The 287,969-nt window shown below is 39.2% G+C and overlaps 4 protein-coding genes and 4 long non-coding RNA genes across 12 annotated transcripts; 6 read left to right on the top strand and 2 right to left on the bottom strand.

The window, feature by feature from the left end:
• Positions 1-1,967: 1,967 nt before the first annotated feature.
• LOC128075160 (uncharacterized) lies at positions 1,968-72,927 on the top strand. The gene is made up of 4 exons (XR_008203672.1): positions 1,968-2,034; positions 43,814-43,889; positions 72,376-72,430; positions 72,567-72,927. It is a non-coding gene; the product is annotated as an uncharacterized LOC128075160 (long non-coding RNA).
• A 13,150-nt stretch (positions 72,928-86,077) lies between these two features.
• On the top strand, positions 86,078-102,545 carry LOC128075162 (uncharacterized). Its single transcript, XR_008203674.1, has 4 exons — positions 86,078-86,571; positions 91,490-91,729; positions 98,469-98,563; positions 99,722-102,545. It is a non-coding gene; the product is annotated as an uncharacterized LOC128075162 (long non-coding RNA).
• A 1,464-nt stretch (positions 102,546-104,009) lies between these two features.
• Positions 104,010-178,527, top strand: TMC3 (transmembrane channel like 3). Of its 3 annotated transcripts, XM_052671642.1 has the most exons (30): positions 104,010-104,285; positions 106,256-106,481; positions 109,581-109,724; positions 130,608-130,750; positions 141,076-141,162; positions 152,091-152,341; positions 155,727-155,916; positions 159,580-160,116; positions 161,262-161,405; positions 162,322-162,397; positions 163,778-163,859; positions 164,546-164,652; positions 165,504-165,602; positions 165,695-165,837; positions 167,243-167,390; positions 167,894-167,937; positions 168,093-168,240; positions 168,999-169,108; positions 169,249-169,327; positions 169,836-170,042; positions 171,198-171,326; positions 171,995-172,062; positions 172,281-172,409; positions 173,444-173,554; positions 174,063-174,188; positions 175,517-175,595; positions 175,778-175,820; positions 176,393-176,684; positions 176,830-177,717; positions 177,760-178,527. In XM_052671642.1, the coding sequence occupies exons 8-29, from the start codon at positions 160,001-160,003 to the stop codon at positions 177,683-177,685; spliced, it is 3,336 nt and encodes a 1,111-aa protein (XP_052527602.1). In that variant the 5' UTR covers positions 104,010-104,285; positions 106,256-106,481; positions 109,581-109,724; positions 130,608-130,750; positions 141,076-141,162; positions 152,091-152,341; positions 155,727-155,916; positions 159,580-160,000; the 3' UTR covers positions 177,686-177,717; positions 177,760-178,527. The 3 variants fall into 3 exon arrangements, with proteins under 3 accessions (XP_052527602.1, XP_052527605.1, XP_052527604.1); XM_052671645.1 differs by lacking the exons at positions 104,010-104,285; positions 106,256-106,481; positions 109,581-109,724; ... (3 more) ...; positions 155,727-155,916; positions 159,580-160,116 and having other exon boundaries at positions 161,362-161,405; positions 162,322-163,308; XM_052671644.1 differs by lacking the exons at positions 104,010-104,285; positions 106,256-106,481; positions 109,581-109,724; ... (4 more) ...; positions 159,580-160,116; positions 161,262-161,405 and having other exon boundaries at positions 163,183-163,859.
• Positions 178,528-178,634: 107 nt separating this feature from the next.
• On the top strand, positions 178,635-183,180 carry STARD5 (StAR related lipid transfer domain containing 5). The gene is made up of 6 exons (XM_052671647.1): positions 178,635-179,069; positions 179,152-179,201; positions 179,284-179,416; positions 180,404-180,521; positions 181,160-181,253; positions 181,787-183,180. Exons 1-6 carry the CDS (start codon positions 178,719-178,721, stop codon positions 181,932-181,934), a joined length of 894 nt encoding a protein of 297 aa, XP_052527607.1. The 5' UTR covers positions 178,635-178,718; the 3' UTR covers positions 181,935-183,180.
• A 798-nt stretch (positions 183,181-183,978) lies between these two features.
• IL16 (interleukin 16) lies at positions 183,979-217,130 on the bottom strand. 2 transcript variants are annotated; one of them, XM_052671649.1, is made up of 21 exons: positions 217,081-217,130; positions 212,352-212,763; positions 204,293-204,429; positions 203,668-203,776; positions 201,376-201,472; positions 200,791-200,933; positions 198,705-198,815; positions 197,660-197,774; positions 197,365-197,438; positions 197,058-197,271; positions 196,063-196,180; positions 194,797-194,929; positions 193,762-193,849; positions 193,003-193,478; positions 191,446-191,581; positions 189,108-190,200; positions 187,916-188,099; positions 187,346-187,447; positions 186,709-186,961; positions 185,477-185,602; positions 183,979-185,220 (listed from the first exon to the last, which is right to left on the bottom strand). In XM_052671649.1, exons 1-21 carry the CDS (start codon positions 217,128-217,130, stop codon positions 185,027-185,029), a joined length of 4,365 nt encoding a protein of 1,454 aa, XP_052527609.1. In that variant the 3' UTR covers positions 183,979-185,026. The 2 variants fall into 2 exon arrangements, with proteins under 2 accessions (XP_052527609.1, XP_052527608.1); XM_052671648.1 differs by having other exon boundaries at positions 191,446-191,578.
• LOC128075161 (uncharacterized) lies at positions 212,384-237,060 on the top strand. The gene is made up of 4 exons (XR_008203673.1): positions 212,384-212,443; positions 225,584-225,708; positions 234,823-234,921; positions 236,976-237,060. It is a non-coding gene; the product is annotated as an uncharacterized LOC128075161 (long non-coding RNA).
• Positions 231,803-241,536, bottom strand: CFAP161 (cilia and flagella associated protein 161). The gene is made up of 7 exons (XM_052671646.1): positions 241,396-241,536; positions 241,172-241,261; positions 240,782-241,017; positions 239,482-239,566; positions 238,641-238,799; positions 237,832-237,905; positions 231,803-237,109 (listed from the first exon to the last, which is right to left on the bottom strand). Exons 1-7 carry the CDS (start codon positions 241,456-241,458, stop codon positions 236,920-236,922), a joined length of 897 nt encoding a protein of 298 aa, XP_052527606.1. The 5' UTR covers positions 241,459-241,536; the 3' UTR covers positions 231,803-236,919.
• A 22,814-nt stretch (positions 241,537-264,350) lies between these two features.
• Positions 264,351-283,100, top strand: LOC128075609 (uncharacterized). Of its 2 annotated transcripts, none has more exons than XR_008203917.1 (5): positions 264,351-264,574; positions 267,933-267,983; positions 268,128-268,241; positions 273,397-273,597; positions 283,016-283,100. It is a non-coding gene; the product is annotated as an uncharacterized LOC128075609 (long non-coding RNA). The 2 variants fall into 2 exon arrangements; XR_008203918.1 differs by lacking the exon at positions 264,351-264,574 and adding an exon at positions 266,923-267,033.
• Positions 283,101-287,969: the final 4,869 nt, after the last annotated feature.

The following is a 287,969-nucleotide window of genomic DNA, read 5'->3' as shown; positions in this document are numbered from 1 at the left end:
AGATTTGCAAAGGAGAAGCTTTTTTGTGGCTGATAAAACTGACAAACAGACTTTGGTCCCACTCTCTGTGTTTCTGATCAGGAAAGTAGATTGAGGAACAAGATAGGTGGTGGTGTTTCTTCCTTCATGAGTAGGATGCAACATCACAGGCTTATCTCAGTGTGAGACATGACTGTCTGTGAGAATATGCCTTGCTTGGATTCGAATCACTACTTCTGAAAATCCTAATGTTTTCTGTCCCTGTCCATTGAAAAGATTGTTTTGTCTCTTGGGTTACGATAATATGCTCATTATTGAAGTTGTATCTGATCACTTCTCAAAGACGTTTTTTGATTTTTAAAGCAGCATATTTGATTTTTTCCCTATGTCACACTTTTATTAATAACATTGCCTTGTTTGGAAAATTAATTCCAGCCATCGTGTACTGTTATCCTAGCAAACAGGATCACTTCATGCATACACAATACTCTTACCTTGTCATAATTTCTTTGGAAGATATATAGGGTAATGAAAACACTTGTTCTACTCTTGGAAAGTATATTACCACGCTTGAAGTAAATTGCTGTATGTTCGGCTAGGTAACTTGAAGGGATTTATTAACGATCCCCAGAAGTTTCCATGCTCATGCCTGGAGACATCTTCTTCATTTGGGTCCGTGCAGTTCAGTGGAGCCCCTTGTAATGACTGGGATACCATTTTAGCTCAGGGATTGATCTGGATTAGTTTTTCAGGATGACAACTGTGAAGGCAGAAAATAGTGGAGAGAATAACCAGTGCAGGAGGGAGCTGTCTGAACCAGATGGCACAGCACCATAATGATGGCTTTGGTGCTTGTTAAGGTGGAACATTTTTAATGCTGCAGCTAATAAAACGTGAGGTTGTTGTCTTTACATTGAATGGCCAAAGCCATTTCTGGAGGAGATTTTATTTATTTATTTATTTATTTATTTACTTACTTATTCATTCTGAGAACTGAAGAGCCAAAATAGGTTTTAGAGCCTTTTAAAATTTCTGCAGGTTAAGTCCAAAGACTTCAGACAGCAACATTATGAAACAAATCTTGTTTCTTTTGAAATTCACTGAAGATACATTCTTTCCTTGGGTCATAGTCTTTGTTCAAACAGTATGAAGATGCTCTTTCATGTCATATCAAGGTGATGACTGCACATCAGTACGGTCACATCTGTAAGGTGGCTGTAGTCCAGTTAGAAATTCTGGGAAGTGTAGTATATCAATATTAGTAACAAAGCTTCAAGATGGAGGAGGTTACTCTTTTGAATTATGTGCAACTTTAATATTTACATCACTTAGATTTCATCGTAGGTGTTTGTAGGTAGCATCTATCTTTTGCTAGGAGGGGGTATAGGTACTTGTTTGTTCCATGCTGTGAACAAACTGAGCTGTTCTGCGTAGGGTAAATGTTGATACTAAAAGATGAGGAAAGTCTGTTGGATGTGACCAAAATGTTGGGTTGGAAAATAAATCAAGATTAATAACCATGCAAATCTTTTTCTCTTACCTTGGTTCTATGTAACTGTTCACATCTATGTTTAATTATAGAGGGATTGAAATGTACCTTTGTTCCCTTACAATAATACTGAAAAGGTTAGAGTCTAAATTAGTCTGCAGCACACACCAAATGCTTTGTGTTTTCATTCAAAAATTAACACAAATGAAGTGTCGTTGCAAAGTTGATCCCATTTATTGATTTTCAAACACACAGTATGCTAATCCCATCCTGCCTAAACGCCCATTCTTAATAGTTTCTTTATGGTCAGCAGTGTCATGGAGAGTAGCATTTGTTCACTTCTGTCTCTGAAGATACAGTATAGTGTATGGGAACTGTTAAGTCACGGCCTGAAGCAGTGATTGAGCACCTGGCGAAGGGGTGTAGCCTGCTCTGGGAGCACAGGTGGAAGCAATTCATCTGTGTGACCAGAACCTCATTTAAGGACTGGCCGCCACAGGCAAAGGTTCTCTACTTGGAGATTGCTTTCTTCGGAGCATTTGGTGAACCCTGATCCTCGGAAAGGGGTAAGCAATTCCTTCTTTGTTACCAGATTGTTACTTCTGTCCTTTGGGGATGATCCTAAACTGGTTTGAAGTAGATATATCTACCATTGCCTTTCTCTACATGTAGATTTATAAACTCTCAGAGAAAGATGCAGTCTCTAAAAGCCGTATGCTGGTTCACTCTTGAAGCGGTACTGACTTTTTAAAAGCCATTTACCCTTGAAGATGGTGTTGTTTTGGGAACTTATTATTTTTTTATCTTTTATACTTTTTTAGACTTTTATCCTCTTTTGGGACTTAAAATATTTTGAATGAGAAAATGAATTATTTTTTTAAATCACACTTGATCACTTCATTGCATTTAATGTTTTTTTAAATATATATTTATGTGCTCTTTGTGATCCAAGAAGAGTGGGGTGAGTGGATGTAGGTATCTGAGTCTTTATTTTTAACCATTTTTGTATAGAGACAATCGCCCTAAGAGTGGAAGCAAGATGCTCACATGTACATGGTGCAGTAACAAAAGGTTGGCTAGCTGTGACCAAGGCTTTGGGCAAGAAAGGAAGTAAGCGCTGAAAGCTTTGTATTAGTTTAAGTTTAGCGTGCTTGGCTCTTCATGCTTTATCTGAAGGTGCTTGAAGAATCCAAAATGTAGTTCAGACTGGGACTGTGAGGTTAAATGTTTTTCTTGATTTTTGGTGCTAACTGGATCAGGAAAATCTGCAGCCCTTCAGTGAGATGGGATTTTGCATTCCCTTTCAGTGGGCTGTAATGGAGAACTGAGATGGAGTTTTACTTTGTGATCTCACGTGTGGACTCCACAATAGGAGCAGGATGTGATAGTAGTGGTTTGCAAGCTGGTAGAGGAGGATGACACTGGGACATGGTTTTTTGTGTTTTTGTTTTTTTTTTCCCTTTCATTTGTTGCTGTATTTTCTGGTTGCTTCTTAAGAGCTGCAGTGGAGCAGTGTTCCTGAAGTGCTCATGTTCATAATGGTGAAATTTCTCTCACCTTTCCTCTTCCAACTCTCCACCTGGGGGTAACCAGGGCGGCCACTCTGCTGAAGTGTATGACTAGTCAGTGTTCTGTTTTTGTTTTTCAAAAATTATTTTGGATTTCAGTTCAATCATATAAAATAGTGTGCTGAGTAAAAATCATTAGCAAAAGAGAGCAAAAAAGAGTGTTATTAGAGATGGTAATGCTGACATTGTATATGTATTGTGGACTTTGAATATTTCCTTTGTAAGTACAGGAAATGCTGCAGAAACCACAGCAGAGATTAATACAGGCTGCATTAAATGTTATTTTTGTAATAACTGTTGTAATTAAATTGCAAAGTAGCAAATATTAGAACTCTGCTTCTTTGGAAGGTGCAATAAACCTTCTGGGTTTATGTTCTGGTTGGTAAAGATCAGTCTTCATACTGCAAAACTTCTGACAAATATAAAAGGGCTCTGCTGACTACAGATGAGATACAGATAGAGAACCAAGAGACAAATACTACCATAAAGATTGGGATAGAAAGATTCGGCAGAGAACACTGATTTGGAATAGAAATGTCTTGAAAAATGAAGGTGGGGTTTTTAATAATTTTATTATTTACTTTCTTAGCTGTGAGTCCTGGGAGAGAATAGTTGTTCTGCTTTGGTACTTTCCTTTTGTGCAGTGAAGTTACGCATTGACTTCTGTGCTGAAACTGCTCCTTCCCTGGGGCACATGGAAAGCTGCAGTAAGACAGCTTGTCAGGCTGTTTGGTGATTTGGCTGCTCCGCTGCAAAGTAGGATGTACCCAACTTCTGTCAGATTTATAAGAAATGCACTCTAAAGTTAAGCACGTATATGTGTGTCATGAATGCTACTCTCTACCTTAAATAGGCAAGGTGGATTTTGCTGCAGCCAGATGTGAGGCTGAGGATGCTTTTTGCTGTTGTGCTGCCACAGATGGCTCTGTGCTGTTGCCATATGCTGGTGCTGCTCACTGGTTTTTGCTATAGGGCACCCATTTTAGTTCCTGATTCACTGGATTCTACTCTTCGAGGTGAACTCTATGCTTCAGGCTAAGGTTTTCTTTCATTTAAGCTGATGTATTCATATCCAAGAGAGGTGGCTGGAAAAAAAAACAACAACAAAATACCTTTATACTTCTAAAACAATTACCTTTCAAATATTTTATTTACAAAACTAATTTTGTCATGTTAGTCATAAAATCATCTGAAAGTCCACAATGTAGTCCTTCCTATGCAAGCATACCTGTATCTAGCCAAATATAAGCACGCCTAGAAATATCAGACTTGTTTAATTAAAATTTGGTCTTTAATTTCCTCCCCAGTAGAGGATAAAATGCGAATGAGCAGTTTTGGCACCGAAGACTAGTTCTAATGCTTGTGCTTACAAATACCTGGTTGAACAGTAGATGCTTATTCTAATTCCTGACAGTCTCTTTGAAGCTAGAGCAGGAGGCTCTAACCAGATAAGCAGATGATGTTTTATTTCTGTATAGACCTCATATAGCTGATCTGTGTTTGATGGTGTAGGTTCTTGCACTGGATTTTGGAAAAAAAACAAAAAACAACTCAATTTTCTTGAGAGAGAAGGTAATACCTCCCATGAATATTAAGTGATGAGAGTTAAAACCTCAAACAACTCTAGGAAGCAGTTTATATTTTAATTCTTCATTTGAGAAATGCTTCTGGAAGTCTGTTGCATCTGCTAAAAGTAAGCAAATACCTCTATCTACCAGAGTGCTCTGATATTGACTGAGTGTCTGCTTACAGGCCTCCATTTGACATTACTGTCCTTCCAAGCTAGAGCTAAATCTTGTGCCTGCTGAAATCAGTGGGATATTTTTCCTGGCTCTGGCAAACTCAAAGTTTGGCCCATTTATTGAAACATTCTTTGTGTTGCTCAGCTTTATTGTCTGAGCCCTTTTTCCTTCTTACATTTCTGCTATTAATTGAAATATTTCACCATCTGCTTTTGGGTGGAGTAAGAAATTGATTACTGATTAAAGTATTTCCAAGCCTATCTATATTGTAAATGTAAAAACATATCATTTTAAGTGCCTCATTGAATTTAAATGGAAATTGTGACCAGATTCGTAATGTGTTGAGCTTGTGTTATGGCATATCTCCAAAGCATCAGCTCAGAGCAAACTGCTACATCTGCATTTCGTGGCTTCAGGGGGATGCCAAGAGATTTCCATGGGGTCCAGCTGCTGAGCTTTATAACAAGGCAATGGATGCCTTTCTGGTCAGACGTGCTCACAGCAAACATTTGAGTAATGTGTAGCCCAGTAGAATGTCTCCCTCAATGATATTGCAAAGCTTTATTCAGGTGATGTTCTCCTATGGTTTATTTCTTCAACTTCTAGCACAACAACAGTTTAATTTAGGCCCCAGGCATGTGGGCAGCTATGAACATAAGAGATTGAAGGTGGAACATGGTTATTAACAGCGAGATACAAAAACACTCTGCTGACACACCTGTACCTGGTCCCAGAGCTGTTCAGAGAATGGGTGCACAGGTGCCTTGATTCTAGAATGGCTTAGAATTATGGAGACCAGAAAGAGCGACTCATGACTGATGGAGAGAGAGAGAGATTCACTGTGAAGCATTACAAGCTCTTTTGTGAATGTGGGGCTTGTGATTTCTGTTCTACATCCAAAGAGCTATTGCTACACAAGTTGCACTTGCACTTCAATCAAAAGAACTCCATGGGATAGTATCCATATATGTGTATGTTTGAATTCATATGGCTTTTACATGACAAAAGCCTTATGGAATATAGATTTCCTGGGAAGAAGATTGGGATATCACTGCTTGCTTTAGCTTTGCCTAGTCTATTTCCTAGAAGGTGATAATGAATCTTCATCTATTCCATTGCTGCTGGAGAAGAGGATTTACGGAGCTTGTGACTTGCCTGGAAGAGAAAGCATGCTGCTTTGCTACTTGTTTTGCTCAGTAACTGTAATAGTAGACACACAATACACTGATATTGTCTTAGAATAAACTGGCAACATTAGATAAAGAAACAGTGTTTTCTGCTTCCGTTCGTTTTCATTTTCGTGAAGGAATCTGAATAATGTTTGAAGAGCAGGTGAAATTTCTCTCAGAAGTAGCATTTGCTGCTTTCCAAATTTACATCCTGTAAGATCATCAAATGTTCTGTTGCCTTTTCATAATTCTTAAAACACAACTGCTGTATGTGGGGATTGTTCCTCAGTAGTAGTATTGATAGGAAATGTTCTTTCTGTAAAATCAAAGGTAATTTCTTATCTCTCTGTAATGAGTATATCCATGAAGAAATGACAAGTAGTGTGGAGTTCATTGATGAAAAGAGATTTAGACCACATCTGGAATGTCTAATTCTGGATGAAATCTGTGTTTTTAGCATTGAGACCTTCCATTTGAAATGCATTTTTGTACGTTGTCTTGCATCTGAAGCAGGGAGCTGCTGTGAAGGACCTGAGAGGGGACCAGAGCTGTGGATTTCATTATGTGTCAAGCAATCCTGACACGAGCTAAAATATGGAGCAGATAACCATCTTGGCTAGGGTTCAAATTGTGCTGGAATTGAATTTTTTGATAGGGCTCCTTTCCTTGCCGTAGGAAGGCCTGCGTGCAGTCAGGGGATTGATTGGGAAAGCTTTTTTTTCCCCCCTGAAGTCTCTGTGTAGTTGGTGTTAGTGTTTTTCTAAATGTTTGCAAGAGTTCTTCAATTTTTGAGATGCTTTGTGGAGAACAAAGTAAGCTAAGAGCCAGCTGTTGTGAACCAGTTCCCCAGTTCTTACCATAAGGAGCCTGGACTTTCACCTTGATCTCCTCCTGTCCTAATGCAGAGGGAGTAAACCATTTCTGGAGGCGGTTAGCATCTGCCACCCAGATTTAGTTTGTTTCACAATGATTTCTAATAAGCTAGAAACATGACGAGAGCAGTAAGGAGCAGCATGATTGCCAAAACAACTCCAGGGCTCTCCAATCAGCCATAGCAATTACTTGACGTGGTTTTGTCTTATTGCTGGTTAGAGATGTTTTCACTTCAAGTACTTTGTGGAAATTTCAGAGTGACTTGCAGGATGTTGCAACAAGTGATCTCAGTCTCAGCAGTTTCATTTAAGACAAAAGTTCTGCCATCTGATCCTCTGTTGTCCCTTACAAATGCCCTGCACATCCTGTGGTTGTTATTGATCGCTGAAATTATAAAAAATGAAAATTCAACCTTTAAAAATATTTTGGCTACAAAATGGTGTTTGTACTTACAAGGTTTACCCACAGTTGTTGAGCAAGCAACCCTATAGAAGGATATTTTCCAATGTGTAGATGTGCTATCATGCCTTAAATGAGTGGATGACGTGGGTTTTGTTTCGCTGTGCTCCGAGTGGAAGGCTTTGTAGTCAGACTCTTGTTTCATACTAATACCTCAGTGTGACAGATGGTGGAGGTGTCAGGGAGCTGCTGAAGACTGCCATGTTTACTGTACCTCCTTGGCGCTGAACAGCTCATCTGTTCCTGCTGGCATTGTTCCCTAAGGGACTTGATGCCTGTCAGGATGTTCAAAACTATGTGCTGCCCATGTTCTTGCCTGGCTTTGCGTACTTACGTCTTTGTAAGGTTAGGATTTGGTATACATAAGGGTATACGTCGGACAAATGTTGCCTGAGCTGAAATTATCCCTAAAGAGAATAAAAATGGCAAGAGTCAGCACTGCTGGGAAACCTAGTCCAGTTCTGCCACTGCATTTGTGATTGGTTACAGAGCAGGAAACCTTTGGTCGCTCCTACAGGTTTTATCTGTAGATAAGATATCTGAGAGGGCAGGGCTACACAGGAGTCGTGCTTCTGCAGTATAGCACAAAAATGTTGGAATTAGTGTCAGATTTGGTTCAGGCAGCAGCACAGGAGCAATTTTGGTAACCCAACCTGCTGGGGTCCCCTTGCTTGAACTGCATTGTTAAAACTTATCCTGGTAAGCTGCTGCCATGAGTTTGGCTGTGTTGTATCCTTCTATGCTTGAAGTTGTTAGAAAAAATCGGAACACAACACTTGAATTCTGAAATTACATCATTACTAAATGAGTGAACATAATTGTGCTATTGCTTGATTGCACTTCTGTAGATTGGCTTTTAGATTATAACAGGAGTCAATCTGCTTTCAATAATATATTTTCTTGAAGCTCCTATATAAAGGCAGTGCTTTCAATATACTTTCTAATAAATCAGACTGTAAGATTTGTAAGAACACCTGGATGACAAGTATTTAGCTTAATCAATGTTAGTGTAGACTAGGAGAGAAAGAAAACCTAAACAAACTACACAGAAAGATTGAGGGTGCATCTAATATGGAAGGGAATGGTAATAATAAGTTCAGCTTTCCCTTCAAGCACCTCTGGATGCCAGCATGTGTCTGGCTCACACCTTATAGGACATCTTGCCTCCCTGTTCTGTTCCCAGCTTTGCACTTGATGCTGTACCTGGTATGGACAGCTAACCAGCAAATGAAAGGTAATATAAGCAAATGTGTGAGGTATCTTGCATCGGAAGAAGCAGCTTTAAATTACTTCCACAAGTTGTTGGATGCGAAATCAACTACTCAAGAAAAGAAAACTCCATCTTGGCATCATTACAAATACATCATTGAAAACATCTGCTCAATGCAGAGCACTGGTCAAGAGAGGAAACTAATTTGTTCTCCATCCCAAATGATCAATGCATTTCCTGGAGTTCTGGGATGGATGGTGTTAGCAGGGCCAAGTTCTCATCCGAGTGTGCGTGCTTGGACACTGCTTGCTGATGATCAATGACATGAGCTTGCTGCTCCTAACGTAGTTGCTTTTCCTTCATGCTTTTGTCTGTTGCAAGAGCAGCTCATTGTATTACACGACCAAAAGTCTCAAAGCTTCCATGCAGGAAAAAATGATGAATATCCAGGATGACTCGAAAACAAACAGCAAACAACGCCCTGTCCGTAGCATGATGGAAACAACAGCTCCTTTGTTCTTGAGAACCACCAGTTTCTCTTGGGGAAACTGAGGTACTATAAGTGGGCGTTTAACCATCTAGAAAGTAGGAATAATAAACCATAATTTCCTTTTAAAGGTGAAACAACCAAGTATATATAAAAGAAGCAAAGCCTTTATTTTTAAGCCTCCTTAATGTTTTGCATTTACTGATGTTTTCCATGAAGCTGAAAGTACATGAAATGTTTTTACACAGGTTGTTTTGGTATTAATTATATTTACTCATTATTATATTTCCTGTTTCAACTGACTAAAATCTGGTAAGAAATAAATGATTTGGTCTGAAGTCTCTCATTTAGGAGCCTGATGCAATGCAAGGACTGTTAAATAATATTGAGAAATAACAGAATGAAGGAGTTAATGCATTTTCTGATTTTGACACATGGAGGATAAACAAAGATAAAATATATATTTGGAAAAATTTCTGAGAGTGTCGAATGTCTCTTTTTCACTAAATGCACAGTACTGTAAGGAAAATATAGGGCCATGTGATGACAAGCTTGCTGCCTCCTTTGAGAAAAAGATTTTAGCTGTGAGCAATGACAATCAGATGAGATCACCTTTCTCCCTCAGTTGATTGGCAGTAGTGATGAAAAGAGCTCAGACACTGAAAGTCACTTCTGATGTTGAAAGGCTCGGAGGGACCAGACAACCTGAAGCTGCTGACAGAGTTTTTGTTTTTGTGTTGATTCCAACTATGGGTATGAAAACATCTAGGAAGAATTTGGGGGATGGGAGAGTTATGGGCTCCAACTTCAGGAATTTACAGAAGAGTAGCATTCCTTCTGGAGCTTACTCTTAGGGACGCTAGGTACTATCCCACAAGTTTTGTAGGTAGCATGGAGTACTTTTGTGTGCTGGTAGAACTTGTTTCTGAGACCTTACTAATTTTTTTCTCCTAAAACGATGGCCTGTTCCAGTGGTGACAGTCTGGCTTAAAAAAAACTCCATAAATATCAAAGGTGTTGTTTTGTAGAGCTCCATCCAGGAGGAAAAGATGTTTGCTTAGAGCCTTACATTACATGGAAGTAGGAGGATGCTAAATAACCCAGTAAGAACTCCTTCTGTCTTTCCATTTGCTGTCTCTCTTGCCTTGCAGTGCTGAACCAGGACCTGCAGCTTGGTGGGACTGGCATGGGATGGTCTGATCTTCCAGAGCTTCCCAAACATTTCCCTTGAGGAAGTAACACAGGGCTGCGTTTAAGTGCTGGTGTTACCCTTGGTAACTTCCCCTATTCTCCTCTCCTTTTTCAGTTTGTTCTTCCAAAGGGACAGATTTTTTTATTAATTTTTTTTATTTCTTTTTTCTTCTTTGCTTCATCTGGGATGCTGATAGCTTGAGTTTATAGCAGGCTGCTAGCATCTTCATTCACTGGGAGAATGAACTGTGAAAATTGTGAGCATTTTTTGAGTGTCAGTATTTCATACTTCTCCCCCACCAGCACGGTGGATGTTACCCATGGAAAGTGTCCTTGCTTCAATTGAAATCCAGGTGAAATTAATTCCCTTTCTCTATTAGAGAGGGGAGCAAAAAATTACTGGTGGTCCACAGAGACGTGACTGCTTGCACAACGCTGACGACTCCTCCGTGTAAATGTTGCTAAAACATATTGTGTTATTTCTATAATGCAGTGCTGTTTTTTCTGAGTAATCGTTGTGGTTACCTCATGAGCTTTAGGAACTCAGCAGTGGGCGGAGGAGTGCTGATGAAACACATTGTATAATATGCTGTGAATCGTACCAGGAATCAGATTGTGAGGCTCTTGCTTCAGAACATAAAATCGATATGTGGGCCACCCACAGGTCATCCTTTTCCTACAGAGTGGAGTTTAACAGATGCAGTAATTGAACAACCGCTCTCAGGAAAAGTTAACAGGAATCTTTTGCAAATGACTTGAGCCAAGATCCTGCGAGTTATCTCAGAGCTGGCTGGGGCAGTTCTCTGATTTCACTGCTTTGCAATGAGCCAGTGGTGAGTTCAAGATGTTGTAAAATATCAGAATATCTCTTACAGTGGGTTAAAATAAAAAGCAGCTGTATACTTTTAAACAGAATGAGCTTATTTCATATCAAAATACAGGAAATAGAACTATCTGTAATTAAAGGGATAAATGTGTCTTCATGAGATTTGTCAGCTCTAAAGACTTTTGCAAAAAATCTCGTTATGTTTTGAGGTTTTGATAAAGGCTGGAGTGCTTAAGTCACAGTCGGCCGTGTAGGAGAAGGTTTCTAAGATTTATTTCATTATTTATTTTTGGGCAATGTTTCGCAGTGTTTCCTATTGCATCATCCATCTGAATTGCTTGGTTTTAGTTTTTCTCCTTTGGCTGCCCTGAGCTGGAGTTGATGGGAATGATGCTGTACTTGAGGTCATGCATGGAGTGCTTTAATAACAAAAGCACTGCTCCCAGATCGTACTGTGGTGTGGTTTGGGGGGCGAGGGAAGTATGCCCGTTTCTGATGTTGTACTGCAGCTTGCTCAGTGGGAAGCTAGCTGTCAATAGTTGTCCCCACCAGCCTCTCAAACACAGCAGTAGAGCTGTAAGTAGGTACGATGTGGTTGGAGGCTCTGGATAGCCTAATTACATAGTATCTCTAGAAGACCCTCTGCCACAAACAAGCTCCGGTTTTTGGTACACTTGGCTAGTCCTGTGTACAGTCCTACAAAACATGGAACTAAGCAGAATGTATTGGTGGGGACGTTTGTATGTAATAATGTTTTGACACAGTGATGCCAAAAGCCTGTTTCTGAATGCAAAAATTCCCCACTTCCTTAATCTCTGGAAGTGCTACTGAAGTATTGAATTCCAAGCTAAATTTTATTATTCAAAAAAAATTACTGGTCCCCTTCCTTCTTGTCCTGTATTACCCAACTTTGTAGTTGAATTTCCACCTTAAACTGTAAGAGAGGTGGCAGTTTCAATATTTGGACACTTCTGGTGAAGTTCCTTTATAACATCCCCAAAGGCCACAGGGAGTGATGGGAATACATCTTAAGAGGTCAATAGATGACTTTCCTGTGTGATAAATGCCAGTTGTACAACTCATTTAGAATGATTTACTATGATCAATTCTCTCTTTTGTCACTGAGTGCTTTCTGTTAGGTTACCTGAGCTGCCTGACGCGGTAGTTATAATTTGTTTTGATACAGAAATGCACCATCATCAACAAAGCTGCTTGGCTGCCCAAGATTTTGTGAGAAAGCTGTCTGTGTAATGTGGAAGACAAGCAATCCTCCTCTGCCTATCTCCTCATGTACCCAGTCTCAGCACAGGCTTAAATAGAGCACTGTCATCTAGAATTCTTAGATTATTTGTTTGCTGAGATGAGATTGATAGGAACATCAGGCCAGAAGATAATATTGTATCTCACTGTAGTGTCTAAAATGATGCAATCATGTATACTGTTGTCAGACCAATGCTATTGGATGGTTCCTCTGATCACTGGATAGCATTAAGACTCAATAATTTAAGCCAAAAGGAAGTGATATATCTTCACTGCTTACTTAAATCAAGTGCAATCCCTGCCATCACCATGACTGTAGTTTTAATCTTTTCCTTCCTCTCCAAATTAACGAAATGCCCTCGAATAACCACGCAACTAAAAGAGCAGTCAGGTATCTTTACTGACTGCTGTGAGCTGGTTATTCTTTCTGAGCTGGAATGAATTATAGGGATATAAATCGAGGGAAGTATGCCCGTTTCTGATGTTGTACTGCAGCTTGCTCAGTGGGAAGCTAGCTGTCAATAGTTGTCCCCACCAGCCTCTCAAACACAGCAGTAGAGCTGTAAGTAGGTACGATGTGGTTGGAGGCTCTGGATAGCCTAATTACATAGTATCTCTAGAAGACCCTCTGCCACAAACAGCCTGTTCCCCTATGAGATCTCCCAGGCTTCAGGCTTCAAACTTTGCTTGATACACCTTGAAGTAACTGGGCGCACTCTGGCTCAAATGCACGATCAAAAGATTCGCTAGAAGTAATCTGATTGATTGCCTGACAAGTGAGCTAATATTTATGACAGGATTTGGTGTTAGATTTTCTGGATATGATTCATTTCCAGCTATTAAGGCATTTTCCAATGGTGCATTATGTGCATCCTGAATGAAATATTGATCACTTGAATGAAAATTGTTTTATGTTTTTTGTAAACGATTTGTCTTACACAAAGATACTCTTTTTTGGAAGAGGAAGTACTTGAAGTGATATTTAGCAGCAGGTGCCCTCAATTTTAACCATAGGCCGGTTGCTGGGTGAATGGTTACACTCAGCTCTTGAAGCTTTCTTGTACCTTAATGCATGCCTATATTTAACACTGGTAGTCCATGAATAGACGTGCGCAGAGAGGCTAGAAATAGATGATCTTGGATTTATATTTGCAATTTTTCAAGAACAAAAAATAGTGATTACTTCTTTGCTATCATGAAGGTGATTACTTCGTAGATGAACCAAATGTAATTATAGATCAGCACAGCATGATGCTTCCTCTTTGAAACCATGGGAAGAACATTCTGCATAAAATCATACGTTTGTTCTTTGATTTGGAGATGTTACTTTCAACTTATTTTTGTAAGGTTTTAAATGTATTAAATTTGATGCTGTCATTACTATCTTGCAACAAACTTATTTTTATAGTCTATTCTTTTTATTTGGGGGCTATGCAGAAAATCAAATTAAGCTCTCACTGAAGCCTTTAAATTGGGTTTTGCACAATTATTTTTTGAAGAGCCTGTGCTTTTATGACAAGGATTGTGGTCCAGGTTGAAAAAAATCAATTTAGACCTTTTCATATTTGAATTCATTAAATTGGTCTTTCTCTATTAAAAGAACAATTAATTTATGGCAGCTAGTATTGTGTAATTGCATTGGAAGAAGGGAAAATGCAATGTAATAATGATAGATTTATCAAGTTACACAGTTGGAACTTATTACCTTGAGTGACACTACTTTTGTATTCAGTTAAACGATTGTAGTTAATAATAATACAGTATCCAAGGATCAGGGTTTGAACTGATAGATCCCTCTGTTCGCTTTAGCTCTCTATATTGCAAATAAGAATTTGGCATTGATGTAGCAATGAAAAAAGTCTTAACTGAAGCTCATTTTTATTCTTCAAATGAAATTTGAATAGCAATTTAAGTACTTTTTTTGTCTTCTCCTGGCACAATTTGTACTGGTACCTAAAAGCCAGCTTTAGTCAGAATTATTTATATGTAATTCTGTGGTTAATGCACCAAACGTTCTTGAAAAGTGTATTACTGTCTGCAGAATGTGTTTCTAGCTCTGTGGAAGGCTGAGCAATTAGCACCCAAGAGATGCTCCCTTTAAACTTCTGCTTTTCAGAGAGCATTTACTGTGTCAAGTTATACCCTGATGTTTGCTACGTGCTCTAGTACAAAAGCTTTCCTTGTTATTTTGGTAGCCTATGTAGGGGGCTCTCAGCTTATAGCATCCCAAACCTAGGGTTTAGCAGTATGGTATAATGTAAGCTATTTTATGACTGAGTGGATGGAAAAAAAGCAACATCAGAATTTCTCAACAAGAGTATTTAATAGAGAAGGGGCAAATTCAAAAGAAATTATCCTGGATTTTGGTGGTGGTTTTTCTTGCGTTGCTGCAACTGAATTCAGACCAAAATAAATCGGCAAAGTGCCTGTTTCCTCCTCCATTCTTTCAACATGGCAGAAAACACAACGAAATTGTTACAAATTGCGGTGCCTGCTCTAGTTTTTCCAATGAACTTGATATTCAAAAAATAAGCCTTTTAATATACTAAGACCTGTTGAATGGAAAACTAGATCTGCATTACTTTATCTGTGGTGGCAAAGGTAACTGCAGCACCCCAGCTGCAGTGCACTTGTTGCAAAAGTGTCTCAACCTCTACTAGTGCAGTATATGTTTTGCTTGAAATGATTGTACTAACTTAATCCAAGGTTTCCAAGTCCCCTTCACTTAGTGCTGTAGAAGTAGGTACTGTGTCTGCTGGAGCTAATGTGATATTGTTTGATCCTGATTTGTAGTAAACATGATGTTTCAAGACCAATTCAATAGCTACTGCAATGGTGGGCTAGGTGATCTTAAAAACCTTCCTTTACAAATAAAAGGGGATAAGTAGGTTTAGCTTAGCACTATTCTGTTCCAGCACTGGTGTGGATTGAAGTTGAAAGGTGTGATTTGGCTCAGTGAGTGGATCTACTATTTCATAGCCCTGAGGTCTTCACAGGGGTGTGATGCTGTCTGGCCTGGTCACAGTGAGACCAACCTGCTTTGCAGGGACCTGGCCAATAACCTGTCAGAGGTCTTTTAGCTAGCTGCTTATGCTCTGGATATCAGACAGAATTGAAGGCAAAGTGAATTGTCATGCATATGTTCCTTGCAGGAAAGGGAAATTCAGTACATGCAGAGAGGCTTTGAGCTGAGACCGGTCTCTTTGTAGCACTGATGGTGGTTCAAAGTGCATGAAACATCTATTAAATCAGTCACTTCAGATTGTTTCTAATTCCTTTTCTCGCTCTTAACAACCTATTTCAAAAAATTCATGAGAAAATTTAAGCAGAACTGTGACTCCCTCTTTTTGTTCTGATGGTTGAGAATCATGGCCCAGCCCTGTGGCCTCTTGCAAATGACTGTGTCCAAGTTGCAGGCCAGCAGCCAGGAGCAGTTTCCTGTGGCTGTGAATCACAGTATGATGTGCTTCTGGTGACCAGAAGTGAATCTACAGTGTGATATGACCACTAGTACACTGCAGGAATAATAAAGCTCTGTTATGTTCATCAGAAAAATCAAACATGGAATGCTGCACTGGCTTAAACTGGTTTAAAATCAAGAAGCCAATTATCACTTCAAAAGTGACCCAAGGAAGAAGTCCAAGAGTAATAGTTGCGTGATTGCTTTTCTAATTAGTATTATTATTTTTATTTAAAAGAGAGAGAGAGGAAAGGGGGTGATTGATTCATAAATACAGTTTCAAGTCTGGGGGATGTCCAGACTAGGGACATATTTAAAGATGCTAACCAGCCCCAGGATGCAGAGTCAATAGGAAGTTTTTTTTTCAATATCTTATTGCTTGTTTAATTAGATTTCCAGGTAATCCTCATGTATGCTGGGAGATGCCTTGTTATAAGAGTTTTGAGCGAATTGTTCAACAGTGATTTATAACAGTTTAATGTGGTTCTACGTGGGACACAGTGGGGGTGTTAGAACCCTGCCCGTGCCAATAATTTTTTCTTCAGAAAACAAGCAGAAACCCCCAAGAAGGTGGAAGTCAGCATTTCATGTAAATAGCCTCCAAAACAGATCTTTGTGAAAGCAAATGTTCTCCTATTATGTGACTCTACAAAAATCTTAACCAAGCTCCAGCAGATGCAAACAAAGTGCAGACAGTCACAGTAATTATGCTAACCAGTGATAAAAGCTTCCATTTATGTGCCCCATCTACATCCTCCATGCAATCAGTTCCAATCGCAAAATGCATCTAGCAGTTGGAAACCCAGAGCTTTATTAGATTGCATTGACTCTGCTCCCCCCAGCTGAGGGAATGCTCTTTCTCTGCAATACATTTTCCTAACAATTTCAGGACCCTTGAGATACACCCTTGAGTCAATTAAAATTATCTCCACTAAACTAGACTGCAGCTTTTAAAGCGCTGTCTAATAGCTCATGCGAGCAGCACCCATCCAGATTACAATGGTTTTATAAAACATAATTTATATTCTCAGCATGTCAGTTCAGAATGGAATTCTTATTCATTTACTGTGATTTCATTTTACTAACAAAGCAGCGCATAAAGCCATTTTTAGTACAATGCAGAGTATTGTATTCATCTTGCAGGAAAGAATGAGCAAATGTAAATCATGGTATTTTTTCATCCAAGAGTGTAACTGCTTTTAGGTGTAACTGCCCTTAAGTAACAAGAGGCTAGGAAAAACACAGAATGCTTGATTGTGCTGCTTGCTAGTCGTGCAGCTCCTCTTTTCCCTTCTCCTGCTTGTTTTGTAGCCTTTTGATCACCTCCAGGTTCATTGGTAAGCTGCTGTTCAGCCTCTGCTGGATGAAGGAAGGATTATGCAAGTAGTTTGCGCTGTGTGGTTGGAGCAAGGGTGGTTGTATGCTGCTAAGTGATAGGGTGGTGGCAAACAGGTCAGCAGGGAATGAAGGGAATATCAAAAGTAGAGAGATTTGAATTGAATTTTAGATATAAATCCCAGTCCAGGATTTCTCTTTTTGAAAAAGAAAACTAGCAAAGGGGACAAAATGCTGCTTTTTAATTTGACTTTTAGAAACCATACTCACATACCGTACAGGGCTGGAAGAAGACAAAGCCTGTTTTTACATGTTTGCATGTTTATTGTTATGAATGTCTCAGAGGATTATGAGACAGAAATTGATATTATGAGCTTTCATTCCTTATGTGGGATGCAGATAGTTCAATTTAGTAGCAATGGACTTTGACACAAAGCAATTGAAGAAATAATGTACTGCTTGGAGATGTGTTATTAGAGGTGGTTGGAGGGACTTGCTATCATCTCCACAGGGAGATGTCCAGTCTAGAGGGTAATCTGCTGGCTGTTGTGCCCTGGTTGGAGTCTGAACATCAGTCTGTAGCATAATGATGATCAGGTATGACTCTGGGGTTGCTATAAGCATCAGATTTCCTATAATGTTTTGGGCATTGTTTGAAGTATGGTGAAGTGCTTCTTAAGAAAATTATTTAGCAGACATTTGTGAACTCTGGCACACCGCTCTGCTATGGATTTACAGTTCTGAACTTGGTCATCTGTTCTGTAATATAGCCTTGAGAGAGCCCGAGAAAACTGCACTACAGAAGCAGCAGGAAATCCCCACATCCATGATTAAGCAGTAAAAGATCTGCTGGGTTCAGAATGAGATCATTTCCTCACGTTTCATCCTTTACACAACTCTTCGGTATGTACAAGTCAAATCTGATCCTGGATTTATGTATATTAGTGAAAGATGGAGTAGTCTTGGGAGTACAAAGTTTGACACTGCGTTTTAGACACTGAGGCTTTGTCAGAAGCTGAGCCCTGATGCTACCTGATGCTGTGGCCTCGTCAACTGTTTAGTTTCTTTTTTAACTGTTGTGAGCATCAAGACAACAAAGATTTTAAATTATAATTAAAAAAAAAATTGCTCATTCAATCTATATGAAATAAACCAGCTAGGAATATGACTAAAAAATACATGTGAAAAACAAGCAAGGCTTCTAACTTGAAGATTGTCATCACAAGTGAAGTCAGTGATTGAGAACACCCTGTTAAGTGTTTATGCATCCTGGGTGGATGCTGTATCCTTTGTCTCAGTGCACATCAGTTAAAAGCTGGCACAGCTTCAGCAGAGCCAGCTGGGAGAGCATTGCTCTATTTGTGTGTGGTTGAAAGAGAAGTGATGTACAGTACTTAGGGAGTTAAGAAATAACAAATGAGTTAGTGAACAGTTATGTTTGTTCACTGATTTCATAAAGGTGAGGAGTGGAGATGAATGCAAAAGTTTTGGGAAGGATGTTTTGGAGTTTCACCCAGAGAATGCTTTCAATTCAGAAATTCTTTACTCAGAAGCACAGGCAGCCCTGAGAGCTGTGGGTGCCCCAGCCCTGGAGGTGCTCATGGCCAGGCTGGATGGTGGGCAGCCTGAGCTGGTGGGGGGCAATCAGCCCACAGCAGGGGGTTGGAGCTGGGTGATCTTCAAGTCCCATCCAGGCCAGACCAGTCTATGAATTCACTGAAGAGCTTGTACTACAGTTTGGAGCTTTCAGAGGTAAGAAAATACCTTAACAATGCTGTGGGAAAGATCTACTGTTTGTTAAACCTTGTAGAGGTCATGAAACCTCTCAATCTCCTGCTAGAATAAGGAATGAAAAAAATAAAAAAAAAGAAAACTGAAAAAGGAAATTGAGGAAAGTCGGTATTACTTCCTGGGAGTGGCTGCCTGTATTTGAGAGGAGAGAGGCTTCCAGCCTGGCTGAGGCATTTTCTTGATGTGGGCTGGGAGAGGACGTGTCATGCTGTGTAAGAACTAAAATAATACTGAAAAGTACAGGTGGAAAAAAACAGTCTTAAAGTCTTTCACTGAAACAGTGTTGTATTTGGCTGAGAGACGGGAGAGGTGCAGGGATTCACAAGTTGAAGGGCAAGTGCTGTGCCAGGAAAGAGGGAAGGGAGGAAAGAGGGGAAAAAAGTCACTTTAGAGCAGAGTAAAAACATTTGTATCACTGATGATAGAACAGGCTGCCCAGGGAGGTGGTGGAATCACCACTCCTGAGGTTTTCAAGAGAAAGGTGGATGTTGCATTAAGTGATGTGGTCTAGCGTGGTCACAGGTATGGTCTGATTTTTGGACTGGATGACTTTGATGGTCTTTCTGACCTTAATGATTCTATGAACGGGTATTATGGCTAGAGAACAGGTTTTGTATTGAAGTATCAATGTCTACAACCATGGAAACTTCCATGAGTTTGAAATTGTCCCTCCCAAACACACTAACACAGAAAAACTTCTCTACCACTGTATGTTGCGAAAATGGTGAGAGAAATGGCAATGGTATTTGGAAGGCATTCTTGAGTGTAAGACCCAAAAGGAGTGGTGTGAAAGCCAGCAGAGCCCCTGGGGGCTGTGCACACTGGAGCTGGTATGGCCAGCAGTGATGGCACAAAGAGTGTGAGCTCCAGCTGAAGGGAGAGGGCTTGATGGACAGTAAGCCCCAAGTGGAAAAGACTAGAGAGTGATGAATAAACTGATCAGGGTCATTACTTCTATGTCAAATTTAGCCAATCTGGATCACCATCTTGATGTTTTAATTAAAACCGGTGCTGCTACCATTAGTTGTATATTCCAGTAACTTTAATGCAGATTATTTTTATTCAGTTGTCCTTTCCTGGCCTTGTCCCACTGAGATCACTGTTAATTAGATACTCCATTACAACAGTAACGTCTTTATTGCTGTTAATATTGCTATGTTATCTGATGGCTCCAAAGTAAGAACATGCTGAGAATTTAATAAGATGACTGGTAGTTGAGGAGCAGATATTAATGTGCTGTAAAACATCTCATATGACGTTTTGTATTTTTAAGTGACCATGTCACTCATAAAATGGGATGATGCAATTCATGGTCAAAGCAGAGTTAACCAAGGCAGATGCTGAGAGCATTACAGTAAGGAGTACAGCTCTCGTATTCAGAAAAGTTTCAAAGTTTTTGCTCATGTTTGCCTTCTGTTGCACAGGATGTGGATTAACATTGTTAGAGAAAGAACGGGATGAGTTAGATTTTGATGCTTCTGGTCTGTAAGGCATGAGAGCTGCAGGTTTAGGGGAAGGAGCTGACTGCTGGTGGAGCAAGTATCCAGATCCAGCATCTGCCATAGGGCTGAATGCTGGTCCCTGGAAGGCTGAAGGTAACGCATACTAAAAAATGTGAAATCATGGAACTTTTAACAATTCAAGAGTTGCAATATATTTCCATCGGTGTTATTTCTGCTGTTCTCACAGTGAACCCTTTTATTTTTTACAAGAATAGTTCTGTGGAATGAGTTCATAAGAAAACAGGATATTTTTCATGAAAATCAAGTTTAAAAAAGAAAAAAAATTATAAAATAGATAAAACCTTTTGGTGCCCACTCCTGCTATTTGCATGGCCTGTGGGACAGTGCCTTGAAGGCAAGGCAGCACTGGGCATGGAGAGCTGTGCTTGCTTTCTGGAGAAAGAGCTTTCCTTTGAAGCTCTCAAGCTGTTTTGTCTCCCTGTGCATTTTTGGAGAGTGTTGTGTATGTTTAGCAGCATAAGTAAATAAAGCCTTGCCCATTTATCTCTGATGAACGCTTGCTGTAAATTTCTATGCAAATGAAGCCCAGCCCCAGCGAGGTGCCAATGCAGCCTCCAGGGATACTGAGGTTGGGCACTGCACATCTTACCCTTGGGGATTCCTTCCCATACCCAGACTCAGCTTTTTTCACCCTTCATTTAATCTCTTTACTAAAGTTACATAAACATCAGCCACTGAGAGGCTGCTTATTTTAATGGCATTTTAGTCTTGTAATCACAACAGGAAAAAAGTTTTCCCCCCTAGCTTTGCATGGCTGTGTTGAATAGGAGATGAAAGTGGATTTAAATACTTTGTTCTTGAGTAAGAGTAATAAGAGATGCACATTCCTGCAGGTCCTATAGATGTATGAGGGGAACAGCACTCTACTTCTGTACAACCTGCTCATGTGTTGTATTTCTCTTTATGCTGTAGATGATCAATAGTATTGTGAACCATTTTTCTATTTTTCTTCTTTTTCTCAGTTTGTGCAGTGTGTACTTCCTTGTTCTACATACAAGGGATTAAGTTACAAACTATTTTCAACATTGCTTATGAATTTAAAGTCTGGAAAAGAAAATATCCTCCTTAGGGTTATGGGTTTTGATTATATCTTTCTAATTGCATGTATCTAGTGAGATTACATCACATATTCCTCAGATGTGACCAAAGTGTATGGCTCAAGATTTATGAGATAAACATTAAAGTGCAAATGCATAACTGCAAAGTAATGTAATGTCAGGAAAATTGGGTTGAAACTTCCAGACTAACCGCAAGTGGATCCAAAGCAGAGGAGAAAAATGCAATTTTTCCTTCATCTGCTATGTATTAGGGATTGCATTTTACAGATGGTATCGTATTGTTCTTTGCCAGTATTTATATGTAAAGTGGTATTTGTGGAATTGCCCTAATGACAGGAGTAACTGCACGGAATTGCTATGGGGTTTAGTAATATATACACATAAAAAGGCTGTGCTTTTGTTATCATGCTCAGTAGCTTCCATGATCACGAACCATCATTCTGTTGCTGCTCTGCTATTGAGCTGTAGGTATAATATTTTTTTCTTGTTCTGGTGAGGTTGAGCAAGACATTTGGTTTTGGTTGGATTATGACCGGGTCACCTGAGCTGTCAAAGGTGGAAGCTGTGGCTTAATGTAGGGGGTAACAAAAGTGTATCTCTAAATTTCTCAAGATTTCTGGATCTGAGATCCATCCATCAGCTGACTGGGAGCGTGGCACCTGGGTAGCACATCTGGCTCCTGCAGAGTGAAAAGCAGAGTAGCGAAAGGGATTTCCGCTTTGCAAAGAGTCAAGATGCTGCCAATCTACAGCTTTTCATGGCTGAGGCTTCCCAGTTCCTATCATTTTCTGTTGTGGTATGGGGGCAATTTGCCTTGCATTTCAGCAGATTAGTGCACCTGCTGGAGTATTGCCTCTAGCTCCTGCTGAGCCATTTCAAGCACTCATAATGCAGTCATTTGTGTCAGAAAGGTGGCAGAATAGGGCTTTTAGCTTGCAACCCTGCTGGGATGTACCACTGTATTTCAGACACTAAGGGCAAGCTGCCTGGGTAGTAAAACCATAAAATATTGCAAATAAGAAAATACTGAGAACTCAGTATTTCTGAAAAGAAATGAAAATAACCTTAAGCACTTTCTTCCATTTTAATATTCATTTAGTTCTGAATGCCGTTTGGATACATATAATCATTTTGACCTTTTTTTTTTTTTTTTTTTTTTTTTTTTTTTTTTTTTTTTCAAATCATAATTCCTAAAGTTAAGCATCTAAGACTATATTTAGACATCTCAGTGAAAGTGCCCTGGTTTTCAAAGGTGCTGAGCAATTACAGGGATGGAGAAATGTGATAGCTTTTGTCCTGGATTCCTAGGCTTAAAAATTAACACCTGAGTGTGTTGTTGGGTAGGATCAGAACTATGAGCTATTTTAAAGGCTGAAATCATATGGCATTGCATGCTAATTGCAATTTACCCTTTTTAAGTAAGAAAAAGGTGAGGACTATAAATGCTTAAATTAAATTTAGAAATGTTTGAATATTGAAAGGGAAAGAAGAAAAACTTCAGCAGCAGTAAATTATTTTACACCATTGTGAAATATGGGCAGTCAAGGCAATGTTATTTATTTATTTATTTATTTATTTATTTAAATAAAGCTTTAAACAAAATGTCAAAAACTTGTTAGCTCAGGTCTGTCCTGAAGGAAGCATTTTGTTTTAATAGTTATAAAATCTGAATATTAAAGAACAGGGTGGGATCACTGACACTACTTTAATTGCAGTGGCATAAAGGTGTTACTCAGGTATGATGGTTAGTGCTGTAAACCCAGCCAAAACCTTTAACTACAGGCAGTCTCCTCATTTGGGAAACTCTCATTAGTGCATAAGGTCTTTGAAATGACTGCATCTCTTTCCAGCTTAGCAGTTCCTGCTGGGCATTTAGTTTTCATACTGTTGAGTTTAGTATTCTGCGTATGTGTGATTTATGGCTCTTTTATGGCTCCAGTGAATTGCCACAAATTGTTTGGAGGAAAAAAATCTTCTGAGAAGGAAAATCACTTGCCTCGCAGCACATGCTTTTAGTCTTGTTTTGTTTGCTTTCACATCCGTGGGTGAATATTAAAAGTGCTCAGAGTAATGGTCTGTTTTTCAGGTATTCTGAAAATTGATTTATTTTTATTCTATACCAACAACAAGTGGTCATAAATGGAACAGAAAACTCCTTGAGAATACATCCTGTGGGAGAAACTCCCGGAGTGTTTTGAAGCCCTAACTGGGGACTTTCTTTGGGAAATCACTTCTGTAAGAGTTGTGGTCAATTGGGCATAGCGTTGGGATGGGGGAATTTGTGGAGCACTGTAAATAGGTGAAGCTCAGCATTATAGGAAGTTGTGGAGAGCATGAGCAATGTAATAACTTTTTCCGCTTGCAAGAGCTTGCTGCATACAAGGAACCAGCACCTAAGGGAGCCAGGTTTAGGGGAATTTTTTGTTTGAAACGAGTCTGTGACAGGAAGAGATCTGTCTGCCCTAGATTCTTTCTGGCAACAGAGAGCTGTCACTATATGACCTCGTGTATGAGGAATACAAAATACTTTAAAGGTCACTCCCAAATATAGCAGAGAGACACAGAATCATGGCCATTATTTCTATCTCCAACAGTGTGACATTCCTTGCAAGTACCAGCAATTACTTCCTATCCCTAAATGCATTTCTAAAGTGCAGACTGATGTGGTGTGTAAACCTCAGTTTGCTCTCTTATTCTTGCTCCAAACTCGATTGCAGCTTTCTTGCAAGCAGAAATTTAGTACTATAAGAACGTACTTACACATGAATACATACTTGCTTTTAAGCACGTTATTCCTAAATGCTGAATTCAAAACCAATCTAGGCTATCTGATGATCTCTTTGCTGTCATTAGTGTCTGTGGCCATCGTGCTATGATGGACAACCTACATCAACACAATGATGTGAGAGTTCCATAACAACTTAAGCTATGGTCCTAGATAGGATAGACGTGTAACTTCTTTTCATGTTCAATGCTTCATGTGCACACAGTTGTTCACTTGTAGTTTTAGAATCAAGGCTCTCAGTATTCTGCCAAGAGAAATGCTAGAGAGAGAGTAGTATAAAACAAGCTTTGTTTTCTACTCTTAAGGAATTGTATTACAAGACCAAAAAAAAAAAAAAAAAAAAGCTGTGGAAGTTGATAATTGCAGACCTGGCTGCAGCTACAAAACATAAATGACTGACTGAACAACCTATAAGCATTCAGCTTTCCAGGTCTTTTGAGTAGTTTGAGAGTGAGGGAGCACCAGGTGCTGAGAAGCTTGGACCATGATGGGCCACCAGGGATAGTTTGGTGCAAGGCCAGTTTAGGAAATGTTTTATCAATGATTTGTTTCTTTTATTTCAAGTGGGTGGTAGCTCAAGTCTGTTAGTAGTAGACTGTATGTAAGGCAGTAATGCATAACAAATAATTTGTGGAAGACCAGTCCCAAGCTGTATAGCACCTTCAGCTTCTCATCCATTGGGAGGGTGAAAGAATATGGCTGGCATGTGTTTTTCAGAGGGCTTCTCAATAGCTCCGGAATGCTTGTTGCAGCAAGGCTACTGCTACTAATGTATGTGTGGAAGCCAAGATGGCAACAGAAAATGGAGAAGAGAGCAATACTGACTTGGTGGAACCTCACTGCTGTTGGTTTGTATCAGTTGTTTGTGAATCTGACTGTAAACTGTAGCTTAAAAACAAGTGCAACTACTGAACTTCCTTTTGCTTGGGAAGGTAGCAAAACATCCCACCCTATTGGCTTGAGAAGATGCAGTGGGGTGATTTGAGTTGTCTCTTGTGCTCTCTGAGCAACACTGAGTCATAAAAGATTCAACTGAAATGCCTACTCAGTGAGAGGTGAGGATAATCAATGTTTCCATTCAGTATAAATTAACTTTGGGGAAAACATGTATTCTATTAAAATGTTAGGTTAAAGTAGACTTCTATTGCAATAATAATAATAATAATAATAATAATAATAATAATAATAAAGGGCTGAATCCATCATGAATGAGTTTGCACAGCTGCTGACTTCATGAACAGCCTGGCACCTTGAGAAGGGCAGTAGTGGCACTGTGCAATGTGAAGATTGTTGCTCAGCAGTTTGACAGGGTTGGTAGCGTGCACTGAAGATGAAGTGCAACAGTTTAATGTAAGAGAAGACTCTTTCAGGTGTCCTGGAGATTTATGAGTCTGGGAAGAGTTTAGAAGAAGTCGAAGTCACTGCCCACAGCTGGAGGTCTTCTTTGACATCCTTTCTAAAGTTGAACAAAAGGAGGAGAAAAAAGTTGTTGCCTTGCTGAAAGTCTTAGAAGAAAGGCCAGTTTGGTTTTCTTTCTTTCCTATTTTTTTTTTTTTTTTTTTTTTAAGTTAGAAACAAGGAAGAAATGGAAACAAGAAGAACCTTTGTGCTCTGCAGCCTGTCCTGTAGTCTTAAGCAAAGAATAAGTAACGTTATGGCATAAAACCTGATTAAGCTGGGGCAGTCTGTCTTCCAAGCAGCCTTTTATGAGCCAGATCTTCATCTATTTATTTCCTATTTTCAAAGTTATTGCCATGGCATCATTAAGTATTATGCATGCTGTTGGTGTTCCATAAATAGGAATAATTGTTGTTCTAGCCAGAAGGCTGGTCTGCTCCCAGCTCTTGTTGCACTGGAGAGATAGTAGGATTAAAAAGAGCTTTTAGACCCTGGGAAGTTGAAAGAACACTTTCTGGAAACTGTCTTGTGTGCGTTATCATGTTTCCAGGCCAAAGAATGGATTTAGCTTATTTCTTTCAGGGCATCTGCAGGAGACAAATATTCTTCAGTTTGGTTAGCTTTAATACAAAGTATCTGTGAGCCTTTTGAGATGCCAGTTGGAAAGCAGATATTTTGAGCTACATCAAGCTACAGTATTAGCACTTCTAAACCGTAATTCTAGAAGCCCCATGCCTGCGAGTTTATCACCAATTTAGTATGTAACCAAAACAAATTTTTCCCTGATTTTCTTACATAATTCATTTTACTGCTTATACCAATACAATTTATAAACAGAAGCTTGTTATTTACAACTGACATCTCTATGTGGCTTTATGCTAACTTATGAGCAGGATAGCACCATTGTCATCATTTTGGAGGGTAGAAGAAGGAAATCCAAGCAAAGTTTGCAAGTTAGCCCATTTTCTTGTGCTCGTTTCCTTATAGAACTTGGCCAACCAGCAACAAATTCACAGTTACTGCAAGCAGTAAAACTAAGTATGTTAATCAGACAGAAAAGCTCTTGTTGTGGTTCATCTTCAAAGCTATCACTTTTGGTGACAGAAATGCAGCCAGCGTCCAGAAAAAATGGGCACTGTAAGAAATCAATTGTCTGAACTCATTGCTGCTAGTGAAGTCACCTTAGTAGTGTAATTTCCAAACAACTTTGGGACCTTGCACATATTTAAGTAGATTTATCTTTAGTGAACTGATCTGTCTGACATTAAATTCCATTGATTTTAAGCAATACTTGAGTGCGCTTTACAAATATGCATTATTCAGTGTACATGGGGAAAAATTAAGTTGACACTGAGTTAAAATCTTAATCATTTGATATTCAAATGTTTCATAGGCATAGATGAAGGTGAAAAGCTAGTTGTGCTTTGAACATCTTCCTGCTCTCTCGATTATGGTCAGATGGAGGTGAAAAGGCTCCCAACCAACCTGTGAGAGGGCAGGTTGTGTACTCTGGCTTTGCTCCATGTGAAGGCTTCTGTTACTTGCAGCTATTTGGCTGCTTGCTTTGTGGTAGCTTTCCAGTTGCTCTCTGTGCATTATAAATCCAGGTCTCAGATCTGATCCTTTTATAGCTAGAACTTTATTCTTCATTATTGAAGGTACAAGGCCTGGCTTCAAGTAGCTTGGGTTCACAGCAAATCATAACCAGCCACACAAATTTCTTGTAAACTGTCTACACAGAAAATAAGCATGAAGAAAAGAATGCTACTTAGTTTTAAGACTGGTACACTTAATTAATTAATTATGCTTCTGCCACTTTTGTTTTCAAGAGATATTTTAAACCTATCCAGGAATGGAAGGGAGAATTTAGAATAAATTCACTGCTGCCTTAAGTTTGTCAAATCATGCAGTTATGCCATGGGTTTGAGCAGTGAGGGCCATCTCACTGTCACAGCTGTCCAGGAAGGTGGTGGAGTCACTGTCCCTGAAGGTGTTCAAGAACTGTGGTGATGTGGCACTGAGGAATGTGGTCAGTGAGCATGGTGGGATTGGTTGGGCTTGGACTAGATGATATTAGTAGTCTTTTCCAACCTTAATGACACTATGATCTGAGCATGACCTCTCCCTTTGGAGAAGGATGGATGATGGCATATGCTGAAGCAAGAGCTACTGATGTTTAGCCTATGACAGGATATGCCGTAAGGAGTACTGGACATTTAGCACATGAAATAAAGTCATTACACACTTGTGCTTCCCATTGCATTGTCTTGCCTCAAATCTGGTTGGACGTATCAAATGGCATGTTAGGAGAAAACGTGGCTTGTGAGTTCAGCCATAATTGTGAAGTGTTAACTGAAGACTTCTAATTTTTTGTGATATTGGATTTACCCTCATTGGTCTTTTCTGTGCTTTTGCATCCTGAGTAGTCCTTTCACTGTGCAAATACATTTTGTGGTTATGGGTCCAAATCTACAGTAATGCAAACACTCATGAGATTTGCTTTATTTTTACAATTTGTCTTACTGAGATCATGCGGTGAAATTTAAATATATGCTCAACTGTTTGCAGTAAGTTAGCATTTACCCAGTTCCAAGTGGTGTTGCACAAAATTTTTAAATAAAACCAAAACTTCATCATTTTCCCAAAGTGTACTGATTTAACCATTACAGAATAGCTCGCTATTAGGAGTTGTCTGGTTTTCAATAAAATAAGCAAAGTAATTAATTTGACTTCTAGAATGCTACAACGGCTTTTATTTTGTTTTATTGCTTTTATTTTTAAAGAAGCTACAACAACATTTTTCCAATGTAAATGCTAATTTATGCAAGCAGAAATACTGCATAGATTTTTGCAATAGATTTTACAATTCCAGTACTTTAATTCATCTGAAGAGCTTAATTGTTTATAAACTACTCAAACAGATAAAATTGTTTTTGTTACTGGGAGGGAGAAAAGGCCAATTAAAGCTCCTTCCAGCTTCAATTTTATATTCTTGCAATTAAAAACTATAACTTGAGTTCCATCCCTCTGGGGAAGCCATGCTCAACTGCTGCCCTAATGTGGCTGCTCTGCTTCTGCAGTTGGAATGAACTGGCTCAGAACCAGTTGGAAGTCAGTGCTGGTGACTGCCATTCCTCCGGTATTGAGTATGAGCAGCATTTGACACTGAAGTTATGAAAGCGACCAGTGTGCTTGTGCTAGCACTGCTGAGCTTAGTGTTGCTTCTCTTGTATGCTGGAGAAAGAAAACTAGTTTTCCTGGGGTTGAAGTAATAGGGGGTATATTTTGTAGGAAGTCATGGAGGAGATTATGGGTAGATGGCATTGTGTGGGAGAACAATGAGAAGAGAGATGATTTTCCAGCTACCTTTATCCATCGTGAATAATAATTAACAAGCAAGTAATTGCATTCGTTCAAGCTCACTACCCTATTTACCCAAAGGCAAAGTGTGATGATTTCATAAAAGATTTCATTCATAAAACTCTTGAATGAGTAAAGCAATTTTACACAGATATCAAAGAAGGATTCTGTTGTCTTTCTCACGTTGTAACTTATGAATGAGGAAGGAGAGGGGTAAAACTTCCAAACTATCAAAAGGGAACGGCATTTGGTCTGCTTTTGAGTCTGCCTCTGTTCAACCAAGCAGTTGATGCTGGATGAAATTTTGCATTTGGCAGTAGTGCTTACAGCTGTAATTATATTAGAGAAGTGTTGTCATGTAGAGAAGGTAAGACTCTGTCCTGGCTGACTTACTTTTAGTGTAGTAAGTGAACAGGCTGTGTGAAGCCTCTCAGTGGAAGGTGCAGCTCTTGGCAGAACACCAGAACAATGATCCCTCCTCCACCTGTGAATTGCTGTCCCAGATACCACCCTATTTTACAGCAGTGCAGCAGATGAGTCTTGCATCTGTTAACAAGTTTGGCAGAGGTGTTTAGGCACTGCAGAAATGAGAATGAACAATGCAAGCTGTGACCCATGTACCGAAATGCAGGAATGAATCATGCATTTTTAGTCTTTAATGATACCAAGTCCATATTTAGAAAAAACATTGAAGCTTGAGACATTCACCAAGTGCTCTTCTAGTTGATTGCTGTGTAGCATCTTCCCTTGTGTAGTATTACAAGCTAGAGTTCCCGTTACTATGTAATCCTCCAGGGTCAATCAGATCTCAGTGCAAAATATTCAAGGGAAGCCATGCTTCTGTCAATAAACCTCACTCTCAAGAAGTGTAATTTCCCATTTGATGGATCTCATTACCTGATGTTGCCACTGGATGTAAGCAGATCTCCTAGGCCACGTGGATGTTGAGCACTTTTGCTGGATGTGTCCTGTAAAGGAGAGATGCTTTTAGACAATCTGTGGGCAATTTATGATTAAGTAGCAGAAAGATGGAAAACACACTGGAAAGGAGGAGACAAATGAAAGCAAGACTGTGACCTGGACTGTTGTATGCATACTTTTTTTCTTTTTTTTTACCCCTTGATGATGGAGATGCATAAACACCTCTGACTGACTTAACATTGCTTAATATCTGTAAATGCTTAACTACATAAACCAAAACATAATTGTTCTATTTCTGGTAAATGTATTAGGCTTTGATCCCTGTAAATCATAGTCAATACATTTGTCAGGAGAGTAATCTCCTGAGTAGTTTATTTACTTACTTTTGCTCTAGCTTTGGAGTAGAGGATATAAACAAACAGTCGTATCTGTAGCGAAGCGGGTTCATGATAAAATCCAGCTTTACAATTTAGATTTCAGTTATTTGGATTGCAGGTCTTTCTTACAGAAAAAATAAGTGTTTGTGTTTTTTTTGTAAAAATTGTTCATGTATAGTATAATTTGAATCATGTACCATCTCTTTTTTTTTAAATGCTATAGGCATTTTTTCTCTACTGTGCAGAAATCCTAGCAATAGGAAGTACTCGTTTTTTTTTTTTAACCTTAGAAATACTTGTGTGGTGATTATTTAATAGAGCTTACCAGCAATTAACAATTTCTAAAACAATGGGGTTCCAGAATTGTGCACTTAGTATAAATTTATTTATGGTAACATTCAGTCCTCGAGTTTCTTTTGCCTCAAATACTCTGCCAATGCAGTTCCTGGTCAGTGACCAGCCAAAAGCCCATACTTTTAGATGAATTTCAGCAAATGTTGGAAAGAAATCTACAGTTCTGTGAAATCTGTGCTGCTGTCAATCACACGTGTGCAGCCAAGCTGTGGTGGTTGGTGCCTGTTGGCAATTGTGCAGGCCAGGTCCTGTGTCTTAAGGCAAAGTTAAAATGATGGTTATCTTGGGAATGTCAGGATGGCTTAAAACATACAATGTGCCATTAGAAACTTCAGGAAAGGAGGAAATCTGGATGATGATTATTTTTTGAGGGGAAGATTTCTCAAATTGAGTTGAGTAGTCTGCCTCAGAGACCGTCTTGCACATGTGAATAGTTTCTCAGAAGAGGTAGCTGAAGCCAATAGCAAGTCAGTGATTCAAGAGCAGGTTTTGAGCAAGTTAGTGATTCAAGAGCAGGTTCTACAAGCTGCCAGAGAAGCAGAAGGAAATAATCTGAGGTACCTTGCTGGAGCCTGCTAATTTTGTTCTTATGAGTCTCCATTACAGTGAAAGACACAAATCAAAGTAGGAGCTAATGGTTTGGGTCTGTTTTTCTTTTTTACGAATACTTTAAGAAGGTTTTTTTGTGTTCAGTGGAGGAATACGGTTGTTCTTACAGTTACACATCCTTAAACTGAAGGGGCCCCATCCTGTGCATCTGTGTTGGAGCAATGTTTGATGTAAGACTGCAGAATAGTCCACAAGAGGTCTAAATGGAGCTTCTGGAAGAGATGTTACAAATCTGCTCCAGTAGCTGAGCTGCTGATGAGCATAACAGCAAAGGATGACGAATATGGTGTTGTGCAGTATGTTGTTATTCAGAAGTCTCCAGCATAATCTCATAATAACTTTCTCTGGTAGCGCTTTGTTACTCGTTCAGAAGCCAACATCCCCTACTGAGCGGCTGCTTCTATACCAGTTACAATGAATAATCTTTATTCTTGTGACTGGTAAATGTTGTTTAAGTTGCAGAAGTGCACCTCAATTTACAACTCATTTCTGCAGTGCTGAGTTCTTTTTTATGTGATTTCACATCCGAGCTGAAACTTGAGGTAAGCTCTCAGGGGATAATGCCATTGTGAGTACTTGAGCATGAGGTACGTAATTCAACATTTTAGCTAATATTTACTTCAGAAACTTTGTGCATTTTTAATGCTCTACTGTAAAAACAGCTATTCCTTCTGGTTTTTGCCTCCCAGTCACCCATAGGACAGTGACTCATTAAAATTTCATGGCAATATTTAGAGAAATATACTCCCTTCTTTAGCATGACTAACCTGCAAGAGAATCATGCCAAAGTTTCAAAGGTACTTCAATATTTTACTCATCTTTCTTAGAAAGCTCATTATGAACGTGATCTCAGCAGCAATGGTAGACATGAAGCTGTGCAATATGAACAAATTTTGCAGTAAAAATAAAGGGACGAAATGGCAGATGTGCACTGAAGAATAGTGTCGGCATATGTCCAAATGCACTGCAGGTACTTTACAGTTCCTCTCCAGCTTTGTCTTGGGCCCAGAGAGAATCTGTGAGCAGGGTGTCTCCAACACTGAGAGACAAAAGACAGCACAGGGATACATGGCAAAGTTGAGAGGAGTGAGTGGGAGGAAGGTGGGGGGGAACAAACCACAGAAAACATGTCTTCTGAGCTTCTTATGCTGTTTTTTGTTTTAATTTCTTTAATTTTTTTCTGGGAACTTGCAAGGAAAATCTTGTTTTACATAAAGTATAGCTTGAGCTCCAGGAGCAGCACACTGTTAGTGAAGTGCAGGTGTGAGTCACCCAAAGCATTTCCCACAGCCTCTAGAGTTGAGACTCATGGGAAAAACAGAAACCCCAGCAGCCAGCAATAAACATGTCTGAAAATACTTTGAGAAGTAGCTCAGTGTTTGGGTTTCATGCCAGTAGAATGGAGAAAACATGTATTGAGATGGTGATGTTCTGCGCCTTAAATAGTTGGCAAAATAAGGTGATCACAAACTGTCCTTTGTGCCATTGGCTTATGCTCCATCCTCATCGGGTGCTGCTCCCTCCCCTGGCACACACTGTGAGTTTAACCCTGCTGGAAGCCATGGGTTTCTCCCATCTGTGGGTAGTGCAGATACAGGATGGGAACATGAACCATCATTCAGGTGAACATTCTTGCAAACACCTTAGCAGAAAGATTTGTAACCCATCATGAAGAGAAATTTCTAAGAGGAGAGAACCAATCCTGTTAGTTCTCATAGTTTTGTTTTTTTTTGTTTTTTTTTTTCTGCCAGACCACAGCTGCTCCTGATGTGACTGAAGGTAGTTCAGGAGGGACACTTAACACCAGCCTCCCTGGATGGGTGTAGATAAGATGAAGGACACATCCCATAATGGCAGCCCAGAGACCTTGCTAGGTGCTGGTAGCCAGGCTAAGACATGCTCCTGGAGCAGAAGAGCTCTGGGATCACTGCCCAGGGTTTGACCAGCAACAATCTCCTCCTGTAACTGGGGAACACTGAAGTTCCTGTAGGATATCCCAGTTACTGCAGAATCAGGAAGCTGCTTGAAGAGCCATATCTCTTTTTCAGCCAAAGGCCTGAGGATTTTTAGATGAACCAATAAATTCTTTCTAATCCCTTCTTCCAGTTTAAGCATTCTGGTGTTTATCTGTAGATGGATCAGCTTCAGACTTATCTCAGCCCAGGGTAACGCCTGCACCAGATGTACTGCACAGCAGCAATGGTAACAGTGGTGTTAGCTAAGCTGTCCAGTGTGCTGTGCCCTTTCTGTGACAAAGTCACATCCCAGAATTTGCCAAGGATCAGCCCTAACCAAACAGTTCAAAGTGAGTGAAACTACCACTACAGTATGATGCTTCAGGAAGCCTGACATTTTACTTGGAAGTTATTATGCTATTAATCTTGAAGTAGGCAAAGATCACCTACATTAATTCTCAGATTATTATAATTAGGTCCACTAAACTTTACATGTATGTGAAAGAACAGATACATAACATGAAGTACAGTAAGCTAAAGTTTTCTTTTTATTTGGAAAGATGTTCAACAGATATCAGCATTTTCCTGTTAGCTGGTCTGACCTGCAAGGTTGCTTTAAGACAGTGCCGTGAAGTTTCATATTTTGTGGATTGCTTTAAAAAGATAGCCAGGTTCCTGGGAAACAATTTCAGTTTGATATTAAAACAAAAGGGCTTTAAATCAATCTTTTTGTTTGAGTTTGTCACATGTCTTGTGCTTGTCTTACATAGCCTGTAGGAAAAAACACTGGTTAATGTGCTGCTCTGGAGCGCTCATGAATTTATGTCTAATGTTTTCTAACTACTTTACAAAAAAAAAGCTGTATTAAAGGTGCTTCATGAGTGACTGAAGAAATATTAAACCTGCTAAAGAGATCCCTAGCTGCAAAGGGATATTTGCGTTAGAACAAGTGCATCAGTCTCTATGGATTCGAAGTTAGAAAAATGGGAAATAACTGAAATTGCTTTAAATCAAATTTGGGAGATTGACAGTGGAAAATGGTCATCATCAAACCTAGAGACATATGATAATAGTTGTTTTCTTGGAGAAACAGACGGGAAAATTTTGTGGTTAAGTGGTGCCTGGCTTGCATAGATTCCCTGAACAGAGAAAGCAAGCAGAAAGCTCATTTAAATAGACCTTTGGTGTCACTTCAAAATCCCAAAAGCCAAGTGAGATGAGGGGACTGAGCAAGGTCACACAAATGAATTGTTTGTGTCCTTGAAACTGCTGTCAGCTCTGCCAAGCAGGCAGTTGGCAGCACCTTCACCTCCTTGATGAACCAGAGTTCTCCATGGGATGAGAATGGGAGGGAGAAGCCAACAGCTGTGTGCATGCAGACAAACTCCGTGGAGGGGCAGTGACATGCATCTGTAGGAGAAGCTGGTCTGGTTGGGCACTGCTCTTTGTAGACTCTTCTTAGAAAGCAATAATGCAGTGGCACAGCTGCACAGAGAGGTTGTGGGGTCACCGTCCCTGGAGGTGCTCAAGAACCATGGGGATGTGACACTGAGGGATGTGGTCAGTAGGCACAGTGCGGGGTGAGTTGGGGTTGGACTGGGTGATCTCAGTGGTATTTTCCAACCGAAATGATTCTATGACCTGAAGATAAAGAGATAAGCAGATAACAAATACAAAAATGAGATTTTACTGAAATAAGCTTTCTTGCAAACTTTCTTTTTTCCCTTCCTGTTCCTTCAAGCAAATACTTAGCCAATTTATGTTCTCATTAATGCCAGTATAAAAACTCACACCTTTAGTTAAGATAGGATGTGATTTTTTTCTGTGTTAAATATCAGTATTTTCATCAGCTATGGAAGTACTCTCTCTGTAGGAATAAACAACATTCTCGTGGAAGTGACGTGGTGTTGTCTGCTGTTGGTTCCCAGCAAGGAACATTTTACTAAAGTTTCTTGCATGTTAACTAAGGTAGATTCTGAGTTGGGCCATTAAATCAATGTCTTTCCATTTTCATTTAGAATTGATCTTTTTTATCCGTAATATGATGAGTATTTCAAGCAAGTTTTCCATTTGTCCTAAGTAATTTCAGTTCCCTCTTCTGAGACTGATTTAATGCAGACCTTTCCAAAGACATCAAGTGTGCACAAATTATTTTCCATACTGAACATGCTCTGCAAGGTATATTTTTTTGTTTTAATTTTAATTAACCACATCTCAGTTACAAATATTTGCAATGAAAATCTAATAAAGCTTGCCTGGGTTTGATTTTCATTACCATTACAAAACTAGAAGCAAATTAACAAACATGCATGAAAGGATCATGAACCGTCCTGAGTATACAAGGGATAACTTCCAAGGTTTTTACTTCCTTGGATTTCTGAGCTTGCCTGGTTGTGGTTCTGACAACGCTAGAACTTGAGTCAAATTTGAAAAGAGAACATCCTATGGTTTTCTGCAGTCAAATGTTCATAGCAGCAGAGAGTCTGTCTTAACATTAAAAATCTTCCTATAGATTTCTTCTATGATGCCGTGTCACAAATCAGGCCTAAGCACATAATTTGAGGTGCAAATAAGAAAGGTAAACAAAGTGGTTTCAACTTTGCTGGCCTTTGTGGCTCACATGCCTTGAGTCTTGCTAAGACTCATTTCAGTGATAATGTTTAGATTTAGAACAATGGATTAATGTCTTTCAGATGAAAAGAATGAATGATGAAGTAAATACTTTTGTTTAGGCCAAACATGAGGCAGAATTTGTTATAATTGTCTAGGTATTTTCTCAAAGATTTTATTAGAGTAATCACAGTATCTCTGCTTTTTGTGCATCTGTTCCCAGATAAGCTTTCCCTGCAGAACCGTGTATGCTTTTATAGAGATTACCTCAAAGCTTTGGATTCCTAAATTTATAGTTCAATGCATGGAGACCACAACAAACACATCTGCACAGCTCCTTCTGTCTGTCTGCACCAACATCATCTGTTCTTCTAGCATGGGATTAGTGAGAAAAGTTGGTAATGGAAAGACGTTGTGGTACTGGAGTTTGGAGAAAGTGAGAATTCACTATGAAATTAGAAGGCTACTTGAAATCTGAGGCAGCAGCCTGCTTCTTTATAGCAAGTCTGTCTAACTTTATATCGAGAAGTTAAATAAGAATTTTTACAGCTGGCTTTGAATCCCTAAGCCTCTGTCTTTCATACTGTCTAAAGCTTCTTGGCTGTGAATGAAAACCCACTGTATTGGAATTAGTCTTGCTGACTTTCACAGCTGTGCTTTAACGTGCTCAAGATGAGAATTTCATTATGGAGCCTTTAAAACTGTTAATTCTTAGTGAGAATGCTAACAGTAATAGAAAAATAAAATGCGCAGACCTGTAGCAATAGATAAAGGTTGGCTCCTGTGAAGTGGATTGGTTGAAAAGAGTAGGGACAAGATTAAAAAACAGTTTGAATACATATATGTTTGCCTTTCAAGTGACTTGTTTTGGTTGTGTCTGTTTTCCTTCTATAAACATTTATGCATTTGAAATGGCATTAATGTTAATGGAAAGCAAATTCTGAAATTGTATGTGTGATTACCTCCAGAGCTGAATTTGAAATGCTAAGTGTCCTGCTGGTAGGAAAAAACCTTTGCCAAATGTCAAAATCTCTTTCAGGTGTTGAGAAAGTGGTATTTCAGACCTTAGACCTAAAGATTTGCTTGTGTGAGCCCAGTTCTCAGCACTATATTGTCCCTGAGTGAACAAACGTATCTGGGAGCACGCTACAAGGAAGCTTCCATTTTATTTCACCTTGTTGGCACCCCATATATTTATTAGCATGGTATCTGCAACAGACATCAAAGAACTGTTTCTCTGATTCTGCTGATTCTCTGTGGCATTCAGGTAAAGGTCAAACAAAGCTACACTAATTTACAGTAGAGATTGTTGGTTTTTGATAACCCTGAACTCATTTTTTTGGAGGCACAGAGCTCTCTACAGAACTTGAAGCCCATTATGGTGGATGCAACATTCTCCTTGACTTCTTGGGCAGTGGCTCAGTGCTTTGAGCTTTTTGTGCTTCCTTCCTTGTGGCCTGTTTTCCTTATCTCATTATTAAGTGACTTCACGGAGAGTTGCTATATCTCAGTTGAGGCATGTGCCAAATAAGTGAAAATAACATTTCTGCGCTCTTCTAAGCTTTCTCAGATGTATTAATCTCAGAGGTACAATGAGGCATAATGAAATTGTTATTAAAGTTTCTCTTTAATGTGAGGATGAATATATTATCGCTGCTTTAAAGGGTATGTAACATATCTGTTTCATGGTCAGAACTTATTTATTTGACCCTAGTTACCTGGTTAAGTTGTTTTACTGCCATCTTGTGCAGAGGTTAAATGCAGTGTGCACTGTGCAAAAATAATGAGACGTGCATATTTGGAAATATACTCATGCAGCCCTTAGCATTATTTAAAGTGCAGGTACTGTTGTCTAATGATGATGAAGATTTCACAGTGCTGAGCAAACCTTACTACAATTTCTCGTGTGTCCTGCAGCTATGGGAAGTCTGCTCAGCAGGGCATTGGGTGGGCATGGCTCTTCAAAGAAAAACAGCAACATGGAGTTCAAAATCATTAGTCATCCACATTGTGTGCTTCATTAAAGGCTTTCTGTGCCTTAATATGTGCAAATCTGTTGAGTACCTCTCAGAGAATCCAGGCTACTACCACCAGTGCTCTGTGTGAAGGGTCTGGGTGCAGTCGTACCCAAAGGCTTTTTAACCTCAGAGGAATGATTCCCTACACGCTCCCCTGGGCGCTTAGCATTTGTAGATAGCAATAAAAAGTAACAGTAGATACATTTAGAATGAGGCTAAATTTGAGACAAAATTTGAGGCACAAATAATGGCTAAGATATTAGACAGATAAATAAATAGATACATGATATATCCACTCTTCTACTCTAATGTGGCATTATATTTCTTCAGGGCCAGGCTGCCTAAACTTCCCATCTGACTGCAGTGGAGTTGAAATATATCTGTTTTTTTTTTTTTAAGCCCCTTGTGTGTATGTCTGGACACTGGGACTATCTCAGAGCTGTTGTCATTATTTCCTTTTTTTTTCCTCTTCATCTTTGTTTCCTTTTCACCATACACAGAAGATGGTTGCCTTTGGTTGGCCCCAGTGGTATGGCATGCATCTCTCCACTAGGAGGATGCATGTATTTTTGACCCAACAGCATTTATTTACATTTCAATGTTTCTAACATGATTTGTGGCACAATATTTAACTAGCAGCAGCATTTTGACACTCCTGGTCTGGGCCTGCTAAAATCATCCATATTAGCCTGTGATTCTGCATAATGAAATGAAATGGAACTTGGTGTGATACATCAGCTGGGAAATGTTGCCCTTGCTGGGGCTGGGCAGCAGGGCAGTGTGAATCATGATGTTCAGAAGCTTTCCTATCAAGGACGTATTACAAATGTTAGCCAATGCTCATCAGTAAAATACAGGTTTATAGAAAATGGTTTCAGAAAGCTATAAGTGGGTTTGTTTTTACTGCTGTTGAGATAAAGCAATTCTGGAATGACGATGTAAATGTGACGTTGTTAATTAGTTGCCTGCATTAGCTCTGCCTCATGATGATATGATAGAATGTTTTCAGAATTGTCTAAATAGATCATTTCTCTTCTGGAGGCACAAAGCATTACTTAGCTTAGCAACTCAAGGTATGTTCTTCCTTTTGCCTCCTTTTCATGCTTTCAGATAAAAGGAACGTTTTTGTCAATTGGTGTCTGTAAGAGCTGGAAGGCAACCACTGACATTTGGGCCTGGTGAAGAGCTCAGCACCTTCTCTCTTGTTTTTTTTATGTCAGCAGGCTTGGTGATGTCTGGCATCCTTTTTCTAGCTTGAACTTGGAATGTTTTACAATTAGATTGCATTAATGTGGTAGCCTTCTGAATTGAATGTGAAACAGGTTTCAGGAAAAAAAAATTGTGAGGCTGAGTCTTTGAGCTGCCTTCTTATCTCTTGCTTGGGTTTTGTTTCAGTTATAAGAACTGTCATCTGTACTGAACAAATAAGCACTGAATTTTTAAAAGAAGATTTGTCTACCCTAGATCTGCATCCTGGCATGCCTGTTCTATATCTTCATTAGAAAAGTTAATGAATCAAGCAGCACTGTGCCTCCCCTTAAGGTGATGCTTTTCATCCCTGCTGAGGCTAGAATGTGGGGAAGCTGTGGTCTCTCCAAAATGACAATAGAAAACTAGTAGCAGGATATATGTACTTTTTCCACAAATTTGTTAAAACTTCAGTGCTTAGGCATTTCTGGATAATGTTGTTTTCTATGCAAAGTAATATACGTGACATTTCTGTTATAAGATTAGTCAGAATAGCCTTGTGATTTATGCAGTAAATCTATGAGCCAAATTCTGGGAAGACTGAGGTTAAAAATAGGGCAGTAATAATGAAAAAAACTGAAGTAATATGGCCATGGAAAATGTTACATAAAAAATTCAATAAAAGATGATAAAATGAATTTAGAAGATGGTCAGATTTGATTTAATCATCAGGGAAAGAAAGGAACTTATGAAAAACAAGGATCTCCCTTCTGCCTGCCTGTCTTCTCTCATACTTTTTTAATGTTTAGAGGGATCTTGTACCATAGAGTAGCTGTATGTGCAGTGATGGCTTTCTGTTCTGTGGTTGGGAATGGGGCTGCCAGCCTTTGTATGCCCATCCCTGGGCTCTGCCTGGGCTCCTGCTTGTTGCTGCATGACAATACTGCATGCCGGAGCCAGCCTGGCACAGGACTGAGCCAGGCACCCTGATATAGTGCTAATCCTGTGCCTTTCCCTAGGCAGTGCATTTCAGCAAGGTTGGTATGAATTCTGAGTAGCAACTTAAAGACTTTCCTCACTGTAGAAGACCTTAGTGGGGAAGAACAGCTCATCCAGTCACTGATTTCCTTGCATGGGCTTGGAGCTTTGTCATTTAGTGCCCTACAAACTTAACTCAAGTTGTATGTTTTAGCTATAATTGATTCAGTGTACATCTATCCTCCACATCGACTTCTATTTCTTCCTTTGCTCTCTCAAGTGTAATTGTATAAATTTTTAGGTCATTTTGGAGAAAATTGGCTATAATTGCTACATACAAAGCTGAAAGTTAGAAAATAAAATATCAACAAGACAAGCCCTTGGGAATATCAGGCATATCATAATACTGCCACTAATCAATTCAGTGAGACAGAAGATCGAGGTGGGTTTAGGGCCTTCAGCCTTTACGTCTTTGTTTGAATTATTGAAGCTCTCAGTTTTGCGAAAGGGGGTCCAGTGACATTGCAGGGATAATAAGACATCCAATGTGTTCTTTTCCAAGCAGATGGCAACAAGGACTTTTTCAGAATGCTCAGACCCATAGGATCTCTTTGCTTTTATACAGAAGCAAGGAAATGGAGTGCTGCGTCCTGATGAGAAGAGAAAAACACATTTCAGCCATGTTCAGTTGCTTATGGGAAGGACCAGGTTCACCTGTGTTAAAGATTAGGAAAAATCTTTCTTCAAGCTTGCATCCAGGATAGGTAAAAATGCATCTGCTCCTTGGGTGACTTTTGTCATCATATTTCCTAGCATTTGAACCTTATATTGTACACTGATATTTGCCAGCTGCTCATTTTGTGTAGAACTGATAAAGCAGAGAACAGGAGTGAATGAAGATCAGGGAATGCAGATCCCTGATATCAAACTACTGGTTGTTTTAAAGCATTAGTTTGTCTTATGTCAAGCATATAGCCTGGTTCAGTTGCTGGAAGCAGACGGCAGTTGCAATGAAGCTCTATGGGTGGAACATCGCATGGCGATAATTCCTCCAGGTGAAGGGCACTGAGGTGAGATGCCTTTGGGTTTTGTTTTATTTTTTGTTCTCAAACTCAGCTGGATGGCATAGAAGGGCAGGGTGGGGAGGGGAGAAGTACTTTAGGTAAACAAACATGGGTTTGACTATGAGAACATGATGAAGATCTTCAGCAGATATATAGGAGTACTGCTTGTGTCAATTCTAGAAGGAACTTTTCACTGTGGACAAGAAATCTTGATGGGAAGCATATTTATTTAAAAAAAAAAAAAAATCTTTACAATCCTACAGCTTTCTGCTGATAGGCTTGGGATTAACATAATTGGAAACTTTTTTTCAGATTCTTCTATTAGCAATTCTTTTGTGTTATATTGCTAGTGGGAGTGCTTACATTAATTTTAAGATACCATATTTACTGGAACTAGTTACAGACATTTCCCATAGTTTTGTGTAACATAGCAAAAGCAATGATATGACTGCTACCTGCTGTCTGAGTGTGAATAGTCACCTAATGCAGTCATTACTAGCACAGGGCTGTAATTTGAATAAATACATTGATTTGATTATCTGCTCTCAAATAATTCTAGGGTGGTTCAGGATGAATGTTCATGGTGACTTTGCTATTCTTGAATTCCTTCTTTATTCTTATAGCTGTTTGCACAGTTCCTGTCCTGTCGCAATCAGCTCCACTAACTTTGCTTAATTTCTTTTTATTTATGATAGTTTCCTGTACAGCTCTTTCTGGTACAGATCATTGCTTTTGCAAATTATGTAGGCATTAAAGGAACAAAGAAAGCAACTGTTATTCTGATAAAGTATTTCTGAGACTGAAGAATATAACCACTCTCCCTTGTTTAAGGTAAATTGGAAAAATAAATTGGACCCCACCTCCTTATATCCATACTCCGTTATGAATGTTAATAGCTAAGCACTAGGGTTCAGCTGTTAAAGGAAGAATTTATTTTAGAGGCTGAATCATTAAATAGAGGAGCTGGGACATAGGATGTATATTGTTGGAATTTTATTCTTCCACAGAAGTAAAGGAATCAGACGTATTCATTTTGCTATTACACTGCTATTAAAACTAAAAGAAATACATATCTGAGAGAGTGCTTGTGTTTGGTGGAGAGATGACCTGGAGAGGAGACCAAAGAATATTTCTTGTTTTGCTTTGTTCCTGTTGTGTAGAAGGAGCAGGATCCTGGGGACCCCAGTAATCCTGTGCCAGTTTTCATGAATGTAGAACTGCATTCAGTAGTGTCTATTCAGTGAAGGCTGATTCTTCCCCAAAGTGCGGGATTGTTATGTGTATGCTGTTGATTTCTGGATATAGAGCAGTTCTTGGCAAAAAAACTCGATATATTGCATATGTGCCCTGTGAGGGTATAGCATGTCTGTAGTCAGTCTGGGGTTTTTGCCAGGAAAAGGCTACCTCATGTCTGGAAACCCCAGACAAATTCCTTACAAATCGTCCAGATGAGATTAAAAAAGAGGAAGAAAATTGAAACTCCCTCTCCATAGAAGAGGCTGCGTGAGTTACCTGTTACACCTCCTTGATGGAAAATAACATCAGCTACACCTGTGATATTCCTAAAGCCTTTTTATTCAGGTATCTTGTTTGCCTTTGTGTGGGTCACTAATCTGCACTCATCATTTTGCCCCTGTTAAACAGGAATTTGATAAACTACCCTGCTAGCATATGAGGACACAAGGGCAGCATTAAATGCCTTAACTTAGAGCTTTTTCTTTTGTTTCAGAAAGAAATTGGACTGGTTTGATGCAATTTGCTTTAGACAAATCCATGTCGGCTGCTCGTAATCTCCTTGTTATATTCCAGGTGGCTACAAACGCTTTGTTTGTTCCAGAATTTTTCCAGGAAACTGCAGCTAAGCTGCCTAGTCTATAATTTTCTTCTCCTCAGTTTATCCTTTTTGATATTAGGCATTAACTCTGTCCTTTTCAGTTTTTTTGGTGGCCTTGCCTGTCCCCTGCTTCTCAGAGATAAGTGCTAATCATTGCTCTGTGCGGTTGCTGAGGTAGGAAGGATTGTGAGATATTCGTAGGATTGCAGCAGAAAAATATCTGATGCTATAATCAAATTATCTTCTTATTAGAATACAACCTTCTATACCCTGACAATTGGCTCCATGCAAGGGTCTGGCATCCTGCAGTTTTACATCGAGCCATCCTGAAGTGGTGTGTGATAGCAAGTATTTACAGAGTCATAGAATTATTAAGGTTGGAAAAGACCACTAAGATTACCTAGCCCAATGTCAACCCATCCCTGCCATGCCCACATGGAATCCATGGGGAGAGAGAGCACTGTCTGCCCAATGCATGAGCTGCCTTCTCCCTTTGTCTCCTGCAGGCCATCTTCTTGCCTGAAAAAGAATGCTATGTATTTCAGTAGTTGCCATGGTAGCTAAATAAATTATTATTGAGCTGAGTAATAATTGCTTTATAACTACAAATCCAAGCAATCCATGCTGGCACATCTATCTGAAAACTTATGCACTAATTCTTTTCGTATTGATCTTTCTCCCTTCTTGGTCTTTTTGCATTTGTGAATTGTTCTATTTCACCTCTTAACACTGAGTAAAATTAAACCAAAGCTTTTGTGTTGTAACCTCCTTTTGAATCCAGCTGTTAGAAAGTCTCTCTGACCAGCACAACACAAGGTGGTACCTCTGCTTTGAGTGTGCCTATATGTGCTTTTACTTGGGTATTTTTCTGCTTTGCCTGAAGCACATTCTGTGATAATGCTAATAAATTTGTGATAATACTAATAAATCACATTATTGCAGGGGTTGGAAGGGAGCTCTGGAGATCATCTAATCCAATTCATCTTCTAAAGCAGATTTCCTACAAGAGGTTGCACAGGTAGACATCCAGACAAGTCTTGAATATTTCCAGAGGAGGCTTCACCACCTCTTTGGACAGCCTGTTCCAGTACTTGATATAAATCAGATATTATTTGATTTATATATATTAACATTAATGGACATGGGCAAAATTTTCATAGATTAGATGGAAATTTCCAATGTCCTTTGCCAGAACGCTGACAAAATTGGACCCTGGTCTTGTTGCTGATGACTGGTCTTATTGTGTCTCTGTTGCTTTGATTGTCTCTAAGGTCTGCTGCCTCTTGTTTGTAGCAGTGATGCTATATTTTTTTTTTTATTATCTGTATCTGGGCATTTTTTTTTAGATTGTTGGGAGGCTCACTAGGTTGAGATAACACAATAATTATGAATGTAGGAGTAGGAAACTGATGCAGCTGAAAATCGAATTATACATTTTTTGCAATTGACACAATTATTCTTTTCCAACACAGTACTTTGCAATTGACACAATTATTCTTTTCCAACACAGTACTATTTTCAGATATGTTGTTGATAAATGCATGTTTTTCTACTTGAGATCTGCTTGTCAGGCCCATGCTGAGATCCATCTTTATTTAGTTACACTTCTGAGGAGCAAATCCTGGTGATAATGCAATAAATCAAAGTCTTGTTGCATCGTGCAGTCCTCACAAGTTAGATGACTTTTTAAGCCTTGCAAAATCCCTGTCTTTGTCTAATGTTTCTAGGTAAACAGGTGCCACGTACCAGTTCTCATGACTGACACATCTGCCTTGGGGTTTGTGGCACAGCCCACAGCCAAGAGTTTAACCCAGTGTGTGAAATCTATGTCCGCTGATCTTATAAGGACGTTGAGATGCTTTGGGTATGTTTGTTCCTTACTCTCACTTATTTGAGGACCAATCTTTCTTTAGGAGACGTTGTATGTGGCTGCTTGGCAGCATGTCAGTTCTACAAAGGCACTGTAAAATCAGGCTGAGATATCTAGAGAAGGCAGAAGCGAAAGCAGTTTAGTCAACAGTTCAGCAGTTATAAATCTGGGAATACAGTCATAACAGAATCAAAACCAGGAAATAAAGGCTTCATCTCTTTATAAACGGGTGCTTCCCTTATGCCTGCAGTAAGATAGAAGGGAAGGATTCTGGTCTGCATTTCTAGTTTAGCATCTTCAGAGGAATGTCTTTTTTACACCTAAATCATGTTAAACCTTTGTGAGTGGCTTTCACTGCTGTGTGGTAGGGAGGTGTAAGCAAGCATGTTCGTATAGGTGATAGCAAGAAAATAGCCTAAGCTTTTCAAGAAGGAGGCTCTGAATTTTAAAATGTAACAAATGCACAGATTACATATACAAGTGGTGGAAGAATACTGTAATGCAGGGCCACCACTCTGCTCCTGCGTCTGTAGCTGTTTGCACTGACCATTGCCTTCTGTTTCAGTGTGCTGCTGTTTTGTTTACTACTGTTTCCTTTCTTTTCTATTGACATTAAAGGATAGTTGACTCGTGTTAGATTTTAATTTTGCTGTTAACATGCTTGATTGGAAAAATGTTCTTGTAACAGTAATAAAAAAAAATGTGTGCGAGGCAGCACAAATGACATGTAAGCTTATGCTGTGCGTTTTGGCTAATTGAAGATAAACAAATGTATTATCTTGCAATTAGTGCAGCTTGTATATGTAAACGGCTTTCTAGCAAGTTCAACAACTTGATTCAACATGCTGTGTTGGATTTGGCACTAGGTTTTCTTTTACTGTAACTTCAAAAGCTCCCTTCTGGTTATCCCTGCAGCCTGATGTATGGACAAGATACAATATCATGCTCTTTCAAACTCCTCTGCAGAACACAGCAATGGTGAGGAATTATAAGCATACTGGAAAATGCACTTTGTAGTGTGCTTTTGCAGCATCCTTTGCAGCTGATAAAGTGATGCCGGGCAGTGAGACACGTCAGCAATATAAATATGAATGTTAGCAAGCATCGTGCAATGTTTTTTTCTTTTTTAATTTCAGAATATATCCTGTTCTATGAGATGATTCCTAATTGATAGTAGTGATTAGCTTTCTTTTATTGTTACTATTTTCCTGTGAGGAAAAGCATACTGAACAGGAGAAATCAGTAGCTTGGGAATCATGGGAAGGAGTGCTGTTGAAATATGAAAGTGTTGTTGGAACTAGGCAGGCTCGTTTTGCCATAATTACCCCATTGACCCACAAATGAACTTTACTTCTCAAAGAAACAATTTCGGAATATTTCCTGGGAAATGTTTTGCTGTTGATGTGAGAGCATACAGTGCAAGATGCTAAAGACTTATCAAAACTTGTGGCTGAGGATTAGCATAATGATGAATGCAGCTGCCTAGTGCTGCTCTGCCGTCAGCTCATGGTGCACCCTATCTTTATAGGAGTGCTTTGTGTTCTTGTGAACAGCAACCCACCATGGAGCTGGGTGATACCCAAAGATGTCATCTGGATGTTTTCTGCTTTTTGGTTCACAATTTTGTAGGGTTTTGTTTGTTCATTTTGTGGTGGGTTTTTTTTGGTTTGTTTTTTTTTGTTGTTGTTGTTTGTTTTTTTTTTTGGTTTTTGTTTTTTTTCTTTTTTTTTTTTTTTTTTTCTTTTTAATCAATCACGTAGTTAAAGGTTCCTCCTTCTCCCACTCTATATAAAGCTGTGGACATGGCTACCTTTACTGGTGCTTGACCAGAGGCAAGCACAATGATCAAGCTTTTACTATCCAGCTTCCAAGCCTGGATCTTGGCTTACATCTCATCTCTGTGATGTATAAGGAACTATAAAACAGTACACCAAGACTTGATCATCTGAGCCAGCTGCAGACTAGAAAACATATTACAACAATGGGCTAAACATATTGGGGTACGAGTTTTATAATTATAATAAAATCTAGTTCTTTTCGTGGAATGTTTAATGTTCCTGAGTGTATGCTTGCTGAGGGTCCTCAGATTTCTCTTTGTTATCAACAATGCTTTTCAAAACATATCTTTGGTTTAAAAAAAAACAAAAATAAACAAAAAAAAAACCCTGACAATTCAAGGATGAATTATATTTGATTAATTTGATAAATTATACAGTAATATGATCTAAAAAGGTCAAGTACAGTAATAGCTAATTAAATAGACAAAATTCTTAATATACTAATGGCCCAATTCAGGAATTAATTGGTAAGCTTTTGCAACAAGAAAGATTTTTGCACTTCTTTGATATGGTTTTAATTAGGTAAGGGTGAATATTCCTGATGCTTATGATGGCATTCTTTTGTTGAACTAATTTGTGGAACTTACATGAATTTAAGTACCGCGTGCTATTATATGGAAGATGGCAAAAGCAAAACTGATCCTATATTACTGAAGGTTCATCTTGAAAAACACTTTTGAGCTTTTTTTATTTGCAAATTGTGTTTTGCTCAGTTGAGAAGTCTGTTTCCACAGACAAATTGTCCTCTGCTTCTTCAGAAGCCGCTGCTCTCAGGTAACTTTCATTTCAAACCTTTGCCTGCGTAATTAAAACGCAAACTCGAGACCCTTTTCTCAACATTCCCATAGTCTATTTCTCATTATGCTTCTTGATGAGATTTTTAGGCTTCACAGAACACCGTCTAGGCAGCTAATCCGATGCAGTGCTAAGATCACAGCACTTCTTGTGTAATTCTTATTAGCTTAATCAAGAAACTTACTGAAGCAGGAGGTTTTTTAAGGCCTGCCAAATCTGAAACCATAGATCAAAGTTCATAGCCCTCTGACCCTTTTGCCCTAACTTGCCTCAGCAAAGTCTACATGAATGGCCTTATTGTGGCTATGGCGGTGTCCCAGCGCCTGTACATTTGCAATTGTTTAGGCTTAGGAGGGGCATTGTGTTGTGACTGATGAAATGCATTTTCTTCTCTTTCTGAAGTGTAAAGGTTTTCACCTCCATTGCCCATACAAGCATGCCGGTGATTACAATAGCACTTAGGTGATCCTTGTTCCTGTTGGACCCAGGCCCCATTTTATGACAGAGTGTAATTAAATGGCTCAGAAGGCAACATTGGGAAAGCAGCAGCGAGGAACAGGGGAAAAGCTTAATTTCCATATGGTCAGCCAAGCACGAACAACACCAGCATTGTGATCTGGAGTAGACAGTTTTAACCATTATCAAAGAGACGTCTATTCTTTACCCTGTCTCTTGAACACCCCTGCACTTCTTTGATTGCCCTTCTTCATGGTCAAAACCTCTTCTTAAACCGAATGCTTTTTGCATGGCGTGACTTCTTTGGCGTTATTAATATAATAGCAAGGATTATTTTTGAATAATAACGCTGAACTAAAGAATGGAAATGAAATAGTCCAACTAAATGAAGTTTGACCCAGAAAGGCTTAGAGAATTTTAATAAGGTTGCCTTAATAATGTTTTGATTTACTACTTTGTTATCCGGGGGAAATTACAAAAGTAAAATTGTGGGGTTGGAGCTGTTAGGGAGCATGGGGGTAGAAATGCTAATTGTGCTTCTAAAGAGGACCTGAACTACTTTGGGTAAATTAAATTGTGTTCAGGTCTTTTTTAATTTCTTGACTTATCTAAATAGCAACCAGTGGCTCTCAGGAGCCAGCAATTAGCCAGGTGAAATGTTTCCACTCTCATACAGTCTCTATGTTACAAGCTCAGGAGCTACTTAAGTACTCAGTTATGAAACCAACTCCTTGATTCTAGGTGTGCGTGCCATCGTTACGGCTTCTATAGTGCTGCAGTGATCACTATTTCTGCTCCTGAGCCTGGAGCCAGTGAAAATTTGGCTGTTTTGAGTGTGAGTTGTGGCTGTATAAGCATGCACTGTGTTCTTGCATGGTGGAGGGAACAAATGCGTGTAAAAGAATTCAACCTATACAGTGCAGAACTGAAGGGGGGGGGGGGAGGGGGGGAGAGAGGGAGGGGAACAACAATTAATTTTTTTCTTGATATCTCTGATTAAAAACAAATACTTAGGGGCAACATAACACTGTATCTAGAGGAGCTAACTTGGAAGTCAATGTTTGTATAACAATAAAATGATCTGGTAATTCTGAAAACACCCTTATTGATGTTGCAGAGCATATAAACGTGGTACCAGACACCACAGGAGTTCATTAAAATAAAGCAAGAGGTGTTGTTCAGATCACAAATTTACTAATTAAAGAGGAGTGTTGATTGATTAAAGCAGGATGTTCATCTACAAAACAAAGCACACAAAGCAGTTCTGGTAATTATGGTTCTCTTATAGCAGGGGAGCATTTGAAAGTTTGACAGGCGGTTGTTTTCTTAATGTGTGTATTCAATTCTCTAATCTTCAAAGCTATAGAAAAGCACTGTATCACCTGCAGGAAGTTCTCAATCTAAATACTCAGTGGCACATCTTGTGCAGTTGGGCTGTTTCCTTCCAGACAGAAAAAGTAAAAGGCAGAACCAATAAAGAGATTTATTTCAGGGGTATGAATTTCTGCTTAACTCTGTCTTGACTACATCTTATTACTAAAATGCATTTTTTGCTGCCACAGCCAAACTGCTTTCCCTCCCAGTGTATAAAAGAGAAGTGTCAGTTCTGTTAGATCCTGAGATAGTGAATGTAATGATGCATTACTACTTGATGAAGCAAGGTTTATTCTGGTGGATTGCATTAACGAGAGCAGTGTGACAGATACGATGCAAGCACATGCTGTGTCAGCTTGGGGAAGAGCGTATAGGCAGAAGAGAATATTGTCATCACTCAGCAAAATAATGTGGAGTATCTCTTTACTTATGGCTTGAAAAACTGTTAAATCGTTGTGTCAGTGAAGTCCTGATTTAAACCTCCAGCAGTTGGTACTGAAAAACTCGATGATGTTATGATTTTTCATCTTTTTCCTCTTTTTGGCACATTCAGTGCCCAGGCTCTACTTAATTATTACTCTTCCCTTGCCCTGTTTTCTTTAAATAAAAACAGGGAGGGGAAAAAATCTTTTTCCAACAACCGTTTGTATTTTTTTTTTAATTGTTTTGTTACATCATTATCATTTGCACAGTTATAATGCCATGGCACCTCTTACTGGTGTATTCTTGCTTGCATTATGGTGGAGCTGAATGGGATTTACCAATTTACTTCTGGAAACTAAATGGCCTAACGTTCCTTTCTGGTTATCTACCCCTTCAGCCGGAGGGATATATGCAGTGCCTTCTGCCTTCTTAGCACCCTGTAGATAAATTTGTACAGAATTTCTGAAGCTGTCAGAGTGATGGATGGGCGGTACATGGAGCCTGCTCAGCCAGAGCATGTGGCTGCCTTTGCCATCCATCACTCTTTCTGCTGTCAACCCCCTGATCAGGGCTTCAGAGCAGGTCCAGGCTTTGACTAGGTCACAGTGCCACAGAAAAGCAATTAGTTTGTCAAGGATATATGTATTTTAGCATGAAGATATTTGACATCTGAAATGCTGCTGTGTTCGGTATTCAATAAATCTGATTTTTTCTGTGCTTTGAAGGAAGGGAGAGTGGAATGTGTCGTGCTGGGTGCTGCTGTGGTTATGTTTGTGAATGGCAGGAGAAGAAAGTATCAGATGAGGGGAAAAAAAAGGAAAGAGAAAAGGTTTTGATTCCCAAGTAATGGAGGCAGATGTGTATTTTAACAGGGGTGTTAAAAACAGCTCTCACCTTTTTGAGGACTTAAGGGTTTTTCCTAATAGTAATTTTTAGTAACTCTGGTTGCCTTTGGGTCATTCCCTGGCTAGGTGTGTTGGCTCCTTTGACTCACCAGCTATTTGCAAAAGGGAAAGAAAAGCACCAAACTGAACTGAAGTATTTCTTCCTACTTGTGTTAGGTTTCACTAAGACTTGGGTTTCTCTGAATGCCATTACACCTCGTGCATTCAGCTGGTAACTGAAGGTTCTGCTCCTCAACATCAGGCAAAGTTTTTAAATCAAGGCTGTCTTTAACAGCTTGATGCAGTTCTTGCAACCTGAAGCTGTAAGTCTTTGTTCTTGTGTCCCAGCAATTATCTTGTGGGAACAGATCTCTCAGCAGTGCCTACATGCAGTCTGAACCATCTACTTGTGTTTCCAAGTATAAACCAATTAGCTACAGAAAGTGCTGCAGTACTGAAGTATCAACAATACTTTCCAAAAGTAAATTTGTTGCATTTAGCATTTCTGCATTTAGCCTGGAGAAGGTGTTGCAGTATCTTGCAAGTTAAATGGCCATGTAAGTAAGGATAATGTTCTGTGCTTATGTGAAGGAGATACTTAAAATCCCAGTCCTGTCTTTTCTACTTGCATGGGGTGCTGGAGATGAAGTAACTGCTCTGGGTATGCTGAGCAGAGCTAACTCTGCTCCTTGTTGGCAAATATTGCCATTATCTGTCTCTGTCTACTCTGTGTCAGTCTGAGCGACTGTGGTTTCAAGGCTATTTTCTCACTGCTCCACATTTATGTATATGTGAGGAGAGCTTCTGCTTGGAGCTGTTAACAGCAGATCAGCAGGGAAAACAAATATTTGCTAAATATGCATTTTAATTTTTATTTTTTTTACATTTTCAAGTGATCAGTTACATTTATCAAGTTTCTAGATAAACACAAATTATCTCAGTATAATTGTCATGTTTCTTCTCCATGTGTAGAGCAGAAGCCATTGCTGCTTGGCTGCTGGGCAGGCAGCCTTCTTGATGGCTGTGAGAAAGATGGCATAGCTGAGACTATGCTGACGTATTTGGGAGGAATTAAGTCGCTTCCACACATCTGTGTTTTAATAACATGGCTTTTTCAGCATTTGTTTGCACAGTGGAACAAATCAGAAATAGCCACTGCAGCTGAAAGCAACAGAGACTTGAGTGTAGTATTTCTTTCCAACCTTTTTTTCCAAACCATTCTTAGACCACTCTTGTTACATTATCATATTTCATCATGCCCTCCTCCTCCACTTGTTTTATTACCTTGCTGTGCCTCATGTGTGCATTTGAATTGCAAGGTCTTTGTGTTGTGAACTTTGCTTGACATGACTGTAAAAGTACAATATGAAAGCATAGCAAAGATTTTGTTTATTGGAGGGAAAGAAGAAATTTAACAGCTGGTTAGAAGAAAATACGCCATTTATAATGCTTAGGACAACAGTAAGGGCAAGGTTTTTTTACTAAGCAAGTATATAGATATTTATGTCAACACACCCCAAAACAAGATGGCTCTCATCATGGTAATTTGGTGCACTGTGTGCAAGTGGAAGTTCAAGAAAAAATTCAACTTTATTTAGTAGACTCTTTCTATAAACCAGAATTGATATTTGTCATAGCGGAGAATAGTTTGACTTCTTGTTTCTGGCAATTAGCAGAAGTTTATGGAAGCAATAAGCCCACTGAATGACTCAGAATATGGCCCAAGTGGAGTCTTTTCATCCCAGCTTCTCCCTTTCTCAAATAAGAGGAGGGCAGGACTCTGGCAGATGTTTTACTGAGAGTGCAGGAACTGTGTGCCAGGCACCAAGTTGAGGAATCACAACATACACAGTGAATAATTAAATGTACTTTGAAATTAGTGCCTCTAATTTTGAAATTTTTCAATATCTTTTATCTTATACAAAATCTTGAAATATATCAAGTGGGGTTCAGCTGGCTGCTATTTTATCCTGCCATGTCTGTTTCTTTGTATTATGGGTTGATGGCTGATGATCTTAGTGGTCTTTTGCAACCTTAATGATTCTATGATAGGTAATTAATTCAGCTTGATAGGAAAAGTGGAGCTATTTTGGATAATTTGTTGGGCTCTATTGTAATGTGGTAGGAAGTGTGATGTGTGTTCACATCAGCATTGAGGAATTGTCCATCTACTTTTGATGATCACAAAGCTACATTAAAATAAATATAGTGACTGGGGTCTGAGACTGCCAGAGAAAAAAGAATGAGCAATTTTGAGCAGTAAATGCCAGACTATTAAGGAAGGAAAATGAGAGTAGATTTAGGAGACAAGTATACAATACATCAAATGTAAGATAAGTGTTGCCTAGTATCTAGGGGCTCAGCTAATGCCTTGAAACCTTACATAAGTGTCATGCGTTTGGCCTTTGGAGCTGAAATTTGCACCTTAACATCACCTTTGTTTTAAAGCCAGAAGAGATCACTACAGCCTAGTCCATGTCTTTGCTTTATCAAAGAATACATGTATATCAATCTGATGTTTATTATCATTTCCAGTTTGTTGTTCTTTATTAGTCCTTGACAAAGCCTAGTAGTTACAGTGCATTGTCATTAGAGGTAAGTTATAAAAATAATGCAGCTGATGTATCCTAAGCATGCTGACATTCCCCTCTTTACCCAAGAGCTCTTTTCTCCAGGGCTCTAGTATGAACATGACCTTCTACAGTGCTAAATATTAAAACAACTGTTTTAAGCCTGATGTTTTAGTTCTAAAAGCAAAGGAACAAAGTCACAGCGGAAGCCAGCTGGCAGACTTGCATAGCAATGTGCAAACCTTTCCCCTTTAGACATACCAGAATTTAAATTCACTCTTAAATCACGAGTCAATATGAATGTGAACTATCCAAGAATTCATTTATGCGCATCACAAAACCAGCCCACAAATTGGTACAGTGCTTTTCACTTGGCAGTCATTCCTCCAGAGATATCCAGGACAGAAATAGCAAGGGTGCTGCAGGCCAGATATATGCTGGCAGAGCTGCCTATGACAAAAAACTTGCTCAGCACCTGCCTTTTTGTGTTGGCTGCCATCACCTCTGCTTGGATTCTTGCATTTATAATGACTGAAACTGCCAACCCTAAATAAGAGTTAGAGCAGGTATGGTTTTCTTATTATTGGTGTTTAGCCTAAGATAAAATGTTAAGTGCCATTGAAAGTGAGGAAGAAGACTGAAGAACACAGCAGAGCTGAGCAGAATCCATGTTCAGAAACTTGTCATTTCTTGGGAGTCAGCCGTGTGGTTGGCAGAGCCTCTGCAAGCGCTTGTTCTTCTTCCCTGCTGTGCAAACTCAGTTAGGGCTGACGGGTCTCCATGTGGGTGTGACCTCAGAATTTAACTCTTTTATCCTCAGTATTTAAAAGCTGAAATTGATATAGTTGCTAACCAGCCTATTTACTTCTGTTTGTTCAAGTTCAATGTCTGGTGGTGAACTCAATAAATTTCAAGTGAATTATTTAATGCTAGGAATAAATGCTGTTCATTAATTTAATAAAAAATAAAAAACTGGAATGTAGGTCAGGATGATCTGAGATCCTCTTACACGTGGGCTGTCCCTCCTGGCTTGGGCCAACTGCTACCTTTACCTGCTGGAGAACTGGAGCAGCTGTCAGGAATTCCTCTTGCCAGCACCAATGGTAACTCATTTGCTGGCAAAAGTATCAAGCTCTGTTCTGCAGAATTGCTTTAAACAAGTGTAGGATGTCTTGGAAATGGAAAAGCCTGCAGCTAGCACTGATTGCTGTCCCAGCTAAATTCCTTTCCTAACCTGTGTGTAGGATCTGTTGCAGCCAAGGCGCAGCCCTTTAATGCTTTGTTGGAGGTTTTGTATGTCTCTGCAAATCTACCCTTGACAAGTCTGACCAAAGCAATTTGATATTCTTGATCTTATTTTTCATTGTGTTTCTAAAGGGTTTGTAATAAATAGAAAAAGCATTATCCATTTCAAAAGGAGAAAATAAAAAGGCCCTTCTGGAACTTTCCTAAAACTTTTAGTGTGTATTTAAGATAAGGAAGAACCTGAGGCCATGCACAAACAAAGCTTTTTTTTCTTTTTTTTCTTTTTCTTTTTTTTTTTTTTTTACTTGTGTACAGCATAACTGTGGTGTGTTCAGTGCAGAATTCTCTTGGCATGGCAAAGCATAGCCGTTGATGTGCAACCTCTAATTCCTTGCTGTTCCCTAGAAGCTGAGTGCAAGTCAGTTCAGAAAGGCCTTGCTTTCGAAGGATTGCTTTCATCCAATTTTGTAGATCTGTGCTAGTCTGTCTGCTCTAATTAGACATGGGTTTTAATGTCAGTGATAAGTGAGTTAGTACTCATTATCTTATTTGGGAATTACTGTAGCAGCAACCTATTCTAGCAGGAGAAGATGATTTTTGTGGCTTAATGAAAGATCTTAGAATCATATTATTATAGAATCATTTGAGTTGGAAGGAACTCTTCAAGGCCGTCTGGTCCGACTCCCCTGCACTGATGAACAGGGACTCCTGCAGCTGATCAGGTGCTCAGAGCCCTGTCCAACCTGACCTGCAGTGTCTGCAGGAATGGGGCATCCAGCACCTCTCTGAACAACCTGTGCCAGTGCCTCACTGCCCTTATCGTAAGATTCTTCCTTATTTCCAGAACTGAGCTCCAGCATCAGGTCTTACATGATGCATGTCACACCTGTTCTTCCCGTTACTGCTTGGTATCTGGTTAATTGCTACATTTCCCAATTTTATAACATCTTACCTTGTGGATGTTTCCCCTAATCAGGAGACAAATACTTCAGGAATTGTTTTGATGCCATTTCTTTCCTTTCTTGAAGTTCTTGCTGGGTTCTGTGTACTGGCCAGGGTGAGAATGCATTGTCAGTAATAGATGTGTAAGAGTCTTCTAAAATGCAGTTTTGTCGTCCAGTGGCATCAGCCATACCCTTTCAGGATATTTGTGGGATATTTGCTTAGCTTTTTTGTAATAGAATGGAGGTTTTGATAGTAAATCTTCAAAGAATCTCCATCTCTGATTCATGTAGATGGAAATCTTACTGAAACACCATTCTGGCATGTGAGAGCAGATTAATAATTCTTGCTTTGTTTTCTTGACTATAAAGGGAAATGATTTCTCTTAACAGAGATGATTGCAAGAGGCTTAGTCATGCCGTGGTTTGAGAAAGGATATGGAAAATGTATCGGTGACAGAACTGCAGCCTTGCTTGAAATCCCAAGGTAAGGGGTTCATGTGAAAGAGTGTAATACAGGATTGGTGAAAACAAAAAGAGAGCTGGGGAAATGGATGATGCATAAATAGGAAACCAAATAACTTTGGAGTGTCTGTTGAAGATATCTCCCTTAGCTGGCTCTACATGTTGAAGGGTAAGGTGCAATTTTCTCCCCTTTCTGATCACTTCAATCAAAAGTGAAGATGTCATTTCAGACTTTGAAATACACTGTATGAATTTCTTCTCATCACCTGGTCTGGTTTCCTTTTCTGTCTCAGAATGGAATTACACAGTCTTTTCCTTCCTCTAGTTCATGACTTGGAATACACCAAAAGCATACTGCTATGTATCCTTTTTTCCTCAGGGGGCATCAATGCTGATGCAAATGACATTAAAACAACAAGCATTTCATGTACCTGCTTAGTCCCCTCTGACCTTGTGTGTTAGTACAAGCTGAGCTAAGGGGCTTCTCCCTGAAGTGACTAAAATAGCATTGAGCAGTCAAAAGCAGAGTTTCTTCCATGGTGTTCAGACTGAGATGTCTGCTTATTCTGGCCTGGGGATTTCATTTTGAGAATTTGTCTCTCAAGTTAAGGACTCTGGCTGACTGAATTGTACCATACTGTTCAATAGGTACTTCTGTTTCAGTGATTCATGTCTCAATCTCCCACTGACTGCTATAGTGTTCTCAAATGGGAATTAGTATGTGCCATTGTGGTGGCATTTGCTGTTTTTCTGCTTGCATGTATAGATATGTGTCCTCTCTGGCTAGCCAGCTGCTGTAGGTCCAGCAGCTATTTTCCATACATAAGGGAAGATTTGCTTTGGAATCTTTTATTTTTTGCTTGTTTCCTTTAAGTCAAGCCATTTCCAGTGTCAAAATCAATATACGCCAGTGCAGCGTATATAGAAGAGAATTGAAATATTGTCTGTTAAGTACAAGAGGAGAGGCTTTTGTTCAGCAGTTCAAAAGTCAGGCTGCATATCCTGCCCAGCCCAAAAGCTGTGTGATGAGTGGAGAGAGACCTAGAGGTGAGCAAGAAGGATGGTAAAAGAAAACGCAAGCTACGAAGGCAGACCAAAAGAATTTGATTTGTTTAGTCTAGAGGTTAAGCAAAGAAGGCCGAGAAAATGTAAGCAAAAAGCTGCTGTTTGGAGAAAAAGAATAATTTGTTTTTCATGTCCACTGGGGACAGGGTAAGAAATGATGAGCTTACATGAAAGCAAGAAGAGATAAGAAGTTAGATATGGGGGGAAACTTTTCGGTTGTAAGGGTGATTAGTCACTGGAGTCGACTGCTTCGGGCTACAGAGAAGTCACCACCTCTCTGTAGGAACAGGCTCCACAACCATCGCCTGAAGCGTCCACTGAGCTGGAGGTGGAACAGCACCTTCCTGTCCCCATTCCTTTAAGGTGATGTTCGTGCTGTCTTTCTCACCCCACTGCTTTCTGGGGCCCCATTCACCCAAATGATCTCAGGTAAAAAGGGAGATGTTTATTTGATGCCTGCTTCCACCAGCTGGTAGGAAAACAAATATGATGCACACTTGTGTAAATGAAGGGAAGTTTGGTAGGGAGCTCAGCTTTAGGGCTACCACAACTGCAACATCTGCTGTGCTGTGGTGTAGCAGGAAGCAGCTCCTATTACACTTTATCAGCAAAAATTCAGCTCCCAGAATGACAAAGCAAGCTCAAAAGAAAAAACAGCTGTTGATGAGACTCGTGACTTTGTGACAGGCCTCAGCAAAATAAAACTTGATGGGAAGGGAAAGCAAAGCATCTCTGCAGCTTTTAGAAAAATTTACACGGTTGCAGATTAGCAAAGGGATTCATTCAGCAGTTTACAAAAGCTGTTATTCACAGTGCTGCACTGCACATGAGCGCAGCTGTCCCAGTGTCCACGATGCAGTGCTGTCCCCAGGGCTCCCTTACATGGGCTGGGGGGACTGCAGCAGTGTGCCCCTGTTTCTGAGGAACAGGGAGTGCTTCCAGGGGTACAGTTAATTTCTCCCAGAATAAAGGAAATGGTGAATATTTGTTGAATTCTGTAATTGCAGAAGCCACCTTTCTCTTACACGCTTTCCTTTTTGAATTTGGGTTAACCATTTTGTTCAAAACAGAACGCAACCATCAAATCAGCTAAAAATGTATGGTACTAAAAGCAATCACATTACGGGACCCTAGTCTCTTAGATGCCTTTTCAGGAAAGGCTTTAAATATTGTGATCATTGTTTTAAAAGAAACTAAAATGCTGGAGTTCTTGTTACAAGCTCATCGATTGTTGTCAGTGGTATCCACAAGTGATAGAAGATACTGTATCATAATGCCCACTTGTTCATTGTGGATTCATCCTTTTGTCTTTGGGTTGAAGCCTTTATCAAATGACTTTCAGAATACTACCTGGTAGAAAGATTCATTTAAAAAAGCAGAGGCATTAAGTGGTATGCACGTGAAAATTTCTATACCTACAAAAGCTCCATTGCATAAATGGGTAAATCCCCCAAACTTGGTGAGGTGCCCGTGTGTGGAGCTGTTAATGAGCTGAAAAGTAAACAGGATGTGCCTCATTTCCCCTGATGAGCTTCTGAGAAGGATCCCGGAATTTGCCTTCAGGTGACATGTCAGGGATTGTACTTTCCCTTGGGAGAGCCAATTCTAATTAAGCAGCACACAGTCCAAATCATCTCTTTGTCCTGCCTTTATTGAGAAGCATTTGAATACAGCTTTTGTCAATGCATTAATGCTTCAATACCCACAGCTGTATGCTACCTGCACATACCTGAGCCCTGCTATGTTATAATGGGATGAAGGGATGAGTGTCAAAGTGATGGTGTCTATTAAATCTACAAAGTGCAGTAAGCAGTAGCTGATCCTCATTATGCTGTTTTTGTTGCCAAGACACAAGTAATGAAAACATTTAATTAGTGTTTTGTTGGATTTATTTAACCCAGTTTCCTTAATGGCATGCTTAAAGCAGAGCTATTCTTACACAACACTTTTTTTCCACAAGTTGTGGAAAGCCTACCTAAAAACATAGGCAAATCTTAGTTTTTGCAAGAGAAGAAATCAATTTAATTAAATGGGAGTTGTATCTGCTTAACCTGAATTTTATACTGCCTTTTTCCTAATCTTTTTAGGAAGTGATGTTATACAGAGCGGTGCAGAGAAACCTCTGTCACATTGTATGTTGGTAAATACGTTTAAGATCTATAATGATGCAAAATCTAGATTTAATATAAAAAAGGATTTGTGACTCTAGAGTTCAAGAACATCCAACATGCAGCTTTTAAATAAATAAGAAAAGTGAAACACCTAGGTATGAATTTTTGTCTCCTTTTAACCTGAATCTGTTTTGGTTGAGTTGAGCTTTTGTTACTAAAGGACTGGTTCAGCACCCATAGCTGGGTGTTTAAAAATGGCCCTGACCTACTCAGAGCATATCCCAGATACAAGGCTATAAGAAAGTGGATGGTGACTATGCTTATGCATTACCACCTTCTTTTTCAAAAAGCATCGTTAGCATCGGGCAAATTGCAGGAATAGATATCCAAGTGAAATACATTGATTCGTGGGTTAGGTTTTGTCTAGCTTTGGTAATATATTCAAAGATCATTTCAGAGCAAACTGAGCTGTATTTCTGAAAATGAAATTTCTCTGAAGCCTCAAATATTAGTATTGAAAATTCCCTACTATGAAATACTATATTCAATCAGAATGTGAAAAGAAGGAGGCTATTTTCGATACTAACTGTCCAAGAAAACATTTTCTTGATGCTAAGACATTCCTTTTGAGATATTCTCCTGTAATCACAGCTGGTGAGGTTGTTGAGTGATGCCCTATTTGCGTCTTTGGCAATGAGGAAATGGCCATTAGCATATAAAGCCATGGGTCGCTATCTTGAAATGTAAAATGTCAAGCAGGATCTTCAACCTTCCAGCTGTTCCATGTTCTGGTTGCTATTGTATTTAGCAATCCAGATAGCTTTATTGCACAGGTTGTGTGGGAATTGATGCAAAAAGTGCAGTTCTGTTCCCCAAGGATCATTGTGCAAGTTGCATACTGTCTTTAAAGTGTTCCAAAAATTGCATACCACTTGCAGCTGAGGCAGAGCAAAATGCCAGCTTGCTGAGCATGCCTCTGCTTATGATGACTTCTTGCCATGTGTGTGCTCCAGGCTGTTTTCTGTTAATTTTCTGTTGTCAGACATATAGTAATGCCAATGAAGAGCTGAATAGCCACTTGGAGTAATGTTAGCTAATGTGATGCTGGCATAGCTGGGCATCACAACTGTTCTGCTGGCAAGGAGCATTTTTCTTGCTTCGCTTTATTTCCTATTAAGTCTCATTCACTTTGAGAAATAAACTGAGATATCACTATGAGAATCAAGTGTGTTCACAGGAGAGATACTGAGGATCTGGGTCTGGCATGTGTCGCTTACACAACTGAAGAGCTTCCTGTGCTTTGTATAACATTTGTTTTCCAATGTTTTCTTTTTAAACATGCCTAGACTAGCTTTCTCTTCCTAATTTATATTCTTTCATACCCAAAATACGATTTCTGTGCTTTGCTCTAATTCACCTTTTTGATACACTTCAGTGTGAGCACTTAAGGCTGGTTTTCAGTTTAGTAACTCATGCTCCTGATGCATGGATGTTGTTAAGTGCAGCTCTGAGAGAGAGTTAATTAAGCTTCATGGTGGAACACTTTATTGATTCTTCAAACTATTCACTCTGTAAAACTGTGAACATTTGTACGCATGATGTAGTACCATGAGGATGTTTGGTAAACAATTTGAACAGATATCTTTTAACTTGGAAGATTTATAAGCTGTTCATAGGCCTGAAAGTTACATTAGGGATAAAGCTAAAACACGGGATGGCTGGTGAGATTAAAGAACTTCACTGTTTCCTTGGCTCTATTCCACATTAATGGAATATGACTAATATAGTTAAAATAAACATAGAGGAGTTCATTTATTACCACTTGGCTAAAAACAGGGCTTGCTCAGGCTTAAGGTAGTGTTGGTTGCAAGAGAAAAACACATGTGCATTGTCACCTTCATTTCTGAGAGAAAGGATTTAGCTGTTCAGATGAGCTGAAGAGGTTTGGTTTTGTTAGAGAGGAAAGAATGTGACAGACATCCACCTGTCCTGTGTTGGAAATAAAGCTTGAGGCAAGAGTGTGTGGGTAAATGGAAGGCTGTGGGCTGAGCCTATCTCAGGTGTAAGGGCTAAAGAGTGCAAAATGAGATTTAAAAAAAAAAAAAAAGCTTCTCCCAGATCTTTTGAATGCTGGCACTTGCATTTTTATATTTCCTCTGTATTCCTTCCTTATGCCAGATCTCCAACTGTGCACAAAACAACAGTGCAGCAAAAGCATCTCAGTTTAGGTGGTACAGTAGGTTAGTTCAGGTGGTACAGAAACAGCAAAACTTAAATAACTCTATAGATAATATCTCTCATTTGAGATTGTATTCATTGCTACTAATTAAATTGTTGGTCTAACAATCAAAGAGGTAAATTCTGGCACCATACTAAACCACAGCAATTATTAATGTAATTAAGCTTAGTTATCTGTGTAGATTAGCAGAATGGTGCATTTAGTACAGCATAAGCATGCAGCTTAATCTGTGTTGTGTAATGGTGTGTAACATAGGAAAAATTCTTTTTTTCCCTTGAGCAAAACAGCAGTAAGAAGAGAGGATGCCTCAAAGGTACACTTTGCAGAGTTTGAAGAGAAATCCTTGATTGATAACAGAGGAAATTTAATATTCTTATTCTCTGACCAACTTTGTAGTAAAGCCAAGCTCTTAGAAACAGTTAATTATAGTTTCAGTAAAAATATTTAGATGACAGCTGTAAGCCTTCATCATTTCTACACGTATGTTACAGAACTCTTTTGTTGTTTTGGTATGTGTAAAAGAAGAAGTTGAGAAGAACAAGTAAGAACATGATTTGACATCCCTCAAGTTATTACCAGCACAAGCACTGGAAAGTCAAGGCAAGCACTGACCCCCCAGAGTTTGACAGAACACTGTGTGAATTATTGATGAATGGATTTTGTGCCTCAGCACTGCTCTATCAAGCTGCACATTCCATGTAGCATCAAGAGGTCTGTGTGCAGTAGTGTTAGTTGGGAAGCACTGAAGAGAAGGAAAAAATCCCCTTTTGCCAGCTTTCTACCTCCCTTTATCAATCAAGGTTTGAAGTCTGCTTAGACTTTGCTACTCTGATCGTTGCTTTTGTATGAGAACATGTAGGCTTTTTCTTCACTCTCCAAAGGTGATGGAATTTCCCATTCTCAGTGTTCATGTCCTCAATAAACTGTTGCCATCTTCTGTGGCCAGAATGTTGCAGCCATGCCTATTGAATCTGCTAACTGAACTGAACTGCATGTTCTCAGCATCCTGGGGGGAATTTTTATTGATTTGGGAATCAGGCTTCACCCAGCCCCTTCACAGGTAGCTCCTCAGCTGGTGTGTGCTGGTGCTCACTGTGCTGCCGGTAGGGTTGGCTCCAGCCAGCATCAGCTGGCGAGGATTGCCTTCCTCCAGGCTGTCACGCTGCCTTTTACAACTGATTTTTGGCAGGGTGAGGGACTGAGCTGTATTCTGCAGCCGCAGAAGATGCTGACATGGCTAATTCCCATCCTTTTGTGGCTGTGCAAGCACGCTGCCAAATGGCTGCAGTTCTGAAGAGCTGCACTGTATGCATAGGAAATTACTCTCTTCAAGCCTATGGGTTGCTGGAGGTTTTAAAGAGAATCCTGTTCCAGGGATCATAGGCTTTTATTGAGCAGAGTTTGAAGACAGGTTCTGGTTTGGACTTAGGATTTATTGTTTTTATTTTCATGGGAAGTGTTAGAAACAGATGTTCCTTTAGGAAAATAGACCTGTCCCTTGATGGCATTTTTTCTTGAATTCATGTGTTTGTAATCAAGATATTTTCTGTCCCACCAAAATTACTGTTTTGGCAATGCTCGTGTATTGTGTACTCTATTAATAGCGAAGCAATCACAAACTGTAAATGGTTTTAAGCTGAAGAGCAGGACAATGCCATCCACGTGTGCTTTGTAATGGAAAATCCTGCAGGAGGAACTGGGGGACTTCCTGTGGAAATGACAGTGCATTCTCAGCACATCTCTTTGCATCAGATATTCTGTACTCAGACCTCAGTCTGATGTGATGTTTATATGCATTCAAGTTCTGATTTATTCATAATACGTTGAGTCATTTGTCCTTGCCTTCATATAGAGTGTAGTTTTCTGGCATTTTTGTACAAAACTGAAGAAATAATTTAAAAAAATCTAGGAAGGTATATTTTTAACCATTCGCTCTGAACTCTGTTCCTTTGTTTTCTTCCTCAAAATTATTTTTGCATAAATATTTTGACATGGAAAGGTCTTGACAGGGCTGTTTACTTTGACAACAAATTAAAGTGTTATATAATAGATTTGTTTATGGCATTGAATTAGAAATGTGTAGTTGTGAATATTCACAGTGGAGATGATGTTTGTCCTCTGGAGAAATCCTGAACATCTCATGTAGCCAAGCCCCACTGGAATAGCTGGCAAGTTGGAGTATTCAGTACTGCAATGCACTGTTTGCAAGAGTTATTTATGGATTTGTTCAGGAGTAATATTTAATCATGCCTTTCAAGGAGTCATTCAACCTATTTGAAAGGAAGATAAATATCGATTCAGGTTTTGCGAAGGTAAGTCAACCTTTGACTGGCTAAACTCCTGGGTAAAATAGATTAGAAAACATCTGTGTGTTAATGCATGGAGAACAAATGCTTGTGAGGAAATATCTAAGTGTGCAAGTCTGTTTTCTGTGGTAGGATGAAAAGAAAACAAGCAATAGATGAGGTCTTTCATGATTGGCTCTAGTTGGTCTTGAGCCAAGCTCTCAGTTGACCGTTATCTAATTACATGCCAGGAAAAGAGCTGTAACTCATTTCTCTTCAGGAGTTTGGTAAAACTTTCCCCCCAGCTGGCCTAATGGGAGGATACTCCACTATTCTGGTGTGTTTTTTGAGACTTTTTTTCTGTGTATGATGCCCCTATGTGTGCGTGTGATTCATGCCTGAGGCTGCTGTGTGATGCCTTCAGCAAGGGAAGCATGAGGAAGGAAGGAAGAGAGGAGGGAGCAGGAATGTGAATGTAACAGCAAACCACAAAAACATCTCTTTGATCTCTGGGGGTAAGCAGAGAGCACTTACAGTGAAAGATTGGCAGTAGGGAAAGCTGTCCCAGTGAAATATTTGTAGGATAAACTACAGGCCCCTCAAAAAGTGGCCTTAGTAGTCGTGGTTACATAGTACCATGATCACATTACAGAAGTGCTGAACAAACGTGTAACAACTGATTGCAGATATTTTTAATAAAGTACCCTTATGCACAATATTTTGCTTTCCTCCTGTTTTGTTAGTTACCCAGTGATTGCATTTAGAGAAATTCCACCAGAAGTATTGCACAATTGGAGCTGATTGGGTATATTTGTGGTCTTGGATAACTTAGCTCATGATGTATCAACTTGTTTTTTCCAAAGATAGATTTTTTTTTTGTCATTTATAGCAATTTTTCAGAAGAGGCCCCTCTCTCATATCTTTAGAATCTTTGTGGTTACAGCGTGTGAGCTGTGTCGTGTATAACAGCACATATGGTATGTTGAGACTGCTGTAATGTCAGGGCCATGCCACCACGTATGATGTAGAAAAGGAGTGAGGGATGAGCATATTGTTTGCTGCCAAGGAAAGTAAGTCTGAGCTCCTTCCTGAAAGCTGTAGCTCCTGACATGTAGGCACTTCCTGAGAGCAAAAAAAACTATGGGATATTGAAGTGAGCCTTATGGCGAAGCATCAAAAAATAAAACAGGAAACTTTATCTGAACATATTTTCCCTTCATACTTTCCTTCCTTTTTCTCATCTTTCTCATTTCTCTCCTTCTGAGAGTTCACTCTGGCAGCCACATGAGGAGTGTAATGTTTATTTTGATCACTGGGCTTTGGGCTGAGGCTGTGGTCTTGTTGCACGCATGCAATGGCAAGGAGCTGGCAATAAGGCTGCCTCTTCCCTCCCTCTTGCTCTACCCCATCCTTGGCAGGTCAGGAAGGCAGAAGGAATGGAGCCTGGGCAGCCTTCAGAACTGAGCCCCTCCTGTGTGAGAGAAAAAGAGGGAAGCAGCAGTCTCTTTCTACAGAGATGGGGAATCAGAGATGGGGAATCAGGAGGAGGCTGGGAGCAGTGGGACAGGCTCTAAGATTAGTCTTTCAGCTAGCTTCTTTTGATTCATTCAAAACAGGGACTTAAATAATAGTATAAACAGAGACCATGTGAAAGTTCTCATTCTTTCTTCTGTTGTCTATATGTTGCTGTGACAGAATAAAGGAATTTACCTGTTGCAGGAGTGAAAAGCCCTGAATCCTACGCAGCTCTATGCAAAAGGTTGCCCTGTGGCAATTAAGTATGATGATGTAGGTTGTTGCCATTACACTGTTTTTGTTCATTGTCCCTTTCCTCCTGGAAAATGAAATGGCTTAAGCATCAATGGGAGTTTGTGCAGACTGTAATGGTCCTTCCTGTCTCTCAGTTGAACCAGCCTGGCTCTTTTCCTTAAGCCACTGGAAGGTAATGATAATTAGTCTCTTCACTTCTTGAAAGACTGTAGTATTGATGGATGGGTGGTTTTCAATTTTTTTTATATAGAAAACAAATCATATTACTGTTGTAAAAGTTCTCTGGTTTTGGATGTTGCAGCCACGAAGTGCCTAAGGATAAGTTGTTCCTGTGCAATGACCTGACTGAAAGAATGTTAGAACTCTTCTCACTGTGAGTGCAAAGACTTACATCTTGCCCAGCTGTTGCTTGTTCTGCCACTTTGCTCTGGAGTCGAAATTCTGAAACTCAATAACAAGAAAAACACAAAATAAAAAAAAGAAATGAACCCAAGCCCATCCTGGCTGTTCTGGGAAAACCATGACATCTACTGATTTCCTTCTTTCAGGCTTCTTTGTAGGTAGGAATTGTGGCCCTGGTGCCAAGCCCTGTCTTTACAACTAAAGATAAACTTGTGACATGGACTTTTTTTTTTTTTTTTTGGTATAGAAGTAGTTTGACATAAATGTGATTTGCTAGCAAGCTTTCTGACTTAAAATGGAAACTTTTTTTTTGTTTCTGCTGCTACTCATTCCTGATGGTGCAAATGTACATATGAGGAAATAATACACACACAAAAAAAGTGGGGGGATTGGGGCAGGGGGACTGTTAAGGAAGCCTATTAGATGTCATTGAGATATAGCTGCTAGTTTTTATGACTTTTTTTTTAATTGCTTATTAAAAGAACAAAACTACCACACTGAGGAGAAGAATTAGGGCTATTTCAAGCATATTATTTCACTCTTACTTGCCAGTGGGAGACTCAGGGAGGGGGCTAGGGGGTTTACAGTGGCTAGACAGCCCTTTAAATGGGTATTAAACAGTTTTCCATATGAAGGAAATCCCCTTCTGCCAAATATCCAGGAGCAGGGGGATTGATTTCAATGCAAGTACTGCTGGGATGGGGCTAGATAAACTCTGAAAAATTAAGAGGTCACTGAGGTCAGGGTGCAGGCTTCAGAGCCCGTCTGGCTGGCTTCCTTACGGACTCTTGGAGAGCTGGCACACCAAAGCAGCATGACGTCCTGCATAAACATTTGATCCTCCTGACCAGATTTTTCCATGGTATTAACTTTCTTAACGGGGGAGGAAAAAAAGAAAAAAAAAAAAAGGACCAAAGCTGTTTTATATCATTTTTCACCATGCTGAGCCTCAGAAAGATTCCTGTGTTGTCCTAAATAATAGAGAAGGCGAAGGGAGAAAAAGCAGGTTGCCAAACTGCTCATATAGATTTGCAAACTTTCCTCTGGCTCCTAAAATAGCAGCACAATACAAAAGAGAGCTCCTCTGGAACTGTTATAGAATGTGCTGCTATCGATTTTTTCAGCTGGTTAATCAAATGGAAAAATAAATAATATAAACTCTGCAAATGTGGAGAGATACAGATGAATACTAAGGGATTGCTTTAAAACCCCAAATCAAAGTGGTGTTAGAGGACTGATGAAATCCCCAAAGCAAAGATAACCCAAAAAGTAGTGTGCTGGGGGTGGGGGCCAAAAGAGAGCTGCTGGGTTGCAGAGGCAGGTGGCACATGGTTGGGGCACAGGCATACCTTGGTATTGTTTGTCTATGTGTGTTTGGGGCCATGAGCAGCACGTGCAGGTTCAGGGTTGCTGTGGCTACATGTCGACCCTTGCAGAGGCCCCAGACAGCAGCCCATCTCATAGGACAGCTGTGCACACTGCAGGCACGCTGTTTGCAAACCAGTACAGTGAAGGGTAGAGATGTGCTGGCTGCACTGTGTGAGGTGGGGCTGTAGCCTTGGCTGGATGGATATGTTTCACTTTCCTGGAATCTGGAGCCAGAATTACAGATTTGGCCTGCAAACTGTTATTATTAAGAACATCTCTTCTGCCTGGCTTGGCTTTTGTTCACTGAAAAGTAATCTTTCAACTTGAAAATAGTGATCTCAGTTTAGTAAAAACAGGCAAACAGTAAATCTTTGTTGTACTGTCATAAACTTCCCTTTTATCTGCTGGAGTTTTGCATGGTTATGCCTTAATACAGACTATAGATTCTGGAAATGAGCTAATGGTGTTCCTCTACTGAGACCAACCGTGAGAAAGTTCATTAATGATCCTGTGCAGAGCTCTGTCCTAATGGAGGCAGGAATCTGTCAGTACAGGGCTTGGATACAGCTCTGCTCATTTCCTTGGGAATTTGTGTGGTGGACCTGCTTTAGCAGATGGTGTTGTAGCAGTAGATCTTTACTCTGAGAGAATTTGGAGCCGTCAAGTAGTCAGTGAGGCAGCTCAGGGGTCTGCATTATGCGTAAGTAGTCATGATGGTTTGCTAAATCTGCTGATTGTTGTGTAAAAGAGAGAATTGCATTCTGTTTTAAATCTGGAAACCATTTTATTGTAAATATAATTCAGTTTCCAGAGCTGTCTTGCTGTTTCTGTCAAGCAGCGGTGCTGCCCTCTTGCCAACCTCCATATAACGTTTTTTGGAAGCCCTTAGGAGCCAGATGCTACAGCCCCATGTCTATAATGTGTCTATAGAGCTGTTCCATTCTCATACTGTGTGACAAATGATTTGTCACATACGTATGCAAGTGGCACAGGGCTGGTTCTGTGGGTTCATACATTTCGTGCAATAAAAATGCACTTAGGAGGTGATAGGTTCGCATCCAGAAGCATATGTGTTTTTAAGACTGGAAGAAAAATTATTGAATTCTGGGGATGTTCTTTATTGCATTTGAATAAAGAGGGGAAGGTGCCACATTACATTTCCATCTAGCCGTTGGTCACATCTCAGAACAAAGAAAGAGACCTCCATTGTCACGGAAGACCAATGAGTGTAGCAGGTAGAGGGAGAACAGGAAAAAATGGCATGACAATGGCAAGTTGAAAAGATTTAGTATGTTATATTAAGGGCTGAAAATAAATCAGGGAGATGAGAGCCTCTATGGCATGGGGTATGTGGGGGGGAAATAGAGCTTAGGAAGAGAGCAGTGGAGACCACAGAAATGGCTGTAGTCCATTTTTATTTTAACCACTTACAGGAAGGTGATGAGTCACCTCTTCCAGAGCTCTTTGATTTATTAGTGAGGTGAGTTTCCTGCTACGGAAATTAGAGCCAGAAGAACTGCCAAAAAGGGAGGAAGAGTGTGCACAGACATCTCTGTAAGCTCTGTGCTAGAGGAGGAGGCAATCCCTTTGGCTGGGGAGAGGAACAGCAGAGACACAGAAGTCAGAACAAGAGTTATGTTTGCCCTCAGGAAGATGAAAAATATAAAAATGTTGTCAATTTCAGATGCAAAAATGAACTTGAGTGAATGAAAAATTCTGACTTTTATTCTTATGGTTTGGTGAGTGCAGAAAATTTCAGTCTTGAAGCTGTAACACTCCAGTAGGTCACTGGGAGGTCATCTGTCCAATAAGTCACAGAGCTATGTTAATTTGTTCCACATTGGCCTTGAAGCCTACGATGAGGTGAAACAGAACTTTATGGAAAGTTCCTTTCTGAAGTAAAACTCAGATTTTCAGGTCCTGTCGTTTGCTTGATCCTTCTGGACCTGACAGAGAGCTTGGGAATCTTCTGGTAATAAGATGTAGAAATGCATAATGTTATTATTTTGGAATGGGCTGCCCAGGGAAGTGCTGCAGTCACTGTCCCTGGAGGTGCTGAACAAACATGTAGACATGGTACCTAATGACATGGTCTAGTGGGTGGGTGTTTGGACTAGATGGTCCTAGAGATCTTTTCCATGGCGCTGGGCACTAGCAGGCAATGGATAAAGCTCTGTTTAAAACACTGGAGTAATTAAGTGGCTGTGAATAACTTTGAAAATGGAGTCCGTGTTCACTCACCCACTTTGTCAAGCATCTTTTCCAGCTGTAGAAATTCCCAACACCTGAAGCCGGTGTTCACAGAAAACCGACAGCTGCTTAAATGTTTGTTTATGCTTGACTGGGGTTCAAACTGGTGCTGTGTGTTCCCGTATTATGGTTTCCACTCAGGGCGTAGTAAATCAGACCACGTTACTGGCCAGGCACTATTCATACTCATTAGCTTAGCTAAAACATTGACATTATCACATCAGTATTTGTTATGTGGATTTATTTTACGTTTTTTCAATTTATTCTATCTCTCTTTAATAACTCTTGAATTTCTTGTTAGCCTTAGTTTGAAACAAAGTTAATTATTTCAACTTCCAACGATGATTATTCAGCATTGAGTAAACAACTTTGGCAATACATTTGCTCACATTCCTCTGTAATAACACTCTGCCCCTATTTTATCGTTTATGGAACTGCTTTCTAATTCTTTTCATGGGTCTTTTTTAAATAGCTTTCTTATATAATAGATAATAATGTTTGTTGTTAAAATGGAAGTAAAAACCAATTAAATCTGCCTTATTGTACTTACAAAAGATTGATGTGTGTAAAGTCTAACAGCTTATTTGGGGATTTTAATCTAAGGGTGCCCTGCAATAACATTCTGTTGTGTTCTGGGAACTAGCTGTAATAGAGAAGCCACTGCCTGAAGAGATGCTGAGCTAAATTAAAGTATTGTGTGCCGGTATTCTAGCATCTGCTTCATATATTAATCTCCAGAAAAAGCTTGAAAATACCCTAAAGTAGCAGCCATTTCTTTGTTTAAGTTTGAAAGCCTTTTGTATTGGTTCTCATTAATACTGCTGTGCTGAAGATTCACAGTTCAGTAAATGAATTGAACAGAAACTTCTGCAAACCAAGAACAGACCAGTTTTCCCATTTCAGTCTCCATTTTATTTTTGCTGTTTGTAAAGGTTGAAATTCAAGCTCTAGGGACCTCGGTTTTACAATGCTTGTTTCAACACTTGCTCCTGCTAGGAGGAATCAAACTAGTCAAAATTAAATGATTGCTGCAAAGATGTAAATACCATAATGTCTGAATGATTTAGGTTTTCTTGACTTACCTTATTCCTTCTCATGAATTATATTTGCATATATGGGACTGTAAGTATATACTTGTTCTGAAAGCTACATTCTGAAAATGCTTCCTCTTCATTGTAAAGTCTCATTTTTCTCCTCCTTTTATAACACTTTCATCCAGCCCCAGGATGGGAAACAATGCCGTGTGATTTACAATTGTGTATGACATAAAGAGTTGAAGCTGTAAGAGCAGAAAGTAGTAAACAAACAGACTGTAGGCAGTAATATATTTGAATACAGTATTTTTATGCATGAATAATCCATGAGTTTATTAAAAAAGCAGTCTGTTTATAGATAATGTAGGAATGTAAGAAGGCTTTTATTCATGGAATAAGTTACCATCTCCAGCTTCAAAAATAATTGCATGAAATGAAGTAAAATAAATAATAAGAAATAGCTGTGACGTACAGACTTGCCAAACTTAGCAGTGCTATTTCAGAAAATGAAATATATATTCATTAGGAGCAGGGCTGCAAATACAGTGTGCATCTCTGAGGGTGCTGCCCAGGCTGCTGCTCTGTGCCACGTACCCAAGTTGCAGGTGAGCACCCCTGAGCACCCTCCTCCACCTGCAGCAGGGCTGGTTGGGAAGGTGACTGCTTCCAGCTCCTTGATCCATCTTCTGCCAGGACATTTTTCCCCTTTTAGAGCTGGGAAAATGCTATTTAAATTGGTGTAGGAGGTTTTGTACATTTCACTGTCTCTGCCCCAGTGAATAAGTCTGTCATCCCAAGTAAATCCTCTGTAAGAGAAAAGGGAGGTATGTCTGTATGCATCCTAACGCATGGAGATCCTCTTGGAGTCTCCTGGCAATCAGGGCAGAGAAGGCCTTCTGCTATACAGGAGAAACAACACCTATCTGTAAATCTGGCCTGAAAGAATACCTATCCTTCAGAAGTTAGAGTTATGACATTTTGGAGCATTTCTCGTCAATGTTTTCTTTAGCTAAAGACATTTTTCGTATTCGAACCAGATTATATGCATAGATTTTGGCTGATTTGAAAATGATTTTTATAGCTGGGAAGCTCATTTCCTTTTCCAAACCAAAAAATGTCCATCAACTCCTTTTCCATCTGAGCTCTTTTCTGTTTCCGATTCAAGTAACTTTTATGGTTTGTAACACGCCCTATATGACTCTCATCTCAGTTCTCACATACTTAAAAACTATACTTAGAAAAAGGGGCTCTATCAGGATAAATTAATATCTTACAGTGCTTTTAGTAAGAAAAATCCTTCACTGGTGTTAGGTAGAAATAGTAAAAGCTGGTTTTAAACTGCTTACAAAACAATAATTTGAAATGACAAATCAGAAAATAATTGAGAAGGGGAAATAACAAAGGGATTAGGAGAGTGTGGTACTGCTTCAGCCTGATGCTCCTAAGATGTATTTAATTAGGAGCCAATAAAGTAGGGTTTAAATGTACGTAAAGCAAACAGTAGAAACTTGTGAATTTGCACTCTAATAATTTGCAGATTTTATAATTCATGGAGGGGAAGAAAAGCTTTGGTAATGGTTTAAACCAGAAGCGATAGTGAACTGGCCTACCATTAATACTGAGTTTCTCTGGCAAGTATACCAGATGACAGTGGCTAGTGCATATGATTATTATAAGGGATTAACCACTGTCATATTGATAAAAATAAAGTCTAACTGACAGTGCTTTGTTTGTATTCCTACTCTTTCAGGTAGCACCCAGCGTAACTCTAAAATTTTCATAGATTTAGAGGCAAAGGAACTGAGGATAAACTTTCAGATTAATGTGAACTTTTCTAATGGGAACCCCTATAGATCAGTTCCTGTCCCATTACTGGTAGTTGTTATGCATATGCAAAATAAGTCTGATTTCCTGGCCTGCTCTGATTGAGAATTATATCTAGATCATGTTCAGTGATGCAGTTTTATTCTCTCTACCTTTAGGCTTATTTACATAAAGATGAATCAAATTTGATACTGCTGCGTAACGCTGAAATTAATATTCGACTATCATTTTTCAGCCACTTCCAACCTGTTCTCATGCTATGATCAATATTTTCTGCTGTTTTTTGTCTATCCAGCTGTATGTGAAAATCTGGAGCGAGGGTTATCCAGCCAAATTTCATCATCTGCCAGGTAATTACAGCTCTCGTAATCTTCAGCTGGGAGTCACCCATGTAGAGCCGTGGGCAGAGTAGGATTCATCCATATTTGTTCTTCTCTGGTGTATTTGTTTAACCAAACATACTTATCAGCAGCTTTCATTTTGCAGCTAGAAGGCCTGTAGCAAGGTGGAGAAGCTGGCATTTGCATTGAGATTCCAATTAAGTTGAAATTAGCATGAACCTCTGTTCGGTTGCTGATGTTTAATGTATGGCAGATGAAATGGTACTTTGATAAACGGACTCCAAGGATTGTTATGACATTTCTCGTCTGCATCCTACAACGTGATTAGACTGCCATAGTGCTGCGTGATTAATAGAGTTAGTTCTATCTGCACTGAACCTCTCTGGCACAGGAATCTCTTAGAAACAGTGTACCTCAGAAATGCTTGCATTGCATCCTATTGTCAAAATCCAACCAACCAGAAATGAGGTACGTCAGCCATGCCATGTGTTGCAGGGGTTGGCTGACTCCAGATCCTTCATTAAAAATAAATAATAAAAAAAAAAGGCTTTTCAGTATCATTTTTTGAGGAAATGTGGGTTGCTGCATTTCCATTACATCTACAGCACTGAGGCTCTCGCAAGAAATCAATACACCCTGGTGATTTAAATGCTTCTCTTTTAGATGGTCTGTGTTTCTAAAACATATCTCATGTCAGACATTTGCCAAGGCCCATTTAAGCAGAAATTGGCTTGCTTGTGTAGTAGGAACATTTTCCCTCAGAACAAAAGGGATCGGTACATCTTGTCAAGAAGTTTTGCTGTTACTTCGGTTGCAAATGGTGCTTTTTCTCTTGACCACCTTGCTTTTCTTGTTCTTCCCATCACTTTGCAGGGAAGTCTTCTCAGGGAGCAGCGAGCTGTTGACAAAGCAGAGAGGCACTGAGAAAGGCCTTAACAGCACAAGCCAAGCATTAGGAAGGGACTGTAATGTTCCCTGGCTTTTTATTTAGCTGCCAATCCATGTGGTAAATACCCTTGCTTCCATTTTCAACACTTTCTCAGCTTGGCACAGGTGGAGCTTCCCCATCCCGTGATACTTGAGCCAAGGGCATTCAGACTTCCCCTTCTGCTGGGGGGCAGGTGCTACAGCTCAGAGCACTGCTCTGTGAAAGCAGGCCACGTGGGCAGCAATTTTCCAGTCCTGGAGCTGCCTTTGGGCTTTAATTTTAAAGCATGGCTGACAAGGTGATTTATCTTTCGTGCATTTTTTTTACTTGTGCAGTTCTTCAGCCAATTTTTTTCTTTATTGCAAGTTATAATTTAATTTGTGTATCTCTGGGAAAAAAAAAAAGTTCTGATTTTCTCAGAGTAGTCAGAATTTTTTTTCAGTCTATTTTTAACCCTTTTAAATATGTATTTCCTCACTGGTAAATACCAGTTATTTAAGGTTTAGGAGTTTTGTTCTTTTGCGTGTAACTCTTTCCCCAAGGATTAAACTTGAAATAAATTACTTCATATTGTTACTCATTACATGTATTCATGGGTCTGATTCCCTGATGCTGATTTTTCAAACGTTGGTAATTAAAATGGCAGAAGCATTTTTAACACCAAAGATTGAAAGAGTGTTGGTGGGCACTCAGCTTTAGATGTAGGTTTGGCAGGTGAAATTTAAAGTTAGAATGTCTGATTTGTTGTTTTTTTTTTTATAACTTTAACTTCACTTCCAGGTGTGTTTCAAAGGAAGAATGGATTATGGAAACATTGGCGACAGATTATTGGCACATATCTCTAAAATGGGAATATGTCAGATGAAAAATTCTTTGGAGAGATGTGATGGTTGATGGCAAATCCTGCTCACCCATTTTCCATGACCATAAACTGAGAGTTATTACTGTCACTGTAGCAGCTGAAATGACTCTTCCTGCTATCATCTGATGTCTTTGGGCTTTGTCTGTACTCACTCTGAAGCCCATTCCTTATGCTGATGAATGTCTTCCTTCAGACAGCCCTCAAGCTCACTCCCATCCTAAATGTCCCTCCCTGCTTCTCTGATGCTGTTACCTTGTGAGTGATTTCTCATAATTCTTGTGAAGACACATTGCATTTTCTGTGCTGCCAGATGCAGTCCTCTGAGCCTTAGCAGGTTGAGGGCAGCCAGACACAGTTTTGCAGCTGCCTTGTGAAAATCCCAGTGGCTGGGACCTCAGTGCTGTTAGGATGTACACATCTCCAAATTCTTGGAATTCTTACAGGCCTATCCTGAGCCCCAAAATGTTCCCAAACTCCTGCAGTAGGTGCACCCTGCCTGCCTTAAAATGCATGTACTATAGTACTCTTATATCTACCTTTTCTCCAGTTCAGATTTCCTAGCTCATATGAATATAGAAGGAAAAAAAAAAAAAATGTTTAAGTCATTTTATACTCAGGTAAATACAGATCAAGCTTCATCTTAAGGTAAAAACTGCTCAAATGTTTTTCTGGATATTTGAGAGCTTTTTTGGGTATGAAGTGCTGATTCTTGTCATCCCCTCTTGCACAGCTGGGGCTGTGCAGTCTGGAGGAGAGAAGGCTCTGGGGAGACCGGAGAGTGGCCTCTCAGTACCTAAAGGGGCTGTAAGAGAGGACAGACTCTTTAGCGGGATCTGCAGGGATTGGACAAGGGGAATATTTTCAAACAAAAAGAGGAGAGATTTAGACTGGATGTAAGGAAGATTTTCTACAATCAGGGCGGTGAAGCACTGACACAGGTTGCCCAGAAAGGTGCTGCGTGCCCCATCCCTGCAGACAATGCAGGTCAGGCTGGATGGGGCTCTGAGCACCTGATCAGCTGTAGGTGTCCCCGTTCAGTGCGGGGGAGTTGGACCAGATGGCCTTGAAGGGTCCCTTCCGACTCAAACAATTCTATGATTCTGTGATTACTGATCTAGTGTCATGTTATATCATGCAATGGTTTCTACAGCCCTGGGGAATTCTGCCAGAAGATCTGAAGTTTTGCCCTGTTGGACCTGTTTAAAGGAGCTGCCTTCCATTGTAGTGGAGCAGTTGTTTCTCACAGCAGATGTTTGAGCTCTTGTCTCAGAACCGCATGAATTCACATCTGAGCCTTATCCTGACAAAGTACCTTTCAGCAGGGTCCTTTTGCTTCATGTTATTTGCCAACATGTGTGCCAATGCTGAGCAGTCTGCACAAGGGATAGATCCAGTCAGCACCCACGTCTGTGGAATCTCAGACAGATGATGGACAAGTCTCTTTCCAGAAAACTTCTAATCAGACTATGAATAATACAAAGTGTATCAAGAATGTTTGATGCAGCAGATATCTGCTTTCATTGGACCTGGAAGTTACAATTGCTTAGGTTCCATCTCTGGAACAGAGGAGGTGAAGTCTACTGCGTTCCCCTGGGGAGATTACTCTGCTTGGTGCCTCTGTTTGTGCTTGTGCTGTTAGCCTTTATTTTTATATTTACTGAATCATTCTTCCAAGGAATAGGGTTTTTTTGTTTGAGGCTTATTTTTATTAATACCTAGCCAAAGCAAATTTTGTTTTGTCTTGGGAATGAATGTATAATGCGTCTGTCCTCAGCTAGGATATAGCTCTTCCATATTTCACTCCTACTCTCATCCTAACGTCTAACTAGGAATGTAAATGTCTATTTGCTGCTCCAACCTAATTTCTGAAACACTTGTAAGGCAGTTTTTCTTATTTAGAATTTAGAATATCATTTTATTTCTGAGAGTAAAGCAAAAATGTAAGTTGAAGCTCCCATAGCATTTTGATTTCTTCTCCTGAAAGATATGGTCCAATTTTGGGAATTAGTTGGCTGCATGTCCCTGTTGATACTGGGACATAATATTCATTTATCATGTCTATAAGGTCTGTGTGTTTTGTCAGTAAAATACTCATGCAGCTGTTCCTTGAGCCTCATCTAATCCCTGAGTCCATCCATCCTGGAAATGTGTGTCAGTGTGTCACTGCTGTTGATGAAATTTTCCTTTTTCACAGTCTGTGCCTCCCCCCTATTTATCGTTTGAATTGTCTCAGATTAACTCTGTAGTCCTTACTGTCACCTCTTCTGCCTTTTTCTATCTATTTACCTGCTAGTTACGCCCTTCTCTGACTGCCTTTTCTCCCTTTGCCTGCTGCTGTATTTATTGATGTATTGCTCATTTCACCCCAGGCCATGTAATGAGTACTTTTCTTCCCTTGCTGAGGACTTGAAAAACATACTTGCATAAATATGTAGGGATAGGTTGTTTTGTGCACTTCAGGCCAAATTAGAGATGCAAATGCCATTATCTTTAACAAGGTACACATTCAGTGTATCACACAGCACTTTGGAAAAGTATGCTCCTACGTCTGATTCTCATTCAGATTACCAATTATCCCTGATTGTATTATGGCTGCTGTTGCATCAGTGCTAGTTTGTTGTTGTTTTCATCCCTCCTTTCTTTTTTAACAGCTCTTACCCTCTTTCTTGCAGGTGACCCATTTAATGGTTCTGTTATTCAGTGGTGTAATCCTCCCTGCCTCTAGTGAGCATAGAATCAATCCTCATGGCTCTGTCTGAAGTCCCATTTCCTGACTTGGGCTGCAGGGCTGTGTGCATTGTACAGCACAACAAGTAGGGTATGGGCATGCTTGCAGTTTCTGGAACTGCTGCCAAGGCAATCATCACAAGCTGTGACTAAATATTGTGTTTCTTTGGGTTCAGAAAAGCAGAATAACTTTTCCCAGCCTCACAACATGAGTTAATGTAGAAATAACATCAATGCCTCCTTTTTAAGGCATGTGAAAATACAGTGGGAGCAAAAGTCCAAATCTACAGAGTTCCGCAATGTATTTATCATGTTCTCTGAATCTTTCTTTTAGGTTTAATTATCCTTTTGTCAAATCTGCTTGGCTGCTTTCTGTAACTTTGGACTAGATCACCTCTAAAGTCTTTTCCAACTCAAGCAATTCTGTCATCTCGACTCTAGCTTTAAACATCTCAAACAGCTTCCCAATTTCTACTTATTTCACAGATATATGGCAAAAAAAGCTCTGCTACAGGTTATTAAGGCATGTTTTAAGTTTGGATATGGTGAGAATCACCGTATATGCCTAACAAAATACTTGGTTTTATGTCTTGGATATAACAATTGATTCATAAGAATAAACTAATATTTTATGTGGACTTGCTTTCAGCTCTTGGTTTGGAGCTGCCATTAATTGAGAATTGACTGCAAAGGGAAGGAGGGATGGTCTACTTAAGACACACAACTTCCTTTCCACCTGTTCCTCTGCTTTATAGGTATATGCCTTAAGTTCTAGAGATGTCATGACCAAAATAACCTCTGAATGAAAGGGGTTTTTAAAGACGAATGTTGTTAATCTCCAACTTCCTTCCCTGCATTTCTCCTTTTTCTACCACATTTGCTTCCCCATCTGACCAGCTGCACAAAACCATGCTGCTTTTCCTATTGTGCATTCCTACGGGGTAGAGGTGGCTTTTATTTTGGCATCATCAAAGTTGCTGATGGACGAGTACATGGGAGAGAGCTTAGGAACCTTGGGATAGTTAAAGGCTAAAGATGACATAAGGTAGGGGAGACCAAGAAGATGGAGTATAGGATAGCTTGAGTAGCCCTATAATCCCAAACTTGAGGCGTTTGCCAGCAACTTGCAGGTTCTGAAAAGCTTAAAAGAAGTAGCTAGCCAAAGAGTCACAGAATCACAGGGCTTGGAAGGAGGGACCTCAAGAAGTCATCAAGTCCAATCCCTCTGCTAAAGCAGGCACCCTACAGTAAGCTTCACAGGTAGGCATCCTACTCCTGCATGATCACTTAGGCATGTGTGGCCCTCCATCCCCCAGATGCTTGAGAGAAGAGTTTCAAGTACCTCCTCGATTTTCTCAGCTTTGACCTGAAGTAGAGGATAAAGGATTATTGTTGCCATCTGGAAAAGCTTTTTGTGGCAGTGCTGTACCATTTCAATGACCGTGAAACTGTGGGAGTATGAGAACTTTACTGTGTCACTGCATTTATATGCCCTGCCTTAGCTGCTCTCTGTTACTTAACACTGTTCTTTCAATGTTTGTTCAAAATGCATTTGCCAGTTTGCTGAGGTCACAATTTTTTCCTTACTGCTCTGAAGGCCACAAGGGTAAAACGTTTGCCATTCCTTGTATTGCCATTTTTAATCTTTTATTTCAGTTGTGCACATGATTCAATATGGCTCTTGTCTTTGCTCATGAAAGCAAAGAAAGTAATGAAAATGTTTTGTAATAGCTGTAATAAGGTACAACATAAAAAAAAAAAAATAATCCCATAGTAAGTATTTCACAACAAGTACGTTCTCTTCACAATTTTACCATGCCATAAGGAAAAAAATGTCCCCCCAGTAACACATTAAAGGTTGTGACTAGTGAACAGATTGACACAATTTTACTCTCAGATTTTCTTCCATCTTGTAACAGCAAATGAGAACTTGTGGTATGTTTATAGATGTAATGTGCTCGGGTCAAAAGCTCTCTTCATTTTGAGATCTGTATCTGAGCTGCAACTCAAATTTTTGTCACACTAGCATCTCAAAGGCTAGATCATGGAGTTGCTTGTAATTCTGCAATGTATCAGACAATCTGATCCTAATTAAATTACTAACTGCAGTACAAACCACAGACATCAGTTCCTAGCTAGCACGCCCACATTATTTCTAGATGGTGTATTCTATTTATCTTCATTTTTAGTGATTTCACTGCAGCTTTATAATTAAACCTGTCTCTGATATCCTGGGGGAAGAAAAAGTGCTCTGTAGTCTTGGCCAGTTGGACACCCTTATGTGTTAGGCAAACGTTGCAGTGATAGCTGTTCCACATCATTTCTGCATTTTGTTTTAACATACAGTGTTCTAGAGTTCTTCAAGCCATAGAGTATTTGGCACAACTGAGTGAATTGCCTTGATTGATACCATTTCACATGTCGTGGCCTATTTGTGAATTTTAATTTAAGGATTATTGGGCTGATTACAATCACATTTCTGTGAATTACACAGAGCTTTTGAAATTTAACTCCTTTAGCTTCTTTATTTGTATGTCATGGCCTTATTCTTCAAACACGCTTTAAAAAATAAATAAAAGACCATATGTAGATAACACAGCAGTTGTACAATACATGTAGACTCCTGACAAATTCAAGTGCTCAGGACTGAAGGTGCTCAAAAGGTCTATTGCATGTAAAGTTTAGTGGGCATAGTGGTGGTGAACTAATTGTTGAACTAGATGATCGTAGAGGTCTTTTGCAATCTTCACAGTTCTCTGATCGTAAAGTCACTCAACAATTAAGGATCATCAGGATTAAAATTCCTCTTTATAAACATGTGTTTGCAGGGATTTTTTGAAAGGTGTCAAAACCCATTAGGAACTCCTGGAAAAACCAGCCAAGCACTGCTCTGCATTTTGCATATCTTTATAATTTTGAAAGTAACAGTCCAGGGTATTTTAATGGGAGTTAGCCTTAGGTGATTTTCTACTAGCATTAAGCACAATAGATATACCAAAATCATTCTGCAGTATTACACAACTTGTCAGAAATGTGGATTTTGTTTAAAAGTTTAGGGGATTTCTTCCTGAACCTGAGAAAAGGTACTAGGATTGTCTCAAAGCACATCAATTATAAGCCCTTCACAGAGGTGAAACACGAGTGCAAAATTACCAGACATATAAAGTTCTTGAGAAGAGAAGAAACAGGTGCTCTTTGCTTTTGAATGACTAATCTAAATCCAAAAGTATTAATTTTTTTTTTCAGGCTAAGCATGAGTTTCTTTCATTTTTCAGTCCTGAGCCAAGTCTTTACTCTTTGAAGATGTCATTAAAACCACCTCAAAGTCTCTCTGCTTCACACTGGGATTTTCAGGAATTGCTTAAAGGTAAAGCTAAACAATGATATACCTTGGTGCTACGAGGTGGTTAATTAAGAAATGCAAAGAGCAATGAATTAATGTGCTATCCGTGAAGGTATTTTTCTGATAACTACTTGGTTTGCAATTATGCCTAGTTTAATCTGACAATAATACTAAGAAGTTGTGGCTTTTTAAAATGGCCTTTGTTTTGGGAAAAACTCTAATTTGTCTGACACAATTCGCTGGTGTCTATGCTTTTCTAAGGGTGTTGATTTATTTCTGGGTTTCTTTTTTTGGCTTAGCTTTGAATGAACTACTGACTTATGCAAATAGATACATTAACATGGAAGATGTTAAATGACATGCTGTCATTTATTTAAAAGGAAGAACAGAGGACTGTGCTGAACACTGGCTGTTCCAAAGTTAACAGTTGTACAGTGCATTTAACTGCATTGCTTCGTATTTTTAGCAACTTTTGGTATATTCAGAATTCTTTGGATTATAGATCACTTTTACATTACAGAAGGGGATAATGGATCTCTCTATTACTACTTATGGATGTTTCAAGTTAAATGATCTGATTCATCCATGCTTTGAAGGTTAAAGACCTCGTGATAGGGAAATAGAGACTGACTTTCAGTGTCCCATGCCAAAATTCCCTTTATCTTTCACTAGTGTGCTTTGCTACATATATTGACTTGTGGAAAATCCTTTGATGAAAGGTAGTAACAGGAGGAATATTATGACTTTATTTCTTGCTCTTAAATTCTAGCTATGACCTGTTATGGTCAACTCCTTTCTTTCATGGAACAAACTGCTGGATGGGAGGGTGAATAACTTCACTCATAATGCCATGTTTTCCACCGATCAGAAGCATCTTTGATTCTTAAATGTTGTTGGAAATAAAATTCTGACTAAATTTAATTTCAGTTCACGGTATTTCGGAGAGACTACTTCAGGCAATTAAGCAAGCATTCATTTTTCCTAGTCTGGTATGCAGTCATGGGAATGCAAGGAATTTGCTGAACTTAAAATAATGTATTGAATATTCTTCTAGTTATTTCAGGAGACAACTTTGCTAAATTTTTTTTTACCCTCATTCTTTACTTTTTGTATAAGGGTTGACAACAGCAGAGATACTCCAGCTGAGGTACTCCAACAGCATGAGTCTAGAGAAACACACAGGAATAGTCTCATTTGGATTTCAAATGGCTGTTCATGTCTTTAACCAATGTCATGCTTTTCTTTCAAACAAGGTCTCCATACTGCCATCTGTGCTTTTGTAATTGTACTGTGGAGGTGATTCTAAAATGCTAAACTTTATGGCAAACCAGTACAGTAACCTACAAATGACTGAGCTCAGTTTGTTCCAAAGTAGATACGTGTTTAGCATTAAGGAAAGCCCTTGCAGACAAATTGTCAGTGTGTTCTGGGTTTCTAAACACTAGAAATGAATTTGTTCCAAATTTGGGTTGAATTAGGTCTCAGAAGTGTGGTTTGCTTGAAAAATGGAAGGATGCTTTTTGGTTAGGTAGTGGCTTGCTGTTCAGAGCTCCCGTGTGATTCTGAACTCTCTCCCCTTGCTGGATATTGAACATTGACCATGCACGAAAGAGAACCTTCCATTAGAAACTGTTGCAACAAACTCATCCAAAAGAGCCTGAATCTGCCAAAGAAGGAACTTAAACCTTTTGCTCCTATTGAGACCAAATGATCTCTGCTGAAATGAGCAGTTTCTTTGAGAAGGTCTGGGCTGGGTCTGAGAATTTCCTTTCAGAATTGATAAACAACACAAATTCTTGATCAACTTTACTTACTAGTCAAAACATAATATTGATTGAGAAGCAGGAAAAAAAAGCAGTGTTGTATATTGCTTGCAGTTAATACTTTTTATGAGTTACTGTAAACAAAACAGATCAAGATAGTAATGCAGGTTATTGCTTTGCCTTATTTTGTCAGTCATGCATTCAGATATACCAAAGGCAAAAACAATTTCATGGCCCCTGATATATCTGCATCACATCCTGTTTGAAAACCAATAAAAAGATTGAGTAATTTGCCTGGGAAGGGACTGTAATGTTCAGAAGACCTTAGCTTTGTAACCAAAGATTTTAATCCTTATATTGTTAGACATTTCTTCCCATCTGTAAACTGAGAGAAATGATTATTTTTAGAATTAAATCAAAATTTAAGACTGCAAATTATAGTGAAATTGCAAGTTATAGTATTTCTACTTAAACATTTAATGGGTTGCCATAGCGAACTCTACTGTGTTTAAATTAAAATGGCACTATCCAAGAAAACTAAGCTAATATTTCTTGGCTACAGAAAGCAGATGAATACAGTCAATGCACTCAGTGGGAAATGAAAAGGGAAAATACTCTCTTGGTTTGGATGATTTCAGGTGTGTTCACTTGCCCTTCTGTGTGATCTCTCTGTACGTGTAGAGTGTCTGCTGTTTCCTCAATGCAAATTTGTTTTGTAAATACTTTTTTCTTAGTTGTCTCATTTTGAATCATCTTTGTTTTCTGTAGTTTCCAAAAAATCAGCTGACTTTTAGGTAGTTGATGTTATAAATGTTACTGCCCTATGACTACAAGTTATTGATGGAAATTCAAACACATCCCCCTGGGTTTTATTGCATTGCCCCAAAAGCCTAACCGCAATTTTGGCCTCTTGTATAGCGGATGTGTAGTGTAGAAGAAAAATCTAATCACTAATATCTTTGTTAAAACTTTTTCACAGACTGTGATGAGCACAGTGCAGGAGAAGATGTGATGAATCCTGCAGGTAAACACAACTGTCCTTGTTTGCAGAATGGAGTGTTTTAGTTTGCAGTTATTGTGCTGCTCATCCAGTTCACTGCAGATATTTTTCCCTTACCAAACTAATATTTGGGTTCAAATGTTCACTCTAGTGTCAGGACCTGATATTTTTACTTCTCCCTTCCTCTTAATTTTATTGATTTTTTTCTAAGCCAAACATTCCATAAATTAGTTCTAATAGAAGGCTTATTGTGGAATGTGATATAATTGGCAACTGATTGTTGATGTAGGAGATTTATGTTGGCCTTACAGTAATAGTTTCTTATAATTGAATACATATGTGATTTCCAGTGTCTAGACTTGGGAACTTTCCCAGGAAGGAGTTCCAGGTGGTTATCTAACTGTAATAAGCCAAATGGCTACCACTCAGTCTGCAGACATGGGAAATATGCAAATACTACTGGCAAATGTAATTATTTCATAAATCTGCATTTAAATCACAATATATCCATTTACATCTAATGGTTTGACCAGCTTATTCGCTTTATAGATTCATTTAGAATCTTTTTTTTTTTTTTTTAACCTGAAACTTACTCTCCCTTGATTACTCCCTAAACTGAAATAATGTAAAATGCAGAGGTAAGAAGTTCTGATATGCCTGGATGTCAAAAAGTTTAACTATACCACGTGCCTGAGTTAGTTGCATTAGTATATGAAGTAGTAAGTGCTTGAAGTAGCAGTTACATTGCCATATATTGAACTAATTCCTTGAAATTTGATTAGGTACAGTTAAATGACATGGCAACTTGAGTTTTCATTTGCTAGCAGACTAATTTCTGGAAGGATCTCAGAAAGGAAACGTGTCTGGAAGCTGCACAGCCTACTAAAGCATGTGGTGATTTGATATTGTCCTGATCCCGGTTTGCCTTGAACATGCCTTGCACGTTAAAACATCCCTGGAGAAAGAAAACACAGTTGGCTATCCCAGCGTGAATACTCTGCAAATATTGTTCTGGGGCCTGCACAGCCTGTGACTCACAATGAATATTTTCAGCTCTGGTTCTTACAGTACAATAGGAAATACAAAGGCAAATAAGTAATTTGCTGGGGCCTAACACAGTGTGACTTGATCACTGTGCTTCAGAAAGCAGAAGAGCTACATTAGCAGAAGTGAAAAGTCCTTTCAATTCAGATTTCATATGCCAGATGGCTGGCTCTTGTTCTTATGTTTTTGTGGTGGGGTGTTTTTTTTTTGTTGTTGTTGTTATTTTTGTTGTTGTTGTTTTTCCTTTTATCCTACCTGTTAAGATAGCAAAGAGTGACATACGTTATCTGGCTCTGCAGCCAAGTGTGTGGTCCAAATTATTTTCACAGAACGCCTGAAAAAGTCTGCTTACTTGCCTGCCTGCCTCGATCATTTTTCTCAACTAATTAGAAAAGTCTGCCAAACATTTTTGGGCTAAGGCACTAATTATTCTCAAACAAATGTTTCAATTTTGCACAAGTTAGGAAGTGTCTTTGTATTAAATGACTGCATGCCAAGGTGCCAGAGTAGTCGGTCCACTTTCGTTTATCAATATGTCTGGAAGTCCTGCAGGACCAAGGAAAAAATCTGAAAAGCACCATTTTAAAGCAAATGGAGATCTGTGGTGTTTGGTGATGTTAAAGGAGATAATAGTGCAATACTTACTTTGTGTTATTTTTTAATAAGTAGGTCTGTTTTCCTTCTGGAAATGCTGTTTTTTTGTGATATTTGTAATTGCATTGGTTCTCAGGTTCTGTTATTTCTGGCAGAGAATAAAAGGACATCTTGTAGTTTTTCATGCCAGCCTGGCCTATCTATCTAACCCTGTCTCAGCTTTTATAGCCCACTCTTCACCATCTTATTTCAGCATTAAAGATGATCCATCATGGCAAGGGCGTTGGAGAGTCTTTCTTAGTAAAAGTTCAAGTTGAGTTTGGCAACCTGAAGAAACTTGAATGGTTTAATGAAGCCTACAACTTGTTTTCCAAGTAATGGCCTGGACTTGGATTCTGTGTTTCCCTCCTCGGAAGTGGTGGTGATCTTCTAGAAAAGTCTCATCCTACCTCAGCTCTGGAAATGTTTTGGTTGTACTGATTTATTTGTGACAAGGTTCACAGTCTGATAGTTTATGTCACTGATAAGACATATGCTTTTGATTAGCTGTATCTCTGATGCTGCTGCTAAACTTCTGCCATCTGTCTTTCAAACTGTTTGTCCTCATCCCAAAAGTTGCTCTATAGGAAGACGGTAGATTGCCATACTTAGGATTCTCTTGGGCTTCTGTTGGATCTGCTCGTGTGTAACCAACAAAAAACAGTTTCTACCAACTGCCTTCCTCTGTTTTTTGAAAGTAGAGGAAACATTTTCTTTTCACAGAAAAGTACTTTTGGAGCAGCCCTCGTTTATTTTCCAAAGATGACAAGAGAAACTCAACATTTTATTTCACAGCAATAAATGAAACGGTTTACTTATGAGACAGTGAATTTGTTTTTTAGATCTGTGCTGGCACAAAATTGCTGGATAAAGGTGGTGGGCTTTTTAGTTCTGTTTCTCGAAGCATACACTAAGGAGAAGGGCAAAATGAAAAAATGAAACCATCAGAATGGCAACATTTCATTACTTGATTAATTTCGAGAAGCCACTTGTGCCAAAGAAGAAAGTGTACCTAAATACTACAGTATTTGCATCTCTTTGAACAATTATTCACGTAAGGGTAACTGGGTAGTCATAATTTGTATTTGAATAATGGATTATATGTGTTTTCTTTGCAATGTTTCCCTTCCTTCTTTTAGGGAAAATATTGAACCTGGTTTGTGAATGCTTTCTACCATCAATTACTTTTTGCTCTGATCTGCACCTACTGGCTTAATTGCCATCTGTCTGCATAGTGTGATAGTGTATAGTGTGCTTTTTTTTTTTTTAATATCTAAATTGTCTGAAAAGAGCTGGCTCTGGACAATGTTGGCTGTTCTTCAGGAGTGCATGAAGGCAGAAGATGTCAAGTGAAGACATTGCTAATATGGTATTCCTGGTTCTTTAGCATGATGTGGAACAAAAGACAAATGAGCTCTGAGTCCTAGGGTGTTTCTCAAGGTTCAGTCCATAGTCGTCACCTATGTGGCAAGGAAGATTTTAAGATTTTAAGAAAACGGAGCTTAGCTTTCTTGTTCTGTTTTGTTCTTTTCCTTCTTGTCCTTTCACTGCACTGTTACTTGCTATATAATTCTCTCAGCTGGTTTCAAGGTGATCATTTTGAGCGCGTGAATCTTTCTTTCAACATCAATCACACTGCCAAAACCTGGCAGTGACCACTAAGTGTACTAAACATTTGGTAACCCTTCTTGGCTTTCTTGACATTTGGATGTCTGCAGATTCAGCCTTCTCCTGAGGAGGCACGGGAACACGGAGGAGGATCTGAATTTGTTTAAGGTGCCAGCTGTTATCCAAGACCAGTAAGGACCTGATGGCAGCAAGAATGTCAAGATACATATAGCCATGCAGAGGTTAGTGGTGAATCCAGTATTTTTCTAGTGAAGTTGTACCTTTGTGCCATGAAGCATATAAAATACACCTATATATAAAATTCCCATGTTCTCCTTCATCTATTTTAAGGATACATTGTACATCAAAACACTGCAAGCATTGTTAGAATAGTAGGGATCCCATCACATACATCAGTTAAATTACATTCTTCAAACTTCTCCAAATACAATTTATGCATTCTCTGTTTTGTTTCCGGAAGCTGTAATAGCACAAAAGAAACAGGCTATGTTTTTGTGTTAAAGATCTTGATTTTTATGGGAAACCACAGTGGTTTTTGGGTTTTTTTGTTTGTTTTTTGTTTTTTTGAGTGAAAAGCTAAACTTTCTGTCCAAGAACATTTCCTATTTTGTATATCTTCTCATATGAGTTTGCAGAAGTGCAGCGTAAATCCAGTGGGAGTAGCATTCCAATGTAGCTACATGAGTGTTACATTATTTAAAATCAAACAAATTTAGTGGTGTAAAACCTGTTGCTCTTCTTTCTCATGATGTATTGCTACAGTTATAGTTGATTCAGCAGAGACCTTCTTGTACTTTATTTCTCATTTTCCTCTTTTTAGAACAATCCCTTTGGAATCTCTTCCAGTATCTTTTCTCAAGAAAAGTGTTAAAATGTGTACAATTGAAATAATTGTGGGGAGATTTCCAAGTTGGCAACTTTTCTTTCAAACGAAGGTCATTGAATGCTCTCTCCATAGCTTGGTAGTGTCTTCCCCATTCACACCTATTACGTAACTATAAGAAAACTTAATCTATGAACTTATCTTATACCTGACCTTTTTATTTTCTTAATGCAAACTAAAGGACATCCTGACTGCAAGTTGGAGGCTGGGCCATTGGCCTGTTTTATTCCAAGGAGGAAATGTGTCAGCACCGTCCAAGAACCCAGTAAATTGCTCTTTCTGTGGTGTCTGGGAGAGCAATGAATTGCTCTCTCAGGGGTGTCACTAACTCTTAGGTTGTTTCTCAGTGCATCACTGAAGTCTGTGTATTGCATAAAGTAATTTTCACATGAGAGAAGAGCATTTTCTTAGCTAGGTTAGCTGTAAACTCACCCTAAGGGACAAAGAACAATGAATGCAAGACTTTAAGTTGTCAGGTACATGATTGCACATAATACTAATCTAATCACAAGCTTTGAGTTAAAAAAAAAATGGGAGAAAGGGAGGAAATTCACTATCCCAGGGAGAGACGCTGACACTGGACAAGCAGTAGGGATAATTCTTTCTGTTCTCTGATATATTGGTGTGACTGCTGTTGTGCTTGGCAGAAAACACTCAGCCTGAAAGGCTGTAAACTTTACAGCTCTTCGCACTATGTCGCTGTCTTATGGAACCCAGTAGGGCACAGCAATGGAAAAGGATTTCTTGCAAATCTTGTCAATATATTTTGTCATTCCTTGATTGATTGAACTGCAAGCATAAGCTGTGTATTTCAAGACAATACTTTCGTTTTACAAAATAACAGCATGGAAACTAAAATATACTACTTGCTGCAGAATCATATCATTAAGGCTGGAAAAAATCTCTAAGATCCTCAAGTCCAGCCATCAACCCATGCCGACCATGCTATCTAAGCCATGTCCCTCAGTGCCATATTCTAATTCCCTCTTCATTTTTAGTGGAAATGTCTTAGTAACCAAAACTACAAAAAAAAGTCAGAACAATGCACGAGGTTTCAGCTCAGAATGAATTTGGCTGCAATATATAATTGAGCAGTGGAGTGAGAGTTTTGAAATTATGGAGTTGATTTTAACAGTTGACACTAGCATTAAGTGTTCTATATTTTAAGCTCCTGCCTATTGACATTTATAGATAGAAACAGTGATCTGAATTCCCCCTGTGGGTTTGGCAGATAGGTTTTAAAATTGTTTCATTTTTGTATGTAGTTTTCTTTTGGCAAGAACGTGTGTGAGTGGTGGAGGAGAGGTCAGTTTGTCTATGTTTATAGGTGCTGACAAGTTGTCTGAGATTTATTTTTAATTCAGCTTGCTTAAAAATTGCATGGCTGTATGTTTTTTTATAAATACTCTATTGCCAAAAGTTTTCATGTTAAACTTTGTGTGTGCCCCATTGCTTCTTATGACAGAAATTGGCTTCATTGATGTATAGTGCTTTAGTTAGACAATAGCTGGTTAAATGTGAGCCTCCAGAAGTTCAATCATCACCTCCATTTTTTGGAAAGTTATGCATTCAGTGGTTTTGATATGTCATACGATACTTTTAGTAATTAATCCAGTCAGTAATGCAACTTTTCTAGATTTTTTTTTGGCAGTGTGAGTGAACTCCCATTGAAATTTGATATTCAGTGGGATACAGATACATTTTACAGGTATTTGAAAGAGATCTTCCTTCAGTGTTGGCAAAATGATTGTAAAAGTTCTGGTTATTTCTAAAGAGGATCAAATGTATGTAGTTTGAAGTGATTTACAAAAGAAATTTGTTGCAATTAGAGGCATAGATAACCTGTAAGTGCTGTGATTAGCTGATGTGCTTTCAGACCATGCAGATCAGCATGCAGATCAGCATGGCTTTGTCCCTGCTCGCTACAGGGGAGTTGAACTAGATTGCATTTAAGGGATCCTTCCAACTGGATTCTATGATTTGCATGCAGGTGCTCAGGGAAAGTGAGAGCAGCTCTCCTGGACCCAGGCCTTGCAGGGTGCCTTGCAGAGTGCCGCTGCCTTCTGCTGTACCAAAAACTATTTTCAAGCATGATGTTGGTAAAGGGAATTGCTGCAGTTCTGTGACCAGCCAGATCTCTCAGCTGTACTGCATTGATACCAAAATGATATAAAATCATTGTCAGATTGAGAGCCAAGTGCTGCACAGAGCATCCTTCCTGCTCTCGCAGAGGCACTCTCATCCTTAGCATGGCAGTTTCAGAAGATTCAGGACAAGCATTGCAACTCTTTAAAAAAAAAAAAAGTCCCCTTATGAAATTCAGTTGGATATTTCTGTCTAATGTAAGCCAACTCAGGATGTGAAGCAATTAGCACTTCTGTAGATGTAGTCATCCACGGCAGCCTGCACTTGGGTAGCTTTAGCCTCAACTCTTTGTGTGCACCTTTTCTTTTTCTTTATCCAGAATGAGATGTATCATTTGACCATGGGCTGATCTAAAATGAAAACTTAGATTAAGAGCAGTGCCAGTAGTAGTAAATGGTTACGCTGCAGGAATCAGAGCCAGCTGAAAATTAGAATTTTTGAAAGGGGGGCTGGAGTCTTAATCTCAACCAGCTCTGGAAAAATTGCAGCTCTGTTCTCCACAGGGAAGGAGGAGGGGGCAACGTTGATTCAGAAAACATGTGCTGCGCTCCACTGTATAAATCTGGATTTCAAAAATAAACTTTTTTAGCATGCTTGAAAGTTGTTGCTGACTACTGCCAACTAGAAGATTTAATAAAGAGTTTAACTTAGAGCAGCCCAAGCCAGCTCTGCAAACACATGCTTTCCCGCTGAGATCAGAACGAATATCAGTGCAGTGTGCAAGAGCCAGACTGTACGAGCAGGGCTGTCTGCATCCATCCCTCATCTGACTTCAGTTATTGTTATGGCTGGCACATTTCCATGGCTGTAATCATTGTAGAGTGTGTCCAAAGATCTGCTCCAAACTCGATCGTGCTGCTTACATTTTTCAATTATTTTAGTAAGGCTCTTTCATCTGCAAGCCTAGTCTGCCTGGTGAATGGACACATTTACCTTCTCAATTATAAATCTTTTTATAATCTCTTGTGCTCTCCCTACATACCTTCTAATGTTGGATTTTGTACTTCTTGGACTTCAGCCAATTGTGAAAAGTCTTTTAACATAAAGACAGCAAAAATTAACAGGTTGTGTAAAAAGTCACATTTTTCATTATATCTTTTTGAGTTGCTTTTTGAAATCTATGTTTAATCCAAATATACTTGAGTCAGTATCTTGATGGGGTAGAAATGGGAAGGGAGTTGAAAACAGATTTCTGTTTTCAGCCAAGAGTTCAGCTTTTGCCTAGTGATGCGTGCTGCTGGGAGAGGACTGACTTGGTGAAGGCAGCACATCATGGGCAGACCTCCAGGCATCTCCCAGAAGGGCTCAGAGTACTGAGAAATGAGCTGGGCTGGTTCTGGGAGGGGTGCAACATTGAACAAAGCTGATTTGGAGGAGACCTGTCAAGCCATGCTCAAATGTCTATAGCCAGATATGTTGTGAATTCTGAATGTGAATGTGATTCTGGGGAAATTCAGACATAAAGGAACCTCTTATACACATGGCCACATGAAAAAAAAGTTTCAGAAAATGCCATCTTTGACTCTGTTCCTTCAGATACCCTTTTCCAAAGTGCAAGCAGAAGGAATACATTTCATTTTCCAATAGGTAAGCAGGTTAAAATGTTGCCAGCCTGTAAAGAAAAGTTGAGGGGAAAGAACATGACTTCATGAGATTTGGGTACAGTGGGATCTGGGGACAGAAGTAGTAAGGAGGAGAGGTCTTTTGAGTCCTTTTAAAGGCTGAGTTATAAAACAAATGCCTCAAATGAAAGGCTACCGGTGATGGCACAGGACAGCCAGAAAGACCAATGGAATGCCATACTTTGCCACATGGCATTACTCATTGAATACTCCAAACCGGAATGAAAGGGTGAAGATGTTCTTGTCTCATTACTGATATCAATAACGTATTCATTGAGAGGGAAAACAAAAACTCACAAAGGGCAAACCACTTCTTTGCTCTGTGTGTAGTGTCTCTTGGTCAGCATGATGGTATGAATCCAGAGATTGTGTACAGGTCATATATAGACACCAGGGAAGAATATGTGCTGAGAACTGGTATGTGAAAAGATCATTTTTTCTACAGTTAATAAAACCACTTGTCATGGTTTTGTGATTTTTGGTTTTCAGTGTTCCACATCATGACATCATGTGGGGCACTGGGAGTTTAACTGTTAATGCTCAAGATCTGGTGACCTGCCTGGAAGAGAAGAGCAACTACATTCCCCAGGGGACTCTGCAGTCACAGAGAGGAGACAGAACTCCTGGCAAGGTCACTAGATGGACTCTACTTCTTCCGCTCTTCTTCATCGTCTCTCCTCCCGTCTCCCTGCTGCTCAACTGAACTGCGCATCTCACATCAGTGCTATGGTGAGGCCTTATCCACCTTTTGGACATTCTCTCTCTCTCTCATTGTATTTGATTTATTAGCTTCAATTCGAATTATGGTGTGTTATCTTGCATTCCGATACCATATTTAGTAATTAGTTTGTTTCTCCTCAGAGAAAACATTGCCACTGTTTCTAATTATTCTGGGGTCCCCTGATCCCTTTTTTTCCGGAGGTGCAGATTTTGTGAAATCCCTCCGCCATACCAGTCACGGAACTGGGCCAAACCAGCCCAAAAACCATTGACACCACTTCAAAAAGCAAAGAAAAACACAGCCATAGATTTTATTACCTTGATTACAAGCTCTATAACAAAGCACTGACCGCTGTTTGGAGGTGTCCTAGCAGTGGCCTGTACTGTGAGCCTGCACTGTCTTAATTCTCTGAAATTTAGCCTCAGCATTCAGCATCCTAACAGGGAAACTCTAGTCACACTTCCATGTTTCTCTTCTAACCACTCTTGTTATTCTAAAATAAATGCCAGTGCAGCAGTGGTTTAGTTAACAAAGCAAGTAATATCTTTGCAAGTGAGCGAGAGACTTTTCTTACTTTATGCCTGATGACACAACAGCATTAATAAATATAGAACTGGTTTGGTAGTGCTTGCATAATAGAGCTTTCCAGCAATGTTGCTTTTCTTTCAATGCACAGCATGACGCGATCTGTCTGAAATAAATTCTAGTAAATATTTGCACTTCTCACAAGACCTGCCATTTGTTGTTACTGTAAACAAGGCAGCTAAAGGTGCACCAATAGGGGCCTTCATGGGATCAGTGTACTGGGGAAGCTCATGCTGCAATTTCTTCTCTGTGAATAAACTGAATTATTCAGCCCTGTTTCTAGCGCATTTCTAGTACAAATTCCCTTTGGCAAAAGGTAATAGTAGAATAAAAAATTAACTGAATCAATTTGGGAAAGGAATATGGGTAAACATTAAGAGGTTTTTGTTTGTTTGTTTTTTAATTATGTTTTGGGATGTATGATAATTATCTTTGAGTAAATCCAGTGTAGCTCACAATAATGGCAAGATCTGCAATGTAAACAACTACCAGATGGATAAGGGTAGTCCTAGAATAGCTAGGCAAAATGATTGTTCAACCTCATATCCAAAATACAAAAAAAAAAAAAAAAAGCATTTTAATGGAGTATCTGCCTGGAAATCTTTTGGATGATCCATCTAGTTTGAATGATTTTAAGTTTTGCTGAGTGCTGTTGTTCTGCATTGTTGAGCCCCCCAACTCTTGCTCTGACCAGTATGGGTTTCTTCTCATCCTTTCCCTGCCTCCCTGTTTATATTTTTCTACAGAGCCCTATTATCTGGAAGAACTGATACTCTAGATCCACAGATTAAATTTTGCAGTCAAATGCGTTCTCAGGTATCACAGGACATGGTTGAAAGATTAGGCTCCTTTGCTTGGAAACTGTATTCTGCATCTTGGATGCTTCCTCTGAAGCCTTACATGAACATAGCTGTTTGTGGTTTCACTCCCTTTGCTTGGTTTATTTTGGTTTACAGTCACGATGGGAAAAAAAAAAAGAAATGAAAATAAAAATGAAACAAATGCTAATTGCAGCCAATTGGTTTCTGCATCTTTTTCTGAGAGACAGCATTGAGGTTTGGTTTTATTGTGTCGATCTGAAGCATGAGGCTGGTTCAAGGAAACAGTTGGCAATAAGCATTCTGCTAACAGCTAGGCAATTGCATTAAAGTAAAACTGGAAGACTGAGAAACCAAGAAAAGAAATGAAATTCAAATGTAAGAACTGTGCAATATTTAGGGAAGAAAAAAAAAAGAGGAAAGCTTGCTGCTTATTCTAAGAGCTCTGAATATGTGCTGTTCAAAATGCATGTCATGAGGAAGTGTTTTGGATATGAAATAGGCTGTTTTGAAATGCCTATCTTGTTAAAGTTTATAGGAATAACAGGGAAACATGATAGCTGAAGTTTCAGTGAATTGTCCCATTTGGCAATCATTCCCAGAAGAAAACAACACCCTGGAAATTTTGCGTGGTACAATGTACTGCACTTTTTCCATGGCTTGACTTCAGCTATGTAAAATCTACTTAGGAAAAGGTGTTTTAAGAACTTCAGTCGTTGGCTTTATAGAGTCAAGGGTATTGGGGTGGAGGCAGTCAGGCTTGGATATTTAGCTGCTGTTCTGTTTTCACCTAACCCCAGACTGTTTTGTCCTAGAAATGTAAATTCCCAGCATCATCTCACTTAACTGAGTTGTTAAATTTAGGAACATTAAGTGTCCTGGATTCTCAATATAGTCAATGAGATACGAATATCCGCAAAGGTAATTTGACCCTTGCAATAGACGGATCTGCTCCTGAGGGTGACTTTGCTTTGCTCGTATGGTTGTGAGAAGTAGTGATAGTTGAGCTCACAATTTGGGTATCTAACTTACACAGCTGTACGTGTGAGAATTGTGCCCAAATAAGTCTTACTCAGCATTTCTTCTTTAGGCAAAGTGCCTTGTGGTATCAGATGTACAAAAACTTGATTTAAAAGGCTGGAAAAGTGTGCAGTTATTGTTTATGAAGTGAAACTGGTTTTAGCTGCTAAATAAGGAGAGAGACAGGATAAAGGAAAGCAACAATAAATGTTATGCAGTGGATAAACGTGGGAAATAAATGGAATATTGTATATAGGAAAATGTGCCCCTGAGTCCTCCAATTCTGTAGGGAGATGGAGCAAGACACTTTCTGTCTGGTATCAGAAGCCAAAAGAAATTGGAGAGACAGAGAAAGATGTGCTGCCATCAGATGAAGGGATGGTGGAAAGCACAGAGCTGTGCTGAGGGCAGAATGTGCGAAGATCAGAGAAATACTGTGCCAGCTGAACAGGGGCACATTGTAAAATACATTAGATTATGCATGGTGTTCTTGGTGTTCTCTTCAGAACAAAATAAATGGTGTGGCCCCATTTTGAATACTTTGTGCAATTCCAGCTGTCCCATCTCAAGAACGATGAGCTGGAAGCTGTTGAGGTGCAAAAGAAGGTGACGATCAGACTGTTAGGATGGCTTCAGTGTGAGAGGTTCAGTAAGTCAGATCTTTCCAGTTTTGAGAAAAGGTGACTAATGTGAGGAAGCAGGGTATATTGGAGTCATGTGAAGTCAAGAGTGGTGTGTAGAAAGTGAAAATATAGTGATTATTTATTATTTCTCACTAGACAAAAAAAAACAAGTGAAGGGACCAGGCAGCACTTAACTAAATTATGGAAGCCATTGCTACAGGATGTTGCAGATGCCAAAATATAAATGGTTTCTTAAAGTGATTAGATAAACCCAGGGAAGAGTAGTTCATAAAGACCCATTAAAGACACTGATTTGGGGCCAGCCTGCAGTTCAGAGGAAGTATCTAAACTGCAGGTCTGCTTAGAGTTTGCAGGGCATACCATACGCTTGCTTCTGTTCATGTCCTTCCCTTAAGTATCCATTCTGGTGTTATCAGAGACAAGATACCAGAATAAATGCATCTTTGGTGCAACCCACTGTATGGTTTGCTTCTTGCTGAATCACTCAGTGAAGGTCTGCATTAAGTATCTGCACAGCAGACTAGATGCAATTTAGCTCTAAGAATTCTGATTTCTACATTTGATATTGTTCTTTCATTTATAATGTTATTTAATCTCTTGCATAAAAAAACAGCATACTAGACTGAATCTGGTGGTACAACTTTGTGTCTTATTTTTCCCAGCACATTCTCCTGAATAGTGTTCTGCATATCATCTTCTGTTGCTACTGACTCATATGTTTATTAATCTGGTCTATGCAAATAACTTTTCTGCATTTCTTTTTCTGTAGCTGTTTAATAAGAATACTGACCCTAGGTCAATTACCTTTAATTATCTAGAAGGTTTCTTTTAAGTGTTAGTATAACCTTGGAAAATTATTAACTAATATGTAGACCCTTGTGTATAGTTCTCATTGAAATCTGTTCTGCTAGCAATTAATGTAATGGAATTGCCACTATCTTTTTGGAGTTATTAGTCACATCACTCAAAATAGTTTTTGCTTCAGCCCCCATTGCTCTGACTTCTTTAGAACAGCAATATTTGTAGTCTCCTGCTGTAGTAGTGCTGAGAGAGCCAGAACCAAGCAGTAAACACAGTGGGATGCTGTAAGCATTCTGTAGTTTCTCTAGGGCTTACCCTACAAAGAATTTCATATCTGTGTGACAGTTGCTAGCAGGCCAAGAAGCTTTTGTTTAACCTTCAGAGTTCAAACTGATCTTTAACTTAAAGTTTGTATGGCATTCACTCTGAATGTAATTTATTGGGGAATATCTGCCCTTCCTTCTGTGTGTTTAATACATATGGGTTGGTAATCCTACTGGTGCAAATTAAGAGTTCTGCAAACAAAATTTTATTTCTAGCACATGTGAATTCTTCTGGAGAATTGCTCATACAAACCTGGACTCATGTAGATTTATTTACTGGTGCATTTAATGGGTTGTTTACAAGCAACCTGGAAAAATATGCAAAATTTGACATTCCTGTAGAGGTGGAAGGGGATTTCAATGTCTTAAAAACATAAGTAATAAAAGTCAAAGTATTTTACTTTTTTTCAAAGTAACAGTTAGCTCTTCTGACTCTGTCAGACTTCCCATTGATGCCAGCTACATATCCCTGGGGTCTGGAAAACATGAGAATCCTTGAGGAATCAATGTAATAGTCTATTGTTACTTGGCATGAGTGAATCTTATACCAACAGGAAGCTCTGAGCACCCAGCCTCCTGGTGCTTGACCTGAGACCTATAGGATCTAAAAGGGAAGTGTTATTTGCAGAATAGAACAATCCTAGAGTTTGGGGCCATGGAAGTCCAAGCTTTCACAGCACTATAGAGAAGTATCCTGGCTGGAAATAAGGCACTCTTCTATCTGACTGGGTTTTTTTTGTTTTGTTTTGTTGTTTATTTATTTATTTATTTTACTAAGTAGAGGTTCCTTGAAGTAGGCATGTGGCTATGATTTGCTCTTGCTTCATGAATTGTCACTTCCCAAATAAACATGCCCTGTTGGAATTCCCTGACCAGCTCTGATTCAGACATAAAGTGAATTCATTTCTTCATTCTGGGATTAAACCCATTCTCCTCTTCTTTTTCCTCTCTTTCCTCTTCAGCCTAATTCCTCTGAAACTAGATGCAGTGAGTTGACACTGCAAGCAACTATTTAATTTAATTAATTAATTTAATTAATATTATTTTATTTAATATTATTTAATTTAATATATTAATATTATTTAATCCATTTTGGTTTGGGGTGTGTGTTCACTCCCCAACTTCTGCCACCTCTGGAAGGGTCACACCTAGGGATTATTTAATGCTCACATTTAGCATTCACTTTTGAAAAATCTTGAAAAGCTGCCCAAACAAAGTAAGCACTTCTTGTACAGTTTTTTTCTGAATGTGTAAGGAAACCTTGCAGACTCTTTAAAGCTGCAAAATGTCAGAAAAATCAGGGACTCACATAGTGTTTTTCTAGTGCTGCAAATATATTGATACACGAAAAGCTGTGAATGGGAAAAAAATCTTCATTTGTCCCATTCTGGGTGCTGTGAAAAACAAGAAAAGAGCAACTGCTGCCCAGAGGATGGAAAGGGGCTACAGCTCAGAGGCAGTTTGCAGGGGGTAGAGAACTTGAGGTTTGATCAAATGCCAAACTGATTTATTGCAAGTTGGCTTGTGTAAATAGACAGCATCTAAGACCTCCTGGTGTGTCCTTAGAAGGGAAATAAAACAGCCATGTCTTACAGATGGGAAAACTGAAGAATGGAAAACTCAAGCAAATTTCCTATGATGTAAAAACAGGTCACTGACAGAGCTGAAAGAAGAACTGAAGTTTCTTGAATCTCTTTTTTTTTTTTTCTTCCTGTTGGACTATGCTGTGTCAGTTACAGAGGTGAGAACTCTTAAAAAGAGGAAAAGCAACAACAACAACAACAACAAAAAACCAACCTGTGGTGCTCTTCCATTCTGACCTGGTTGCACTGCTTACATGCTATTCCTCTAAGAGAACTACTTCAAGCTTCACAGCAAAAAAGCAAAACAAAACAAAACAAAGTGCTTTTAAAAGCCATTTTGAAATCTGTAAACTAGCAGCGGCAGCAGCAAGCAAATCTTTCTCACTTTCCAGCTTGATAATAAGCCTCACCAGTTGACAGTTTATTTTCTTTCCAACAATCAATTCTTGACTGAAAGAGCACTTGATTTCTGAGTAGGCAATAACAAGCGTAGGCATGGAGTTGTTGTCACTTGTGCTTTCATTTCAACAAAAAAGTTGAAAACCAGATTTGCTGAAAATGAATTGAAATGTTTTCCTTACCCTTTTCTCCATGTATATCTATTTTCTGTTCAGTTTTCTTAAATGGCATTCACAGAAGTTGACAGAGATCCTCACTTAGTATTTTTTTTGTCTTTCACCTTTTCATTTTAGGCTTATATGACAAGGGAAAACACTTAACTTCCAGTTTTTAAAATGAGGTAAATGATTTGATTTTCTATCCAGTTACAGAGGTGGTGAACAGAAGAAATGAATATGAAACAGAAGTGTTAGATCTAATAACCTGACCATATATGCAGAAGACTTAAATGGAGGACAGCAGGCAACACACACTTCAAAAATTTGTTTAAATTGGGAACTTTGCTTGACTTTATATTGTCTAGATGGGAGATAATGCATTAATTAGGACTTTGATTGATGTATCTTCTTTGAAGGCAAAATATGACTTCCGAGGAGCACTTTTCCATTCATTTTCCATGAAGTGTTTCCCCAGTCCCAATGCTAACCTCCAAGAAAGACCAGATCATAGGTATGCTTGCAGAGCTGGAGCTCTGGGGGATAGGATTTTCTAGTTTTGTGCACAGCCTGGAGTTCTGAAGTATTGGCCTTGATTTGGTTCCCGGGAAGTTACCATACAGAAGTGCATTAAGTTCAATTAAGGTGCAGGGTTACAGAATTGCTACTAATTCCCATTCATTGCACCATTCAAGTGACTATGAAGAAAATTAACTCCATCCCAGCCAAAATCACTACACAGTGCCATATCTAGGGAGACATCTGCTGTGTTCCCATTCCTTAGAATAAGATAGAACCATTGGCTTCTACCTCACAAAGCTTCCTTTCTTAAGACTACCTATCATCTTTCATAGTTTAGTTAAAGGAAACTTTTTTCTCTATATAAATCACCATGGCTTCATTAATTCCTTAATAAGGTTCCCTTCCATCAGGTATTGTTACCCCCATAATTTCAACACTGCTTGAGTAGAGAGAACATTTAAATCCCATCCGTCATTAGAGTAAAGCTCTTTTTTCTTTGTTATCCTTCATAACAGGTGGTAATGTAAGAAAGTGATCTACCATCCCCCCAGATTCTTTGAATTCTGCTTCTAAAGCCATTCTTTGAATCATATTTCTAACACCTCTTGGGGTTTTGTGCAAAAAAAATAATAATAAAAAAAAATCATTCTCTTTAGCATTACACAGACGTTGACTGGGAAATCTCTTTATCAGTTTAAATCAAGAGTCATTTTTTTTCCTACAGAATCCATTTTAGTCTCCTGTACTGCTGGTTCTCAGTATGAAAGAATCTATTTAACTGCTGGTTTTTTTGGATGGCTTTTAATGTTGTTTTTAGATTTATACATGGGGTATTTTGCCAATGAGCCTCTTCATCTTACCACTAGAATGATTTTTAATGGACATCCAGTAGTTTCATATTAAGTAGTTTCTTTCAGCTTTATTCTCCCTAGGGAGGAATGCACCAAATGGCTGGAAATGTCAGCAGCTGCATTAGCCGAAGCAGTTTAGCTGCTGCCACCTCCTAGATAAATCTTGCCCTTTTTCATTTTTCTGTTTCTTACTGTTTCCCTCAAAGTAAGAGAGCCAAGGAAACTTCCCGTCTGGCATTATACAGATTAGGAACTAAATTAGTAGCTATTACAGATGGGTATTTTTCTATTGATTTCAGGGTGAAATCCATTAAAACTGGCAGAAGAGCTAGCTCCATATCTACAGTCAACAAAGCCAAACAGAAATATGAAGCAGAGGAAAAAGGAGAGAATGTATGCAGCTGCGTGGCATCGAGTCCAGCTCAGAACTTGCCTGCCCATCAGGTGGTGTAGACACAGTGTGGCACTGCTGCTCCTCTTGCCATTGCTCAACACAGAAGTGATATTTAACATGAAAGCAAACTAGCCAGGCTACTTATCTTTCCATTAGAACACCTGAGCATGGATCCAGTTGGACTCTGGAAATGAATTAGGTGCACCTTAGGCATCATACTGCCAGGCACTGCCTGTCTGTCCTGCTCTTATAACCTGATAAAATTGGCATTACAGTGGCTGGTGACTTGGCCACAGAATCACAGAAAGCCAAGGATTGGAAGGGACCTCGAAAGACAATCTAATCCAATTCTCCTGCTGGAGCAGATCACATATTTTGTGTCTGAAAACATGTAGAGCTTAGTCTTCTCCCAGGAGTAAGCATTGTTGACATCAGTCCCCTCACTTATCTTCGTTCATTAAAATGTTGCAATACAATTATTTGTTCTTCAGGCAACAAAACACCCCTGGCAGCATATTTTGCTAATTAGTTGACCTATCAATTAAAGTCCACAGCCTTAAATAATCTTGCTTTTTTCATGTAAAATGATCAGTGAATTCAGAATTCTGCTGCATAATCCATCAAGGCATTACAGGTTGTGTCCTAGAGTATAGCTCTGGATCTGTCCTTCATCCAAGTTCCTCAAATAAATGAGTTCATAAAATGGCTTGGATTGAGAGGGATCCCAAGGATCATCGGGTTCCAACTCCTTACTTTAGACTGGTAGAATTACATTAAACATACACAGCTTCTTGATTAGGACTGTGATCTTGTGTTAAAAGTTCTTGATACTTAATACTGGAGTCAGCATAGCCCACAGCTTTGCGGTTATTTGCAGTGCAGGTTTTTGGAGAAGCAATTGAATGTCTTGAGTCATCAGCATGGGTTAGACCCCAGACATATTATTTAGCATAATGGGTTATCAAACTTTATGGTTACTTTGGAACGTGTGTTTTTAATGCTTCCTGGTAAAAAGTATAATTTGAAACTTTATTTTTGAACTACTAAAACACAGCGACCATCGAATTGCCTGGACACGTATGTTGTTAATGAGAACTCTATAAGTCTTAACCAAAAACTATTGCAACTGGTTTTTAGTACTCAGGAGTTAGTCTGACCAGTTCATTCCAGTTAGGAGAATTCAGTGTTGGAGAGAAATATCTTTCATGTAATCCTGTTCAATTGTAGAGATGTTCCAAGCACCTTTGAGCATAGGAGGATCAAATGACAGGAGATTGTTTTCAGCTGGTACTCAAACCCAATAGCACTGTCTGGGCTTCTCTCAGTGCTGCATCCCACACTTGCCCAGTGTGCATCTGGATTTTCTTTCTAAAAATCTGCTCATTTGTGGTGTTTCTGCTGTCCTCTTTGTCACACCCACACACCAGTCAAACAAGTCTTTTGTATAATTCAAATTCCTCACTGGTCTTTCATATTTCTGCTTCAGCCTGTGACTTGATGCGTGTTAGAATCAAGGGTTGTTGGTTTTTTTGTTTGTTTTTTGGTTGGTTGTTTGGTTTTGCTTTAAATAAAGAGTGTAACTATTGTGTTTTAAAGGAAATGTGTTACTTAAAGTAGTCTGTTCTGCATTGGCATTCCTTTTCTCAACCAGTGATAATTGTTTGCTAGTATGTGGACAAATACTAAGAAAACATCTCCTGCACAGGAAGTGTTCTAGAAGTGAGACAAAAAAGCCCATGGCTGAGTTCTTTGAGAGTACAGGGAGGACTGCTTGTTTGGCAGTTGCTGAGTCCATCTGTATTTGTCAATCTCAAACCATTGTTTGAGATTGCGTGGGTGATTTTTAACTTAGAGTAAACACTGCTGTTCATCCCAATGACTGTCAAAAGGAAAAGAGGAGGCTATGACTCTAGGTTGAATCTTCTTTAGGTTCAGGCTACTTGTGAAGAATTTGTCAGTCTGCTCCATGGAGAGCAGAGCAGCTCTGATTTTATCCATGGCCAAGCTGTGAGAAAGGTGCATGCAGCACAGAGTGAAAGCATAAAGCTTGCAGCTCCCTGACAATGCAGCTATCTGGAGAGCACCAGGAATATGTATATTTTTTTCTTGAGTGTTTACTGCAGAGGTGAATTTTTAAACAATCTTTTCAGCACTCAGGCTACCAAATAAAGACCCAAAATTTTTAAAGGGGAGCTGATAATACTATTATATTATGGCTAGAAATCAAATAGTTCAGGTTGTGCTTTCATTATTTGCAACTCTCAAGTGTATTTTAATATAATTTGTCCAAGCAGTGCTCTTTTATCATGTTCCTTCCCCAGACCATCTTTCCTCCTTATCTAAATGTCCTCAAAGCCTTTCATCTCCCTGGGAAGCTGTCAGATGGTTATGGAAATCCAGCCGGCAGGACGAGTCTCAGTGGTGCTCATGGCTCTGAAGGAGGATCCTATCTTGCTCAAAGCAGCCCTTGGGCAAACTAAAAGACCACCCATTTGCAGAGCCAGAACTGAAGTTTTAAATTGGTTTTGTTTTTTTTTTCTAGACACTCTTAAGCAGAAACAGACAAGGCACAGGGCTGAATGTTCTGCTTCCATACATATATACTTATGGATAACTTTTGGAGTATCAGATTTTCAATAACCTAAAGCCATTAGAAATGGTTCATGAACATTCAGGCATGCATACATAATTTATGCTAACTGAATCCATTTATGTGCACTCTTGTAAAACAGAAACAGGTTGCAACTTATTAGTGGAATAAATGGAATTGCTTTTTTATAGCATGTTTTACTCGTCTCCCTAATTTAAAGCTAGGTCATTGAAATATAAAATTGGCTGATAATTACAATAAATATTCCTAGAATATTTCTATTTTCCAGCTCATACATAATCTGTTTCTTTTTTAAAAAAATATTTGATTTGGGATTCTTCAATATATACTACAAGGATGCTCTGCACTTGTGAATAAATAACGTTTGAATGAAGGCTTGAGGTAAAATGCGAGGTTTTACCCCAGTTAAGTTATTTTTACTGGAGGTTCAGTGAAAGGATTGAATCCACTTCAAAATGGCTTTTGCTCTTAGATAAATTCTTCCTATGTTATTAGACAGTTTTACCAATATTACGTTACTGAAGTCTGGAGGGGGAAAAAAACATGAGAACAAAACGCAATTTTCTGATGCTGTACTGAGTAAGAAGGTGAAAACAAGTGGCTTTTCCTGTGTGAAAATATCCCTTATTTTACAGTCTAAACCTTCAAGTTGAAGAACTCCCAGTCATGCATCTCCGTGTACATGAAGTAACACATCAGGTCATGCACAGCATGTCTTTAGGCTCATGAGGCTGATTGGCTTTGGGAAATACAGCACAGCTGCAGCTCTACTAAGGAGCTTTCTGAATATTGTTTCTTCAAAGGGTTTAAAAATAAAAAAATGGTTGTGTGGCTATGATTCTGAGCAATACCGCAGCCAAAATAATGATTGCTATACTCAAGAACTAATGTGGATCCCAGGGCTTGAATTATGTGCAGACTAATAAGCAGATTCATAGTTAAGCCATTATTATGGCTGTTATAGGAAGAGGTATGCTGTGGAACTGAGCATTCACAGAAAACATGGTTGGTCCCTGAGTCTTATTTGGCCATGGTTTACGATTTTACCCACTTCAATGTTTTTTTTCATTATTTAATTAAAAAAAATAAAATCTTTATTAGCCGTTTCTGATTTAATTCTGATCAGATGGATTCAGATCATAATGGTTTCTTTATTCTTAACTCAAGGAATAAACAAGGTGGGACACATTCATTATTTATTTTTCATGACTGTTTACTTCTGTGTTTAAAAAACACATGGGGAGATGTAATTGCAAAACCACAGCTTTTGCACAGAGAGCTAAATTTAGAGCAATTGGAATGACTTCTAATGATGTATTCTTTTATTGCCTTTCCTCAAAGAGAAACTATGTGTCTTAAATTTTTAAATAATGATATAGGATGTAATGCTTTCTGTTCTTACAGTATTCAAATAATCGCTTTTAAAGGATCAGATGCATAAAGTTCCTTTTATCTTTATGTCCTTATTTTAAACAAGTTGAAATGCTAATTGGAAAAAAAAAAAAAAAAAAAGAGAATTTTGTGGATTTTTTGAGACTGTCAGATGGCGCTTTGCCTTTTCCTTATGTCGAATTTCATTTTCAGTTCTTCCCTCTTTGCTGTTTTTGAAAATAGAAATTGTAACTAACATTTCCTCCCTTCTTTAGACCAGCTTGATCAAAGTCAACACTCAGAGCTCCATACTACACAGCTTTCCTGTTTAGAAATTCTCCAAAACATCTTGGTGTTGATTTTGTCTGGCAGAAATTGTTTTAGCAATGCTTTCTCACAATGAAGGCAGCTGCCAGAGCTCCTACCAAGGTATCATAGGCAAGGGAAGAACATTTATGGAAGCGCTGGACTTTGAAGGTTGACTCTGGTGAGTAGTAACCATCACAATAATTATTTGTTTTTCTTTGTCAAATTGGTTAACAGCAACTTGAGATTACACAACTGTGAGTTTAATGTCTAGTCAGACTACCCAGAATGGTTAGAACTTTAAATCACTTGCATAAATCCTTTTGGTGTATATCATGAAAGCATAGCCTGTAGCTGTCAAATTACATATGCACTGTGAGTATAGCCTATTTAAGTTCAGGACATAGCATCATGTATTCCAATTCAATTTATTTTTATATCTCATCTTTCACACAGAGGGTCTGAAAATGCTCAATAGCGAGAGACAGAATAATGAGATAATGCTTTACAGAACTGTGTAAAGTGACTTGCATGTAGATAGCAAGCAAGGCAGAGGTTGGGTTTGAGTGAGAGAAGACAGAACTGCGAATTAAAAGCAGTAGTAGTATAAATACATGGCAGTTCTGATCTGAAGAGCATATGGAAAAGGTTTGTATTAATGTTAGCTTGTTTTTAAAGTCAGCAGTAGAAGAATAAAGCTTTCTATATTTACTGTGGTGTTTGTGATAAATAATATTTTGAATTACAGGAATTTGTATTATCAGGATTGAACAGCATGCTTCTAAATTTGTTACATGAGGAATAATATGAGGATGGAAGGGTAAAAACAGTATGATAGCCTCTGCCCGATGACAAACTTAGAGTTCCTGCTGAGGAACTTTGAAGAGAGAGCATGATTAAACTGTATGAATGAAGAAAATTATGAGAAAGGAAGCTTTTAAGGTTCGTTTTAGAGAAAATTAATCCTGGTCTGAACAATAGTCATAGTGACAACATGGAAATATGCACTGGCACAGGCTGTGTAGATAAGCAGATGCCTCATCCCTGGAGGTGCTCAAGGTTGGTTGGATGTGACCCTGTGCAGCCTGAGCTGGTGGGTGACAACCAGCCCATGGCAGGGGGTTTGGGACTGGGTGATCCCTTCCAAGCTAAGCCATTCTATGATTCTTTGAAATAGTCATAAGCCTTCTGGCAGGGAAGTGAGGAGAAAAATCAGTATATGTGTGTTAAGATGACTAGATATCCTGGAGACGGTGTTTACTCTCAGATTGTTTCGCTTTCATGCAGGACATGGTACTTTCTCCTTTTCTTTCAAAGTGCAGTATCTAGCACTGCAAAAACAAAACAAGAGTTTCCTTACATGGGATTTAATGGATTTTAGTAAGTCTGAGCCTGATGAACAGTAGTCAAGAAGTAGAACTGAGTTCTTAATATGAAGTTGTTAGCAGCAGAATCTGGAAGAATATTCTACCTTTGAAATACTCTAAGAAAAGTCAATGTACTTCAGCATCACATTCCTGATCTACCTTAGCTGAATTCACAAAACCTCTACTGTAGACCAAACCTAAGTTGAGGACTGCAATACGTTTACATTAATTGCATGAAATTGATGGGCCAATCTGAAACAAGCATAGATTAGGGTGAAAAAATGTAGAGTTGAAAGCACAGAGCCTTAAGAAGGCTCTGTGAAGATACAAAGCCAGAATATAGAAAAAAAGCTTCAAATGCAGTTTGCTCTTGAGGACAGCATCAAAGGCAGATAGTTGGAAAGGTTTGGGAAGGACAGACTAAACAATCACTGCTGCCTTAGAAGAGAGAATAATCCAAGCTCTCTTTTTTTTATTTTTATACTAGACAAGTGACTCAAGGTGAGGGGAACAACATTTGGAAAAAGGATATTGCTTCCATTGATGTTTAGGAGTAGTCAATGAGAAATGAAGTGGTGATTGGGCACTTAAAGGCATTTTAAGGTTGCGAGGAAAAAAAGCTAGTGAAGGAAATAGTGAGAGAAGTTAGGGATGGAGAAAATTGAGCAGGGTGGTATAATGGAGAAGATATTTAAAAGACTCATTGCTTCCTACTGTAACCTGAGTAATTATGCTATGATTGTAATTATATTAATTTAATCACATCTCTACTTTGTTGTTTTAGGCACAGTTATGTTAATTCTAAAAGAAAATCTGAAGTTCTCTCACCCAAATCAACAGCATTTTTAGAAATAAACCAAGATGTCTGATGAGATGCAATCAATCTGTTGTGAGCAATGAGCAAAAAAATCTCTCTGATGGAAGGAGGGAAGCCCTGTAAAGCAATTACCAGATAGTTGGTTGGTCTTTGCTGACCTCTGCTCAGCTCTGAAAAGATTTGTCTTTAGAAGGTAACCTCACTCTGGTTTGATGAGATGTGTAACATCTGCATATAGTTTTCTGTAAAATTTTGATATGCACTTTAATGTGTAGTATAGAATGCTATAAGTCTGAATTACAGAAGTTGTTTTACTCCTAAAGTGCCTTTATATAAATGAACTGACAGGAAATCTTAGATCATTGTTTTGTTTTGTTTTGTTTTTTTTCCAGGGATGAATTTGTCACAGTACTACAATATAACTGGTTTTTAAGCATTGTTAATATATTACCTAGTAATAAAAAAAAGTCAAACTGTTTAACATCATTATACTAGAAAAACATAACGACCCTTAAGATAAATCCTGACATAAATTATAATTGCTTACACAGACCTCCCAGCAGTCCACTAGATGAAGTTTGTTACTTGAAGTTTTATAGCTATGCTGCTTGAGATCGACTGTTCTTTTACATATAGTACTGAGCTGTGATGCAAATTTTCACTGTAACGGGGCATAAATAAGCATTGTCTTCTGCTTTTTCATTGTTGTACATGCTGCAGAAGTAGAAAATGTGTTTGAAATGCTATCCTCTCAGATTAACTGGGCAAACTTGCATTATATGTCAGGTTGGATATTAGGAAAATCTCTGACAGAGCGGTGATGCAGTGGCACAGCTGCCCAGGGAGCTGATGGGTTCACTGTCCCCAGAGGTGCTGTGGAGAACTGTGGAGATGTGGCACTGAGGAACGTGGCCAGTGGACATGGTGTGGGTGGATTGATGGTTGGGCTAGATGATCTTAGAGGTCTTTTTCCTATGAATCTATTCTGAGAGAGGTTTTATATCTAAAAGATTTCATCACCTTCAAATGACTTTAAATAGTTGATCTTAGATGAATACACGTGCTTTCTGCTCTACAGGGTAGTTAATAAAATATGAACTTAGCACATAGACTAATATTGATTTCTCTGGGAAAGGCTGGGTTGATATTAGCTAATGATGTTTCATGTGGACAGCAAATGACTTAAAAGACCTCCTCAGCTTTTTGGTATTCATACTGTACTGTTAGCACATTCTGCAAATATGTCTGTATATTCTTTATACAACCTAAAGGATCTCCACCTCAAACATCAGAAAATTGGTCAGATTTTTTCTTTGTGTCTCTTTGAAATACTTTGTCAGTTTTTTGTAGTATAGGTAGTTGGTTAGAGCAAGTGGTGATACAGCATCTGGTGGTTAAGTAAGAATGCCCTCCAATATAACTCAAAGTAAAAAAGTCTTGAGTTTCTTGTCATTCAGAAAAAAAGTTCAAGAATGTCTTTCCTGTCTTCTGGGGAAAGCAAAACCTTGGCTTTCTGTTCCCTTGCATTGTTAGTCCAAGATCCAAGCTGCATTCCCATAGTAATGTGGAAGGCATCATTTATCTTACTTGGGGAACCTTGTAGTCTTGCAGTGAGCCTTAGCCAATATTAGGGTAAAGCAATCACATAAAAGAAATGATTTTACCAGACAATAATGAAAGCCAAGCAGGGTTAGCAGGAAGTGTGAGAAATCGGGGATTTGCTCCATGGTGTGTGGAATAGGGATAGCTGTAGTTAAGACTGGGATAAATGTTGGCACTGGAGTCTGCTTTGCAAACTAGATCTGTAAAACATGGAAAAGATTTTTCAAAACACAAAAAGAAGCAAACCATAATTCTAGGCCTTCACACTTAGGAGGTGTGTTGTGGTTTGGTTTACTTTTTGTGACTGGGAGACCACGGTGGACATAAATAAGTAAGGAATTGATGTTGCATTTGCCCCAGAAAATTATTCTGAATATTCTAGTAATAACTTCATCTAATTATTCACCACACTTGCATTTGGTGCGTATTTATTGCACTGTGCATTGAATGGAAGTGTTGTAGAGTTTCTCTTGCCCTAACACAGATATAGCAGAGCCTCCAGATAATACACATACCAGAGCTTTGCTGATCTTGATTATTTCCTCCAAGTGGAATGAAGTAAACGTTATATTTTTAAGCTACTTTTCTGTAAAGACTCAAGACTTAAATGACTGTCCTTTAAATTTGTTGCACACAAAGATTAAGGAGGTATTAACTCCTAAGGAAAAGCTGTGACAAAATTCTCTTCTCAGTTCTTTCTAGATGAAAGAGTCAGTGAAGCTTTGAAAGTGGTTGCATACTCTGGGAGATGTGTGATAGTACTGTCCTGGTTTGAACAACCTGAACTGCAGATGTCACTCGCCCTGGGAACTCAACCCTTTTGTTGTTTGCAGCGTTGGGCTGCACAAACTACACAATTCCTTACCCAATAGAAGTGTCAGGAGGAAATGTGGGCTGTGATGATCAAAACCAAAACTTAGCGTAGATATTCTAGGAAATACTCCTTGGGATCTTTGACCTTGTGCAATTAAAGGTCTCCCTTCAGTACCTACTTCATCATTTAATGTCTCTGGTGCCAATAACAGGCTGGTGCTTTGGTACAGTACCAACTTCAAGGGAAGAGTGCCATCTACTGAACTACCAATTCTCTATTTCGTGACATATATATCTGCCAGTTTTTCACCCAAAATACTGACCAAATCCTGTCTTCTGTAAGACATGTGCAATATCAAGGCTTTGACATGACATATCCAAATTTAATGTTCACAGTGTGGATGCGATTACTGTGCTGTGGCACTTGGAAACATAATCCTTTCCTCTTTTGTGGACATTTGAACATGGATTTTAACACAAGAATTATAAAAGACTGCAATAAAACTGAAGTTAGTAACAATCCACATAATGTTAGTATTATCTGACCCTGATTTGAACTCTCCACTGCTATAAAAGCTAAAATATACTGCTAATGATTTCTTAGGAAATATGCTAATAATTAATGCATTATTTCGGTCTTAGTCTCATAAAAATTAGAAATGTCTTTAAAAAGAATTAAAACAAAGCTTTTCATGCTTCCTTCCCAGATACTAAAATGCGTTTTGTCAAAGTCTCTCATGCAAAAAAAATTCAATTATCCTTCCACAAATATGGGTGGAATAATGTATATATTTATCACATAAATTCTTTATTCCAACATGACTTCAATTGCCGATCTTTCTATGTTTCTTCCTACTAAATCTTCCTTTTGGCAAAGCAAAGGGAAAAAATCCATCTTGGGAAATGAACATGCACGTGTCCAAAGAAAAATGGGACAACTTCAGTTTTGCAGAAAAACTGAACCTCAGAGAATGACTGTTTTGGAAGAATATTGGATAAAACTTCAAACTCTTTGTTCAAGGTTGGTAATTTATATTTCTGTGGATTATTTGGATTACAGGATGAGTATGGCAACAGTGTGAAACTGGCCCAAATATCTCCAGAATATAAAGCCTGGTGTTTTAATGCCTCTGCTAGAAAATGAGGTACTGCAATACCAATTAAAATAGGAGCAATGAGACTATCTGATGGGATTAAGTGCTCTGAAAATTCTTTAGAAGTGTTTCCTCATATTTGCATCATAGTCCCTCTGTGATCTTTTACAAGGAAACTTCTGCATCCGAAAACTCAAGGTCTTTCCTTTAGGCAGTTGCTTGGACCATCATTAAGATTAAGATTAAGATCATACACAGTTCTGGTCACATTAGCAAAACGGGAAATAAAATAATGTGCGTGAGTGGAGGTGAAGGCAGAACAAGCAGGATTAAAGCAACAATTGCAGAAACAGCAGATCTACATTTTGTTCCTTAATGGTTGAGTTTTAACAGTTGTACACTCCTTTTTATTGTAAGGTGTATTTTCTGAAGTTCTTCCAGCATGCAATTGCTATATCTGAAGCAGAGGTACAAGCTGTACCAAGTGGCAGGTGGTTCTAGATATTCCCCACACTGGGAAAAGCAGGTTATAACTGAGCCATCACAGAACCTACCCGTATTTCGTCTTATTTCTTCACTCACCTAAAAGAATTAGCTCATAGATCCACATCTGTTCTTCCCTTGTAATTAGAGCTGCTGCTGTAGATCTGTACATTGAGGAAGGCCCAGACTGTAACACAGTACTCAGTGTTCTCCCTCAACTCTGTGGTCCTGGGTAACTTGGGATGCAACTTTGCACTGAGCTCCATTGTAGCTTAACTGCAATGGCACTGCTTAAGGCATACTGAACTCATTAATCTGCTGTTGGAAAAAAAGAGCGACGTAACCATTCTTATTTTGTGATGAAGCAGAGAAATTGATGTAAACAAGCTGTTGTAATGCATTTTTTAAATGCCTTTGCCCTCCTTCATAGTTTCCTTCCTTGGGTTCTCGTCAGTTGTGTTCTCCTGTGCATAAAAGTTGACAGGTTTCAAAGAACACTTGAATATCTGGGTCTGATGGAGAAGGTCACTTTTCCTGGCATATGTTGGCTTCAGATATGCCAAATGTTGGCCATCTTCCATGAATTTGAGAAAAAGTGAAGGCATCCAAAAACTTGTAACCACGGTACAATTAGAGTGGCTCCGTGCCTTCGTGGCTGATTCACAGTTACTGAGAGGCTCTTTTTACTGTAAAGAAAATTAATGAGTCTCAACTGTGTCACTTGCTAGGTGAAGTTCCCTGGTTAAGCTCTTATACCCAAACAACCATGTGTAGAGGATGTTACATTCACAGAAGAATTTCAGCAATTATGGGGGCAATTCTTATGCATCCTTATATTTATTTCCATGTAGCTTTTTGTCTAAATCTTTTCTGATTGTCATAAACGGGTAGCTTTCTGGAACTCCTTTACAGGTCATGACTCTTAACTGCATGTAAGAACAAACATGTTTGTTGTTTGTTTGTTTTTTTGTTTGTTTGTTTGTTTGGTTGGTTTTTTTTTTTTGCAGCAAATTGTTGCTGAGTATAGATGGTGCAGAGCATTGAGTTACATGTATTTTCTTTATTTCTTTGCAGAAAAATGAAGTGACAGGTGCTTAGCCTCATTTTTCATGCTAGCTTTGCCATGCCATTTTCACCAATAATGAAGGCAGCTGCCAGAGCTTGAGGAAATCAGGCGAAAAATTCATCTGGCAGGTAGACCCAGTCACTTTAAGAAAAGTAATCTTATGTTAGCAGATGGTAATTAAAAGGCAGAAGAAATAAAATTTTGTCTCTGTTTTCTGCACTGTTACATCAATTAAATCTGTAACAGAAACACAAGCAGAAAATATAATTTATTTTCATGTGGCAGTGTGATTCTATGCAAATATAATGATTTGTTTTACAAAGACAATTTTTTTTTTTTAAACTAAGCAGAATAACTGATTGTTTCCAGAGTGTGTGTGTGCAGTAATTCTTCTGTTTCCAGTATGCTTAATGCAATAGGAAGCACCTTCTCTTTCTGTTTTCTATTCATTGTTAAACTTCAAACTGGGGTTCCACTGAGTGCATGCTTTTACTTTTAGTAACAGCAATCTTAATTCTGAGAGTTCAGTAAATCTAGATGTGGACAGCTAATTGAGCTCAAGCCTTAGCATTGGTACATCCTGTTAAAAAAGAATATCCAGAAATCATGAGATGGAACCTGGTAAGAATTGTTACGATTGAGCAGGAAAATAGTGTTAAGACTTAAGAGATTCCTAAGGCTTTTTGGTTGTTCCTGTGGCTTAAAGATATCCAGTTATGAGGATGGAGTCTCATCATTCCTCATATGTTACTTTTTATGGCTGCTAGGATCATGAACATCATGTGCAAATCAGTTGAAGTGTGAAATAATTAAAGCTCATTATGGCAGTGTTGAAACAGAAATGCTACTGTAGCTATGTCACCGTTTCCATAGCTAGCTGTGATTTGCAGGGATTCTATGACTCATGCATAAAAATTCACCCAATTTTAAAACAATTCACCCAATTCTGAGCATTATGGCACAGTCAGACTTTGAATGATATTTTTACTAAATGCAATTAGTATTTTTTAGAGACACAGAGTTATTTAACTAAAAATTGATTTAGTTACTGGGCATTTATTTTGTACTTCTGCAACTCCATGATATTTGCATTACCTTTCTTGCATGGAGTTTGCATTAAAGATGACAAACGATAATTAAGATACGTTGCTTAAAAATGCAATTTCTTGTTCTTCTGTCCTACTGACTGATTACTGATGCCTTTAAATTTCCAATGGAAATTTTATCACCATATCTCCTATTGTATAGCTAGTATAACAAACAACATTTTTGAAAATAGTTTTTCAAAGTGCTCAGTCAAGTAGCAATGCAATAGTCCTTAGAGCTGCAGCAATCAAGTTGATGACTTGAGGTCCTCCAGTTAACTCTGTGTTGTTACATCCCTACTCGTGTAATTATATAAAAATAGAGGATCATATAATGATGAAGGGTTTAGAAGTTCTTGTGAGTAAGAATGAGTGTTAGTTTTGAATTGGAGTTTGCATTTATCTCACATTCACCTGTGGGATATCTCCAGACTTTTGCATTCAAGAAAATGCATCATATTTCACTGAGGGAATCTTGAAGTGAGATGTTATGTGAAAATAAAAATGAGGAAGGATAAAAAGGCATCTAGCATGCTGGACATCAATCATACCTCTCTGACCCAGAGCAGATTGTTATGAGCAGCATCACCAGTCAGGAAAAGTGGATGGAAACCAAACTTGGGATCTTGGATGCTGACCAGACAGGATGATGAAGTGAACTTAAACTTCTCCAGGGCTCAGGTAGTATCTACATCAGGTAACAAATCACTTGGTACATCACTGAAATAGCTGAGTTCTGGGCAAGCAGAAAGCTTGCATGATAGTGTTGAGTTGATGGCTGGACCAGATGATCTTACTGTTCTTTCCAACCTTAATGATTCTGTGATCCTAAAGCAGAGTGGTGGAATCTGACCCTGATGGGGGCCTGGTGACTGGGCAGCAGCCATTTGCTGAGCCAGTGGCTGGGGATATCCTCTGCAACTCTCAGCACCTTCTACTTGCTCTTGCCACCATGTTGGCCAACAGTATTTCTCTTATCTCAAGATTGATTCTCCTGGTGGTGTTTCTAGATGTGTGTCCAGAGAAACCAGAAATTCATCTTAGTGACCTAAGCCTGGCCTTTGCTGAAAGGCTGCAGCATTTAACACGTCCTCCCAGTTCCAAGTTCTAGCTTTGTGGTTTTTGTCACTTATGTCTTGCCACGTTATAGAGTCACTGGGATAAATGAATGAAGGAATTAATAAGGTAAAAGTACAAGCAAGAAAAACATTTTTTGCCTCCTGTTTGTTAAATGCTTGATAGTATTTCTCCTTTTTCCAACAACCACATCGTTGTGCTTTGGCAGCAATAGAGGTTCTACAACATTATAAAGCTTTTTGCTTTCTCAGGATAACACCATTTAACTCTACGTTGTTCAGCCACAGGTTTTCGATCTGGTAGCTGTGTTTGTACTCAGCTTTGCTGCATGCAGCGATTCTGTAGCAGACTATGAATTCCTGGGGCACCTGGGGGAGAGGGAGGGTGCCCATTATTGCCCAAGAAGCCAATGCTGCTGCTTTTGAAATTTTGTGTCCTCTGAGAAGGGATCTTTTTATATATCCAGAAGGATAAAAGCCTTTCAGCAAAGGCCTTCCTAAAAATGAATGCTGTATTTCTCCTGCTGGGACTTTGTGTTGAAGAAGGAATCAGATCCTTCATTTGGTTTCTCCTCTCAGTCAAAAAATCAATGGGAGTAGTATAAAGTCAAGATTTGGAAAATGTACAAAGCAAAAGTGATGTGCTTATGCTGGGTTTTCTTTAAAATGCTTGAAGGCAATGTGACCTTAAACTGTAAGGGTCCCAAATAGGGCACTTCAAGACCCAGCAGTCTTGAAATACTGACCAGCAGTTCTTGAAGAGTTGGGATTGGGTGTATAACATCTTTCACAGAAAGTGCTGCTAATAAAGATAAATCTTGGCTCCAGTATTTATGCCCTGTCCCTTATGAATCCTTTAAATAGTTTCCTACTCCATTTTCAGAATTAAAGGCAAACAGTGGGAATGGTTTGGAAAATTGCAGGGCTGTTGGGGCTGGGAAAGGCTTTACAGGTTGAGTCATAGGGGTTAAGCAAGCTATTAAAGAGGAAGGAAAAATGGGAGAATATTCAAAGAGTTTTGATTTAGTTTGACATTTCCTTTTATCAAGCTTGCTTTCAGTCAGTTCATGCAGCAGTAGTAATTTCTCAGCACAATGTCAGGTACATAAAGAAATGTGACAGCCTTCCATGCTCACCTAGGCCGCCTACTAGAAATTATCATTCATTATAATTATCATTGTAGCCAACCAAGTCCAAGTCTGTTCCCACTCCAGTGGTACAGAAATGGCAAAAATCCCAGTCACATCAAAAATGTAGACTCAGGCTTGAAGATTATTAGAGAAATCCAGAGGTGATTGGTGACAGTGGTTTCATTATTGTACCTAAGATATATGGTCTGTTTTTTAATGTAGAGTGTTAAATGAGGAGCTCCTGTAAGATAGTAACTAATATGAGAAAAATAGTTTAATGTAACGTGACTTTAGGGTTTTGATCTAACATGTTACCAAATGCATCCACTCAATCAGTAAAACAGCTTTACTTGGACAGCATCCTGCTCCAATGGATAAACTTCAGTAATTACCCTGCCTTCACAATTAAAAAAAATAATAATAATAATCCAATCTAGACTCCTGATTTGCTCAAGCAGATGAGAAACAGATAAGATGGAGTTTCAGCGCCTGTGACATGTTGTTATTGCTTGGCAACATCCAAATGCAGAGTATTTTAAAATCAAATCTATAAGTCTGTGCACTACTTTGAAGGGATGTGTCAACAAAATGCTGTCAGCTCCTTGCCTCCTGACAAGCTGTACAGATTTCATACCACTCTGAACTGTATCTTGCCCATCAAAGCAGCAGATGTCCTTTTTGGCAATGTTGGTAGTGCAACTAGGCTGTTTCATAGCTTTTCTATAAAATCAGGAAAATCTGATTGTAACAGAGGCCTGAGGTCTTGATGTAGAAGAGAAGAACAAGAAAAGTTTCTTTCTATGAAACATGGAGTCATTGAGGTTTGGAAAAAGCCTGTAAGTCCAACTGTCAATGGAATCTGGCAGTGAGAGGAAGCCCTACAGACTTCATTCTTTGCTTGTTTGGTTTCAAATAGGACTAGGATGTCCTCAATGACAAAAATGGGCATCAGGAAGCTGCCTCTCAGCCCTAGAGAGGGACTGCATTGAAATAGCACCTATTTTCAGTTCTGAGAAAATCCTGTTTCAAGGTACTCCTGGCTGCTGTTATCTCCACATCTTGTGAATTGCCTTGGCTGGGGAAATCCAGCTGTTTCTAGTTTGCACAGGAAAGGAGCATAATACACAGATTCAGCAGGCTTAATATTTTACCTCTCAACGTAATTGTTAAACTGAAGCATCTTGTCACGAGTTGAAAGATGGTAGAGTGTCTTTCTCCATTAACTCTGTAGATTTACTTGTGCACAAATGTCTTCTGTACATTCACGTACCGCATTTATTCAGTGCCTTCTTGGGCCCATAAGCTGCTTTTATTCCCTGAGGGCGGCATGCATGTGCTTCTCAAATAACACAAAACTGAAGGCTATTGTATAGAGGCTCGTGGAAAGGAAGGCTGATCTTTAACCTATGCGTTCCCAAGTTATGTAGCAAAATATGGACTGAAATACTTGAACGGTTACACTTTTAAGCATATTTACTTAACATTCATGCACTTTGACTCTATCTTTTGTTTGTAAATTAAATTTGATTTCCCTGTGTTCTACAATAGCTCTCAGTTTTATTTTTCCTGGCAGAAAATCTCTTTCCGTCTGTCCTTCAGTTAGTCAAAGGTAGGATTCTCTCCCTGAGAGAGAGATTAGTTTGTCTCATTGGAATTTTGTGCTGCAGGATGACAGTCTTCCCTGGCACACAGTAAGCTCACCACAATCCGCAGTATACATGAAATCATAATCAAAGACAGATGCCTTTCCCTGTTATAAATAATCACTGCTGCTTGCATAGACCAGAAAAAATCCTTGTTTAGACTGCTCTCACTTTCTTTCTTGGAGCTCTGTATTTCCCTTGGCCTTCCCTTTTTTCATCTTTTCTGTCTCTAATTCTAGATATTTGCCTAAGGAAATAAAAGGAATGGGGAAAGTAGATCTTGGCACTCTCTTAATTCTCAGAGGATTACCCTATGGAGTGAAATTAAATACACATGACATATAAAAGGGAATGGCCTTTTAATTTATAGCAAAAATCCCAGTTCACAATAAATCCGTTCTTTCCTGTTTGTTCGTGTGTATGATGAGAACATGTCCTATGCTTCTGAGATGCTGTTATAAAAGCTTTGTTCTGTGTAGGATTAACTCTTCTGAATTGGTGAATGGTTTTATGTAAATATCAAATGGCAATTGTGGATATGCTTTTAAATTGGTTATCAAATTTACTTGCATTTCAGCAAAGTTCAGTGTCATCTATTTTAACAGCTTCTTATAAATTACAAATTGTCCTCGGGTAGTTGTGAGATATCTGAGATGTCAGGGCTCCAGCAGGAAAGCCTCTTGGATGGTATTTTCAGATGAGTTGTGGAAAAATTCTGCTTGCAGTAGATGCTATTAAGAACTTTTAACCTTGGTGAGTGCACCAGACACTGCTGAGCTTTTCAGCTGCAACCGAGATGCATCTTGTTTAGATTGTCAGCACTAAACAATGTGCAAAGGTTTGGCTGCAGTGTTTTGCACTCTATGCTTCCAAATTCTTGTGTTTGTTTTTTTTTTCTTTCAAATATGTATAATATCTCAAGGCAGGGACTGTGAAGAGAGCATTACATGATTGACTGGTTACTGCTACACTACCACCATTGAGCTCTAATCCTTTAAATTTCCAAGCACTATGGGGTCAAGTTGTTGCTGTGCTCTATGCTCTTACAGGGATCTGTCATTAAGAAACAAGATCATTTTGTGCTGCAAGGAGACTGAGTCAATGTGCTGGAGGTATCACTTTTACTCCATTAGATTATACTGCTGTAGAAATATGCTTGCGAAGTGCGTTGCAGTCTGTTCCTGGTAAGACTGAAATTGGTGGCACAGCAAATCGTGATTATTTTTTTTTTTTTACACCATTCATCAGCAAAACTTTCTAATGAGGAAAGTAATTTAAAAAATATCTGGCTAAGATGGACCATTATGGTGGAACAGCGGGATTTTGTTTTTAAATCCTTTTAGATTGCCATATAAAATCACCACTGTCAATGGTCTGATAAAATGGTCCCCCTCCACAAGAACCAGCACTTTCTCCTCAGTAGTTGGTCTTCCTTGTGATAATGTGAGGGTTAAGAAATAGTTTTTTCCTTTAAAGCATGTGGACCAACTGCACTATTGACCACTAAAACTCTTGGTTTTCTCTGCCTTGTAAAAAAGAAATTGCTGTGATGCCTTCCCTATTAGTATTTATAGTTTTCTCCTTTACCTACTGTCTTCTTCCTCTACCCAAGACCATAAATATACATTATGGGACAAAGGACAGTCTGATCAGTTTGCCCTTGAAACATACAGACTCAAGTTGGTTGACATTAGTTACGTTAATCATCTTATAGACTCCAGGATTCCTAGCAGAAGCCTCATCTGATTCAAGTAATTAATCCATGCATCTGATAAACACCCAGTCCTGGAATTAAGGTGACTTATACCTGTTGTCACTAAAAAAAAATGGTGGCAGATACTTTCAAGTCAGCTAAACTGGCTTTTACATCTTGGTGCTTGGCAAACTGGGTTTGTCTATCTTAATTTTACTCTGTGTTATGGGAATTGTTTGAGAGTATAATGATATGAAAGTTGAGGAAATGAAATCCCTCAGCTCCAGTTTCATCTTGGTAAGATTCATTTTTTTTTCTTCCATAGTGAAAAGGATCTGGCTATGTTCAGCCACTTACATTTTCTTGTTGTTGAATTTGCAGATGGTTGGTCTTGTAGGAAAGGCACAAATCTGCTCGCAGATTCTGCTTCACGGCATGTTCAACTTTGACACCGCTCTCTGATGAAATGGGGCTAGCAGAGAAAATCTTATGCAAGCTACATGCTCAAACATCACCAAAATTCTTGCTCTATCTGAAATGCAGCAGAATCTTTTGATATCTTTGTGTTAGAAAGCAGCTTGTTTCCTCATAGCTGATCCTCCCTGTTTTGGATCAAGTCATGGCAGAAACATCACGCTGAAGAATTGTCCAGTACATATTTACACTCATAATCTGTTGGACAAGCAAGGCTCATATCACTAGTGCTATGTGCCCTGTGTTGACTTTCCAGTTCAACTGAGTGTGGCTTTAACCTTATGTCTACACTTATAAAACCAAATCATTAACTATTCTCCATTCTCTAGAAGAGAATGTCTCTTCTGCCAAAACTGGGCAATATCTTTTGTGCATCTTCTGTGATGCAGTCTGTGCATAAATAAGTCTGTTGCTGCTAAAACTATCCATCAGACTGACTTTTGAGAACATAAGTATAAGCAGTTGCTTTTTAGTTAGTAATGGTATGGTTGACCTAATGCACTACATTTGCAATCCTTGTGAATGATGTCACTTGAAAGTAAGTTTCTCTAATTCCACCTTTCCTTCAGTTAATATAGGATAATTGTAAACTGAAACCCAAACAACGGTGATTTCATCCTGTAACACAACCAGGAGGCCTGGCCTAACATTGCTCATCAAGTAGCCAGCTGGTCTGTATAGGAACTGTAAGTGAAGAAAATCATTCACCATTTGTGCGTAGGAATGCAATAAGGACACTGTAAATAAAAACTCATTGCAAAAATAACCAGTTATAAGGCATCTGAACATTCCATTCTCAAGCATGAGTTTTTAACCTTTAGTTAAGTGCTGTATACATCACAGCTAGGATGTCTAGAACTGTGTAAACCTACGTAAGGACGTGCACAAGTCTACATCACAAAGTCTGTTTGAAGAAAGATGTTTTGGAGGCAAGCAAGAGTCAGTGGATCAAAGCAAGATGGGTGGTTGACAATGTGGAGGAGACCTGCAGCTCTATTTTCTGAGGTTGTATGTTATGTATGGACGCAGGTGTGGATAAGTGGGAATGGCCAGGAGCAGGGACAGAGGCAGGCAGAGCAGATTGATGAGGAACAAAGATGAAAGGCAGAAGCAAAGTGACTCAAAGCTAGCTTACTTGGAGAATTCACTCTGTCTAGCACATTGAATTTCAGGTCATCTCTGTCTTACTTTCTGAAAGCCCTGAATGGAGAGACAGCCACTTCAGGTATTACCAACGCCTTCCTTAGTTGTTCCTTCTCTTGGCAGTTTTCTGTGGAGCTGCCAGGAAAGCAAAATCCTCTCCTTTTAATCTTCGAAAGCATTATCAGTAATTTAAGAGGCTGGGATTAGTTTTGTTAATAAATGCATACAGGGGAACTCCTCTGGGGCTTTCTAATTTTCTGACTATTTTCTTTAATAGATGATGCGTTTCTGCCCTCATTCTGTGATACAGTTGGGATTTGTCTGGTCCTTTTTCTTCTTGTGGAAGAGTGGGGGGAAGAAAAATAACCCAGTCAGTCTGCTTCTGAAAGATCTCTTTTCAAGACTTTGGCTGCAGCAATTTTGTGCTTTCCAAGGGCATTACTAAGATATTCAGCACATCCCCCAAGGTACTGTGGTCAGTGCTATTGGGTTCCTCCAGGGAATAGCAGCAGGGATTGTAGCTCAGTCAGATTAACGTGGGCTAAGATCACCATCCCTTGGGCTAGCTGGCTGGTATGCCTTGGAGAAAGGAGCAAGGCTGTCTAGGTAAACAAAAATCCCTGAGTGATAGTGAGCTGACATTCACACACATTAAGAATCCTTATTTCAAATTGCTTAAGGCTGTGTGAGCATGTGTCTCAACATATCTTTGTCCAATCTCAGCCAGCGTCTTGCAAAGTGAGCTAACACTTGAGCAGGTCTGGAATTTCCACCTGGGGAGGAAGACGCTGCACACAGCCAATCAGGCAGCACGTCGGCCTCTGTCAAAACCAGGCAAATGGGTTCAGGCTGAGCAGTGATTTTGTGCTGGCTGCAGTTGCTGGTTGTTCTGAACCTATTCATAAAGTACAGTTAAAACAATACGCTTTTTCAAGAGCTTGAAACAATTAGGTGCATGGATCTAAAATAATGCACTTCCATAGTAGCTACGTGTCGCTTGCTTTGACTGTACTCCATCTGTGCAAACATTATAACTGAAATAATTTGATGAGTAGTGGAAGAGAAATCAGTTATTTCATTAATTATTTGGTTGCACAGATGGACCTGTAATCCCTGCCCAGATGCAGTTAGACGTTTTTATACAAGCAGCAAAGTAGGTCTTTAGATATCCAGTTACAGGCCTCTACAATAAAGTTGTTATTGTCAAGACCCCATTTTGAAGATCTTTTTTTCTTTTTCCCCCCTTTCTTCTCCTCTAATGTCTCAGCTTTTTCCTTCTCAGTTCAGTAACAGAATCCCTTCAGCAGAGACCTTGTGCATCGCTTTGATAAAAGCATTTGGAAAGATCAAAGAAAGAGAGTGACTCAGCTGGTGGCCTTTCCCTTCAGAGCAGTGGGTTTAGGCCATCTCTATACTACAGATATTGTTGGATAGAGCAACGGCAAGACAGTTTTGATTCAGTCTCTGTTGGGCAGATCTGTGCTAGAAGAAGCCTTGGGAGCAGATGCAGTTTTTCTGGGTCTGCTGCATGTGCAGGAGCCTTCGACACTTGTACTGTGGTGGCATCCACCTGCCTGCAGTGCTGTTGCTAACAAAATCTCCACATGTACTCAGAAATTGTTGCCAAAATAACTGTTGCACAGGAGGCAAAGCAACTGGGCCAGGAACTAATATAGGTCTATTGGCAAAAACTTTGGAGAAAAAATATGCTAAAATACTGCTTTGGTGTTGGACTATCTTCTGTTTTAGCAATTAGTTCAGCCTCTGTTGGCACACAGACTCATGCTGATGCAAGTTGGTTGTTGTTTTTTTTTTCTTCCAGCTGGAATAAGTTTATGGTCTATAGCTTAATTGTATCTCATTTGATGGAAGAACTGGATGGAAAAGCAAGACATTAGTGTCTTCCAGTTAATTGGGATTTTAGATAATAGAACATTGATTCCATGCTAACTTTCATGTTTATTACTGACTTCACTGCTGTGAAATCAGGTAAGTGCTCTTTAGGCACGGGGTTTGTTGGTTTCAATAAGAGCACTTACCTTCAATAGTATGTGTCTATGAATGCTATTACCTAATACCCATGTCTCTCTGAATGAATATGGAGTTTATTCCCTTCCTAACCAGTCCTGGACTTTTTTGGCTTTTATTTATGAGGTTTTTGCTTATGTTGACAATGTTTGTAGATTTTACAGAGCTTCCTGTAAAGGATGTTTTTATTATGAAGCCTTTTTGAGAGCAGGAAAATGGAGGCTTTTTCGTTTCCCACTGTTGCGTTCTTAAATCAGAATAAGCAGAAAGTTGGACTTATAAATCACACAAGTGGATCTACAATAACAAAGGAGTTGTAGTTTCCACCATAAAGCATATAGTCTGGCAAGATGTGCAGCAGGTAACTCTTACAATGTGAAAAATGTAGACAACCGGAATTAACTGCGACCAAATGTAGCCTGGAACCAAAGCTGTAATTTATAATATGGTCAAGAATGCATTGCAGGCTCCTCAATCGATAAGCTAACGAGAAAAAGCTCTGCTATTAATTACAAATCAACTGGGTCAATATCCTGTAAGTGAAAGATATGAAATTGCTAACATTCGGGTTAAACCTTTTTTTGCCAAGTGTATTTATAAAACTTGTATAGAATATGATATTCATTTCAAAAAAAAAAAAAAAAAACAAAGCTCCTTTCACTGTTCAAAGGCAGCTCCTTGTATGCTGATTTCCTTTTGCTCTGAATAGTCAGCAGAACTGACTCTTTCACCACATTTTCATTTGTGCATAAAAGAACTGAAGGCAACTTTTACCTTCAATTTGAGACCTTGCAATGAAGCAAAAGAGCAATAGATGGGACTCTCGGGGTGATGCTACCCATGAGTTAATTGTCAAAACATCTGAAATACCGAGAGTTTGTGACCAAATGATTCTCTTAGTAGATGGCAGGACTTGAAATTTTCTAATCAGTGATGCTGGCATTTTAATATCTTGTCACATTTATAGAAAGAGTCCCAAAAATGGCAGCTGGGGAGTGAGCAGGCAAGCTAATGCTTATATTTGAAAGTAGTTTGTCATCTGCATGGTTCTCCAACTTCAAACAACTCTGTGCTTTTATAAATTGCAAAAATGGAAGTGCTACTTATCCGGAATCCTTTTCATCTGGCAGTGATGATTTTTTTCATATCCGTGTTATAACACTTCTGTTTTTCATTAAAAAGACAAAAGACAATCATTTCCAAGGAGGAAATAATATTATTAAACATGTGAATCTCTCATTTTCTCTAAGATAAACTTATTTATGACCTCACTACGTAATTTTGCTCTTTTTTTTTTAATATGTGCAATGAAAATCTGAGGGTTGTATTGAAATTATGTACAACAGTAACAAGAGTTTAACTGAATGGTAACTCTCCTTGAACTATAAAGCATTCAATGGTATTTGGGTAATTCCAACAAAATGTTGCTGGCCTAACCAGGTTGTGTGGAGTTGCTTGGTTACATTAAAAATGTCCTAGTTCTGATCATTGTTGCAAAGAGAAGCAATTTTTTCAATGCACAAACAAGGAAAGCAAACCCTGCCCACACAGTGTTCCTGGTTTCACCATGGAAATTCAAACCATAATAGCCATGGGAGTTTTTGAGATGTGAACGGCTTTTGGTGAACAGTGTCCCTTTGTTTTCTTCATCTCCTGGGGTAGACTGAGTCTGTGCTTTTCAAGTCAGTAAAGGAAAATATCAAAGTCTGGAGAGAGAATCTGGGAAGGGTTGTGGAAAGCAGTGAGCACCAAACTGCCAGAAGAGGGACTTTTCTCTCCCAGGGGCAGGTATCTGGAGCAAGCTTTAGCAGGGGGTACAGGAGTAAGGGTGTTCATTAACTTTGTAGACTTTTGTATTTTGATGCTTGAATTCTCTTTGTTGCTGATTTATTTTTATTATTATTGTTTGCTCTGGTAAAAAGGCCCTGGTGCCCATTTTTTATTGTTAAAATAGTAATAAATCCAAGTCTTTTCATTTATATTAGAATACTAGTGCTCATCAAGCTGACTGCTTCAAATAAATGTTTTTTCTAGCACTTTAGTTGATCACTGAGATCAGGGTTAAAATACCAGAATGTTTGATACAAAAATATTCCGAGCCTTGAGTCTTTTCTTACGTTTTGGGAAGCATGCATAATGAAAAACGTAGCAATGTTACAAAGTGTTGCATGGCTTTAGAAAGAAAATGTGTATGGCTAACAGCTTACATCATCTGAAATGGCAATGATGATGCTTAGATTACTATTATCAGCTTTAATTGCAGCTCTATGCTTTTTTCGTCTCAGCTCAGTGCAATTAAGTTTCACACCTGAAGTCAAGCATTTCATGCAAATGTTTGAAGAACAATGACTTGTATTACTTGATTGGTTTCCTGCCTTTTTTGTAGTACGTGCAAGCCTTAATGTTTAGAATATCTTCCTTTTTTCCCCTTATTTCCAGATTGTCATGGTTAAGAAAGAGTGACCCCATCTACCCCAGTCCCAATGAGGACAGCAGTAAAGGAAGGAAGTCTTGGCTGTCCTGTGGGTTTCATTAGATTTTCATGAAGCCTCTTCAGTCTGGTCTGTGGTTTTCTTTTCAAGTAGCACATTGCTATGTTAGGCTAGCTCTGATGAGGCTAGGAGAGTTAAATCACCACCAAACTTTCAAGGCTTTAGACAGGAAGCATAGTCTAACTCCCCATGAATAATGTACTTGGCACAAAAATTCCAGTTTGGTTACAGTTTGCTTGGAGCAAATATGGAATCTGTTTCCAGTCCTTTTTATTTTTTTTTTTTCAGCCTCCACCAACAAAATCTTTTTTGGTAGAGTATATAATAAAATGTAGATACTATAGTGTATTATATACTATAGCCATTAGTTAAAAGGTAGAAAATAAGAGAACCCTAATGAAGGTTCATGAATCCATTGAAGAAAACCTTTTTTTGCCATGGGAAATGTGTGATGTTGCTTGCAAGTTATCCCAGTGCCAAGAATTTCCTGGGTCATTTAACTTCTTCAGTATATATTATATGCAGCCATGAAGTTTTCCTGCCATTTATTTTTCTCATTTGGGCAATTCCATGCCTCCAGAATTTTAGTGTTTTTGTCTTGGTTGTTTCATCTACCTGAAGACAGAACTCTGATATTAGTTGCTATTTTTCACCTGCAGTGACAGTGAGAAACATTAGTTGCCTTTTACTTGCCCCCTCTGAAAGATGGATTTATTGCATATTGTATTTTTAAATAATATTTCCTAAAACAAACAAACAAACAAAAAAACGATCAAGAATAAATCAATGACATATTCACTTTTAATGCAATACTGAAAGACATTATTGCTAATTATTCAATTATTTTCTTAGGGTGAGACTGCAAACAGTCTTTAACAACTTTAACAGTCGTTACATGAGGAGTCCACTGGCATTGATCTTATGGTGTGTGGCGGAAGAAGACAGTTCCAGTATCATCACCTTCATAAAGAGTTTGTAAGGGATGCATCACAGATGAGTTGAGGGAGAAGGGAGTTGGAGATACTGCCTTGAAATATGGAGGTAGAAGTTATTTCTTGTCATACGGTATGTACTGGTATTTCAAGACTTGCTTAGCAGACTCTGTAAAGCCAGTGGTCCTAGAACAATATTTGAGAGTGAACTGCAATAGCAATATAAGCAGTAATACAAAAGTCTTTACTCTGATTTTATAGGCTCTATATATTTTATTGTTTTCAGGACTGTGTCATATTGTAAGGCCTTTAATAGCTGAACAGATGACAAAATAGAAAAACAGAGCAACATCATTGGCATGATTGTCTTCCAGTGTACAGACATGTATTTGCATCTAAATTTCAAAGGAAATACAGCAGCATCTTCTTTTAAAAGAAATTATATTAAAAGATAATATCCGTAGTTTATATGGCCCCTCTTCTGTTGCCCATTCATCATTTCCAGCGAGGGTGATGACTTTTATGTTGGCAGATGACATTAAGCAACAAGTAATGCTCTGGACAGCAACCCTCCAATAAAAGGGGAAGGCATGCAGTGGGAAGTGTGACGCGTGCTGCTGCTTATATCCACTGGGCTTAGTTAAAGTAAGCAACTAGATAAGATTTCTTGCTTTGATTTCCAAGTCTGTTGTTACTTTGTTCCATCACCTTGGTCAATTCTGTTCTGTTTACCTAGCTGTAAAATGTGTTCCATAATATTTATTTGATCTGCTGTGATTAAATCTTCTGTTATTAGTTTAGGTCCCCTCTGTTCTAGTTATTGTGTACATCTATAAATAAGCAAAGTATCTGCTCCAGAAAAGGTACTGCCTTCATAAATAACGAAGGTGGAGGCACCGAGAAATTCTAGGATGTGTTATGGGAAGTTGGGCAGCTGGGAGCACAGCTAAATAACATGGTCTTTTTTGCAGGAAGGTCAGGAAGTGTTAGGTGTTGCCTAGTAGTTCATGAATAAGTATTTTACCCACTCTTTTTTATGAAAAGGATAACTTCCTTCTTCAATCTGTCAATTAACAATCTTTCAAAAGGACTTTTGGAAATTCCTGAGAACTTCCAAAAGCTATCAAATGAGCCCACTTAAATCATACATGGTTTTTATGGGATCTGTATGAAGAAAAGCATATAAAATAAATTTCAGATAGGAGGAGGATTTAAAAAAAGACATTTATTGAAATACTTTTTTTTTTTTTTTTTTTTTTTTTTACTCTTTAAAGCAAGAGGCAATGTGTTACAAATTATAAAATGAACTAACATTTGCACTTCCTGGAACCGGCTTTAGCAGCCATGTAGATTTATTTAAATACTGTATCAGGAGTCAGATACTATTTCTGATTCAGCTTTAAAGTTAAAAATACAGATGTTCATGACTTGTACTCCAGACAACCCATAACAAAGCTCAGCATTGTTGTTCAGTTCTTAGCAGGGAGCAGTGTAACGATGTACAACCTGTGTTGCTTGAAACCAACTTAAAAATCTATAAAACCAACTATAAAAACCTACGCTGTGTAATGAACCCTCCACAACTCTGTTGTGTTTTGGTGTTGTTTTTGTTGTTGGTTTTGGGTTTTGTTTTTTTGTTGTTTTTTTGTTTTTTGTTTTTTGTTTTTAAGATGTATGTTAGTGTTAGGACAGTATCTCTTTGGTATAAGCAGTAAATACAAATTAAGTCCATCCCTTCCCTGTTCAGTGAAATCATGGCACAGTATTTTGAAATGCTGCCAGTTTCAGGTACAAACAGAAGTGCTGTTAGATCTGGCCTGCTACTGTAAATGTAAACCATTAAAATGGTGATTAATGAGAAATGGATGGAATTCAATCCTGCACAGGAAATTCAAGGACCTAACAGGGAAAGGAGGTATGAATTCATGCCTGACTCTGAGGCCTGACTGTTCTTGAAACTTGATTCTCCTCTGCCTTGGGGTCTGCAAGAAGTTAGGGAAGATCAATAGCATTTGATTGTGTGCAATCGAACAGGCATTGCTAATCACTGGTAATTTGGTTTTGGAACTGCATTCTGCCACCCCCACCCTCTTCTTTTTTCTCAGCTACCAAATTCACTTCACTTTGTTTTGCTTGTGACCTTTTTATCTAACATGCTTCTATGGTTTGTTATTTTCCTTCCTTACCCCCTCATCTAACCTGATGAGGGGGTGCTTTTCACCACTTACACCTCCTTTTCCAAAGAGAGGAATCATCATCAGAGTCCAGGAGAAAAGCTTGTCCAGCATTAAGTGCTAGACTTCAGCTAGGAGATTGAAAGTAAGTGGACTGAAGAGCAGTTTATTTCTGCTTTCTTGAATGTGGGTAAGAGAGAGATTGGAGAGCACTTGTGCCTCAGGGAGACTTGAGAGAATAAGGAAGAGATTTCTGCTGAGCATTTCATTCTGCTATCTGAAAAACTCTGCTTAATCTCATTCTTTCCTGATATATCTTTCATCCTTTTTTGAAATGCTTTTGTTGTTGCCTTCTCAAGACTCACACATTTCTTGGTTATTTTCTTATTTAAAGATCATCATCATCTTCTAATCTTGGTTGATTTAAAGACTGTTAGTTCATTTTTGCCTCACCTTCCTCAGCTATAAATTAGCAACAGAATGTATGCCTGGCTGTTGCTATTCCCTTCAATACATAGAGTGTGTGGCATTACTGCTTCTATGTTGTTACTTACTGGTAATCTTCAATCTACTATCTTACTGTCACAGCAAGGCTCCCCTCTAGACATTCATTCCAGTTGCTCAACAAGAGAAATACTCTTTTGCCCTGTAGTTTGGAAACAAATTGATCTAAGAGCAAAATCTGGCTTGGGATATATTGACATGGATGGCACATTCCTTAATGCTGTATTTATACGATAATAGAAGAGAGTTATGGCACTTAGACAGAAGACCTTTTGAGAGGTTCTTCACCATCACTACCAGAAACAGCACAAGATCATCCTGATCCCACCCAGGTAACTCGCTACTTCAACAGCAGTGCTGTGTTCTGCAGTTGAGTTATAGTTGTGCAACAAAACTGACAAGAAATGAGTAATGTAGTTGGGTTGAATTTCGTTAAGTTGAAGTGTATCATTTTGTTTAAAAAGTTAACGTGGTAACAGATTTTATGTGTGTATTAATGAATAGTTTCAAATTGCTGTAATTGCACAAGATATAAATTACAGTAATTGTGTTCGCTTAAGTCTTTCAGTGGTGATAGTGCCATCATTTCAGTGTCACATTTCTAAGAATTTACTAATTTCTCCTTGTGAGCAATTTTGACGTTTTTATAATGTATCTTAATGTCCATTGCACTTGAGGGAGACAAGTAGCACTTTCAGCAGGATAAAAAGGTACTGAAAAGCATGAGAATTTAGTGCAGATGAATGTGCAAATACAGATACCTCTATCAGAGTAATCCCTCAGATAACCATGAGTCCATTGTGAACTTTTAGAGAGAATTGAGATAATTATGGCAGCGAAAAAAGTTATTTTCCCACAAATTTAAGGGCCAACAGCTATAATATTTACCTCCTGTTTTCACTATAATTAGCATAGCATCTGTAAGCCAAAATGAGAGAGGGGTCTGTTCTGTAACATTGTTCTGGGTGTCGCCCCTCTTGGTGTAGGTAAGGATGGAGAACTGCTTTGCACTGGGGGTAAAATCAGATTCTTACTGCATCAGAGATGTTTTTCTACTTTTGGGATGATGTGTCTAAAATACTTTAAAAATAGAATAAAATAAAAAGTGCTTTGCAGGTCACGAATATTTCCAAGCTTCTCGATTGCTTAGTCAACTCACTGACATCTCTGACCATATCACATTAAATAATAATAATTAATAAATACTTATATGTAATTATGAGAATCATATCAAGAATTATAGAATGGCTTGGATTGGAAGGGAGCTCAAGGATCATAGAGCTCTAATCCCCACTGCAGGCAGGGCCGCCAACCTCCACATTTAATACCAGACCAGGCTGCACAGGGCTCCATCCAACCTGGCCTTGAATACCTCCAGGGACGGGGCATCCACAGCCTCTCTGGGCAGCCTGTGCCAGTATCTCTGCTCTCTTATAGTAAAGAATTTTGAGAAATGGATTTATTGTCCAGTGCAATCTTTATTTCCTCTTAATGACTGGCTCTGTTCATCTGGCACTATGCAAATAACTTTATTATCAGGGAGGAAATCTAACAGCCTTTAAGGCTTAAATTCTGTGAATGATGCCCGCAAGAAACCCCTTAGAAAAACACTTCTGGTGAACTCGGTGGAACTCTTCATGTATCAAAATTATTCACACAGGTGTTTGAGAGTAAACTGGTAGTGTTCCTCTCCCACATTTCTCCTGTTCTTCCATCATGAGAGCAAGCCAGCACATGGACATCAGAGGGCATTTTTTTTTAGTCTAATATGTACTAAATAAGGATTTAGTCTGAACTGAAAAACTACTTTGAATCTTTCCAGAAACTATTAATTCCTGCAAGCTTTTTGAATTTTTCTATTTATTTCATAGCCTTTAGTTCTTGATTTAAATCATCTATAGTGTTCCTCCTAGGTGTGTTTTCTTTCTATTTAATGTTTATAATGTACGCTTATTGCAATTTAACAAACTCTACAGTTAGCTGTATTTTACTTAAAGTGAACTTATTACTTTAAAAAGGTTCTGGAATTGATGACTTACCAGAAAAATAAAAAAGACCTAATGTTATGTCCTAACAAGGCACTGTGGATTTGTTTAGCTGTTCATGCATATTCAGAGCATATGCAATAGCTGCAGAATGCTTATCAAAAGCATAGTATCTGTAAGAGGCTGTCACTATTCCCTAATGTCAGGTTTCTTCACAAGTCACAATTTCTCTTGCAGATCTTTTGCATTGTTTCCCTGTTATACTTTTTATGTATCTACTGCAACTTATGCATTCTTGGTGTTTTGTGGATATATGTTTAATGGATAAATCAAGTATTTTTCCTCAGTTCAGGAAACATGTAGATGTGATACTTGGGGTTCAGTGGGCAGTAATGGTGGTAGGTGGATGATTGGATTTGATCTTAGAGGTCCTTTCCAACCTTAAGCTTAATTCCATGATTTCACATGATATTTTTTTTTCCCACCATCCCCTTGGGTTGTTTTAAGTACACTATCCTATCCTTTATCCTAATGCTAAATTGCAAGCAAACTTCACTTTAATTCAGGCTGTTTTGGAGTCAACTCTATCTGATCCCCAACTGCTTCAAAAGCTGACTGATCTCCCCTATAATTAGGTCTCTTGCAGCACCTTCCTCCTACTTACATGGACAGATGGGGTCCCAGTTGTTTTCCTGTGGTCACTAATGCTACCAAGAGACCCATCTTAATGAAAGCACTTAGATTAATTTGGAATTTTTAATCATGAATTAACACTTGTCAGCTTCAAAGTGTACACTGCTGGGAAATTAATGTCACATCATGTGATACAGATATTTTAAGTCTGCAAAGAAAACTGATTGTTTTCTTTTTTTTTTTTTTTTTTTTTTTTTCCCCCTCCATAGCAAAGGTTAACTGTCTGGACAGCTGTGAGTCAAGCCTTCAAGCCATGCTGCTTTATCTGATTGGTCTCAGACTTGATCTGGCACATGAAAGGAAATGTGAGGAAGTTTCAAGCGGGGATCATTTTGCAAGTCCAGAGCTGAGGGTGAGGTCAAGTTCACTCACATTTTTGGAGTATCACATTTCAAACATCAAGTGCCATGCATATAGCATGACGGTTGGTAGAGCAATGGTTTAAACTACAGGAGATCCATGTTGCTCGAGTATTTTTGTGTTGTTTACCAGAATCAGTGAAATATAGCACAGTAAAGAAACAGCAGTTGCATGTATTTTTTTAAAGGTGGCCCTTCTAGGGAGTAGGCATATGGTGACTTTATCTCCGTTTTGACGTTTAACTCACACAGGTGTTGCCAGCATCTCATGGAGCTGCAGGGTAATGTTAGCATTTAGTTAATGAGTAAGTTCTTATTATTCATGTGACATTAATTTAGCCCACGATGTTACTCCTTTCCTCCTGTGGTGCATTCAGAGCCATGGAGATTGCTGCAAGAATTTATGGGATGGAAAAGCAGATATTTAACAGTGTAATCTATGGGTTTTTTTTAAGCTGTATGGAGTCATGAAGTCATTACTGTTGGAAAAGACTACCAAGATCATCTAGTCTGACCATGAACCCATCACCACCATGCCCAGTAACCATGTCCCTCAGTCCTGCTGACTGCCCTCCTTCCAGACAAGCTCTGTTCCAGACTCAGCCTTAGATCATCACTTCAAAAAACAACAACAACAAAAAGGGACTGAAATGCCTTCTTTCTTTCCTGAAAATGAAAATGCTAATTAAAAATTCCAGGAAATGTAAGATTATAAATTGCAGAATATCTTAATACCTTGCATGCAAATTAGTCCACTGTTCTAATCATGTAAATAAGCACTGTCAAGACATTATGTGAAGGACAAATAATAATGGGCACTTGTCTAATCCTTTTATGATCTTTTTCAGAGTGGTAACGACAGTGGTGCTAAATGTGATGGAGAAGTGATGTGTTGCTAGACAAAACTTGGAGTGACAGGCACTGATCTGTTAGAAATTGTCTACATTTTAATTTTTGAATGCAAAATTCTCTAGGGCTTTGCTTGGTATCGTGGAGTGGGGGCTCTCTCACTTCTCACTTCAGAATTTTATAATGAAACAGGCACAGTCTTGGGATGCTCTCGTCACTTGTATGCTTATCAAGGAGAGCTGTGCACAAGCTGGAACTAAACTAAACCCTTAATGCAAATCCCCACTGTGCCCTGAAAGGAGGATAATAAGAAAAGGAGCATGACTTGTCCTTGTATCTCCCTTGCCTTAACAAGAACAGTAAGGATTTGATGGGGAATAACAATACTTGCATCTTTAGTTATCCTATGGAAATCAATACAAAGTGTGCTCCCACTAAGGGATGTAGCGGCTAAAGGGCTAAATGAACTGAGAACTCCTGCACAATTTTGTCTTGTCCTTTAGAATTCTTTTCATTTTCTAACAGTCTCAAGGTATCCTTGGTTTCTCTGTGCTGTTTTCACCATTTTATCGTGACACCAGAGAACTAAACTTCATGCAGCACCTTATTTCCTACAGAGCTGATCACTCTCTGTCCAGCCTGTTACTGGCTTGATCAGATAGAAATGGATGAGATCAGAGAAGCTGGCAATATTGCTCCTATAACCCTTCCTGATGCTATATTGGGTACTTGAAAATACCAAAGGTCTTATTTAAAGAGCTGTTAAGTCATTATCTTCTTTCCAAGAGAAAAAGGGGTGGTTCCCTTATAATATTCCCTTAAAAGTCTCAGTTTGAAATCACTTTTTGCTACTCTTTGTTTTTTTTTCTTATTTAACATCTACGATATGTTATATTTCACCAAAACAAATCCCTAGCTTTCAACTTTTTCTCATTATTTTGTGTTTTTTTGTGAATAAAGTGAGGAGTGTCTGCCTTTAAGCAGACCTGATTTTCCTTTCCAAGGCAGCGTCTTTCATCATTAACTTTCAAATAGCAAATCAATCATGCTGAAGTGCTGCTCTTTTTATCCTAATTATTTTTCCATTTGCTGTATTTCATATTCTGCATATACGTTAATATACTTCTGGCCTTCTCCTTTAAGAAAAAAAATATATAGTAATACTAATTTATGTCCCTTTCCTTTCAAGCTTCATTAAGGCTGTATTGGTGCTCACCTTTGTGAACGTTTGCCCTTGAAATTTTTAACTCTCATGATAAGCATGCAGTTTTGCTGCTATCGTTAGCCATAAATTAACTGCTTATGTTCAAATTCAGCTCCCTGTTCTCCTGAGGTACAATCAAGAATCCTTCTGCCGCACACCAGAGGAGAAGAGAACCATATCTCAGTATTCTAATATCTGTGCCTCAGTGTGATGTTGTTGCTTATGGTCAAGACTATTTTCTTGCTCTGTCTTGGCTAATGGAAAACTTCTGGATATTTCTGATAGCGTATTCCCCTTGTACAGTATGTGGTAAAATATTCAGACATTCCATGACAGTGGTATCACAATCCTGACTCACAACTGTAGTAAATTCTTGTTACTACCTTCTTAGTTCTTTGTAGCAGATCGTATGTTTAATCTATGAAATCAGACTCTTTTTTGTTGTCATAGCTGGGAATATGCATGAAAAGAATAGCTGTCCAGTAACAGAATCCATTTCAGTGATACCATACTTGTGACTTCACTAATTTGGAGATGTGATGACTGGCTGGCTCTAAGAAGAGTCTGGCAAGCTACAGGTTCTTATTTTGGCCCTTGGGTAAAGTGTCAAGCCTGCTGTGTAAGCATGTGGTGGGCCCTATGAAAGACAATATTGTGTTTGTGTGTAAATCTGCATTTCTAGCTTATTCAGTCAACTGCTTGAGTTTGAAAAGCAAACAAAAAAAAAGGCAAAAAACAAAAGGAAAAAAGTAGGAAAAAACATTTGCAAAGAATAGTCTCTGGCACACTGGTCAAGAAAATCCCAGTAGAGACATGGGTCAGCTGTAAGGAGAAAACATGAAGATGAGAACTAAAGTAAAATTTGACAAGTTGCCCCCTGTAAATCAAATTTATACTTTTGGAATTCTGCACAGGCTGTGGATTTGTACTTGGCACTGCATTCACACACACATGTTCATCTGCTGAATAACGTAGGTTGTTTAGGTGTCTTGGCAAACCTTATTTGTACAGTATGTACAGAAGCATTGCCTCACAGTAACTCACAGTAAAACTGTAACTTAGAATTTTTGTTTCTTTTCTCTCAAGATATGGATGCCTTGTGTTTTGGCATTTGTGGCAATGATGTATGCTTCTCTGAGGTTTTAGAAGATTAATATGAACATCTTTTCACAGGACAAGAGGAGATATCTGTCTTGGTAGCAATCCCTTCAGAAGATGATCTAAAAGATGCTGAATAAGATTTAAAAATCCTAGTCCAAGGGAGGGGGTACCGCAGAATTAAGTAGACCTAGAGGAATTTATTTCTGTTCCAAAAGGCACACAAGACTCTATTACATTGGGAAAACAGCATATTAGTAAGCTCTTATAGGGTCAGTTGTATACTGTATAGGTTGGTAGCGTCTCTTCATAGGCATAGATTGCATCAAGAGACTGATGAAACCCAAATATTTTGATCCCTGATTTTAATTTGTTCTACTTACTGTATTAATTCCTTTGCTAAAGCTATTCAGTAATTTGCACAGAAGTATGCCTGTTCCTTTCTGTTCCTGTCTTGTATGTAGCATAAGAAATAAAGCTTTTTATAAGTGTTTTTTTTTTAAATAGAACATAATACTTTTTTTTTTTTTTAAATAAAAATAAACTCATCCTAGGGTTCTCATAATTTGACAGGCAGTGTTTTGAAAAACAAAGACCGATGGACCCTTGTACTTAAAATTCTTTGTTGCAGTAGTGCAATTTGGTTTAGTCTCAGGTGGTTTGGAACATCTCCTTGCAAAGCATTAGCCTTTTTTTTTCCCCACTGCTAGCTTACAAAGGAATAGATACTAGGTAATATATAACTTAGTGCATGATTTTTTTGCTCGCTACATCTTTCAAACCTGTGGGGCTGGTTTGGATAAATGTGGACTTTCAGGAGGTGTATCTGTATGCAAGACCAGACTGAACAGGGCTCTGAGCAGCTTGATCTGGCTGTAGATGTCCCCATTCAGTATAGGGGAGCTGGACTAGATGGCCATTAATGGTCCCTTCTAACTCAAATAATGCTATGATTCCATTGTTCTGTGTTTCATATTCAGTGATGTAGAATGAACATAACGAGTGGAGAGGTGTTACAGACAATGCTGAGCTGCCGCCTCTGAGCCAGTTGCAACTGATAGTATTCTGCCTATGGCCTTATGTAGGGCTGACTTCTACGTGGGGTGAAAATGAATCTCAAGGCTGATTGTTGGTGACAACATAAATGAACGTCGGGAAATTTAACTCATTATATTGTCTTTTAGGTCTTTGTGTCATCTCTACTGTCAGAATAACAAAAGACTATTTCTCAACACGCTTCAGGTTGGTTTTTTTTTCCTCTTTGTCTTGGCTTATTGTGAGTGTGTCTTAAACCCGAGTGCCCTCTTCTGATCTTGAAGTAGGTGTCAGCTCTTAGCACACCTGTCCCTGTGGCTGCAGCTCAGCAGCCAATTGTTTGAAGTTAGACAAGCATCTGGGGACAGAGATATTTTAATTTGTAATCAGCTTTAAAGCTTTAAAGCCTTCAGCACTTGCTCTGATCAGAAACAGGAGCTTAGGCAGAAATTTGTCTTCCCTACTTATAAAAAACATTTTTCTCCCCTGGCAGGAACCATAGGCTTGATCTGAGTCCACTGAAGTGAAGATAAACCCTTATCAGCTCTGGCCCAGCCCTTAACACAGTGAGTTCCTTGGCCAACAGCCACTTGGGCTGGAGGAAGCATAGTATTACAAGATTTTCAAGGGACAAATACTAATTAAGGATAATCTTGTAGAAAATATTACCTTTTTTTTTGGACATATTTATCTTGGGATATACTGGTAAGAGATAATTCTAAAATTACCAACTTTGGTGGAGGCTTTCCAATGCTACTAAACAAGAGTCAATTTGTGTACATCATCTGGACATACGTATGTTATAGATATTAGATAGCTACTTATGAATAAAGTTTATTAATAAGCTGTCACCTCTGGAATGGGAACAAGCAATTGTCAAGCAGCACACAGCAGCAACTCTGCATCCAGTTAGCATTCTGGAATAGAATTATTTTACTTATTTAAGGAAAATTGCATATGTTTGTTTTCTAAAATAATCTTAAAATCATATATATATATTAATACCATTTAAATTAAATAAAATGTTTGCCCCTAAGGCACTTAATATATCCCAAGTATGTTAAATGTTGCTAAATTTTATAATGTTAAATTAATTCATAACTGTATTTTGAGGTAAGCTTTAACAGCACTGGTTTTTCTAGACTGTGGCTGTGTGCTTATGTTTAAAGCAGTTAATATTCGGCAAACTGGGAGTCGTGAAACTTCAAATAAACAGTCTCTACTGACAAAACTAGTTGTTGATAATTTTAGATGGGAATTGCTGAGAGACTGAAGGGCAGATTAACACCGGAGGCCCCTCCAGAAAGAGGTTTATCAACACATCAAGCAACAAAAGGGTTATTTATAGTACTTTCCTGGAATGCGTCTTTTTCAGCTCTCTATTGCCACCTTGAGTCTCTTGTTTTCAGCAGAAAACCCAAGTTGGGCGTAGCACATACAGAGACAAAGGGAAAACAGATGGCCAGTTCTGATGACTGGAGCCCTCTACATCCATCAGATGGAAGTCATCTTGTACAAGAGAAACAAAGTTTGTTGTTTTTTTTTTTCTTTTAATTTGAGATTTATACCCATTATGATAAACTCTAGCGAGAGTTGAAGGCAGAATGCTGGGACATCTTGATGCTAACTGAAACTTGGTGTAAACAGCAGCAGAATTAAGGTTCATGGAAAGGAGCTTGGTATGAATGGGTGAATGCGTTGTGCAGCCACCACTGGCAGAGATTATCAGGGGAGCTAATGAGATTTTAGAGTATGTTTGCGAGGGAACATAGAAATCTTACAAGCACTATTTCATCTCTTATGTATATGATTTGATACCATAAACTTTGTTCTGTAATTGCCATCTACAAACTGTTCACCTTCCTCTGGAAATAAGTAGTATGGGTCAGCTCTGTATATTGTGGTTCCTATTGTCCACAGAATATGCTAAGGAAAATTAGTGTTTTTCAAAGTCTCATGGGAAAGATGGTATAAAAAGTAGAATTTTGAGGCCTTCCCACGTAGGCTATTCTCTAAAGACTGCGTTATTTTTCTTCACATTCACACTTGCTTTTATAAGCTAATAGATGTTTGAAGTTTTTTTTCATGTTATTCTCCATTGTTTTCCTTCTAGTTCTGTCTTACTTGGTGATGGTATTTTCAGTCAGTGTTCACAACTTGGTATTTTGTGAGTAATCACAGTCTTGGGCAGCAGGATTGTGAGATCGCTGTTACTAACCCTAATCCAATCACAGAATCATTAAGGTTGAAAAACACTTCAAAGCCCACCGTTCACCAACCACCAGTATTGCCCACTGACCTTCCTCAGTGCCATGTTTCTTGAACACCAGGGACGGTGACTCCATCACTTCCCTATTTGCTACAGTGCATCAAATATTGCCCCCCCTTCATTTCCAATAGATGCAGGAGTTTCTGCAGTGCATGCCAAGCTGGTGCAACCAGCTTCTATATGTCACAGACTGGTGTAGGGGATATACTGAGGTAAGACATAGAGGTGACTTCTTAAGGACCAATGAAAGTACATCTTTGAAATTTTTAGACCTCAAGATCAGTACTCTACAACATAATGGGCACAAAGGAAAAATGCATGTTTTGTTCCTCCCAAATGGGTGGCTCAGAGTCACTGCTGCTTTACTGTTGTGTATTGATTGCAGGAATTGCATGGTTCTTCCGATAATGGTTATGTACCAATTCTGGTACTTCTCCAGAAGCATGGTCTAATTTATGGGATCCTCCTTCCTGCAATCTGATTGTCAGCAATGGTTTTCCAGAAATGTATAGAGGTACCTGTTAGACCCACCCACCCAAAGCTCTTGGAATTTGTTGAGGTGAATATTCTTAATACTGTTCTTGGGAATAATCTTTGGACGGTGTCTGTTTTCATTTGAAGTCACAGCACTGCTGTAGTTGCTGCATTCAGTGCTCTTCTTAATGGATTTCCTGCAAGTGCTACATTAAATGATCATGGAATTCATGAAAAAGCAGAAGGAAATGACATAATGGTGCCCACAAATTCTGTGTATAGACTTTTCCACAGACTTGCTCGTCTTTGAGCCTAGAAGTTGTTGGAAAAACCAACATATTTGATCTTACTCTCTTTCTTGATTCCTGTTTGTGTAATGGAAGCCCTGACCTTTTGCTCCTTTACTGAAGAAATAAAGGAAAAAAGAAAAAAAAATTAATTATGGAGAGTACTGTTGTTTTGGTAATAGGGATAGCTATTTGATTTAGATGCTTTGCATTCCTAAGTAACTATTAGTGGGAATTCACATGACCATGTTCTGTTATCTGCAGAGCTACAGTTTCATTTAAGATACAAGGGAAATATCTGTGTAATAAAACCAGAGCTCTACTACAGAATTTGTAAGATGTGCAATAAGTAGTTGCCAATTAAATCCACCTAAGTACATTCAAACCAAAAACGAAGACCTGTAAAAACAGAAGAAAGCTATGGGGAAATATGTCTGTGGCATTGCTCCTTCAGCAGCTTTACAGGATCATATGCTGTGAATTACCTGAGACAGGGCAAAGAATTCTGTGCGAAATGATTTAAAAAAAAAAAAAAACACTCACTTCACAGAAACTGAAGTAATAGCTGGAAAATCTATGATTTTTGGATGTGCTTTCTGAGATCTAGAAAGGCTTCTTAGAAGATCTTGAATGTTTATATCTGAGGATTCAAAATCTGTGTCTCTTTCCTGGCCTGCAAACAGCTTTGCTTTTCAGATGACTCTTTGTGGTTTATTGTGGTGAGTTCATCAAATAACTTTCCCCTCTTCTGAGTTTAGTTTCCATCTGAGAGATAGTTTATCCCCTAGATGCTAACAAGACCAATTACATTGTTTAGAGCCTTCCAGCCTCATTTGGGTGATCCCTTCAGTAAATTCCCTCCTCTCTGTGATGACGACTCAATAAATTCTCCAGGCTGTTTTCATCACATTCCTTCAAAGTCTCATTGCTGGTTGAGTACCTCTTGATGTATTGTTGTATAAAAGTGTTGTGTTGGTGACAACATGCATCCTTGTTTGGCAAATGCTGATATGTTTGTTCATGCTACACCACTGAGAGTGATTTGCCTGAGGTGATTGCTCGTGCCTTGTGCAGTTATCATTCTGGTATCACAAACAGCCTACTCTTACCAGTCTGAGGGCAAAACGTGCTATTTGACTTTAAAGCAGGATGTTTTGCCCAGGCAGCAGGTGAAATTAATCTCCCGATCATTCCATTGCAACTGCTGGCTGGCTATCAATGCTCAAACAGGCCTGTGTAGCATTGGCTCATGTATTTTGGGAGTCCTGCAGTCTGAAAAAAACCATAACCTACAAATGCCATTTTAGCCATATATTTGTGGCACTCATTAACGAGGCAGAGGACGGAGCATCCAAGCAAAAACCTTGGATTTTATAGCTCTGCAGTCCTAGACTTCTTCCTCTTTTGAGCAGAGGCACTGACAGTCATCCTAAACTATAAAGCATATTCATGTTAATAAAATAGTAATAATAATAATACATAGCTAAGCAGCAACAAATAAGCTGGAGTGAGGTTACTATGTTTTGCTTTTCCTTTCCTTTAATGGATGCCAATACTGGCCCACAAGTTTCAGCAGTTTTTCACCCTTTGAAAAATCCAGGCTCACTCTCCCCTTTCCTCCCCACTCCCATTATTCCCCTTGGGTATTGTCCTATTGATGTGACTTGAACCAATAAAGGTCAGTGTGCACTACTGCTCTTTTGCATATAAAGCAATGAGAGTAAAGCAGAGTCACAATTCACTGTAGAATCTATCCCAAGTTTTGTCTTTTTTTTTAATAAATTCAGTTTTAGTGAGTTTTGTTGTTTACATATTTTGGGGAGATAGTGACTGGTGTCAGTTTGATGGTTTAGCTAGTCAAATAGCATCATATTATTTCCCTCTTAGTCTCGTCTTTATCATTCTCATATGAATTAAAAATGGGAACTTTTAAAAGCACTTTAACTCCAAAGACATGAGATTCTTAGGCCTACTGTGACTCCTGGATTTCCTACTTAAATACATGAATGAGATACGGATTTGTATTTTCTGAATGAGAGCAGCACCTCTTTAGTTTTTATTTTGGGACAGAATATATTAAGCTTAAATTCTGAATGAAGTTGACACCGGGTTAGTGTAGTAATGTGCAGAAAGTTTATTCAAAAATCTTTAATTTTTCCCTGTCCAACCGGAACATATTGTACTGCTGTGCCACATAAGCTATGTGATTGATTTTGGGGAGTTTAGACTCTTTGGTAAGTGATAACACAAAGTATGGAAACTTCTACTGCATTTTAGGAGGCAAAAAAAGTCACTCTTATGAAATTGTTCACTTTATGCTTTTTCCTACGGCAGTCTTTTTTAGCCTTTCTGTGTTCAGAGGAACAGACTTGGTTCAGCTGTGAAGGTAAAGGAGACTGATGTATTTTGTCACAGTTGAGAATAAAGACAAATTAAACCTTTTTCCATTTAGATGTCTGTTTAGTAATGCAAAAACTTGCTTTGGAGTAAGTGTCTACAGTGGCCTTTTTTCTCTTTTTTATTAGTCATAAAATTATGAGTGCTGTTGCTGAAACTGATTTACTCTTCATTCTCTGATAAACTGTATGAGCTACCAGGTAATGTGCTTCAGAGTGCAAAGCTTTGTGCCATTTTACTGTTTTAGTCAGAGTTAAGCAAATGATTTCATCTCATCATATTTTTAAGTATACTCATTCTAATAGGCTGAGTATTTTCCTAATTTATCTGCTAATCACTAGAAACACTCTTGGCCTCAGTTCAGAAACTGTTGTGTCCTAAATTTCAAGCTGAGATTAGCACAGAGCTAAGAAATCCAGAGCAAGTCAGCTGTGAAATGAGAGCATTTTGCACACACTCAGGTGAGAAGAAGCAGGGCCAGTCCTTTGTACACCCAGTACTGTGTGTACTCATCCGTGCTCGCGCTCACAAAGGTCAATGTTTGAACTAGTTACTGCAACTTCCTCATCAGAGTTTAATTACGAGAAGTACGAACTTATGCAATGACAGAGAAGTCAGTTTATCATACAGTTAAGTTTGTCTTGTGATGTTTTAGAGAGATTTTTTGGTGAGCTGATTGAATAATTCTCTGTGCTGTCTTTGCAGTGTCTCTACTGTAAGTGGATTCGTGCACCTTCCCTGGAATGAAATAAGGTCTTCTGAAAATGTTCCATCTGGAAGAAAGCAGGAAAGGTGAGCTGTAGCTTCTGTCATATCACAAATTTGTTCAGCACAAATCTGCAGATTTTATCTGTAAATCTGGGATTACTTTAGGATCCCTTCCCCCACCTCAGTTAAATGCCTGAAAAACATTGCTCATCTTTTATTTAACATTAAATAATCCTCATTACTTATTTATGGGAATTGTGGCTATTATCAGCTTTGACAATGTTATCTATAGAACAAAATATTTTAGAAATAAGCCTGTGTAATATAACCAAGCTGTTTTTTTATAGCTCACTAATGTTTGATCATGTTTTAACTGGATCCTGCCGTGATGACAGCACCGAGAAAAATTTCTCTTAAGCCTCAGAGCATTCTGCTAAATAAAAAATGATTTCAAAACTAATCCATTTTCAAATACTATTAGGTGATTTCATAAAACCCCGAGTCCTAATTTCACTACAAATGTTAGTGCCTGGACATGATATAACGCTCTGTTTCCTGTTGTGCTATTCTTAGAGTGAGGGAACCAAGTTTCCCAGACTTCCCCAGAAATAGGCTTCTTCCCAAAAAGAAGAACTGACAACAAGGAATATTAATGTCCCAAAAAGCTAACTCCTACTCTGCAAGATAAATAGAAATAGTCCAACCATCTGCAGTAGTGTCAGTAGAGCTCGCAAACTTATATAATGTCTAGAGTAAAGAAGAGAAGATAAAGAAATAATAAGTCATCCTATAGGCAGTATAATTCTTTGTGACATGTACAGTATTTCGGAAATTACATGTAGACTAAACATAGTTTTGATACCTACAAGAGAAATTACACAATTTTAGCATGACTTCTCTGAGATGTAATGTCTGGTTTGATCCCTCACATCTTCATATTCCAGGATGACGGATTGGTGCTGTTAACTTTTTTTCCTTCTAAGTTTGCACAGTGAGAGCTGACTGACAAACAGCAAATGTCATCTGCCTCCTCCTCACCCTGTAACCAGAAGGTTGGGGTTAAAAGTGGGAGGGAAGAAACAGAGATGAATAACTGAGAGCACTAGAAATTTGGCAGCATCTGAAGTCTGTATGTACAATAAAGCACTGAGTGACACGTTAAGGCGGTGCACCTTAATTGTAACTGAAACATGGTAAATTATAAGATAAAAGTATTTTAGAAATTAAATCTACCCCATATTGATATGTTGCATTATCCTGGAGTGACCCAGGGCAGCCAAATGTTCTTGCAGTCTGTCCTTGGCTCCTTTTGCATTATACAAGTTCCTAAGCCAAATTTGCTAAGTTAACATCTGAGCTGTAAATAAAGATCCTCGAAGCCTACTGTGCTTTCCTTGTTCTAAGAGTCCCTTCACAGTATGGCCGCAATTCAACTAAGTATTTAATATGTGCTTAAATCCCACTTAAATCAATGGGATTTAAACATTTGCTTAAATGCTTTGCTGAATCTGGCCTATTAAACTGTCTATGTTAGGGATCAAAATGTAATTTATACTGCTATGATTTCTTTTCTAGTGTTATATACGAGATCCCAAACTACATTTCACTGTAGCCTTGCTTCAACCAGACTAGAACTGTTTAGAGAGAATGTGTTTTAATTATTTTGGGCATCAACTGCTGTAAACTCCTGATAAAAGAGGTCAAACTCTGTAGAGAAGACTGCTTTTCATGCGGTATCATTTTGAAGATTAGTTATGTGCAGTTTTCCTTCTTCAGTAATGTTTGTAGCTCCTGGTAAATGTGGGAACACAGAGTTTTTACAGAATGTAGATACATGAAAGTATTTGAGGAGGAGGAGAGTTACAAGCTTTTTCTTATTTGGCTGATTTGTTGGCAATCTTGCTTTTTCACAAATTCAGCTAGCAGCAGCCAGGAAGGCAGTAATCTGTAGCAGATAGGGTGGCAAGAAAGGAAGTCACTAAAAAGGTCATCAAGAATTGCCAAGTCGTTTCATGTCTGGGGAAAATAGGTCAAAAATATTTCAGCTGTATATATGACTATATATATATATTTTTTTTTTTTTATTTTTTTTTAAATATAATTTAGTGATGTGTTCTTCCATGCCCAAAGAGACTGCATTGGTCTTATCACTTTTTTTTTGGAGAGGAGTGAGGATGGATGGTGGGAAAGTGAGGACTCTTCTTGACTTTTCCTATCGTACAAGCTCTCTTCTTGTTGTGGAAATCAGCCAAAAGACAGCTCATATGCCAAGAAAGCCCAGTCTAAGAGATGAGTGGAAAATAGCAGATGCTTAAATTTCTCTTGGATTTTCTCAAAGCTGTTAATACTGGTTTGTGCTTAATTAGCCAAAGAAGGGATGGACTGTGCTTCACTATTTCATATACAGATACTTCTTTGATCTTATGAGTTATCTGCCTCCGGGACGTTATTGTCTATATATGGGAAGAGCTGAATGTTGATTTCTTACATAAACACCACTAATAGGAGATAATTGCTGTAAAACACTCCTCACACCCACAACGCAGCCTCCCTGCCAGAATTTCCTTAAGATAAGGATTTTTAAGACAGCTTTGTCTGAAGTTTTTTTAGGAGTCTGGAAAGAAATGATTGTCCATGGTTACTAGGTTTAGTGAAATCAAAGAGTCTCTTTTGACTGCCACTTAACTCTCCTTTAAGCAACTGGGCTTTTTTTTCCCCCTAAGATTTCTCAGTAACTTGTCTTTAACCTCAGGGGTAGAGGTGGACAAATAAATGTGTCTTCCTTGGGCATGAAATTACCTTTCTGTAAGGGATGTTTCCAATGGGCATCTGTGATGCTCTTCAGCTTCTCTGTGCCTCCTGAAAGGTATGAATAAGTCAGCTATCAGTGGAGGCTGTTTAAATGTGCAGAATCATTGGGCCATATGGAAGGGCATTAGAAGTAAAGAAAACCAGAAGAATGGAAAAAGCAAACCAGCTCTGGAGAATGGGAATATTAAAGCCATCAATATCAAATACTGTAAGGCCATATTAAGTATACTTGTTCTCAGTGTCACTTGTTTTGTTGCCTAATTAGCTCACAACACTTGATTAGTCTATCCTTAATATCTGATATGGCCTTTTTGGATAGCAGGCACAAATTATCTGAACACATACAATTTCTTCATTGAACAATTTCCTCATTGCTCTCTATAACTTCCTGAAGGGAGGCTGTAGTGAGCTGGGGGTCGGCCTCTTCTCTCGTGTCATTAGTGATAGGACCAGGGGGAACGGCTTCAAGCTACGGCAGGGGAGATTCAGACTGGACATGAGGAAGTATTGCTTTTCAGAAAGGGTGGTCAGGCACTGGAACGGACTGCCCAGGGAGGTGGTGGAGTCACCGACCCTGGGGGTGTTCAAGGAAAGACTGGATGTTGTGTTGAGGGACATGGTTTAGTAGGAGCTATTGGGAATAGGTGAACGGTTGGACTGGGTGATCTTTTAGGTCTTTTCCAACCTTGGTGATTCTATGATTCTATGATTCTTTTTACCATTAATTTATTCCCATAATTCATTGTGATACATTTATATTAATCTGTATCTCATATTTATAGGAAAACAAAGCACATTCAGGAGAGGTTGTGATTTAAAATGAAGTGGATATAAGGGCAGTATTTATATTAGAATAAATACTAAAGGTAATTTAATACCAGCTTTTTTCAGCTGATGATGCATAAATTTTAGTTCTGCCTCAGCACATACCCCAATTTCTTGAATGTTTTACATCTCTGAGAGTTATGTATCAATTTTGAAGTGTTTCGTACCAGGTTTTTTGTTGTGTTGTTATGGGTTTTTTTAATCATCTGCAGCATGACTGAGCCAGTACAGTATTCCTGTGAAAGAAAGAAAAGAGTAACTTCTTGAGCAGGGAAAGTAATTATCTTTTTGTAATTCATCTGATGACAGAAGTTCTTGAACTTCATGCATACACTGAAGAATCTTCCGTTTGCAACTTCCTTTGGTCCTAAGCTTGGATACAACTTACCAATTCTATTTCAGTGTGCTTTTTTTATACCTCAAAGACTATGATTTATGGTTTATGAATGAAAGTGTTCCATGTTTTCGTGTCTTTTTTGAAGATTTTAAATTTCCCCAAACATTGTATATTAACAATTACTTTCTCTCAGTTGCGAAGTGTGGCTTTAAGGAGCTGCATTCACACAGATTCTTTATCACATTGAATTAAGTAAGAAGGGAAAATGGAGAAATAAATTAATTTTCAATTGTTTTTTTTTTTTTTCAAATTATCATAATTTCACTTAATTTCAAATTAAATATTAATGCAGTATTTTCTTTTAGTGAGAAATTACTTCAATGGAACAGCTTCCCATGGTAACTGAAACAAAATGATTAACTGTGCTTTCTGCTTTAGTAATGAGAAAGTTCTAAAACAGTTTCTCCTGGTTAGCATTTATCTCTCCTTTCATACAGATCCAGCAGCTTCCCCTCTACCTGGCATATGATGGGCCTAGTTTTGGGATATATAGTTCTCACTCTTTTTACAAGTTTTAAAATGCAGCTGGGCTATAGGAAGGGCCCCTTCAAACTCCCTGGTAGGTAATGGGGTAAATGCATGCACATGTCTAATTTCAGTGATGCAATGACTGAAAGTGTATTCAGAAAACAAGTAACACATGTCCAAATGCAAATTCTCATGAAAAGCTTCAAAATTAGATAATTTAAATGTATTCTTGTGGTTGTTTTTCAATTAGAAAATTAAACTACAGAAATGTCCCCCTAGCTAAATGAGGCTTCCGCAATGTTGAAATTAATCAATCAACTCTTCAATAAGAGCCAAGCCTCAGATCCGCAAGCATGAAACGACAGCTAGTAATGACTGTATAAATTGATTTCAGAAGGTTAAATGTGCACATTCAGGGTTCAGAGAACAAAGTCTTATGGTCATATCCAAGCGGATATCTGTGTGACTCACATTACTTTGCATACCCTATAATCATGAAAATTAAGGCCCTGGGTTTAGATGAAGCCATGAAGTTTGATTTCTGTTGAAAAGTTGTGTGTGTTTGGTGTTGTTTGTTTTTCTGATGAACTATGGAGGTCTGATGCTTGCTGCTCAGGCAGAAAGAGGAGGATAAAACCCAAAGGTACTAGTATTTGTGTGAGGGTAGGGATTATGGTTGATCACATTTAAAGGACAACATTAGTGTGTTACTCGTTAGACCTGGATGGAAATCAAGGCCAGTAATAGTAACTGGCTCCTGATGAGGATATTGCTGAGGTTGACATCTGCACTTTGACTAAGCTTACGTGAATCAGACTGAAAATGGGTACATTATAAGGACAGGTGAACCTGTAAGTAATCGTGCCTACAGCCGAACAGTCTTTGCTTTAATGGTTATTACAAAACTTCCTCCAATAGAGATATGAAATAGCTTTAAATAAGTACAAGAACTTTCAAAGTTGGTAAATGCTAGGTTTCAGCCAAGGGCAGGATAGAAATGTATTTGGGAGACTCTTGTGTAACCTTTCATTGTGGGACTTTATAAACTAAGGCAGCAATTAGTGATGAGCTGTAACTAGATCCTGGACTGTGATGACATTTAATATCTGTTTCAGAAGATGTTCCCAGGCTAAAATCAATGTTATGTCCTTCAGACCTCAAAAACATAGAGTTATGTAAGTACATGTAGATCTTCCTGTGTTCAAGTTGTTGCACTGCCTGTGCTAAAACAGTCTGAGGTAGGATGAGGTGGAATGTGAATTGCAGCTGTTCACATTAAGACTGATTGAGTAAACATCCTCGGCTTAGGTTTCTGTTTTGTTGTTCTGTTGTCTTGATTTATTTCTGTTTTGGCTTAAGTTGTGTTGATCTTCCTCATCAGGGCAAGGTTTCCAGGGTAAGGTGACTGGTTAGGCTTTTCATACCCAAACTTATGTCTGTATTTGTCCTTGTGTGCTTGGCTGCACTTGTAAGTCTCACAGCTAGTATCAAGTTAGGGTGTGCAAGGGCCAATTAATAGAAAATACAAAGAAATAGCTCATCTATACTGAGCATGGGTGATAAACAAGAACAGCTAAATGACAGCCAAATACAAGAAAGAAGACAGGTTTGGTAATCATTGCAATCAACAGAACAAGCTTATTTGCAGAGGAAAGAAGTGTAATGGTTTCAGATCTTCTAAAAAAAGCATTTCCTTTAAAAAAGTAGAAAGAAAAGCAATGTGATGCTGATGATTTGAAACATGTTTATGCAGTATATAATAACCTAAAACTGAATGTGAGGCGAAAGGAAAACAAAGTACCTCAAGAAGAGTTGTTTCACTTAAATTTTTCATCCTTCCTCACAGGGTTTTGAAAAATCTCGGTGAGATCCGTGTGTTCAAAGCCTGAGCCTCCAGCCCTCGGACTGAGACTGCAATGCTGCAGTCTCTGCAGCCATCTTGTGGGGATTCTGGGCATGTTCACTGTTCAGTGACTTGCTGCTAACAGCCAGCTTGCAAGTTCTATTTCCTCACCTCGGCAAATTGTGGCTGAGTCAGAATGAACAGAGTCTTGTGGCGTGCCATTTCTCCCCCTAATCACCCCAGGGATGCACTGCTCTGGGGCTGAGTGCAATTTCCACACCTCAGCCCTGCACAGGACCCCATGAGCTGCCATGGGCTGACCAGGAAGAGTTTGGTGCTGTGGAGCTGAAAGCCTGTGGCATGATGAATCCTCAGCTTCATAGAAAGCTCCATACACTGTTTTGTTGCAGAGCTGTTGTCAGAGTCACTGCAGGCTTCCTTAAGGAGCTTTGGAAGGACAACTACTTAACAGCTTTAATAGCATTACAGGCAGGCTGAAAGGCAGTCCATTTTATGCTTCCATCAACTAGATGCTTTCTATTTTCCCGTTCTCTGTGATTATACCCTGACTTCCTATCCTGCCAACTCAACCAGCTAAATTCAACTTGGGGATGGTATTTCCTTTCTTTCCATAAGTGCTTTACTCTCCTCCCCTCCGTTCTTTCTTGGCACTTTGTTCTGCAAACCGGCAAAACAAAGGATGCTCACTTAGTAGAAATAGCATTCATTTCCCTGAGGGTTTTGTGTATTCAGCTCATAGAAAGGCAGAGACCAAAGAAGTTTACTTTGGAAACAGATTGGTATTGATCAACACTATCAAGGGCATGTAGGTGCAGATTATTCAATTAATGAATTCTTCTCTAAGAAATATCATACAAGGAATATCATTTTTCTTCAAATTCCTTAAGAGAACCTCCTCAACATCTCTAGCAAGCTGACCTACTGCTATTCTCCTTCTTGCCTCTTCTCCTGAGTAGCAGTGATAGGGTGAGAGGTAATGGCCTCAAGTTGCACGAGGAGAGGATCAGGTTGGATATTAGAAAGAATTCATTCAGAGAAAGAGTGATGCTGCATTGGCACAGGCTGCCCAAGGAGGTAGTGGGGTCACTGTTCCTGGAGGTGTTTAAGAACTCCAAGAATGTGACACTGAGGGTTCAGTGGGAAATGTTAGTAGTAGGTGGAAGGTTCATCTTAGATGTCTTTTCTAACTATAATGATTCTATGATTTGTGCTGGTGGTGTTCAGATTTCCATCCTCAGTTTTATCTCTTTATTTCCTTCAATGATAGGGAGAGTGGAAATGGTTTCCTGGTGGTGGCTCATGCCTTTATTCTAAATATACCCCTTATTTATCACTGGGAGATTCTTGCACTGGAAATCAAGATTCTGTGCACAGTCTTGGGAGGCTATGGCAAAAGACTGCCACAAGAATATCTTGACCAGAAAATCATGGAGAGATGGGTAATTGGAGAGGCTCCACCCTTTGCTTCCTTCTTGGGTTCATCCTGACTTTGGTCCACCACTGAGGGTAGCACTGTTGGCTATGATTCAGAAAGTACAGAGAAAAGAATTAAAATGAAAGAAACTGTCTTGCTATTTGAACAGGAAATTGCAGTTTATTGTTGCATTCATTTAAATGCTCAGTGACAATTACTCTCTACAGATGATCTTGCAGTGAAAAGGATTAAAACAGCCAAACCATCTACCTTTGGGGAAAAAAGCAACATAAATTGATTTAAGCAGTTGTCAAACAGATCTGAGATGTGGGATAGGATTTGAGAGCTGAATCAAAGCTTAATTACCAAGAATCTAATAATTATTGACATGGTTATTTGGGTTTTGACAGATGTTTATTACTGAAATAAAATCTTCAGGCACCTCCATGATTCCCTGTAACTTCTGCTCCTAGGAACCTCTCAATAATTTGTCTTAATTGATAATTCATCTTCATATTTGCTGAAACATTGATGTCTCATGAGCTACCAGTGAATCTCACAGCTAATGCGATTTTAGATATTCTGATATCCAGACTTTCTGGCATGTTTAGAGATGACAACATGCTATTTATCATAATGGTCTCACAAAGGAGTTGTTTTTAGATTGGTTTGGATATGTCGTTCTGAGTTGTAACATCCTGAAAGCTAATAATCATAGGATAACAGGATTGTCTGAGTTGGTAGGGACCCTTCAAGGCCATCTGGTCCAACTCCCCTGCACTGATGAACAGGGACTCCTACAGATGATCAGCCTGACCTGCAGTGTCTGCAGGGATGGGGCACCCAGCACCTCTCTGAACAACCTGTGCCAGTGCCTCGCCACCCTTATTGTAAGAAACTTCTTCCTTATTTCCAGAACTGAGCTCCAGCATCAGGTCTTACATGATGCATGTCACACTTGTTCTTCCTGTTGCTGCTTGGTAGCTGATTAATTGCTGCATTTCCCAATTTTATAACATCTTACCTTGTAGGTGCTTCCCCTAATCAGGAGACAAATACTTCAGGAATTGTTTTGATGCCATTTCTTTCCTTTCTTGAAATTCTTGCTGGGTTCTGTGCACTGGACGGGGTGAGAATGCATTGTCAGTAATAGATGAGTAAGAGTCTTCTTCTAAAATGCAGATTTGTCATCCAGTGGCATCAGCCATACCCTTTCAGGTATTCTTGACTCCTGACTGATCTACAACAAATCATATTAATGCTAAACATTCCAGGAAATGATTGCTTGTCATCTCAAATGATAGAATCTTGATTTGCTACATTCAGCTCAGATTCCAATTGTTTTGTCTCTGTGTATGTCTATGGAATATTCTATTGGCTCTTTTTCCTTAGAGAGGTGTAGATTCCTAATCTCATTGATCTGGTTTCTATATATTAGGTCATGTTACAAATTCCAAATCAGATTAAAACAAAATCGGATTAGCTTCTTGTTCTTAAACAGAGCAGCTTAAATGTCTGGACCTTGTAGTTGGAAACATATATTTTGCATTATTTATCTATTCCAATGTCCACTTGATATTTGATCTATCATTTCCTTTCAATAAGTTTTTCCACAGTATGTAAACAGTGAATTAAAATAGCAGCCAAGAAAGGAGTTTTCAGAAAGGTGCTCTGCCAGTTGAAATGATTTTTATTCTCCCATTTTATAAATATTTCATTTACCTTCCTCAGAATCGTCTGTGAACGTGGCATATAATGTGGTCTGGATTCCTGGCTGATTTTGTGTTCTGGCATTTACAATATGTTCATTGTATTATTCATCATTGCAAGAAGAATTGTTTTCTATGACAGTCAGACAACAGAGTCACATTACGTATTTCTAGGAAATGTGAAAAACACATTACTCATCTGAACCAGATACTTCTTTTTGTTCCAAAAACATTTATTATGAGAACTTTACCTTTCCACAGATGATGTTTTTTAGAATTTTTTTTTTAGAATTTTCTTCAGGTAGGAGTGTGTAAAGACTTTGAAGGAAGCTGCACTGTGTTCCCACCTTTTCAGCTACAGGGGTATAATAGGAAGTGGAATTCTCATTCTATAGAAATGGTGATAATATTCTCAAGTTCTTTACAATGGGTCTCCTTGGTCCCACTACAGCATTTTCAAAGTCTTTGGAGAGCGCTGAAAAAAACCTACTGAAAGCCTTCAACATACTTTGAATCAGAGCCTAAGTATCCAATCATTTGGCTTTCCCATTGATATGTGTTAATAATCTCTCTAGACATCTACAGATACTCAGTAGTTAGCAGAGCATGGAATATTTATGCTGAGGAAGAATATAAAGTAAATACAAGGTATTCAAATAATGAAAGCATCCTGAATGTTACAAACTTCAGGTGTTTTGTTTTTTTTTTTTCCCCCTAATTAATTATTCACCATTTCTTTTTTGAATTTGAGAGATAACCTTTAAGTTTTAAATATTGATCTGGATTTCTTGTAGGGGTTTAATTGTTTATTGACTTCCACATTAACTTCATGTGAATTTAGTATTCCTGGTGTTCTCTTAGATTCCCATCATTGCATCTCAGTGTGCAGTTCAAGTAGATGTAGTTGTTTATCAGCTAGAAACATCATAAGTGCAATGCAAGTAAGTTACAGGAAAAGCAGAAGGAATAGCATCAGTAAAGTCTATGAGAGCCAAGGCCATTGCTATAGGATGGACATCTAGATCCGAATTACACCGATTTAGTTCAATAGCCATGATTGTCAGCGTCTGATAATGACAAGGAACCAAGCTGACCACACGGTGGAGCCTTCTGCTCTCTCTGCAAGAAGCGTGCAGCTCTGACTGCCGGATTCCTTCGGACAAGAGGGAGATACCAAGTCCTCTAAGTTTCCCCCTGAAACTCCGTTCTTTACTTGGGGTTTTGTCCCTGTCTGTGTAGCGAGAAGTGAGTCCACAGGCTGTTTTTTCAGCTCTGGAGACTACATTTAAATGTGAAGTTACCAGTGCACTTAATTCAGACCAACAAATTCCAGCATGACGGTTGTGCTTAGCCTACTGGTGCATACAGATGTAGGGGTCCTGGGTCTATTTTTTATAGCCAGGCACATCAACTTCAGATACATGCCATTACATTTACAAACAGTAGCAGCACACCATCCTCACCCTGTTTCTTCACTGGGTTTCTGCCTGTACAAAGCACATTATATACTTTGCTTTCTTTCAGACTCATTTTGTATAGCATTTGACTTGGACCACATTGAAGGGAAAGACTCAGGAGCAGCAGCAGATGCAGGAACAATAATAAATTGCTAATCTGTCCTCATTAACAAAGAAGTCCTTCCAGAGTGGATATTAAGACAAAGAGCTTTTGGCATTTGTGCAGACTTAAGTGAACATCTGTTTTTCTGATGTCGGAAGATTCATTGTGCGATAATGGAAGCAAAGCCTCAAAGGAAAATCCTTTTGCTGATAAAAGTAAGACTTTTTTTTTGTTAATTACTTTTAAAGAACTAACTCTGGCTTATGTTCTTTTTCGTTTTTTTTTTTTTTTAAGATTACTTTTGTTGTTTATATTATCTCACTCTCTCTCTCTCTCTTGCTTTAAATTAGAATGCAAATTTCAGGGTCTAAATGTACGTACAAATTGCACACACTGAACTAAATAACTCCCTAACCTGGAGTTGGTTCAGCTTAGTTCTTTAGGTATTTAAACCAGTTACCAAAACTTAATCTTAGTTACAGCTAAGACGATTTAGGAGTATATAAAGAAATTGCACTTATGTAAATTGAAACTGAAAAAAAAAAAGTTTCAATTCCTTTTATACAATTTCTGTGTTTTCATCTTGTATATATTCTTGAATTATAAAGAGAACTGGATATCTTAAGACTTTAAGAACATAGGCTTTTTAAAAAATATGTGAAAATGAATTTTTGTGAATACAGGAGGACTTCATGATCACACCATCATAAGGAAAAGGGGAAGGAGAGCAAAACATGAAGCTGATCACTCTACTTCTGCTGTGCAACATCAATGAAAAACTAAATAATAATAGATTGTGATCCACAGTCCTTTCACCAAGGCTTAAATTGCTTTGCACAAGCTGAGCCTTGGAGTCTGCCTATGTGCATCTGTAGAGAACGTATCGCATAGTATGTAATTTAGCTAAGCCTATACTGTCTATGAAGGGGCTTTTTCAAAACATTTCACCTACTGAACATATAAAAATACCATTGGAGCAGTGAATGCAATAGATAAACTTAAGAAAAATGGCATTTTTAATGTGTGCTGGCAGGGAGGAAAAATCACAACCACCGAGAGAGTCTTTACACTCACTCCACCTCCATAATAAGCACATCAATATTTAATTAAGTAGCAGCGTATGGAACAGGTTTGTGCATCGTGAGGTCCTTGGGGGAAAAGATTATTTGGGATTATTTGAAACAGAGATTCCAACTATATTATAACCTTTTTTGCATTGTTTTTATTGTTCGTTTGCAGTGAAGACTCCCCATATCCAAACATGCCAAAATCCCAAGACTTTTATCCTGTAAGAAATGAATTAAGAAAACATCTCCCCTTAAAAATGTGACAGTTTTCTGTGCTCCCGTCTAGAAAGAAGGTTACAAACATTTAATGCAAAGGCTGTGGGCCTGATTTATCATCTGCTGAAGTCAAGGGCAAATATGTGATTTTGTTCATTATAGTACCTTTCATCTGCTCAGCTCAATCACATCAGAGCATTCAAAAGCTCTGTAGCTGTGTCTTTTCCTTTTGAGAATAAAAAGCTATTATGAGAAAAGTTGTTATGTTGAAAAACTGGTACTAATGGAATTAAATGTCCAGGTTAACCTTAGTAGAAATGTTTTCATTGAGATAACTCAATTTAATATGACATAATAGAATTTTGTAGTATATGTTAAAACCCAAATGAAGATGTGTAAAAGTAAAGAATGAAAGTCCCTTAGAGAAACTTGCTTAAAGCTGATTGTTTGAAATTGCAATAACCTTATAACCCCTTGTTCCTGTGATGAGATAATGATACAATTCTGAAGCAGGTGACTTAGTGATGTATGCTGCACTCAGATCCTTCCTACCTGGTGAGATTTATTGAAAGCTGACTGCTGAACTCTGTTCTATGCCTCATGCTATCTATCTATCTTGGAGATGTTGAATGCTATAATTACATTTTGCTTCATTTCCTGTATAATGTATGTGAAAACTCTTCCATGGTAGGAAAGTACAAAGTCCAGGTAACAAGACTATGACAATGTATATGATTTGATGGTTGTTGAGATTGCAGCTAGAACTGCCCATGACTCAACTACTTCCAAGGTCAACCAACACAAGTGAGCTCAAGCAGCACGGCACTTTGGAGGCTGTGTAAAACAAAAATGCTTTGCTATGTTTAATCAACATCAATCTTAACACCATTATACCTATAAACTGAGGTGTGTCTAAGGGTCAAGAAAGGAGAAATGATGAATCTGGTTGGGTTACGATGACATTTAGCCTGTAGCATGCTGCCTTTGTGTAAAGATACTAAGAATGGTTTTGTGCCAGGGCATAATGTTCTGAAGTCTCCAAAGCTTTGGTATTTTGTTTTATTATGCTTTCCAAGATTCCTTTTTGGCAGCGATACTAGGTGTATGTATACGTCGGTTTTTTTAAGTAATATATTTCTTAATGCCACATATGATTTATTTTTTTTTCCTTAGAAAACTTTTCTAAATAAATCATTAGGCTACCAGTTCCTCTCATCACCAGCCAGGTCTAAATTACATCTAGAGATAATCAGCTAGATTTGTTTCCCAGGCAAAGGATGTTTTATGTCTTCATTATGTACCGTTGAGATGGTTTGTGGACTTGGCATAGGTAGAATTTCTGAATCCAGGCTTAATGTCACAAAGTCTGTATATTCTGGCTGCCTTTCCTTGTATTTTCACCATATGCTTCATTTGCTGAGAAACAGAAATGGGCCACAAGGCCATTACAAATGAGCATGTTGGCCACTGAAAGCTGTGGGTGATTTGCATGTTTTGCTTATGCTTCCTATGACATAAATCCACCATAATGTGGAGAGGGATGAGCGCTCCCAGCTCTGTTCATCCTACTGGTTCGTTCTCATCACCTCTCCTGCAACTCACAGTAAGAATTGTGCTGCTGAATGGTGGCTGAATCAAAGAACTGATCTGCTGAAAGCTACTCTGAGAGGTGGAGGCTGAGACGGGATTCTCAGAAGAATTATGAAGAGGTGCTGAATTGGGATTTTTCCTTGGGCAGATGATTATCATTTGCTAGTACATACAGGATATCTAAAATGACCTTCTAGGTGATTTGGCAATAGAATTAATAACATTCCTTATGCAATAAGTTTAAATTACCTATCTCTGAGGGGCCAGGAGAAGGTGCTCCAAAGCCCTTGTGCTTGCTGAAAAACTGCTCTGTTTCAGGTCTCCCTGCTTGAAGAAGGGAAGAGCTTCATCCCATTGCAAAGGAATGCAAAATTGAATGTTAGAAATGGTGCAAAACCGTATTCTAATGTTTAGAGGACAATGAAAACCAGATTGAACTGAAACAAAATTTCTGCATGTCAAACATTGACAGTTCTTCATGTCTTCATCTTGGGCAAAATGAGATAATCTAATGGAAAAATATGTTTCCCAAAGACTTTTAGAAGCAATTGGGCAAATGCAAGGTTTTCATCTCAATCAAACAAAACAAAACAACAACAAAAAAACCAAACCAACAACCTGACTATTCAGTTACTTTTTGAACTACTTTTCCTCTCTCCTGAAATGTGATTTCTTTTAATTATTATTATTATTTTAAATGTTCTAAAATTGTCTTCTGTATTTTCAGTGACTCCCAAGGTCTGGCTTATAATGACTCACGTAAGCCTGGAAAATAATTTAGTTACAGTGCTTTCAGAAAGGTCTCTGGTGAAATGAATATGTCTGTAGGATGCACGTCATACTCCTGGTTAGACAAAGCTGCACAAAGTCCAGATTCCCTCATCGAAGGAATTGCTGCATTCTACTGCACCTGAAAAGTAAGTTTTCTTAGTTCCTAGTGACTGACTTTTTTGCTACTTGAAAGTAGAAAGCTGTAAATTAGAGGTGCAGTGCCAGGCAGAGAGGGGCTGTGCTGCAGACCACGTGCATCTCTTGCATTGGCTGTAAAAGCTGATGGGTTGTGCTTTACCCTACCATGGGTCCTGAGTGTGGCTGATCCCTCTGTCCTCAGACATTCTTAGGCTGTAAAATACACATGTAAGCATTTGCCTGATTTTGTTCTTGACAGTTTCTTGAATTTGATTTACGCTGCTGTGGTTTGTACTGTCACCAAAATGTATATTTTAGAAGTCATGCCTGATCACCCAATGAATAAAAATAGTCCTATTATGATGATGTAAGAGCATTTAAGTACACAGGAAGCTTTTTAAATGAGAGATTTTTTTATGTGGCATGTGCATTCACAAGAAAATTGAACCACAGTGAGAGTATTCCCCTTCATCCAGGAATGATACATGTCAGCCAGGGCTACTAGCAGGAGCTGAATAGTAAACCTACTGTATGAAATAAAGCTGTGCAAACAAACTCATGGGGAGGCACTGATTTGGTACAGTCCAGTAGAACAATTTTCTCCCAGTAAGTGAAGAAAATATTTTTGGCATTGTTACCCTTGAAATCCCATCTGTTCTAATCCATCTGCTCAACTTAAATATATTTAGGGGCTAAACAGGTGAAGTAAACCTTCTCTGGCCCAACATAAAACCTCTTGTCCTGTCCAATGGACAGTACTCTCTTCTTACAGAGCTAACTGAAAACATTCGTAACTTTTGAATTTTCACTTTAGTATTAGGAGTTGAATTTCCCAAGTGTGGAAATGTTGAAAAGGTCCAAATTAAATTATAGTGGTGGAAAGATGGGAAGTCTACAGTGAATCTCTAAAGGAGTGAACAAGCACAAAAAGCTTGTTTGCTTGAATTTTCAATGTTTGTCGTTTACCAGCTTGGGTTGTGTTTTTGTTGTTTTTTTTTTGTGGCTAACTGCTTGAAAATGCAAAATGGCCCTATGCATCAAACATGAGACTTCCTATTACACACAGATAGCTGCTATTATACATATTGCAGTAAAAGGTTATTGTCCTGTTTTGCATCCACTTAATGGCAATTGAAGTCTAATTTATAACCACTGTAGTATTCATTCAGAGTAAACAAACCCCAGTATGTTTAAGGATTCAGCAGAGCATATTGGTACAGGCAGCTGTGTGTTGTGGCTGCTGGACTGTCTGCTGAGCTGAAAAGCAAACCTAAAGCCCTGCTGCAGATCTGAGCGAATCCTTCCTTCCTTAGAGAGCAGCCATTGTGAGGGATATGGGCCATGGAGGATGCGCCACCAACTTCAGAGATCAGGTCCTGGAGCCTGCTTTCTATTTTCTGTTAATCCTGTGCATCTTTCTGTCAGATGGGCTCTGAATTCATGAGTCTCTGGCTGCTCACTATGCTTTTAGTGTTTGGTAGTAACTTCACATGATAGATGAGATTCTAGCACTGGCACTATTAGAGTCATATAAACGTCAGGATTGAATTGTTGTCTTATTTTAAGATTTTAGGCTTTCTTCTTATAAAGAGAAAGTAAATTAATATATTCCCTGTTGACGTGTTAAGATATCTCAGCTAATTGAAATCCATATAAATTGTGAATGTTGGCATTTTAATGTTTTTGGTGCTGTACCATCATCACATAAAAGGACGCTGCTTTCTCTGTGACCTGTGTAATCACAGGGAACTACAAATGATGTTAAATTTTACTCTGTGGCTCCTTTGGATGAAAAGTACTGCATTGGAAGCCCACGGTCTGCTGGGAAGTAGGAACAGTGAGGCAGAGGCAGAAACAGTTGGGTTTAACACAGTCAGCTTGAAAGGTGGAAAGGTGGACAGATTTGTTAGATGCTCTGCTTGTCTGGCCCAGAATAGTATTTCTGTATGATACAGGGTGACAAAGAGCCATCGCCACTTCTCATTGCTTGAAACGATGCATCTATAGAAAAAAAATCAATTTTCTAAATGAGAGCAATGAGTAGACATAACCGGAATAAGCACCAAACTAATGGACTTGAGCAGGCTGGCCTGAATAGAGAGTTATTCACTTATTCTCTTGAGCACAGCAACAGAATCTTGCTCCCAGTTCTGTGCCATTGGCCATAATGCAAAGGCAAATAACTAACTACAACTAAGGAAATAATTTGAACTAACATTTTATTGCTTTTAAATTATAAAGCTGAAAGGATATCTTGCAGCAGGTTCAAAACAGTGGTGAAGTGGGTGTGTTTGCAGCACTGCCTGAATATCAGAGCTTTAAAGGGCTTTTCAGACTGAGAAAATTCTGGCTTTGTTCCCCTATTTGTTTTTCCAGATGGAAAGAAGTGATTAGCCCTTTAATGGAGATATGAATTGGGGCTGGTAGACGCCCCTTTTGGCTGCTTGCTTTCACTTGATGGATGCTCTGACACGGAGAAAGGACATTAGGGTGTTTCTTCTGTCCTGTGGATTTGAAGCCAAACAGCGAAGACCATTCCAAAAGCTAGTGAATTTAAGTATACACAGATAGAGCTCTGGCTTATCAGTTTAACGGCCTTTGTTCTACAGATTACTATGAAAAATAATAACATGCAGCGCAGAAAAATTGAAATTATTACGTTCTGTTTTTCTTGGGAAGCTGATTACCAGAGTCTCTGTTGTATCTAAGGGCAGTGTGTACAGAAGATGATCAGAACGCAGTTGGGATCAACAAGGTCAATTCATGGAAAAAGCTATATAGTAAATAGAACATGGCTAAGTGATGTTTCTACCAATGGTTTTTGCTGTGTTACATGCCATGTGCATGTAACAAAAAGAAGGAATGAAAAGGATAGTGCAGAGCACAGCTGCCTGGTTTCACTGAATTCTGGACACGGCATTTCTTTACTGTTCTGAGGCTGTTCTGCTTTGTCCCAGGTTTCTGGCAAGGCTTCGGACAAGATACACCTGGGCTCTGGGCTTCACAAGCCTTATTCTTTCTGGTCCAAGAGTTACCTACATAGTAATAAGGCTTGTGACTACTGAGTTGCTGCTGAGTTATTGAACTAAATACATAGAGTACAACAGACAGAACCATAACAGTGGAAAAGTAAGAGTTTTCAGCAAGTAGCAATATTTTTTATTATCTCAAGGCAGAAGGAAAAAAAAGCAGCCTGTGCAATTTAGCAGAGAGAACTTAATGTTCTTTCTTGTGAAAGGCTGCAAATAAAAGTGAGCTACAACACACTGCTGATTTATGTAACTGAAAATCTTGCCACATTGTGCACAGAAATATTAAGGGAAACAAATTCCAAGTTAGGAATAAGTGAATGCTCTCTGTAAACTCATCCTTAAAGTAAATGTTGAAAATTATGTAGTAAGTAATGAGATTGAGCTTATTTAAGGTGCTGCAGATGTTGACAAAAAGTGAATTTCTTGGTCGTGTGAGCTTGTCTGAAGGGCTGGTATTTTGATCCCTTCAAAAGAGAAGTCTTAAATCCAGACATGGTGAATGCAGGTCATGTGAGAGGCGGCCCCGTTGTGCGGGGTCTGTCCTTCAGAAAAGAGCCTGAAGCCCTGCCGGAAACTGCTGTCACATTTTCTCTGTTATCAAAGACCAAAATACAAACAATTCTTGCTTTATGTCAGCAGGAATACTTGCTCAAGCATATGAAGCAATGATGTCAGTGGAAACATCACCCAGAGTGGGTAAGCCCGGTGGAAGGATGGCATTTGGAGGGATCCCATCATGTTACAAGGGAAACTTGGCTCTGCAGTAAGGACTGCAGCTGGCAAGCCCTTGGATTCAGTTCCCTTCCTTGCTCCTGGGAAGCTCCCTTAGAAGCAGCCTGGCGGGAGCTGTTGTGCACTGCCACTTTAAGGCATGCATGCACTTCCAGGCTCAGGTCCTGCCACTGCTGCAGCACAGGGCGAGATCTTCTGCTTCGGGGCTCTGGACTGCTCACTGCTCTCTGCTCTGTAACACTTGGCTGCTTCACAGACGCCCGGCCAGGGGCTCAAGGCTTCCTCCTAGCGTGGCAGAGTCCCACCTGGTGCTGGGGCAGCTGCCACCATGGAAGCAGCACCAGGCGCTGCTGCAGCAGCAGCAAAGCCTGCAAAGTCCAGCAAGAAGTCTCGGATGGTGAAGCGGCACACCAACATCTACACCTACCAGGAGCCGCCCCACAGGTAGGGATCCTCCTCTCTCCTGAAGTGCAAATCTTCCTTATCGAGCAGAAAAGAGAGATCTTGTCTGTCTTTTATTTAGAGTGCAGTAACATGAAAAAGAAGAATCGCTCTTCTCTCTATATTTAGATGGATTTTAAAGCTGTTTTCTTTTTCCCTTTCTACCAGTCATACTCCCTGCTGCACCATAAGCACCTTCACTGTAATACCAAAGAATAGCAGAATAGGAAATCTCCATACCTTTCATATGTATTATGCATTTTCCTTGAATGTCCACAGTGGCGAGGGTAGAGCCAGAATGTGGATTGATGGATACACAGTCTGGCCAAGTGCATCCTTCAAATGTTTTTACAGGGCAATAGTGAGGTTCTGACTTATTTCCAAGTGATTCAAAGATGTTGCTTTTTCAGCAAAATTGCAGAGAATTTTCCCAATGAAGACTCAGAGATGCAGTTGGAAAACTTGCTAGCTGGTTGATGTTGGAGGTGTTCGGTTCTGTTCACGCTGCTCTCACATGAAATTCCCTGTTTCAAATGGGACGAGAGAGCTGCAGCTAAGTGAATGTGGTGCCAGCATCAGAAGATTTAATAATCATCCATAGAAATCTACATCAGAGCACGTGTAATTTTTACAATTTAATTCCTGGTGCACTGTGGTCTTGTGCTTCCATCCCCATCAGCAAAGAACAGGAGCAAAGGGTCAGAATGTGCTAAGCCTTTGTTCCCTCTCTGTTTTAACAAGGAAATATTTTATCACTATTAAAATCAAAGATAAAGGCTGAGAGTGCATGGAAAGAAAATGAATTTTAAGTACTTCTGATGGAAAAGTTTAGATGGCACTTTGTTCCAGAAAAATATGTGAAAGATCTTGTTAGCATGATGTACAAGCTGGAAACACTCAGAGGAAAGACTAGAATTCAGCTGGGGAGCATGGATGAGTTAGTGAGCAGCAAGAGGTAGGGAGGAAGAGACACATCCCATCAATGTGGAAGTCATCCAGATTATTTATCAACTTTGAAACAACAGGGTTGTGAGTTCCCTTATTGCTGTTAGGTGGTTCTTGTAAACTGGATACTGCACAAACCAACAGATGATGGGGATCTAGATGGGAATAATTTGTCTTGTTTTTCCTCTTGCGGGGGTGTTCAGCAACTCAGATGAGGATATCAGTGAAGAGAAGGCTAACAGCCACGACCCAGAGCAAGTCTTCCAGAACATCCAGTACCAGAAGGAGGTCATGTCCAACATCCGCTGCAGGCCATGGCCGATGAGGCAGAAGCTGCGGGCGCTCAGGTAACAACACCAAACATACAGTGCAAAGGGTGCGTGCCCAACATTTGGACTAAATTCTGTCATGTCTTTCACAGCATTATATGCTTGGGATCACGTTATTTTCTTCCTCTTCATCTGGCACCTTTCTCTTAAAAGCCATCTGTTGCTAGGGTAGCATTACAGTCCTGAGGAAATCCCAGCAGAGTCCTTGTTTAATCTTGGAAGCAAAGAGATTTTGAGGGTGGAGGGGCACTGGCACAGCTGCCCAGAGCGCTGTGGGTGCCCCATCCCTGGAGGTGCCCAAGGCCAGGTTGGATGGGATGTCGGGCAGCTGAGCTGGTGGGGGACCCAGCCCATGGCAGGGGTGGGAGCTCGATGACATTTGAGGTCCCTTGCAACCCAAGCCATTCTATGATTTTCCTCAGTTACACAGTCTGTGACTCTCTGCCTTCCTGCTGCCCCACAACTTCTGTGTCTATGAGTTTCCAGTGGTCCCCATCCAACTGCTGCTGAGGTTAAAGACTGTATGAGCAGCAGTAGGATCAGATGAATACGCACCTCTTGGAGTCTTGCAAGAGCAGTTCTTTCGTATCCACATAAAATGAACCACACTTTAATGACAATCTTATTTTAGGCATTTTGGTTGTGCCATATTGGGTTAAAAGGACAGAGAGGAAAAAGAAATAAATGATCAGACAGCCCTTCTTGCAATAAAAGTTTTGAATGTCAAGTTTTCTCAGGCAGAGCTCTCAGTGTTTTTAATGTGACAGTAAATCTTCAGTAGGAAAAAAGCTTTGCCTGCTTAAGGATTTCATAGGGAAACCTAATCCATGGCAGTGTTTCAGAGCATTCTGCTGCAGCTGTTTGCTGCTTGTGCAGAACTAAAGGCTCAGAGCACTCGGCTCAATGTCAAGCAAAATTCCACCTTCTTGTGCAGACAGGCAAAGGAGATTGTGCTGAAGTACGAAGGGAGGCTCACTAGAACCAGAGGTTACCAGGCTGCTGGTGCGGAGGTATGTCTGCTTTTTCTTAAATTATATCTCTTCTTCATACCAAAAGTTGTCTAAAGTTTTTATTCACAGACACGTATGTTTTCTATGTCATTCTGATTTCCAACTTGAGAGCTCTACTGAGGAAGAAGTAGATAAGAACTTGTTTTTTGGCTTTTTTCTTTTTTCAATTGTGAATTTAGTCATTACAATTTCTCAGGCTAATTTGATGTGTGAGGGATAAATCTCCTTGTGTTAACGCATTAGAATCGTCCTTCTCAAATCATACGAATATTGATGTCTGCCAGAGAGGGTGATGGGAATGGGATACTAACAATATGATGTTAGTATTCTCTCAAGAGCAATTTCAGCAGACCATGGGGCCACAGTTCAATAGCTGAGCATGAAAAATGTGTCTAGCTTTTAGTTTGGAAGACAATCCTGCAATAGCTTGTTGTAAATACTTTGTTAAAGAATTTTGCTTGCATCATATTCGAAGAATTTGAATCTAATCTTAGCAAATCTATTTACACAATTGAAAATAGACTCTGGCCCTGATTACTAGAAACTAATAACATGCAGGAAACTGTTCCTAATATGTAACCAACAGAGAAGAGTTCTTTGGTCATCTAAGCAGTCAATAACATTTGTGTCATCACAATGAGTAGACTTTTCACAGTGCAATGTATTTCAATTCTAGAAGTCAGGGTTATAATGGTAAAACAGAACACCATGCATTTTATTCATCTGAACAAATGAGAGGCCACATGCATAACTGTCATCTTTCCTTGTTCTGCCCTTGTGTGTAGAAAATGCAGTGGAAGTAGGATGCTGTAAACATAAATACTGTTTTATGTCTCGGACTTCAGTGGAACTAGGATGTCAACCAGAAAGAGGAGTGTGCTAAGGGGCTGCGTTGCTAAGAGTCTGCGTTGGTAAATCAGACACTGGGTTTCGTTCTTGTTCATATTCCTCTTCCTATGACAAAATCAAGGCTTTCATCCTAGAGTCTGTATCTAATCTAATTGTCTCTACTGTGTTTTTGCTTGAAGATATTCTGCAAGGGATATAATTCAGAAGTTAATCAGGACCACTCATTATCTGTAGGGTAACTATATTATTTCTTTAAGCACAAATTAAAGAGTGTAACAGGAAAACCCCTTCATAATATTATTAATGAAAACAGAAGCTAAGGAGCCCTCCCACATCGTGTGCATTTCTAAATCTCACCATGCCCATCTCCACCCCACAGACGTGGTCTGAGATGATGATAAAGAACACTGCTAGTATTTCTTTCAATACCAGATGAGAGACACTGATGCATTTCTTTATTTTCCTTTTTTTTTTTCCCTCTCCATGCAAAGTTATCACCTTTCTTTTCTTCTCTGCTTTTTTCTCCCACAGCTTTGGAGGAAGTTTCTTCGACTGGCATATAATTTTGTGGTGCTCTTTATTCCATGGGAAATGCGAATTAAAAAAATTGAGAGTAAGTATAAGGATTTAATGGGATGGAATTGTAAAGCGTTTGATGAAATGCTGGGTCTTAAGGTTCATGTTTGGATTTACTGAATCAAACAGTATTTGGGAGGAAGTGTTAAATGCGACATTCCACCCACAGTATGACTTTGATGTAGAGCTTCACTTTTTTTACTCCTCCTGATGCCTTAGGCACTGCACAGATCTCATTGATGATCTTAGTGTGGAGTAACCAAAAAATTAGTAAATATAGACATAAGAAATTTGCCTTGTCCATTGCAGCTTTGGTTATAGTTCATCACAGTCTGTGGGCCAGCATCCATGGGTCAAGCCCAGGACCAAGCCGTGTGAAGGCACCTCAGCAGTCCTAGATTAAATCAAGGCAGCCCTGAACATCACATCAGCACTTAGGTTGTGCTGCTGTGCTTCCGCAGCAAATGGAATTGCTGCATTACATCACCCAGTGCAGCAGCTTCTTGAGTAAATACTGCTGGTAATTACAGGTTCATCCAGCAGAGCTTGGGGCATAATCATATTTTCCTCATTGACACGTTGATGTTTTCTCTACCTTGCTGTTCACACTGCATCGATGAGGCAGGTTTTTCTTTTGCTTAGATTTCAGGTAGTACTTAATGAATAAACAGTGGGAGCTATTATAGACTGTGCTGCTCAGATAACTTTTTTCTATGGTTTAAGGTCATTTTGGGTCTGGAGTTGCCTCTTACTTCATCTTCCTTAGATGGCTGTTTGGAATCAATATTGTACTTACCATAATGACAGGAGCATTTGTAGTCTTACCAGAGGTAAGAACACGTTGCTAATATTTACAGAAACATGCTTGCTTACCCGTTGTGCTTTCCTTTCTGAATTAAACAAATGCCACACTTAAAGGCGTACATCAATTTGAAATGCACAGTTTCAAATGAATTATTAAAATAAACACCATTATTAAGAGGGTTCTACATTTTTCTGCCAAAGGATAATTTTGCTATTAGTGTTAGAGATTATATTTTGTCAACATAGTACTAATGCTTTTATAGAATATGTTTGTATCCGATTACTAAAATGGAGAACCAAATCCTAAAAGCTGCAGTTGGTATTGAATATGCTTAGGTCTTGCAAATGTGATTTATAGACAGGAAAAAAAAAGTAACATCTCCCTCCAGACAAATTGTTGTTCATTAGAAATTATTTTCTAGAAGTTTGAACAGCCATTATTTTGTTTAGATCTTGCGTGCAATTTTGGGCTATATATTAACTTTGTGAGATAATTCATAGATAGGATTTTACCTCAATCTGTGCTTCAGATTACATCAGAACATTACATCTGTGCTTACATGCTTACATCAAAACATGTAAATATCTGATTTTTCTTCTTGTTGGCTAAGCCAAAATGCAAAAAGCCACCAAATGAAAAAGTGGGCAAATTGAAGTGATGAAGGTATTCCGTTTCTTACTTCATTTTTGTAAGTAGACTTAATTAAAAAAAAAAAAAAAAAAAAGAGAGATGAAACACTGTCATATGTAACTTAAAAATACTTAAAATGGACAGTCAGCTTTAAAATGCTTAGTTTCTAGCTTAGGAGAAGGAATGATCCTTTGTGGGTCAGACAGGTTGATGCGATGTCAGAGACCTCTTTTCTCTTCTCCCCAGCTACTGGCTGGTGCACCGTTCGGCAGCACTGTCAGCAAAACCATTCGCCCAGAAGACATGAAAACTGCACAAGACCTGGACACCATCTGGTCACTTGGGGCAAGGCTAAAACCACTCTTTATTGTTCTGTTACTGCTGTTTGGTTGTACCTATTTGTTATCACTCTTACTTACAGACTCTGGTCTCTGCAGGGCTACCTCCAGTACTCCGTTTTGTTTTATGGCTACTATGGCAGAGAAAGGAAGATTGGGAAAGCAGGATACCGGCTGCCTCTCGCCTACTTCCTGGTTGGCATGGCAGTGTTTGCTTACAGCTTCATCATCCTCTTAAAAAAGTAATATTTCTCATTTATGGCTATCCGTAAGCTTGCATGTTCAGGCAGACGTTAATGGCACGCTTATCCCATTTCCTCTGCATTTATTCTGCACGGTTCTGTTAACCTGTTTGCATTTGCTAATGGTGGGAATACAGATGGAGTTCAATTCTAGCTTGCTCTTTGTCTTGCTGATGTTTATCTTGATTCTCCCTTCAGTTTCCCACTCCATAAAAGGAGGGTAACATGGATCTGTGTGGTTTGTATTTGTACAGCATGAGGTGCAAGTTTCTTATGCTTTTTTCTAGTATATTGTTCTGACAGAAGCATAGATTTTAAATATAATGCTTTTCAGCATTACTATTCTCACCTACTGAAATACTAATACAAAAATACAAAATACTAATACAAAAATTGTGTCATAGGAGCAATATAGCCTTTGCATTGTTTCAGCTGATAGGTAGCATCCCATTCATATTAAGCTTAATTCCTGTGCTGTTTGAAAGCCAGGAGGTAGGAGAGAGCAAGACTGCAAGTGCTGGCCATAAAATCCAGGAATGTGCAGTGCCGAGAGGGAGTGAGGTCGCTCTGTCCTCTTGGTTCACTTTCCCTTCCCTTCTGGATGCCTACTTGGCATAGTGCAGTCTAATGCAATTTTTAGTGTTGTTTGTAATAACTACATTTCAAAACCAATCCTTCTCTTTCCATCCATTTTTATTCTGCCTTCCAGCTTGATCTGAGGGTCACTGGTGTTCTTGATGCTGATTTACACATCTGCAGTTTCAGGATGTGATTAGCTTTTCTCTTTTTGATTTAGCCCACTGACTTCTTGCCTGCCTGATTACTGTTCCCCATATAACATTGTCCATTTGGCTGCCCTTCCTTTCATAAGCTATTAATCTTCATTTCATTTCTTAGACTTTGCAACATTCTGCCCTTTTGCCTGAGCCGACTAGGTAGGTTTTTTTTTCCTTTTTCCTAGGGTCTGTAAAACATCACTAGGTTTCTATTTAACAATAACATAATTTTTGAGGATGAAAATAAACAGAAAACAAAACACGGCTTTTGCATGATCACTAGGTTTTCTGTATCAGTACCAGTTCATACAGTAATAGCGATAGTATCTTCTAGCTGAACCCTCGCTGGTGATCTTAAAAATGTTCACATCTGTAGTGAGATATACATGCTTTATTTGTCAGGTATGAAAAATGCAATCAGTGAGTCTCTTCTGCACAAGAGCAAACATCGAGTTCATTCTCGGAACCTCACCCCACTTTATTTTCATCATAAAATTGCCAGCAATTACACTGATTGCCACAAACTATTTGCACGTCTAAAAAGAAACTGAAAACTATGAACCATCCCAGTGATTTGAGATACTTTTTCACACACCAGCTTCAATCATTTTTTATTTTTCTATTCACAGAATGGCGAAGAACTCAAGAATGAGTTTAGCAAGTGCTTCCGATGAAAACTACACTTTCTGTTGGAGGCTGTTCTGTGCCTGGGATTATTTAATAGGAAACCCTGAGGCTGCAGAGAGCAAAGCGGCTGCCATAGTTAACAGCATTCGGGTAATCTGCCCCTCTACAAATTATTTTTCAGGCTATTTTGAAATTAAATAGGCCTTTCTTCTCATTTCTTTTTGCTCTTTTTTGTTTCCTGGCATTCACCGGTGGATACATTTGCCTGGGGGAGGATATCACACCTCCCTGTGGTACTGCAGTCACATTGCACTTGCTGACGCTGCCACTCCATTTCATACATCTCTTCTGTCCCTATGTTAGTACAACTCTTCTGTCCCTGTTGTGTTCTGTTTATTGCCACCATATGTGTGATAAAAAGCTAAAAAAATAAAAACAAATTTGCTTGTGATGCAGTTTCGCTGAACTGAATAAAAATTATGTTAATGATGTAAAAGCATGGATATATTTAATCTCTCCATAATAAATGGTCCAGGGGAGTACCTGGCTGCATCAACATTGGAAAGTTTTTTATTATTTTACTTGATGCCTTCTATGAAAGATTAGCATCATTTTGGCAGAATGCTATTTAATATATATTTTTTTCTTTCAAGGAAGCTATATTGGAAGAGCAGGAAAAGAAGAAAAGCAAAAACCTGTATGTATGTAAGATTGGAGGCATTTCCAAAGCACTGCTTCTGTGCAGGCAGCAGGGCTCTGTGATTGTTTCATGCCTATAAAAGCCATGTTAGAAAAGAGCCCTGGTGTAATAAGGCAGCCTGCTATATTGGCTGGGTGATTTTTGTTTTTCAGGGCAGTGACAATCAGCTTAAGGATTATTGCAAACATCCTCGTGCTTCTCTCGCTCACTGGAAGTATTTACATCATTTATTTTGTCGTGGATCGATCCCAAAAGTTAGAGAGCAAGAAGAGGGAACTGACCCTTTGGGAAAAAAATGAGGTACACCATATTTGTCACCGCTGTGTTAGAAGCAGGATTGTTGTCTCAGGGCTCTCAGTAGTGATAGTGTGCACTGAGGTGTAAACTGCAAGTGATGAGCCGGGAGAAATGAGCAGTGGGAGTGCTGAGCCGTGCTTACCTGGAGCTCTGCACACCTGCTCCTTTTGTCTGCACCAAGGTGTCAGCAGAGCTGGCGTGGGCAGCAAGCTGCTCTGAGACTGCAGTTCTAGTTGGCTCTTATTTCATGAAGACAAAGTTTGAAGTCTCTTCTGCCCATGACTGAGCTGAGTGAACACTGAGCTGAAGAGCTAGGAAGAGCTGTTAGAAAGGAATCAGCTTTGACAATGGCTATTGATGTCAGCTGAAGAATACTGCATGTTCTGTGAATATTTTTATTCAGAGGAAGGAGTGGATGCTGAGAATAGGAAGTAAATGTGTACAGAGAACAATTCATCCATTTCAGAGGACGATACTTTCTTTGTATTTCCAACATGGTGAATTTTGATATTCATAAGCTAATAGCTTTAAAGCTAGAATATAATTATCTACAGCAAAGATTCCTGAGTAATATGTCAGGTCTTCAATCTTGGGTCCCAACTGCAGTTATTACTAATGCCAATGATAATTTTTCAAAGTATATTCTCCAAGAAAAGCAGTCACAAAAGCACGTGCATCAGCAATATTCCAATCAGCAGTAAAGGCACCATAGGATATCAGCGTGCGAGGCTACAACAGCGCTGTGCCTTTCTGTTCTGTAGGTAAGCGTAGTTGTGTCACTGATTACCATGATTGCACCCTCTGCTTTTGAACTCGTGGCAGCTCTAGAGATGTACCATCCAAGGACCACTCTTCGCTTTCAGCTTGCAAGGTATGGACATGATACAGTGTAGAAAGAATGTGAAGAACAAGGGAGGAAGAAGAAAGTTCTGCTGGTGTTTTATTTCTACCAGACAGGAGAATATATTCAAGTTCATGGGATGTCGATAACCTATGTCTTACTGTTTTCAGAGTTCTTGTTCTCTATCTGGGAAATCTCTACAGTTTGATCATTGCTCTCCTGGATAAAGTGAACAGTATGAGTGACAGTGTAAGTTAATGTTTGCTAATGTGCAAAATGAGTCGACTTTACAACAGAAAGAATTCCATCCGTAGTATATTTCAACTCAGGTGAAAATTAGTGTGAAATCCAAGCATTACAGCATACTACAATTTGAAAGGATTGTGACGTTTATTTTGTAATGTTCACTTATGAATACTTGTAGTCTTTTGGATAACTGGATCCATTTGATTGCTGACGTGTAGAGAAATAAATAATATATTTACGTGCATTCCTCAATTACTTAAATGTCAGCGTTTTAGGTATTTGGAGGTACTGGACCTAAAATCAGCTTCTATCACTGTTCTAAAAAAATTTCCAACTGCATTTGTGCTTTGGCAGATACTATAAAGTCATCTAATTGCTGCTTGAAAACATGTGAAGTGTTTTCATGTGTACATATGCCTTGTTGAAGACATGAGGCTTTTGCATGTATGCAGGTGTAAAGAGAGAAACAGTACAGGTGAAAATGCAGTTTTCAAGACATTTGTTTTTTCAGGTTAACAGCAATTCAAGTAATTCTATCCCCTCTTTTGCAACTGGAACTCCTCCTAAAGAAGGCAATTTATCTGCAACTATTTCTGATGCACAAATGAACAGCAACAAATCTCACGCTCAAAGCTTGCCAACCTCTGATTCACTGGTTAACAACACAGCTTCCTCTAGCTCTGCCCAGAATCAGTGCTGGGAGACCTACGTTGGTCAAGTATGTCACTGTTATATTATTGAATCTATTCCTAATTCCTCTTTCACCAGAAGTTAAAACCATGTCATACTGTGTTCAGTTTTAGAGGTTTTCTTGGTGTAAATTCCAGAAATTTAGCTAAGGGCTGTATAGAAAGAGGGAAGATTGCACAGATTGGTATGGCCACACAAGAGCTTTGTTTGTTGTTCAGTATATACAATGTGCTTAGTGTTGTACAAGTGTTCTTAGCCAGCCTTCAGTCTCTGTCTTCTGCACAGGCAGATCTCTACTGATGAGTGATGCAGATAGATTGCATTTTAATGGGATGCGTATTACAAAGGTTGTCATTTGATCCTGATGTACTTTGGTCACTGTCAGTGCTGCACTCATCCAGCGCCCAGGCCACTAAACGAAAAATGATGCTAGCACATTTCTGGCTTGCTTAGTTCATTGTTCCAAAGTGAGCAATATCAAAGGTCTTGTTTGATCATCAGGAGCCAAATTTCCTCCTAGGTCTATTAGGCTGACTTCTATTCTGCCTGCTGCCCTCCCTATTCCACAGGCATCGGGTATTTTTTTGAACTGTTCTTTCTTTTCTTCTTTTACAGAATGGGTTAGAGATCTTTGTTTTTATTTTTAGATAATCTTTTCTACTTAATTGTATGTTTTCAAGGCTCAACTAATTAAGGAGCAACCCCATTAATCTGTAAGCACAAAACAGACTTCTGTTGTGGCTTGGTGACCCTACTGTCATTGGGCTGTGGTTTTCGGTGAACAACAAGCATTTCTCCTTGTGAAGGACTTATTAAGTGTCTATTTCAAGAGTCAGTACAACAAAGGATTGGGTACAATAGAGAAAATAGCTGCATCCTGTCTATCTAGATAAATATTCAGTAGGCTCATTAGAAAGGTTGAGACCACCATGCCCAGAGTTTTATTGCTGCAAACTGTAGAAGGCACACTTGAAGTCTAATTATGTTTGTTCTTTACATTAGGCAAAGACAAGGGTAAAGTCAAACAGGAAATGCATATAAGGAAACTTTGTATAAAATCATGCTTCATCAGGGTACTGAGCATGATTCAAAATGTGAAATGCAAGTATAAATGCAAAAGAGCTGTATGCAAGGCAGTTTGTTTCAAGAATGACTCAATATGTTGGAATAATATGTTTTACAGGAGATGCTAAAGCTGTCAATCATCGACATGATATTCACAGTTGCGAGCATCCTGCTAATTGATTTTTTCCGTGGACTGTGTGTCCGATATTTAAGTGATTGCTGGTGCTGGGACCTAGAAAGCAAGTTTGTAAGTACAGGCTTTTATTTTATGAAACAAAGATGCTGGTGATGGGTGGGCTCCTTCCCATAGTACTGGATGTTCTGAAAGCCTTTTGATAGGTAAATAATTTCTACATAGCACAATCTATAAAGGCACAACTCGCACTGAGTTTTATTTGGAGAGTACAGGATAAATGCTGAGATGGAGTATTTTTCTCAGGCCTACTCCCATGGCTGTGGTGCACAGACTTTTGTCTTTCCCAGAATGAGATTATGGAACAATCCCATAGAAAATGATGAGTAATTTGTTGGCCTTTAGAAAAACAGAGGGAACATGTTGCATCCCATATCTTCCTTTCTTAGCTGTAACAACTGTCCATAATAGAGACAGTGATCCAAGAAGGAAGGAAATTACTGTAGTATTTGGTTAGCAAGCAGCTGTAGGCATGAAAGGCTAAGTCTGTTCCTTGTCCTTAAGTAAACAAAGTAAACTAGAGATGAATTAGTTTATCTAATCCCCTGATACTGAGTAGGTTTACTGGGTTCTCACTGTCTGCCAGAAGGTGGTATTTGATCCAGACATTTCAGGCCATGTGCTGTCTGAAAATGGAGTCAGCCAAACGATTCTAATAAGTGATCCAGAAAAAAAAAATAAGAGTAAGGTGAAATATTTATCCTATACTCTGTTTCTTGTAGCCAGAATATGGTGAATTCAAAATTGCAGAGAATGTACTGCATTTGGTCTACAATCAAGGAATGATCTGGTATGTAATCCGCAAGTGATCTGATTGATTGCCAAGTATGACAGTTCTCAATGAAATGTATTCCAGCAAGATACTACCAAAGCATTCTCTTACACTTTATTGTATTAAGAATTTGTCTGTTGCTAGTGACTTGTTGCTTACCTATTCTTTTCATGCAATGCTTTGCTGTTAAAATTGCTGTGGCAACACTGAGCACTGACATGACATTGTTCTTCCAGGATGGGAGCCTTCTTTTCACCTTGTTTACCGGCATTCAATGTCCTCAAGTTGATTGGACTCATGTACCTGAGGAGCTGGGCTGTATTAACGTGCAATGTACCACATCAGCAGGTTTTTAGAGCCTCTCGGTTAGTCCAAATAAGAATGTAAGATAAAGAATAAATGCAACGCAGTCAATGGAAATGTCTTCTGTGTGCAGAAACAAAACAAAAGGAGCTTTTAGTTCTGAAAATTGACAATCAAAATGGACAGATATCAAAGGCCTGTGAAGAAAAAAAATTAGTTACCAAGAAACTGGAGAATTTGGAGTTACAGCAGGGTACTTAGATACACACAAAAGAGACTCAAGCGGGATTGAATTGCCCAAAGCTGGTTTGTGATTGTACTGAAAACATCTAGATATTCTCTCCGAAAAGGGAAGGTATGAGTTTCAATGGCAGTATGCAGGGCAGAAGGACTCGTAGCAAACTTGGCGTTTCACAGAGGAAATCAAGCAGTACCATCAAAAGTATTTTTATTGTGAAAGTTAGGGGATAAACAGAAATCAAACTAAATAATATGTCACAGAATATTCCCAGATCAGGAAATGCGGCCTGACAGAGATCATTTATTTCCATACCAATCTGATTAAGTGCAATAAGCTCCATGTGTAAATCGCTGCAAGTTCTGTATCTTGGTGTTTCTTTTTATGAAAACCATTAAGTATCCTATTTTATCTGCTGCATCACACAATAGAACTTCCCCTTTTTATACTATCAGGATGAATATAAGAATTATTTTTTCAAACTGAAATAATTTAGGGCATCTTTACATCTTAGGAATCAGTTATTTCTAATATGTTTTGAAGATGAATCAAATTCTGCTTCTTTTTTCTTATTTTCCCCAACAAATCTGGACAGTCAAGTGAGTTTTTATAGAACAGTGCTATAAACAGTTCTCTGACTGTAGCAGCAGTATCTGGAAAGCAGTACAAATAAAATTGTGACCATTAAGGGTCTATTTAAAGTGGCTCTGTTCAGACTTTTTAATCGGAACAGAATGATTTTGATCTTTCAGAAACGTAATCTTGAACTTGTTAGGTAGATGAAGACTTGCATCTTTCATGTTGCTTCTGCTTTTCTCCCTGATTAGGGTAATCTGAAACGTTTATGCCTTCTTGCAGATCCAATAATTTCTACTTGGCCATGTTGCTGTTCATGTTGTTTTTGTGCATGTTACCAACAATTTTTGCTATTGCCCGATACAAGCCATCTTTAACCTGTGGTCCTTTCAGGTAAGTTATAACGGACTAATGAAAATGGCAATGATTTTATTTCACCCTCAATTAGTTAATCAGGTTCAACAATACCCAAATTATCAATAAATAGTAGTTTTTGGATGGGGCAATGCTTTCGTGCTGCCCATGTTTTCCAGTTTAAGAATTAATTAGTTGAATACCTCATCATCCTAAATGAGGTTACGTGTTTTGCTTTATATACATGGTTCCACTAGTTCATATTTAAATGATGCAGTGTGCCATCAAGAAATTTATCACATATTGGTACCCTTCAAGCCTGGTCAGTGCTTTTGCACTCTTGCAAATTTGTTTAAAATGTAAGTAATGAACAAGTAGCCTTTAGTTTTTGTTTTTGCCTTTTTTTTTTTTTTCCTTCAGTACACTTACACTGTATATAAGTGGTCTTAGATTAATTTTTTTATTATTATTCAGTGCAACGCTGCTTAAAAAGTGGACACACCAAGGATTTTTTTACGATTTAATTTTATTTTTTCTTTCCCTGTAGTGGACAAGACAAAATATATGATATTGTTTCTGAAACAATTAAAAATGATTTTCCTGTGTGGTTCAACTCAGTGGTTACTTACATCAGCAGTCCTGTGGTGGTCCTCCCTGCGCTCTTACTTCTATTGTAAGTACTTTGTTTCTCATAGCAAATTTAACTCCACTGTGTTAATACTAACTTCATCTCTAGACAGTCTCATGTTGATACTGAGGAACAGTAACATTATTAAGCATATACAAAGAAAAAAACAACCTTACTGAATGTATGCTATAAGCATCGGATGGGAATGAGAGTATGTTGAAAATGCCGTCACCCTATTTTCAAAAAGCTGCTTCTGTGCTAAAGGAAGTTGGACCCTGTGTTAAAGGAAGTCCATTCTGTTGTGTCAAAGCTTACAATGCTCTTGGCTCCAGGAAGTTTTAAGATCCTTCTTCCCACTCAAGAGCACCTCAGAAGATAATTTTCCATTTCCTCAGGGCGATTAGTTCTGCTTAGACTGAACTCTGTTCACAGGCGTATCATTGAAAGAAGCTACCCAGTCACACTGATTCCTGACAAGATAAATCAGTTACGAAGGTCTGCTCTTAAGTGTTAATGTAATACAGCTTCCTGCAGACTATCCAGTGGAAGTCCTTTCTTATGCCAGACTCTAAATAATTGTTCACAGCTGGGAATTAATATTTACTTTGAGCTGTTGGAAATTCACTTTGCTTCTGTGAAGTATCATTTGCTTTGCAGGTGCCTTTCTATCATTTTTTCTCCATAAACAGATGAGCGCAGTTTGTTTTACCAGCTTGGTAATTGAAAGGACCTAAAGCAGTATTTACTATTTGTATCTTTTTCCTCTGTCGTATTTAGAAATGCACGAAAATTTACTGACTGCTTCAAACTGATGACTGAGTACCTACATAAATGTTTATGTTATCTAGTTCAGCCATAAGTCTGTTTCATTTGAAAGCCATTGTCAGGCTAGATCTGATGTCAGCTGGGTCAGTGTTAATGTAACAAGGTCTTATTCCAGCCAGCCAACAAAATGACAGTGGAATGAGCTTACAATTTAGCTGTAGTTCAGTAACCTTGGGGTGAAAAAAAAAAAAAAAAAAGAAAGAAAAAAAAGTGGGGGGGAGAAAGCATCTATCACAATTTTCATTTTGAGCGTGTCTGGAACTGAAACAGAATAAGCTAGAAATGCACACAGGGCTACATGCATAATAAAAAGACTTGCAAAAAGCACAGGCACAATTCAACCTGTAGTTAAATCTGTTTTCAATATCACTTATTTGTTAAACTTTCATATATGCTTGCCTGAAAGAAAGGTATGATCCATTATCACAGTATAAAGGAAATGCTGGAACACAAGGACTGACTTTGCCATTTTGATGACTCATAAACCTTTAAAGAGAAAACAGTCAAGAGTGTTTAATGTGACTCATAATCACCTCTTTCACTTCTAGCATGCTGATCTATTACCTACAAAGTATTGCAAGATCATTGAAATTCACCAACAATCAGCTGAGAATGAAGATACAAGCAGTAAGTAGAGCTCAAAGTACTTTCACATACAAATTGGTGGGTTTTCAAGGAAGTGCTAGCCTAATTAATGTCATCTTCAATATTTCACAATGTAAATCCATCCTGCCTTTGTTATCTCTATGCAGTACTGGATTTACTTTCTAATCCAAAATAACCTTCTCATTCTCCTGAATGTGTTTTAGGAAAGAACTGAAGATAAGAAAAAGGTGGTGCAAATGGCAGTAGGTAAGTTGTTGAGCTTAGGAAATTCCACTATTAATAAGGGATTTGGACGTGAAGATATTTTTATTTCTCATACACATAGGGAGGTTCAACTGTATTAAAAACAAAACAAAACACATGTTTCCTGTGTAGTCATACATTTAGATGGTTTTTAAGCCCAGCTTGACTTAATCTTGGCAGCACTGAAAGCCAAGGCATGTAGTTTTCACTGAGATCTCTGTGCTGGGTATTTTCTGGCTTTTACCACCCACAGGACAGAACCTAGTAGACATTCCTGATGATTAAATCATGCCAGATTTTACTCAAAATTCAGAGGGTAGTAAGTAGAAGAGGGGAAAAGGGAATGGCTCCTTTGACCTCTCTAAGTTAAACATCTCATCTGCATTGAAGAGATTTCAGACTTACTCATCTACTGTACCTGAGGGGATTTGTGCCTACACCTTTTACCTCTCAGATTTTAGACATGAGAAACTACATTAAATTCTCTGACCTTTGGGTAAATTTGAGCCAGTGCGTTTACACAACTTCTAAATTTAGAGGCTTGGAGAGTTCCTGTAATAAATTCTGTTTTCTAGCCAGATTCCAGAATCTGGATGGGAGTGACAAAAGACCAGACCAAGACGGTGGTCTTATTAGCCAGGAGTCTTCTGTTCGGGCCTCAACCCCACGGAAGAATGGCAGCGTCTTGAACTTTGAATCTCCTGTGAGCAAAGGCACCAGAATACAAACCATCTCCCAGACTGTGCCCCACACCGTGCCCTCGACTGATGCAGCAAGACCTGTGAATGCAACTCCCACAACTTCAGCTTCTTTAACGCCCTCAGTATCAAGTGTACAGAAAGCAAGAAACGACCATACCACTAGCAGGCAAGACTGGTTTTTTTAAAAGCAGAATCATTTGTAGATACTATTCAGAATGCCGGTAACACTCCGAATATCTTCCGTTTTAATTATACTGGTAAGCATATCTCCTAACATTTCCTTCCCTTTTTTTTTTATTTTTTTCCTAAAGGTACCCAAGTGTTGTGCATGGGAGTGCAAGTGAGCTCTGTAAAACAAAGGCCTATACGCCAGTGGCTTTCAAAAAACGTACTGAAGATGTTCACTCTGAGCCTCTCTTTAGGAAAAGCATTCGGCAGGTAAATCCAGATGCTTTTGGAGCGGGGGCTCCTGTTTTTGTGGGACGCAGACCACATGCTACCAGATACTATGTTGTTAATGAAAGTGAACCCCGTAAAAAATCAGGCCGTTCTACCTCCCGACTCCAAAGGCAATTCCGAATAGAAGAGCCAGAAGATATTGTTGAGTTGTATCCGCACAATATCAGAAGATACGTGGTTCAAACACCACAACGCATGTATTCTCCTCATCCCAGTGAAGATGAGGAGGATGAAGAGGAACTTGGGAGACGCTATATGAAAAGATCCCATCGCCCTCGGTCACTGTCTGACCTTCGCCCAGCACCGCGATTTTATATTGGGGAGCGTGCTGATGGCCATGTTCTTACGAGCAAAGACCTAGCCAAAGTGCATTACAAATCTTGGGATGATGGTTTTGAGCTAGACCTGGACAGACCTCCATATGCCTACAAAAAAGTGCACCTGAAAAATGTTGATCAGCACTATCTTGAGCCGCATGTGAAACCTAAAATGAAGCATATACTGGAGCAGTCTCTAACAGAATCTGACTCAGTTTCCATTGAATCGAGCAGTGATCCACAGAACAGCAGCAATGACCAATACATCCAGGTCATTCATAGCAAGGAAAAGTACCTGAAACCTGGGACAAAACTCACCAAAAAGAAATCAAAAAACAATACTGAACTAAATATGTCTGAGCCTAATGAACTGGTATGCTCAAATGTCTGAGAAAGTGCCCCAACTTTTTGTGTTTAGAACAGGTTTGTGCACAGGTTTGTGTAGTCATTGTACTTCCTGCACAGGTTTGTGTAGTCATTGTACTTCCTGTTTAAGGTCTATTAGAATAACTACCACAGTCAGCCATTCAAGGTGGGAAAAGCATAATTAGTCCTGTGTTTTACTGTTAACTGTACCTTGCTTTGACATCATTCTCCTTTATTACATGTTATGCTGTTTAAAAAAAAAACAAAAAACAAAAACAAAACAAACAAAAAAAAAACAACCAAAAAACTATTGGAAAATCAAAAGCAGTGTACTTGGAGCACTTGAATTAAACCTGTATAGAAGTACATCAGACAAGGCTCTCTGATGTGATTGCAGAAACATGCTCCTACTGAATCCATGCAGCAGGTAACCACCATCCTACAAGCACAGAACTGCTTCCTGAAGTATGGAATCAAAGAATTGAGTTGGAAGGGACCCTTCAAGGCCATCTGGTCCCACTGCCCCACACTGAACAGGGACACCTACAGCTGATCAGGTGCTCAGAGCCCCGTCCAGCCTGACCTGCAGTGTCTGTAGGGATGGGGCACCCAGCACCTCTCTGGGCAACCTGTGCCAATGCCTCACTGCCCTTATTATAAAAAAAACTTCTTCTTTATGTCCAGTCTAAATCTCCCCTCTTTTAGTCAGAAACCATTTGCCATTGTTTTATCACAACAGACACTGCTAAAGAGTGTCCCCTCTTTCTTACAGCCCCCTTAGGTTCTGAGAGGCCGCTCTCAGGTCTCCCCACAACCCGGGCTGCACAGCCCCAGATCTCAGTCTGTGTTCCATGCCTTGGGTCATTTCTGTGGCTCTCCTCTTGATGTGCTCTGGCAGGTTCACGTCTCTTCTCTACTAAGAACTTCAGATCTGAACACGGTACTCCAGGTGAGATCTCACATTGCAGAACGGAGGGGCAAATCCTCTCCCTCGCCAAGCTGACAGCGGTGCTTTGGATGCAGCCCAGGACACGCTTGGCTTTCCGGACTGCGAGGGCATGTCGCTGGCTCACGCGCAGCTGCCATCCAGAAGCACCGCCAAGCCTTTTTCGGCAGAGCCGTGTTCCGATCCTTCCTATCCCAGGTCTCCTACTCGTTGCCTATGGAGGCTGGAAGTCCATGCAGTTAACCCTCCGCCGTGCCACGCCAGGATGTCGCAGCCCTCAGGTGAGGGGGAGGTGCCGCCATCGGCCCACGGGGGCGGCGCAGCGCGGCGCCTCATAGGCGGTGTGCGAGCGGCTGCCCCGCCCTCCCTGACCATGGACTACGCGGGGCTCGCCGAGTCGGCGGCCGACAAGATGGGGCTGTACCGGCGGGACGCGGACGGCTGGCGGAGCTGCCGCCGCACGGTGAGCGCCGGGGGATGCGGGGCGGTCGGGGCCCTGGGGCGGTCAGACCGGCGGGGCGGCTGACGGCTCTCCCTGCCCGCAGAACGAGGTCGCGGTGTCCTGGAGGCCGTCCGCCGAGTTCGCCGGCAACGTGTAAGTGAGCTTAGCGGAAGGAAGCGGGGTCGGGGCGAGGCGGGAGCGGCAGCGCGTTCGGTTTCGTTTCGCCTCCCCTCAGGTACCGCGCCGAGGGCACCGTGGCCGCCCGCCCGCAGCAGGTCTGGGAGTGCATCAAGCCGGTGGCCGGAGGGCTCAGGACCCAGTGGGACCAGAACGTGAAGGACTTCGAGGTGGTGGAGGCTGTCAGCGATGTGAGTGCTGAGCGTGGGTTTGGGGACTCGGCGTTCCTGTTTGTGCCGCTTACGAAACAGCCGACGTCGCTTGCGGGGAAAGGGCTGCGGTGTGCTGGGATGTGCCTCTCCGTACCGTTATGGGAGTAGATTGTATCTGTTCTCTTGAAGGGCTGTCTTTCTGAAAGGAGCTGCTTTATGTTTTGGGCTAAATACGATGTATTTTAAAGATAAGTAAACTTATGTCGCTGAAGATCTTGCACTACAGTGTTACCGCTGCAAATTGAGGCAAGCAGAATCTCCGTTAGCAGTCTTTCCTGTTCCTTCACAGATGTTTAGAGAATCACAGAGTGGCTTCGGTCAGAAGTGACCTTACAGCCCACCCAGCTCCACCCCTTGCCATGTGCTGTGTGCCCCCACCAGCTCAGGCTGCCCACAGCCCCATCCAACCTGGCCTGGAACTCCTCCAGGGATGGGGCACCCACAGCTCTGGGCAGCTGCGCCCAGCCATCGCTGCTCTCTGAGTAAAGAATTTCATCCTAACATCTAATCTAAATTTCCCCTCTTTTAGTTACTGGAAATATGAAGGTTTCTGCAGCACAGTATCTGGGTATCAAGTTGCTTTCTTAAGCGACCTGTTACAGAGAAGGTATCTTCATGAAAGTCCTGAAAAAGAGTAGTGTTTTAATTGTCCACTGAGCACATGTGTGCCAGATCTGCTTTTCAGCATCTTTTGTGGCATCTTTCCTTAAACAACCAGGGATCAATGCAACATTGGTGTGTTTTCCTTCATTAAATAATTTAATTAGCATACCATGGTGCCTTTTGCCTGTGCTGATTTGCTTTTTTTTGTTGTTTTTTTTTTGTTTTTTTTTTTTCAGTGAACAGTGTAATATAACTCCTTCATAAGTTCATCAAGTGTAACTGAAAGAGTACAAGAAAGCACAGGGATATTTATGCTGTACTTTTGGAAACATCAACTGATGTAAAGTCCTTTGTAATTTCCAGGCTGTCTCTGTATGCAGAACTACAACCCCTTCAGCTTTCATGAAGATTATTTCACCAAGAGAATTTGTGGATGTGATCTTAATGAGGCAATATGAGGATGGGACGATGCTATCTGCTGGTAAGATGCTTATGTTCGTGTTGTAATCTTGATTAAAGGATAAAATATTTGTGGTCTCTTTGCATTGTTCTTAGGCATAAGTCATATTCTTTTGTAGTTTGTTTTTTTTTTCATCTTCACGCAATTGTTTGCCTGCTGCAAATCACTGCTTTTATTGCTTCTTTGCTCAGCTGCCCAATTTTCCCCTGCTATTCAGGAATGGTTAGCCAGAAATTCTAATACCTGGAGTATTGCTCCTGGAGTGCTCTTTCTTAGCAGTCAAGTGGTCTATACCTCTGTGCTATGGATTTGTTGGAAGCAACTTGGTTGAAACCCAGAGATCAGCAATGCACTTAGGCAGTGCAGTTTCATTAACACTCTCTCAGGGCGTCCTGATGCTTGGTTCAGAGCTCAGCAACAGTTACTTCTGAATGTAACACTTCTTTGATTTCTCAGGTCAGCAGCCCCAGCAGTTTCTACTTCAATGGTAGTTTCTGTGCTTGTATGATGCAGCCCAATAATAGGAGCGTTATGCTGCTTATTCTTTTCAAATATGTTTTCTTAGAGTGAATGTGCTTCTCAGCTGCTGCTTTGAGTACAAAGGACTCTTTCCCATCTCCTGTGTAAATGACATACTTCTTGAATGCTTTTTCTTATAGCTACCAATGTGGAACACCCACTGTGTCCCCCTCAAGCAAATTTTGTGAGAGGGTATAATTATCCCTGTGGCTGCTTCTGCATACCAATTCCAGGGTAAGAAGAGATCTATTTGACCACTATATTTTGAACCCTTTCTTACCCATTGTGCAGCGTGTTTGTGTGTATGTGGCTATCTGCAGTGTGTAGTTCCTTGGCAATGACATGTTTCTATCTTCCTGTGACATGTAATTGTTATGACTGAGTGCCTATTCTGTTCTCTTTTATGCTGTGAGTTAGTTCTCTTCTTTGAGAGAAGTGAATGTTACACGAACTGTTGTCACAATTCTTGCTGACCTCTTAAATGGAGATTCAGCAGAGCATAGGTTATGGTCTTAATTTTGGTAAATGTGTATCTAGCTGTTTGTTACACTGCCATAATTTGTAAACAGAATCACGTACTCAATAGGGCCTAGCTTAATTGTAATTTGACACACACATTTATAGAAATTTAAAATTAATGTCTGTTGTTTGTTTAAAAAAACTAACTTAGAAATATCTATCATCACCTAGTTCATATATGAGAGTCATTGTAAAGTCCTTAATGTTTCCAAACCTCTGGCTATAAAATCATTTGCATTGTCTTTCAGGGAACCAGACAGGACTCAGCTCCTCAGTTTCTTTCAGACCGATCTTGGTGGCTATCTTCCCCAGACTGTCGTGGATTCTTTCTTTCCAGCTAACATAGCTGGATTTTACAGCAATCTGACCAAAGCTGTTAAGGCATTAAAAGCATGATGAGACCAAATGCTGACATCACCAGCTGAGCGTAGGAAATGAACTGGCAGTTTGAGGGTAGTGATCATGAGAAGTAGGAAGTTGGCCAGTAACACTTTTCTGCTGACAAAGATCCTCGGTAAACGTGAAATTGTTCAAAGTAATGCATACTTTTCTAATAGGATATCCTTCATTTCTATAATTAGAAGATGTCACACTAGAGGCAAGAAGAATCCTGCAGGCAGCACTGCTGGCTTTCTGTGGGAGACAAATATACTAGATCTGTTCTTCATCAGAGTCTATGATTATAGCATAAAATCCACTCTACCAGCATTAGTCAGGTGCAAGCGAAACAGTTTCTCTGAAGCTCTGTGCAGACTCCCATGGAACAATGTTCCTTAACAGACAAATAGGTGGCTCTTCTGATGCCAGCCCTCACAGAGCTGCTAGGATGTTTCAGAAAAGTCAGAATTAATTGGATTGTGTGTAGGATCCCAATTGTTTGTTCCCACAGACGTAGATATTTGTGGTAAATATAAGTTAAGTGCTGCTTTTCCTAAATCAAAGTCTAGCAATGCAAATCAATTAATAGGTCTGTGGGTTGGCTTGTAGACACTTTTCTTTCTTCCCCTCTGTACCATGACAGTCATTTCCACAGCATCAAACCAAACTGCGCTGATAGAGTGGCAATAAAGAGGATTAAGCACTTTACTTGCCTTGTTTTTTTTAACTGCACTTGAAATACTCAGGTATTTCAAACACTTTTCAGCTTCTTGTAGTGAGAGGTCTCAACAGGTAAACAGTCATTTCTGTAGCTCAGTCATGACTTGGCAGGCCATCTCTTTAATACTCTCTTTAATACTTACCTGACAGCACTGACTTGGGAAATCAGCTCCTGATCAAGCGTGTTGTGATATGTGCAGCTTTTAAAAATATGTACGGTGCTGGTTACCGTGGGAATGTCAGACATTGCTATGGGTTACATAGAATCACAAAAGGAAAATTAATTACTGTATTAGCAATTGGTAGGTTGTGATTTTAATGCTTTAACTTGGTTATTTAACAAAGTTAATATGCTCTGCTCTTTATCCGTGTATTTGTGTTATGTTGGTGTGGGGCATAGGTTTGCATACAAAGTGTTCTACTGTAATTCTCACCTTGTGGAATAGATTTTTTTAGGGAAGCAGTTTTTAATTCAGTCCTTTTTATGTACAAAGATGTAAAAACTTCTATGAGGGTGATGAAATAAATATTTTTTTCTGCTGTACCTTGTTGTCTTTCCTGCTATATCTTCCTGTTTCTCTTTAAAATTGTTCCTCCTACCCCTTCACAGGGTACCTTGAAGCACCGCTTGGATCTCCAGCATTTCTCAGAATTCAGTGCAGCGAGACAGCAAACAGCCTTCCCTTTAATTTGCACTCCCCACTAAGTGGGGATATAATGTTTTGGTGAGGGCTCTCATTCTTGACTTCTTTGTCCATGGCTGGTCCTTGTTTCCTATTTAGTTTGCTGCTTTCTGTGCTTAAAGAAAGGTAACAAATTCAGTGAGGAGAGAGATGGGCCCTGACGTTACAGAGGCTCATACTTACTTCCCTAAATGTGTTGCAGGTTTTAGTATCAGGCCTCATGTTAAGTAACTGGGCAAGTCTTTGCAAGATTGTGGTTAATTTAATTTTCAGAAGGTTCAGTGAGTGGAGCTCAAGTCACCACTTGTAATTCCTGCAATTAAACCTTTTGCAGATAGTGGGATTTTTTAATTAGTTCTTTTAAAACATTTGTTATATTTTTATACTACTCTGAACAACAAAGGTGGTGGTTGAGGCTTTTCATTAAAATAACTTCAGGCTGCTTTTTCTGAGTGCTCAGTGTGTTCTATCCAGAAGCAATTAAGAGCACTTAACATTCATCCTTCTGCCATGCCAAATCAGAGATGCAAATGTCTTAGCAAAGATCATCCTGTAAGATCTTGGAGTGCCTCCAGTGAGATGTGCCGCTTCTGACAGTGTTTGCACTTCTTTTGATCCTGACAGATGACAGGAAACAGAAGCAAAAGAAAACACTGAAAGAGGTAAGAAAAGCACAGTTGGAAGAGGGAGAAAAAAAAGATCCAACTGACCTTGGTGGTTCTGTGTCAGTTTTTAAATTGTTTTGGGTGAGGACACCTTTGGCAAATGACACTGAGGTAATCTAAGGCATTCTGTTCTCGTGGAACTCTATACAGCATATGGAAAGTGGTGCCAGAATACATGCAGCAGCATTTGCTGCGTACTTTTGTGTCCAAATTAGTGTTTTCAGAGTAAAAGTTTGAATTCAGAAGGCTGAATTTCTAAATACTGACACTTTTCCTTATAAAAATTATACAAAGGTATTTAAAAGTAATGTGCACTCTTGTTTCTAGATGGCCTTGCTGTTCTTGACTCTGGTCCCATAAGACCTCTGACCAAAGGAATGTCAGAAGAATCTTCATTCTGTTGCCCTCAGCTTCCTGCTTTTCATCCTAGCAATACTATGAGATGCTCCCTTTATTTTTTTTTTTGTCCCTAGTTTGGGTGCTTGAGTCAACACAGCTCTTTCAGCTGCTAATAGAAAGCTATCCTAGTCAGTTTTAGGCTGTTCTTCAGTTTGAATAGAAACGTTGGAGTTTTTCAGGGCACGCTGTATTTTTGAAGTACTAAGTTGCATCCTACTTCCTCTGCGTTTCACAGATGCTGTGTTACTGTCTTTCATTGGGGGTGTGCACATTCCCTCCTCTTGGGAAGATAGAGCGGCAAGCAAAACTAGTAAAGCAGAAGTGAACACTTTGTTGCAGGATGTGCTCTCAGTCTTTAAGAGAATGGCTTAAAATAAGAGTACTATTGCTTCCACATCTTATTACAACCAGTATATTATTTATAAAGTCATTTTTTGTTATTATTTGACACTGAAACAATTTTCTGAAATAGTAATCATGTACGTTTTCATTTTCACTTCTCATTTTAACCCAAACAGCTGTCTCTAACAGGCAGTAAAGTTCCATATACAGAGTACCACGCCATGCTAGCCAGATGTCTGTAAGTGATAAACCACACCATCTCTTTTTGTATGTAGTATTGGCAGTAGTCTAATTTCTCCTCTTATAAAGTTTCTGATGCCTTCTTGGTAACAGAGCTTGGATTCTTTCTTTTGATGATAGCTGTGATGGGCCCATCAGGTAATGCCTTGATTATATTCCATGCTTCAAAACGAGTGAGTCCTTGCAAGGCTGTGGTTTGCACTTGTAATAGCTCATCACCAGGCTGAACTAGGCTGCTTTGCTCCAGTGAGGTTCCTGTAGGGGAAGGAAGAAAAATAGTAAGAATTTTCTCTGTGGGGGAGTTTTTAGTTAGTCTTTCATTCATTAGGGTTCACTACCGTGTTTGGTATAAGTCAGCTGTTCCCAGGAGGCAAAAACTACTTGCATTGCATGGGATAATGCTGCATTTACCAAAAATCTCTTTTAATAAGTATAAATCAGCAGTCAGTTATGAACTACGCTACTTTTTATCAACAAAGAACCTGCCAGCCAGACACTGAAGTGTTTTTACCTTTAAATATCCTGTTGATGATGATGGGTTTATCTCCATGAATAGAGCCCTTCCCACCTTCCAGACTGAATCCCAAACCAGCAGCTGATTTTTCTAGAGTTACAGTGCAGATTGCATCTTCAGTTGCTGGAAATAAATGGAAAGTTAGCAGGTGGGCACAAAAATACCTGGAAGACTGTAAGATCTGATAAAAGAAATGAGCTTCTGTTCTGTTTGCAAAGGCAAACAGCCAAATTGAGATGGCAGCTTTTAATTTCTCATTTTGTGATTGTACAGCCCTTTGGGAAGCTGCAAAGAGAATGTTGTGTTTGAACTCATAGCAGAAATGAAATTTAAAAATGAAAGAGTGATATTTTCTAGAACTAAAAAAATCTGTTCAGTGAACAAAATTTGCAGTAAGCATACTTGATTTGACATTAGATTTGAAATTCTTATTAACCAAAAAGCTGCAATTTAATCTGCCCATGTGTTATGGATATAGCCACCTGCTACCTCAATCACTAGCATGTTGTTTAAACCAGTGACTCTTTCACAAAGAAAAATAGTCTTGCATAGTAAAAACTTCAAATTAGAAACCATAATATCGGAATTCAGAATCTGAATTTTCAGAATTCAGAAAATGAATTTTCATTTTAACTGCAGTTAGGCCTGTTACTAGAATAACAGTATTTACATGCTTTCAGAAAGTCATACTGAGGATCTCACAGTTGGTTGGTTTCCTGGTTTGGTTTGGTCTGATTTTTTTCAGAGGGTTCATTTATTTCAGAAATGCATTAATTCTTTCCAAAGCTATCCCAAATACCTCTTTCAGGAGTGTTTCACAAACTGTGCTGTCCTTGATCACAATTCTCAATTCACCCAGCCGATGCTGAGCAGCTCCATTAGTACCCATGGTTTCAGGCGACAATATTAGAATCACAGAATCATCAAGGTTAGAAAGACCAGTAAGATCATCAAGTCCAGCCATCAGCAATGCCTGTGTCTGCTCTAGACCATGTCACTCAGTGCAATCTCTGCCCTACTCCTGAAAACCCCCAGGGATTGTTACTCCACCACCTCCCTGGGCAGCCTGTTCCAATACCACTCTTTGTGAGAAGAAATTGTTCCTAATATCCAACCTGAACCTCCTCTGACTCAAGGCCATTACTCTCGTCCTGTCAAACACTGATTAAATCAAATACTGATTAAACACTGAGTAGGTAGCTGCTGTGAGGTAATGCTGCTGAACTTACCTGATTCTTGTGAGACATCGCTTGCAACTGAAGATGTGCTAGAGCCAATTGAAACGTTGTGACTTTTTTCTCCATCTTTTGCTTTTCTAGTGACAACTACAGCTTGTCTGGGTTGTCGAGCTTGTCGCATGATCACTGAGGCATCATTGTGAGTTGCCCCTTTAAAAGACTTTCCATTAATGGATAGTACTTCATCTCCTTTCTGAATAGTTCCTTCCTGAAATGCTAGTCCATTGGGAAACACCTTGTGAACCTATTGAAAAGCCCCATTACCACACAGGCACACAAGAAAAGAGAAAAGAAAAAAAAAGAAATTATTCAGTTAATAATTTTCACTGTGTGTATTTTCCATTCTTTGCCAAATGGTTGCTTCCTGCTGTTGAGGGCTGTTGGCTTTAAGAACTGTTGGGTGGGAGAGTAATACCCAACGAAACAGGACACTTCTGCTAATAATTACCTGGAGATGACAGCTCTGTGCATTCTCACTCACAACCAAGATTTTTCTGACCCTGTGTAAACAGCTGCTTACTTTAATTATGCCAAAAGCCGGCCTTGGTAGTAGGAAACCAGAAAGTTATACATATTTTTAGAGAGAGTAGTTGTTTCCAGAGTATTTTTTGAGAAAGATACTACTTACTGTTATCACTTTGTTTTCTAGATCTATGCCACCTGCCAGACTGAATCCAAGCCCAGTGTTTTCTTCTTTATGCAGAATTGTAACGTGAATATCATCTAATTCCTAGGCAGAAAAATAAATTGTGTCGAGAACATCCCAATATATAAGCTGAGTTGACAGGAAAATCCATGCATTTTCTGTTTGTCCACTGAGCATTTTGTAATGAGGATTAAGGATTTGAGCATAATGCTGAGACATGTCAAGTGTTTTGTTTTGATCAAATTTTCTTATCAATTACCTATATTGTGAAGTGTTATTATGTCCAAAACTGTTATGTTTCTGCAAATATGAGTCAATTAGATCTGATTATAATTTTAATCAAATTTAAGAGTACGACAGAATCAGTGCTTAATGATGTAAGTACAGAAAAACAAGAAAAAATAATGTGGCTTGCAGCTCACAGATATAAGTACCACAGCTTAAACATTTTTTCCAAGTTTTATCTGTGATAACAAAAAGTTGCAAAGCTGAATGGCCACTCCGCATGCTGAAAATGACATCAAAAATCACACCGAGCAAAGGCTGATTTACCTTTAACGTGGCTTCATCTAGTGATCTGACTTCTTCTATGAGCTTTGCTAACTCTTCAGGGGAAAGCAGAGAGATGACAGACTGCCCTGACACACCGGATGCTTGAGGTGAGCCTTGTTCCTGTTTCTCTTCTTCTTTCTCGCTATCTGCAAAGCTCACAGTGTATTCTCTCAGCTCAGAGAGGCTGTCCCATTGTGAAAAGAATAGAAAAGAAACACTGAGTTATGAAAGGACATACAAAAGCACAGAGCAGACACTGCTAGAGCAGTCATCCTTAGATCCCCCAGCACTGGGGAGGTCGTTCATGTCATAAGTATTATGAATACTTCCATATATCGTAATACCTAGCAGAAGTAGGATCAGTCACATAGAAGAATAATCTCTTGGCTCTAGAATAGAACAGATCTAAACCATGTCTGTGATTTTTGTTGTTGCTTTTGTTTTTCAGTTTCTCATTTTCATACGACTGTAATGATCTTCCTTGAGAATGCAAACAGTAGATTTTTGTTATTATTTTTTGTAATCTGTGCAGTAGAGTTTTGAAAGAATTTTTGAAGGCTCATATGTGCTTTTGAAATATTTTGCCGCAAATACCTCTGATTTTTGTTGTTTTCCTAAATCTCTGACTAACTGGAAATGCATATAAAACATTATAGGAAGCAAGCTTAGTATTGTTGGTGCCTTTTGTCCTGGGGAATGCCTGTGCCTCGCTCTGTCTACGTCACCTTCATGTATTTCAGCCAGATCTGCTTTTTAGGCTAGAAGTAGTAGTATTTCAATGATATGCAGCTTAACCAAAGGCAAATGTTAGGAGCATCAGGATGTTTGCACCATCTCATCACAGTGACTAGCTGCAGCTAGTTTAATTTTGGGAAGCCATAAAGTTTTCACTTCTTCTGGAAGTAACATACTAAAATTCCTCTGCTTCCTCACTGGTACATGCAGTAACAATGTCAGTTTCACTTTCTATTTCTACCACTCAGATACTAGAAATACTCCTCTTGAACTAGGAGGAAGCTTGAAATATGTCAATATTTACAAAAAGCAAATTAAATTTACCAGCTACGTGAGGCATCCTGCCAATCACTGTTCTTTACTATTGTGTGATCCTGCCTGAGAATATTATTAGCTAATCAGCACAGAGACTCACCAATACTGATCTGCAAATCTGATTTCAAATACAGTATCTTACTTCAGAGAAAATCCGGTGTCTGGGTGATGGTTCTCACTTGCAGGTGGGAGAGAAGTCCCATCCTCTTCTGCAGAGGTCTGAGATAATGTGTCCAGTGCTTCCCATGCACTGTTCCCAGAAGGGACTGGGGACTGGGGAAGGCAAAGCAAAGACTTCATTAAAGCAGATGACACCTGGTTACTGATGGAATAGATTTTACTATAGTTTTCATCAAATGTCTTCATCATCTCACAAGACTGAGTGGCAGTAAGTGGAAAGCTTCGTGATCTCAGGTTGTGTACTTTTGCTACTGGTGCTATATGGGAAGTTGTAATGGCTTCTGCAATGAGAAGGCCTGAAGGATTTTTGGTGTTGGCATTGTTGCTTTTCTCTGAGCTGGCTGCAAGGATGTCCTTGGGACAGGAAGATCTATCTAAGCTCTTTGTACCTATAACCACAGATGACTTTGACTGTTGGCTATTTTCAGAGCACGGAAGAAGGGTTTGGCTGAAATGGTTTGGAGCCCCTTCTGACCATTTTGCAGAGGGAGAGTGTTCCTTCTGGACTGATGGTTTTGGGCTGAGCCTTCGGTGTACTTTTTCAGGTGACTGTGGAGCACTCAAAGATTCAAATGAGCTTATTCTCTGTTTGATCGATGATCCCCTGGAAGACAGATGGGATAAACTGGATTGCAGTTCTTTGGTGGAAACACTCTGAAGGTCGGAAGAACTTTGATCTGCCTGTGGTTTGAGGTCTGAATTTGCTTTCCTCAGTCCTTTCAGACTTTGGCGAAACCAGGCTGGCTTAGGTGCTACAGGAGGGCCCTTTTTCAGAGCATCACTTTCATCTGATTTTGACCCTTTCAAACTGACTGTTTCTGATTCTGATTTCTGCAGAACCACCTCTGAGCTGCTTCGATTTTCGTGTTCTTCATTTGTGTCAATGCCAGGTTGCAAATCTAAGTGGCTGTTGTCTTCGTTCATGGTAGGATTAAATAAGCTTTTTATGCAGTCGGAAATCTTAACCCAAGGATCTTCTGTTGTAGTATCAAGAGTATAATCTACCCGTGCTTGCCTCTTAAGGACAGGCCTTCGTATTGATGAAACTGGAGTTCCTGTATTAAAGAAACATTATTAATAAGCTGCCTCCTACTTCTCCTCATCCATCTTTTACTTATGCGTTTTTAGTACTTCATTAATTTGAACTTCATTTGTCTCTGAGAAGTATGTAATAAGTATTTTATTTAAAATGTTTCTAGAAAATTTAAGCCTTATTTAAATTCACAACTCTTGATCTACAAGTTCAGTTTCCTGATGCTGAAATTATCAGAAAAACAAGGCTCTTCCATGCTCAGGAACATGATCCCTTCTTTGGAAGTCCTGTAACTTCCAAATAGCTTAGATGAAGTACACATGAATGGAAACAAATTTTTGTTTGTGCAGTTGCAGTTATTTTTGTCTGCATCAGTGTAAAGAAAGATATGTTGTAGAAGTGAACATTATTGGTTTTAATGATCTGAACCAGAAGTTACAGATTTGCAGAAAACAGTTTAAGTTGGAAGGAATCTCCTTGAGATCAGTTAGTATGTAGAATCATAGAATTGTTTGAGTTGGAAATGACCCTTGCAGGCCATCAGGTCCAACTCCCCTGCATTGAACAGGGACACCTACAGCTGATCAGGTGCTCAGAGCCCCATCCAGCCTGACCTGCAGTGTCTGCAGGGATGGGGAACTCACCACCCCTCTCGGCAACCTGTGCCAGTGCCTCACCACCCTCACTGTAAAAAAAAAAATAAAAAAATAAAAAAATAAATTCTTCCTTATATCCAATCTAAATCTCCCTTCTTTTAGTTTGAAACTATTTCCCCTTGTTCCCCTTACAGACCCTGCTAAAGAGTCTGTCTCCTTCTTTCTTACAGCCCCCCTGTAAATATTGAGAAGCTGCACTCAGGTCTCCACTAAAACTGCTTCTTTTAGTCTATCAAACACAAGAAGATAGTAATTTATTATCAGTGATACGTACCATTACAATACTTTCCTTGAGGCTAAGCATAACAATGCATTCTAGAAATGCTGAAGTAAAACTTTAATGTCATTTTTTCATTTTAAATAAGAACAGGCTTATTTATATTGAAAAAATACAGTAATAGTATACAATAATATAAAAATACGGTAATAATTGTCCATTTTTACTTTTTACAATAAATCATCTAGTCTAGTATGCTTCTTTCAATGTAGTTTCTGTTTTGTCAAAGACTGATGGATTGAAATTTCTTTCCTTCAACCCAAGAATTACAGCTATGAGAGAAGTGCGCATTTAAAGATGCTATTTTCAGCTGCAAGCATCATATTAAACATACCTAAGTTTGGTTTTCGTTCTTGATCTCTGCCCCCTGGAACAGCAGTTGTGCGTTCAGAAGCTGTAGGAGAAGTGGTGAAGACACTGTGAGTTACGTCTGTTTGCTGTCCCTCTAGCATTGGTTCTCTAACTTCCTGCTGAGCAAACAGGAAACAGAAGTGTGTCAGAATGTAATTATGCAAACCACACTACATGACTCTGAAGAAAATTATATTTTCACCTGTTTGCAATCTGGTAGAAGATATTTGAATAGGAATCAAGTTTTTATTTCTGCTTGAGAAGCAATCCTTATACAACGTTAATTGTTTCTCTATTTCAAGAGGGCCAGCATGGTATTTTATGCTACTTTTGTAAACAGATTGAAAAAATGCAGCTGACATTTCAAAACTGTAGTCAGTGGCAATAACACCATAAGCCAGTTTCTTCTGATGAAGATCTTTTACCCCAAGGACAAGCTGGATAAAGCTAAATCATTACTGTACCTTCGGAACTCTCCCTTTTTCGTTTTTCACTGGAAAAATAGAGTGAGAGGATTACCCTGAGGTGGCAATCAATATTACTCAACACCATAAACAGATGTTCCTGAATTACCTGATTCCATTGTAACCAATGACACTAAGCTGCCATACCACGGTGCTGGAAGTGCTGTCTGCTATGCAGTTAAACTACAGGATTGCTAATAGGAAGCAAAACCAATCAGGACTGTGTATGTCCTGAAAAAAGTCAGTAATTAAAGAATTCCTTAAGGTTTCTGTAATGTGGTGGTGGTTGTTATGCAACTTATTCTAGGAAAACCTTTTTCTGTGCTTACAGCAGCAGTAAAACCTTCTCTTCAGTATCTAAAATGCATTCCGACAAGCAACCTTTTCTTCTTGGGACTTAAAGAAATATTGCCCTGAGAAATACATACCCTCTTTCCAGAGGAGGTTTTCTTCATTAATAGAGAAGCTTTTGACTTTATTGATCTTAAGATTGATTTTTTCTTCCTTATTTGGAATAACTGAGGGGTGAAGGTTCAAGAGTTGTATGCAGTGATAAGTCCAACAGCCACTTAACTGCTCCGAATTTAACTTCTGGTAGGTAATTTTCTAGTAGCTGTTGATGAAAACTGAAACTTTCTAGGATGTTAACATTATAGTCAAAGTTCATTCTAAGCTGCATGGGTTTATTTGGACCAGTTGGGGAAATGTATTGCGTACAGTTCTGTTCATTTTTACTGGCATATTGCTAAACCCCGGGGAAACAGTTCCATTTTTAAACATGCCACAACTTAGTTTCAACATGCAGATCTCACAGTCCCTCACACTCATGCAAATGTGAAACATCTTCTATTCTATCTTAGGTAAGAAAAGGAACTGAATAACCTACAAATCTGCGCTCAACTGGCTCACTCCTATATTCTCAAAAAAGAAGGCCTTCAAACCCTCCCCCAGGCCCCACAAACACACACACTTCTCTTTTTTCCCTGACTTACTTCCTGTTATCACACACAGCCCTTCTCTTTGCCCTACTGCTTCCCCTGCCAGACTCACAAACACACACACACGTTTTGCTTTACCTGCACATTTGCAGAAGGTGATTCAGTCTCTTCAGATACAAGCTTTTCTTTTCTATCTGCAATATACTGGTCGTTTCCTGTGCAGTCCTGCTTAAAATATTTCCTTGGAGGAGGTTTGGGCTTTGATGATTTAGGTTTTCTAACAAGAATCTCTGTTGATTTCTTAGCGTTTTGCAAGGGTTGACTTCCTTCACTACAAGTAAGAGGGGAACTTCTCTCAAAATTGTTTCCAGACAATGAGTACAGCAGGCCAGGCTGTCTGGTAATTGGTACATCAATGCTGTGTACCCTTTCTTTCAAGTCACTCAGTTGATATGCAGCACCATTACTACACAAGGACCTGGGGTTGTAGCTGCTGTCACTGCTGGAGCGGGTCATCAGCTTCTGGGCTCTACGGTTGCCATAAGCAGTGTTTCTTTCAATATGTTTTTCACATGGGTGTCTTCCATGCCAGCTTGTGTCTAGTCTTTTAACACCTGTGTAAGAAACACAATCAAAATGTCTGGTTAGATATGTGACAAGGGCTTACTTCTAAGATCCAGCTGGCTAAATTTGTAGTTATCTCCCACCATCATCTGGCATACACAATACAAGGAGTTAAAGGCTTGTGAGAGAATGTCAAGGCTTAGATTTTTGGACAGCAAAATAGCATTGTTTTCCTTATATCTGTATCAGCAGTATGTTTTATTGCTTATTTTTTTGGTCCTTATTTCTTCAAAAACCAAAATTACTGCATGTCAATGAATGCACTCCCCTTACCTTCACTATTCCATTGATGTCTCTCCTTTCCAAATCTGTTGTTTTCCACAGCTTGTGCAACAGCTTCTTTTAGCTGCTGTTCAGACACCTAGGAAATACCACGCCATTATATTTTTACAAGATTACTATGTGGCAAGTAACATTTAAACTTTCATTCCTTTCACAAAACTTTCCAACCTCTCTAAGTCTTCTAATTGAAGTGAATATACCTAGTTACATCATGTACTGTTGTTAAGCAATTGCATACTGTTATAAGGGAATCTATACTAATAGAGCTGAAATTTTTCTGTGTGTGTGTTATTTATGTTGGCTGTTTTGGTAAAATAGGCTCTATATGGATAAATGTACTTCTGCATATTTCTCTAGAACTTTAATACTGGATTTATCAGTGTAAGGTAATTTAATGTTGATTTTTTTCTAATGATAACTTAATGCAACAAATTAAAGTTAATCATTTATGCTCTAGTTTGTGTTAGGAAGCATTCTGGAGAAATATCTGATTTTGCAAAATTTTTACTTGAATAGCAAACAGCTGAGGAAGACCTAAATTTTAATTACAGTATAGAAAATGGTTCTATAAACTTTTTTTGGGGGGGAGGGGGTTGCAGAAGGGAAAGGAGGAATATAATCCCTCTTTCATATTTATGTCTTCTTACTAAGAATCATTTCTTTAAAGTTTATTTTTCTGATCTATATAATTTTGTTTATACCTTAAATATTATTTCTGTAATTTCCTTATTCACAGCACACAAACTGTTGAAGCAATCTTTAAATCTTATGATTAAAGTATGATTTAAAAATCATATTTTATTTTAAAAATTAAATATGATTTAAATCTTGTGATTATATGCAAGGACATATCCTAGGTTTATACCATAATCAGTCTCAGATACTTGCAGTGATGCTTATAATGAGATCAGCATCTTCATTAGCAGCATTTTTGTTTTAACCTGTTTGTAGATTAACACTTCCTCTCTTTCTTAATCTTAGTTTATCATTACGTGTTTTACTGAAAATGAGAATACAGAGTGCTACCTGTGGTTCAGGGTGTCTGCTGATAATAATCTGCACTGCACCAGGATCACAATGGCTTAGTACAGCATAAACTTCATTCAGAGTCATATTTTGCACTAATGCTTCATTAATTTCAATAATTTCATCTCCACACCTGCAGAGATATTTAAAAGAAAGTGTGAATAAAACATTTTTCCTCCCATCTTTGTTTCACCCATGCAGAGATATGCAAAAAGCAGATTTGTGTAGTTGACCTCTACTTTGATCACAGATATAAATTGCATTGTCTCATTGTTCTCTTCACAGAAAATGGAATGGGGATGAGTTGAATGTCAGGTTTTTTTGATCTGCTGCATTGCTGCATGCAGCTTATGAAGTTCATGCTTAGCTACTCATACTCTTTGTGTCTGATCTTTCTGCTGTATGCAGCTCAGCTGCTGTTTCCACCTACAGCTTCCTTCCTATCAAGTTCTTCAACTTCTCACGTTGTTATGGTCTGCTAGTGTTATTTCAGATGAGAAAGGATATTCATATTTCTGCTACGTATGAGTAACTTGCTAACACAACAGTTCTAGTGACAAACGATTGTAATCCTGGCGATGCTTGAACTGAATCTTTCCAAGCTGTCCACTCTTCCCTGTTTCATTACAAATTCTCATATATATTAAGAAGCCTTCTGAAGGCATTGATTCATATCAAACTTTCCAAGTGTGCAACCACTTTGTTCTTTCAGCTAAGTACTGCATGTAGAGAGAGAACCTAAGTTAAAGAAAGTCACTGAGAAAGCTGTGTTCTGTTCAATTATAAGTATGCTCAACATGACTACTTGAGCATAAATCTTATGAGGTGAATTTCTATACTTCCACTAGGGATCATTTCAGTAAAACTGCATTTCCACTGGGGAAGAAGAGAGAATCTGAGGAGCTTTAATTGGGAAAATCTAAAACCCACGCAAGTCAGAAAATACCATGTATTCTGTTTTTTTCCAAATATGTCCTCATTGTTTCACTTATAGAATTCATTCTGGAACATATTTCTGTGCTTGTCTAAACCCTCCAAAGCAACCCAAGTATAGACGAGTGACAACAATCCCACTGGGCTGTGATGTTTCTGGAAATTCTGGCTATCACAAACATGTGCATTCTCAAACCCTCAGAATAGCATGTGCTGTTAACCCAAAGCCTCCAGAAGGCACTGACCTCTTGCCTTGTGAGATAAAATATAAAGCTGTAAAATATTTTAGAACAATGGAAAAAAGTTATCATAAGACAAATTTTCTTATCCTACCTGAGTCTCCCATCCATATGTGCCACAGAACCTGGTGAGAGGGTATGAATGAAAATCCCTGAAATACACTGGAAGTAAGGGATGCTGCATAACCCAATTCCAAGGCCAACCCCTGGCTCTGAAAAAAAAGTGATAATAATAAGAAAAGTGTAATAAACAGTCAAAACAAGCAATTGGAGAGAATAATTTTAAAAAACACTGTTTTCAGTTTATTTAACTTATTCTGTTACGAACCAGGAACCTACTCTTGTTTTCACAACTTGTACATATTACACATAAGATGCAATCTAAGTTTATTCTGCAAAATATTTTTTGTGACAGCGGAATTCAAATGACTGCACAGAGAGTGAATGAAACGAAAAGACCAAAAATTTAAGGAGCAAGTGTGTGGTCGTTTCTTATAGTCTCAATCCTCTTTTTGTTTTCTACAGTACAGCTCAAGATTTTTGCAAATGTACTTCTTTGCTCTGCATACTCTGATGTGAGATCCCATTCTATTTGGTAAGTCACCTCATAGATTCTTTATTCACTGTTTTGTTGATCCTGTGTTTAAAAACGTATTTCAGTCAGTTATTGCTCGTAAATAGGAGAAGGTAACAGTTGGAGCAGGAATGGCAGAAATACAGGAAGACATAAGTATGTATTTTACTTCTTTTTAGCCACCTCAAGAATGAAGCAAACTACTTGAATAATTAAGGATAAGAACTGCATAGGAATTAGTTGTTGCTAAGAGATCTACTTTTTCATCTGAAGGATATAAATGTGACAACACTTGAGGGAAGAAATGGTATGATTGACTCTTGAGGACAGATGGTATTCAAAAGCCACTGCTGATAGATTGCTGTTAGCACTGGAGGCATCATGGTCTACTTTAGTATATTAAAAAACTTAGTTCAGGAAAATAATGTTAGTGAGGAAAGACATGCAGATAGCATGAGTGGTGTTTTGTGAATCAGTGCCTCGTTTGTCCGTGCTAAATCAATTTTAGCACTTACCTTTGTTTAGGCTAACTTCCATTATGACTCTATCATTGGGCTTTGTAGCATTTAATAAGAACACTGGACTTTCGGAACTGAAAGAGCTGTTTTCTTTGGTTATGCATATACTGGAGCTGAGTGACTGACACAAGTGGGGTGACAAATAGCTGGAAGCAGAATGAGGTGTGCTGAAGCTTGTCCTGACTGTTAGAGTCAGAAGACCCTTTTTGGCCTGTTGGAAAGAAGAGATCACGATTGAATGGGTTGAGTTCACATGCATGTTGCATGTAAAGGCTGAAACTGTTCTGAAAGGAGAGTACGTAACCTTGAATTTTTGTAAGGCATCATAATGTGTTAATCCATGCATTGATTCTCCATTCAGTTCGAGGATTTCATCACCTGTTTTTCAAAATAAAAAAACATGTTAATATTACTGTATTGTGAATAAGTTGTATGATATATGCATGTACTAAAAAAGGAGTCTTGCAAACGTAATAATGGATGCAGATGTAAAAGTCACTTGTGGCTCATTTCAGTGGACCTTCATCTTCACTTAATCTTTCTTTAGATTTTCTTTGGGAATCTGGAGTGGGAAAAAGGAGAAAAGATGGATTTCTCACCTTCTTGTAGTCTTCCGTCAGCTGCAGCAGCTCCACCAGGAAATATGGTTTTGACGTAGATTCCTATTGGCCCATAAATGCTGTCTTTCCCTCCAACAATGCTGAAGCCCAAGCCCTGATTTATGGAAGAAAAATGGCATGTGAGAGCCTATGTTTAGTCTTCATATCCCATTTGCAAAATCATCAGCATTAGCTACATGGGCAATGCCAGTAAACAAAGCAGTATAATCTGTGAAAGATAGGCAACCACATGCCAGTAGTAAAAGCAAATGAAAATTTCAGCTGATTACTCTCATGATTCATTTGCAATCAATTAATTCCCTATTATAAACACATAAGAAAGCTTCTACGTTCCATTTTGCCCCTGGGCCAATATGTGACCTTGAGAGATCCATTCATCTGTTTTCTTGATTTCCTTTCCCATAAATGAAATTGATAAAATAATCACAGAAGATCTTACAACTAACCTTAGGCACTCAGATCTTGTGGAGAGAATCTTTCTCTTATCCTCTACCAAACAGGTTAATGTGTGTTGTAAGTTTAAGCAATGACTGTAGATTCTTTTAAGTAGATGCTTGTCTTTGATTATTTTTTTGTCTTTCCTCCTTATGTAAAAGGACAAACTATCTACTACCCTCAGAAGGATGCTGTGAGACTAATTCATATGTCTGGGGCCATTTAACATCCCTTAAATGAGAAAGGAAAGTACAGTGCTGATGATGTCCTTCTGTGCTCACAAAATACAGACAGTAAGTGATGATTTTGAAAATGATGCTGATCATACTTCATGTAACAACTTCTGAGAGGTATCTCACAGCTTAAATAGTTACAAATAACATATGACACAAATAAGTTTTAATAACTTAGAACCCTGTTCAACTAGTTCAAGAGCTATATGTCTAAGTTCACAACCCACATCTTCTCTGTATTCTAGTATGAACTGGCAGTCTACAACTAGAAACCTGAGCACCTGAAGTCATTATCAGTTTGCAGTTGAGAAATGAAGCAAAACACCATACATGGTAGTCAACAGAGCCAGTCTCACCTTCCCTTGTCCTTTCATCAACACGATGTTAGAGATCACCGAAGCCTGTGAGCCACAAGATGCATGCACCAGCTGTGCTGTACTTAGTGATCTAGATGGCCTTGAAATTGCCTGAGAACACAAAAAAATACAATTTTCATGCAGAACCAGCTGTTCTTTGATGCAGATTAGGGTTACTTGTTTACTTTAAATTTTCTTCTTTACAGTAACCGATGTTACTGAAGGCTTAAAAAATCCTTCTCATTTTGAGAAGCCGGTTGTTATTCAGCTAAACAATTTGCATGGATTGCGTTGTGGAGTTTGGGGCTTTTTATATGAAAACAGATCTCTGTGATACATTCTGTTGTTGGTGATCTGTGTTATGCTTTCTTTCAATGCATGTGAATTGACCTCTGAGCTCCTGCTCACTGAAATTGTCCAAAGCTAGAATGGCCCTTGAAGTTACATGTGGTGGTGTAGAAAGATACATTTGTGCTCTCACTTGATTCCCCATGCCAAAATCCCATTTAGGGATCCTAAAGAAGTATTGCTGCATTTGCCTCTAAGAACTGAACTCAGAAACAAGAAATTCTAACCCCCTTCTCTCATCTTGCTACTGAATAATTTACAATGAGACATATAGAACTTCCTTTCTGCATTTCCCCAAAAATACGAATTAGTGCTTACGATATTTCTGCAGTCTGTAAACTACTCTGCACTGTCTCCATTAAGCAAACACACAGGATTCTCTCTACAGCTGAAACAGATGAAGCACAACTTTTTTGCTTGATAACCAAGGCAAGCAATTTCTCAGTGCTCATGACCTGTCCATGCCACAGCAAGTGGATTTCTTCATTCCATCCCCTGAGATTTGACCCATTTTAATGAACCTTTAATTAAATGTTTAATGGAAACCTAACATAGAATTGAGTATTACAAACTAATTTAAGCATTAACAGAAGTCATTACCTGAAACTAACCATGCACAGAGTTTAGCAGGACCGGAGTTAATAGAACTCATTAAAAATCCCAGCAACTTCAATGTTGGTTTTTTTTTGGGGGGGGGTTCTTTTTTTTTCAGCAGTAGAATGAAACTAACAGGTGTGAAAGTGCATGGAACATCAGTCAAAAGTTCAACTTCCACATATGCTATAATATAAGTCAAGATTGTAACATGGAAACAAGCTTATTAATTCAACATCATGTTGAGAACATGAAAAAATGCCGAGGAGGAGGAAGATGCCTGTGCAAGACCAAGAATGTGCTCTCTGGTACGTATAGCTCTGCCACATCTCTGTCATTGCTTATTCCCCTGTTGCAGGCCTCCTGCATCTGAAAGTGGAAGTTTTCAAATTTCCTGAGTTTCTGGCTGTGTGAGCTCTGCTTTCTGCTTGTTTGTGTGATGGGTTGCAGTACCCAGAACTGGGATGCCAACCAAAGAGCCGATGGGCAGCACCCACCACATCCATCCACATGGGACCTCAAATACCCTCATTTCTCTTAACTGTCTCTGCTCCTCTGGGTTGTGGATTGCTTAGACAGCAAAGGGGTGTACATTATCATGGTTGCTGAAATATGTCTGACTCCCAGTGGACCAGAAAGAGCCTCATGAAGTCAGCATGAGCAGTGACTACCAGCCACGAGGTGACTCCATACCTGCATGTGGCCATAAGTGGGCTAACGGAGGAAAGTCTGGATGCTCACAGCAGCAGGGCCCGAAGTTCAGGCCACGTGCACAGAGCATCTCCATGGCTAGCAGTGGGGAGGTGCCGGGGTAGGGTCCTCTTCAGCAGTGAGCTCTGGGTAGTGAGCTAGCAAGGTGGCACGAACCACCTCGGGGGGGATTTGCACACACTGTAAAGCCTGCCAGGGCAGAGGATGGGAGAAGGTGCTGAAGAAAAGGGGTTTCATTGGCATAGTGCCTTTCCTGCTCCTCATGGGGGAGAGGAAACAAGTGTGCCAGAGACTGGTGATGCCTCTGGTTCCATTTTCCCTGTTCGGGCCTGAGAGAAAGATATATTTTGATGGCCAGACTGGTTTCCAACATCCATCAGAGATCTTCAGTTTTATTTTTTCTGTTTTTCAGGTGATTTCCCATAGCACTTACTGGGGTTCTCCCTCCAGAGCAGTCCAGCTGTTGGGAAAGTGATTTCCGATTGGTATGGAGGGCATGGGGCTGCTGCTCTCTGAAGGGCACGGCTTTCCGGGGTGCTGTGCAGTCCATGTCCCCTATCCAGTACGGGTTTACACCTGCAGGACATGGGGAGAGGGGCCAAGTTACTTCTGCTAGCTTTGGAAAGCTCTGCATATTCATCTGATCAGGTACGTTTCCCTTAGAAAAGTTTTTTTTTCCAGCTGTAAATCTCTCTGAAGGGAGCCATCTTTTTAATTCTAACTTGTGGGAATAGCAATTAGCGTTAATTATATTAAAAACAAACATTCCCAACCACAAGAGCATCAGCTTATTTAGAGTACACTTTGATAAACATAAAAGCGAACGTTTACATGCAAAACCCTTGATTGTAGGATTGGAGAATATAAATACTGATGCCTTTATGTGGCAGCAGTTCTTAGCTGAGGATCTCAGAGTGTCTGGACAACAGCTGTGCTATCTTCCAACACTGCAAACAGAGTACTGTGCTGTGAACACCCAGAATACTACAAGAGAGAAAACGATTTCTTTGCAACTTACTGGTTGAGTTGCTGCGTGTCCGTTGACACAGGGCTTTACTTTGCAGAAAACAACCATTTTGTACTTCCAAAGGCCTTTCCTTACAGGTTGATGTTTCCTTTGAGGTGGAAAAAAAAACAAACGAACTGAGAATATATGAAGGAGAAATACTTCCATTTGTTGACTTTTTCTAGTAAGACTATTACATTGCTATCAATAAATTCTTGAAAGTGATCTCCATTTAAAAACAAATTTTCTCCTAATTTGGCTTGTAGCCAAATGTGAAAACATTTTGCAAAATTAATTACTTAAAATATAGAAGATGATAACATAGTAGACAGCTCAGTGCTTTGTCAAAGAAATATGATTATAACTTGCCAGAGCAATAAGGTTGAAATAGATTTTGGTCTTTAGTCAGAACAGACATAAAATTAATGGACATCACTAATCGATTCAGACAGTCTAACATTTTGATGTATGGATAAAGTGTAGCCATCCTGCTCTAATTTTTGAGGATGACAGGCACTTTTAGTTACTTTTTTCATAGGAGAGCATTATTTTCAAAACAAAAACGTTTGGGCTCAGCTTTACAATAGTGAATGGGTGTCTAATTCCCACTCGTCTTAAAATAATGCCCAAATGTGTGTGTCTTGTTGAGGACAAGGGTTGAGCGTTTTTCAAAAACTAAATAAATAAACACATGATAAATGATGATAAATTATAACATCTGATTAATAGTTTGATGTTAGGAATAACGTCTGGATACATGTATTTCCTGATAGTACTGTTTCTGTCACGTCATAGAGAATGCCATTGATCACGAAGGAATCACAGTCAAAGGAAGAATATTACTGAGTGCAGACAGTGTAGGGAAAGTGATTCAGTAGAACTCCGGGTATAAAAGGCTTTTGCTCAGCAGTATTCTGCAGCAGTAAGAAGAATTAAGAATAAGAAGCAGTAAGAATTCTGGAGCCAACCGGCACAAATACTTTCTTCCAAATTTTAGGAGCCAAATTTTCAATAGTGCTGTTTTTTTAATTCAGAACTGACAAATGGTAATTTTCCTCTTTGACAGCAGGTGGAGGCATTAGTCATGTAGCTAAATCATACTAGGGCTTTCTGCTCCCTTTCTCCTATGAGCTCTTGAGAATAAAAAATGCAGAGAATGTCCTCAAAGAGGCGTTGTGGAACTGATTTTGCAGAGTTTCTTTTACAAGAAGAATTTAAAGACACATTTGCATCAAAATACTTTTTACTCTTAACCCTTAAGTATTTTGATGCAAATTTGTCTTTAACAGCACAGATCACCTGCCTGGTACTGTGCTACAATAGTTTGGTATATTTCTGGCCACTGAGCTGCTTAAGGAAGAGGAAGAAAAGCAAAAATCTTGGCAGAACTCTGTAGACATCTGGGTGAAACAGTTCATAACTGCAGTCGTGCAAGGGAATGCTCTCTATCCAGTCTTACTCTACCTGATAGCAGGCCCAGTCAGGAATACTTCCTCAGTCTAGGATTATACCAGAGTTTTCTATGTGATCTTACCGTAGATAATAATAATTAAACAAAAAGAAGAAAAAACAACAACCAGATGGTACTTTTTTCCTTGAACTTCAAGCAAGACCTTAAGCCTGCAACAAACCTTTGGCTAAACTCTGTTGTCTTCAAAGATGCAAACGTGTGATTAGGGGACCAACCTCCAACATTTGCAAGTGAAAAGCTTTTAGTGCCATCTGGTTTGGGGTGGTGAAAAGGGTCTAATCCAAAGAAACAGATCTAAAGGGTTTCTCCGTGAAAGATTTAGTGATAACCCAGGGCTGCTGACCTGCAAATGCCTCCTATTTCCCTCTTTGTTGTAGAGTCCCTTAACTTTTATCATAAGAACTTCCTAGCTACAGATCCTAGATTTAAAAAGAAAAGAAAAGAAAACAGACAAGAACAACCTCTACTTCAGTATAGGAGCTGCTTTCTGGCTTCTGGACTCACGGATCCTTAATCCACCTCTTCTTTTTCTCAACTTCCAAAGGGAAAATGAGCACTGGCAACCTATGTGTTTCTAAAAAGATGGATTGTACAGACTTTGCTAGAATTTCCCAGGGCTTCTCCATAACCTCTGTTTATCTGGGAAAAAAAATCTCTGCTGAAAGCTACTAGTCTGACCACAAGAGGTTTGGGGTTTAGTCAGAAAAAGCAAAACCATGTCCTTCAAATGTCTGTTGCACAAATTCCCTTCCTGTCTCTTAGTCCAATCACCCCACAGTTGTGGGGGGAAACACAACTTTCATGCTTACTTTGCTAGCCATCACCATGCTCACCAGCTGTGTTGTTGATTGAATGAGAGATTCAGCCTCCTTGCTGGGCAGATCTTTAAGTGATTGCCCATTTAGTGTTAACACTTCATTCCTTGGACTCAGACATCCATCCCTTAAAAAGAAATAAAGAATAGAGGAAAATGAATGCATACCATTTTACATCCGAAGAAAAATATGACACTATTGTGCTATGTGCCTCATTTCAGGAGTCAACTGCAATCTTCCCTCTGCCTTGGAGAGAGCACTTTCTGACATGTTTTGATATATTATATACTCCATCTCAGGGAATATACCCCATTCCTAGTCTATGACTACCCTTTGCTTTTGAGGCTCTTGTTTTGCCTTAAGTCTTCAGAGCCACAGATATAAGCTTCAAGCCACAGATATATGTGCTATCGATGGGGACTGAGCTCATGTGTGAGACATTCCCTTCCAATTTGTGTTTCCCTGGTTGGAAGCTCCCATACTGGCCAGCTTATTATATGTAGGTAGATGCTCAAGGAGTAAGGGCTTGTGTCCAGGCGATTATGACAGACCAGAATAGCCCAAACTTGTTGCTGAATGCTGGTTGTGCAACAACTGTGCAAACAGTTCCCTTAGAAGCTTGCTAACTCCACATGTGCTGTACCTGTTTGCTGTGCTTCCAGCAGGTACCTGGCAGCTTGAGAACCCTTTCCAGACAGAGGCACAGTTTGGACTCCTGGAAAGCTTGGTTCCTGAGCTGCTGTTTCCTCTGGTTGCACACAGTCTGCAGATGCAGTTGTCCTGATTGAGAAAGGTGAAAGATTGCATTCAAGAAAATGTTCCATGGTTGCTAAGAGTTACATAAATTTATATTGCATCTTGTGAAGAAATGCTGAAAATTATCTTAGAACCAGATTGCCTCCAAGAGGAATGAGAATTGGCCTTTAATGGTGTACAGTTGTGAAAGAATAATTTTATAATTTTAATAAGTCAGTGTTTAAAAAAAATTGTTTTCCTTAGCTTCTGGCTAAAAGAAGGAAGGAAGAGGAAGAATGCTGCATATAGGGGAAGAGAACTGATAATACGTTTGTAATAGTAACTGGCTAAATTTTGCTCATGCTGACAATTTTAAGAAAAGACGGGGAGGAAGAGTAAACACACATCCAAAAAGGAAATACTCCAAAAAAATATGATAGCTGTGAATGAAAAGTAAGTGTATACAAAACATGAGGAGCTCCACCCTGGCTGCTGACTTGTTAAGTAGTGGGCAGGGGAGCAAAGATGACTGCAGCACTGGAAGGTTTTGTCATCTCCAGTCTGGTTGAGGTTGCTGTAGTCTGTGTGCTGCATCTGGAGGGCTAATTGTAAGCACATTTGTAACACAGTTATGAATCATTAGCATATGGGCATACAGAAAGAGAAATAGTCTTAAGTCATGTGAGTAAATAAAGCAAAGAATGGATTGACTAAGCATACAAAGGAAACACTTTTGTCTAGGAAACACATCCCTGCAGCACAGATACTTAAGCATTTAAACAGTCTGAAGAGACAAAGAAAGCTGGCAAGTTAGTGCAGAATTCTTTCTCCATTTTCTCAGTACACCTCCTAATTCAAGTATTCATTCTCGCTGAGCTAAATCCACTCTCCCTGCCCACACCAGCCTCCCCAGGCAACACAAAGTGAACAAGGTCCTCAGCGTGTTTTGGATCCACGCTTGTTCCCAGCAGAGCTGTACGACTGAGATTTCAGACTTGGATGCACACTCCATACATCAGGACAGGCTGTTGTCAGCAGCACTGTCTTGTTCACAGGCACAGCAGAGGTCAGCTGTCTGTATTGCTCCAGGGTCCACTTCTCAGAGTGTCATGGACTATTTCCAGTGATTCGTAGTTCTCTGACAGCACAAGGGAAGCTATATAACCACCTTCTTTAGTATCTCTGGAGCTGCTTCCTCCCCTAAGCAGAGTTCATCCAGCCCTAAGGGTTATTGTGCCCTTTCACCACAAATCAATAGGGATTACATTATACCTGACTGTCAGCAAAGGCAAACTTCGAATTTACAGCAATTTCAATACAGGTCATTATCATCCCAGCTGGCTGTTGGAGCTTGGTTCCCATTCTGAAACCTGCCAGAGTAAATCCAAGGCTGTGAATGAATGAAGTATTTGAGTTTGAGCCCTGCAGTCACTACAGACTGAATTCAGTAGGTAACAGATAAGGGCTGTGCTTGTATTGACTGACATGTTAACTCTGTGGGTTTGCTTGCATTCCAGATTGTCTGCCATTAATGAGGAGCGTCTGAATTTTATGAAGCTCTTTTGCTTTTTTGAAGAGTGCTTCCAGTTAGTAATAAGTAAGTGTATGAGTATGGACAGGATTCTGTTTTAAACCAGTTTGTCTGAACTCTAGTATTAGTTTTGGAACTTCTGCATTTACTTTTCACCCAAAGTAAAATATTCTGGGGAAATATATGCATGAAATCAGGACTGTGTTAGGTTATTTTCCATCTCAGGGCAGTGCTCTAGAGTCTTCAGCATGGTAACAAAATAAATTCAGATGTCTTGAAATGTCAGATCTTGAGTAGAAAAAATATTCATTTTATACATCATTGAAAACTTACAGACCAGATTCTGCATATGTGAAGCATCCGTTAAATCAACAGGGTTCTCGAAAGAGCAGTGTGCTAATTCTAAAACAGTAGAGATGTAAGATACTAAATGTAGGAGCCATTATGACTGTGTTCTGCTCCCTTGAAATATACAGATGTTCCCTCACTGCTGCTGGTCAGGCATGCACACTGAGAGCTTCATGTAGCTGTCCTTGTGCACTGCAGTCTTAACTTCCACTTAATGGTGGGGCTCTTCAGGCAGCTCCCAGCCTCTCTCATGCTCATTCCCTTCCAAGAACTTGTTCTTAGTACACAGCTGCTGCACACACAGTATTTATAATACTCTTTGTAGTTATCTGTCAGAAAGGCATTTGGCTATCATCAGTTTCCCAGGACATCACAGAGGTGCAGTGTGTTTGGCTCTGAGATTGTTTATTGCGTGCCGTGTCAGCCCTGTGGGGAAGGTGTTTTGTGCAATGGGACAAGTGCAAGGCTGGAAATTCTGGCTTGTATTGGGACACGCATGTGAAATAACACCAGTGAGAACTTAACAGAATATTCTTTCCAAGAGCAATCAGTTGTATGCATTTAGAAAGAAAGAAGTTAAATTCATTGTGCATTGTAGAGAAGTTTTGGGAATAATTTTATTTTATTTTTTTAACTCTGTGGAAATCTTACCAAGTAGGGCAACATTTCAAATAGACTTTGTGTGTCAACAGTTTTTAAATGCATTTATGTGAACTACTTAAAAAAAAAAAAAAAAGTTTATTGGACAGGAGGGACACGTGGCAATATCTGTATGTTCTCAGCATTTGCACTTCTTTTGGGCCCTGGATATAGATTCCTGTGTTCACATCCAAGTTATTGCAACATGACAGAAAATTAATAAAAGCTGTTCTCTAGAAAAGTAAACATTTGACCACTTCATGTGCCAGCAGTCAATTTGCTTTGGGTTTTGTTCTTTAATGTCCTTTATTTCCTGTCTCACTTATTATTATATGCATAGAAATATTGCTGATGGTTCCAAGAGTAAAAGCAGCATTTGTTTTCATTCTCCTCCCTTTTACTGTGCCCTGCTGTTTTTGCATGGTGATTTATAGCTTTGTAGCAAATGCTGAAAATTTGCTAAAGTGAGGCTGAGAGGTTGAGGAGGGAGGGAATAGGCAGGTGGATTCTAGGTCAACTTTGCCTACTCGTTATTAGTGTGTATTTTTAAGTGATGTATTTGCTGCCAGTGAATAAAATCTATCTGCTTATAAGGGACTTTGCAACCCAGCACTTCAGGACTCAGGGGAAACTTGTGTTTGCATTGCCCATTACTGCGAAACCGAAATGAAGATGGTCTGCAGGAGTGCATTATAAACAAAATTAGTCTTTAAGCTGAACCTGTTTGGCTGACACGTTAAAATCAAAGAGGGAGTTCAAGAGTCTTCTTAAATGCATTTATGTTGCAGGTGAGAGTAAATTAATATTTCATGTGCTTTGCTCTGGAAAAGTAATTTGCAAGTCCAGGTGAATCTTCTCCTCCTGCCCTCCTTCTTTTGTTGTGCTAAATGAAAAATTTTGGAGGATGTTTTTCTATCTGCCATTTAAGAGATTTCTTTTCCCTTCGTGTTCTTATTAGGCATTTCTAGCCCAGAGTCCCGTCTCAAAACATCTCGTTCCAGATGTTGTTTTGAAGTAAGGGTAACCATGGCATCTGTGAAAAACTAAAAAACTTTTGTGCACTCTCACCGTAAGACACAGTAGTTAGATTGTCTGAAATGAAGTGTTATACAAGGCTGGTTCACGTAAGGTCTTTGACTCTGTTAACTAAGCATATGACAATGAGCTGATTGACTGCTGGTTAAAAAAAGGCCAAAGACACACAAAAAAGCAAAAAATCTAACAACAGTACAATAGTGAATTTAAATATTTGGCTTCTCTGCCTTCCCAGCTGTGAAATGACTGGGATTTCCAAGTGGAAGATGAAGAGAACACAGCCTTTTGGGATTTTCTTCAAGAAACCTGTTTTCCTGCATCATTTCTAACAAAGAGTCTCTTCTGGCATAAACTGACATGACTCCACTAATTCTGACATCCCTCAGCCAAAGCTTTGGTCCTTCCAAAATATTTATAGTAGATGTAATTCGTTTTCCCAGCAGCATATTCCCTTTGCAATTAATAAAATGGTAGAAGCCAGGAAGCCTTGGGATGATGCAAGAATTGGGGCATGGGATTCAGGTTCTGCCCTAGATACACTATCAGCATATCATGTATTTCAGACAGACCTTTCCACCCATCATCTGGGCTTTGATTTGTTTTTTTGGGCAGCCTGTGCCCTGGCCCATATTTTGCTGCATGCACCGTCTTAGCATTTCTGCCTCTTTCCCAACTTGCTCTGGGGATAGCATGGCCCTGATGTCACAAAAGCGAGAAGTCTGGGAGGATGGACAGAGAAAACAGAAAAAGGGAGGAGGAAGCAGAAACGTCCAAATGAGTGTAGTCTCCTCTGCTTGCTTTGTTTTTCCATCCTCGCCATAGGCTCATGTTCAAGACATTACAGTCTGTTGCCATAACACTTGTCCTGGTACCAAGGAGCCAGCTAACTGGCTTCTGCACAAAGGCAAGTTAATAAAAATAATTCTGTGACAACCAAGGGAGAAAATGACCTTTTGTGTTTTTTTCCTTCAAGCAGAGTATCAGAAACCAAGGGAAGCAAGAACAGAGAATGTTCTGGGACCGAATGTGGCAGTGCAGATCAGCTCGAATAGAGTGTTTACATAAAGAACTCGTCCATCTCTTTTACAGTTTATTCTAGATGGTTTTTCACCCACTTCTGCCACACTCACTGGTAACTGTTGGTGCTTCGTAGGCTGTCCTTGGTGCAGGGAGGAGAGCCCTTGAGTGAAAAGGAATGCTTCTGGAAGAATCTCTCCAACCCCGTGAGACTGCTGCTTTCCAGAGAATGAGTCAATATTCTCTCTTCTTGTCCGTCTGACAAATTGCAAAGCCTCAGATTTTGTAATGACATGAGCAGGCAAGGCTGTCTTTACAGTTTACTTTGTTAAATGCATCAGGTATCAGATGCTGCTTGACATTTTTTTCTTTCATTACAGGCCACCAAAAGTCTGCTAATTTTGTGAGAAGCAAACTACAGAGGAGATCTTATTTATAAATTGAGAAGCTGGTTTCCCAGCTGTGTCAGTGCTAGAGTAAGTGTGCCTCATCTTAGAAGGTAAGTGGTCCATGAGCTGGTTGGATGGATGATGCCCAAGTAATGTCACGTGCTGGAGGCACAGTGAGCTATAGTTGATATGAGTGAATCTTGGAACATGGAAACCAAATGAATTATAAAACCCTTCTCATTACTGTAGCAGTCCATTTAGAGGAGAAAAAAATCCTGGCTATTTAGAATATATAATGAAAGTAGAGGACATACATTGAAGTCTTTGGTGTGAGAGATTAATGGATCAGACTGAGAAATTATTTCCCAGGTAACATCTTATAGTTCATACGTTGCATACTATAAGGTTTTGATCCAGCTTTTCTTTGCCTGGCTGTGCATGGTGATGTGTTATTTACTACTTTTGCTTTTTGTACAATCAACCAGAGAGGAAGAAAGAAATGGTTGGGAAGTGCATGAAATGATAGCTTTCTGGTGTGGTAAAAAGAGCAGTAGGGAGGCAGAAGAGGAAAAATATGTGCCTCTGACCCATATGCAGTAGTCCCAAAACATTTTGCTTATGCCTTGTGTAACAGTGAATCTCATGCAATTGAGTGGGTGGCAGCCCTGGCCAAGGCAGAGAGGGTGGAACTAGATGATTTTTAAGGTCTCTTCCAATCCAAGCCATTCTATGATTCTATGAGATACTTTAGTTTTTGAACTGAAGAATGAAACTAATGTTTGGAAGACTGATGTTTCTGATTCTCCCCTAGTCCTGAAGAAGGGAGACACAGGGAGCATTAAATCACGCTGCACTTTTAAACATTCTTCTCTCATTCCATTTTAACAGGAAAAAAATGAAGTTGTTCAGTTGCATGAGAGTTGCTGTCACCTTCAGAGACATACTTAAGACTGTAGGGAATGGAAAGCAAAAGAGCAGTGGGATAACCTCAACAACACCACAGAAAGAATGGAATCAATTTTCTTGAACAAAGGCAAGGATCCTTCAGCTCTGAATCACAGAGTGTGAATTTCTGAAGAGTCGCGTGGAGATGAAGAGAGTGTCATACTTTAAGACTTGAAAAACACTTCCTGACCCCTTTCTTAAACAGAGAATTTTCAAGTTTAAGATAAGACACGTGGTATAGAAAGATGATGACAGGCTTGTGCCATATGGAAAATAGAAATCACTGTTTTCATAATATGGGGCGAAGCCTCAGCGTCAGTGGTACAGATAAGGTCAGTATAGCTGTTACTGAAGTTCATCCCACTTAGCATGCTGAGATAAGGCTTCTCACAGCCACTGATCCGTGACTCTGAAAGGCAGGAATATTAGCAAGTGGCATCTGAAAAAGTTTGTATGGTTATGAGAGCTCTGAAAAGGGAATTCAGTGTGCCCATTACCTATAGTGTCGGTGAGCACCCCACCTGCACTGATAAAGGCCTAATGCTGACTGATTTATGTCACTGTCCATCCAGGTTCCTGACCCTCCATGTTCAGTGATACTAACACACCAACCAGAGGGGGTTGATTCCCTCACCAGTGGTACTTATCCATACAGCAGCATTAGGTATGAGAATTACTCTGTTCCCCAGATCCCTGTTTGAGCTGTTTGTCAGCTAGAAGACCAAATAACTTACAGTCTGCAGTAAGATGTTGAGTAGTTTCACAAGGCTATGGATCACAATGGTTATTGAAGCCTGGATGTTTTGGAGGTATGCAAGAAAGCAGGCTGCAATAACTGACACATATCCAAGAAAACACTTCAGCTGTGCTAAAAAGAGAAAAGGGGAGAGTGACAGAGGCCAGCTCCTTTATTACTCCCAGACGAATATCAGCAGAATGTATACAGGCTGTTTCCAAATGAGAGGAGGTGCTATGGTTTTGCAGGTGTATTTTTGTATTTCAGTCATTTCCACCTATTTAGGTTTTCTGTCAGAATGCAGCAGAAACTTGGCTTGTTTTTTGTCTTTGTTCTGTGGTTTTGCCTAGGGGCTGACATGCATCATCACCCAATTTCTGTCGTGCTGCAGACCTTGCAGTATGGGACTACATGCTGTGATCATTAATAAGAAACTCAAAAAATTAGGGGAGATTCAGATTTCCAGTGCAATCTGTCTTTTGATGTAGAGGTCTGGTTTCATCAGTTTCTACTGAACGTAAGTAAAATAGAATAGAATATGTAGGTGTAGGTGAAAGAAATATAAGCACTATTGTATAATATAAGAAATATAAGCCACTGTTTGTACATGTAAAAAGCAAGTGATACAGGGTATTAGAATGGTTCTAGATGCCATGAAGATACAGGCTATTAAAAGTCATGTCACAGTTGCAGTGACATACCAACAGGAAGAGAAAAAATGAGCAAGTAGGATACATCAGAGAGAAGGAAGCATTTCCAAAGGCTTCTAAAACATATTGCCTAGACTGAGAAATGGCCAGAGACCTGGGGTTAAAATAGTTGCTTCTAGATAATAGAAAATATAATATTTACATCTCTAGAGAAAGTGACATCTCTGGTTTAAAGCCATCACTCCCTCCTTCCTGGATCAGAGAGAAGGAACATCTGCCTGTGAAATCTCCTGTGTCTTTCATGGTATTAATATGATTTACACTTGCATAGCTTGTGAGGTCTCATTGTATCATGCTTTACATGTACATTTTTCTATAGTGACAGTTCTGTATGTTGAGCACAATACATATTGCAAGCAGAAAGCACCAGCTGTGCTAGTTTCAACAGTGAATGGCCTAGCAGCCACTGATTTCAGTGCAGTGCTAATCAACAGGGTGCTACAGGGTGGTCAGGAAGCCAATACATTTTCATGCGGTTTATACACAGCAGAAACATTGCAAGCCCATAAGCTCTGAAAATGCCGAGTGGGATCCTATGTTCCTGAGAAGTATGAATTAACACATCTTGTAACTACTGCAGTGGAAAACCTTACGATACAGTACACCTCAGTGCCTACCTTGATGAGTAACTTTCTTCTCATGTTGTTGCAGTTCTCATTTGCGGCTGCCTTGGACTGGGCTGTGCTGGTGATGACACATGGAGGATCAGGTGGGCTGTCTTCTGTCTCTGATGTGCTTGGCAGTTGTGCTCTAGGGCAGCAGTCAAATTCCTCTTGACCCCAGCTGGTGGAGATCTCAAAGGGATCGGGACATTTCTCGTCGGGACTTGATCCATCATCACTGTTTCTGGCACTGCACAGTATAAGCGATCTTGAAATAGAGCGAAACTTTCTTGACTTCCTGTTGCCAGCATTGCTCTTTCGATCCATCTTCAGAGAGCTGGTGGTGCTGCTCTTTTTCCTATCGTTCTCCCATTTATGTGGCATGATATTTTCAATAACTTTATCTGCTTCTCTGTTGCTAAATATCCTCCAGGAAAGGAAATATAAAATGTAAGTTGTAATATATCCCCACTTAATAACCTACACTACTGAAAAGCCCTAACGAATAAATCGAATCAACAGAGCCTTTCAGTCTGCTAACAGCCACGTGATAGCTCATGACTTGCTAATTCTGTTTCTGTGCAGTGCTCTACTAAATTTGCCTTCACCTTTTCATTCTCTTCACATGCTCCCCAAGCACAATGGAGTGCTTTTAATAAATGTTTTTGATGCTTCCATTGTGCTGCTTCCCTTTGGCTTCTGCTGAATTTGCATGTTGAAATCCCAGATTGAAAAAGAAGATACTTTAAAAGCATTATTCTATCCAGCTAACATTATCTGAACAGAGGAAGCTCCTTTTGAAGTTTAATTCATGAAACCACTATAATTCAAAGAAGATTAATCAAATTGTCAACGTTAAGTTCTCTGCCTGGCACATCTGATTTGTAAGCGGCTTAGCAGAAGTAGATTTTAGCCATGAGAAGGTAAGGAATGTCAGGAGCTGTAAAGCTCCTACCTTTGCAGACCAGAACTCACTTAAGACTCACATTTACCAGTAATGCAGAGATCCAGTGAAGCACTTTAGATGTGAATAGCTGATTAGGGATTGAACTCCATAAGGGTATATGGCTCCAATACATCAATCAAAAAAAAGTTCCATTACAGGAATGGTTTGTTTCAGTGTGTGATGCAGCAGAGCAAATTAAGAGAAAGTGGAAGAAATGCTATACAGTCAAGATTTAGCAGAGGTTGGAGCTTTTGTAGAATAAGAAAAGTAATGAGCATGTTAAGATAACAAAGGGGAGCTTTGTTAAAAGGGCTTCCTTTTTCTCTCAAAAGTTTTGCAGAAATATTTTGTTAGGTATATGGCAGCAGTAGAAGAAAATTTCAACACAAGCAAGTCTAAACCAATCACTTTGACTTACTCACTTGATTTTGGTCTGTTTGTTGCAAGAGCTTTTCTATTCTCAGTATCTGATTGATACATGTTGAAACTGAAGGATTTGTGTAAATGAAAGAACGCTGTGTTATACTGAAAATTGAAAATGGTTGCAATTTAAAAAGGCATTCTCAAGTATACCACTGAGAAAAGTTTGCACAATGCTTTACAAAGCGGTTGGCTGCTTGGTTTTGGTTCTGTGAATTAAGTAGGAGCATCTGCACTTCGTACCCAAAATGTCACTGGTGATACAGAAACAGAAGGCAGACTTTCTAAAGGCTCTGTACAGCCATGACAAGAAACACAGGCCTGCAAGTTCTGACCAAGCCAGACCTATATAATAAATCATAAGGATTATATTTTTCACTTTTTGTGTTCTCATAGAAATAACAACAAAGAAAAATATATACATAGATGATAAACACTATGCAGTTGAGTACCCATCTCAAGGAGTTATATGGCATTGCTGGAGAAGTATACAGTTCAGTGTGAATCAGAGTTTGTTTGGATTTATTAAAGTAAAAAATCGCATGTAGGTTTTTTCAGGAGGAGGGAGGCCCCTTTTTGCACCAAGGCCTACAGTCCTTTCTGGTGTATTTGATAGATGATGCTCCCATAGCTTTCAAGTATAAGTTACTGTCACAAAAGTCCTAATATTGCTCTATTCCCTGGTGTCTCTTCCCAAACAAAATCCCTACAGTTTCAAAAACTCATGCTAACATTTCAGAAACTTCTCAGGATTCCCAGCAAGACGTTTTCCCATAGCAAATTTTAAGTTTGAACATTTCTAGAGAACATGTCAAGTTGAAGAAAATCATTGTGTTTTCTGCCTTTCTCCTGTGTGTCTTTGGGAACCTCACTGCTGATCTGGAAGAGTCTGATCTCACTGGGTAGGAACATTGCAACTGAAGTCACTCGGCTCCCAGCCTTCCCACTTTGGCACAGCGTATTTTATTCAGTGCATAGAATCTTCTACTGGTTTTTAGAGAATACCTTCTCTTCTTATGAATAACATAATTTGCAACCCTGGCCAACTGCAGCCACAAGTGTGGATGGAGGACTGCCCTTTGTGGGCTGTAGGCTCAGATGTCCTGTTCAGCATGAGCTCTGTGAGGACGCAGAGGGAATGGGGAAAAGGTTGACATAGAGCTCAGCTTTAACACATGGTCTTTTTGGTTGACTTGCAATATTATTTCTCTAGGATTAATCTCCTTTTCTGCAGTATTGAGAGAAGTTTGTTTTTAGAGCCTCTATGGTGAAACTTAGTTTGAAATGCGGAGATGAAAAGTGCAATGAATTACATTAGAACAATAATTTTGAAAACTGAAATAGGAAGTTGTTGACATAATTCAGTATCACAAGCTTGCAATTTTTGTATGTTTTTTCATTGATTAAATTAGTTACAAGCTGACTGACATTTATTGCCACTAATACGTGAAGACCTTCAAGGTTTACAGATTTTTATTGACTGTGTTTTTAGCATTTTGGCTAGCTCAAAATTTCAGTATGCCATAACTTGTATGTATTTTCAATACGTGAGTTACAAAACCTGCTCTTCCTGTGAAGTTGATGTTGCATTTCCTGCATGTCTGAAGGCATCTTAGAGGAAAATGAAATCTGGCCCATTGAACCAGAGTGGACTTGAAAAAAACCTTGTCAGGATGAGGGGAGCTTCACAGCTTGCTGTCATATTGGGGTAACTTTTGCAAGTAACTCTCCTCAGCATCTAGGTAGAAAGCAACAGAGCTAACTGGCCGTGGAACATGCAGCACTTGGAAGTCTGCAAAAGTGACTGTTGATTCTTCTGTGGTTCTGGCAATCACTATTAGATACGAGCAATAAGTGTCAGAAATGAGCCTGAATTGTGCATTCAGACCTAAACAATCTTGCCTTCGGGGAAAAATTAGAAGAAATAGTATTTTTCATTCACGGATTTCTGTGTTGTACAAACATTAACTGCACTCTTGCTTCCCTGAAGAGAGAGAATTTTTAAAGAGCCATTAAGCAATGGGTAAGCAGAGGACTTAATAGCTTAATGGTCAAAATACTGCTCTCTGGAGACTGGTATGCTAGAATGAAGGATGGAGAGAGATGCGGGAGCCCTTCCTCACTCTGTCTGAGGCTGCTGAGCTTAAGAGCATCAGTACCAAGCACTGCCATCAGTAGTAAGTGCTTCAGAAGGTATCTGACTATTTCTAAGCACCTGGGATGCAGGGCATGTAGAAGCACCTGTTGAAACAGGGAAGAAAACATTGCTGTAAGTGCACTCTTCCTTCCCACCCCCCAGCAATGCTCCTGCAAAATATTACCCTCGGCAGAGAGAACATCTTTTTTTGCCATGTTGCATCAGTCATTTCCCCTACCCATTCCCTCACCCCCATCAGAACTCTGTTAGCTCAAAGACCAAATTTAACCCTGATTTACCAGGTATCTCAAGGAAAGCCAGCAGCTGCAGTGAAAATAAACTCAACAGACCTGGAGATTTCCAGTTAAATACTTGCTTTTGCTCCTAACTAAAACAGCATCCTTTCCAGGGCTGCTGGTCCATAAGTGACAGAAATACGGGAGGTACCAAAAACATATTCTATACATCTTTCAATAAAAATATCCAAAAATATTATTTCACACAGAAAACAGTATCATAAGTGCTAGAGAAGCTTTATGATTCATTGCCATATTCCACAAATTTAATTCAATGGGCACAGACAATTACTTCAAAGTCAGTTCTCCAAACCATTCATCTCTTCCTCCTGTGCACTCACTGCTTGTCATTTTCTCTTGCCATTCTTATACCTTCAGCATGCCTGATGGAAGTTGTCTGTGGTTTGTAATGCAAACCAAATGTTCTTTTCTCTCTCTCTTTTTTTTTTTTTTTTTAACCCAAGCTTTATTTTTCCAGCTTTAAGTCTAAAAAGCCTTAACTCAGTCTGTCTTCTGCAAACAAAGTAAATGATTTGAGCAGTGCCCATTTGGTTCAAATTTTTGGTTGGATATTATACCAAGCATTTACAAGATGTAAATAATTTGAAGTAGCTCCCAGGCTGAATGGGAATGCATTGCTGTTAACCATGCAGTAGGAAAGTTAGAACTTTTTCTTTACTAGCAAGACAAGTTTTCTGTTACCAAGTGCTAACAGCGTGATATCTTGCATCCCATTTTAATCTAGATCTTGTGATCTCCATCAGATTCATTACTGAGCAGTACTATTAGAACTGAATTGTTGCAGAAGCCAACGATTTCCAGGCAGTAGGAAGAGCTAGAGATTTGGAAACACTCTAATGAAAGAGTAAGAAACTCTTGAGAGCTGAATTTACAGTTTAAAAAAACCTCTAATTCTTAAATAAAAATGCAAAAGGAGGAACTTACAACAGCGAGGCAGACAAACCTGACTCCTGCAGAAGGCTGTTCCTCTTCATAGGCCTGGCAAAAAAAGACAGAGTGAATAATTGAAAACACACTCTGATGGTGTCACGTGGTTTGGTTTCAGTAATTCTGCTCAGTACATTGGAACGGAGCTATTGTTTCCTAATTGAAGAAAATGTCAGCAAGGATAGATAAACAAAAGCAATGGGATGCAGTATTGGGGAAACTTTCCAGCGAGCTCCCAGCTACCCATAGACGACAAGACTATTTAAGGAGTTTGTGTAATTTGTTTTTACCCATCCCTTTCTGGTCCTAGGATTGATGGGGTCTCAGCATGCTGAACCTACTGGGGAGTGGTGGGGAATCTGTGCTAATCAAGTGCAGGATTTCCTGCTGGATGCTGAGGAGGCAAGCATGTTTCTTGTAATTTTTAGCAGATATTTTAAACATGATGCCAGTAAGAATTTCATAAGCAGTTTCTGTTCCAGGAGCTACTTCTGAATGCCAATCCTTTGTATTTCTCACCATGAAGTGGCACGGTCTCTTTAACCAGCCAGTTCTTAGATGTTCTCCCGTTGATGTGCTGAACTGCAATTTTGTGATCCAATCTTATCAAGGACTCAGAAAACTGAAAACTCATCAATTAGAGTCTTCTCCACCTGTCAATTCCCAGCTCTTTTCACACAGTAACAACTGAAACATACTTTCAGTCGTAGAATCCTAATATCCAACCCGAGCCTTTGCTGGTGCAACTTAAGGCCATTACGTTCCGAGGAGGTGTTCCTGTTTCAATCAATTAATGTTAGCTGTCTCAGAATTTTTTGAAAATGCACAAACTCCCTGCTGTGACTTGTTCCTATCTTCCACTGAAAGCAGCCACACATGTTGACTGTTAGGTTGGATATTCACAAAGATTTCTTCTCAGAGTGGTGATGCAGTGGCACAGCTACCCAGGGAGGTGGTGGAGTCACCATCCCTGGAGGTGCTCAAGAAACATGTGGATGTGGCACTGAGGGACGTAGTCAGTGGGCATAGTGGGGCTGTGCTGGTGGTTGGACTGAATGATCTTAGTGGTCCTTTCTATCCTTAATGATTCTACGACTCTGTAATTTCCAGGAAAATGTGAAGAAAAGCCTGAATTTCACATGTGGCCCTGCCTGCTCATGAAAATGGGCAATGAAAGTATATAGACACCTGCTACGCTTTGTATTATGTAGCCTGAAGATTTTGGTTTTATTGGTCTATCACTAAATTCACAAAGGAGAGAGTTTAAAATGGGTTGTAAAATTTTGCTTACACTGTCTCATGTTTAGTGGTCTCCTGAGAGTTCTAGATAAAATGTGGGCAGTGAATATGAGCATCTGGTCTGTGAGAATGACATACCAGGGCAAAAAGTGCAGCTGAAATCTCTGCTTTGTGCAGCACCTGCTGTAGCCCTGAAACTCTCTGCCCCTGATAATGCAATTGTGACTAATTTATATTTAAAGCGCTTACAAAATGAAAAGAATCTGGCATTATTTTTCCAACAGATAGGTTTTCATGGTATGAGTTTTAACTTGGGTGACCGTAAATATGTAATGTTAGTGCTGCTTTTTGAATGCTAATCCTATAGAATAGCCATGATTTTGATGCTGAGTAGCAAACAATGGATATCAAGTAGCTTTTGTGGAAAGACGGAAAAATAGGGATATGACTTTATGCTTTAGCAAACAGTTCCTCACTAAGCTTAAATTGAGAGAATATTGGCCTTGTGTATAAAATGAAATTTTATACTGTCAGTACCACAAAATCGAAATATCTATCAGGAAGAAGAGCTACATACTGTTCACCATTGAACTGCCTTGCACTGCAACATACACGTTGTTGTTTAGCAATAGGGCACTCATTCACATAAATTCTTAACAGTCCCCATGTATTGATCCAAGCTGATTGAGCTGGAAACTCAGAAAGATTGGAAAGTTTTTTTTTTATTATTATTATTATTATTATTATTATTATTATTATTATTATTATTATTCCCATTGTCATATGCTATTGCATTTCCTGACTATGGGCTGAATTCTGTAGTCCTTAAGCCACTGGAAGTTTTGTTCATTCTGAATCTGGATTTCTGCCAGAGCCAGCAGCAGAAGCAGAAATATCACAAGGAGGGGCTGTATTTTCATGATGTTTCACTGTAACCTTTTGCAGTTTTTTTCCATCTTCTCTGTACAGTAATTGTTCAGCGCCCAGCGGTGAACTGAAAAGCACATTTTTAGAAGCCGTAAGGAAAAAGAGACAGAGCCCCTCCTGCGCCTGCTGTGCTGTGCTAATGGTATGCTTTAATACTGGATCCTGTGGTCAATCTTCATTACATAGCTAAAAGGAATCATACCAGGAAAGGGGCAATAAACACTGATCAGATGCTCGAATTTTTTATGAAAGGATTGAAATGATGTGGACTCTTTCCACTGAAAGGAGCTGAATTGTTAAAGGTTTATGAAATAATAGTTGTTATAAGGAAAGTCAGCTGGGTTTCTTTACTGTCTTCTCATGTAAGGGACTAGAAAGGAAAAATGCAATAAAGTGAAGAGTTCAAATAAATAAAAGGAAATACTTGAAATCTAAAGCACAGTTAATATGTGGAACAAGAAGCTAGCAGAAATGAGTCCTTTGAAGTTAGCTGTTTTGCCTTTGATTTCAGCAGGACAGAGATTTCACCTCAAGAGATGAATAAATGAAAATATCTGCAGTTCAAGGAAGAGAGCATGCAGAAGGAGCAACAGCTCTTGCTGCAGAGTAAATGTCCAATGGTACCATTCCCAGGTAGAGCGATGCTTCTGTCCTGGGTTAGGAGGCACTTTTTCTGACATCTGGTGTTAGTCTCTGGTGAAAGTGAGAGGAGAAATAGAGAAGCCACTGAACATATTGCTTATGAGTTCTTCTCTCTCACCTAGAATCCAGATGCATCCGGAGCCAGAGCAGATACGGGAGCTGATCCCTCTTCCCCTCAAATTATTTTCCAAATCCAGAGATTTGGATTCTAGGGACAAATTTGCAGACTATTCAGTGCTAAATATTTTGCCTGTTGCTACTGGTGATAACCTTTTCCAAAAAGGAGCATATAAATTTAAGCGGAACTTTTGCATTGGGCAAATCTAAGTAATGATGGAACACAGCCTCAGACCTGATTTCTACCCAACCCCATACTTGTGATAATAGGTGAAGAAGCCAAGAAGCCAATAGTTTGAGGTATGCTAGCTTTTGTCCTGTCCTTATATTGCTCTGCAAACTGATGAATTACAGAATCATGGAATGGTAGGGGTTGGAAGGGACCTCTGGAGATTATCTAGTCCAACCCTCTACTAAGTATGTTTTTACGGTAGGTTATACAAGAATTAGTTTTATCTTAATCACAGACACAATTTTCACACATTGCCTAGTCCAGAAAGCAGTTATGTTGCACAAGGCAGTCCATCTTCTCATTGCTAAGCCAGGACTGGATTAGTCACTTCAGTCTTGGGTTGTGAAGCTTTTACTCTGCCTCCCATCCATCAAAACATAGCAACGTAGGAAGTGGTATATTTAATCATCCTATCAGCACAGCTCATCCAGTATCTCTTTCCAGCAAAGGCTAGTGGCAATTGCTTCAATAGAATTAGCTTGGAAAAAAATAATCAGCGTTCAGGAAGTGTTTCTTCTGAGTGCCGTGTTGATAAGAAGAGGCTGACACCCTGCGGTTTTGTGTGTATTCCAGAATTGCTGGAGCTTTTTACATTATGATTGGATAGCATTGTTTTAGCAGAAGCTTATGAGGCCCATAATGGATGAGTAGTTGCAGTTTGTCAAGTTAGGTAAAGCTCTTTCCAGTTCCTTTTATCACTTAGTACCTGCTTTTGCCAGGAAGCACAAAGAATTTTCTTCTGTAGATGAAATGAATCTTGTGTTAAGTAACTGTAATTTATCCACTTCTGTCTTCCATTAAGTTTTGATTATCCAGAGGCAATGAGTTTCATGTGTTATGTAAAAATATACTTCCTTGTACTTGCTTCAGATTTGCTGCGTCTAGGATTATTCTAGGAAAAATGCCCTGCTCTTCAAGCCTTTGTAGAATCCTCTTCTCATTGATCTCTTCATTGATGTCATCCTTTATATTCCACATACTTCTGTCTTTCCTTTGCTGCCCCTCCTTTCCCTCAGCGTCGTGCTGCTTTCATACATTTGGATCTCCTCCTTTTTCTTCAGATCCTTTTTTAAGTCCACTTCCTTTTGCGAGCTTTGTTACCTGACTCTTTCATAATGGTATCCAGCTTTGCAGCCTCTTCTGTTTCCAAGTGAAATGCCTCCCTGTGAGTTAATCAAGGTTCCTGGGCCTTGTATTCCCAACTACATGTGCATTGCATGACATGCACTCTCACTCTCTCTGACATTCTCTATGCAGTATGTTATTCTGTGCATACAATGCTTTGTTTACAGAAAAGTATCCCATGTGATCCAAAGAAATACTGCATTAAGAGATTATCTAACTGAGCAGTAACAGTGGAGTCGGCGTGAGGAACACTGACTGTAGCCATGATATGGTAGATGAGGCCTAACAAGAATCGTAGCCTTGGAGCAAAGTGTTTTGAGTTGTGCTTATTTAATATTTTTGTATTGGATCTTATAGACTATGCATAAATGATTGTGTTCATCTTAGAGAAATACTACAGTATATTTGTGTTTGAGCTATGAAACTGCTAAATATCAGGTACTGAAGACCAGATCTGTCTATTTTTTTGTAAAGCCATTGACTGATACAGAGTTCACAAGAGTAGTAAAAACATTGCCTGTATGTTGTCATTCTAATTTAAAGCAAATATTTTTAAAGGTTATGACTTTACTTCCTCATTCTGCATTTCCAATCACATAGTGTTCCTTTTTCATCTGATTTTGCATTCCTTCTGATTTATAGTCCCCTGAACTGTAAGTTGAAATAAGGGGCCCTTTAGTTTGAATGAAAGGGGAATTATTAATTGCCAAAACTATGATTCATTGAGCAAAAAAGTAAAGGGCAGAAGAAAACTGAACTTAGTCTACATACAAAAATCACATGAAAAATTTCTCTGAATGTTTCATAAGTTCAGTATTAGAAGGTGTATTTAGATCTGTCTGGTCTTCCATTTTATTGTGAGTCTTCGTTGGGTTGTGTCATATTTGTTGCTACTGCGTTTTGTTTTTTGCCTTGAGAAGCCAGATATGAATGAAGTATTGAAAAGATGAATACATTAAATCTCTCTGAGGATATTGGCAGAATTTTCTTCTTTGCCACTTTCAAAGCCCAATCTCAGTCTCACTGAAGGCCTGTACTTCGCCATCCCTTAGCATGCCATAGGTAGTATGTGTGGTCCTTCTTGGTTGCTGGCTTTGATGAATCTTGGTGGGGATTTTTGTTTCAATTTAGCTTTTTCAGTGGTTGATGAGGAATTATGTAATCTCTTCTTCTTAGATATCTCTGCCTAAATAAGATGACTTTACTGCTTTTATAGATTGTCACTTCTGTTGCAAGGCTTTAGCAGAAGCCACGTCTGAATAATTATTATTCCTGATGCCTGGCAGAGGTAAAGCTACTTAACACTGCCACTTCTCTGCACAAAGTCTTCAAGACCCTTCATGTTTCTGCTGCTTTATCACTAAGTCTGTGACAATTAGAATGAGACTGAGCTGATGGTTTTTATTTGTGGCATTGAGGATACCAGCATAAAGTTCCAGTGGCAGCTGTCTTGCTCTTCACTTCTGTGCTGTAGCTTCTAACAGTGATATGAGTCACATCCATTACTCACAAGCATTATTGTTGACAGCAAGATGAGACTAAATTATCTCACAGGTTTCTTGTGCTTGAAACTGTATAATCTGTCGCAAAAAATAGCTCCCTGGTAAGACACAAAGCAGAATGACTCTAGTGCTTCACAAGATCTGATGACACCCTGCCTGTAGGTGTGACAGATGATGCAAGAGCCAGATTTAGCATCCTAAGCACTGAGGAATCTCATGTTTTGGGGAGACGGCTTTTCTCTCATGCTTTGAGATAAGCCTACAAATTTAGAGCAGTGCCTGGTGTTGAATAACAGCAGCCAAGAGATCTCCTGAGGATTCCTGACATTGGTTTTACTTTTTTTTTTTTTCCTACAGAATCACAGATTTAATGCTCAGAAGATGTTGTTACATTGAGTTCATCAATCTGACAAAGAGAAGTTTAAGCTGTAATTCCTGTGTTGATGATAATGATTTCTGCTTCAGGTAGAGCATGCATTTTAGGATAGCATCAAATCTAGATGTAAAGACATTATCTCACTAGTCTTGAGAACTTGCTGTATGCACAGATAGACTGTTAGCTGCTGTTTCTTTTAAATGTCTCTGTATCCACGTACTTATTGGCTCTTATTTTGACATTTGTACATTAGAGCTTGGAAATTAATGTTTGGCACGTTAAAGACCTTCATCACTTCCCCAGCATTTTTATTTTACTTTATTTTTTTAAAATTAGTGAGGAGGAGGGAATTCAGGTGTCATGAAACTTTACTGCGTTTCTTAACATTTGATTATTTTTCTACTTTTGTGACATTCTGTTTTAAAACTGAAAAACAACTGTTGGTATCACAGTGTCTGTAGTCCAGGGCTACCAGATAGTGGGTAAGTAACCTCCATTGCATTAGGAAGAGCTTCCTTACTCCATAAGAAGCCATTATAACTCACATCACTGCTACTATGTTTGTTTTGCAGCTGATGTAGATGACATTTTCTGGTGTCCTTTCTTCATGTGTGCTCACTTTTTAGTAGGAATCCAGAGAATATCTAATATTCTCTCTATAAGAAATAATACAAAATCTTTTGTCTCAGCTTGAATTTCCCAAAAGGAACAGTCCTTTCTGGAATTTCAGTCCCAAATAATTGCCCAACATCATGTTCCAAGTCAACCACGCAATCTGGAACCCAAGATTTCTAGCTTGGTTCCCTTTCCTTTTTCTTCAACATCTTCTAATCTGGTGATAAATATTGTCATTCAGTTTGGGAAGTGGACCTTCAAAGATACAACTCAAGTAAGAATTAGAGGGATAAGAATATCCAGATTTGGGGGGGTGTGTGGGAACTACTGAGTCATGGCCTGAACCTCTGATTGATCACCTGAGGCGAGCCATGAGCCAGCCAGAGGAGCACAGGTGAAGGCAATTCACCTGTGCTGCTGGAAGGGGTGGAGCTTGGCTTCCTCTCGTCCTAGACCTATTTAAGAGCTGGCTACCAGTGGGGAAGGATCTCTTCTGGAGGTTGCCTCTATTGGTGTTTTGTGGTGAGCCAGCTGAAGGGTAAGCCTCCCATTTTATTTGCTTTTGTTATCATTGTCCACTTTGCCTAACTCTCTTGATTATATTGTAGCATCTTGATATCCATTGATTATACAGGGGGTTACTTATAAAAAAGAGGTGTTTCAAAGGTTTGGGTTTGTTGTTTTTTTTTTTTGTTTGCATGTTTTTGTTGGTTTGAGGGTGTTTTTTTTTTTAAAGGGGGGGAAGGAGAGGACCCCTGTTTATGGCCAAAATGAAGGACCTTTATGTGTAAAATAGACAAAAAGATGTTAAGGTTTTGTCAATATCAGTTTGAGCTCCCCATTAATCTTTGTCAGTTGCTTAAAGTATGTATAAGTGAACCTCATCAACCATGTCTAACACGCTCCACTCACTCCATAAAGTGGTCACACTCTGCCACAGCCCAGTTTTTGACAGAGCACTATAGTGGAGATCTTCTAGATCTGATAGTGACCTGAATATTGGACACTGGATAAGTTTACTTCCCCTCCTGTTCTTGATCCCTGTCTGTTGAAACGAGTTGTGGCAATCACCTTCTTTCTTGGATGGGAAGGGATAAAAAGTACTATAAGATAATTAAATTGTACTCTTTTAATTAGGCAATAAAACAACTCTTAGAAAACAAGTATTTGTTTCTGTCAAGTAAGGATGTCCTGTACCAATCCATCTCATTATGCAGAATATATTGCATACAAAATTCATTCTATATGATAATTCTGGAAACATAACAGCTGACTGCATCTCCCCAGGGGCTGCACGCCAGGAGGTGTGTGCTTGGTTCTGAGCATGCCAGCTGCACAGAAATGAGGTTGCAGTGGCTGTACAGACATACATCACCAGTGTCGGTGTGTTACACTAGCCTGCATGTTTTTTCTGTAGGCTCATGCTGCATGAATCAGCTACTAATGAGGTCCATAATAAAGGAGACCATTAAGTGAACACTGCATTAATAATGTTGGCAAAGTCCCGAGACTACAGGCGTTATTTATAGCATATGACTAAACAAATATGCATCTCCTTTGAGGCTGAGACTCTGGGCTAATTTACTGATTTCCTGCACAGGCTGGTTCATACGGAGATTTGAGTAAATAGTGCATTTGGATGTCTTGTTTGGAAGTATGTTTTGAAACACTAATCATATTAATATTGAATTCTAAAACGGATTGGAAATGTGTGTGTGTTTTCAGAGGATTATGTTGTGCCCCTGTCCAGTTCTTGTGGAAATGTGTTTTTCTGCATTGCTTCTTTAAGAAAAATAGAATATTTGAAGAGTACTGCCTGCAGCTACAGAGCTCTTGAAATGAGCAGAAAGGTTAGAAACAGTTCTGAAAAATGATGAGCTTTAGCAAAAGCCAAAAAAAAAATTACATATCCTCTTTTTTACATCTGCTTCAAAATGAATTCCTTTTTCTTTTTTTTTTTTTTTTTTAATGGAGATTAATTGCTATTGAGAGAGAATTGAAGATTTAAATGCATTTGAGTAACGAATCGCTTGATTTATGCTTTTGTTTTTTGTCTGCCTCAAATACAGCAAGTTTAGAGAGGCCTTCAGAACTGCGGGAAGCTGCAAGCTCACAAAATTCCCTTGTACAGTCTGCTGATTTTATGTGTGTCAGGAGAAATAGGAGAAATATTATACAGCAAAGTGAATGCGTCCTGAACTAAGATACTTCCATGCACAGCATCTCTCTTTTAAGCACTAAGGCTGATCATTCAACAACTTCCTTCCAATTTTTCACATAACTTAAAAACAAAACACCCATGACAACATATAGAAAGGCAAAAATACAGTTTGTGAAACACTCCTGCTTTTATATCTTATCTGATTACTCTCCTCGTTTAAATTCCTGAATTTAAGTTGAAAATGATACGTACTGACATGTAAAAACGGTTGACTGTATGATGCCCAAAGAATTCGATAAGAAAATATCACTTACCATTGCCAAGTATCTTCTCACTTAGGTTTGTTATTATCATCCCCTCTTAGGCATGGAATACACAGCAGAGTCAGCTCCCGGCGTGTTGAACAGTTGACAAAATAATAAATGCACTGCAACTCCACACTGTTATGATATTTGACTGTAGCTCCTGAACACTCAAAGTGACTACTCAATATAACAATTTTTCCTTAGCAGAAAATGCCTTGCTATTTGCCAGCAAATCTTTAATGCTTTAGATTGGGTATTTCCAACTACCGCCCTACTTGCGAGGCAGATGTGTATAAAAGAGATGTTATTTCACTGAATCAACCACTGAGATCGTAACCCTTTTCCTGTACCACAAACAGAAATGTAAAACCTCAGACTTTCCTTTTGGACTTCACTGACTTGTGTCTGTTGTAAGAAAGCAAAACACAACTACTCCAAAGGCTAATATATGGAAAAATGTGTTAAAATGTTTTAGATCATCTCAATACCTCTAATTCCTGCCATTCATTGGTTAACTGGCTCGTTCTGTGTTTATGTAGTTGCATGGTACAAATACAACACCTAAACTCCTTGCCCAAAGTTGAAATGATTCATTTATTACTCTTAGCCCAAAAAGAAAGGGGGGCAGAGGGGGGAAGAAGAAAGAAAATACACAGTGTTCATTTAACCCAAGTGAGTGAAAACGCCTTTCATAAGCTCTGCAAGGGCTTGGGGAACTTGGTCTTGGGTGAATAAAGTCTGTGTAGTGGAGCAAATGGTTTTGTCCCAGGATGACAGAAATTAAGCTAAAGAAAAGATAAAGCGGGACACTTTTGCCTCTTGAAAAGAGGATAATAGGAAAGGAGGTGCAAATGGTTTTTGTATCAGAGTGCTTTGGGGAGGGGTTCGCTTTTTTGGGGTAGGGGAGGAGGCAGAGGGAGAAGGGCAGGACGGAGGAGGTGTGTTTGTGGGGGTTCTTAAGTCCCTGCCAGTGATCTGTGTTCTGAAATTACATCACTGGTCAGTGTTAATTTATGTCTTTTTGTGAGGTAATTACCTTAAATACATAGTATATAGAGTTTTCCATCTTCTGAGTGCATATAAATATGAGTTAATTAAATGTTATAGTCACTGTGGAGAAAGCACAAGAGGGACCGTGACTGGGGGCCGTACTAAATTAGAAGTGGGGACCAAGACTAAATAAAGACATCTCCTCTGCTACATTGCCTATACTGGGGAGATCCATATGATAAGCCACTGTTCCATAGGACATACCAAGCTGATTTCTAATATTGGCTGTGGACTCAGTCAGTTGCTGGGAGAAATCAAAATGCAATGGGTAGCCCTTGTTTCCTTGTGTCTCAGCCACAATACGAGAACCTCTAGCACAGCTCTGATGGGACAGTGTTATTCTGCCTTCATTCATCATCCAGATGGGCATTAGACTTAATCAAATTCTAGCACTAACAGCTTGTTTCAGGACCACAGCTGGAATCAGCATGTCTAGACTAGCACTGATTTATTCCTGGCTCCCAGACCTATGTGCAAGCTACTATTCCATATGCTTTTTGTTAGAGGTAATAATGCCATTTCACGGCATAACTTTCTTTTTTTTTTTTTTTTTTTTTTTTTTTTTTTTTTTTTTTTCTCTTCCCTTTTTCTTGAAATTACAATTTATTTTAATATGTGGGAAAATGCCCTGCTGCTGCTCTGGATGAGATGGCTGCCAATTCTGCTGACACAGAGCAAGCTTCCAGATAAACAAAATAAAGTTTACAAAGGAAACAGTTAAATTTTCTGACTGCCGTCTCTCTGTCAGAGAAAATGCTAAATGCATTTGTAAGTTATATAAAACTGCATCAGTTCATATTTTCCCTTGCTGGTTTCACAGCCCAGGGACCTACTGACATCTCAGGCTCTCAAGAGCCAGTCATAAAAATACTCTGCAGAAAAAAACACTGCCCCACCCCACACCCTCCTGCTGCTGGGCAGATGAGTTTCCCATTTTCCTCACTTATACTCAGACTAAACAATGTTAAATTTACCAAATCTGACATCTATGTTCAGCAAGCACTCTACCCTAGGAACCACAGAGGTTGAGGTATATCATGTCCATAATTCATAGGACAGCATTCAACCTGTCACATCAGGCCATTAGGAGAGATACTTCTGTTTTAATTCATACCTAAACAATGTATGCATTGAGAATGGATGGTGTGTGTGTGGAAGGGTTCTTCTGCTGTAAGTTAACCTCTGGTTTTATTTTTTCTAGTTTACTGTCAGTAGTAAGCAACAATGTTAAGCACATCGTGCCCGTCTGTCAACGGTCTGCAGAGACTGGGAATAAGAGGCAAATGATATCTTTGTGCCCAAAAGAGGCCATTCTGTGCATTGCTTTTCATCCATTCATCTCTATAGATATGACAACAGTAAGTGCTTTCGTCTATCCTTATTTACAAATTGGTGAACTGAGAAGCAGGTAAGTTGTTTAGAGAAGGATGATCTGAGTGATGTCACAATTCTGACACTGTTAAAAATCTTTCATTTTGTAGATGTTTATCTCTGCCTTTAAATCCCTTTTAATTCCCTTTTTCCTGTGTTAGGTATTTCTTCTCATAGAACAAAAGCAAAATAAGCTACTCATAAAATGGAGAATATGTTATTGATGTATTTGCAGCATTATTCTTCAATTCATCCTTAATACAGCCTGACATCTTGTTTGCTTTTTTTGACCACTGCTGTGCACTGAGCAGAAGTTTCCATTAAGCTGTCCACTGTAACGCCTAGATCTTTTCTTGAGTGATTTTGCAAACCATTAGTGTATATGAATAGTTCAAGTTGTTCCTTTCATTGCACATTACTTCACGCTTACCTACACAAAATTTCTGCTGCCATCTTGTTTCCCAGGCCCTTTTTTTTTATTATTTTTTAAGTATTGCTTTTTCTTGCTGCTTTGATACTGAGGAAAGAGCTTGTGTAGGTCTCAGACTGCTCTAGCAAATGGAAATGAGAATAGGAGAGAACCTGGAGGATGCAGTCCTTAGTGTGCACCAGGCCATCCACCCTTGCTGTGGATGCAATCTGGGAAATGGATGTATTGTGCTAAAAAGCATCAAGAGTGAACAGCTGAGCTGCTGAATAAAGCTTTAGAAGAGCTGCTCTGTGTCCAGTTGAATCAGAAGTACAGTTTTCAAAAAGCTGTTCATAGTTAAGCTAATTAGAGCATTCTGGAATGTTTATTCTGCTCTGTGCAATTTACCACAGCAGCAATGAACTGTTTGGGGCATGGCAGCTGGCTTTATTTCAGCAGATAATACTCTTGTAACCAGTTTGAGAAGCTATGTTTCTATTCAGTTGTTTTTTTCTCAAAAGCATGCCCATTCATTCATATGTTACATTAATGTCTTTCTGGATTGGAAGAATGTAATGTAACAATTGGTAAAATTGGATAAAATAGATTTACCACCTTAATGGTTTGTTTTCTTTCCCCCAAGTGAAGCTATTGATGATAACTCCCAAGGTGATGCCCTGATTGCTCTCAAAGTGCAAACGTGACATAGACAACGAATTCACAGCCTTTAAACCCAACGCTTTGTATTCCACAACCAATGGCTTTACCTTATCAAGATCTGTTTGCAGTAATGGGAACTATATGTTCAAACTATATTTAACTGTTTCAAAGATTTATTTACTTAAAAGCATTCTTTCAAGTGAACATTTTTAACTTTGATCAACAAGGGAGAAAATTATCAACACAAAACTTCACAGATAGTCAGTGAAGAATATAACTATTATGTAACTACAGCTTTATTTGACCATTAACTTGGAAATATGACTCTTTATTGTTTATTTCTGTGGAGAAAATAATATCTGTTCACCTGCAAAAGCTTAATGTTATCTTAGATTCTCCCCAGATAGCCCTACAAATTTAAAAATCATCCCAAACAGCTTTTGTTTGTTCTTGTTCTGTGTAGTTTTGGTTTCACGGATAAGTTTTCTATATGCTTTAAGAACTCTTTCACTACCAGTTCAGTTTCACCTTCACTTTCCCACCCTCAGGAAGCATGTCGTGGCCAATAGTGCTGTTCGTTGCAGGCATGAAAACTGCGCCTGATGAATGCTCCTTTCATGGCATTTACGCAGGAGAATTGTCCTCAGTAATTACAGTGTTCCTTTAGAAAAATTGCCCTACCTCAGCACATTTAGATGTTCTGCGTTGTAGAATAACTTGAAACATAAATCATTATTCTGCATTTATACCAATTCTGACAACATCTTTCTTTACAACGCGAAGCTTGCATTATTATAGAAAACCGATAATTGCTATATGCTACGTGGGCTGACCAAAAAACCTTCACCACTTGTACGTAACACTTCTGAAACCAAACAGCTAACAGCTGTGCTGTGTAACAGGGCCAGTGGCTGCTAGAAATCAACATTGCCTTTTTTCTTTTTGTGATGAATGAATGTTCTGTTTTCAGACATGGTCGCTTAGATGAAATGGTTATTCCCCAAATCCTTGTTAAGCTAATTTCATGGGAAGCAGGAATTTGTGTTGGTGTTTCTGAATTCTGTGTTAAGTCTGGTGTTCAGTAGAAACCATTCACAAGTCCCAAAGTGTGATACTGTTTAAAGCACTTCAGGACAAAATTCCATAACTGCCTAACATGGCACTACCAGTTGATATGCACAGTTAGATATTAATTAGCATGGGACAGAGGAAAACATTGAAATCCAAGAACTTCTGAAAGCATCAAAATTCTCAATGAGCAGTGAGAACAATAAGCTGTGCTCTGCAGGAGGTCATGTACTGCAATTATTGAAAGAGGGCTCTGAATTGCTTTTAAACAAGTAGTTATTTGTGTATGAAAAAAAAGAATGTGGGGAAAAGAAAACCGATTGAGAGAACTTTTGTCATGATGGAAGTTAGCAATTTTGTTGTTAATGAAGCATGCAAAATTTGGTGTGATCTGACAGCATATATATGCAGAAATCTTTTACAGTACATTTTAGAATTGCAGGACATTTATGAACATTTTCTTGGCAGTATTTCTGTGGTGTTCTTATAAGCACCTACAAAACATCCACAAAGCTGTTTCCAGTATCTTCTTTAGGGAAGAATTATGCCCACTTATCAGACAGGAACACTGATGCATAGATATGGTAAATGAGAGGTGAAAATGTGCAGGACATAGGTATGACCAAGTGTGGAATAGAATACTGTTACCTATATTAGTTGGGGAAATGGAAGGGGTTTTCAATTTGCTTCAAAGAGTGCCTGTAGGTTGAGTGATCCAATGTAGGGGATTACTGGCCTTTGATAGTCTCTTTATTCTTCATCTACTGTGATCGACAATCCAAGATGGTGCCACAAAACCAAAGGCACTCACAGTGCATTGCCTGAGATCTGTCAATTTACCATGCATGTGGAATACTAGTCCATCCTTGTTTTTTGTAAGATTTAAGGTTTATTATTTTATTATGGTTTATTCTTTTATTTCTGTCTCTTCTATATCCTGAAGTAACAACCAAGCAGTTGTTTGGGGAAAAGTTTAAGGTTCATCAGGTATAAGAATGAACTTGTTAAGCCATGCAGCTCCATTCTCTGGGTGACTGCCTCATCCTCTGTTGCTCATTCCTGGGCTCACTGAAGATGTTACAGCTGGCCACTTTCTTCAAGAGCTTTTTAGGCTCAGGTTAACTGTTTGCAGTTTTATTCCCCAATCTCCCATTTTATCCTGCTTGGCTTCCCCTCTCCAGACAACAAGTTGAGACATGGTCTTTAGTTCTTTTTCAAATTGTCCATTCTGTGAAAGAATTTGAGTGCTGATGGATTCTACTGTACTTGCTTGGTGCTCCAGAAAAACCACTCTACCAATGCCAGAAGAGGTGGGGAAAAAAAGAAAATAAGGTCCTGATTTTTTATTTCAAGTCCAAAATATTCTATTGGCTATAACTGTTGCTTTTCAATATGGTCAGTCTTGCTAGAATTCCATGTTTGATCCAAAGTTGGCATTTCAATAACAAAGTTTTGAAGAACAAATTTTGTCTGCCCTATTGGCAGCAAATTCAGAAAACATAGCAAATATATTAGGGCTTTATCATGGAACTTAAGCCACTAAGATTAAAGGTCACTTTTGTTGTAATTATGAATTATTGAGCACACAGACTGTCTACTCAACGTGTCAACATGTTTTGAAGAGACTGGTTAAGGAGGAACAAAGAGCTCAACCTCATACACTGGCCTGTCTCTGGGCAGCTTCTCAGCCACAAGTAGAACCTGAGGTCAGCTGGATTTGTGCAGCAAGCACAAAGGGGAAAGGGATGGGAAAAAAGGGGACAAGGTAGAAGCATAAAGTGTAGCAAGAACGTTATTCTGGATTAATAAATGATGTGAAGTCATTTATAAGCAGGCTTGAATATTAATATATCCATGACCACTCAAAATTGTACTGAAAGAACCAATTATTTCAGGTAGTTTCAAAAGAAACCAGTTAATATTTTTAGCTGAAGAAAGATAGGTCTCTTTCACACACTGAGCTACGTGCTATTGCTGTGTCAGCTTTAAAGTATTCAGTATGGGGTTTTGTATATAATGCTAATTCATTTCTATTTTTATAAATCCATGTATACATATACATGTATGTATATACATTTATATGCAAAATATGATTATTTTCACGTTCAGTTAAATTCACTGGCTGCTTGCAAGACTATAATACATCTTGGGTGTTCTGGCTGAACTGGTGCTGCCAAAATTGTCAGCAAAAAGACCGGAAAGTCTGATGAACCTTAAACTTTTCCCCAAACAACTGCTCGGTTGTTTCTTCAGGACACAGAAGAGACAGAAAGCCCAGGCAAGAGAGGAATGGTTGAAAACCAGGGAGGAAGGATAGAAATTGCTATCCAATGTGGATTTCACAAACTGCTGTGTTTCATTTTTTATAAACAATAATAATAATCCATGCTAGATAGCATTTTAGAAATTTTAAGCTTTATTATAATATTGCTTATAAAAAAAGGTAACTCCAGCTTTTTTTCAGAGCTTTGCTTACTTCCCAGTTTCTCACCTTCATTCTGCTTGGGATGGAACGGTTTTATACGTTCTACTTGAAATATTCTCAGAAACAGCTACGTGCCATTATTGAAAGGGGTTTTTCATAGTCAGATGGAGATCTTCACAGGCATACATCACCTAAGTGCTAACAGTTTTAACACAAACAAGACACAGAAACAGCACTTCAGTTTCTCAGGACTGGTGCCACTTCTGGACTTAAGCTAAAAGCTGGTTAGTTATTTTTATTTGGTACGCCATATAATTAAATAACTAAATATATATAGAAAAATAAATACTGGCACATATAATTCTTATTTCCCAACGTGGGTTTGTCAGACCCACAGGGACAGCGCTGTGGTTTGTGGGCTCTTCTCCTAGCAACTCCCATTAACGTCAGACTCACTTGAGCAGCTGCATCTTTGTACCCCACACCGAGAGTTTACTACTTGGTGCTGTTTTATGCGTAGATTTCATGTGCCTGTATCTCTGGTTATTTGCACCAGGTCTACTTCAATTTCCTGTCATCGTTCAACCACTTTTAATAACAGCTTTAGGCTATTGCATAGTGAATGTCTCTGCCTTAGTTGTTCGTATTTGGAAAAAAGATGAAGATACGGTCCCTGCCCCAAGGAACCTATAATTAAAACAAGACTAGCATTATAGAAACATATATACTAGCTGGCCTGTAACTGGATGGTCTGTTTCATTTTGTTTTGACGTACCACATAAGGCAGCGCTTAGCAGATGTTGGGAAATGAGCTCTCTGAGTTTTTCATATAAACATACAGCAGAGATGTAAGGGTATGAATTAATTTCATCAGCAAATGTGGGTATTAATGTCATCAGGCATTTTCTAATGTTTGTGCCTATTCTGTTGCACTTTGAGTCCTCCTGGACAAAAGCATGGAAGCATCTTGAGAGCTACCTAATCTAATCAGATATCTATCTGGCAATGCTTTCTAGAACAGCACTGATGTTTTGTTCTCTTGTACTAAAGGTGCTGCCTTGTGCCAGCCTACCAACCAAAAGAAGTAAAACAAGAAGAAGAAGAAAAGGGTGTAAACTCATCACAGACCCTCCATACTTAAGGCTGATGAAAAAATAGAAGTGGAGGGGGATGGGAACACCAGGGCCAAAGCCTATAACTTTTGAGAATAGAGCTGACAAAATGACACAAAGATTTCTTAAGTTCCACCTGTATTTGATGTCTTTTCTTTTGTGGCCTTCCTAGCTGAGTTTTCGTATATCTAAGTGTTTTTAAAGAAGATTTTAGAAGGATGTTTCCCCCACTCCAAATTGCAGTGGTTGTGCAATATTAATTTAGGGTGAGTGGGCACAGATGTTATCAAAATCACCCTCTCACCTGTCAACTCCACCCAAGTTTCCAGTGCTTGGATATTTTCTTCCACTGCTGTGTGGAATTTCTAATTTTAATAGTCTTTTTTTTTTTTTTTCCCTTCAGATGTTTTATCCAGTTACAAAGCCTGCACGTGGCTTCCTCCTCTGACGAGCCAGCTGAGCCAAAACAGTACCTCACTAAATAGAAAAGCAGCCTCTGAAGGTACTGATGGGTGTAGAGTGAGAGAGTGGGGTCTTGGTCTGGGTGCTACGAGAGGACATCATAGCCACTGCAAATCAGTAAGGTTGAACAATGTGACATGGCAGAGGAGAAGTGATGTGATGAGAAACGTGAGTGGAGTGAATGTGCAAAAGAGCAGGGGAAGTGAAAAGGCAGATGGATAGTGGATTTTTATTTTCCAGTGTTATCCCTGTATCAGTTAACTGTCTTTGTTGACTCTCTGAGTGCTCTACCTCTTCTTTATTTCAATATTATGGATGCTAGCATGCATCCATACAGCAAAACATACAGATGTGAATTCTCCCTGCACCTCCACAATGCTATATTAGCACAGCACTAAATCTGAAATAATGCACCCTGCCTCTCAACAGGAACTAATGGCTCAGGATCAACTTCATGCTAACAGCTTTTGAGCTGCCTGAAAGTGAGTTTTATCTGCCCACAATGTATGCTGTAGATCTATCCTCATTGGGTCTAATTTGGAAGAAGCATTAAAGCTTCCCTAATGCATGATTTTGCTTTTTGTTGGTATATGTCAGAGTGCTTTACAAAGGAGGCGAGCATCACTGTCCGTAGTTCTTGGGTTGCAAAACTGGGACAACCAAAATATAACACGCACCCTTAGTTTGTACAGTGACATGGTTCAGATCTCCATCACCCTATCAATTAGACCCCACTGTGTCTCTAAGTGGCAGTCAATGGAATGTTTAAATTCTGTGTTAATATTCAGTCTTTTATGGCTAATCACAGGTTTTAATATAAATATCCCACAACTGTCAAATTGGAAATGCTGCAGCGTATTCATGCAGCCTGTGTTTTTCTAGTTTACTGCCTACAAAATCAACGTAGAATTATGTCAGTCTATTATCAAAATGTGTGGAATCTTAACCTCTGTAAGCTGAGGTAAGTAGTAACAGTGTCACTATAAAAATATCCATCATTTACTGCACATCAAGTTTCCTGTCTTTACAGAGAAACTGAAAAGTTCCTAAAGATACTTCAGTATGTTTTGGTTACAAATTAATATTCCAATTAGTTTTGTTTAAGAAATTGATAGCACACAATGCACAATGTTGTACATTATTCTGTCTACATTTGTTGCTTAAACTGATTTTATTTTCTAAAAAGACAACAGAACATCACTCACACCTCAGAGCCCAGAATTTGAGCTTGATTCATTCTGGTTCTTCAGTGGCTTTGTATCAGGGACTCAATGGAATGTAAATGATTCAGGTTGTTTTAACACATGTAGGAATAATCCTGCTGGAAATAATCACAGTGTTTAAAAGAATGTGGTGCCATCGTGTGGACTATATTAAGAAGTGTTTAAAAAAAAAAAAAAAAAAAAAAAAAGTTGCAAAAGAAAAAAGAAAAGGGATATAAATCTGAAAAATCTGTGGTTTTAAAATTGTATTAGATTAAAATCGTATTAGAGCATCAGGAATTGTTGATTGAATCCTGTTCATTTTCCAGCAGTGCAGGTAGTCCTTTCCCCTTTCTCATGATAGAGTGTGGAACAAGTTCAACCACCTAATTTCTTTCCACCAATCTTTAGATGTCAAAGCATCACATGACAGCTTGCATAAGTTTGGTCTTTACTGTTTTGGAAAATGTATGGTCACTCTTTTCAAAATTGTGACCCTGATTTGGGTTAGGAAGCATTGGTTAAAAACACCCAGAAGGCCAGTAATTGAGTGCAATTCAATTCAATATGTTCTAACTTCTTTTGCCACCAGGGAATGTGCAAGTAGGAAAATGAGCTTTTCTTGATTCATCAGCTTTTTTGATGTTGTGCATGAGTGTGTATAAGTAATCCTTTTGCCATCCACATATGATGAATTAATGAGATTATATTAAATTTTTAATGGCAGGTTTCCATATCTCTTCTTAACATAAACATTTCAAATGCTAAAATGTGAAAATCAGAAACAAAAAAAAATCAGAATCTAAGCAATCTCTGTCAGTTGGAATCTGGGATTTTTACGTTGTCACTTCATGAAACTCGTTCTTTCCTTTTCCTCCTGGCTGAGGTTCAGGTCTATGGAGCATTGTACCACCCTCGTCACCAGGATTTCCTGTAACTATTACCCAGTAATTCTTGTCTTCTTCAACTCGATGGGAGTCCAGGTAAGTGTGACAAATTACTTCATATTCCCTTCCAAAATAAGACCTGCAAAGTCAAAGAAAAGGGCGGGGAGGCAGGGTGTAGAATGAGTTTGTGTGCGTTCAGCAAGTCTGCATTAGCTGTAAGATGTTGAAGGTTTGCTCATGAAGATGACTCTGGCTACTTAAAAACCATGGCAAGCTTTCAGCCTTGGAGAACTTTTTCATCCTCAAAAAACTGATACAAAGTTCACAGTAATATTTAACCTGAAATGTAATGAGAAACAATTGGTGTACTCCTTAATGATACTTAATCAACATTATTTCAGTACATGCATGTTAAGTCAAATTGTTGAATTAACATTAATTTGTTATGGGATTCATATGGATATAAGAAATACAGTTTTGTGTGGTGCGTCTCTATTGAGTTCTTCACATACGAATTTTTCCTTAAAATATATACATACATATATATATATATATATATGTACATATAATTGTTCAGAATATTCAAAGGGAGAACTACCAAGACTACAGAAGCCTGGGAGCATGATGTGATAATATAAAGGGGAAAAAAAGGAAAGAAAAAAGTAAGACAGAGATGTTTGCTTGCAGCATCACAACAGAACACAAGAATTTAAAGAGGGAAAAGAAGAATGTGCATCCTGCATTCTTTGCCATTTCCTCAGTGTGCTCCTGAAGCAATTATTTTACTTTTTTCAGTGATTCTGGATGCCCTGAGCTGATATCTCATTAAGCATATCACTGCCAGCTATAAATTATTCTCACCTTGTCCAAAAGTTCCTTGGAACAGCTAAACTTCTATTAGTATGGCAATGAGTAATAATCAGTTTAGAGTTTGCCTGGGAAAAAGAAAAGGAAACACAAACAAAACAAAATACACGCACACACGCAGAAATACACTTGATAGATATTTTAAACTAACAACACTTATTTAAAGTGAATGCTTTAATTAGTACTGAATAGAAGTATGCATGGCTGTATATCAGTCTCAGAGTGCTGCAGATTGATAGTGAGATATTTTGTACTGTCAGTTCTCAGAATGATTATATCCATGATATTTTGTTATTTGCCCAGCACTTCAGGAAGCCTGCTTGTTATGTGGAATAGGAAAATACTGCAGCTGCTTCAACTTAAAGAAACGTATTTGGAAAAGCACCCATTTTTTCCAATGCCTCGATTCACAGAATCATAAGGGTTGGAAAGGACCTCTGGAAACCATCTAGTTTAACCCTCCTGATAAAGCAGGTTCCCTGCAGTAGGTTACAAGTAGGTTAGAGGATCAGTTCCCTCTGTGTGAAACCAAGTTATTCCCAGATACTGATACATTAAGCAGCATATTCCCACCTGCTTCTGCAGGTAGATGGATGTAAAAGATGTCTAATGGAAAAAAAGAATGAATTTAACCAGTGTTTGCAGCACAGTTATGATGTTTACAATGGAAATAAATGATAGAGGAACGAATGTGAACACCATGGTCTTCAAATGTAAAAGATAAAGCTTGATACATGGTTCTGTTTCAGCCTACTTTGACAATTAAATACTCAATACTTTTTATTTCCATTTTAATGACTTACAGGAATGGGAAATCCTTCATATTCAAGACGCAGTTGTGGATCCAAGAAGGTTGCTTGCCAGCACGTCAAATAGGAAAGCTCATCTGTCAAAAATACTTGCTGAAGGTAAGATTTTTTGGCAAACCTCATAAATGACTTATGGTCACTTGCTAGATATAACTGTAGATTGAAATATACATGAAGGATACATAAATATAGAAGGAAAAAGACATGTAACTTAAAAAAGAAAAACCAGCACAAAAAATTCCCTTTGCTTCTGAACAGTCTGCCAAGCTACAGCTACACATTTCAAAACACTACAATAGGTTCTAAAATGTCAATAAATTCATGAAGTAGACCAGTGAATATTAACTGAAAATTGATTTTATGTTCCAAAGACTCCTTCAGATCCAAGTGACAGTTGAGAGGGAAAATGTTATCATAGTTGATGTGATTTATTTTGAGCATCAAAATAAATTTCTGATGCTTTCCTTCTGACTTGCAAAGGGAAACAACATTCACATTTAATAGAAATCTCCCCCTGATTTGTTACTTCATACACAGACTGTATTTTTTCTTCACAAGAAAGGAAATTTTCTTCTTGGATTTTTTTTCTTTTTCCTTATTTAAAATCTGCATTACCCATCATTCTGGGTCACTGTCCCCTTGGACTGCTCAACTGATCTCAGACAAGTCCCATAAACTTTCCAAATATATATTATATATTTGGATTTGCAGATGATTCTGAATCTGTTCTGTAAAGCTAAGACACTGCACCACTGTGCAATTTGAAATATATAGTACCTAAATGCACACTATCAGTACATGCCATCAATTGCCATTTGCAACTTTGTTCCCTTACCATTGGATCAGAAAACCCTCCTGTTGTTCCAAGACCAAACTTTTGCCCAAATTTAACAGGTTCACCCACTGATTCTCCATCAACGCTGTTAAAAATGTAAAGAAAACAACGAGAAATTCAAATATATCAGATTTTCTAGAATTTTAAGTTCTTGTTTACTGAAATGATATTTCACAAATTACTTTTGTGAATGCACTTAATTATAAGCACCTGAAAAATCAGGGACTGGAAGCAGAACACTGCCTGTTGCTTAACATCAGACGGTGTTGATCACATGTTGATATTTAGTAATCAGGTTTATCACATCAATGTACATGCTGATATATCTGTATTTTCAGAACAATTTCTGTATTTTAAATTAAAAGATCACCGAATTAAATGCCAGGCTGTTCTAAGTACATTCAGAGTAACTTACATAGCTGATAAAACCTGTGGTCGGTTAATGAGAGCCCTGAAAGTGTTTGGTGTCAGTGATTGAAGGATCATACAGAAGCTGGGCAAAAATACTTTGGTTGCATTTCTAGAAACCCTAAATTGGCTTCAAAATTGTTTACTGTGTCTAACCCAAAGCATTTTGATCAGTCAGGATTAGTTTGTACACTTGTGCACTTTAAGTTGTTATACTTAAATACATGCACTAAGGAAGAGCCTTCCACTGTTGAGCAGGGACTTGTTCTGTTACTTCTCCCACAAGCAGCTGGAGTTAAATGTGTCCTTGAGAGACAACACTCTGTTTGATGGAGAGGTCTTTTTTGGGACAACTGAAGCACTGTCCACTGTGACTCAAATTTCTGCTTCAGAGACATTAATTGCACAAGAACAAATAGTATTACTGATATTCTGCTTTCACACCAGTTCTGTGCTGATTTAAACTTCCTTGAAATTATTCACAGTAATATGCGTAGCATATTACTACATAATACTTAGTAATACTTAGTAGTACTTAATACTGCATTACTACATAAGACTTAGAGTCTTTCTTCAATAATTTAATCTTACTCAAACTCTTCTGTATTTTAGCAAAATTCATTGCACTTCTCTCAGAACAAGATACCAAAAGCTAACGTCACTGAAAACCTATGAAACTATGGAAAAGAATCATAGAACGGCTTGGGTTGGAAGGGACCTCAAGGATCATCAAGCTTCAACCTCCCCACCGCAGGCAGGGCTGCCAACCTCCATATCTAAAATCAGACCAGGCTGCCCAGGGCCCCATCCAACCTGGCCTTGGACCACAACTTCCGTGGGCAGCCTGTTCCAGCACCTCACCGCTCTCATATGAAGAACGAAGTTGCCGTACCTTAAAATACAGAACGTGTTCCTTCCCACAGGGCTGGTGGTGGTGATGGCACTCAGTGCGCAGGGTGCATGCAGAGCCACAGCTGAATAGACGGACACCTCCTCCAGGTTAACTGCCAGCGTCAGCTCACCGTGTGCCTCAACATCACGCTGCACTGAGGGCTCCTTGCCCGGGCTCAGGAGCATCACCGTGTCTCCAAAGCAAACGAATCCATCCTTAGACACCGACAGCTGCACCTAAGCCAAAACACACCGCATTTTGTACTGAGTTATCCGAATTTGGCATCAGGGGTGCTTTAGATATCAAATGCTAGCATTGGGAATGCTGACAAACAGCTTCTGCTGTTCCCTGCTGGGTCGCGAAGGGCTGACAAAAACCTTTAAAAATGACCTTCTTTAAAAGGTTATCCTTCAGTCTGTTGATTTTCTGCATTAGAAGTTCTCCCCGTTCTCTCTTCTGCATGAAGTCCCTCAGGCGCTCCTGTTTGAGTAGAGGGAACACGGCGTTACCCGGCGCTGCAACGACGGCTTACAACAGAACTAGGGGAAGCTCCACGAGGAGAAGAGGCAGGCGAGGCTCCCGGAGCTGGAGCGGAGGCCCCGCTGTTTGCCCACCTCCTCCAGGCACGCCTCCTCCTTCCAGTTGCCCATGAGAACCCCGGGCCGGTAGGCAGCCATGATGGCGGGCGCTGCGGGGCCGCACGGCGTCCTCTCTCACCATGGCGACCAGTCCGGCCGCCAATTGCGCGCTGGAGGGGCAGAGTCAGCCAATCAGCGGAGAAAACGTAAGAAGGGGGCGGGGCCCAAGAGCTGCAATTGGTGCTGAAGCGAGCCTGGAGATCCCAGTGCCGCCTTGGGCAGCGCGGCCCTTAGGTTTCGTACCTCTAAGAATTGCTGAAAGTGATGCTCGTGGGTTGCAACGAAAGCAATGTCTCCTACTTATTTCCCTGGAAACTGCAACAGACACAAAAGCACAATAACATTATTCGGTAGAGCAAATTCTCAGCTACAAAGCGCTGCTTTGTCACATAGGCACCACCATTAGCTATGTATTTTCACCAGCGATGAACCAGAGCCTGTGTGCAGAGCCTGTAACAAATCTGCTCCAGCAGAAGTGTCCCAGTCTTACTGACAGCACTGCTGAAATGCAACACCACTTCCTTGCTGTGCTCACATCCACTGGCTGGTCTCTACAAACATTCAGCAGGCATCAGTGAATGTCAGTGGCTGCAATTATTTCTGCATGGAGGAGGAATTCAGTGCTACCCCTCTGCTCCATCTGCACTTCCTTGTCAGATGCCATTTTGTCACACGGCCCCTCTGTTGCCATCTGTCCCACAGCAACAGCATGGAGTGGGATACTGGTGAGAAGGTTCAGCCTCTACTGCCAGCCCTCTGACATCTGCCTCTGATGTTATAGGCCAACATTACAAGACAGGAAGCATTACTGCATGCTCATATGTGTACATACTTTGATTCCCTTATGTTTTAATGACACACAGTCTCACAGCAGGCTTTATTTATAACCACATGAACTTCTGCAGCCTGTATTGGTCAAGCAGGTGCATTAGGCTAACACAAGCACGGAGCCAACACTGTAGCTCAGGTGAATGTGGTGAATGCATTGAGTGAACTTTGGTTACATATGGTCTGATTTTTGGGTGGTCTTGTGTGGAACCAGGAGTTGGACTCGATGATCCTTAATGTGACCCTTCCAATCTGGGATATTCTATGATTCTGTTCTTCTTTGTGAATATAGTATGGGGTTACTCTCCAGACAGCTTAACCCAATGATTTTCAGTGATGGTGCAGATCCTTGCTGAAGACACTTCATCCTCTAATGGCTGCTCTTGCATCTTACTGTTTTCAAAGCCGGCCGACTTAAAAAGCTTAAGAGAAAACATGTTTTTCATAAGGAGCCACGATGCTATTTCTGCCATCAATTTGCATGAAAGCAGGCTGACTTTTCTTCTTTTCTTTTTTTCTTTTTTTTTAATCTTTCTTTTTTTCTTTTTTCTTTTTTTCCCTTCTGTTTGTTTTCTTCTCACCACAAAAGCTTTTCAGCGTATCCCAGAGCCATTGAGAGGACTAAATAAATCCATATTCGCTCCCATAGCACCACTCCGTGGTCAGCTCTGGTAAGTGAGGTTTTCCTGCACCCGATTTGGAAGCGGTGCTAGAACTGCTCAGATGGAATAGGGAACTTTGTTCATCCTGGCCAAATATGGAAATCCAACAAGTTTTTGGAGAAAAGTGTAATTAATTTCCTATGTTACCAATAGTTTCTGCTTAGTGCTCAAACTTACTTTCATGCTTTTCACAGACAGGCAGTTTTGATTGGGGTTTGGTATCCTGGCATGCAAATGTTAATGTGGGCCTATCGAAATTTAGTTCAAAGCAGCAAAATCCTAGAATCAGAGAATGGTTTGGATGGGAAGGGACTTTTAATGGTGATCTAGTTCAAACCTACTGACATAAGCAAGGATATCATTCTCTAGTTCAGGTTGTCCCCAAAATATTTTAAATTAAACGCTTTACCTTGCTTATCTCAGTGTCTAAAGAGTTTATCTTCTTTGTGTTTATATTTTTTGTTTGTTCATTTGTTTCAAAGCTAATCCTCTTTTAATTCGATATTCAATAATAAATCATAACCAAAGAGCTACATGCTATACTGAGCCATGTTACTAAGAACATGTGCTCTGGGGCCCTGGGCAGCCTGGTTTAGCATTAAACGGTGGAGGTTGGTGGCCCTGCAATGTGGCAGGGGGGTTGGAGATTCATGATCCTTGAGGTCCCGTCCAACCCTGGCCATTCTGTGAATTCTGTGTGATTCTGTGATTCTGGAAATGTGGTTAATATATAGGCTGCACTGCCTGCTTCAATAGATTTGGAGCCTTATCTTGTGGATGAGTTTGTACTTATTTACTTAGATCTGTATGCAATTGTTACAGAAGTGTATGTATTCAAAATAGAATTGTTCACAGAAATTCATTCATGCGTGTGTAGTAGGATGATGCAGTCACTATCCTTGTTACTGAAAATGGTTTCATTTCCCATTGCCTAGTATTCCATGAAAAGAAACAAAAGGAGGTTTCCTTACACACGTATGTAAGTTGAATATCTTTTCTGTTGGGAAGTTTACAGGTCAATTTAGCTTTGGTCAATTTCTTTTTCATCACATTGAATCTACATTTGCTCCTAACAATTATTGGCTTTATTAAGTGGAATTGTTTCATGTTTTGTTTGCTAACTTATGCCAGTGTACCAACCGACCAGATTTAAAAGTATGTTTTAATTACTGAAAACATTTTTTCTTTTTTTCTTTTTTTTTTTTTTTCTTTGATAATAATTTTAGTGTAATGGAGTCTCCTCTCTTCTTCCCTTTCCCTTCATGGAAGAGAAATGAATGGTTGAGAAGACCTAAAATATCTATCTAGACCATAAGTTTACTTGAAAGTATGAACAGTTTCAATTTTTAATTGCCTCAAAATTGTCAGTAATGTAGGACAGAGCATGTTATAAATAATTTGACATATGCATGCATTAGTATGTGTCAATAATACAAATTAAAATAGGTTAGTCAAATCTGGCAGAAAGAACAAGACGTGAACATTAGATAAGTCTGAGAACAGGGCAGGCCATCTATATTTAGAGGAATCAACAGAACATTAAGTAGGTCTGTGAGCTCTTACAACACGTGTTTTCAGGATGAAAACATGATTTTTGTTTGCATTACAGCTGTTGGGCAATTTCTGAAATTCTGTTCATACTGACAAACATTCGAGGAATGTTTAATCATGTGTAGGTTGGATGAGAATATTTTTAATCCTGTCCTTTTTGGCCTTGGGAGAATATCTATGTTTTGTCTTGTTTTGCTGTCTTTAGTTTTTCCTTTCAGTGTTAAGAAGGAGCCTAATTTGATTAATGATACAGAATAAATAGCACTACACAGGAGTAAAACATGTTCATCAGGACAATGTCTCCTTTCACTTTGTTACTTCGCACCAGCGTTATTCTGGCACATGCTAAAAATCAGAGTGTAGCTATCATTTCTACTTACTGTTATGAGCTTTTTGGCTGTTAAGATGATTAATCAGCTTGTTATTAATATAACTCCAGTTCCTTATTCTCATCTATTCCCCAAGCACTCATCCATTCACAGCACAAAAAGCATTAAGTATTTTATGTGCAAAGATTTAAGGACTGTTGTTCTGCCAGATGTGTGTTCTGCTGTCTCCCATTCTGGCTGTGAATTTCCACACAAAGTTTTCCTGTAGTATTTGTTACTGAGGAGCAGTAATTTCTGAAATGCAGTTGTGCATTAAGCAGACCTCTTGGTCTACTTCCAACAAAAAAGGGGTACAGGATGCTTATGTGTTGTACTGGCAAAAAGTATGCTGATTTGGAAATTTTCCCAATATCAGAGCTGGCTGAAGATGTCCATAATTGCTATGATTTCTTTCCTGGTGCTTTATAACCAAAAGATGCTCCAGGAGAGAGAGAAATGTGCCCAACACAGTCAAACACTTGCCAGTTAAAGTTTGGATTGTTGTCCACATCTCTGTGGTAGATTCATTCTTTTATATCTGCAATTTAGACCTTTTCAGAACATGTCCTGTTGAGAAATTGTTGTAAAAATGAATGTTTTCTCTTCCAATTGAGCTGTTTCATCAGAATGAAAAAATATTGTAATCTCAGGAGCAGTAAATTATTATAAGAATACAGAAATATTAAAGTCGGCCCTCCAGGAGCAATAATTATTTTGCAAAGAATTCCATATTAATTCTGAAGGAGCTAGAATACTTCCATCAGCTAGAAATAGCTTAGCTGATGACTACTGTTTATCAGCCCCTGCAAAAACACTCCTAACAAAGCTATATTCCTTCCTGTGTTTATCCACACAGCTGTGCATTAGGTATGTCTGCCTCAGGCAATTTAATAATTCTCATTTTTCTAGTTGAATTATTGAATTATCTACATGAATTATTTGCCCAAGGTTCGTGACCAGAGCAATGAGAGTAGCCATGCTATTGGCCAGGCTGGGATTTGGACTCAGCGGTTTCTTGAGATCCTTTCCAACCCTTGTGATTCTGTGGAAGGTTTGTATTTAATTTGCAGCCTTAAATGCATGATAAGCTCCCAGTTGGCTGCTTTTAAGTACTGTTTACTATGGATCTCCTTGAAGAGAGTTTTGGTAAGTGATGTTCCACCCTACTTCCAATGTATTGAGTGCATTGCACTTACTGAACTACAAAGTTCTGTCATCACCCCCAGTTACTGACACAAAATCATTGTGGTGAGGTGTGGCTGTATTTATAAAGGCTGGAAATCAGGTCATTGTCTCTCTTGTTTACTGATCTGTTTAAACTTTGGTTTCCATGAGTACCCATGCTTGAGATTTTAAAATTTGCTTTTTGTTAGTTTGTTAGGGTTCTTTTTTTTCTTTCTTTCTTTTTTTTTTTTTTTCCCCCTTACAAAAAGCAATAGCATGCTTGTCTGTAGAAAAAAAAAAGAACTCTAAACTCTGTAACTTCAGCTGACTTTGACTTTAGGGTTGTTCAAGTATGCAGTCCTGCCACTGTGAAACTACTGCACTTGAAACTGAGAAGCGACATTTTTGTGTGACCTCTTGTGAACCCAGCTGTTTCTGTCTCTTCCCACTTTAGGGCTGGCTATAGATAGCACTGAGGGTTGCCTCTGCTTCCCCGTTTAGCCCTGCCAACAGAATGATCTTTATCTTCTATGGTGAATCGCCTCTGTGCCTCAATCATTGCCTCGATTTCACTTGTCTCCTTTCAGAGATCACTTTCCTCTGGTGATGACATTAAGACAGAAAACAGTCTGTTCCCTTAATTTTCTTTAGTGGAAGTATCTGTTTCAGTCTCCTGAAGCAAAGCAGTGACGTTTACAAACAACACTAGAGGTTCATGTCGGTTCATCCTGAAACTTTCCTAAACATATTTTCTGGAAAATGCGTCCTGCCACTCTCACATGAGTTTATTGTAGTCCAGGTTTAGAGATGAAGAAATGCTGGTGATCAGAATACTTCTGTTTTGGTTCAAATGAGTCTGTATGTTACATAAAATGAGCTATTAAAAAACAGGAACAGAAACTGACCAATGTATTTACACCACGAATCATGAATCAGTTAAATATTTCTGGCATAACAAAAAGGAACACAATGAGAATCATTTTGTCCTAAGGGGAAAAGAACATGTGTATTGTAATTGTTTTTAACATTTTTTTTTTTTTGCCACCATTCCTCTATTTCTGGTTTTGATTTGGATGACCTTGCTCTGACAGTGTATTTATGTCAGACATCACAGCCTACAGAAAGTATTTCATATGTCTGAAGACTCTGGCAAGTGTTCTCATGTGAGAGACTGTACATTTTGGTATTGCTCAGTTGCTATTGGTCAGTAAATTAGTGCTTCTTGGTAGGGTTGTTTTTTTTTTGAGCTATGGGAGAGATGGTATGTCAGTATAAAAATGAAGATAAAACAAATAATGTAATAGATGAGCTACACACAGTTGCTAAAATGGTCATCACAACGTGTAATGCATTTGCTACTGCAAAATGAAAGCTAGATCACTCATTTTTTGAATGCCTCTTCTGAGGAGGAACAGTTTTCTCACTGAAATAACTTCTAAGTGTTAATAAGTGTCCTCTGGTTTTTCAGTGGAACACAATTACACAGAATCAGCCATTTTTCTCCAAGTTTTACACTTGGAAAGAAAAGGAGACAGAATATCAGCAAGAGTTGGCGTTCTCTGGGAAGGAGGCAAGGTATCTGTCAGGAGGAAAAGGACTTTGTGCTATGACATATGGTGTGTGTATTCTCATAGAAAACTGGACAGCATCCACAAGGAGAGTGGAAGAAGGGCCCTCGTTAATAAAGGGAGCCCTGAAAACACCACTGGCTTGCTCTTCTGTTCTGTTGGATATAGGGAACTCTTGACTAAGATTCACTTCAGTGACTCCTGGGAAAATCTGTTCTTTCATCTTGGTGCAAATTACTGAGATAAGGAATTTCTGAATAGAAATGGTCACACAGGAATGCAAATTCCAGGGCTTAAGTGTACACATATGCAATTAGGACAAAAATGCAGGCTTTTATGTCAAAATATTAGTGAACAGACAAAACAAGAAACATCAAAGAACTGTTAATGTCAGCAGAGATATTCTAAGCGGTGATCTTGGCCTCTTGTGTATGATACAGCTTTGGGAAACAGCAAATAAATTCCAGGAGGAGAAAGGTGATTTGGCCTTGGGAGGCCAGCTGGATCCAAGCAGTGGTGGTGAGCAGAGAGGAATAAGTGGCATTCTTCTGATTCTTTAGTCCTGGTGCATGAAGAAGGAATCATATCTGACCATGTGGTTCTGGTTGATAAGGAATGCAATAGAGTTACCATGACATTGAAGGAAGCTTTAGAATAATCATTCCTTTTTTTCCCCTCCCTTTCCCTTTTCTTCCATTGTTCTGCTACTCTGAAATGCCTTTTTTTTTAATTTATTTTCGCTGCCTCTGAAGTGTTGTCTTCATTCATTTTCTTTCTTTTTCACAATTCTGTATTACATAAAACCTATCAAGAGTGCTTAGTTCGTAGAGACTTGATAGGCACCTCAGATGAGACTCTACCATGTATGTGTATTTTTGCTGATAGGAGTTCCTTCAAGGTACTTACTGAGAGTCTGAGAGTGATACGTGCTCTGTGTTATTTTATCCATTATGTTTTGTAACAACTGCTACTTTCTTCTCTTCTTGTACTCATTGTACTCTGTCTAAAGTTTAGACCAAATAATTTTTAGGGAGTGCCTTAATCTGTACTGGAAGGTACACTGGAAAACCAATGGTTCTTCACATACATTTTATGAGTGCATCCCATTTTGGTGTGTATAGCATTATTTCTACGTATGTGTCATCTCCTGGCTGCATCTTACCTACTGTGAAGTCTAAAAGTGACCAGAAGCAATGAGTTGTGCAATTTAGGTACAATATTTTGCAAGTTCTAGGTTCAAGCAAATTCATGGTTTGATGCAGTTATTTTTTCAAACTATTTTTAATATACAGCCTAGTCTGACTTACAGTTGTATTTTTAAAGCCTGATTTTCTTCCTCAAAAATATTTCTGGTGTCTTGCCAAGAAAAAAAAAAAAAAAGATTGAAAGATTGCAACAGAGAATGTATCTGATTTTTGTTTCTGTGCATAGTTAGGAAACACCAAACTTGGTCCTGCAAAAGAAATTGTTAGGATTAGCCCTGGTGATTGTAAACCTCTGGCATGAACTGATCAAAGTAATGAGCCTCAGTCTGTAAAAATCAGGAGGGATGATTCTCTTCCCACCAGCAGGAAAATATTATGGAAGCCTGGCAGCATCTGTAAGTTTTTAAATTTTTTTGCAAGTCATGTTGTGCTGTTAGGAATCCTGCACACTTGTAGTTAAACTTGGAAAGATGAGGAATGCCTTTGTCGCTTTAATAATTTATGTGGCTCCTGTAAAAGGTTTATATTTGCAAGCCAGCTTAGCATGTTTGATTTACTACTAAGATTCACTGTTCTCATTGTTTCACATATCCTGGCATAGGGACCAGTTCACTTGTTTCATTTATTCCTCTGTTGCTCTGTATCCAGCTCATGAACTCGTAATCCTAGCAAAGGCTATTAAACTTTTTTTTTTTTTTTAATAGTTCATTAAAAAAAGAACAAAAACACCCAGATTTGTCTTCTTAAAATAGTACTGAACAACTACATTTGGATATCTTTTTAACTTAAGTGACAGCAAATCTAATAATAATTTGCTTATAGAAATTGCTATAAATTAATTAAGCATTGCTGTGCTTAATTCAAAATATGTTTATCAAGAGGACTGTCAGTCAGCAGCTCCTTGTGCTTTAAAAGTAGAGAAATTGAGACAGAGTTAGCAGCTACTGTATCTATTTTGTTCATGAATGTTGAATTTCTATGAGATTTGTAACATTTCAGAGTGAGGAAACAGATTCTATTACCCAAAAATAACAAATTGGAAAGTAGAGAGGAAGTGTTGCACGTATTGAAAACTCCAGAACTTTGGGGATCACAGATGAAGCTATGAATCTCCCACGGATGTTCTCTTTGTGTTCATCCATTTTCTGTTTTCAAACAGGTTGGGCAGAACAGAGGACCAGCTCTGGGTTACTGCCTTTGTAGCACCAGCTCCACTCCCACAGCTGGAAAACTTCCAGCTGGATCTTCAGCTGAGACCAACACAGAAAAAAAAGAGAAGCAGTGTGTTGCAAAAGCAGTGTCAGTGCTGAATCCATGAGGATTCACTGAGGGTTTTGGGTGCACGAGGTAATACACATTAGCCCTGAAGAGGCACGTGAAAGCATGAGCCTTGCTGATTTTCTTGACAATTATTACAGTGATTGTTGAGGCATTTTGATAAATTTTGCATTTTTTTTTTGATCAAGTGTAATACTTGAAGTTAACAATGTCTATGTGGTACCACCTTTCATTCTTTGAATTACTTGCAGGCTGGGAAAGGGAAGCAAGCTTGTGAGAGCAGTTATTTCAAGGGCAGTTTTCTTTCAGTATAGTTTGTAATCACTCGGTGGTTTAAGATATGCATTTCAGCATGGGATTGCTAGGTGGCACCTGGAACTGTGCAGAGTTTTTCTTTTATAACCAGTATTTCTACAGCTATATGCTGTCAGTGGTGCAAAAAATGGAAAACAGGCAACTAAAAGCACAGGAATTAAAAAACCCTCAGTGTTAGAGTCATGTTTGTTGTCAGCTGTTAATCATAGTGTTCTCTTGCTTGTGGATAGAATCAGCTTGCTGGTAACAGATGGGATCTTGCAGTGGTTTTACTATTCCAAATGTTATTCTCATGTCTTCCTGTGTTGTCCTGATCTTCAGGCTTTGACATGGTAGTATCCTGAATAATATTTCTGTATATTTTCTGTAAGAAGTGCTGAGGTACATCGTTTACCTCAACTGCCTGAACTGCACCAAGGTCTAGAGATGAAATGGGCACTGGAGGTTTCATGTACATGAAGGGAAATTTGAGAAGGGAAGATGAAGCTTGCAAGTGAGATTCAAAGAGGAGATGAAATATGATGAGTTACAGGCAAAGCAAATGATAATTCCAGCAGCCTCGTGGATACACTGGAGAACAAGGCAATTTCAGGAAGGAAGAGGAGGCAGTGAGATGGGATGAGTTTTTTCAGTGTGAAGAGAAAATGATTTTTTTATAACAGTATATATTCCAAAGCAGCCTGGCTCTTGGAAATTAATTTGTGCTGCAGTTTATGCTGATTGTTGCTAGATATGTGCAGGGCAGGAAAAGGGACATTACTTTTTAGTGCCAGTAATTTCTGCAGATATGTGTTGTAGTACTTAAGTAATTAATGCCAAATGTGTCATCACGCTTTACTCTCTGAAAAGGATTTAGAATAGATGCCTGCTTTCTCAGTGAATAAAACACCATTTCACCCTAATTAGGTTCATTTTTACTGAGGAGAGTGATTAAATTATATTAACAATAACTTCTCCTTCAATACTGTGACAAAGAATGGGCTATATAATAAACTCTAAGGAAAACAGGAGAAAAAAAAAAAAAAAAAAAAAAGAAGAGAAAGCCATCTGCAGTGGTTTTAGTTGTTTGTTGTATAACCAAGGGTAAAGCAAGTTCTGCTAAGCAGTGAGCAGTGCATGTATTCAGTGCGCCATTGTCTTCAGCTGGAAGTTAAGTGTGGCAGCGGTTGTGGGCAAACGTTTTCCATCATGGTTAATACAAGGGCAGTTCATGGTAGGAGCTCCACTGTAGATAAACCTTCTCTAGCTGTGAATATGCTCACTCTGTCTTTGAGAGGCCCTGTAAGCTGGTAAAGCACGTGCAGTTGCATTCTTATATTGGTTTGCACAAAATTTGGCTTTGTGGAGATGGGTAATGAAAAAGATCTGCGGTATGTGGAAAATTTTTGTTTCATATTTCATAGTGGTCTGATGTGGTAACATCTTTAGAATAAAACAGTGAGTCTGTTTATTAATCCTACACCCCTCCAACTTTTTCTCCCTCAAAAATGAAAACTCATTCATTGCAGTCAATGATTCTTAGAAATTGTGGCAACGTGCATCAATGCATTGCACATTCTCTTTTGAGTGTATTGATTTAAATGTGACATTGTGGTTTGTGAAAGCATCTAGAGTCTTAGATTGTACTGACTTCATGCAATCAAGTTATCCTAGCCAAATAAGATGCAAACATAAGTAACTTTCGAGCTTTTTTTGTTACAAGTTTATAGAACAAACATTTTTTCAAGCCTTCAAAAAGCAAAGCTGAGATAGTTCACACAATTTCTGTGTGTACTTATAGTTCAGTCATTTATCCATGTATCTGCTTACACTGAATTCATATGTTATGTTAAATTGATTTTTATGTAGTTTGGTTTCTGTACTTCTGAATACGTCTTCTACTTTTTCTTCTTGTGAAAAAAGATTTCACTGTTAAGGAGCCATTTTGCAACTTGACTTGGCCTCAGCATTCCAAAATGTAAGAACAAAACCAGGAGACATTCAGACACTGAGTTGCATTACACCTTTCTGTTCTTCTGTTTAAATCTTCACTTGTAATGTCAAAGTCACGTATTCTCAACTTTGCAGAGGAAGGGAGGTGTATCAATGTAGATATTTTGCCCATTGCTTTTCTCATGTAAGGGAGTGAAGTACAGTTCATCCACTAGCTGTGTAGTATCTCTCAACCATTTCCACTCTTACATCTACCTTCTTTGTTTTTCTTCCAGATTCTGGAATAAAATCACCACAGACTAATTAATTGATGATCTAGACAGTTGGCTTATTATCCTACTGATGTTTGCAGCTTAATCCAGGGAACTGCTTTTACAGAGGGGTAGATTAGATGATCTCCAGAGGTCCTTTCCAACCGTATGATTCTGTGATTCTGAAATTATACAAAATCCAGCTGATGCAAAGGTAAAAGTGATAGGCCAGCAAACTGGATGATTTGAATTATGAGATTGGCATCAGACTGCATGGCTTAAACGGCAATTACATCCAGTTCCTTGTGATTGTTTCATAGTCTTGGGGTTATCTTCAAATTTGGGTCCAGCGTTAAGGTAGAATTCACACTGAATTCACATTAACGTGTGTTAATTTGTGGACTTTGTAAAATGAGTTGCTAGGAACAGTCTACTTTCAAAAGAGGAACATTTATTCATCGCAACAACTGCTATTCATTTCTGCGTTCTTGATGATAATCTCAATAAATAGGGAGAGAATGGATTGGGAGATACAATCCATTGTCAGGACTTGGCATGTTATGGAGGAATATTATGGAAGAAACTTTGATGCCTTTTCTGCTTGTGTTACAAAAAGACTTGGTTTCTAAGGTTATTGTGTCATGAGCTTACAATAGCTGTTAATTTAGCTGTTAATTCATTTGGAAATGTGAAAGCAGAGACACAGCACAGACTGAACACAGCAGTTTGAAGAAATAACTGCTTACCTTAAATCTTTCATCATATTTTAAGTATGCAGATTTTAAAAAGCTGAACAGCCACAATAAATTAAAAATCAAATGAATTATAGCTCCCGTTGAAAAAGTACCAGCAACTACTCATTCCTTGACCTGGAACCCTTGATGGGAACCTTTTAAAAGGGTTGGCAAGGTCTATCAAGTTACAACAACAGAGCTGTCGAGCAAGGCCCTCCATTCCTTGGGCTTCCTACTGCCCAGGAAAAGGGATACAGGAGAGGTTGGAGGTGCCAGCTGTGTGAGTGATCCTTGTGGGAGAGGAAGAAATGAATTAGTGCAGGTTTTGGAATGAGAATCAAATGTCTAGAAATTGCTATTAGGGGACCATATAGTGTCTGAAAAGACAGTTATCTGTATTAGCACTTTGGCTTGAAGAAATAACATGATTTTGAAGAGAATCCCAGTGTAATGGATTGATTTGGCACAAGTGAGCTAGACAGTTCTTAGAGAAAGCTAAACAAGAAGCTTTGCTCTAGGTTTGTACCTCATTTGCTACACACTGTGATAGGGATACTGTAGTCTCTACCAGTGGCTGGTCCTTTGGCTGATGTAAAACCACATGTGTGGGTGATATTTAATCTGGGGACCAGACTAAATGTAATCTGAAGTGAAAGCCTAGAAAAGTAGATTGTGTAAGCATAAAGGCTGAGAATAAATTGTTTTGCTCTTCTGGTCTGTTTCTATTGTGACTTTATTACTTGCTAATGTGGATATCGCATATGCTGGCAAACTGGCAGTTTTTCAATTCTATTTTTATCTTTTTATTCTGAGAATTACTGCAAACCTCTGCTTTAATGTTTTCTGGTAGTAAAGCAACAGCTACATCTGTTTCTGCAAACCAGATTAGCCGTGCGCTTTCTCTTTAGCAGGAAGTCTCTGCAGAAAGATTTGAGTTTCCCACCCAACCATGCATTTGGGAAAGGACATGCCAAACCTGCCCTGAATTCCCGGACTTCAGTGTTTTGAAATTTTGTCTTTGGAAAGATTAACCCCATGAGAACACTCTGTCATCCTCAGGTTTCCAATACATATAGTTCATTCTCATGCTCATCCTTGCATTTTCCCTCACATTCTATAATGCAAAGGTTATTAATGTAGAGACAGGAGAACAAAATACCAGTAGGCAGAAATCAAGCTTTCTGCACAGAATCTGTTTTTAAAGCTGTGTTTGGAATAGCATTTTCCTGAAATGTGTTCAAAGATCATTGTTCATATGACAGAATGGTGCGTGTGCACATGTGATTTCTCTCAGATGTTTCAGAGTTCAGAGAAAACAGGAGCTGCTGTTACTGTTAAAATTACTGAAATGATTGCCACACTATCATTTGAACATCCAAGACTCTGGTATGTAACCAGAACTGGAGCTTAAATCTAGCAAAAGCAAAAGGCAGAGTTCTGTGTCTGGGAAGAATTCCCTTATTTTATATTTGCTTGTTAGCATGGCATACATTCTACTGAAACACGAGGCAGTTTTACTGATTTGCATGTCTGAGAACTTTCCCCAGCAACAAAAACAACTGGAATTTTATTTTTAAAAATCAGATAAAATGACACTTAATCTGATTGCACGGGCAGCTTCTAATTCTACCCACTTCATTCATCTCCATTAACTGCAGCATTCCCCAGTCAGAGAAATAACAACGCCTCTGCTTTCCAAGGCCAAATAAATCACAAAGAGATGGGTATGTGATCTGTTTGTCTCAGAACAGTGCTGGTGTGAGCAGTTCTATCTTACATCTTATTTCCTTCTCTCTGTGGCTACAAATTGAAATACTTTAGGATATCTGATCTATTTTCATTAAAACCATCCACCTGAAATCTTACAGTTGTCTTCTGGTATAGCCTTAAATTCACAGTTGACAGCTATTCCCTAGCAATGCTTTATATTTATTAACATTTTGTCTTTTATCTCTGGCCAGATCTTTCTGGGTGACGAACAGCAACCTGAAGCAAAGAAAATGTCTGAAGTGAATGCCCCGAAATGGGCGAATCGATAGATCACCTGAAGTGACACCTGGACAGCCAAAGCTCTGAAACTCAGGTGAAGTTGGATTTTACTTGGGAGATCTCTTTAGAAAAATTGTATTGTAAGAAACCTGTGTTAATGAGGGTTGCTGTGGAAAAGAAATGGTCCCCAAAACATTTTTCTGTTTAACCAAAAAAAAAAAAACCACCACCACCAGCAACAACAACAAAAACCACCCAAAATCATAAAACTAAACTTACCTTTTTAATCTTTCAGAATTCATATTCTGTTACTCAGTGGCACCGAGCACTTCTCTCCTTTAAAACCCTCCTCACTGAGGTCTTGAGTTAGTTTCAATAAGAAACTTATGGATTGATCAATCAAATATATTTATAAATAATAATTTGTTTGAGTTTTGCCAGTTTGGTCCCTAACATCTCACATAGCACAGCTCTTGTAACATGTTAATAATGGAAGTGAATGAATAATTTCAATTTCAAGGTCAATAGTGTGCTTTATGCCTATACCCAGTCGCTGCTTGATGCTGCTGGACCCATTGAGCCAGAATGCATGTGTAAAAAGACAGAAATTGAAGACACCTAACCATCACTTAATGATATACACATGTGAGTGATGACATGATGTTACTGGGAAAATAAGTAGTTCTTTTACTCCTCTCATAATTAGGTTTGCAGCCTTCAGGGAAGAGCTGTGGTAAGAAAATTGAGAAGGAGGACGGGAAAAAAAAGGCAACCTTGAAACTCTGAAAATTATGGGCATAGGAAAAATAACCATTAATTTGTCAGCCTAATTAATGTCTAAATATATATGCCAACCTGTCCTCTATCTGCAGTCTAAAAACTTACTTTCCTGTTTTTGCCTGCTGACACAAACTAGAAGCCGTTGAGGCAGCTGCTAGGCAAGCATTCTCATGGTTGTGCACTACTTTTTAGTGAGCTCTTGTTTGCTTAACAGAACTTGAAAGCTACCAAAACGCCACGCTCACTTCCCTGATACACTTCCACAGGTGAGCAAAAAAACAGATAAAATCATATCACTGTGCTGCCCAACTCCTACACCTACAGCTGGGCACAGAATGATGGGAAGAACCTGTGGCTCTGTTCTGTAGGTTCCTGTTTGCACAGATCAGATTCAAAGGACTCATGTAGGGAAAGATTGAGTAGCTCAGGTTGCAGTGCAGAGCAGAATGGTTTGTGTGGTTCCAGCAGAGCAGGGTCAGCAGCCTTGCAAGCTTGCCAAACAGTGTTTCCCTTTCCCAAATTGAAAGTTGAGTGTGCCAGGTTTTCTGGTTAATTCTGAACTGTAAATTGAGGGAGAGCCAGGTGCGCTGGCTTCATCCAGGGTCAAGCAAGAGCTAATCAGTGAATATCTCAGTGCCATCAAATTCCTACAAAGCAGCTATCAGCCCATCTCTGGTGAGAGTGTTCCAAAGTAAAACTTCTATTCCAGTAGCTTGGTTTAAAAAGAAGCTTTTCTAAAATCTGGCTGATTAAAAAACCAACTCTGGGTGTAATATCAAGAAGGAAGAATGTATGCTTTATTCAAAAATACTTTCTCGCTCTGAAACATCCTTCAATTATGAAAAAAAAGGCACATTAATACTGATACTCTTCTATGGTTGCACTGAAACATCAGCAAAGTTTCTTTCTCAGTTGTTGATATTTGTAAGTCATCCAGGATCCATGTGACAGATATTCTCAGCTCATTTGGTGCCCAGCGCTCACACTGGTTCTGTATGAGCATGAAACATGCTCACGTTGAAACCCAGCATTTGGGGGTATGGAGCAAATGCTACACATTGTGTTGCTGTAGTCTGCTTCTAATATTAGAACTGAATGAGCAGCTTTCTTCCTGGAGGCATCAGCAAGCTTTATTTGCAACTTTTTTCTCAGTGGTATCAGACATGTGGAATATATTACCATAAATTGCTTGTGATTAAATGTAAAGTACCAGGAGGATTTGCAATAGTTAATCCTTTTATTGCTGGGGTCTGTGAAGAGCAAATTGAGCAGAAGACTGATTCAGAACTGGCTTTCATTAAAACTAATGCTCTTATATTATAGTATTCTTTTGTTTAATTATGGAACATAATTTTAGACAACATAAGCTTTAGGAATAAGATGGATAGCAATGTGTACTGCGCTTATTCTGTATAAACCACAGGTAGCAAAAGTAAAATTAGGAAAGTAAAGACGTTCTCCAGCATCTCATAATATACTCTTATTTTGTGCTGATATATTCTGTGGTTACGGCCAAGAACAGAATTTCCCCCAAAATTCTGCTGTAAGGCAATCTTCTCTTTATATATATTTTGATTTCAGTAAGGTTCTAGGAGTCAGTTTTTCTTTCTACTTGACTAAAATAAATGAATTTCTGGCATCTGAAAGGATTTCCTGAGATAAAGGTGAGGCTGTGTCCAAAAGGGAAGGAAAAAAAAAAAAGCCAATAAAAAAATTGTTCACATGCAAAAGACATTAATCTCTTTTCTGGGAAGCTGTGCTCCTTTAATTCTTTTAAAAAGCACAGTCTGCTTGTACATAAGTCCTTATGTAACATTATATACTATGCATTAATAAGACTTATCTGAAAATGGCTCACTGGAAATACTGTTTGTTGGATGCCTTATGCATGCCTTGGGTAGAGACAGATGGGAAAGAGCACAGGCTGCATGGGATGGCAGTTATGTGCTCTAGGGCAGGCACTAATTTGCTGAGATTTTAGGACGTCTATTTCATTATTACTATTATTATTATTATTTATTTCAGCTGTCATTCACTCCCAGAAATGATGAAATAGCAACAGCTCCTCTTGGCTACCTCTGTGTATTTCAGATGTTAGCAGTTTTGGGGAGGGGCAGCTGAGCAAAAGTGGGAGAAGAACTAAGAGTATTTGCTCAGTGATATATTGCTCTAAACTGTCCCTATTTTACTTTATAGGGCTGTTTTGTGTTTTAGTCTTGCTATTGAAAAGCAAAACTCAGAAGTAATCCCTTTGGAATTTACTTAAATTCACTTCACTGTTACTGCTTATGATTCTGAGGAGTTAAAGTTGAACATAAAAAGCAGAGAGCAGTAGGTGAGCTTATTTTCTCATTTTGTTCTCTCTTTTTCTCCTTCTCCTTTTAGCCAGCTGCCATTATGATGTCTGGGATGTAAAGGCAGCCAGCCATGTCTTGAGACTGGGACATGAGGTGCTATTAAGCCAGCATTCATCGGGGGCTAAGAAGAGAGTTCTGAATCACTAGTAAGTTTGCTGCATCAACACCATCACCCAGTCCTGTTGCCACTCATTTTCTTTCCCCCCATCCTCATAGAGATGCTACAGGGGTTTAGTGGTCCATCTGTCTGGCTACAAGAGCTTGGAGTCAAATGTCTACTCAGCATGCAGTTCTACAAGACACGAGGTAAGCAGGTCTGGCAGGTCTGGCTTTCCTATCACCATTTTCCATATCACAGGACCAGAAGACTGGCATAGGAAATGGGGAAAGAGTGTGCCCACATCCTTCCTGACAAGGGAGTACACAGGGATTGCAAGCAATCTCTGAGCCAGGGTCTGGCTGGGCTGATTTCCCTCACTGCATCCTCTTTTTTCATCTGGAAATTTGTTTGCAGGAGGAATTTGAGTCTTGTCTACATCCATCCAGGATTGATGGATGGCCAGCAGATTAAGCAGAGATACTGCACAGCCTGGAGTTTCTAGATATGTTCACATTATGCGTTAGCAACAAAGGCACAGTACATTCGCAGTAAGTGAGATTTTTTGGGGAATTCATCACAGAAGCATATTGTGGAGCTAATATGGATATTCTTGGTATTTCAACATGATCCAGAAGCACTGGGCCTAAGAATTTGATAATAAATATGTCATCTTCACTGTCCATAAAATCTTTCAAAATTCAGTGCATTCACAGGGACTGGTATGCAGTTTGCTGAGTACAAACCCTGAGGGACATCACTGCTTAAGGGTTTTTTCTGCACAGAATTCCTGTTCTGTGGCACATCCCACATCCTTCCACCCAGGACTACTCTCTCTCTTTGTGGGATGTGGTACATAATCAGCAGCAGTCTGCTTCAGTCAGATGGGTGTGCTAACAAGCTGAAGACAAGAAGCCAAGAAAGTATAACTGAGAGGCCTTGAGGTCCCTTGGGCTATAACTCAGATGTGGGACAGGGTGCAAGCAAGTGCTTTATTTGGTAGTGATGGCCTCCTCAAGTGCAGTGTCACTGTTAGAACTGGAAGACAGATGTCCTCGTTCCTTTTCTCCTTGTTTTTAAGGGCGAGGTATGTAGATCACACTCCCATTAAGCAAACACAGTCATACAAGGTTTTCCATGTTCTAGATGTAACTTGGCAAAGGCTGAGGAATGCAGAGTTAAGACTGCTGGTGCAGATGTAATTAACTCCAGTGCCACTATGTGTAATATAGCTACAGCATTCCATATGGGCCATCCAGTGCCTATCCAGTTACATGTGCTGAGTTAAAACACCAGTTCAAGCATTCTGATTTAGTGTGGGACTGCACAAATACCTCAAACCATCTAAAAAAACTTCTAAGAATGTAGCTATTACATGATAGCAACTCAGAATTGGGAGCTAACTAACTGGGAGCTAATCTAATGCTGTGTAATGTGGCACAGGAATAATCGTAGTAAAATTCTAATCCTCTGATCTGGCAGTGATTTGCAGAAGTACTCTGGCTGTTGGTTCTGAATTCTTGGCAAAGTGTTCTGTGGAGTTTAAACTGCTCTTCAGTTACCACATGCTCTAAGCTTTAGGTTATCTGAAAAACTTCTTGATTTGATCCAGTCTTGGGTTGATTTTATTAATGAAGGAGAGAAATGCTAATTAACAAACAAAGGAAAAATCTGTGGTTTCCCAGCTAGTGCTGTTATGAGATTTAAATCACTTACATGAGTGTACTAATACACACTGCACAGCTTGCAGCCCACAGTGCCTTTTTTTTTTCCCAGTAAATAAATGTCAGCTTTCATCTTCCTGCAGGCAGGACAGAGGTTTGCTAATACCAACACACCACGTGTGACCACTGCAATTAGTAATCACGAGTGGGAGCAACCCAACAACAGTCACAGGGAACACATGTTCAGGTTCCATATACTGCTCACATGCACTGCTAATCAGACTGGAACACGGGCAGTGCTGCACTGAAGCAGAGTCCAACAGGAAGGATTAACTGGGGCAAGCACTGACCTTGGCCTTGAATGTTTCTGAAGTATACTATAAGGGAAGGTAAACGCTCAACATGAAGGGCATCCTGATCCTTTTATCTATGTAGAGTAGGGAGATGGGGGGGTTACTTTTACTTTTTGTGAATGCCTCAGGATCTGAGCATGCTCTGTGGAAGCAGGATACAGAGCAGACTGCAGCGCTGTTCTGTGTCTGTTAAGGAAACGAGCCCCACCTCAGCTAAAATGGGCAAAACATCCTTGGTAAACAGAGTGTTGGGCAGAGCTTACACAATTAGCAATTACTCCATGAAAGCCAGGCTGGCCACTGCCCAACTTTTAACTCGGCTTCTATCCTCCCACAAGATTCTGTTTAGAAACTATTTTTACTTTCAAACAATGATACTCACTAGCAACACCCATCCTGCAGGACGTGGGCTGCTCTGACAGCCAGCCCCGTTCCTGCTTGCACTGGGAGCAGCAGTGCTCTCTCTTCCAAGAGAATGGGGAAAAGGCAGCACTTCACGTCCTATACATCTTCATTAGTGAAAGGGAAACAAATTGCCCCTACAGTGCAGCATTGTGAAGCTCTGCCCCGCACAAAGGGCTCCTTACAGCCACTGTGACAATGCATCCTGCAGGATGGAACGTGAACGTGTTGGAAAGTGCTCAACCCGGGAACAGAGTGAAGCCCCTGAAATCATCCCTGTCCTCAGACTGGATTCAATCTGTGTCTGAGACAAAAAGTGTTTTGCTGATTCTGCTTTATGTCAGCAAGATTATACCTTAATTCCCTTTCAACAGCAAACCTCATTTTGTGATTTGAATGAAAAAATCCAGTCCATAGCGCTCTGCTACTTCCCACAGGGGCTTAGAGCGGCTCTTGAGGGGTGCAAGCGAGTGTTAGCAAACCCAGTGCTTGCTCTGTGTCAGTGCTGGAGGTCAGAGTGGCTGGGAATTTAGCCGGAGTTACTTGAAACAACATTAACCACCACTGGTTCCCCAGATCCAGAATTTTATACCCTCATACTCATGTTAACTGCTTAGAATGTAGCAAACTAAATGTAGAACTAAAAGTATCCCGTATCCATAGGAAGTGGCACAGAGAAAGCACAAGCAAAGAACTTGCTTTTGTTTCATAATCCAATTACTTTGGATGCACTGAATCAATGGGACTATTCCAGCCCTGGGAATAAGGACAGCTCGTGTGGGTACGTGCCCTGAATCCCAAGCTCTGCCAATTCATACTGGCATGCCTGAAGAGGTTCCTGCTTCCAGCTCTCAGCCTGCTAGATGCTATCGGGATGGTGGGAGGGGTGCCTGGCTGGGCGGTGCTCCGTCCCAAAGAGCCACAGCTTGCTGTAACAGATTGAGCTGCTAGAGAGTTCAGTTTCCCGTGAGCTGCAGTGGCTGAGGGCTTTGATGGATTTTAACTTCAGCAGCTTCCAGTGTTACTGTCCTTCTATCATTCAGAAGCCCCCAAAAAATCGCAGCCGGAGTCTCCAAGCTGGTCACTGGAGTTAAACTGCTCCACAAAGCCATAAGCCATGCAGATCTGTCAAAATCACTGCTTAAGGCCAGGGTCAGCAACGTCAACCAGCCAAAATGTATTTATACACACATCCACATGCTTTTCAATGCAGTGGAGTCAGATATGTATCAATTCCCAGTATGTGTCTGATTCCTATATTATAAAATCAAGTGGGTTTTGTCAGCAGTTTGTCAAATCAAACACTGATGGTTTTTCACCCCAAGCAGAGCAGGAGCAAAGCAGTGCTGTGAGAAAAATGTGTGATTTATTGTTATAAAGGATGTTGCTCTGAAGAATATTTATGATTTAAATGAGATCATGTGTTGTTTTTTTTTTCCCCTCGGTAATGGAATAATAAGAAAGTTTTGAATGGATCCAATTCTAGTTATTGTGAATACCCATCTTGACTTTCTTTGTGGTATTCAAAATGGTGAATTATGGGTCTGATTTAGAAGAATAACATGAGCTATTCTGGGACCATAGTCTCCAAATTCTCCCCCTTTGGGTGTAAAGCAGGCAAAGTGTCTGGATTTGCTGAATAATAAGTTGATGCCAGTAGATAACTGTTGGGAACTATTTTGACTGCAGCCAACAAATATATCTCATCACTATGGCTGCAAAAACAAACACCCACCAAAGAACTGTATCCGACACAGAGAAAAGAATGAAGGGAAACAGAATAATTTGCAGGCTGGATTAAATTCTTCATGTTCCCTCACACAAATCAGTAGTTAAAATGGGGTGAACTCTGATTCTGGTGCAGATACACTGCTGGAGATCCTGCCACTCTGACAGCAGCAATCGAACATTGCTTTAATACAGAAACATGCCTTCTATTCAAAAATATTCCATCCCATAATTTTGATTATGGAACAGGTTTGAAATCAAGGGTATGGCTTTGCTTTTAAGTGTTGAGTTCAAATTGATTTTTTTTAATGTTTTCTTTTCTTGCCCTTCTGTTTTGTTTGTAGCTACAGGAAACAGAACTTCCCCAATGTTCTCTTAAGAATTCTGCCTATTTAGGTGGAATGGGAGCAATCTATACTTAAGCAAATATTCCAGTACTAGCAAAAATGTAGTTTCCTGTAGTTTCCTGTAAAATGGATTCATATATTTTAATTCCAAATGCTTGTAATTATGAAAAAAAAGAAAAAGAAAAAGGAAAAAAAGAGTTCTGCATCCAGCGCTATATCAATAAAAGGAATAAATAAGGCAGCATGTGCCTTAGTAAGGGGGGGGGGCAGCTCACACTGGGATGGCTGCTGCCCTTCCTCACTGATGTGCCATTTATCTACTTATGAAGCAGCTGCTGAAACATCAGCATTTACAGCCAGATTGAACATGAGTTTGGTGCTATTTGGTCTGAGCATAGTTGGTTGTAAATAGCCGTTCAGCATCCTTTCTGCCAGGACCTGAGCAGCAGGGAAAACCTGGAGAGAGGAGAGGCCAGAAGAAGAAACAGGGAACCTATCCCAAAATAAGCCTGCAGATTTCACAGGTTCGTGCTGTAAGAGGAAGATGATAATGATCAAAACAAACAAGAAAGCTAAAACTCCAGCTTAGAGCCTCAGTTCTCCAAACTCTTACCGATGCTTTTCTGCTCAGGGAAGCCCTGCTCACTTTGCTGGGAGTTATTCCTGAAGACAAGCTGTACCAGCAGTCATGTCCTTCCTGCTCTTTCTCTGGAAAGATCCAGTTCCCCGTAATATTCTGAATCACAGCACACAGCCACGGGACATGCATCCCATCCTCTGCTGAGATGTAATGATGAAATACATATAAAACTTCAAAATAATGGATAAATTCTTCCTTCAGAATAATGTGAGTATTCCTTTGTCATACCCTGTCATTTCTTTATAGAAAGAGGTTCATGAAAAATGGAAGATGTGAACACCTATCATTAGGAGAGCTGACTGCAATAAATGTGCTTGATAATGTGCTTACTATTCCAGACCGTATGCCATCCAAAGAAAAGCACTGTCTTCCAGAGCTTACACTCAAACCAATGAAATGTGTGTGCTTACAGTGGTACAGCAGAACTAAATAATACACCAGTGCACTTACAGAATCTTTCTGACAACAGCTTTTTAAACATTAAAGGTAGAGTTTTGTATTTATATTGCAGTTTATGGATAGCCATAAACATTACAGAAAACATTTCCTAGCTGTGAAAGGACTGAGGATCTAAATCTACCTCACCTCTTTTAATTTATTTTGCACCATAAATGATGTTGAAATATACTGAATTTAACAACTTTCAAATCGTTTCTGTACTTTGCTTGTGTATTTTAGAAAAGTAAATCGTATAAATGCACTTCCCCCCAGTCAGAAGTAAGCGTGACATCATATAAAGGGAATGTACACAACCCCAAAAGTGTCCTGCTGGTTTGTGTTAGCTTCCCTGTTCAGATCCATCCTGTGTAGCTCTAGTTAAGCTTTACCAGTTTGAAAATAGAGATATCTGTTTGAACAAAGAGGGAACAAAGGGTTCACTGCGGGGAGAAGCTTCCCTGCACCCAGCAAACATGGAGCAAAGCTGATAGGAACATTTCAAAGGTGAGTGCACACAAATTGATCCATGGTCTTTTGGTAGAAATTTAACCTCTCCTCCTCAAAACTGCCATGCTCAGGAAAAGAAAGAGAGAGAAGAGAGATGAAAATTCTTACAGAGAGCTTTAATTTTTTTCTCCTTCATCCAGATAAATATTCATATATTTCCCTGAACAGATGGGTAAAATGACCTGGAAGTTAAGGAGAAGGCAAGTCCTTAGGCAGTGAGGGGAACAGAAATGTTACCACATGTTTAAAACAAACGGCACATCATGGTGGGTCAGGCTGAGTAATGGAGGCCTTCCTCAAGGTTTGTTTCTTGGGGTCTTTGCTGGGGTTTTTCACTGAGGAGAGCGATGAAAACACGTATTTCTTCTTCTTAGTTGGAAGAAGTTCGTATTTGAAAATGGACTTAAGAATAACTCTGAGAAGACAACACCACTATAATGCACACTCATTTCATGTGCATATTTCTTATCTCTACGTTAGCCAGTTAAACTGAGCTGATGCCCAGTTGTTGGTGGCAATACAGGCAGCAGTATCATTGTAGTTAATCAATGGCTTCTTAGAAAATTGAGGTGCTAATTAAGATAAGAGAACAGGAAAAAAAAAAGAAAAACAAACCACTTGCATTTGAACTGTGTGTTTACTGAAAGATCACAGCCCACTAGTAGGAGGTATATTGAGCAGATGAGTTGGCAGAGCCACACAGACAGCTGGTTTTGTCTGGCATACAGGTGTTTAACTTGGCTGCTTACAGATGAGCCGCTTCATGCCAGAATCAGTGAGGGATCATCTTGTTTAAGAAAAGGTAGCTCTTGTCCATCCTCATAGCAAGTTCAGTGAAAGAGCCAAAGTGGCTATTTCATTTCCTCCCCACTCATCTCTGACATGGTTCAAAAACCCCACTCTTCTTTTGCAAGAGTTGAGTTTAGATGAGAGAAAAAATAGTCACTGTAGGTATTGGATTGTGGTTTTGCCTTTTCTCATGGTAGTTGTAGCAAGAACACACGTTGCTGGTGCTCAGTAATCATTTTTTGGCTCACAAGCTGTTGTTAATATTTTGTTATTCTTCAGAAGATGGCTGGATCATTTTCAGTAGATAGCTGAGCTCTGTGTGCCTTTATTTGAAAGAATGTTTTTCAGTAGTTCCAAGATGAGATAGTATTTGAATGTAAGTATGTTGGGATTCAGTCTGAAACTTTTGGGTTTTGTCCAAAACTAAAGAGCGCAGAAATAGCTGTATAACATCAGCAAAGGCAGTCTGCTGTTTTTTAAATTGTAGTGAGACATAGAGCAAATGTGCTTTATATGCTGTTGATAGGTGCCATCTGAGAATCTCCAATAGCAGTTTTAGATACACATGGTTAATGAAATGCTCTCTATTGGAATTCAGATCGTCAAATCCAAACCTGGTGTAAATAGGTTAAAGAAACTTGCCCAGAACATAATATTGTCATTGGTGTACTTTTCCTTTTTATAGTCTGTGTGTTTGCAGCTCTAGTGATCTGAAATGGCTGTTGAAGCCAAAGTTCTCCTGTCTGGTATTCCAGCCTAATGCCCTGTCAACAGCACTCACTTGATGCCTTTTACGGCGCCTGTCTTTCCTGTATGGAATCAGTTTTGTGAGGAAGAGATGGAGTAACCTCATTTGAATTCAGATTTGTGACTACCATAAAAAAATTATAGTGAAATTTTAATAAACTTTTTCATTATTATTTTTACCCATTATGTTTCGAACTTAATATTCTGCTCTTGCTCTTCTTTTCACTTTAAGTAATAAACACTCAAAATGCTGTTAAAATGCTCTTCCTGATATGGTGCTCTGTGAATGCAAGTTGTGCGGTCAATTTCCTGAACAGTGATTTTAAGATGTTAATTCCTATCCCTGGAATACAGTTGATCTGAAGAGCTTGTTACAGGCACCTGTATTTTGTGTTAAAGATGCCCATGCTATGAAGGTGTCAGCTTTTTTTAGCAACAATTTTTGTTAGCATGTTATTGCAGCAGAAACTATATTCAGTTAACAGGTAGCCCCTAATATAGAAATATTTGTATTTTTGTGCACATTAATAAATGCATAAGTAAACATTCTGTATAGACATAGAATGTTAATTCTGCAGTAAAGTTACCAGACATTACAACTTACAATAAAACTACTGGACCACAGTGACAGCCATTCTCTGTTTCCAAGTGTACATGTGTTTTTGTTAAGGAAGGTGTCAGATAAGTGCAGAAAAAGGAATGTGTTTATATTTGGGATGAGCAATCCTGTTATGCTATTTCCAAGTCTGCGTTAACGCTGCATGTTTTCATTACGTTCCAGAGATGGCAAAAAAAAAAAAAAAAAAGGAAAAAAAATCAATGAAATTGCAGACAAAGCCAAGTAAGAGAGGGATAAAAAATGAATCAAGAGAAGCCTGTGTGTAAAGAAGCGAAGTGGGAAAATGAATATTTTAATCCAAGTAAGTGTCTATGCCAGTCTAGTTTTTAGAGGCTGCTCTGTTTCAATGAAAGTTCAGTTAGTAGAAAACCAGCGTTGTTAAAAGTACGAAAAGGGAGTTGTCTTTGAAAGAAATACGAACTTAACTGATGGAAGAAACAGGTCCATGAACCGTAGCAAGTTTTACGAACACTAAATATAGTTCAAGAGGTTTGAATTGCTCTTTTAACTCTTGCAAATCTTGGTGTCTGCTGTATGTTTGTGAATTCCTGACAGTTCTCCAAATGTAAAATGTGTAACGCGGTGGATTGGTCCTACAGCTGCAATGCTGGGTTTTGTTGTTGTTTCTTACTCCTTTTGAGGTGTTCTGCACTCTCATATTCCTTTCCATACGATATGGAAAGCCTTACCTCTTAATGATGTCTCAAGAAACGAGGCATCTTTTGATGCCACAGTCCAGTAGCATCATCCTATTGAGCAGTGACACATCTGGGGCATTTCAGCGTCTGCCATTATAACAGACATGCAGCTTTAGATGAAATACAATGGTTTGGTTGTGTTTTAGACATCCCCAGTGCTTTGAGTTAATCAGTGTGCTTATATGATATGCTTGGATACAGTGATGCTGTAACTGCTTTTTTATAGGTGTGGTAGGTGTGAAGCTATAAGGTAGGAGCCTATGAATCCAGACCAGTCATTGGAATACCATATGGAGCCTGGCAATGATATTGCACAAATGAGTGCTTTTGTACGGATGTATTGATTTTTATTTAGAAATTTGGAAAAATGACAGAGTGGCTCTGAATTAAAGATCTTCCAGCTAAGCCGTGCTGAGGGACTTAGGGCAGGGGCTCAAATGAATCAAGGGGTAATTGCCATGTGAAGACAAATTGTCAAATGATCGGTACCTTCCTTTCATAGATGGCCATGAAGACTTATCTCAGTGAAGCCCCTCAGAAGTCCAGCATGTTGGTAAGGCATTGGCACAAGCTGCCCAGATGGTGGTCCCTGGAGGTATTCAAGAACCGTGGGGATGTGGCACTGAAGGGCATGGTTAATGGGCATGGTGGAGGTGGGCTGATGGTTGGACTGAAAAATCTTTGTGATCTTTTCAAGCCTCAATGATTTTATGATTCTAAAATGAACCTCTGAGAGGACAAGCAGACCAGCTCCCTCGCAGCCCAGCACCTTCAAGAGTCTGCCCCAGCCAGAGCTTGTGCTCATTCTGAGGTAAATCATAAAAGTTTGCTTCTGAACAGTCATTCTGTTGAGTGTGTCTAAATCAGCTTTTGCAATCACGTCAGTTCACAAGCTGACAGCTTAACTTAAAACACAGAGTACAAGCTCCACTGTCCTCAGTGCCGTGAGACTGCCCTGAAGACGTGGAGCCTGCTCCAGCCCTCCCTCCCCAGGGTACCACAGCTCCCCACAGACCCCTGGTTGGTGGCTGAGTGCCACAAGTTACACTTCTGAATGTGTCATTACTGCTGTGTTACTGCAGTGACTGATTTATTATGCAAGTCTGCGGTTATACTGTAATCAAAAATCCGTGTGGCTTAAGGGAGAGGGGATAGGATAACCAACGTTAGCAGGGGTTTGGACTCTGTAGGTGTTGAGTTGTCACCAGAAATATTTAGCTTCCCTTTAATATACTGCACAGTGCATTACCTTCTTCTGAATTAAAAAAAAAGCAAACCCTGATAACGAATTAAAAGACCTTGTCATATATTAAAGAAACTTGAAAGACTGAAAACAGGGGGAACAAAGGGGTAGTCAATATAGAATGTGATATCTCAAACAAGAGCCAAGTTAAGAAATGATTGGGTGTTTACTGGCCAAAGAAAACAAATCACTGTTAGGCCTACCCTGCCCTCCTAAGGCTCATATACCAACATATGGGAGCTCTATGGTGGAAGTTTACATTTAATTCTGTTTTATTTTACTTGGCAATTGTATTCCTCCAACATTATTGTTTTTCAGCACTCAGTATTTTTAATGCTGCATCTCAACAGAAGATATAAGAGCACAGTCAATCAGTCCTGCAAAAAAATTTTAAAAAATTTAAATATAAATATATATATATATATATATATATATATATATATAAATGTCCCTGTCATGACATGAAGCATAATTTCCAGGGAATGACCTAGAGGAAAATCTTCATTTTAGCCACGAAGAACCAATTTCATGCCTCTACAGTAGATATATGAGAAATGTACCAAATATCAGTCATTAGCAGACTGCTACAACTGTGATCCCCATTCTTGATTTTGAATCTATTGACAAATGAACTTGTGCTAATACTGCATTTTTGTCATTGTACATGTGTTTGCCACCCAGTGTTCTGGGCCAGCATTAAGACAGATGTGGTACTGAGGACCAAAGACTGACTTTACCTAAAGGAAGGGATGCTGACAGAAGGTGAGGAGGAGCACATTTTCACCAAAAGGCTGAACTCCCATCGGTTCAGGATTCTTTGTTCATACCTCATCATGTAGAAAGATGTCAAAAATGGCAGAAACTATAGTTGATGGTCAGTGGAGTCAATGATAAATTGCAGGAAGAATTGAAGTGTATAGAGAAAATCCAGGAGCATCGAGAATGTTTCTGTTTCGGGAGATCTAACACTGAACATCAATGTGTCCAGTGCCCAACCTGTTGGAATAAAACAGAAGTGTCAGGGAAGAGTAAGAAGAGTAGGAATATATGATATTTCTGTCATGTAGACTCCTGTGTTCCAGCTATTTTTAGTTTATGGAATTTCCTGAATTTCTTGATATTTGTCTGTATAGCAGCCACTAAGGATCACTTTTCCATGTCCTTATTCAGATTTGTTACAAACATGCATAAATTTCTTGCATCTATTGTATCCATTTTTCAGTTTCACTATTACCTGTGGCATGCAGAAAATCTACACTGGTTTGAACCTGGCTCTCTGTATCTTCGTCTGTTTGTGTCTGGTTCTTGTGCTGAAAGAAGCAGCAGTCTTTAAGCCCTTTATGTCTTTAAGAATTTTGCAGCCTTCCCCTCTTTATCCAGCATGAAGATTCTGAGCCCACCTAATAATTTTTTTGTATGAAAGCTCTCCTGAACTTTAATCATCTTTGTTACCTTTCTCAGAACAATTGCCCAATCTTATGATGAGGGCATGGGAACTGCACACATCACGTAGGGTGTGGGTTAGTAGTGGATTTATATGGTGGCAAGAAGATTTCCTGTTTTGTTCTCTATTCAGTCCTGATTCCTCTTTCTTATGCTTTTTAAAGTATATTTATTCTAAGAGATGTGTTATGGGTTTTCCAAAGAATTAAGTGAGAAAAGCAGTGAGTATTTTGGACCTAATTTGAATGGGTCAGCACAATAAGACATAGATATCCTGATTCCATGTGTTCTTCAGAAGTCACGCAGCTTTCCTTCCATGGTGTATAATTAGAATCATGGGTCCAGGTTTTGAACAGACATCTCTGAGTTATACATGCTTCCAACATCTGTACAAATCTCTTATCAAAACACTCTGCTTCTCCCTTAAAGGAACGTCGTATACAATAGGAACTTCTAAAATTACATCATTTGGACTGTAGGCATTATGCTTGAGAAACCTTTGTGCTTAATACTGGCCAACCTGTGGCTTATGTAGCACTCTTTAAACTCCCTCATGTCATGAGCAAAACAAACCACCACTTTATTTCTTTCAATGTGTCTATTAAATTCCACAGGATATTTGGGAATAGGAAAACAATCTATTATTCTAATCAACTCTGTAGGTTTTCTTCCATAATCTCTTTGCTGCTTCTTGGCCCTCTTGGTGAAATCATGTCTATTATCACTTCCTACTTCGTCTTACACTCTTTTTTCTTGTGTCTATTTCTCCCAGACAAACCTCAATTTTATTATTTTGTTTGGTTAAATTATATTGTCTTCACTGCAGTCATTTCTTTAGAGCATTCAAGTTGGGTTTACGTAGAGATATTATTTAAGAATAAAAGTTTAGAGTGAGGAGCTGGGAAAGATAATTTCCTAAATTTCCTCAGTAAATCACAGTTTTGACTAGACCTAGGCCAACTCTGACCAAGACAATTTAGAACTGATTTGGGGTATGTCTACGTTATTCTAAGAAAGCTGCTGTAAGTGTATACTTGGATGGGTTTTCTGTAGGTCTTTGCAAGTCTGGACTCCGTTTTATGGCGTTCACATTTCTTCAGTTGTGAAAACAGAAGAACATGATCTAGTATTTACCTTACTCCTTCACATGCCAAACATCTTAAATTGAAATAATCTCTGTATTGTAATGACTCATTCAGTCAGAGAAACTTAATGTACTTCATTCACACGAATGTTTTAACCATCATAACACTTCTGTGAACTAGTGGGGTGTTACTGACCACTGCTGGATGTTGGCCATCCTGCCAGTGTCGCCTAGGAAATTTGGCACATTTGGCAGCGCATCTTCGGAATCTCACCTTTCAGTTTCATCTGCACATTAGAAGTACTGTTCCAAAATGAAAATAAAAGGATGCTTCACTGAGAGTCAGCTCTGGCAGGAATACATACTACAGCACTGAACTCATCGTGCTAGTGAATGCCGTGCTCCAGCAGTTTATTTAATAGTGGTGGTATTTATAGAAAGCTCCCTCCCGTGATCTTACTGCCAGTAACACAGATGTCCCTTGAATGCACTCTACTTTAAATAAAGGTGAAAGGCTAAGGAAAATATAAAAAGAACCCACCTTTCATATTTTACTAGAACAATAACAAGCAGGGTGTGGCCACTCCGAAACTGCGGTTTGACGGATGCTTGGGAGAAGGGAAGGGTGGGAAATCTCTCTGCTCACCAGTTCCACAGTCTTGTTAGCAAAAACACATCTGACACCCGTGATTGTGGCCTGGGAGATACAGTGAGAACAAGCAGTGCTCTCAGTTACTGCAGTGAATAAAGTATCCTGCCAGTGCTTGGAACATAACCGTGGAATGAGCATTTTTAGGGCTGCTAATGTGAATAATATTTGCAGAAAATGCCCTTTCCAGTTTGCGAGTGGTACGATAGTGAATGAAACCCACAGGAATGCGGGTAGGTCAGAGATGGGAAAAAGTATCTTTTACTCATGGATGAGAGTTCTCCTTGGGATACCATGAAGTTTTCAGAGGGTCTTGTTTGTTTAATTAAAAGTAATGGCCTGAAGTTTCTGTGAGCCAAAATGTTAAGCCTTAAGTAATATGTATTTACCTGAAATCAACTTAGTGGAAGCTAGCGGTATCCTCAGCCTGAAAGAAAAATAAAAAAGCACATTTAGGTCCACCCAGCATAGACTTCCAGTAACCCACAATCACCCAGAACTCATGCTCCAACATATGATGTCACCTGGAACTTGCACTCCGTTTTCTGAATTCTCCTTTTATTGGGGTTTATTCATTTAGTTCTGATTCAAGAGGAGTCAGAGCCTAAGGAAGAGTTCTAGTGACTATAGTCACAGCCAACGTGCTTGGCTGTACCAGAAGACTCCAGCAAATATCTTCCACTGTATCTTATCTAACTGTGAAAAATTTCATTCTGAGAAAAGGGAGTATTTTTCAGTGTACAGCATGGTTGAGTACCTGCCGTAAAGCAGATTTCTCATGTCTCCAAAAATGATACAAGCAGGTTGCAGTGAGCCTAGCATCGAGACAGATTTTGTCTGGGCTCATTCAGCACATGGAAAAAATATTTCATCTCATTTCTTCACAAGCTGACACCACAAAGCCGTTCCATTTATTTTTTCCTGACATGTTGTTGTGTTGTTCAATACTGTATTTCATTTCCCCTGACTTTGGAACAAACTGGTAGGGCTGAGTGAAACTCTGATATTTCCACACTTACAAGGAAAAATGAGATCATAAAATACAAAGCTAACATCCAAATAATGATTGGGGTCCGTGTACAGTTAGCTGGATGCTGTGCAGCTATTTCTTTTGCTATCTGTGGATGGGCACTACTTAAAAAAAGAAAAAAAAAACCTACCCTACAACAAATTTTCACCTAATCTTGGGCTGTCAATTCTAGAAAATTAGCAATCCTGAAAGGCACAAATAACACAACTTCCTCATCTGTGTCCTTGTAGCTCGCAGCTGCTCTGGGCTGAATGTTAAGCACACAGGTAAAAGAAAATGGAGCACATTGGAGTCTTAGAGAGGGTCTGAGCTTTACTGCATGAGAATAAATCTCTTGTGGAGTTCCATATTAGTTGAACTATGAAGGTGAATGTAGAACCAGCTGCATTTAAAAGGTATTGAAAAAGTACATAAAACATGACTCACTGCCATTTTCTTTTGTCTCTTCAATCCATTGTGGGTAAGAATCAAGCAAATACTTTTTACACTGACCCAGCAGCAAATGTTTGTTTGTCAGTTTGTTCCAAACAGCAGCTGAGGAGAGACGCGGAGACACATCTGAGCAAAAAATCAAGCATGGAAAGTTCAGAGAATGCAACGAAGACAGAAGTCCCTTGTAAAATGAGAGCAGGAAAAACTGCTAACAGAAACAAGTCCATCATCAGTGTGGAGCCACCACTCCCCTTTCCAGTGGAGTCTACTTCAGCTCTGAAGCTGAGTAAGTCATCAAATCACTTTTACCCATCTCTGGCCTTTTGCCTCTGTTGATTCTTTAGGCTGAAGGCTCCTCAGAGGTGGCAGCCTGTCCTTGCAGCCCCAGGCTCTGTGCTGCCTGGTTGGAGATGTACTGCCTGTACGTTACTGTCTGGCAAACACTGCAACACAGTCCATAAATAATATTGTTTTACAACAGCCCTTTTCTTCAGATCCCAAGAAAAAGACATAACATATTGTGTTATAGGAACAGCTCTCATCTGGTAATATTAAAGATTACCCAAACTACTCTCTGGTTCCCCCAGAAGTCAGATGAAGTTGTAAAATCCCTTTCAGCAAGTTGGTGTGATTCTAACCTGAGTTTTGGCCTGAGCTTGAAAGTTTCTTCTGAAGAGAGTTCCTTTGAAAAATTAAGGTGTGAAATGTGTGTCTCAGAATGATCATGAAGTTTTCAGGTTTTCAGGTCTTATTCCCATATTTGCCAGTACCTTTTGGCTTGCCTTTCTAGCTTAAAATGGCAATTTTAAAAAGGGGGAAGAAAGAATTTGCTATTGAAAGTATATTAATGCAAAGTGATTTTTTGTATGTGCACAGCAAAATAACAGCAATCACTCTGTGACCTGTCCAAGCTCAGGGAGCTGTTTCTGTCAAATACTTGTGGTATGACTGGACACACGCTCAAATGAAGATCTTTGTTTAGTAAATACTGAATATTCCCTAGTCCTTTATATCCTGTCGTCATTTCCTTTGTACAGCTCACAGCTGTAGTTTCAAGCCAATGTGCAGAGTTACTTGGTCAGGGAGTTTCATAAGTGCAGTTAACCACGTAACAGAGATCTTTTCTGATGGTTTTCCTCTCAAAGTTCTTGGAGTTCTGCAGGCTGCATCCAAAGGCTGCATACCAACATCTTCTGTGTAAAACTTGTAATTAGTAGATTTGTTCACTGTCCATTTAATTATGAACGTACTGTCATGCAAACAAAGATATACGTTTATATGTATAAGAATAGGGAAGTTGGTTGCTGTGTCGTCATGTTTTGTGGTTTTGGAAAACCACAGGGTGTAGGGTGGAGATAGCCATTGTACTACATTAGCTATTTTCTCACAGTTTTAAGGAGCAGCAGCTCAACACACTGTGGTCCAGACAACAAAATATCCAACAAAGCAAATCTTTCTGTAGGTGCATCTGAAGAGAGGTGGGAAGAAGTGGATACTGGCTGGTTCATGAGTGCTCTGTGAAGTCAGCAGAAACAGGAATAGGGAAAGGAGAAAACTGTGTCATGGTGGAGCCTCATGATAAGGAACATACACTGAGGGCAGGAGGACTGCTCACACTGGGTCTTCACCATGATTAATGACTGTCTACGTGTGGGCTTTCAGTAGCAAGATGGAAACCAGCAATATTGGCAGGTTTGAGTCATGGACAAGGCACACTGGTTTCAGAATGAAATTTTCCCTCTTTTTTTTTCCTCCCATTGAAATGGAAATCACCACTGTGAGTATTTTCCTTTGTATTGTTCTCTTCCTGTATGATTCCACTGTCTGAATGCGCAAGTGATTAACGCCAAGCTAGAGTTAATTAATCAAATAATAAACATCTGCGAAGGGGATGCGGCCCCTCTCAGCTCTCACTCTGTGGAAGCTCTGATGATGGGCTTTGGCTGTGCAGGGCAGGATAGAAGCTTGGGAGATGCACAGCAGGAAATGAGAGAAAACCATGAGCCTCCTGCAAATATGGCAGCAAGCAGCTCTTAAACAGCAATGTGATTCAGCTCTGTGACTAAGAGGTGGAAGGCAAGCCATTGTTTTCCCCTTTCCTACCGTGCAGAATTTATATCCAAAGCCACACTGTGAAACCTGCAAATTTTGGAAATACTCAAACCCAGCACCTCCTGGGAATTATTCTATAAGTGATATCAGAGAACAGAACAATAAAGTCCCATGGCCATGGGCAGCAGCAGGTCACTCAGTGCTCCTGCACTAACAGCTGAGACCCAGAACTGCTCACATCAAGGCAGTGATCCTCCCAGAAATGCTTTCTCCAGAGTTAAGACAATGGAACAGCACAAGCTTTCAGGAGCATGGAAGTCAGAGCATCGGTCTGAAGTAGAAATGATTCTGTTGATGGGGTACCAGAAGAAAGATGACAAATGATATTATCACACTGAGGGAAGTGATAAATCTGTGGTGTCCAGAATACCAAACTGATGATTAGCTCATTCAGTCTCAAATTAACCTCATTAGATTTTGTAAATGCAAAACCTCTTTTGAAAAATGACTTCAAAACTGAACCTTACTCCTGAGAAATGGCTGGAATTTGACCTCTTTCTAACAGCTTTAATTTTTCCCCTTTTACTTTAATGTATGTCGCCAATAAATACAATGAGCGGTGTCTTCTGCCAAAATACTTCATAACATATTATCTGTCTTCCAGAGGGAATGGGGAGGGGAGTTCTGTTTGCTCAAAAATTAAGGGAATTAAAAAACAGAGGTTACACAGAACATGTATTTCATGATTAGACAGCCTCAGAGGCCATGAGAACAATTAAGGATGTTTTTTTTTTATTGGACTTTCATGCAAAAATGGTTCTTGCCAGTTCATTTACACCACTAATTATCTTGCATAAATAAAAGCGCTCCATGAAGGCTCAGATCCTGGATCACAGCCACACCTGCCCATAGGAATTTTAAGCGTTCCCCAGGTGCTGCAATTGGGTCAGCAGCTCCACCATAGGTCTCATGTGGAAGCTGGGCAGCTTCAGCACAGCTGGCAGCAGACACCACCCAGGGCGCAGGTAGGGAACATGTGTTTATGATCTCCAGGCAGACTATGGAGCAGGAGCAGTTCTGTATAATGGCTTTTCTGCAGCACAGTTCCCTATGGCTGGAAGCGAGGACAGGTGAGTCAGCAGTCTGTGTCCTTAAGGTGTGGGAATCCTACCATGCAATTTGGGCAGCAAAATTGTAGAACATTTGCATTCAGCTTCACAATATGTGGTGGTGAAAATACTCCACTGCCATTTTCAGAATGAAATCTTGTCAGAGCAGCAAGGATAGCTCTAACAGCATGGATTTGGGGGGAATGCTTTCTCTTTTGTTTCTGGAAACTGAGCTCTTTATCTGGCTCTCCCACCTGCTCCAGCTGCACTCTCAGGATTGTATTTAGTTTGCAAGGTTCAAGGTTAGCCTGACGTTGGGCTCAGACCATGGCCAAGAACTGTAAACATGGGAAAGGCTTGTGGTATGCACCCACTGGGGATATGCCATATGGTGCTCTTCCTCCTCCCCTTCCTTTCTAGTGAAAGGCCACTGATGTTTTTGCAATGAACCCTCTAGAAGAGAACACGTAGCACCTAGACAAAACTGCCGCAGAGCAGGGCTGGAGTTCAGATGGGAGTTTGTTCGTTGTCTGAAACCTTTAATCATACAACTCATGTATGGGACTGGTGTTTGTGAAATCACAGTTTCTGCTCATCTCAGTGCTTGTGGTAGGGTATGTCTGCACTGCTTAGTGGAGATACCTGTTCTGGCTCCAAGCAAGTTAGCACATAGTACAGCCAGCTGTGTCACTGCAGTGCCCTCAGTCCTGTTCTCCACCATATCCAGACAGAATGAGCCTACTGCTAACTACTACCTTGTATGGGCTCTGAAAAGGGCAATAGATAAATGTTTCAAATTTGATGTAAGTGTAAATTCACAAAAGGCTAATTTTTGTGTAAACCTTCCACAAATTCAGCTAGAGCTGTATTGCAGTGCACAATTTCCATAGCCAGTAGCTTACATAGGTGACGTGATTCCATCACCGTGTCTCCATGCAGCATGTGACTGGCTGGAAGGCACCCCACACGTCTGAGTTTTCCCTTGAAGGACTGGGCACTATCAGTGCATTCTGAAGGTTTAAACCTGGTTCGCTATTTTTGATTTGGTTTCTCTTGCCTGAAAATTCCCTTTGTAAAAGCAGTGCCTGCTCTTACATCCTTTCCTGCTTCCCAGATGTAGTGGGGTCTCATAGGCCATACACGGCTCCCAGTTCTCCCCATCCATTGCATGGTACCTTTTGCCACCCTGGTGCACGTAGAAAGAAGGCAGAGAAATGTGTTAAACTGGCTTTGTTTTGTAAGCCTTTTCTCCAGCAGAGAGGAAAGAAATGTGTACACGTACTGGAGCACGCAGGACAGAAAATGAGCAGCGTGTCAGGTTAAAGCAATTACAGCTCTGGGTTGTAAGGGCGACGTGTTAACGGGGCTTCTCAGACAAGTGATTTGGCCTCTTGGCTGCTCATGGGGATGCTGGGTGGTATCATGATAGAGTTTTCACATGGCCAGAGCTTCATTACATCATTTGTTAGTATATAGTATATCACAAGGGAATTTTGCTTTATTTAATATAGTAACAATGAACAGCTGGCTGCTTTACAGTCCTTTATATCAGCAAGGACACAGTCAAAATATATCAGTCTCATTTAAAACACTCAAATCACGTTTTTGTAGGCTGGCCAGTATACACTGTGAATGAGCAAAACAAGGAAAAGACAATTCAATAACGAAGATAAAATGTCAAATATAATGAGAGCCTGAGCACCATGCAGAATAAATGCTGGCATGAAAGGTGTTAGAGGGATTTAATCTACTTAAGGAACATAGATTAAACAGGTTTCTTGTTTCTGAGACTTGCAGGACTCTAAGGCAGGAGTTATATATGATATGCTGTTTGTATCATGATTCTGATAAAAAATAATGATCTGACTTGCCTGAAAATTCCAGTGTTAAAAATGTCAGCTGTTAGCTCCTTTTGTGTCTCTGTGAGCTTAGTGGGGACATCTGATCATTCCTGACTACTGGTATTGTTCTGTTAGGGCAGTGTGTGAATCACATCCTCCCCTTCCCCACCAGTCATGTCATCAGTGCTGCTGCAGAGGACACTCGACCTTCTCTGCCAATCTGGATATGCATACTACTATGCACAGAAAGCACATGCCATCTGCACTCTGGCACTGTGTGTTCTATCACAGGAGCTAGCACACAGTTACAGCCTCTGTAATGGCTATTAGACTGCTATGTCAGCCTCTTCTTTCTCACCGATTCCAGTCTGACCTACATCGAGTCTCCTAATTTTTCTGAACCTCTGCTGAACAAGAAGTTAGGCCTAAGTGTCACTTATTTGTGTGTTTTGACAGAGTTTTGAGAGTTCTGTAATCCATTCCACAGCACAAAATCTTATTGTCATGGGATTTTCAGTGAAGTTTGCTGAAGTATATACAATATTAGAGGTTAATAATGGGAAGAAGAGGACTTGGATGTCAATTCTTGTCAGTCCATAGTGTTACAAACAGACCTTTCCAGAGCACTTTGTGATGGCTGGTTTACATGCTGGAAACACCAAAAGGGTAATACTACTGTTAGCTTTTCCTACCAGTAGGCACAAGTAGATTCAGCATATCCACCCTCCTCCTACCTGGTTTCTTTGGGCATCAAATGCTTGCACTGCTTCCTCAGAGCACCCCAGCTCACCTGCTATTCTGCTTTGTGGATAGATGGTCGGAACTGATTCACTTACCAACCACTGAATGAACTATTGACACTGGGATCTTGTTAATTAAATGTAACCTAGTCACACCCAAATGGCAATAATAGCTTTGGAGTGTCACCTTCAAAGAAGGTTTTTTCAACAAGATGGACCAATTAAAGGTCATAAAATTAGAAAAAGATAAGGAATTATATTTTGCCGGTTTGTTTTGTTTTGTTGTTTGTTTGTTTACTTTAGAAAGCAGTTTTATGATCTGTCAAAGACACAGAGGGGGAAACATTGCCCTCAGCCCCAATTGAAGTGGATCAAAACCCATACAGGGCCTGTGAAACAAACAGAGAGTGGTGATGTCCCACATCTTACAGCCATTCAGGGGAAAAGTGATGACTGAAGTTTGTAGGAGTGGATGAAAACTTCCCAGGGCACAGACTCCCTGTTGCTTTGGTCCCAAAGTGACAAAGTGCATTGGAAGCAATGAAATGCAAATGTCCTGCTTGCCTGCAGCAAGGAAACACCTTCCTGCCTTTCAAGCAAGAGAAATTGAAACGCAAACTGCTGCTCTTACGCACGATTCCTAGCAGAAAGCTGCTGAAATGGTTTATTTAGCTCACACAGGTGTGTTTGGAGCCTGTGTGAAGGAAGGTGCCTTCTACCTCTGGCTTCCCAGCTGTGGAGGCAGACACTGGGGAGGGCATGTGATACGTGCTGAAGGAGGAGGGAAGAAAATGATAAATTCTCAGCCTCTTGATTGAAGCAAGGGAATTAGAGTGAGAGAGATGTAGTACTTCGTATTTGGGTTGAACATTTCAGATGACAAACACACAGAAAACATTACAAATGTAATGAAAGTTTTATTGTCTTCGGAATAATGGAGGGAGACATTTATTATGCTTGCGTGAGGACAAATAATATAATTAAGACTGCATTACAATAACAATTGTGACATTAGCAGTTTTTAAGGTACTTAAACTCTTTGACAAATTTTCCTTTTAAGCTTTCTGGATTGCTGCAGCAGGAGATAAAAAAGTCATATCCACAAGGTTTATTAAGCTTGTTAAAAAAAAAAAAAATCTGTTGAAAATTAAGTAATCTGCATACTTGATTCCAAGTTGCATCGTTGAACAAAAATAGATTAGGTTGCATCTTAGTAGGATTCAGTAGAAACAGCATTTCATATGTAGAAATTTCTATGTCTATTTTGTTTGGATAAAGGGCACTTTAAGACAGTTTTCCTAAAATTATGCATCCTAAACATCTCTAAATGTTCCAGCTCTGGAGTATTAGCACGCACGTTGCTTGGTAGTTCCTTTTTTAACAATTCCAAAAGCAGTGCCATTATATTAAGGCTTTGATGTAGCATAATACTTAACAAACTTAGTCACTCTTCAGCATTTATTTAAGAGATTTTTTAATTTTATTTTATTTGCCATATAGGCACCGGACACCCAAGGTCAGGCTGGATGGGGCTCTGAGCACCTGACCAGCTGTAGGTGTCCCTGTTCAGTGCAGGGCAGTTGGACTACATGGCCTTCAAGTGTCCCTTCCAACTCCAACGATGAAGTTAAGCATGTGCTTAATTGATGTACTTTATTCACAATTCAATTGATGTATTCAATTGATGTAGTTTATTCACAATGCTCCTGTAAAATCCAGGGCTGTATAGTGGACAATTCAGACTGGGGCATTTTGGTGCTCAGCGAGAGCTGATGCAGGTGGGCTGTTAGATCTGCTGCAGGATGTGCAGTAGTTGACACTTGCATTGCTAATACTGCATTAAAACTTTTAATAAAACATGCTATCTTTAGCACCCATGTTCTCATTTCAGCTATTTTCCAGACACCAAAAAGTTGATTTATTTTTTAAAAGAGACATTACAAGTATAAACTATAGCACATCTTTTTTATTATTTGTATGCGTTGCATGTTTCATTGCTGAATACTGGTATCAAATCTTTACACAGGATATTGAATTCAGTCCTGCTAAGGGAAAACGATCCATCTTCCCTGTGCAGAAAGCATTACGTCATGAAGGGATGGAAACAAAGAGCTCTGAGGGACTAGGATAGGCAAACTTCCCTCCTTTTACAGGAAATGGGTGAAGCCTTGCTTGAAATTATTATTCAGACGTTTTGTGCTGTGAAGGAAATGTCTCCCGATAGCACAAGCTATTGGTTTCCTGTTGTGCACTAACAGTTTTGGCATGCCCAAGAATGGACAGGAAGGGCAAACATTTGGGGGCAGCTGGAGAACTTGTTTTAATGAAAAGAGCAGCCCAAGTAAGTGGGAAGAAGTGTGGCCTGAAAAATATAATTAATAAATTAAAAGGGGGAGGGGGAAGAAAGGGGATCAATAATTGATTGCTATGGTGTGTTTGTGAAAGTAAATAATACCCACAGAATGGCACATCAGGGTTAGCAGAAAGCAGGGGGCACTGCTGCTGACCAGGAAGTACTGTGGGGGGAAAAGCCCTTTGTATCCAACCTAATTAAGAGCCTGATTCAATGAATATATATCCGGCTTCTATACTGAGGAAAGCGATTTTGGGAAGTTTTCACAGATCCGGGATTGGTTTCAAACAGGACCTTATGACAGAGGCACTTTCAAGTGCTGTTTTCCAACCCCGGTGTATTAATAGCACAGCCACCAGGTCCCCAGTCCACCTCAGCATTGAGCCATCTGTCTGCTGTCTTCCATTGGAAGCAAAAGCAAGCAAAAGGAAAGGGCACAGGTGACGTTTTTCTCTCTCAAGCCTTCTTCTCAGCCTGCTGCAGCAATAGAAAAGAAGTGGCTTCCCTCTGTTATTTCCTGAGGTCACTGGGATCTGTCCCACTATTACCAGTGTGGTGATGTAGTGTCAGGGCTTCCCTCACGTTTGCATCGTTGTCTGAGTCATTTTGGCACTCTCTTGCTCTTGAGGGCACAAAACAAAACTGGCTGGTGCCTGGTACTTGGTTACAGCCTCAGAGGCTTCCAGAAATCTTTCTCTTAAAAGGGAAGTAGCAGTGGGGCAGGGAGGGGATTGTCCCCATCTGATCTGCTCTTGTGAGGCCCCATTTGTGTCCAAGCCTGGTGGCACAGCTGCCCAGGGAGCTGTGGGTTCTCCATCCCTGGAGGTGCTCATGGCCAGGTTGGATGGGGCCCTGGGCAGCCTGATTAGTGGGGGCAACCAGCCTGTGGGAGGGGGCTGGAGCTGGGCAATCTTTAAGGTCTCTTCCAACCCAAGCCATTCTATAATGATACGATTCTTGAAACTTGTGATGCAGACACTGCATTGCAGGGCCAGTGCCCTCCTTTCCTGAAGGCAATGGAGGACACACTGGGGCTCGACACACTGGGGTTCTCCACCCTGAAGCGACACAGCTACAGTTTCTTACAAGATTTGATTTTCAGGACAAAAAACAAAACAAAACAAAAAAAAATCAAGAAAGAATTCTCTCTTCAGCACTGCAGGCTTCTTTTCAAGATGGTGGCATAAGTTTCATTTTTAAGCCTTCCAAACATTTAAAGGCTACTGCTATAACATATGAAACCTGCATAGAATTTTGTGTTCTATATTTTTGGCAGCAGCTGTTTTTACTGCAATGATCAATTGGATTGTATGGAAATTCAAGTTGTAGAAAACAGCCACTTAATTCAGAAAACAAAGCATGAAAAGAGTCAGTCTGTGCCTCGCCGACCCTTGGAAGGCCTTTGGTAAAGTGTTTTTTATGATGCCAAACCCACAACAGTTTGTAAAAATGTGCCTGAATTTCTCTTTGGATTTAATTTAGATAGAATTTTAAAATCCATGTACAACAGTATTTCTGCTTTCTACCCTTACCAAAACACAAACCTCAGTCATGTTTGAATCCCACTTTCTTTTAACATATCCTTTTAAATATTTTTGTTTCCATTTAGGACTGCCAACGTTACCGTGGAAACCCCCAAAAATAAAGACTTTCCCAGCCTTGTGAGAGCACACCTGCAAGAGCAAGAACGACAGTTAGCTTTTTGCCTGTCAAAAGCAAATCTCCTTCATTCTTGATGTCACCTGAGGACATTTTTTTACCCTCGGTATGATTTCTTACCTCAACACTTACTGAAAGTATACGCTTAGAATGTACACAGTTTGAAATATTGCCATGGACCAGTAACAAGCATCTGTTGCTGTCCAATAGCTCTCTTCTTAATAGACAACCTCAGTTTCAAGAGGAGAAAGGGCTTTACAGATGGTAGTGCTGAGATTGGAAGTCCTGAAATAACAACATGAAGAACTCACCTCGGTGAGACAAGCAATCGACAGTGAAGTCCCAGTAAGCTGTCTTAACAGAAATCTTTCCAGTGGCTTCAGGAGGATCTGAATTACAAAGAGAACTGAAAGAATTCATCTGCTTCTTCCTGGTAGAGAGGTGCAGCATGGTTAGTGTGCAACCAAAAAACTGGGTGCTATGAAAACTCAGCTGTTCAGAACTTTAGACTTTTCAACACTGATAACTGCTGTATATATATAGAACTAAATTCTAAGCAGTCTGATATATCATTTTATAATGGCAACTAATTCTGTGTAGATTTTCATAAAAAGAAAACAGACCATTAAAATGGCTTCACATCATCTTCTTTTTTTTTTTTTTTTTTTTTTTTTTCAACCAGAAAGCAGTTAAGATGGTCGGATTGACTTCAGACAATCTGGCAATATGTAAGTATTATATTTCAATATGATGTTCTTAAATGCCTTAAAATTTAAATAAAAACCCTCAAGCTGGCAAGGTATTTTTAGTTTTTGAAGCCTGCTGTCTTTTTAGGCTGTATGAATTATACATTCTGCTTGTTAAATTGTTAATTTTCTGGTACATGAAGGCTTTTTGTTTGTATGTATTTCTGCAGCATGGTGTCAGATTGACATCAAGTCTGCATCAGAAATGAGCACCACTGGGAAATATAGAGACTGTTCTTTCTTTTTACTAAGGAAAGGCATAGCATAGAGCCCAAACCTAACTAAAAACTGAACTTCAAATACTACTAAAAATACACTTTTGTGTTATTAATGATAATTCACAAAAATCTCCTATATATTGGTTTTATTGTTTAAGCATACCCAAAAACTTAAATGCACTCTGGTCTCACCTAGGTCTGCTGTTTTAATGTTCAAATTCTGGAGCAGAATTGTTTGCCAATGTGGGCAGACTGCTGAAATGCCAACTGTAACATACACACGTGCTGCATCTTATGTCAAATGACCCTGCTGTAATCAATAGGAACCCTGAGAAATTAGATTCTATTCCACTGGAGTATCAGCCCTCACATCTCAAGGAATATGAAAGAATTAAAGGAAAGAACAAATGCAGACCCCAAGCAAAGTGTTTTCACTGGGGGCAGAGTCTAAAGGGAATGAGATTCATTTAGGCAGAATAGAAACTGTATGTGAAAAATGAGTGTCATGACTCACAGCATCTCAGACTGCAATCTCATAGGAATGTATTTGTTTTGCAGGACTGGAGCTGCCTGTTGTACACATGACAAGCTTTCAGAGAAGAAGCCTGGTGGTTATGAGAGGAGAATCCCACAGAACTGCACAGGTACTGCCAGCAGCAGTGGTCATTCACACAGGGACAGCTCACTGCCACTGTTAACAAAATCCCCAGCCCAGTCACTTGTGAATCACTTTTGGCTGAACTTAGTAGCTTTAAGTATGATCAAAGTCAAGAATATTTGCAGTCAGTAGGATTTCTGTACATCACAAGGGAAACATTTTGCTAACAAATGCTGATTCAAATGTTGTATGTTCCCACTGCTTCAGTTCTTGCTCTCAGCTAAGTAGATGAATGACTATTTAGTGTTGCTACAGAGCTGTCAGACAGCAGTTACGTTTCAGCATTAGTTGGGGGGCATTCCTATGCATGCATTAGTGCTCAAAATGACCATTAAGAATTTTGTTGTAAGTGTTCACAGATACTCTTTAAGGTGGATTGATGTTGCAGATGGGAGTAAGAGTTGAATGCTCCCATGAAGGTGGGTGGGAGCCCCGATGGAAATCAGATTAAACTGGACTAACCTTACCAGTGTTCTGAGTTATTCAGTGGCAAATCCCATGGAAACTGCACATAGATGAAATGCCTGGGAATTATGATTTTCAGGGTCAATTTTTTGGGTAATGAAGAAATGAAATTAATTGTAGAGGAAATTGTAAACTGGCATAGATTTCAGTTCTGTTATCATAAAATTATTCCTGGTCCTTTGGCTGGATGCTCCGTGTGAGCTGCCATTCCCCCTCCTAGTGTTAAAATCACCTCTTTTGTTTGTGCATGCTTTTTGGAAGTGATGAGATTGAAACAGCATTATACCACTTCAACTCAATAGGGAATGATTGCAACTGAAAAGCATTTATTTATTTGGTGTGAATCATTCCATATTGCATTTCAGTTCCATTCTGATGGGGAGCTTTGTTTGTCTTTTCAAGGTTTACTTAAACATAAGAGGAAAGGAGAACCAGTCCCTGGCACATTTATTTTGCTAACACTGCTGACGCATACCTCACTTCACAGAGCTGACGTCTTACTAAAGGACATCCAGGACAGTTTCAGCTATTCCAGTGTTTATTTTTATTACACCAAGTCTTTGCCGTTGGTTATCAGGATGTTCGTCAGTGAGAAAGAGAGATAATACTGAGATGCTAGCATTAAAGAGAAGGCTACAAATAAAGATGGTGGGGTTTGCTGTAAATGTCAGTGTTTATTGGTTCTACCTTGCTAGATGAGCTAGATGTTAAATAGGTTGGTCTAAGAAACTAAGCTGACGTTCTATGGAGAAAGTTGCCTCTTGAAGATTGATGTGTTATGAAGAGGATAAGAATATTATGGCAAAATCCAAGTTGGAGACAAGGATACGCCCTATTCCACTTAGTTTATTCTAGTTCTGTTTTTCAGACCACTTGAGAGATAAGAGCACTTAGCAAGTGTAGAGCAAGGCTCCTTTCCGTATTACAGCATTCATATTCTGCTGGGAAGAGTTATGTTGCAAGGTGAGCAACATGAGTCTGTACGTGAATTCTCAGAGGTTCCTTAATTGCTGACACACACATGGCCATACTGACAGCATCTCAGCCCAGCCACGTGGAGTAAGGGATCTGCAGTATTCAAAACCAATCCGTTTTAACATCACGATGCAACATTTGTGCACAGGGCCCTAGCAAACCTGCACCTCATCTGTGGCTGGTTCTTTCTGAGACCTGCAGGAGCTTAGTGACTCTCATTTCAGGAACCCCTCTCTAGTCCCCACCTGAGATGGTGGGTGGGTGAGATTCCAATCAGACAAATGGATGGATTACTGATAAGTTGTGTTGTTTGGCCATCTGGCTGTACTGCTGCTGCTGCCAGGCTCATTCTTCAGCTTGATGACCATAATGATTTTGGCAACAATTGTAGCTGCTCCCATTCATTCTTTCAATAATTTCCATTGCCCTTGCCAATTATTTTGAGGATCTTAGTCTTTTCTTTCGGAGCAATGTGTTTTTATGTTTCACGATCTCTGAATGCTGATTTATATAAGTAAGCCCTTTGCGGGTGCTGTTCTTGGAGCACGTTTTACACAGAACCTTTTGAACTAGCTAGTGACAAAATGACTCAGCCAATGCTGCTGTAAATAACCTTTCTGCAGACAGAGAATGAAAAAGAGAAAAGCCTCAGCTCTCCATTTTGCTGGACAGGGCACTAAGCATACAGTCAGACAGAAAAAAAACTCAGACTTATAGAAGTGTTGTCAGTAGCAGATTCCAGCTGTTCCCTTGGATATAGCATACAGAGGGACTCCCCACACAGAACTAGCTTCAGCTGCATTTTATTCTATGGTTTTGTCTATTTTTAGTATTTTGTCAGCCCCAACAGGCTGAAACAGGCATCTTCTTGTGTATTTTAAGCTGAAAGAAAAGTCAGTGAACACACAGTGAGTCTATACAGGCATCCAGAAACAAAACTGGCATTATAGGATATGAAATTCCTTGCTCTGAAGCATTGTTAAGGCTTATTCTGTTAAGTCCATACAGGCTGTCCAGCTCACATCTTAGCCCACTGGGGAAAAAAAAAAAGAGTTCCCAAACGTGCTTGAAATACTAAACTACTCCCAGGAGGGAAAACCTAAACAAACAATATCCCCCTCGCTGAACACATCCAATCCTTCCCTAATTTAAACAGCCACTAGCACTGTTATCACCTTCTGCCAGCAACCCTCTTTTGTTGTTCAGAAGGAAGGCTTCTGCTGCTTCCATAAGTTTTTGCCACCTCTGCACGTTGCATGCCTTGGATACTCAACCAGCTGCTGGGCGCTGCTGAGTCTTAAAGGGACTGAAGTACATAGAAAGGGATTCTGTATCAAAATGCTTCTGCGTTAAGGCTGTGTGGTGACAGGTCATTACGTCACTGCCAGTCACTCGTGCCATCCTTTACATAACGGGCCAAACAGCACAAAGATTTTAGCAGAATGCATTCAGAATGAGAAGCTGCCTATTATTAACATATATTGGTGTATATCACAATAAAGCAGATGGAGCATCTCTAATTACCATCTGCAACTCATGAAATTAGGGTCTGCTAGTCTTAGAATCTTGATACAAGAGGTTATATTAGTAATCAAAGCGGTACTTGGAGAAAATCATCAGTTACTACCAGAAATAAAAGCATTTCAGATGTCATTTCCTTGAATATGCGCTTAATAATTTCAAGTCTTTGAAAGCATGTTCCAGCTACTCCCCATCACACAGCTGCACTGACTCCACGCTCTTTGGATGCAGTTCAAATCCTGTTTTCAGTATGACAAGAACTTTTGTCCACACTGCAGTCCAGCAACAAGATGCATGCCAATAACCAGACAATGAAAATAC

This window comes from Tympanuchus pallidicinctus, unplaced genomic scaffold, assembly GCF_026119805.1.
Source record: "Tympanuchus pallidicinctus isolate F22 unplaced genomic scaffold, pur_lepc_1.0 scaffold12, whole genome shotgun sequence".
Classification (NCBI taxonomy): Eukaryota; Metazoa; Chordata; class Aves; order Galliformes; family Phasianidae; genus Tympanuchus; species Tympanuchus pallidicinctus.
This window is presented reverse-complemented; position numbering and strand designations above follow the sequence as displayed.

What these genes read in the sequence shown, in the direction of transcription:
- CFAP161 (XM_052671646.1), bottom strand. Translation starts at nt 241,458, where the DNA reads ATGGCTGCCTACCGGCCCGGGGTTCTCATGGGCAACTGGAAGGAGGAG. An exon ending in AACACGTTCTGTATTTTAAG is followed by an intron (nt 239,567 to 240,781) that starts GTACGGCAACTT and finishes CATTTTTAACAG; the next exon opens with CGTTGATGGAGAATCAGTGG. An exon ending in ATGAAGGATTTCCCATTCCT is followed by an intron (nt 237,906 to 238,640) that starts GTAAGTCATTAA and finishes TCTTTTTCCCAG; the next exon opens with GCAAACTCTAAACTGATTAT.
- TMC3 (XM_052671642.1), top strand. Translation starts at nt 160,001, where the DNA reads ATGGAAGCAGCACCAGGCGCTGCTGCAGCAGCAGCAAAGCCTGCAAAG. An exon ending in CTTCGCTTTCAGCTTGCAAG is followed by an intron (nt 169,109 to 169,248) that starts GTATGGACATGA and finishes TACTGTTTTCAG; the next exon opens with AGTTCTTGTTCTCTATCTGG. An exon ending in AACGACCATACCACTAGCAG is followed by an intron (nt 176,685 to 176,829) that starts GCAAGACTGGTT and finishes TTTTTCCTAAAG; the next exon opens with GTACCCAAGTGTTGTGCATG.
- STARD5 (XM_052671647.1), top strand. Translation starts at nt 178,719, where the DNA reads ATGTCGCTGGCTCACGCGCAGCTGCCATCCAGAAGCACCGCCAAGCCT. An exon ending in GCCGAGTTCGCCGGCAACGT is followed by an intron (nt 179,202 to 179,283) that starts GTAAGTGAGCTT and finishes GCCTCCCCTCAG; the next exon opens with GTACCGCGCCGAGGGCACCG. An exon ending in TGGTGGAGGCTGTCAGCGAT is followed by an intron (nt 179,417 to 180,403) that starts GTGAGTGCTGAG and finishes TGTAATTTCCAG; the next exon opens with GCTGTCTCTGTATGCAGAAC.
- IL16 (XM_052671649.1), bottom strand. Translation starts at nt 217,130, where the DNA reads ATGAAGAGGAACAGCCTTCTGCAGGAGTCAGGTTTGTCTGCCTCGCTG. An exon ending in AGAACGAAAACCAAACTTAG is followed by an intron (nt 190,201 to 191,445) that starts GTATGTTTAATA and finishes TCTTTAATACAG; the next exon opens with GAACTCCAGTTTCATCAATA. An exon ending in TAGAAAACAAAGTGATAACA is followed by an intron (nt 186,962 to 187,345) that starts GTAAGTAGTATC and finishes GCTTTTCAATAG; the next exon opens with GTTCACAAGGTGTTTCCCAA.